Source organism: Saccoglossus kowalevskii (assembly GCF_978046115.1).
Source record: "Saccoglossus kowalevskii chromosome 4 unlocalized genomic scaffold, keSacKowa6.1 SUPER_4_unloc_1, whole genome shotgun sequence".
In the NCBI taxonomy this organism is placed as follows: Eukaryota; Metazoa; Hemichordata; class Enteropneusta; family Harrimaniidae; genus Saccoglossus; species Saccoglossus kowalevskii.
The window spans coordinates 167111-455468 of NW_028188616.1; the positions used below are offsets into that span (position 1 = coordinate 167111).

The 288358-nt window shown below is 36.5% G+C and overlaps 6 protein-coding genes and 1 long non-coding RNA gene across 9 annotated transcripts; 2 read left to right on the forward strand and 5 right to left on the reverse strand.

Annotated features, from left to right (window-relative positions):
• Positions 1-36874: 36874 nt before the first annotated feature.
• LOC144345461 (uncharacterized) lies at positions 36875-94959 on the reverse strand. 3 transcript variants are annotated; one of them, XM_085496224.1, is made up of 11 exons: positions 94814-94959; positions 77797-78236; positions 70317-70480; positions 69669-69812; positions 66331-66399; positions 51934-52002; positions 51688-51739; positions 47417-47561; positions 46791-46928; positions 39505-39666; positions 36875-38958 (listed from the first exon to the last, which is right to left on the reverse strand). In XM_085496224.1, the coding sequence occupies exons 1-11, from the start codon at positions 94881-94883 to the stop codon at positions 38828-38830; spliced, it is 1584 nt and encodes a 527-aa protein (XP_085352350.1). In that variant the 5' UTR covers positions 94884-94959; the 3' UTR covers positions 36875-38827. The 3 variants fall into 3 exon arrangements, with proteins under 3 accessions (XP_085352350.1, XP_085352352.1, XP_085352351.1); XM_085496226.1 differs by lacking the exon at positions 94814-94959 and adding an exon at positions 93512-93574; XM_085496225.1 differs by lacking the exon at positions 94814-94959 and adding an exon at positions 82497-82575.
• A 188-nt stretch (positions 94960-95147) lies between these two features.
• LOC100367864 (uncharacterized) lies at positions 95148-139703 on the reverse strand. Its single transcript, XM_085496227.1, has 18 exons — positions 139302-139703; positions 132743-132909; positions 123468-123555; positions 120288-120569; positions 119847-119996; positions 118457-118739; positions 117602-117859; positions 116613-116796; positions 116196-116298; positions 114728-114855; positions 113602-113709; positions 107162-107323; positions 102060-102168; positions 99716-99840; positions 99311-99353; positions 98953-99016; positions 96700-96721; positions 95148-96224 (listed from the first exon to the last, which is right to left on the reverse strand). The coding sequence occupies exons 1-18, from the start codon at positions 139365-139367 to the stop codon at positions 95393-95395; spliced, it is 3174 nt and encodes a 1057-aa protein (XP_085352353.1). The 5' UTR covers positions 139368-139703; the 3' UTR covers positions 95148-95392.
• A 3443-nt stretch (positions 139704-143146) lies between these two features.
• On the forward strand, positions 143147-175029 carry LOC144352209 (fructose-2,6-bisphosphatase TIGAR B-like). The gene is made up of 2 exons (XM_078009366.2): positions 143147-143226; positions 172870-175029. The coding sequence occupies exon 2, from the start codon at positions 172878-172880 to the stop codon at positions 173649-173651; it is 774 nt and encodes a 257-aa protein (XP_077865492.1). The 5' UTR covers positions 143147-143226; positions 172870-172877; the 3' UTR covers positions 173652-175029.
• LOC144352208 (uncharacterized) lies at positions 145436-146367 on the reverse strand. The gene is made up of 3 exons (XM_085496228.1): positions 146058-146367; positions 145779-145924; positions 145436-145606 (listed from the first exon to the last, which is right to left on the reverse strand). Exons 1-3 carry the CDS (start codon positions 146365-146367, stop codon positions 145436-145438), a joined length of 627 nt encoding a protein of 208 aa, XP_085352354.1.
• LOC146728181 (zinc finger protein 862-like) lies at positions 153771-155607 on the reverse strand. The gene is made up of 3 exons (XM_085496229.1): positions 155250-155607; positions 154115-155225; positions 153771-153990 (listed from the first exon to the last, which is right to left on the reverse strand). Exons 1-3 carry the CDS (start codon positions 155605-155607, stop codon positions 153771-153773), a joined length of 1689 nt encoding a protein of 562 aa, XP_085352355.1.
• Positions 175030-178686: 3657 nt separating the features above from the next.
• Positions 178687-226914, reverse strand: LOC102809639 (phosphatidylinositol 3,4,5-trisphosphate 3-phosphatase TPTE2-like). The gene is made up of 15 exons (XM_085496230.1): positions 226727-226914; positions 194578-194625; positions 194195-194356; positions 193854-193970; positions 183442-183532; positions 183234-183300; positions 182701-182805; positions 182268-182349; positions 181716-181804; positions 181050-181111; positions 180530-180592; positions 180228-180333; positions 179878-179975; positions 179575-179670; positions 178687-178985 (listed from the first exon to the last, which is right to left on the reverse strand). Exons 1-15 carry the CDS (start codon positions 226912-226914, stop codon positions 178794-178796), a joined length of 1566 nt encoding a protein of 521 aa, XP_085352356.1. The 3' UTR covers positions 178687-178793.
• A 13183-nt stretch (positions 226915-240097) lies between these two features.
• Positions 240098-241853, forward strand: LOC146728182 (uncharacterized). Its single transcript, XR_014928619.1, has 2 exons — positions 240098-240192; positions 240711-241853. It is a non-coding gene; the product is annotated as an uncharacterized LOC146728182 (long non-coding RNA).
• The last annotated feature ends 46505 nt before the right edge of the window (positions 241854-288358 follow it).

The following is a 288358-nucleotide window of genomic DNA, read 5'->3' on the forward strand; positions in this document are numbered from 1 at the left end:
TTACAATGCAACGTGACTAGTATGTGTTACAATGCAACACGACTAGAATGTGATACAATGTAAAACGACTGGTCTGTGTTACAACGCAATGCGACTAGTGTTGCAATGCAACGTGACTAGTATGTGTTACAATGCAACTTGACTAGAATGTGTTACAATGCAACGAGACTAGTATATGTTACAATGCAACACGACTAGAATGTGATACAATGTAAAACGACTAGTATGTGTTACAATGCAATGCGACTAGTGTTACAATGCAACATGGCTAGTATGAGTTACAGTGCAACATGACTAGTATGTGTTACAATGCAATGCGACTAGTGTTAAAATGCAACATGGCTAGAATGGGTTACAATGCAACATGACTAGTATGTGTTACAATGCAATGCGACTAGTGTTAAAATACAATGGGAATAATATGTTACAATGCAACGTGACTAGTATGTGTTACAATACAACGTGACTAGTATATGTTACAATGCAACGTGACTAGTATTTGTTACAATGCAACACGACTAGAATGTGATACAATGTAACACGACTAGTATGTGTTACAATGCAATGCGACTAGTGTTATAATGCAACATGGCTAGTATGGGTTACAATGCAATGTGACTAGTATGTGTTAGAATGCAATGTGACTAGAATGTGTTACAATGCAACGTGACTAGTATGTGTTACAATGCAACACGACTAGAATATAATACAAAGTAACACGACTAGTATGTGTTACAATGCAATGCGACTAGTGTTACAATGCAACATGACTAGTATGTCTTACAATACAATGGGACTGATATGTTACAATGCAACATGACTAGTATGTGTTACAATGTAACACGACTAGTATGTGTAACAATGCAATGCGACTAGTGTTATAATGCACCATGACTAGTATGTCTTACAATACAATGGGACTGATATGTTACAATGCAACATGAATAGTATGTGTTACAATGAAACACGACTGGTATGTGTAACAATGCAATGCGACTAGTGTTATAATGCAACATGACTAGTATGTCTTACAATACAATGGGACTAGTATGTTACAATTCAACGCGACTAGTTTGTGTTACAATGTAACACGACTAGTATGTGTTACAATGCAACGCGACTAGTATGTGTTACAATGCAACACGACTAGAATGTGATACAATACAACATGGCTAGAATGTCTTACAATGCAGTGTGACTAGTATGTGTTACAATGCAACATGACTAGTGTGTGTTACAATGAACATGACTAGTATGTGTTACAATGCAATGCGACTAGAATGTGATACAATGCAACATGGCTAGAATGTCTTACAATGCAGTGTGACTAGTATGTGTTACAATGCAATGCGACTAGTATGTGTTATAATGCAACATGACTAGTATGTGTTACAATGCAATGCGACTAGTATGTGTTACAATACAACACGACTAGAATGTGATACAATGCAATGCGACTAGTATGTGTTACAATGCAACATGACTAGTATGTGTTACAATGCAATGCGACTAGTATGTGTTACAATGCAACACGATTAGAATGTGATACAATGCAACATGACTAGAATGTGATACAAGGCAACACGACTAGAATGTGATACAATGCAACATGACTAGAATGTGATACAATGCAACATGACTACAATGTGATACAATGCAACATGACTAGAATGTTATACAATGCAACACGACTAGAATGTGATACAATGCAACATGACTAGTATATGTTACAATGCAATGCGACTAGAGTGTGATACAATACAACATAACTAGTATGTGTTACAATGCAATGCGACTAGAATGTGACACAATGCAACATGACTAGTAAGTGTTACAATGCAACATGACTAGTATGTGTTACAATGCAATGCGACTAGAGTGTGATACAATGCAACATGACTAGTATGTGTTACAATGCAATGCGACTAGAATGTGATACAATGCAATATGACTAGTATGTGTTACAATGCAATGCGACGAGAGTGTGATACATTGCAACATGACTAGTATGTGTTACAATGCAATGCGACTAGAATGTGTTTACAATGCAACATGACTAGTATGTGTTACAATGCAACATGACTAGTATGTGTTACAATGCAATGCGACTAGTATGTGTTACAATGCAACATGACTAGTATGTGTTACAATGCAATGCGACTAGAATGTGATACAATGCCACATGACTAGTATGTGTTACAATGCAACACAACTAGAATGTGATAAAATGCAACATGACTAGTATGTGTTACAATGCAATGTGACTAGTGTGTGTTACAAAACAACAAGACTAGTGTTACAATGCAATGTGACTAGTATGTGTTACAATGCAATGCGACTAGTATGTGTTACAATGCAATGCGACTAGTATGTGTTACAATGCAACATGACTAGTATGTGTTACAATGCAATGCGACTAGAATGTGATACAATGCAACATGACTAGTATGTGTTACAATGCAACACTACTAGAATGTGATACAATGCAACATGACTAGTATGTGTTACAATGCAATGTGACTAGTGTGTGTTACAAAACAACAAGACTAGTGTTACAATGCAATGTGACTAGTATGTGTTACATTGAAATACGACTAGAATGTGATACAATGTAACACGACTAGTATGTGTTACAATGCAATGCGACTAGTGTTATAATGCATCATGGCTAGTATGTCTTACAATGCAATGCGACTTGTGTTACAATGCAACATGACTAGTATGTCTTACAATACAATGCGTCTGATATGTTACAATGCAACATGACTAGTATGTGTAACAATGCAATGCCACTAGTGTTATAATGCAACATGACTAGTATGTCTTACAATACAATGGGACTAGTATGTTACAATGAAACGCGACTAGTTTGTGTTACAATGCAATGCGACTAGTTTGTGTTACAATGTAACACGACTAGTATGTGTTACAATGCAATGTGACTAGTATGTCTTACAATACAATTTGACTGATATGTTACAAGGCATCACGACTAGAATGTGATACAATGCAACATGACTAGAATGTGATACAATGCAACATGACTACAATGTGATACAATGCAACATGACTAGAATGTGATACAATGCAACACGACTAGAATGTGATACAATGCAACATGACTAGTATATGTTACAATGCAACTAGTGTTATAATGCAACATGTCTAGTATGTGTTACAATGCAACGTGACTACTATGTGTTACAATGTAACATGACTATATGTGTTACAATGCAACATGACCAGACTAGTATGTGTTACAATGCAATGCGACTAGTGTTGCAATGCAACATGACCAGTATGTGTTACGATTCAACGTGACTAGTATGTGTTACAATGCAACGCGACTAGTGTCACAATGCAACATGGCTAGCATGTGTTACAATGCAATGCGACTTGTAATACAATGTAACACGACTATTATGTGTTTCAAAACAATGGGAATAGTATGTTACAATGCAATGCGACTACTATGTTCTACAATGTAACGTGACTATATGTATAACATTGCAACATGACTAGTAAGTGTTACAATACAATGCGACTAGAATGTGGTACAATGTAAAACGACTAGTATGTGTTACAATGCAATGCGACTAGTGTTACAATGCAACATGACTAGTATGTGTTACAATGCAACGTGACTACTATGTTCTACAATGTAACATGACTATATGTGTTGCAATAAAATGGGAATAATATGTTACAATGCAATGCGACTTGTAAAACAATGTAACACGACTATTATGCGTTTCAATACAATGGGAATAGTATGTTACAATGCAATGCGACTACTATGTTCTACAATGTAACATGACTATATGTGTTACATTGCAACATGTCTAGTAAGTGTTACAATGCAATGCGACTAGTGTTGTAATGCAACGTGACTAGTATGCGTTACAATACAACGTGACTAGTATGTGTTACAATGCAACATGACTAGTACGTGTTACAATGTAACACGACTAGTATGTGTAACAATGCAACGTGACTACTATGTTCTACAATGTAACATGACTATATGTGTTACAATGCAACTTGACCAGACTAGTATGTGTTACAATGCAATGCGACTAGTGTTGCGATGCAACATGACCAGTATGTGTTACGATGCAACGTGATTAGTATGTGTTACAATGCAACGCGACTAGTGTCACAATGCAACATGGCTAATATGTGTTACAATGCAATGCGACTTGTAATACAATGTAACACGACTATTATGTGTTTCAAAACAATGGGAATAGTATGTTACAATGCAATGCGACTACTATGTTCTACAATGTAACATGACTATATGTGTAACATTGCAACATGACTAGTAAGTGTTACAATGCAATGCGACTAGAATGTGGTACAATGTAAAACGACTAGTATGTGTTACAATGCAATGCGACTAGTTTTACAATGCAACATGACTAGTATGTGTTACAATGCAACGTGACTACTATGTTCTACAATGTAACATGACTATATGTGTTGCAATAAAATGGGAATAATATGTTACAATGCAATGCGACTTGTAATACAATGTAACACGACTATTATGCGTTTCAATACAATGGGAATAGTATGTTACAATGCAATGTGACTACTATGTTCTACAATGTAACATGACTATATGTGTTACATTGCAACATGACTAGTAAGTGTTACAATGCAATGCGACTAGTGTTGTAATGCAACGTGACTAGTATGCGTTACAATACAACGTGACTAGTATGTGTTACAATGCAACATGACTAGTACGTGTTACAATGTAACACGACTAGTATGTGTAACAATGCAACGTGACTACTATGTTCTACAATGTAACATGACTATATGTGTTACAATGCAACATGACCAGACTAGTATGTGTTACAATGCAATGCGACTAGTGTTGCGATGCAACATGACCAGTATGTGTTACGATGCAACGTGATTAGTATGTGTTACAATGTAACGCGACTAGTGTCACAATGCAACATGGCTAATATGTGTTACAATGCAATGCGACTTGTAATACAATGTAACACGACTATTATGTGTTTCAAAACAATGGGAATAGTATGTTACAATGCAATGCGACTACTATGTTCTACAATGTAACATGACTATAAGTGTAACATTGCAACATGACTAGTAAGTGTTACAATGCAATGCGACTAGAATGTGGTACAATGTAAAACGACTAGTATGTGTTACAATGCAATGCGACTAGTGTTACAATGCAACATGACTAGTATGTGTTACAATGCAACCTGACTACTATGTTCTACAATGTAACATGACTATATGTGTTGCAATAAAATGGGAATAATATGTTACAATGCAATGTAACGACTATGTTCTACAATGTAACATGACTATATGTGTTACAATGCAACATGACTAGTATGTGTTACAATACAATGGGACTAGTATGTTACAATGCAACGCGACTAGTATGTGTTACAATGTAACACGACTAGTATGTAACAATGCAATGCGACTAGTGTTGCAATGCAACATGACTAGTTTGTGTTACAATGCAAGGCGACTAGTGTCACAATGCAACATGGCTAGTATGTGTTGCAATGCAATGCGACTAGTAATACAATGTAACACGACTATTATGTGTTTCAATACAATGGGAATAGTATGTTACAATGCAATGCGACTACTATGTTCTACAATGTAACATGACTATATGTGTAACATTGCAACATGACTAGTAAGTGTTACAATGCAATGCGACTAGAATGTGGTACAATGTAAAACGACTAGTATGTGTTACAATGCAATGCGACTAGTTTTACAATGCAACATGACTAGTATGTGTTACAATGCAACGTGACTACTATGTTCTAAAATGTAACATGACTATATGTGTTGCAATAAAATGGGAATAATATGTTACAATGCAATGCGACTTGTAATACAATGTAACACGACTATTATGCGTTTCAATACAATGGGAATAGTATGTTACAATGCAATGTGACTACTATGTTCTACAATGTAACATGACTATATGTGTTACATTGCAACATGACTAGTAAGTGTTACAATGCAATGCGACTAGTGTTGTAATGCAACGTGACTAGTATGCGTTACAATACAACGTGACTAGTATGTGTTACAATGCAACATGACTAGTACGTGTTACAATGTAACACGACTAGTATGTGTAACAATGCAACGTGACTACTATGTTCTACAATGTAACATGACTATATGTGTTACAATGCAACATGACCAGACTAGTATGTGTTACAATGCAATGCGACTAGTGTTGCGATGCAACATGACCAGTATGTGTTACGATGCAACGTGATTAGTATGTGTTACAATGTAACGCGACTAGTGTCACAATGCAACATGGCTAATATGTGTTACAATGCAATGCGACTTGTAATACAATGTAACACGACTATTATGTGTTTCAAAACAATGGGAATAGTATGTTACAATGCAATGCGACTACTATGTTCTACAATGTAACATGACTATAAGTGTAACATTGCAACATGACTAGTAAGTGTTACAATGCAATGCGACTAGAATGTGGTACAATGTAAAACGACTAGTATGTGTTACAATGCAATGCGACTAGTGTTACAATGCAACATGACTAGTATGTGTTACAATGCATCCTGACTACTATGTTCTACAATGTAACATGACTATATGTGTTGCAATAAAATGGGAATAATATGTTACAATGCAATGTAACGACTATGTTCTACAATGTAACATGACTATATGTGTTACAATGCAACATGACTAGTATGTGTTACAATACAATGGGACTAGTATGTTACAATGCAACGCGACTAGTATGTGTTACAATGTAACACGACTAGTATGTAACAATGCAATGCGACTAGTGTTGCAATGCAACATGACTAGTTTGTGTTACAATGCAAGGCGACTAGTGTCACAATGCAACATGGCTAGTATGTGTTGCAATGCAATGCGACTAGTAATACAATGTAACATGACTAGTATATGTTACAATGCAATGCGACTAGAGTGTGATACAATGCAACATAACTAGTATGTGTTACAATGCAATGCGACTAGAATGTGACACAATGCAACATGACTAGTGTTACAATGCAACATGACTAGTATGTGTTACAATGCAATGCGACTAGAGTGTGATACAATGCAACATGACTAGTATGTGTTACAATGCAATGCGACTAGAATGTGATACATTGCAACATGACTAGTATGTGTTACAATGCAATGCGACTAGTGATACAATGTAACACGACTATTATGTGTTTCAATAAAATGGGAATAGTATGTTACAATGCAATGCGACTAGCATGTTCTACAATGTAACATGACTATATGTGTTGCAATGCAACATGACTAGTAAGTGTTACAATGCAACATGACTAGTATTTGTTACAATACAATGGGACTAGTATGTTACAATGCAACGCGACTAGTATGTGTTACAATGTAACACGACTAGTATGTGTTACAATACAACGTCACTACTATGTTCTACAATGTAACATGACTATATGTGTTACAATGCAACATGACCAGACTACTATGTGTTACAATGCAACACGATTAGTATGTGTTACAATGTAACACGACTAGTATGTGTAACAATGCAATGCGACTAGTGTTATAATGCAACATGACTAATATGTGTTACAATGCAACGTGACTACTATGTTCTACAAAGTAACATGACTATATGTGTTACAATGCAACATGACTAGTATGTGTTACAATGCAACGTGACTAGTATGTGTTACAATGTAACGAGACTAGTATGTGTTACAGTGCAACGTGACTAGTATGTGTTACAATGCAACACGACTAGAATGTGATACAATGTAACACGACTGGTCTGTGTTACAATGCAATGCGACTAGTGTTGCAAAGCAACATGACTAGTATGTGTTACAATGCAACGTGACTAGTATGTGTTACAATGCAACGTGACTAGTATGTGTTACAATGCAACACGACTAGAATGTGATACAATGTAACACGACTGGTCTGTGTTACAACGCAATGCGACTAGTGTTGCAATGCAACGTGACTAGTATGTGTTACAATGCAACTTCACTAGAATGTGTTACAATGCAACGAGACTAGTATATGTTACAATGCAACACGACTAGAATGTGATACAATGTAAAACGACTAGTATGTGTTACAATGCAATGCGACTAGTGTTACAATGCAACATGGCTAGTATGGCTTACAGTGCAACATGACTAGTATGTGTTACAATGCAATGCGACTAGTGTTAAAATGCAACATGGCTAGAATGGGTTACAATGCAACATGACTAGTATGTGTTACAATGCAATGCGACTAGTGTTACAATACAATGGGAATAATATGTTACAATGCAACGTGACTAGTATGTGTTACAATACAACGTGACTAGTATATGTTACAATGCAACGTGACTAGTATTTGTTACAATGCAACACGACTAGAATGTGATACAATGTAACACGACTAGTATGTGTTACAATGCAATGCGACTAGTGTTATAATGCAACATGGCTAGTATGGGTTACAATGCAATGTGACTAGTATGTGTTAGAATGCAATGTGACTAGTATGTGTTACAATGCAACGTGACTAGTATGTGTTACAATGCAACACGACTAGAATATAATACAATGTAACACGACTAGTATGTGTTACAATGCAATGCGACTAGTGTTACAATGCAACATGACTAGTATGTCTTACAAAACAATGGGACTGATATGTTACAATGCAACGCGACTAGTTTGTGTTACAATGTAACACGACTAGTATGTGTTACAATGCAACGCGACTAGTATGCGTTACAATGCAACACGACTAGAATGTGATACAATGCAACATGGCTAGAATGTCTTACAATGCAGTGTGACTAGTATGTGTTACAATGCAACATGACTAGTGTGTGTTACAATGAACATGACTAGTATGTGTTACAATGCAATGCGACTAGAATGTGATACAATGCAACATGGCTAGAATGTCTTACAATGCAGTGTGACTAGTATGTGTTACAATGCAATGCGACTAGTATGTGTTATAATGCAACATGACTAGTATGTGTTACAATGCAATGCGACTAGTATGTGTTACAATACAACACGACTAGAATGTGAAACAATGCAATGCGACTAGTATGTGTTACAATGCAACATGACTAGTATGTGTTACAATGCAATGCGACTAGTATGTGTTACAATGCAACACGATTAGAATGTGATACAATGCAACATGACTAGAATGTGATACAAGGCAACACGACTAGAATGTGATACAATGCAACATGACTAAAATGTGATACAATGCAACATGACTACAATGTGATACAATGCAACATGACTAGAATGTTATACAATGCAACACGACTAGAATGTGATACAATGCAACATGACTAGTATATGTTACAATGCAATGCGACTAGAGTGTGATACAATGCAACATAACTAGTATGTGTTACAATGCAATGCGACTAGAATGTGACACAATGCAACATGACTAGTAAGTGTTACAATGCAACATGACTAGTATGTGTTACAATGCAATGCGACTAGAGTGTGATACAATGCAACATGACTAGTATGTGTTACAATGCAATGCGACTAGAATGTGATACAATGCAACACGACTAGAATGTGATACAATGTAACACGACTGGTCTGTGTTACAATGCAATGCGACTAGTGTTGCAAAGCAACATGACTAGTATGTGTTACAATGCAACGTGACTAGTATGTGTTACAATGCAACGTGACTAGTATGTGTTACAATGCAACACGACTAGAATGTGATACAATGTAACACGACTGGTCTGTGTTACAACGCAATGCGACTAGTGTTGCAATGCAACGTGACTAGTATGTGTTACAATGCAACTTCACTAGAATGTGTTACAATGCAACGAGACTAGTATATGTTACAATGCAACACGACTAGAATGTGATACAATGTAAAACGACTAGTATGTGTTACAATGCAATGCGACTAGTGTTACAATGCAACATGGCTAGTATGGCTTACAGTGCAACATGACTAGTATGTGTTACAATGCAATGCGACTAGTGTTAAAATGCAACATGGCTAGAATGGGTTACAATGCAACATGACTAGTATGTGTTACAATGCAATGCGACTAGTGTTACAATACAATGGGAATAATATGTTACAATGCAACGTGACTAGTATGTGTTACAATACAACGTGACTAGTATATGTTACAATGCAACGTGACTAGTATTTGTTACAATGCAACACGACTAGAATGTGATACAATGTAACACGACTAGTATGTGTTACAATTCAATGCGACTAGTGTTATAATGCAACATGGCTAGTATGGGTTACAATGCAATGTGACTAGTATGTGTTAGAATGCAATGTGACTAGTATGTGTTACAATGCAACGTGACTAGTATGTGTTACAATGCAACACGACTAGAATATAATACAATGTAACACGACTAGTATGTGTTACAATGCAATGCGACTAGTGTTACAATGCAACATGACTAGTATGTCTTACAAAACAATGGGACTGATATGTTACAATGCAACGCGACTAGTTTGTGTTACAATGTAACACGACTAGTATGTGTTACAATGCAACGGGACTAGTATGCGTTACAATGCAACACGACTAGAATGTGATACAATGCAACATGGCTAGAATGTCTTACAATGCAGTGTGACTAGTATGTGTTACAATGCAACATGACTAGTGTGTGTTACAATGAACATGACTAGTATGTGTTACAATGCAATGCGACTAGAATGTGATACAATGCAACATGGCTAGAATGTCTTACAATGCAGTGTGACTAGTATGTGTTACAATGCAATGCGACTAGTATGTGTTATAATGCAACATGACTAGTATGTGTTACAATGCAATGCGACTAGTATGTGTTACAATACAACACGACTAGAATGTGAAACAATGCAATGCGACTAGTATGTGTTACAATGCAACATGACTAGTATGTGTTACAATGCAATGCGACTAGTATGTGTTACAATGCAACACGATTAGAATGTGATACAATGCAACATGACTAGAATGTGATACAAGGCAACACGACTAGAATGTGATACAATGCAACATGACTAAAATGTGATACAATGCAACATGATTACAATGTGATACAATGCAACATGACTAGAATGTTATACAATGCAACACGACTAGAATGTGATACAATGCAACATGACTAGTATATGTTACAATGCAATGCGACTAGAGTGTGATACAATGCAACATAACTAGTATGTGTTACAATGCAATGCGACTAGAATGTGACACAATGCAACATGACTAGAGTGTGATACAATGCAACATGACTAGTATGTGTTACAATGCAATGCGACTAGAATGTGATACAATGCAATATGACTAGTATGTGTTACAATGCAATGCGACGAGAGTGTGATACATTGCAACATGACTAGTATGTGTTACAATGCAATGCGACTAGAATGTGTATACAATGCAACATGACTAGTATGTGTTACAATGCAACATGACTAGTATGTGTTACAATGCAATTCGACTAGTATGTGTTACAATGCAACATGACTAGTATGTGTTACAATGCAACATGACTAGTATGTGTTACAATGCAATGCGACTAGTATGTGTTACAATGCAATGCGACTAGAGTGTGATACATTGCAACATGACTAGTATGTGTTACAATGCAATGCGACTAGAATGTGTTTATAATGCAACATGACTAGTATGTGTTACAATGCAACATGACTAGTATGTGTTACAATGCAATGCGACTAGTATGTGTTACAATGCAACATGACTAGTATGTGTTACAATGCAATGCGACTAGAATGTGATACAATGCAACATGACTAGTATGTGTTACAATGCAACACTACTAGAATGTGATACAATGCAACATGACTAGTATGTGTTACAATGCAATGTGACTAGTGTGTGTTACAAAACAACAAGACTAGTGTTACAATGCAATGCGACTAGTATGTGTTACAATGCAACATGACTAGTATGTGTTACAATGCAATGCGACTAGAATGTGATACAATGCAACATGACTAGTATGTGTTACAATGCAACACTACTAGAATGTGATACAATGCAACATGACTAGTATGTGTTACAATGCAATGTGACTAGTGTGTGTTACAAAACAACAAGACTAGTGTTACAATGCAATGTGACTAGTATGTGTTACATTGAAATACGACTAGAATGTGATACAATGTAGCACGACTAGTATGTGTTACAATGCAATGCGACTAGTGTTATAATGCAACATGGCTAGTATGTCTTACAATGCAATGCCACTAGTGTTATAATGCAATATGACTAGTATGTCTTACAATACAATAGGACTAGTATGTTACAATGAAACGCGACTAGTTTGTGTTACAATGCAATGCGACTAGTTTGTGTTACAATGTAACACGACTAGTATGTGTTACAATGCAATGTGACTAGTATGTCTTACAATACAATTTGACTGATATGTTACAAGGCATCACGACTAGAATGTGATACAATGCAACATGACTAGAATGTGATACAATGCAACATGACTAGAATGTGATACAATGCAACATGACTAGAATGTGATACAATGCAACACGACTAGAATGTGATACAATGCAACATGACTAGTATATGTTACAATGCAACTAGTGTTATAATGCAACATGTCTAGTATGTGTTACAATGCAACGTGACTACTATGTGTTACAATGTAACATGACTATATGTGTTACAATGCAACATGACCAGACTAGTATGTGTTACAATGCAATGCGACTAGTGTTGCAATGCAACATGACCAGTATGTGTTACGATTCAACGTAACTAGTATGTGTTACAATGCAACGCGACTAGTGTCACAATGCAACATGGCTAGCATGTGTTACAATGCAATGCGACTTGTAATACAATGTAACACGACTATTATGCGTTTCAATACAATGGGAATAGTATGTTACAATGCAATGCGACTGCAATGTTCTACAATGTAACATGACTAGTATGCGTTACAATACAACGTGACTAGTATGTGTTACAATGCAACATGACTAGTATGTGTTACAATGCAACACGACTAGTGTCACAATGCAACATGGCTAGCATGTGTTACAATGCAATGCGACTTGTAATACAATGTAACACGACTATTATGTGTTTCAAAACAATGGGAATAGTATGTTACAATGCAATGCGACTACTATGTTCTACAATGTAACATGACTATATGTGTAACATTGCAACATGACTAGTAAGTGTTACAATGCAATGCGACTAGAATGTGGTACAATGTAAAACGACTAGTATGTGTTACAATGCAATGCGACTAGTTTTACAATGCAACATGACTAGTATGTGTTACAATGCAACGTGACTACTATGTTCTACAATGTAACATGACTATATGTGTTGCAATAAAATGGGAATAATATGTTACAATGCAATGCGACTTGTAATACAATGTAACACGACTATCATGCGTTTCAATACAATGGGAATAGTATGTTACAATGCAATGTAACTACTATGTTCTACAATGTAACATGACTATATGTGTTACATTGCAACATGACTAGTAAGTGTTACAATGCAATGCGACTAGTGTTGTAATGCAACGTGACTAGTATGCGTTACAATACAACGTGACTAGTATGTGTTGCAATGCAACATGACTAGTACGTGTTACAATGTAACACGACTAGTATGTGTAACAATGCAACGTGACTACTATGTTCTACAATGTAACATGACTATATGTGTTACAATGCAACATGACCAGACTAGTATGTGTTACAATGCAATGCGACTAGTGTTGCGATGCAACATGACCAGTATGTGTTACGATGCAACGTGATTAGTATGTGTTACAATGTAACGCGACTAGTGTCACAATGCAACATGGCTAATATGTGTTACAATGCAATGCGACTTGTAATACAATGTAACACGACTATTATGTGTTTTAAAACAATGGGAATAGTATGTTACAATGCAATGCGACTACTATGTTCTACAATGTAACATGACTATAAGTGTAACATTGCAACATGACTAGTAAGTGTTACAATGCAATGCGACTAGAATGTGGTACAATGTAAAACGACTAGTATGTGTTACAATGCAATGCGACTAGTGTTACAATGCAACATGACTAGTATGTGTTACAATGCAACCTGACTACTATGTTCTACAATGTAACATGACTATATGTGTTGCAATAAAATGGGAATAATATGTTACAATGCAATGTAACGACTATGTTCTACAATGTAACATGACTATATGTGTTACAATGCAACATGACTAGTATGTGTTACAATACAATGGGACTAGTATGTTACAATGCAACGCAACTAGTATGTGTTACAATGTAACACGACTAGTGTGTAACAATGCAATGCGACTAGTAATACAATGTAACACGACTATTATGTGTTTCAATACAATGGGAATAGTATGTTACAATGCAATGCGACTACTATGTTCTACAATGTAACATGACTATATGTGTAACATTGCAACATGACTAGTAAGTGTTACAATGCAATGCGACTAGTGATACAATGTAACACGACTATTATGTGTTTCAATAAAATGGGAATAGTATGTTACAATGCAATGTGACTACTATGTTCTACAATGTAACATGACTATATGTGTTACAATGCAAAATGACTAGTATGTGTTACAATACAATGGGACTAGTATGTTACAATGCAACGCGACTAGTATGTGTTACAATGTAACACGACTAGTATGTGTAACAATGCAATGTGACTAGTGTGTGTTACAAAACAACAAGACTAGTGTTACAATGCAATGCGACTAGTATGTGTTACAATGCAACATGACTAGTATGTGTTACAATGCAATGCGACTAGAATGTGATACAATGCAACATGACTAGTATGTGTTACAATGCAACACTACTAGAATGTGATACAATGCAACATGACTAGTATGTGTTACAATGCAATGTGACTAGTGTGTGTTACAAAACAACAAGACTAGTGTTACAATGCAATGTGACTAGTATGTGTTACATTGAAATACGACTAGAATGTGATACAATGTAGCACGACTAGTATGTGTTACAATGCAATGCGACTAGTGTTATAATGCAACATGGCTAGTATGTCTTACAATGCAATGCGACTAGTGTTACAATGCAACATGACTAGTATGTCTTACAATACAATGCGTCTGATATGTTACAATGCAACATGACTAGTATGTGTAACAATGCAATGCCACTAGTGTTATAATGCAATATGACTAGTATGTCTTACAATACAATAGGACTAGTATGTTACAATGAAACGCGACTAGTTTGTGTTACAATGCAATGCGACTAGTTTGTGTTACAATGTAACACGACTAGTATGTGTTACAATGCAATGTGACTAGTATGTCTTACAATACAATTTGACTGATATGTTACAAGGCATCACGACTAGAATGTGATACAATGCAACATGACTAGAATGTGATACAATGCAACATGACTACAATGTGATACAATGCAACATGACTAGAATGTGATACAATGCAACACAACTAGAATGTGATACAATGCAACATGACTAGTATATGTTACAATGCAACTAGTGTTATAATGCAACATGTCTAGTATGTGTTACAATGCAACGTGACTACTATGTGTTACAATGTAACATGACTATATGTGTTACAATGCAACATGACCAGACTAGTATGTGTTACAATGCAATGCGACTAGTGTTGCAATGCAACATGACCAGTATGTGTTACGATTCAACGTAACTAGTATGTGTTACAATGCAACGCGACTAGTGTCACAATGCAACATGGCTAGCATGTGTTACAATGCAATGCGACTTGTAATACAATGTAACACGACTATTATGCGTTTCAATACAATGGGAATAGTATGTTACAATGCAATGCGACTGCAATGTTCTACAATGTAACATGACTAGTATGCGTTACAATACAACGTGACTAGTATGTGTTACAATGCAACATGACTAGTATGTGTTACAATGCAACACGACTAGTGTCACAATGCAACATGGCTAGCATGTGTTACAATGCAATGCGACTTGTAATACAATGTAACACGACTATCATGCGTTTCAATACAATGGGAATAGTATGTTACAATGCAATGCAACTACTATGTTCTACAATGTAACATGACTATATGTGTAACATTGCAACATGACTAGTAAGTGTTACAATGCAATGCGACTAGAATGTGGTACAATGTAAAACGACTAGTATGTGTTACAATGCAATGCGACTAGTTTTACAATGCAACATGACTAGTATGTGTTACAATGCAACGTGACTACTATGTTCTACAATGTAACATGACTATATGTGTTGCAATAAAATGGGAATAATATGTTACAATGCAATGCGACTTGTAATACAATGTAACACGACTATCATGCGTTTCAATACAATGGGAATAGTATGTTACAATGCAATGCAACTACTATGTTCTACAATGTAACATGACTATATGTGTTACATTGCAACATGACTAGTAAGTGTTACAATGCAATGCGACTAGTGTTGTAATGCAACGTGACTAGTATGCGTTACAATACAACGTGACTAGTATGTGTTGCAATGCAACATGACTAGTACGTGTTACAATGTAACACGACTAGTATGTGTAACAATGCAACGTGACTACTATGTTCTACAATGTAACATGACTATATGTGTTACAATGCAACATGACCAGACTAGTATGTGTTACAATGCAATGCGACTAGTGTTGCGATGCAACATGACCAGTATGTGTTACGATGCAACGTGATTAGTATGTGTTACAATGTAACGCGACTAGTGTCACAATGCAACATGGCTAATATGTGTTACAATGCAATGCGACTTGTAATACAATGTAACACGACTATTATGTGTTTTAAAACAATGGGAATAGTATGTTACAATGCAATGCGACTACTATGTTCTACAATGTAACATGACTATAAGTGTAACATTGCAACATGACTAGTAAGTGTTACAATGCAATGCGACTAGAATGTGGTACAATGTAAAACGACTAGTATGTGTTACAATGCAATGCGACTAGTGTTACAATGCAACATGACTAGTATGTGTTACAATGCAACCTGACTACTATGTTCTACAATGTAACATGACTATATGTGTTGCAATAAAATGGGAATAATATGTTACAATGCAATGTAACGACTATGTTCTACAATGTAACATGACTATATGTGTTACAATGCAACATGACTAGTATGTGTTACAATACAATGGGACTAGTATGTTACAATGCAACGCAACTAGTATGTGTTACAATGTAACACGACTAGTGTGTAACAATGCAATGCGACTAGTGTTGCAATGCAACATGACTAGTTTGTTTTACAATGCAAGGCGACTAGTGTCACAATGCAACATGGCTAGTATGTGTTACAATGCAATGCGACTAGTAATACAATGTAACACGACTATTATGTGTTTCAATACAATGGGAATAGTATGTTACAATGCAATGCGACTACTATGTTCTACAATGTAACATGACTATATGTGTAACATTGCAACATGACTAGTAAGTGTTACAATGCAATGCGACTAGTGATACAATGTAACACGACTATTATGTGTTTCAATAAAATGGGAATAGTATGTTACAATGCAATGTGACTACTATGTTCTACAATGTAACATGACTATATGTGTTACAATGCAACATGACTAGTATGTGTTACAATACAATGGGACTAGTATGTTACAATGCAACGCGACTAGTATGTGTTACAATGTAACACGACTAGTATGTGTAACAATGCAATGCGACTAGTGTTATAATGCAACATGACTAGTATGTGTTATAATGCAACGTGACTACTATGTTCAACAATGTAACATGACTATATGTGTTGCAATGCAACATGACTAGTATGCATTACAATGCAATGCGACTAGTATGTGTTACAATGCAACGCAACTAGTGTCCCAATGCATCATGGCTAGTATGTATTACAATGAAATGCGACTTGTGATACAATGTAACACGACTATTATATGTTTCAATACAACGTGACTAGTATGTGTTACAATGCAACACGACTAGAATGTGATACAATGTAACACGACTAGTATGTTCTACAATGCAACGCGACTAGTAAGTGTTACAATGCAACATAACTAGTATGTATTACAATGCAATGCGACTAGTATGTGTTACAATGCAACGCGACTAGTGTCACAATGTAACATGGCTAGTATGTGTTACAATGCAATGGGACTAGTGATACAAAGTAACACGACTATTATGTGTTTTAATACAATGGGAATAGTATGTTACAATGCAATGCGACTACTATGTTCTACATTGCAACATGACTAGTATGTCTTACAATACAATGGGACTAGTATGTGTTACAATGTAACACGACTAGTATGTAACAATGCAATGCGACTAGTGTTGCAATGCAACATGACTAGTTTGTGTTACAATGCAAGGCGACTAGTGTCACAATGCAACATGGCTAGTATGTGTTACAATGCAATGCGACTAGTAACACAATGTAACACGACTATTATGTGTTTCAATAAAATGGGAATAGTATGTTACAATGCAATGTGACTACTATGTTCTACAATATAACATGACTATATGTGTTACAATGCAACATGACTAGTATGTGTTACAATACAATGGGACTAGTATGGTACAATGCAACGCGACTAGTATGTGTTACAATGTAACACGACTAGTATGTGTAACAATGCAATGCGACTAGTGTTATAATGCAACATGACTAGTATGTCTTACAATACAATGCGTCTGATATGTTACAATGCAACATGACTAGTATGTGTAACAATGCAATGCGACTAGTGTAATAATGCAACATGACTAGTATGTCTTACAATACAATGGGACTAGTATGTTACAATGAAACGCGACTAGTTTGTGTTACAATGCAATGCGACTAGTTTGTGTTACAATGTAACACGACTAGTATGTGTTACTATGCAATGTGACTAGTATGTCTTCCAATACAATTTGACTGATATGTTACAAGGCATCACGACTAGAATGTGATACAATGCAACATGACTAGAATGTGATACAATGCAACATTACTACAATGTGATACAATGCAACATGACTAGAATGTGATACAATGCAACACGACTAGAATGTGATACAATGCAACATGACTAGTATATGTTACAATGCAATGCGACTAGAATGTGACACAATGCAACATGACTAGTGTTACAATGCAACATGACTAGTATGTGTTACAATGCAATGCGACTAGAGTGTGATACAATGCAACATGACTAGTATGTGTTACAATGCAATGCGACTAGAATGTGATACATTGCAACATGACTAGTATGTGTTACAATGCAATGCGACTAGTGATACAATGTAACACGACTATTATGTGTTTCAATAAAATGGGAATAGTATGTTACAATGCAATGCGACTAGCATGTTCTACAATGTAACATGACTATATGTGTTACAATGCAACATGACTAGTAAGTGTTACAATGCAATGCGACTAGAATGTGGTACAATGTAAAACGACTAGTATGTGTTACAATGCAATGCGACTAGTGTTACAATGCAACATGACTAGTATGTGTTACAATGCAACCTGACTACTATGTTCTACAATGTAACATGACTATATGTGTTGCAATAAAATGGGAATAATATGTTACAATGCAATGTAACGACTATGTTCTACAATGTAACATGACTATATGTGTTACAATGCAACATGACTAGTATGTGTTACAATACAATGGGACTAGTATGTTACAATGCAACGCAACTAGTATGTGTTACAATGTAACACGACTAGTGTGTAACAATGCAATGCGACTAGTGTTGCAATGCAACATGACTAGTTTGTTTTACAATGCAAGGCGACTAGTGTCACAATGCAACATGGCTAGTATGTGTTACAATGCAATGCGACTAGTAATACAATGTAACACGACTATTATGTGTTTCAATACAATGGGAATAGTATGTTACAATGCAATGCGACTACTATGTTCTACAATGTAACATGACTATATGTGTAACATTGCAACATGACTAGTAAGTGTTACAATGCAATGCGACTAGTGATACAATGTAACACGACTATTATGTGTTTCAATAAAATGGGAATAGTATGTTACAATGCAATGTGACTACTATGTTCTACAATGTAACATGACTATATGTGTTACAATGCAACATGACTAGTATGTGTTACAATACAATGGGACTAGTATGTTACAATGCAACGCGACTAGTATGTGTTGCATTGTAACACTTACTAGTCGCGTTGCATTGTAGAACATACTAGTCGTGTTACATTGTATCACATTCTAGTCGTGTTGCATTGTAACACATACTAGTCACGTTGTATTGAAACATATAATAGTCGTGTTACATTGTATCACAAGTCGCATTTCATTGTAATACATACTAGCCATGATGCATTGGGACACTAGTTGCGTTGCATTGTAACACATACTAGTCGCATTGCATTGTAACATACTAGTCCCATTGTATTGTAACACATACTATTATTACAATGCAATGCGACTAGTATGTGTTACAATGCAACGCGACTAGTGTCACAATGTAACATGGCTAGTATGTGTTACAATGCAATGGGACTAGTGATACAAAGTAACACGACTATTATGTGTTTTAATACAATGGGAATAGTATGTTACAATGCAATGCGACTACTATGTTCTACATTGCAACATGACTAGTATGTCTTACAATACAATGGGACTAGTATGTGTTACAATGTAACACGACTAGTATGTAACAATGCAATGCGACTAGTGTTGCAATGCAACATGACTAGTTTGTGTTACAATGCAAGGCGACTAGTGTCACAATGCAACATGGCTAGTATGTGTTACAATGCAATGCGACTAGTAACACAATGTAACACGACTATTATGTGTTTCAATAAAATGGGAATAGTATGTTACAATGCAATGTGACTACTATGTTCTACAATATAACATGACTATATGTGTTACAATGCAACATGACTAGTATGTGTTACAATACAATGGGACTAGTATGGTACAATGCAACGCGACTAGTATGTGTTACAATGTAACACGACTAGTATGTGTAACAATGCAATGCGACTAGTGTTATAATGCAACATGACTAGTATGTCTTACAATACAATGCGTCTGATATGTTACAATGCAACATGACTAGTATGTGTAACAATGCAATGCGACTAGTGTAATAATGCAACATGACTAGTATGTCTTACAATACAATGGGACTAGTATGTTACAATGAAACGCGACTAGTTTGTGTTACAATGCAATGCGACTAGTTTGTGTTACAATGTAACACGACTAGTATGTGTTACTATGCAATGTGACTAGTATGTCTTCCAATACAATTTGACTGATATGTTACAAGGCATCACGACTAGAATGTGATACAATGCAACATGACTAGAATGTGATACAATGCAACATTACTACAATGTGATACAATGCAACATGACTAGAATGTGATACAATGCAACACGACTAGAATGTGATACAATGCAACATGACTAGTATATGTTACAATGCAATGCGACTAGAGTGTGATACAATGCAACATGACTAGTATGTGTTACAATGCAATGCGACTAGAATGTGATACATTGCAACATGACTAGTATGTGTTACAATGCAATGCGACTAGTGATACAATGTAACACGACTATTATGTGTTTCAATAAAATGGGAATAGTATGTTACAATGCAATGCGACTAGCATGTTCTACAATGTAACATGACTATATGTGTTACAATGCAACATGACTAGTAAGTGTTACAATGCAACATGACTAGTATTTGTTACAATACAATGGGACTAGTATGTTACAATGCAACGCGACTAGTATGTGTTACAATGTAACACGACTAGTATGTGTTACAATACAACGTCACTACTATGTTCTACAATGTAACATGACTATATGTGTTACAATGCAACATGACCAGACTACTATGTGTTACAATGCAACATGATTAGTATGTGTTACAATGTAACACGACTAGTATGTGTAACAATGCAATGCGACTAGTGTTATAATGCAACATGACTAATATGTGTTACAATGCAACGTGACTACTATGTTCTACAAAGTAACATGACTATATGTGTTACAATGCAACATGACTGGTATGTGTTACAATGCAACGTGACTAGTATGTGTTACAATGTAACGAGACTAGTATGTGTTACAATGCAACGTGACTAGTATGTGTTACAATGCAACACGACTAGAATGTGATACAATGTGACACGACTGGTCTGTGTTACAATGCAATGCGACTAGTGTTGCAAAGCAACATGACTAGTATGTGTTACAATGCAACGTGACTAGTATGTGTTACAATGCAACGTGACTAGTATGTGTTACAATGCAACACGACTAGAATGTGATACAATGTAACACGACTGGTCTGTGTTACAACGCAATGCGACTAGTGTTGCAATGCAACGTGACTAGTATGTGTTACAATGCAACTTCACTAGAATGTGTTACAATGCAACGAGACTAGTATATGTTACAATGCAACACGACTAGAATGTGATACAATGTAAAACGACTAGTATGTGTTACAATGCAATGCGACTAGTGTTACAATGCAACATGGCTAGTATGGCTTACAGTGCAACATGACTAGTATGTGTTACAATGCAATGCGACTAGTGTTAAAATGCAACATGGCTAGAATGGGTTACAATGCAACATGACTAGTATGTGTTACAATGCAATGCGACTAGTGTTACAATACAATGGGAATAATATGTTACAATGCAACGTGACTAGTATGTGTTACAATACAACGTGACTAGTATATGTTACAATGCAACGTGACTAGTATTTGTTACAATGCAACACGACTAGTATGTGATACAATGCAACATGACTAGTATGTGTTACAATGCAATGTGACTAGTGTGTGTTACAAAACAACAAGACTAGTGTTACAATGCAATGTGACTAGTATGTGTTACATTGAAATACGACTAGAATGTGATACAATGTAACACGACTAGTATGTGTTACAATGCAATGCGACTAGTGTTATAATGCAACATGGCTAGTATGTCTTACAATGCAATGCGACTAGTGTTACAATGCAACATGACTAGTATGTCTTACAATACAATGCGTCTGATATGTTACAATGCAACATGACTAGTATGTGTAACAATGCAATGCCACTAGTATTATAATGCAACATGACTAGTATGTCTTACAATACAATGGGACTAGTATGTTACAATGAAACGCGACTAGTTTGTGTTACAATGCAATGCGACTAGTTTGTGTTACAATGTAACACGACTAGTATGTGTTACAATGCAACATGACTAGTATATGTTACAATGCAATGCGACTAGAGTGTGATACAATGCAACATAACTAGTATGTGTTACAATGCAATGCGACTAGAATGTGACACAATGCAACATGACTAGTAAGTGTTACAATGCAACATGACTATTATGTGTTACAATGCAATGCGTCTAGAGTGTGATACAATGCAACATGACTAGTATGTGTTACAATGCAATGCGACTAGAATGTGATACAATGCAATATGACTAGTATGTGTTACAATGCAATGCGACGAGAGTGTGATACATTGCAACATGACTAGTATGTGTTACAATGCAATGCGACTAGAATGTGTTTACAATGCAACATGACTAGTATGTGTTACAATGCAACATGACTAGTATGTGTTACAATGCAATTCGACTAGTATGTGTTACAATGCAACATGACTAGTATGTGTTACAATGCAACATGACTAGTATATGTTACAATGCAATGCGACTAGTATGTGTTACAATGCAATGCGACGAGAGTGTGATATATTGCAACATGACTAGTAAGTGTTACAATGCAACATGACTAGTATGTGTTACAATGCAATGCGACTAGAGTGTGATACAATGCAACATGACTAGTATGTATTACAATGCAATGCGACTAGAATGTGATACAATGCAATATGACGAGTATGTGTTACAATGCAATGCGACGAGAGTGTGATACATTGCAACATGACTAGTATGTGTTACAATGCAACATGACTAGTATGTGTTACAATGCAATTCGACTAGTATGTGTTACAATGCAACATGACTATATGTGTTGCAATGCAACATGACTAGTATGCATTACAATGCAATGCGACTAGTATGTGTTACAATGCAACGCAACTAGTGTCCCAATGCATCATGGCTAGTATGTATTACAATGAAATGCGACTTGTGATACAATGTAACACGACTATTATATGTTTCAATACAACGTGACTAGTATGTGTTACAATGCAACACGACTAGAATGTGATACAATGTAACACGACTAGTATGTTCTACAATGCAACGCGACTAGTAAGTGTTACAATGCAACATAACTAGTATGTATTACAATGCAATGCGACTAGTATGTGTTACAATGCAACGCGACTAGTGTCACAATGTAACATGGCTAGTATGTGTTACAATGCAATGGGACTAGTGATACAAAGTAACACGACTATTATGTGTTTTAATACAATGGGAATAGTATGTTACAATGCAATGCGACTACTATGTTCTACATTGCAACATGACTAGTATGTCTTACAATACAATGGGACTAGTATGTGTTACAATGTAACACGACTAGTATGTAACAATGCAATGCGACTAGTGTTGCAATGCAACATGACTAGTTTGTGTTACAATGCAAGGCGACTAGTGTCACAATGCAACATGGCTAGTATGTGTTACAATGCAATGCGACTAGTAACACAATGTAACACGACTATTATGTGTTTCAATAAAATGGGAATAGTATGTTACAATGCAATGTGACTACTATGTTCTACAATATAACATGACTATATGTGTTACAATGCAACATGACTAGTATGTGTTACAATACAATGGGACTAGTATGGTACAATGCAACGCGACTAGTATGTGTTACAATGTAACACGACTAGTATGTGTAACAATGCAATGCGACTAGTGTTATAATGCAACATGACTAGTATGTCTTACAATACAATGCGTCTGATATGTTACAATGCAACATGACTAGTATGTGTAACAATGCAATGCGACTAGTGTAATAATGCAACATGACTAGTATGTCTTACAATACAATGGGACTAGTATGTTACAATGAAACGCGACTAGTTTGTGTTACAATGCAATGCGACTAGTTTGTGTTACAATGTAACACGACTAGTATGTGTTACTATGCAATGTGACTAGTATGTCTTCCAATACAATTTGACTGATATGTTACAAGGCATCACGACTAGAATGTGATACAATGCAACATGACTAGAATGTGATACAATGCAACATTACTACAATGTGATACAATGCAACATGACTAGAATGTGATACAATGCAACACGACTAGAATGTGATACAATGCAACATGACTAGTATATGTTACAATGCAATGCGACTAGAGTGTGATACAATGCAACATAACTAGTATGTGTTACAATGCAATGCGACTAGAATGTGACACAATGCAACATGACTAGTGTTACAATGCAACATGACTAGTATGTGTTACAATGCAATGCGACTAGAGTGTGATACAATGCAACATGACTAGTATGTGTTACAATGCAATGCGACTAGAATGTGATACATTGCAACATGACTAGTATGTGTTACAATGCAATGCGACTAGTGATACAATGTAACACGACTATTATGTGTTTCAATAAAATGGGAATAGTATGTTACAATGCAATGCGACTAGCATGTTCTACAATGTAACATGACTATATGTGTTACAATGCAACATGACTAGTAAGTGTTACAATGCAACATGACTAGTATTTGTTACAATACAATGGGACTAGTATGTTACAATGCAACGCGACTAGTATGTGTTACAATGTAACACGACTAGTATGTGTTACAATACAACGTCACTACTATGTTCTACAATGTAACATGACTATATGTGTTACAATGCAACATGACCAGACTACTATGTGTTACAATGCAACACGATTAGTATGTGTTACAATGTAACACGACTAGTATGTGTAACAATGCAATGCGACTAGTGTTATAATGCAACATGACTAATATGTGTTACAATGCAACGTGACTACTATGTTCTACAAAGTAACATGACTATATGTGTTACAATGCAACATGACTGGTATGTGTTACAATGCAACGTGACTAGTATGTGTTACAATGTAACGAGACTAGTATGTGTTACAATGCAACGTGACTAGTATGTGTTACAATGCAACACGACTAGAATGTGATACAATGTGACACGACTGGTCTGTGTTACAATGCAATGCGACTAGTGTTGCAAAGCAACATGACTAGTATGTGTTACAATGCAACGTGACTAGTATGTGTTACAATGCAACGTGACTAGTATGTGTTACAATGCAACACGACTAGAATGTGATACAATGTAACACGACTGGTCTGTGTTACAACGCAATGCGACTAGTGTTGCAATGCAACGTGACTAGTATGTGTTACAATGCAACTTCACTAGAATGTGTTACAATGCAACGAGACTAGTATATGTTACAATGCAACACGACTAGAATGTGATACAATGTAAAACGACTAGTATGTGTTACAATGCAATGCGACTAGTGTTACAATGCAACATGGCTAGTATGGCTTACAGTGCAACATGACTAGTATGTGTTACAATGCAATGCGACTAGTGTTAAAATGCAACATGGCTAGAATGGGTTACAATGCAACATGACTAGTATGTGTTACAATGCAATGCGACTAGTGTTACAATACAATGGGAATAATATGTTACAATGCAACGTGACTAGTATGTGTTACAATACAACGTGACTAGTATATGTTACAATGCAACGTGACTAGTATTTGTTACAATGCAACACGACTAGTATGTGATACAATGCAACATGACTAGTATGTGTTACAATGCAATGTGACTAGTGTGTGTTACAAAACAACAAGACTAGTGTTACAATGCAATGTGACTAGTATGTGTTACATTGAAATACGACTAGAATGTGATACAATGTAACACGACTAGTATGTGTTACAATGCAATGCGACTAGTGTTATAATGCAACATGGCTAGTATGTCTTACAATGCAATGCGACTAGTGTTACAATGCAACATGACTAGTATGTCTTACAATACAATGCGTCTGATATGTTACAATGCAACATGACTAGTATGTGTAACAATGCAATGCCACTAGTATTATAATGCAACATGACTAGTATGTCTTACAATACAATGGGACTAGTATGTTACAATGAAACGCGACTAGTTTGTGTTACAATGCAATGCGACTAGTTTGTGTTACAATGTAACACGACTAGTATGTGTTACAATGCAACATGACTAGTATATGTTACAATGCAATGCGACTAGAGTGTGATACAATGCAACATAACTAGTATGTGTTACAATGCAATGCGACTAGAATGTGACACAATGCAACATGACTAGTAAGTGTTACAATGCAACATGACTATTATGTGTTACAATGCAATGCGTCTAGAGTGTGATACAATGCAACATGACTAGTATGTGTTACAATGCAATGCGACTAGAATGTGATACAATGCAATATGACTAGTATGTGTTACAATGCAATGCGACGAGAGTGTGATACATTGCAACATGACTAGTATGTGTTACAATGCAATGCGACTAGAATGTGTTTACAATGCAACATGACTAGTATGTGTTACAATGCAACATGACTAGTATGTGTTACAATGCAATTCGACTAGTATGTGTTACAATGCAACATGACTAGTATGTGTTACAATGCAACATGACTAGTATATGTTACAATGCAATGCGACTAGTATGTGTTACAATGCAATGCGACGAGAGTGTGATATATTGCAACATGACTAGTAAGTGTTACAATGCAACATGACTAGTATGTGTTACAATGCAATGCGACTAGAGTGTGATACAATGCAACATGACTAGTATGTATTACAATGCAATGCGACTAGAATGTGATACAATGCAATATGACGAGTATGTGTTACAATGCAATGCGACGAGAGTGTGATACATTGCAACATGACTAGTATGTGTTACAATGCAACATGACTAGTATGTGTTACAATGCAATTCGACTAGTATGTGTTACAATGCAACATGACTAGTATGTGTTACAATGCAACATGACTAGTATGTGTTACAATGCAATGCGACTAGTATGTGTTACAATGCAATGCGACGAGAGTGTGATACATTGCAACATGACTAGTATGTGTTACAATGCAATGCGACTAGAATGTGTTTACAAGGCAACATGACTAGTATGTGTTACAATGCAACATGACTAGTATGTGTTACAATGCAATGCGACTAGTATGTGTTACAATGCAACATGAGTAGTATGTGTTACAATGCAATGCGACTAGAATGTGATACAATGCACCATGACTAGTATGTGTTACAATGCAACATGACTAGTATGTGTTACAATGTAACACTAGTATGTGTTACAATGCAACACTACTAGAATGTGATACAATGCAACATGACTAGTATGTGTTACAATGCAATGTGACTAGTATGTGTTACAAAACAACAAGACTAGTGTTACAATGCAACATGACTAGTATGTGTTACAATACAATGCGACTAGAATGTGATACAATGCAATATGACTAGTATGTGTTACAATGCAATGCGACGAGAGTGTGATACATTGCAACATGACTAGTATGTGTTACAATGCAATGCGACTAGAATGTGTTTACAATGCAACATGACTAGTATGTGTAACAATGCAACATGACTAGTATGTGTTACAATGCAATTCGACTAGTATGTGTTACAATGCAACATGACTAGTATGTGTTACAATGCAACATGACTAGTATGTGTTACAATGCAATGCGACTAGTATGTGTTACAATGCAATGCGACGAGAGTGTGATACATTGCAACATGACTAGTATGTGTTACAATGCAATGCGACTAGAATGTGTTTACAATGCAACATGACTAGTATGTGTTACAATGCAACATGACTAGAATGTGATACAATGCAACATGACTAGTATTTGTTACAATGCAATGTGACTAGTATGTGTTACAAAACAACAAGACTAGTGTTACAATGCAATGTGACTAGTATGTGTTACAATGCAACACGACTAGAATGTGATACAATGTAACACGACTAGTATGTGTTACAATGCAATGCGACTAGTGTTATAATGCAACATGGCTAGTATGTCTTACAATGCAATGCGACTAGTGTTACAATGCAACATGACTAGTATATCTTACAATACAATGGGACTGATATGTTACAATTCAACATGACTAGTATGTGTAACAATGCAATGCGACTAGTGTTATAATGCAACATGACTAGTATGTCTTACAATACAATGGGACTAGTATGTTACAATGCAATGCGACTAGTTTGTGTTACAATGTAACACGACTAGTATGTGTTACAATGCAATGTGACTAGTATGTCTTACAATACAATGCGTCTGATATGTTACAATGCAACATGACTAGTATGTGTAACAATGCAATGCGACTAGTGTAATAATGCAACATGACTAGTATGTCTTACAATACAATGGGACTAGTATGTTACAATGAAACGCGACTAGTTTGTGTTACAATGCAATGCGACTAGTTTGTGTTACAATGTAACACGACTAGTATGTGTTACTATGCAATGTGACTAGTATGTCTTCCAATACAATTTGACTGATATGTTACAAGGCATCACGACTAGAATGTGATACAATGCAACATGACTAGAATGTGATACAATGCAACATTACTACAATGTGATACAATGCAACATGACTAGAATGTGATACAATGCAACACGACTAGAATGTGATACAATGCAACATGACTAGTATATGTTACAATGCAATGCGACTAGAGTGTGATACAATGCAACATAACTAGTATGTGTTACAATGCAATGCGACTAGAATGTGACACAATGCAACATGACTAGTGTTACAATGCAACATGACTAGTATGTGTTACAATGCAATGCGACTAGAGTGTGATACAATGCAACATGACTAGTATGTGTTACAATGCAATGCGACTAGAATGTGATACATTGCAACATGACTAGTATGTGTTACAATGCAATGCGACTAGTGATACAATGTAACACGACTATTATGTGTTTCAATAAAATGGGAATAGTATGTTACAATGCAATGCGACTAGCATGTTCTACAATGTAACATGACTATATGTGTTACAATGCAACATGACTAGTAAGTGTTACAATGCAACATGACTAGTATTTGTTACAATACAATGGGACTAGTATGTTACAATGCAACGCGACTAGTATGTGTTACAATGTAACACGACTAGTATGTGTTACAATACAACGTCACTACTATGTTCTACAATGTAACATGACTATATGTGTTACAATGCAACATGACCAGACTACTATGTGTTACAATGCAACACGATTAGTATGTGTTACAATGTAACACGACTAGTATGTGTAACAATGCAATGCGACTAGTGTTATAATGCAACATGACTAATATGTGTTACAATGCAACGTGACTACTATGTTCTACAAAGTAACATGACTATATGTGTTACAATGCAACATGACTGGTATGTGTTACAATGCAACGTGACTAGTATGTGTTACAATGTAACGAGACTAGTATGTGTTACAATGCAACGTGACTAGTATGTGTTACAATGCAACACGACTAGAATGTGATACAATGTGACACGACTGGTCTGTGTTACAATGCAATGCGACTAGTGTTGCAAAGCAACATGACTAGTATGTGTTACAATGCAACGTGACTAGTATGTGTTACAATGCAACGTGACTAGTATGTGTTACAATGCAACACGACTAGAATGTGATACAATGTAACACGACTGGTCTGTGTTACAACGCAATGCGACTAGTGTTGCAATGCAACGTGACTAGTATGTGTTACAATGCAACTTCACTAGAATGTGTTACAATGCAACGAGACTAGTATATGTTACAATGCAACACGACTAGAATGTGATACAATGTAAAACGACTAGTATGTGTTACAATGCAATGCGACTAGTGTTACAATGCAACATGGCTAGTATGGCTTACAGTGCAACATGACTAGTATGTGTTACAATGCAATGCGACTAGTGTTAAAATGCAACATGGCTAGAATGGGTTACAATGCAACATGACTAGTATGTGTTACAATGCAATGCGACTAGTGTTACAATACAATGGGAATAATATGTTACAATGCAACGTGACTAGTATGTGTTACAATACAACGTGACTAGTATATGTTACAATGCAACGTGACTAGTATTTGTTACAATGCAACACGACTAGTATGTGATACAATGCAACATGACTAGTATGTGTTACAATGCAATGTGACTAGTGTGTGTTACAAAACAACAAGACTAGTGTTACAATGCAATGTGACTAGTATGTGTTACATTGAAATACGACTAGAATGTGATACAATGTAACACGACTAGTATGTGTTACAATGCAATGCGACTAGTGTTATAATGCAACATGGCTAGTATGTCTTACAATGCAATGCGACTAGTGTTACAATGCAACATGACTAGTATGTCTTACAATACAATGCGTCTGATATGTTACAATGCAACATGACTAGTATGTGTAACAATGCAATGCCACTAGTATTATAATGCAACATGACTAGTATGTCTTACAATACAATGGGACTAGTATGTTACAATGAAACGCGACTAGTTTGTGTTACAATGCAATGCGACTAGTTTGTGTTACAATGTAACACGACTAGTATGTGTTACAATGCAACATGACTAGTATATGTTACAATGCAATGCGACTAGAGTGTGATACAATGCAACATAACTAGTATGTGTTACAATGCAATGCGACTAGAATGTGACACAATGCAACATGACTAGTAAGTGTTACAATGCAACATGACTATTATGTGTTACAATGCAATGCGTCTAGAGTGTGATACAATGCAACATGACTAGTATGTGTTACAATGCAATGCGACTAGAATGTGATACAATGCAATATGACTAGTATGTGTTACAATGCAATGCGACGAGAGTGTGATACATTGCAACATGACTAGTATGTGTTACAATGCAATGCGACTAGAATGTGTTTACAATGCAACATGACTAGTATGTGTTACAATGCAACATGACTAGTATGTGTTACAATGCAATTCGACTAGTATGTGTTACAATGCAACATGACTAGTATGTGTTACAATGCAACATGACTAGTATATGTTACAATGCAATGCGACTAGTATGTGTTACAATGCAATGCGACGAGAGTGTGATATATTGCAACATGACTAGTAAGTGTTACAATGCAACATGACTAGTATGTGTTACAATGCAATGCGACTAGAGTGTGATACAATGCAACATGACTAGTATGTATTACAATGCAATGCGACTAGAATGTGATACAATGCAATATGACGAGTATGTGTTACAATGCAATGCGACGAGAGTGTGATACATTGCAACATGACTAGTATGTGTTACAATGCAACATGACTAGTATGTGTTACAATGCAATTCGACTAGTATGTGTTACAATGCAACATGACTAGTATGTGTTACAATGCAACATGACTAGTATGTGTTACAATGCAATGCGACTAGTATGTGTTACAATGCAATGCGACGAGAGTGTGATACATTGCAACATGACTAGTATGTGTTACAATGCAATGCGACTAGAATGTGTTTACAAGGCAACATGACTAGTATGTGTTACAATGCAACATGACTAGTATGTGTTACAATGCAATGCGACTAGTATGTGTTACAATGCAACATGAGTAGTATGTGTTACAATGCAATGCGACTAGAATGTGATACAATGCACCATGACTAGTATGTGTTACAATGCAACATGACTAGTATGTGTTACAATGTAACACTAGTATGTGTTACAATGCAACACTACTAGAATGTGATACAATGCAACATGACTAGTATGTGTTACAATGCAATGTGACTAGTATGTGTTACAAAACAACAAGACTAGTGTTACAATGCAACATGACTAGTATGTGTTACAATACAATGCGACTAGAATGTGATACAATGCAATATGACTAGTATGTGTTACAATGCAATGCGACGAGAGTGTGATACATTGCAACATGACTAGTATGTGTTACAATGCAATGCGACTAGAATGTGTTTACAATGCAACATGACTAGTATGTGTAACAATGCAACATGACTAGTATGTGTTACAATGCAATTCGACTAGTATGTGTTACAATGCAACATGACTAGTATGTGTTACAATGCAACATGACTAGTATGTGTTACAATGCAATGCGACTAGTATGTGTTACAATGCAATGCGACGAGAGTGTGATACATTGCAACATGACTAGTATGTGTTACAATGCAATGCGACTAGAATGTGTTTACAATGCAACATGACTAGTATGTGTTACAATGCAACATGACTAGAATGTGATACAATGCAACATGACTAGTATTTGTTACAATGCAATGTGACTAGTATGTGTTACAAAACAACAAGACTAGTGTTACAATGCAATGTGACTAGTATGTGTTACAATGCAACACGACTAGAATGTGATACAATGTAACACGACTAGTATGTGTTACAATGCAATGCGACTAGTGTTATAATGCAACATGGCTAGTATGTCTTACAATGCAATGCGACTAGTGTTACAATGCAACATGACTAGTATATCTTACAATACAATGGGACTGATATGTTACAATTCAACATGACTAGTATGTGTAACAATGCAATGCGACTAGTGTTATAATGCAACATGACTAGTATGTCTTACAATACAATGGGACTAGTATGTTACAATGCAATGCGACTAGTTTGTGTTACAATGTAACACGACTAGTATGTGTTACAATGCAATGTGACTAGTATGTCTTACAATACAATTTGACTGATATGTTACAATGAAACGCGACTAATATGTGTTACAATGTAACATGACTAGTATGTGTAACAATGCAACTAGTGTTATAATGCAACATGACTAGTATGTCTTACAATACAATGGGACTAGTATGTGTTAAAATGCAACATGACTAATATGTGTTACAATGCAACACGACTAGTATGTCTTACAATACAATGGGACTAGTATGTTACAATGCAACACGACTAGTATGTCTTACAATGTAACATAACTAGTATGTGTTACAATGCAACGCGACTAGTATGTGTTACAATGTAACATAACTAGTATGTGTTACAATGCAATGTGACTAGTATGTCTTACAATACAATTTGACTGATATGTTACAATGAAACGCGACTAATATGTGTTACAATGTAACATGACTAGTATGTGTAACAATGCAACTAGTGTTATAATGCAAGATGACTAGTATGTCTTACAATACAATGGGACTAGTATGTGTTACAATGCAACATGACTAGTATGTGTTACAATGCAACACGACTAGTATGTATTACAATACAATGTGACTAGTATGTTACAATGCAACATGACTAGTATGTCTTACAATGTAACATAACTAGTATGGTTACAATGCAACGCGACTAGTATGTGTTACAATGTAACATAACTAGTACGTGTTACAATGCAAAGCGACTAGTTTGTGTTACAATGCAATGCGACTAGTTTCTGTTACAATGCAATGTGACTAGTATGTCTTACAATACAATTTGACTGATATGTTACAATGAAACGCGACTAATATGTGTTAGAATGTAACATGACTAGTACGTGTAACAATGCAACTAGTGTTATAATGCAACATGACTAGTATGCCTTACAATACAATGGGACTAGTATGTGTTACAATGCAGCATGACTAGTATGTGTTACAATGCAACACGACTAGTATGTCTTACAATACAATGGGACTAGTATGTGTTACAATGCAACACGACTAGTATGTGTTACAATGCAACACGACTAGTATGTCTTACAATACAATGGGACTAGTATGTTACAATGCAACATGACTAGTATGTCTTACAATGTAACATAACTAGTATGTGTTACAATGCAACGCGACTAGTATGTGTTACAATGTAACATAACTAGTATGTGTTACAATGCAATGTGACTAGTATGTCTTACAATACAATGGGACTAGTATGTTACAATGCAACATGACTAGTATGTCTTACAATGTAACATAACTAGTATGTGTTACAATGCAACGCGACTAGTATGTCTTACAATACAATGGGACTAGTATGTTACAATGCAACATGACTAGTATGTCTTACAATGTAACATAACTAGTATCTGTTACAATGCAACGCGACTAGTATGTGTTACAATGCCTATGTGTATTTCACTCATCCATTAAATGTTAAACAAAACAAAACATTTATGGTGCTTGTAACTGGAAGTTTTGTTAACTTCTAATTGAACATTGTGTTACAACTTGAGCTTGGTTTTGCTTAAGTGGGCGTGGTTTCTAAAATATGGATATGGTTTCTAAAATATGGGCGTGGTCATTTATGTAACTCAATGTTTTTGTAACACAATGTCCTTAACTCAAGCAATTCAGCATCAAAGGAATACTGCAATTACTTTTGAAATTTTTTTAGTAAATTTTTGTAATTTTTCTTAAACATTAACCAGTATGTTAAATTGTTTGTGACAAATGTGACCCGGTGTGTGGCTACTGTTGAATACAAAACAGAACCGTATAGTCCACAACGTTGTCAGAGTGGGTGTTATTTACACTGCCATGGATGAGTTGGATAGGTAAACCATAATACCAAGAATGTGCATTTGTACACCAGCAATAGCCTAACCTTGATTCCTCTTGCATATTTTGATGAAATTGCACATTAACTGCCGTGCATCCACCTGCTGTTTAGCATGCAGAAAAAAGATGATTTTGCACATTGGTGTTTCCCAAGATGCCCAGTGTTGCTAGGTGTCGCATACGACTTGTTTACCACTTCCGTGTGACTGAGAATGTTCTAGAACCGTACTGTGTCTGGGTGGAATTTTTAGAAGTTGGTTGAATAGGTAATAGGACACTGTAGAAGGCAATAGAAGGTAATGGAACATTCTAGAAATTTGTAGTAAGTTCCAGACTCATTATGTATGCTGATGTAATGGTCTATTTATAGACAGTGAGGGTATATATAAGGGAGTTGTTCAGCACTGAGATCAGATCGGAGATCTCGTTGAATTGTGTTGGAGTTTAAGTATCTAGTTATTGGAGGTTTGGAGTTTTACCGAGTTATTGTACTTGATGTTTGGAGAGTAATAATACCAGTACCAGTTGAAACCTCATCTGTTGACTCTGTGTTCGTATGTCATCGCCGCCAGGGAAGTCTTTATGTTACTGTTGCCATTTTGGTATTTGAACCATCACACCTGTACTATACCAATTACGGTAATATTACATTGCGTGTGACACTAGGTAACCAAGACATACCATTAAATGTTCAGTCAAGGCTAGAATTGGAGTGATTATAACCATTTTGGTTAGACAATATCTAGCCAATATAGTTAGACAATACCTAACTACAAGTATATCTAAATTTTAAGTTTTAACAATTGACTAGTGATGACATGACATCACATAAAGCGTAATGGTCATCGTGCAGAGCATGTTCAAATTTCATGTAGACAATGTACTTTCAACTGTCGCTATGAATACCATATCAAGCAGAAATGCGTGGTAGCGACCATCGCACTTTAATGCACTGAAACACAAAGATTGCAAAACCAAGGATCTGCTGAAATACAAACACTAAATAAACTTAGCTTTTCGACTTTTATTCAAAATATTGCACTAACCCAAGAAATTCCAAGGTAGGCATATGATTACAAAATACAGATGATTGTACATGGTTATATATGTTATTAGATGTGTAGTATGGTAACATATATATATACATATTTTATACATGTACATTAAATGGTTTGAAAAAAAATTGTTCAGGAGTTTGGAAGATTCCTTTTCACTTGGGACACAATATACAAGTAACATTTATCATCAAAAGCGGAAGTTAGTGTTTTAAAAATGATTAAAACAGAAATAAACAAGCAATAAGAAATCTGTGATAATAAAGATGTGAAGATATAAGAATGCGGTCTGTAAATATAACAAACAAGTCTAAAAACAGTTTGTGCATGCAAATATATTTAAAAAAGTCATGGACGGAAGCACAGATGAACTTTGAAAGTAAACTTTAAATCCTACCAGATCTATATACACCTTTGTATAAATAAATTGTCTCCATTCAACTCAAGTTCTATTATGATTCCAGGTTTGGATTGGTATCCATAGTTACAAGTTAATGTAAACTAATTAATTATTCACAGGGTTAGGGCTTGAATTTGGATAGTTTTGTTGATAAGTGAAACCTATTAAATTAAATGTGAATGTGTAAAATTCCACTAAAAATCATTGTTCAATGACATAATTAGTGAATGAAATAGAAACAGAAAATATTTTTTAAATTATAAATTCAGATCAGCTTTATAAATAAAAAGCCCATTGGCTAATATATATTTCTGCTCTGACTTACAATGTGAAAGTAACCTAATTCACATTATTAAGGTATATAATAACAGAAAACTTTATAAATATTAAAAATAAAGATTTGATTTGATTGTACATTTCCAGTTTGATTTATCCATTTATGCAAACAAGATGATTACTATGCATAGTTTTTCCTAAAATGATCAAGTCTGTGGATTACCACAAACCAATTTGATTAATACCCGATGTAGGTATAGGCTCAAATTATTTCTAACATTATTTTAATTTTTATATTTTTGATACTGAGTTTATTGGTTTTACTTGCCGTTATTACATTTTTATATATTATAATTTAAGGCGACAGAGATACAATATATACACCAAAAGTAAAACCAAAACATATTCATAAAGAAACAAAAATAACAATAAAAAAAATTGTCACCTATACCTACATCGAATTTTAATCAGATCAACGCCAGATTCCCTACAAACATCTATGTACCAAGTTTTATTGAAATCTGATGAATGGTTGATTTAACAGTGAACAGACATGTAGACAGGAAAACTGCAGATGAATTGTAAAAAAAAAAATGTAGTTCATACATTTCATCAACTACTCTATTATTATTTTACCCTCAATTTGTTTTAACCGTTGACCTGATGTCACTTAATTGGTCACTGACAAATCTAATAGAGCTACTGAATTTGAGGTTTTGTTAACTACTGATCACTACCACAAAACCCAACATGCAAGAGAACAAACAAGAATAATTGTTTTTATTCTTTAGTCGTCACATTTTGATCATCACACATTATTGCCTTAAATGGGCATGAGTTTTTTACCAATGTTTTCATATGTTTTAATTCTAGTAATTCTGAGGTTACATGTGATGCCAGAAGAGTCATGTGATATATGGTATGATTATTTATGACATTAACATAAAATTAATTCCCAGCTGTCTAGGTATGTGCATGGCATGAATATCTTATAACATGTGTAGTTATCACAAAGACCAAAAGTCACACCGTATTACACTCAGTATTACAAGGATTAAAAAAGAAAATATAATACAAAAATATGAAAATATTGACAAAATTCAGCTCATGGTCCTTTAATTAGTCATGGAAGACAAAAATCAAATTTGACATATATACACAAAAAATAAATAAATAAATTTATAGTAGGGTGACAATATAAGCATATATATATTTATTTATTTGAGTGTTTTCAGTGATCTCCTTGTCCTTGTTTTTTTCGTTCAGCCTCTTCGGCAGCAGCTTTTTCTTTTCTGTACTTGATAGATTGGCAGACAACCATGGCAGCTTTATCAAAGGTAGCAGCCTTGACTTCATCACACCCTAAATATAAATAAATAAAATGATCATGTTGAATATATTGACACAGAATGTGATTCAGTAAGGGGACATGTGGAAATATACAACTTTGTCTTTGCCATTTAAGACATAATATACAAATTTATCACCTTCTCATATTTTGAACAAAAACATATCTATATTATAACTCAAAGCAACTATTCATTTTAGAGAGAACTACACTCAATGAATTGCATATCAAACTGATTAATATTATTATAAAAATGTTACATGAAAAATATAGCACCTATAGCATCTATATAATGCACCTATGATGGTAATGATGGTAATAGTGTAAATGTTATTTTCTGTTTCAGAGGATATTTTGTGGATCCAAATCAACTTTTTATGCTCATATTCAAAAGCATTATTCAATAAATATTAAATGTGTAACATACACCTTGTTGTTGTAGAAGTGAATGATCTTAATACAAAAAAAAAATTAAATCATATCACCACATTATTTTTTTATTTTTTCTTGGATGAAAAGCATCATTTTATTTTGGCCTTATATGTTATTTAACCACTTACACATATATTTTTTGGCTTCCATTCCTTCGACTAATGGGCTCATCCATGTTGATTTTCGAAAATCTTCCATTCGTATCTTAGTAGCTTTGGGAACATAGATCTGGAAAGTGGTCTCAATGACTGGCTCCTTTTTAAATCTCATCCCTGTCTTCTCAGGATCTTCTGTTAAAATTTGAAAAATAGTAGAAAAGCCATTTATTTTTATGATAATTTCTGCAGCATTGTCAGTGACAATTCATGAATAGAGTTTTTAAAATACTGCCCTCATCATTTAGCTTCAATGTAAACTTTTGTTTTAGTGTAGTACTTGATACAAACCAATGAATGATGTAAGTTTTTGTTGTTGTTTTTTTTTGTTTTTTTATTTAAATATATTGTTGTGCCAGGCGACAGTTCCTGGATGTGCATGCATATTTGTGACTACAAGACAGGACTGTTTTGCCATTTCTCTATCAAATGGCAATTCAGGCTTAGGGAACTGATCATTACCACCAAGCCGGTTTCCTGTGAGGCTCCTGCGGCATGCGTTTCCTTACCGTACCGGCCGCTGCTTTACCGTACCGGCCGGTTCTTTACCGTTCAGGCCGGTTCTTTACCGTACCAGAAGGTCATTAGCCGTACCGGCAAGGCCGTTACCGTACTTACAGGAGGCAATTCACACTTCTGACAAGTTAATTTATGCATTGATTTTCCGGTTTATCGGTAAAATGCCAACCTGTTTAAATTTCAGTTTTATGCACAGGATCGCCAGAGAAAGCAAAACTTGTAGTTTTGGCATGTAACCTAATGGTTTTGGTTATTGTTACAAATGCACAGTGCAGACGTAATTTTGTTTCCATTTTTTCACTTTATCTGGCGCCAGTGCACGTGTGCTTGGATGTTTGTTTATTCAGTGATTGGGCTAAATATTTGACGACGTTGCCAACGTATTCAACATACGAAAATAGCATGTGTGTGCGTTTGCGTGAATGATAGATGCAGACGAGATTTCTCGTCGCAACGCGTTTTATTAGTTTATTTCCAACGCGCGTGGTCGGCGCCTTTGATTGCGTTTAGTTTGTTCTTTCATTCGCAAAATCTATCGCTGGCACCGTTCATTACTAGTAGATAGAATTTTATTTGGAACGTACCAATGAAAACTTGAGTAAAGTCCAAAAATAACAATAACAAAACAAAACATTCAGAACAACAACAACTTTCAGTATTAAAACATATCAAGAATATAGAAAATAAATTTTGCAAAAATGCTAAGAATGAAAAAATCATTACTTGAAACAATAATAGGAAATAATTCATCCATGCTAAAATCTTCCAGCTTTGGGGCATAGATGTATAAAGCTGCAAGGAATCTAGATCTTTGTTCTTTGATTTGACAATTATTACAATATAAAATGTAATGTTTTTCATCCCCTACTTCATTGCATTCATGGAGATTACATAGCCTGTTTTCCTTCAAAATGCCTTTATGTCTACCGGATTCAATGGGAAGAAAATGTGCAGAAGTTCTAAATTTAGTATAAGCTATTCTATGATTTTTATTTTTAATTTTTTCCAAATAATGTTCAAATTCAAAATTTTCTTTAGCACACCTGTAAAAGTCAAGCTTACAATTGTTCAACAAATTGTTTTTCTACTTCATACGGTACAAACATTTGAGCTTCTCTTTAAAAATATCACAAAAATTGTTCTGATGTGGGTCTGAATTAGTTAGATCTGTTATGACTAGTAATTTTTGTATAAAGTTAAGCCATGGGTCATGCACAAGAGTTTTGGATTCTTCATAGGCTGCATCAATGATAGAATTGTTTTTTTTTTTACATACTAGTCTTTGATAATATTTCATAACTGAAACACAGATATCCAATATAAGTGGATATTGACCTAATTCACCTCTACATGGGTCATTAGATGCCTTCCTGTGCACACCCAGAACTCTTTTACAGAATTTAATATGAAGTTTTTCTGGAATTAATTTATCTGAGAAAAGTTTTGTTTCAAAATTGCAATTGTCAACTGTACATTTATTTTTACCAGACCCCTTGTAGATGTTCAGCATAACCCCTCCCCACACATCAGCCCCATATAAAGCTGTGGGTTTGATGATAGAGTTAAATAGTTTTTTAGCCAGACTAACAGAATAACATTCCTCACTGATCCAAAGCATTTTGTACATCTTTGAACAGTGCTTTCTGTGCTTTGTCTTGTAGCCTAGACATAGCATTATGAAACTTACCATTTGTTTGAAAAACAATGCCAAGGTAATTATAATAATTAACACACTGTAATTTAGTGGCGTCCAAATAAAACTGAAATTTGTTTTTTAAGTTTTTACCTAGTCTATTAAAAATAATGATTTTGCTTTTGTTAATATTTACTTTTAAATGCCAACTGTCACAGTAATTTTGGACTGCATCAATGCACTTTTGTAACCCCTCTTGGGTTGTAGAAAACATTCCATTAACAAAAATATTAAATAGTTGAGGACTAAGGTTACACCCTTGTTTTACCCCTCGGCATGAATTGAAATATGGAGTAATCCCTGCACTCAATTTAATGCTATATTTAGTGTTTTTATAGATAGCTTTAATAGCCTTATAAAAATTTCCTCCCACACCTAACCAAAGAAGTTTATATAACAGCCCTTCTCGCCAGACTGAATCAAATGCTTTGGAGAAATCAATAAAACATGAAAACAAATAATTCCCTGATTTTTTCAGTTTGCAATTGACATATTTATTAATTAAGGATTCAAGAATATAAATATTATCTGTTGTACGATGGTTTTTCTTGAAGCCAAACTGATTATCCACTATTTGATTAGTTTCTTGTAAGTACTTAGTTAATCTAGTATTTAGCATCATAGTATATAATTTAAATACACAACTAGAAATGGCAATGCCTCTATAGTTATTAGCGTCCTTTGGGTTACCTGACTTAAAAATAGGAATAATGAGACTACTGTTCCAATGTAATGGCATAATGCCTGAATTTAAAACTTGTGTGAACATTTTAGTAAGAGAATTAATAATAAAAGGAGCCCCATGCTTCAACATTTCATTTGAAATCATATCAGTGCCTGAAGCTTTGCCTGACTTTAAAAGTTTAATATGCTGCAATACTTCCTTATTAGTGAAATCTTGATTAATAATGTGTTTGTAATCATCTAAACTTTCCATACTACTAATATCATTTACAATAGTCTGTGAGAAGCTTTTATCTTCCACGTTAACTTTATTATTTAAACATTTAAAGTGATTTAACCATGACTCTACACTGATGTTGTCATGCTTTTGTGGGTTTTTATCTAAATCACCAAGTTCCTCAAGTAACTTAGGATTAGACTCCTTAAGCATAATGATTCTATTACATAAATTAGCTTTATATTCCTTTTTTTTTATTCTTAATTAGATGCTTGTATTTTTTATTAATTTTATATCGTTCTTGTCTAATACTATTGTCCTTAGGAAACTTGTCTAATAAATGTGAATATTTAATTAAGTTTCTTCTCACCTCACTGACATCATTGTCAAACCACTTTTTATGTTTTGGTTAATTAGACTTTTTTTTAATTTTGGGATTGATAACTTTAAGAGAACTCTTTGCTGTTTTAATAATAATTGAATTGAAGTTAGCCACTGCTTCATCAACATCTACAAAATTAGAACTCTGATAATGTTGAAGTTTTTCCCCTATAGTCTTACTAGAAATTGCTTTAATATAATTTTCCCGGCTGTCGCCATCCCAGATAAATTTGCCGGGTAAAGGGGAAAGCAGGCTATGATCATCTACCATATTATGTTTAACACATGCAGACAGAGACACAGATATAGGACAATGATCAGATAAGTGATTCAAAGGCCAAACTTTGAAATATTGAACAGTACAAAAAAGTTCTGAACTAACAATACCATAATCTACCAAACTGCTACCCCCATATTGGTGACTCGTAAATTTTCCCAAGGAGTCACCTGGAACTCTACCATTCAAAATCCTACAGTTACTAGCACAACAAAGTTTAACCAAAGCTTTACCATATTTGACAAATGAATCCATATTGTTTCTGTAATAATGTTCATCAATATTAAAATAATCTGGTAATGGTAAGTGGTCATTGTCATCATTAATAATGAAGTCTGACAGTTGAGCACTTCTAGCATTCATGTCACCCATGATTAAGACATCTCCCAATTCATTAAATTTGGCAATATCATTTTCTAAATGATCAAAAGTGTCTAAACCTGAGTTCAATGATGAATTATAAAAGCTTGACCCCTCTGGAGACAAGTAGCAAAAACATGTGTATAAATCTTTTTTAAAACCAAAAAATTCCTTGCTCATTTTAATCCACAAAAGATCTTTATGATTGCTATTGATTTTACTGAGACCCTTTTGGATTGCAGTTTTAAAAATAACCATAATCCCCTCTGAATTTCTACCTCTAATTCTACGTCTAACTCTATCACTACGAAAAAAATTAAAACCAGGAAAATCTAATCTACACTCACTATCTAACCAAGATTCTACAAATCCTACACAATAATGGTTTTTGATAAAATTTAAAAGTAAACTATCTTGTTGTTTACCCCAATACCATGAATGTTCCAGGATGCGACTTTCAGTCTTCTCTGCATTTAAAGTGTCAAAATTGTCGCCATGTGTTCTTGTAACGGTGATTTCCTTGCCAAGGTGGTGACTGGTCATTATAATAGTATGTTATGTCTCACAACTGAATGTCCAAGCTGACTTTGTATTGACTGTAATTATATTTTTTTTGTAAAACAAAAAAAAAGTCCCGACCTTTCCAGTCTAAATCGTATTCTGCCCCAAAACAAACAGCCCTTTTCAGAGATATACCGGCACACTTGCACACTCTGTTTTGTTATAATAAAGTTACATTGGGGATTGTTGGAGGGGGTGTGTAAATATGTTTGGTCAATTCCATAAACAAAATCACAAAATGAGGTCGAAAAGCAATGGAAAAATGTTGACCTAGAGCAAGGTCAAATTGCGTTTTACGCACTTGAATTTTATCTGGACTACGTGCACGCGTTGCGCGTGTTATTGTCAACAAAGTATCAAAACAGATTTTCGAACGCCCAAGCCCGAATTTAAATACATGTGAGCTCGGCCAAGCGAGTCACGCTGACACATTATGCAAGTATCATCGAATTCATGCGACAGGTTGAGACGTTTTATTCAACGTCGTGGGTAAGCTACGATGTAGGACTGTCGTTTTATAGCGTTACAGGCGATCATGAATATGTGAATAACACACATATATTGAAAAAAACACATGCGAAGAATTTCAGAAAGACTTTTTTATTTAATTTATTTATTTGTATTTCGACGGTTGTCCGACTTTCTTTCCACTGTGTGAGCTACTGACAAATATAAACAAATAATTAACCCATCGAGTCCTCTAGTCGACTGGGACGTAACACTCTGTTGTACAAGTCATGTCCTTTTCAAATTATTCACTTTCAATGGGTAAAAAAAAATTCTTATTGTTTGCAAAATGCCCAATTAATTTATGCATGACTCACGGTTACCGGCAGGGCGCCGATCAGTAACCGAGGCTTTGTTTACCATGCATTCATTAATCGAAGGTGATAAATAGTCGGTATTGGTCCTATCAGTACGGTAATTGTCCAGCCGGTACAGTGAAGCACCGGCCGGTACGGTAAACCGAGTCAAACTCACAGGAAACCGGCTGGGTGGTAATGATCAGTTCCCTTAGTCACATACCTGCAAACTTTAACCAAGATTCTCTCAAAGTGGAATTTGTTAGTGAATGAATCTTGACTAGTGGAATTGACCTTCCCGTTGTGTCTGTGGCACATACACTCACCCAGGGTAGGGGGTCAACCCTTTTTGGTGTTCAGCCTAAGGTACAACTTGAACTTGGGTCTACCAATCACAAGTCTGATGCAACAACCACTACTCTACCAGAAATCAATGTAAGTTGGTTGATGGAAGGTTATTCACAGCATCCATATTTTTATTAATTTACAGTTGTTCATCAAAAAACTGATTTGGGAGATTTCCATTTATATTTTCAATAGTATGAATTTATGCCATCACAATAATGAAAAGGGCAAAAATAGGGTAACCACTAACATTTTTCAGGAAACAATTATGAAATGTCATGGATTCTCTGGTCTCAAAGTTAAACCTGGAAACATGGGAATAAAAAAAAGGCATAATATCATTAATGTAGTTACCAGACACTTTGTGATGGGTATCTTTGATTAGTGTTGCTTGTGAAAATATTTTATTACAATGTTATAAACCTTATATATCTGACTTTACCAATTTAGATATAGTGTCATATCATTTAAAAATTGAGGCCCATTTTTAACAAATCCAAAATCACTTGAGATAAGTTTTTTTTGTTTACTTTGCATGTATACTATGTTTTCCTTTGAAGTTTAATTTTAATGGTGTATTTTATGACAATATACACTTACAAAGTGACTAAGATAATTTAATGTATAACCTGGAAAAAAGAAAGCATTATTTGTTCTTTATCCATTTTCCTTAAGGAAATTCTAATAAATGAGATTTAAAGTTCACAACTGGCTATTTTTCAATAGCCACAGTAGTTAAATTTTTAATTGCTATTTTGTTCATTATGGAGTAATAAGGGATCAATATATGCCTAAGCAAACTAAAATTGGCATTGCCCCAATAACTATTACTCTTTCCACAGTCAGGGGGTCTAAAACATAATAGTTAAATTTTGAGATTGACAAATAAAGATGCTTTAATTGAATAGAACATTTTCTATGTTTACCAATAAGCAATAGTTCTATGTTCCTACACAATCAACAAAATAAAATAAAAAAACCTTGTGTTCTTGAAAGTCAATTAAATCTAAACGCTAGGTTTAGATCGATCAATTTTTGTCCAAACTTATATGAATTTTTGATAACAATTGGATAGATTAATTATCAGAGATGTCCAGGGAAATGAAATTCAAGATGTAAATCACTCCCGTGATAGCCATTTCAAAAATATATTTTACATATGGAGTACAAAATGATTCCTAATATTTTCAAAACTTTTAATTAAGTGAGCTCTGGTGTGACAACATTTTTTTATTATCTCCCATAATTTATTGCATATATGAACAAACTTTGCATTTAGTTTGAACCTCCACCTACCATATGTCACTTTTCTTTATCACAACAATCTTCACCTAAAGTAGTTTAAAGGGTAAGCCAATAAAACGAATAAATAAGTTTAGCAATCCTCTATTGCAAACAGTTGTCATGGCAATTACTTACTTTTAATGACCAATCTCAAGAAATCTAAATATTCTCTCTCACCAGGGTACAAACCACATTCTCTAAAGTACGTTGATAATTCATGGATTTCCAACTCGTCTCCGGGATAAGCTAACTGGTCAAATTTGCTTTCATACACTGGAATATAAATTAGATTATCAAAAATAGTCAGTATTAGGTCCACATGTAACAATCATGTTTCTGGTCCTCACATGTAACATTCATGTTTCCTCGTAGGTTATACATTATTTAATTTTCTTTTTTTTATTTCCATATTTTATTTATATTCATATTTTTGTTTATGCCTATTCTGGGGTATTCCTTGTTGTTTGTCAGATTTATATATATATAATGACCGGAAAAATTAAAATGAATTTTAATCAGATTTTTAAGAAAAAAATGAAAACAAAATGTAATCAAAATGACTTCAGCAGCTATTATTAGACATAGGCATAATAACTGGCCACCTGTGCTGTCATTATACTCTGCAATTACTGAAATTTGGATCAGTATTACATGAATATTGAATAAAAGAATAGAAACAAATTTGCAATAATCTCAGCTCAAGGCAGTAGTATATACATTGTATTTACAGATTTCTTAGATTGAACAGTTTAGACACTTACTTCTCTTCCTGTCCATAAATTCTTCCATCTCATACATATTTAACCTTATCTTAGGTTTTTTAACTCGATGTCTTTTCATTATTCTCTTTAGCATGCTGTTATATAGGTCAATGAACTCTTTTAAGGTGGAGCAATGCTGTAAAGCCTGCAAACAAACAAATTATACATAGCATAAATAGATGGCAATAATACAACAAATGAGCAGTTACTATGGAAACAAAGATGTGGATACTATGATAAGGGAAGGAAGAAAATCTTGGTAACAAAGGTGAAAGTGAAGAAACATAGATAGATGGCAACATTACATCAAATGACCAGTTACTATAGAAACAAAAATGTGGATACTATGATAAGGGAAGGAAGAAAATCTTGGTAACAAAGGTGAAAGTGAAGAAACATAGATAGATGGCAACATTACAACAAATGACCAGTTACTATAGAAACAAAGATGTGGATACTATGATAAGGGAAGGAAGAAAATCTTGGTAACAAAGGTGAAAGTGAAGAAACATAGATAGATGGCAATATTACAACAAATGAGCAGTTACTATGGAAACAAAGATGTGGATACTATGATAAGGGAAGGAAGAAAATCTTGGTAACAAAGGTGAAAGTGAAGAAACATAGATAGATGGCAACATTACAACAAATGACCAGTTACTATAGGAACAAAGATGTGGATACTATGATGAGAAGGAAGGAAACCATGGTTACAAAGGTGAAGAAATTATGACTACAAGATGAAGAAACCCAAGAAACAAACATATACTATTAATAAGTGAAAATCACTGTATTCCAATGATGATAGATATAGTGGGAGTACTCCTCAACTAATCATAAATAGAATAAAAAAAGGCCAAGTCATACAGTACTCATTCCGCCCAACCTCCCGCTTTTATCGCTTTTTTCCGACCGCTTATCGCTTAATTTCCGACCGCTCGCTGCTTTCCGACCGGAAACCGACCGCTTTTTTTCCGCTCGCTCGCGTTCGTTTTTGTTCGCTCGCTCCTGCTATGACTGGCTTCAGAAACACCGTCCGCTTGCCAACCGACCGCTGGAGTAACAATGATCGTACATTGTATGTATAAACTTAAGTTTTTATTCGTAATAAATTTAGGTTTTAATGACGATTCAAAATACAACGCCTATTGCTTCTCTGTTTTGGAAAAAAGACGCCTTCAAATCACTTGACACATTGTAACGTTTGCTACGCAAGTCGAACTGTGACCTGTATTTACATATTTACGTCCTTGTGTGTGTAGTTCAAGCAGCTATATGACTGGTCAATCGCGATATTATTGAGTACTAGTATTTGTGTGTGTGTGTTTCTGTGTGATTTTGACTAAATTTATTCCGAACGGCGCTCAAAATAATTTGACACTTTGTTATTTGCGAACGCAACTCACACTATGACTCTTACTCAATTTGCACAAGTAATACGAATGCTGTAGTTCAGAAAATCTATTGGTTAACTTTTGATCGTGTCTGGGTGCGCAAAACAAAACTGCACATATAATTATCGCATAGCTGAATTTCTACAAATCAATTGGACTTAAACTACTAGTATAATGACTGTGACGATTAATCGCTTGTCTGATTACATGCGACGACGAATTATTGGATTGGCAGCAGCCGGACGAAAAATGAAAGAGATCTCGGAACAGTTAATTTGTTGAGGAAAACAAAACAAACGCAGCTAGTGATACATTTTGAAAACAAAAATACAAAATAAACGCAATCAGAGGCGCCGACCACGCGCGTTGGAAATAAATAAAACATCTGTTTTAGTATGTTGTGACAGTCTCACCAAACTCTTTTACTCGCGCAATATAATTATGTTATTTCCCAAAGCACTTATATTTAATACATTGACGAAAAACACCGCAAGAAAATGTAAATCAGGCTTATAATTACTAGTAACTCTACTCGAACGCAATGTTGATCACTGTAAAAGTGGATAAATTCGAACCGTCATCAAATTCAAAATTCAAGCGATCTCGTTGAATGTCAAAAATAAACTCGATGTTTAGAAAGACAAAAACAACAACATATTAGAGTGCAAAAAAGCTAGCAGCAAAGAACGAGAAGTGCATGTGGGAAAGCGGTGAGTGAATTCGAGAAAAATTATGCTGATGTGAGAACAAGCCATATACCCGTGGAGTACTCGCTAAAACATCGAGAAAATGTGCCATTTCAAAGAGCACCCTTACAAATAATGTCTGCGATTGTGTGAACATGATAACGTGCAAACAAGGAACAGAGCTCGTGGTCCACCAAGGAAACTTAGCGATGACGCAGTTTTAGATGTATACGGCTGTTGAAAACAGAGACTCCTTCGATCTCATATAAGCAGGTTCACGTGGATGTATCATTTTCAACTTTTACCAACAACGCTATGATAATAAAGACATTGTGAAATTATTTTGTTTTTATGTAGAAAAATACAGTAATTTTACCAAGTAAAATCATGTTTATTAAAATTATTGTTCATACATGAGTTGTCGAACACACTACATAGTTTGTAATTTCATCCAGCTCCTTTCAGTCACGATTCAAGACAAATAAAAGGCACAAATATAGATAATATAGCAAATTATTTTTTTCTGTAATATTCGTGTGTAATCAGTAATTATGAAAAAAAATTATGGGTACATATGGAATACATTTCGTTATGAATTATTCTTAATATCAATTTCTAAATTATCTTGTCAAAATCAGTTTTTTTTCAGGGTTTTTCCCCCAAAACGAAAGAATTTCATAATGTCGGGAACGAGAAGTTTTTTTTTTGTTATTATTATTATTTATTGGGAACGGAAAGTCTTTATCGTAGTGTTTCGCCTCGGTTGTTTATGAGCTCTTCGGGTCGCTAAAACTGTATGTGCACCTCTGTTGGGGTGAACATTTGTATTATTATACTGAATAAATCTTAGAACAGAAATGGTGGCACTCAATCATGGCAATCTTCCAGGTCATCGTTAGAAAGATTTTCGGAGGCAAATTTAATCTTGAAGGATTGCAGGAAATTGACCCTTAACGATTCATATTTATGAATTAATCGGGATTCAGGTACCATAGTGTTTGTAACAGAAAAAAAAAGGTTTTCGCGGGGGATTTTTCATGCAAACATTGTGAATGGTTCCCCGACACTGATTCCTTTTTAACTTTCAATTTGTCTAAGACGCGGCAAACCCTGCTCATGACCGGAGACGTCGTCGAGATGCAGGTGCGATTCCTCTTAGCAACGCGTTCTATTTATTTCCAAAGCGTGTGGTCGGCGCCTTTGATTGCGTTTATTTTGTTTTGTTTTTTATTCACGTAATCTATCACTGGCAGCGTTTGTTTTGTCGCGTCTCACAACTTAATGTCCAAGCTGACTTTGTTTTGGTTGTAAGTGAACCACGTACAGCTCATGAAAGTATTTCGCCCAGAGTTCGCAAAAAACGGAATACCCTGCAAACTTTGAATCCTTTATTTTATAACGAGACATTGGGCGCAAAAATAAAAACCATAATTGTAATTCAACAAGTTTATGTAACGTGTTAGTCCGCTTGCCAGCCGCCTAGTTAAAAAACGCGATCTCCATTGATGTCGGCTTCGACAACTTCGGACAAGTAAGATGGGCGCTGGCCGACATTACATTTGCAAGTATTGTATTTGTTTGACAAATTTTACACTGCTGTCATTCTATAACAATCGATTGGTCGTTTTTTTTCACAGTCTTACTATTCCTGCAGATATTCTTCAATTGTTATAGGTGCCATAGATTTACATATCTACAACTTGACCCGTGTTAAACCCAAACCATGCGTGCATGACAACCGTCACCCTACACACGCGTATGTATTATTACCAATTTTATATGGCCGTGTGATCCACCGTATTTTTTCAACGGTCGTTCTATAAATTTTTGATTGTATTTATTCTTATTTTAACATCATAAAAACAAAAATGACACACTTGTACATGAAACAGTAGGTAATGAACTGTAAATGCGGGCGGTTGCTCTGTCAGGCGAGCGAGCGAGCGAGCGAACGATTGCGCGAGCGGATACTTCCGGATTTGCGCGGTCGAAAAAAAAAGCGGTAATTGCGCGGTCGAATTGAACAAAGCGAGCGAAAAAAAAGCGATCGAAATCCGGAAGCGGGCGGGAGGCTGGGCGAAATGAGTACTGTAGCTCTTCGTAAACAATGAAGAAATGCTAGCAAGTATGTTTGGACTGAACTATGATTCCACATTCTTTAACAAAATATTGCTGTTATGCCACAATTTACCTTCTCTTTAACCTTTTCAAATATTTTTCTTGCTCTCCAGCCTCGGCAGTATCTGAAAAAAATAACATAAAAAGAGTAATATTTACTGGTATATGGATGCCCTTGTACTTATATTACTTATGATGTACTTGTGACATACTTGTGGTTACTTATGATATATTTGTAATATACATGTAATGTACGGTAGTTACAATGTACTTAAAAAAATGTGCATAATGCACTGTACATGATTAGAAAAATAATTACTTCTGAATTATTATGGCTGCTTTTGTCATCATACTTTTCGTAATTTTCCTTTCTTTGCAATGGAATAATCTGAAATGAGAAAACTACAGTTAATTTATTTGTTATTTAAAAGCAGCACATGTACTAACTTAAATGACAGCAGTGTGACAATGGTCAAAATAATGAGTGCTCATAATGTTATTATTAGTTTATGTGTGCCCCACTCAAAAAGCAGATCAGCACATGTCAGATAATTCAACAAACTTTTTAACAGATCTGTAAATTTTAACAAATTTAGCAAAACAAGCAGCCAGTCGGCTGAGATAACTCCGCTGTTAGCAATGTACATTTCAATTAAATAACAGAAGATATCATTAGAACATGAACAATATGTATAGTATCAAAGCAATGGGACTTGTTGTTTTCAACAAGAATTCAAAAATATCACTTTTCACCAAAAATAAAAAAAAAATCATCAAAATTAGATAATTGAAGATATCAACACGAAATTAACAAATCTGAAAGAGGTCCACATATAGTACATATAGTACATATATATGTAATATAAAAACAATCGGACTTGCGGTTTTCAACAAGAAGTCGAAAATATCACTTTTTACCCAAAATGACAAAAATATTAAGCAAAATTAGAGAATTGAAGATATCATCATGAAATGAACAAATCTGTAAGTGGTCCACATGTAGCACCTATATATGTAATATCAAAGCAATTGGACTCACGGTTTTCAACAAGAAGTCGAAAATATCACTGTTTACCAAAAATTACAGAAATATTCACCAAAATTAGAGAGTTAAAGATATCATTACAAAATGAACAAATTTGAGAGAGGTCCACATGTAGTACCTATATATGTAATATCAAAGCAATGGGACTTGCTGTTTCCAACAAGAATTCAAAAATATCACTTTTCACCAAAAATGACAAAAATAATCATCAAAATTAGATAATTGAAGATATCACCACAAAATGAACAAATCTGAAAGAGGTCCACATGTAGTAAATATATATGTAATATAAAAACAATCGGACTTGCGGTTTTCAACAAGAAGTCGAAAATATCACTTTTTACCAAAAATGACAACAATATTAAGCAAAATTAGAGAATTGAAGATATCATCATGAAATGAACAAATCTGTAAGTGGTCCACATGTAGTACCTACATATGTAATATCAAAGCAATCGGACTTGCGTTTTTAACGAGAAGTCGAAAATATCACTTTTTACAAAAAATGACAAACATATTAAGCAAAATTAGAGAATTGAAGATATCATCATGAAATGACCAAATCTGTAAGTGGTCCACATGTATTATCTATATATGTAATATCAAAGCAATTGGACTTGTGGTTTTTAACAATTAGTCGAAAATATCACTTTTTCACCCAAAATGACAGAAATTTTCACCAAAATTAGAGAATTAAAGATATCATTACAAAATGAACAAATCTGAGAGAGGTCCACATGTAGTACCTATATATGTAATATCAAAGCAATGGGACTTGCTGTTTCCAACAAGAATTCAAAAATATCACTTTTCACCAAAAATTACAAAAATAATCATCAAAATTAGATAATTGAAGATATCACCACAAAATGAACAAATCTGAAAGAGGTCCACATGTAGTAAATATATATGTAATATAAAAACAATCGCACTTGCGGTTTTCAACAAGAAGTCGAAAATATCACTTTTTACCAAAAATTACAACAATATTAAGCAAAATTAGAGAATTGAAGATATCATCATGAAATGAACAAATCTGTAAGTGGTCCACATGTAGTACCTATATATGTAATATCAAAGCAATTGGACTCAAGGTTTTCAACAAGAAGTCGAAAATATAACTTTTTACCAAAAATGACAAAAATATTCACCAAAATTAAAGAATTAAAGATATCATTACAAAATGAATAAATCTGAGAGAGGTTCACATGTAGTACCTATATATGTAGTATCAAAGCAATCGGACTTGCGGTTTTTTAACAAGAAGTCGAAAATATTGTCAGGGCACAGGTCAACATGTGTTCGTATAGTTACCCCTTATGAGCAATGGAATCGACCTCAAACATGCTAATTATGCAAGAGTTACCCATGATTCTTTCTGTTGATCACTTGAGTCTGTTGTATGTTTTGTGGAGATTTAATAAACGTGGCGATTTATTCGAATCAAATTCCCACAGCCACAAACTGGTGCCGAGACCAGGATATATTTCTGCAGGACATCAAGATTCACTCAATATTTCGCTATTTCATGACCAAGAATCACCACTCAACATTGCAAAAGACCACTCCGGAAAGACCGCGAAATTGAATCAACACGTGTTCTTCAATCAGGACAACGAACTTTCAACCTGTACAACTCAAGAGATCTTCAACTATTGTGAGCAACACTTTCAGTTTTCAACATGCCACCCAAATTATAAGCATTAATCAAGACAAGAGACAGGGCAAGGGCCAAATTAGAAGCAGTTTTACAACCCCTCGAAGAGTCGTTAACTAATTACGATGCAGCGCCAGGAAAATGGCCATTGATACACGACTGGAAGCACTAGTCACCGCTGATGCCAATATCACGGACACTGTCGATGTAACAGACCAGGAATTTTCCGAAACGGACCAGTACAAGATAAACGCTCTTAATCGTGTTGTTCGAATCACATTATTTCTCTCAAAGAACGACCCAGCGATGCCTCAAGTTCAAACTCCAAATCTGCCATCCCGGACAACTCAACGGGGCCCATCTCAACACAATGTTCAACTACCGCGCCTAAAAATAACACCGTTTCATGGCGACCCGCTTACTTGGAGCGAGTTCAATGACAGTTTCAAGAATACTGTCGCATACAACTTGTTTACCACTTCCGTGTGACTGGGAATGTTCTAGAACCGTACTGTGTCTGGGTGGAATTTTTAGATGTTGATTGAATAGGTAATAGGACACTGTAGAAGGCAATAGAAGGTAATGGAACATTCTAGAAATTTGTAGTTAGTTCCAGACTCATTATGTATGCTGATGTAATGGTCTATTTATAGACAGTGTGGGTAAATATAGGTGAGTTGTTCAGCACTGAGATCAGATCGGAGATCTCGTTGAATTGTATTGGAGTATCTAGTTATTGGAGTAATGGAGTTTTACCGCGTTATTGTACTTGATGTTTGCAGAGTATAATAATACCAGTACCAGTTGAAACCTCATCTGTTGGCTCCGTGTTCGCATGTTATCATCGCCGCCAGGGAAGTCTTTCTGTTACTGTTGCCATTTTGGTATTTGAACCATCACACCTGTACTATACCAATTACGGTAATATTACGTTGCGTGTGACATCTGGGGGCTCGTTCGGGAGCAGTGAAGATATAGAAGACAGCATGGCCAGCGAGATAAAAGATATGTCGAAACAAGAGTTGATGGAGTGGGCGGATGAACTGGGAATGACTGGAGAAGACAAAAGAAAATTTATTTTGGAGCAACTGAGTTCTCAGCGAGCTTAGAGACAAGCGGCGAGGGAAGAGAGAAAGGCAAAAATGGAAATAGAAGCAGAGGTGAGGAAAATGGAGATAAAGGAAAAGTTTCGGCTGGAAGCGGAAGCAGGTGAAAGAGAGAAATTGCGAATGGAAGCACAACAGCGGGAAAAAGAAAGGGAAGCAGAGGTAAAGAAAATGGAGATTGAGGAAAGAAAGGAAAAGTTACGGCTGGAAGCAGAAGCAGGCGAAAGAGAGAAATTGCGAATGGAAGCAGAACAGCGAGAAAAGGAAAGAGAATTTGAGTTAAGGAAATTAAAGCTGCAAGCAGCAATGCCGGGGCTCCAACAGGCTGATTTTGGCGGTCAACGAAATGTGGTCAGTGATGCACAGTCACCAAAGTTGCCTGCATTTGTTGATGGTAAGGACGAACTTGATAGTTATTTATTGCGGTTTGAGAGGTTTGCAACGAATGCGAGTTGGCATAGAAATGGATGGGCCACAAAATTGAGTGCGCTGTTGACTGGTAGAGCACTGGAAGTATATTCCAGGATGTCCGACACTGATGCAGTTGACTATGATCGTGTGAAGGTGGCGCTGTTGACAAGATACGATTTCACAGAGGATGGGTACAGGAAGCGATTTCGTGAAATTAAACCTGAAAGTACCGAGAGTCCTGACCAGTTAATTGTGCGGCTTAAGAATTATTTTGCTAAATGGGTTGAGTTGTCAGGCACTGCAGCAACATATGATGGTGTTACCGACTTGATGGTGAAGGAGCAGTTTATTGGTGCCTGTACAAAAGATCTTGCAGTTTATCTTAAAGAAAGAGCACCCAAAGATTTAGATGAGTTGGCAGTAATAGCAAAGCAGTACCTAGTGGCACATGGTCGACAGTTATCCACAAAGGACCAGGTGAAGTGTAACGATAATAAGAATGCCATTAGAAATACTGAGGTGGGACAGGGTAGTAGTATCTGGTGTTATGTATGTCAGGGTGTTGGTTATCGAGCAGTACAATGTCCATCCCGCGTTACTGATGTCAACCATGACAAAGGTGGACAGTGCCTTCAGTGTGGTGCTATAGGACATGTGGCTAAGTTCTGCCGTAGTGGACAACACAGGGGTCAAGAAAGAGTGTCAAACCCAGCACTACTACTGGTGCAGCTGCAGTGGTTAAAGAGGAGTCTAATATCAGTGCTAGCTGTGCTGTTCAAATTAACAGTGACATGCCTAAAATGGTTGAGAAGGACCATTTGTTGTTAGCATCGGGGGAGCAGTTAAAGGTTGTGAATGGTGCATGTATGGAACGAAGTGGCGTTGTGGAGGACAGGACTTTGCCTGTGGGTTAAGGGAAGGTTGGTGACACAGTTGTGACCATGTTGAGAGACACTGGGTGTAATGGCATTATAGTCAAGAAGAGCTTGGTACCAGATGACCAGTATATAAAAAAGATGGGTCATATGTTGATGGTTGATCGTACTGTAAGAAGGGTTCCAGTCGCCATGGTGGAAATTGAGACTCCATATTTGAGAGGCACGGTTGAAGCATTATGTGTGCAGGACCCAATCTATGAGTTAATTGTTGGGAATGTGCCCGGAGCAAGACCACCAGATGACCCGGATCCAGTATGGAATGTGAGTGGAGCAGTAACAACCAGAGCGCAAGCAAAGAAATCTGGTAAGGTGAAGCCACTCAAAGTGTGTGATGTAAAGACTGGAGCACATGTAACAAAAGACAATTTAATCGAGATGCAGCAAGCAGACACATCGTTGAAGAAATATTATAATAAGAGAGAACCAGAGGTGAGAGGGCACCATACAACCGAGTTCCAGGTATATTAATTGATATGCCATTCAAGCGTGTGGCTATAGATTTGGTTGGACCAATTACACCAGCCAGTGACGGGGGTCATCGATACATCTTAACTATGGTGGACTATGCTACACGGTATCCAGAGGCCGTTCCACTTAAAAATATAGATACAGAGACTGTAGCCGAGGCGTTGATTGACTTTTATAGCCGATTGGGGATTCCAGAGGAAGTACTAAGTGACATGGGGACTCAGTTTGTGTCAGAATGCATGCAAGAAGTATCAAGATTGCTCAGCATTAAGAGACTGACGTCTACGCCCTATCACCCCATCTGTAATGGACTGGTGGAAAAGTTTAATGGTACTTTGAAGAAGATGTTAAAGCGGTTGTGCCATGAACAACCAAGGCAATGGCATTGGTATATTAGTGCTTTACTCTTTGTGTATAGAGAAGTACCACAGGAGTCAACTGGTTTTTCCCCATTTGAACTGTTATATGGTCGAACGGTTAGAGGCCCAATGAAGATCCTTAAAGAGTTATGGACCGAAGAAAGCGATACTCCTGAGATAGTTAATAGTTACCAGTATGTGTTTGAGTTGAGAGATCGGTTAGAACAGACTTTAGAGATTGCTCGAGAGGAATTACAAAAGGCACAGAACCGATACAAGTGTTACTATGATCGTAAAACGAAGAAACGAGTGCTTAAGGAAGGAGATAAGGTGTTAATTTTGCGGCCAACTGACAACAACAAGCTATTGATGCAGTGGAAGGGTCCTTATGTGGTGGAGCAGGTAATAGGCGAAAACGATTATCGAGTGAGGGTAGGTGACAAAGTGAAGACGTATCATGTAAATATGTTAAAGTTGTATGTTGAGCGGGAGATGTCACCTCAACCAGATGGAAGTGAGACAAGTTACTCACCAAATATGGCCATAGACTTGATGAATGCTGTGCGCGCAGCTACAGCGGGGTGCAACGAGTCAGATGAAGAGAATGCTGTAGACGAAGATGATCTTCTAGAGTTAGGTACTTGTAAACCCAAGGAGTCAGGTAAAGATGTTCAAATTGGTACAGACCTGACAGAACACCAGAGAAAAGAACTGGTGGGTTTAGTCAATACTTGTGATAAGGTGTTTACTGACTTGCAAGGAAAGACCAAGATAATCAGTCATAAGATTGACCTGACAAATGATACACCAATACGATCTAAGCCATACTCACTACCATATGCAATAAGGGAGAACCTTAGGCAAGATATTGAAGATATGTTAAAAATGGGAGTAATCAGGAAGTCCACATCACCCTATGCGTTATCGGTGGTGATTGTAAAGAAGAAGGATGGATCGAATCGCATATGTGTAGATTATAGGAAATTAAATAAGGTCACTGTAACCGACCCTGAGCCAATGGTAACAACAGGGGACATATTTCAGAGGCTACATAATAGTAAGTTCCTGTCAAAAATTGATTTATGTAAGGGTTATTGGCAGATACCAGTAGCTAAAGAAGATATACCAAAGACAGCATTTGTTACTCCTGATGGAACTTATGAATTTTTAAGGATGCCATTTGGAATGAAGAATTCAGGAGCTACTCTGGTGCGGGGAATCAGGAAATTATTGTCAGGTATGGAGGGGGTTGGAAGCTATATAGATGACCTGATAGTTTATTCAAGCTGCTGGGATGAGCATGTTCAAGTATTATCTGAGTTGTTACGAAGACTGAGGGCAGCGGACATAACAGCTAGACCATCCAAGTGTGTTCTGGGTGCAACATCAGTAGAATTCCTGGGTCATGAAATTGGACACAATTGGGTGAGTCCAAGTCATGACAACATGGAGAAAATTCAAGAAGCGCAAAGACCAGCGACCAAGAAAGGTGTCCGATCATTCTTTGGGCTGGTCAATTACAACAGAGACCACATTCCCTTATTCACAACTATTGCAGCACCCCTGAGTGATCTACTAAGGAAAGGACAACCTAACAAAGTTATATGGGGAGAGGCCCAGGAGAAAGCATATAACACTTTGCGGGAATACTTATTGGGCAAACCAATTTTGAAGTTGCCAGACCCACAGAAACCATTTGTGTTGCGGACGGACGCGTCTCAGGTAGGAAATGGAGCAGTACTTATGCAGAATCATCCGATGCAGAAAAGAAATATTCAACTGTAAAAAGGGAATGTTTAGCCATTGTATGGGGCGTGAATAAATTTCGCTTATATTTAGCCGATGTGGAGTTCATTTTGCAGACGGATCATAAACCATTGTCTTACCTGGATAAAGCCAAGTTTGCAAATGACCGAGTGATGAGATGGGCGATGACTCTGCAAGGATATAATTATCGTGTTGAGGATATTCCTGGACGGAACAATGTGGTAGCGGACTACCTGAGTAGATTGATGGACTGAGGAACTTGAACAGTATAGTAGAATGTTATTCGTTTATGACTGTATTTATATTTTATTATATTCTACTTTATGTGATTTTCGAATTTTTGTACTCAGAGCTTTATTCAGTTCGATTTGATATATTGTATTGTTGTTTTATTTGAAATTGTTATCGTATTCGTATCATTGACGTTGTTGCTAGTCATGTAATATTATATGTTATAATATTTTTGAGAGGGGAGGCATGTCGCATACGACTTGTTTACCACTTCCGTGTGACTGGGAATGTTCTAGAACCGTACTGTGTCTGGGTGGAATTTTTAGATGTTGATTGAATAGGTAATAGGACACTGTAGAAGGCAATAGAAGGTAATGGAACATTCTAGAAATTTGTAGTATGTTCCAGACTCATTATGTATGCTAATGTAATGGTCTATTTATAGACAGTGTTAGTATATATAGGGGAGTTGTTCAGCACTGAGATCAGATCGGAGATCTCGTTGAATTGTATTGGAGTTTACGTATCTAGTTATTGGAGTAATGGAGTTTTACCGCGTTATTGTACTTGATGTTTGCAGAGTATAATAATACCAGTCCCAGTTGAAACCTCATCTGTTGGCTCCGTGTTCGCATGTTATCATCGCCGCCAGGGAAGTCTTTCTGTTACTGTTGCCATTTTGGTAATTGAACCATCACACCTGTACTATACCAATTGATAGTATTTGTCACACGCAACGTAATATTACGTTGCGTGTGACAAATACTATCAATTCAAACACCACAATTACTGAGACTCAGAAGTTCACATATCTTCGATCGCTAGTCAGAGATGGTGCGAGAAAACTGATCGAAGGATTTCAAATGTCGGACGCCAATTACAAAAAGGCGTACGAACTGTTGGAGAAGCGGCATGGTCGTACTCAGTCAGTTATAAGCGCGCACATGAAAGCGTTATATACTCAACCGCTACCTGAATACAATGCTATAGCTCTACGAGAGTTCCACGACAACATAGACGTCTCAGTTCGAGCACTCGCCGCCGAATATAAGGGATTGTTGATTCCTATGTTGCTGTCCAGATTACCTGTTGCATTTCAACAACAACTAGCGAAATCCAATTCTACCGATGAAGACTGGACATTATCATCACTCAGTAAACATATGCTCCAAAAAATCAAAGTCATGGAAATCGCAGACAGAATTGACAGTGAACCATACCCATCTACTATTTCTGCGTTCAACACTAACAGCCAGTATTCACAACCAAATCAAGGAGCTGGAACACACGTCAACTATCAAAACCAAACGCACACTTCAAACAAAACTATACGGAAACCACAACGCAAGCAACCTCACTGTTCATATTGTAAGGGCAGACATTATACTACTGACTGTCGCACTATTGCAACTCGTGCAGACAGAGTGAAATTTATTCAAGACAACAAACTTTGTTTCAACTGTCTAGGACACCCCTTATCACGCGATTGTCGATCGAATTTCTCGTGTCACTTATGCAAAGCCAAGCACCACACATAGATTCATTCGACTACTTGAACGGATGCACCTCAAACCAAACCCAACGCGCCGCGTGTTCATTTCGCTCATGCTTCGAACTTCAATCAACGCTGACCATCTTCCGGAGAACGATCAAACGTCGACCCGGCGCCACCACCACGCGTTCTACTTAAAACGGCAAGAGTCACCGTATTTGGCGATGGTGGATCCAAGATCGCTACTGTTCTATTCGACAACGGAGCATATCGAAGTTTTATAACCAGCAAGTTCGCCACTTCGATACAGGCAAACCCCAAGTTTTGGGAAACACTCAATTTGAAATGCTTCGCCAATCCTCGAACCGGTTACAAAACAGTACCTCGAACAGTCGGTATCCTGCAAAGAGATGGTTTCAAAAGCGCAATAAACCTGTTGGTAGTCGACGAGATCTCTGGACAATTTGGATAACTACCTCACGCACGACTTGCGTAACATCAAACATTTACGCAATCTTGACCTGGCGCACCCCCTCTCCAGCGGTACACACATGGACATCGACGTTCTGATTGGTGCAGACCACTATTGGGATTATGTCGGCTCGCATATAATCCGTGAATCAAATCCCATAGTAATCTCTTCAGCCTTTGGATATTTGCTTTCAGGGCCTATCCCATCAACTAGGAGGAGAGCCCACAATGTCCAAACATTTCATATATCAACCGTCCGTGAAAGCACCCGATACGGAACTTGACAAACTCGTCACAACATTTTGGGATTTTGAGTCAGTAATAATAATAATATAATATAATAATGAATTTATTGCATCCTTAGAAATAATTGTCATTGGTTGAACAGCAATAAAATGTTAGTAATAAAGTACAATACATATAAAATTAAAGTAAAAGTAAAATGTCAGTTATTGATATTTCTGATTTCAAATATTTTGTATAAGTATTCACCAACTTGTCTTCTTAGTACGTCTTCTCTTGAACTCATAATATATTTAAATATCTGGTTATCACTTTCCAATTCTTCTGGAATGCTGATATTAATAAATAGCTTTTGTCTTTCTGTTTGGTACCTAAGACATTCCATGAAGAAATGTTCTTCATTTTCAATTTTGATCTGGGAACATTGCTTACAGATTCTGTCTTCTAAAGGTATTTTGGGTTGGGTATGTCTACCCTTCTCAATTTCTAATACATGACTGCTTATTCTGAAACGAGTCAATAAGATTTTATGTTTCAGATTTATGTTTCAGATTACATAAAAGCAAATAAGGTTCAAAAGTGTATGAGTCTTTAAACTTTAAACATAGTTGAAGTTCGCGACAAAATACAGGCAAATGAGCTGAAAATTGCTCAAAGTGAACAATATAATCAATACATTGATCACAATCTCAGCACAGAAGACGACAGATACATCGCAAAATGGCCATAGAAACGAGAACACCCAACGCTGCCAACCAATTTTCAAGCGGCAAACGTACGCACCAGGAATATGATAGCGAAACTACCCAAGGAAATTATCCCGGTTTACAATTCAATAATCGCGGATCAACTACAACATGGATATATCGAAAAGGTCGACGATGACGACTCAAATACTGGGCATTACCTGCCACATCGATCAGTCAAAAAGGACAGCGTGTCGACACCCATTCGAATAGTATATGACTGTTCCGCGGCAAGTAAAAACAAACCAAGCCTCAACCAATGTTTGGACACTGGACCGCCGCTACTCAATTCATTGACATCGATTTTACTTAGATTTTGGTCAAATCCCATTGCAGTAACGGCTTATATTGAGAAGGCGTTTTTGCAAATCAAGCTACACGAATCTGACCGCTGTTATACCAAATTTCTGTGGTTAACAGACCCAGCCGATATCAACAGTTTATTCGCAACTTATCAATTTAGATCTGTTTTATTCGGTGCTACATGCTCGCCTTTTATTTTGAACGCCACACTTAGACATCTAACTACAGAACACATTTCGAAAACTGCCGCTCAAGTTTTACAACGGGATATTTATGTAGATGATGTCGTCACGGGCAGTGCAACCATGCAAGAGGCGATGCAATTCAACGATGAATCTCAACGTATTCTCTCTACCAAGAATGAGATGATAACAGCCGAACAACTGTGGATTAAATCCATTCAACGTCAATATTACGTCAATAGAACTCATTGACAGTCTTGTCAAAAATAACTCGCATCTCGGCGCTCTCCGTAAACAACTCAAGTTATTTGTGGATGACAATCAACTGATCAGAGCCGGTGGTCGCATACAAAACGCGAATTTACCAATAAACACGATACATCCACTACTCCTACCCGGTAAACATCAATATACACGTTCGACTTCAGCATGCCGGAACCAACGCTACAACTACGCGAAAACTACTGGATTACATCAATGCGACGCTTCGTGAAAGCTGTCATTCATCGCTGCGTGGTTTGTAAACGTGTGGACGGGTCAGCATACTCAAAACCAATACCGGCGCCTTTACCCAAATTTAGAGTACAACAAACCGTGCCATTCTCTACGATTGGGATTGACTACACCGGACATTTGCTTGTCAAAGACACCATTACACAGTCAATAGTAAAGGTGTACATTTGTTTGTTTACCTGCAGGGTGTCACGGGCTGTCCATTTAGAACTGGTCAGAGATCTTTCTACAGAGTCATTTCTTCAAGCCTTGCGTCGATTCGCGGCACGTAGATCAACGCCCACTCTCATCGTGTCAGACAATGCATCGACATTTGTCTCCACTGCGAACGAACTTCAGAAAATCAGCACTGATACCATGGTATTACAGTACCTTTCCGAGAATCGTATCACTTGGCGCTTCACACCGAAACGCAGTCCGTGGTGTGGAGGGCTATTCAAACGCATGATATCGATCACAAAAACTTCCCTCAAGAAAATACTGGGCAGAGCTTGTGTGTCATATACTGAATTAGCGACAATTATCACAGAAATCGAGTGCGCAATTAATGCACGTCCTCTGACTCATGTTGCGTCAGATATTTCGGATTTGAACCCACTGACTCCTTCGCAATTGATAAATGGACGTGAAATACGTGTGTTTTGGAGCTTAGCACGCATCACCAAGTTACTTCCGGGTTCTGATGGAATAGTGCGAGTGGTGGAAATCAGAACCAAACACGGTAAAACTAACCGCGACATCTCTCGTTTGTATCCACTTGAACTTTCATCCGAAACTGAGTTGGTTTCACGCCCCAATTCAGAATCACCGTCAATGGAAGATTCTACGCCGATCGACGTTGATTCACAACCAACTGCGAGCGACATGGATGAAACTCAATACACAACGCAAACTGATTATTCAACGCAAAGAAGACGATCCAAGAGATGATCTGCGGAAATTGCTGAATAAAGGATTTACCGGCAGTATGAATCAAATCTTGTGTAAGCAAACAAACTCAATATGTTTCAGAACTGTTAGAATATTACCCAAACTTTTGATACAAAGTAATCTTTCATAACAATTATTAACTCTTACAATGTTGTTTCAAATTTGTTCTATGAAGAAATCCTAGAGTTGACACGTGTTCTAACAATAACATTCGTGACCTTTAGGTCAAGCAGTGTCAATCACATCCGGTATCCATGGATACCCTGATAAGACTTCACCATTGAAATAAACTTGTTCAGGCAAGCAATCAGCTGGTCTACTGCACATTATTGTTCCATTTCAGAACTTTGCTGATGAACTATAGAAACCATAAGTACTCTAGTAGTATTTACACTCAAATGTAAATTTTTCAGGGCAATCTTTAGCTTAGTGTATGATTACTGTGTTAGTCAGTTGAATGTAGTATTGTGCCTCGAACATCTGTCTTCATTCTATGATATAATAACAAACCCAATGTTTCATGTCTGCTTCGCATTTTTTGCCGGGCAGTATGTCGGGCACAGGTCAACATGTATCCGTTTATTAAGAGTTACCCCTATGAGCAATGGAATCGACCTCAAACATGCTAATTATGCAAGTGTTACCCATGATTCCTTCTGTCGATCACTTGAGTCTGTTGTATGTTTTGTGGAGATTTAATAAACGTGGTGATTTATTCAAACCGAATTCCCACAGCCACAAATATCACTTTTTACCAAAAATGACAAACATACATTGTATTAAGCAAAATTAGAGAATTGAAGATATCATCATGAAATGACCAAATCTGGAAGAGGTCCACATGTTGTACTTACATATGTAATATATCAAAGCAATCGAACTTGCATTTTTTAACGAGAAGTCGAAAATATCACTTTTTATCAAGAATTACAAAAATATTAAGCAAAATTAGAGAATTGAAGATATCATCATGAAATGAACACATCTGTAAGTGGTCCACATGTAGTACCTATATAGGTAATATCAAAGCAATCAGACTTGCGGTTTTTAACGAGAAGTCGAAAATATCACTTTTTACAAAAAATGACAAAAATATTCACCAAAACTAAAGAATTTAAGATATCATTAGAAAATGAACAAATCTGAGAGAGGTTTACATGTAGTACCTATATATGTAATATCAAAGCAATTGGACTTGCGATTTTCAACAAAAAGTCGAAAATATCACTTTTTACCAAAAACAACAAAAATATTCATCAAAATTAGAAAATTGAAGATATCATCATGAAATGAACAAATCTTAGAGTGGTCCACATGTAGTACCTATATATGTAATATCAAAGCAATTGGACTCAAGGTTTTCAACAAGAAGTCGAAAATATCAGTTTTTACAAAAAATGACAAAAATATTCACCAAAATTAAAGAATTAAAGATATCATTAGAAAATGAACAAATCTGAGAGAGGTTTACATGTAGTACCTATATATGTAATATCAAAGCAATTGGACTTGTGGTTTTTAACAAGAAGTCGAAAATATCACTTTTTACCAAAAATGACAGAAATATTCACCAAAATTAGAGGATTAAAGATTTTGACATGAAATGAACGAATCTGAGAAAAAACCATTCAAGGTACTTGCATATCTAATTGAAAAAATTCTGACTTGCGGTTTTGAAGAAGAAGTTGAAATTGTAAAGTTGACGACGACAGACGACGGCGACGAACAATCAGTAATATGAACAGCTCCACTGAGTTGACTTTGTCTACAGCGGAGCTAAAAAGATTAGCCCCAACAAGGAAGAGCCACTACCTTATATTTAAATAGAATGCATTAAAATAGTATACTACTTACTCCCATATATCAACATGGGGTCCTATCCTATTCAGTCTCATAACTGCCAATTTATTTTGCATTGCTTGTCTGCAGAGATAACCAGACATTACATTTCAACTTACATTACATCGCATAATAACTATCACATCACATCACATCACATCAATTACATCACAGTACATCACAGCAATTACATTAGGGATGACGTAAAAGATCAATGTCAGATAAAAAACTTATTTCCTTTAGTTTGGGGGTGGGGGGTTTTGATCTAAAAATGTTTCCATCCTACAAAAACGATTTTATTTTTTAATGAAGTCAAAAAATCTTGGAGTATTTGTAGTTCTATCCAATCATGGGCAGAAATAACCGAAAAGGGAAAAAACCCAGAAAAATGGTTTGGTTCGAGTGTTAATCTGTGCGTCAAATGAGGTGCATTTGTAAACTCTTTTACACCCACGTGACAACCAACTGCTATGCAATACTACTGTCCGACTATCAATTTGTATTTAATGATGAATGTAGTCTGACGCCATGACCAATATTTATCAATTAAGTTTCAGTGGGGGGTAGGGGGGTTTTGGAAAAAAACTAAAGGAATTAAGTTTTTTATCCGACATCGATCTTTTGACGTCATCCCTTACATTACATCACATCAATTACATCACATCACATCAATTACATTACATCACAGTACATCACATCAATTATATTACATCACATCACATCAATTACATTGCATCGCATCACATCAATAACATTACATCACATCACAGTACATCATATCAATTACATTACATCACATCACATCAATCACATCACAGTACATCACATCAATTACATTACATTACATCACATCAATTACATCACATCAATTACATTACATCACATCACATCACATCAATTACATTACATCACATCACATCAATTATATCACAGTACATCACATCAATTACATTACATTACATCACATCAATTACATTACATCACATCACATCACATCACATCAATTACATTACAGTACATCACATCAATTACACCACATCAATTACATTACATCACATCAAATACCTTATATCAGATACATCACATCACATCAATTACATTACATTACATCACATCAATTACATTACATCACATCACATCAATTACATTACAGTACATCACATCAATTACACCACATCAATTACATTACATCACATCACATCAAATACCTTACATCAAATACCTTACATCAGATACATCACATCACATCACATCACATCAATTACATTACATTACATCACATCAATTACATTACATCACATCACATTAATCACATCAATTACATCACAGTACATCACATCAATTATATAACTACATCAGATTATTTACATTACATTACATCACATCAATTACATTACATCACATCAATTACATCACATTGCATCAATTACATCACATTACATCAATGACATCACATCACATCAATTACATTACATCACAGTACACCACATCAATAACATTACATCACATCATATCAATTACATCACAGTACATCACATCACTTACATAACTACATCAGATCATTTACCTTACATCACATCACATCAATTACATCACATTACATCAATTACATCACATCACATCAATTACATTACATCACATCAATAACATGACATCACATCACATCAATTACATCACATCACATCAATTACATCGCATCACATCAATAACATTACATCACATCATATCAATTACATCACAGTACATCACATCAATTACATAACTACATCAGATCATTTACATTACATTACATCACATCAATTACATTACATCACATTACATCAATTACATCACATCACATCAATTACATTACATCACAGTACATCACATCAATAACATGACATGACATGACATCACATCAATTACATCACATCACATCAATTACATCGCATAACATCAATAACATTACATCACATCATATCAATTACATCACAGTACATCACATCACTTACATAACTACATCAGATCATTTACCTTACATCACATCACATCACATCAATTACATCACATCACATCACATCAATTACATTACATCACAGTACATCACATCAATAACATGACATCACATCACATCAATAACATTACATCACATCACATCAATTACACCACAGTACATCACATCAATTACATTACATTACATCACATCAAATACATTACATCACATCACATCATATACATTACATCAGATACATTACATTACAGCACTTCAGATCAATTACATCACAGTACATCACATCACTTACATAACTACATCAGATCATTTACATTACATTACATTACATCACATCAATAACCAATATGCGATTTATTTGAACCCGCTAAACAGAAATATAATCGCCATGTGAAACATAATACTACATCAGAAATCACTTCGTCTGAATCAAATGTACTACACACGGCTACGACTTCACCCAATTTTGATCAAGATGAAATCACCACTCACTTTGAGTCGCCCACAATGAGCGAACATTTCAAAGTTAACTCTGCCGAACCCAAAGTGATACCCGAAGTAGCAAGTTTCAACGCCGACGCAGTATTTCATATTGACTCTTACCGCAATTTGTCACATTTATTGCGTGTTTTGAGATTTATCAAAGGTTTTAAAACTTGTCTCAACTTGAACACGCCAATCGTCTCTGATACAGAGAACAGCACCCAAAAATCAACGCCTGACGCCAACGAGATTATAACAGCCGAACAACTGTGGATTAAATCCATTCAACGTCAATAATACGTCAATAGAACTCATTGACAGTCTTGTCAAAAATAACTCGCATCTCGGCGCTCTCCGTAAACAACTTAAGTTATTTGTGGATGACAATCAACTGATCAGAGCCGGTGGTCGCATACAAAACGCGAATTTACCAATAAACACGATACATCCACTACTCCTACCCGGTAAACATCAATATACTACTTTAGTTATTCGCGACGCACACGTCCGACTTCAGCAATGCTACAACTTCAAGACTACGTGAAAACTACTGGATTACATCATACCATCATACATCACATCAATTACATCACATCACATCACATCACATCATATACATTACATCAGATACATTACATTACATCACTTCAGATCAATTACATCACAGTACATCACATCACTTACATAACTACATCAGATCATTTACATTACATTACATCACATCACATTACATCAATAACATTACATCACAATATATTACATTAAAATACATTACATTACATCACATCAATAACATTACATCACAATACATTACATTTCCCAACTTCTGTTGATGTACACAAAAATATTTATTTTGATTGACACTTATATACACACTTACTGTTTCATAGCTTCTGCAATCTTTTCATATCTTTCTCGTTCTCTCTGTGCTTTACTTGCAATATATTCTCTCTCCCACAGTTTGGTGTTAAAATCTTGTCGTAGTTTTATTGCTTCCTTTCTAGCAAGCTGTCGACGAGACGACCTGCAGGAAAATGTTCTAATACTATTATCCTATTTAAACATAGACTTGGGGAAATAATATTAGTGCTAAATTGTCCATAGTAAATCTGATTTAGTGATGATTATAAATCAGCTATTTTACACAGTTCTGAAACTGTTTCATTTACACGATTACACTAAAAAATACTTACACTGCAAAGAAAAACATACATAAGGACACTGTTAAGTTTTGAGTGGAATTAATGTTGTATCGATAGATAAATAATAATATATCTCATATTAAACAACGTTGAAATCTTTAGAAGTAACAGATAAAATGAACAATATATAACACTAATTTTCTGCACACAACTAATTTGAATTTTTTCAACTTTTGTACTGCAAACAACAGCCAATCCCCCCCCCCCCCCCAGCAGGCTTGAATATTAAAGTGCATGCTTGAAATATATCAACATCATGCAAGATATTCATTCATGAATATTTAATCTCCCACACTTGTTTGAGATACAACTGGATCTATATTCACCTCTGCATAACTACTGCTGCATGTTTCAGTTCGTCTTTTCTATCCCGTTCAGCTCTTTCAAGTTCTTCAATATACACAACTGAGGATTGTTGTTTGAATATTTCCTTTATATTCACTGCTGCCTTCACCTCCTTCTGCCTTTGTGATAATTCCAATTCTATGTACTGAACAAACAGCAATTTGTCTAATTTTTTTCAGTTTCTTGAAACACCGGTAGTTGGCACATCAACATGGGTGTTTCTGATTACATGACCTTACCTCAAAGCAAATACTATATTTACTATATTAGTAGTATATGTGCTCATATATATGTGTGTCTATGGTCAAAATACTGTACAATACTTTATTTTAGATTTTCACTGGAATACAATTTTGGCTGTTTTATATGGAGTTTATTTTCACTGATTTTTAATGAGTTGCATGTGAAATATATATAGGGAAAAAAGTATGTTCCCTGAATTTTGTTTTCACTGAATAACGGAAATAAATTCTGAGCAAAAAATAATGTATTTTACAGTATGTCATATTTTAATAATCCCACATACAAAAAATGCAAACAAATACAGAAATCATAAAGCATCCATATGCAAATGTCTACTCAATATTTATTCTATTAACCTATATATGTTGTATGCATGAGGCTAAAGGTCACACATCCTGGTAATATTGGGGTATTTGTTGTATAAAATCACATTAGAACAATTTTAAAATTTATAACCCTTACACTATACCATTGTCAACTTTTCTCAACTTATATTGGAATAGACCCCATTAAAAAATCAGTTTGATTCAAAATTAATATTGAATTTAGAAAAATTACAGTAAAACATGTGCATGAATAATTTGATAAGAAAAAAAATGTTATTGTCATTTGAAGTGTGCCCTCTAAAGTTAAGAAAAAACAGTTGGCAGACACATGCAGGTGTCTCTAGTGTTTCATGTGGGTGTGAATGTACACTAAAGGAAAGTGTGAGAGATCTACACCTTACAAAAGATTCTTCAATCTCATCATTCTAAGGTCATGATCTCAAGTCTCACAATCACACAATAGAAGATTACACAATGAATCCATCTCAAATTACCGAAATCCACAATAACCTCAAACAGACTTTTATATCACATCGGAAAAAGTTTTCAATGACAATGAAGCCTCAACTAATGGAAAAAACAAACTATATATAGAACCTTTAAACAAAATTTCCTCTTGGAAGCCTACATGTATCTTACAAAACTAGAAACACAGATCTGAGTCTGCCTCTCCAAATTTTGACTGATTGACCACACCCTTAATATTGAAGTTTGTCGCCACAAAAGGATCCTTTTGAATGACAGAATCTGTGACATGTGTAATCAAAATGAAGATGAAACATATTTTCTTATCAAATGCAAAGAATCTCAAAAAAGATAAATTCACACATCCACAATTTCAATAGTAAATCACCAGAAACACAAGTTGTGTTCACGTTACACGAAGTACGGGCTAAGATTTAAGCTGATTTAGGCTTATCTAGCATATTTGCACTTTGGCTAGACCCAATTGCGTCCACGCACAGGGAGGGCCAGTCGTTAGCACGGGCTAAGGGGTGCCATTAGTCGGTGACCTTTGGTAAGCCGCTATTTACGAACGAAAAATGGATGACACGCGCGAGGTTCTATTTCTGCTGCTGGCATGTTTCGTTCTAATTTTGAAGCGACGTGCACAGGAACGCGAGAGAAGACGAACCCAACTTATTTGGATGCACAGAAACAGTATACAACGGGCGTAACAGAATACAGCGTTTTATTAATGCATGTCGTAGACAGCAAACCAAATTTAGTTTGTCTACGATTGGAGCTGCTGTACGCTCTACTACAGTGACCGGATTAGTGTGGAAGTGAGCGCGGAGTAATGACTGGTGGAATAGTGTCGTTATACGAACATGGGACAATTTTCACACCCAAAGTTCGCCGCAGAGGGCACTTAGCCCTGGGCTAAGCGTTCGCGCATACTTCGTCTTAAATTCGGATCAGATTTAACCCGTACTTAGCATTCCTTAGCCCGTGCTAAGCGTTCACGCACGTTTTCTTAGCACGGGCTAAGGAATTTGACCTCTTAGCCCGTGCTAAGGAGCTGTGCGTGAACGCAACTACAGTTTACTGAATTAATTTGCAGTATAAACCTACTTGTTTGCATCTATGAAGCAAAATTTATTAAAACTGGATTAGAAATCAAGCAACGTCAATCCTAGGTGGCTTTTTTTATCATTTGGGTTTGTTTGTTTGTGTGTGTATGTATGTATGTGTGCGTGTGTGGTAACAACGTTGTGACAATTAACTAATTTAACTTTACACCGACTTGTGACGACAGGACCTACATTGTGATGACCCTCACTATTTTCATAATTTATATTAATATTTAATCGAATTTAACTCAAGTTTACGAAGCTTAGGTTTAGTAAAGGAGAAGGGTTTGGTTCAATTTATATTAAATATATACCATACCTTCCCCCTTTACTAAACCTAAGCTTTGCAAACATTTCTATGTTATGTCACCGGATATTCAAATTTATTTATTTAAACATAATTAAATTGATTTTAATTAAACTTCAATTAAATGAAACCCTATATAGGAACGCGTTTTAGTCGAGTTCATATCGCAACTATAATAAAAGTTCATTCAATTATATTAAAAGTTAACACAATGTGTGTTGTTACAATGACGGTAAGACGTGTATGTGTGCGTGTATGTATTTGCACATGTATTTGTCTTGATCTGTATTGTGGATTTAATTATTTATTATGCAATTTGCACTCAACTATTGCTACATTTACACAGCAACATTTTATCAGAGCCGAACTACCGCTTCTCTCATCGTTCAAGAGAAGATTTATCTCAAACGCGTTTACACGGTCAGGAGCCGAACAAGAGCAGAGCTCAATTCAGTTCAATCAGAGCCGAACAGTACATGGCCCTCAAATACTTAGAATGAAAACAACATGGCTGCCTCCACCATAATTGAAATAAGATGTTACTTGAAGAAGTCAATTGAGAGCTTGATTTCAGATAGTTGAGCCCAGATGTGTATACACGGTATTTGAGCCAAACTTGGCTCTAGCTGGCTAGGGTCGAACACATATACATGACCATTTTTGCTGGCTTGAGTCGTAGGGCTCTGATTAAATGCTGTTGTGTAAATGTAGCTTGTAGTTGTAACCTAACTTCCTTCCCCTCAGGGGATGTGTGAGTGTTATTAAATAAATAAATATCTGCCTACATGATAAAAACAAAATAACACAATGAAAACATTGCAAAAAAAGAACAATTTAATAGAATTTTTTAAGCAAGTATGTCATTTTTTTCAGTGAGCATAAACAGTTATGTATACGTACATAGTAGAGAGAATGTTTTGCAGAGCTGGTTTTGCATATTTTTCACTAAAAATCTATAATATTAGCTCATACAAAAAAAACTAAAAAAAAACATAAATAAATAAACGCTGCTCGGACTGATAAGTATGATATATTGAAGATAATATTTGGTAATCGTAGTCCTAAATAACTATTAAAAATAGCTAGACGTTTCGAGCAATGGCTCTTTATCGATAGCATAGAAGCAAGTGTGATAACGTACAGGTAGAACATAGGAACGTAAGAACGCGCATGAACTATAAGTTAGAATCACAAAAAATTCCACAATAGAACAAATAACGCGCCTTAGGTAGTGAGCTCAACAAATGAGTTGAACTGTTTGTTAATACCATGGGGTTCTTTAGTTCCAAGGCGGAATATAGTTTCCTCCTCGACACGCCTGAGCTGATTTTCGTTGCCATTGACAACACATACACCAGAAATAGACATATCTGTAATATTATGTCCACTAGAATTAAAATGAAGTGAAACCGGATAATAACGATTTTTCTGTCTAGTTTGCCGTAGATGCTCAGCAAACCGATCACCCAGTCGACGAACTGTAGAACCAATATAAAGTTTCCCGCATCTAATACATGAAATGCAATATACAACATTCATAGTGATACAACTGAACGGATATTTGACCTCAACATCTCCCTTGGGACCAAATATACGATTAGTGTCTGTAATAAAAGGACAAGTATTACACCTAGGACGATTACACGGGACAGAACCATATTTCTCAGGGTCTCCCCTTTCACCCGTATGCACCAATAACCTCCTTAAATTAGTGTCACGGCGCCAGGCAGTAGTAGGCATTAGTGGAAACGTAGAACTTGTCTCCTCACTGGTCTGTAAAATGTGAAAATGTTTGTACATGATGTTTTTAATCCTGACATTTAAAGGATGGTACGTAAGTGCCAAAATTACACGATCCTGATTGTCACAGGAAACCGTAGAACCAATACAATCAGTTCTTGACATTGACACAACCTTGGCCAATGCTTTCCCAGTGACATTACGAGGATAACCCCGTTTTCTGAAATAATCACATAAAATCCTCGCCTGGTTACGGAAATCAGTATCATCGCTGCAAATACGACGTACCCGGAGTAACTGCGAGTAAGGTATGGAGTCCTTCATTCTAGTAGGATGTGATGATTCATACTGTAAATAACAATGTGAATCAGTAGGTTTTGTGTAGATAGATGTAGAAATGCGATCACCATCTACCTTAGTAGAAATATCGAGAAATGGTAGTGTTATTTCTGATATCTTATGTGTGTATTGTATGGCGGGATTAAAGTTCTTCACAAAGTCAATGAACTGTAATAACTCATCCCGACTGCCAGACATGGCACCAAATCCATCATCAATGTACCTGACATAAAATTCAGGTTTAGTGCCTTGAAAGGACGAAAAAATTAACTCCTCTTGATATGACATGAATAAACATGCATAGCTCGGACCAAAACAACTGCCCATAGCCACACCTCGTTTCTGTATATAATGTTTACCATTAAAAGAAAAGCAATTCCTGTTCAAAACTAATTCCGCTAAGCGCACCAACACAAACGTAGGAGGATCCTTAACTGTCCTTTTATTCAGAAAATGCTGTAAAGCCAACAGTCCATCAGTGTGCGGGATAGATGTATAAAGGGATTTTACATCCATAGAAAACAAAAATCTGGGTATATCCGGTGTGAAACGAAATAACTCTAGTTTCCTAAGTGCATCATTTGTATCCTGAACATACGTAGGCTGTGACGCAACAATAGGTCTCAACATTGAATCCAAGTATCGAGCTATGTGCTCAGTCGGACAATTACATGCTGAGACAATGGGTCTACCAGGGTTGTTTACCTTGTGAATCTTAGGTAATAGATAAAAGACTGATGTCCGTGGTCTGCGCACTATAAGATTTTTGGCCTCTATCGGCAAATCACCTTTAGCAATATAGCCATTAACCACATCACCTATTTCCCGTTGTATTAAAAGGACGAAAAAATTAACTCCTCTTAATTCTCTTAAGTCACGACGTGATGAGATTGTTATTAAGCCAGCTGACAAGGGTGGAGCAGTGGTGGTTTGGCGTAGAGATTTGTATCTGGTTGAGGCAGAGAGGCAGTTATCGGATACAGACTCCTACCGGGCACTTGATGTGGATCTCACGAATGAAATACAACGGGAAATAGGTGATGTGGTTAATGGCTATATTGCTAAAGGTGATTTGCCGATAGAGGCCAAAAATCTTATAGTGCGCAGACCACGGACATCAGTCTTTTATCTATTACCTAAGATTCACAAGGTAAACAACCCTGGTAGACCCATTGTCTCAGCATGTAATTGTCCGACTGAGCACATAGCTCGATACTTGGATTCAATGTTGAGACCTATTGTTGCGTCACAGCCTACGTATGTTCAGGATACAAATGATGCACTTAGGAAACTAGAGTTATTTCGTTTCACACCGGATATACCCAGATTTTTGTTTTCTATGGATGTAAAATCCCTTTATACATCTATCCCGCACACTGATGGACTGTTGGCTTTACAGCATTTTCTGAATAAAAGGACAGTTAAGGATCCTCCTACGTTTGTGTTGGTGCGCTTAGCGGAATTAGTTTTGAACGGGAATTGCTTTTCTTTTAATGGTAAACATTATATACAGAAACGAGGTGTGGCTATGGGCAGTTGTTTTGGTCCGAGCTATGCATGTTTATTCATGTCATATCAAGAGGAGTTAATTTTTTCGTCCTTTCAAGGCACTAAACCTGAATTTTATGTCAGGTACATTGATGATGGATTTGGTGCCATGTCTGGCAGTCGGGATGAGTTATTACAGTTCATTGACTTTGTGAAGAACTTTAATCCCGCCATACAATACACACATAAGATATCAGAAATAACACTACCATTTCTCGATATTTCTACTAAGGTAGATGGTGATCGCATTTCTACATCTATCTACACAAAACCTACTGATTCACATTGTTATTTACAGTATGAATCATCACATCCTACTAGAATGAAGGACTCCATACCTTACTCGCAGTTACTCCGGGTACGTCGTATTTGCAGCGATGATACTGATTTCCGTAACCAGGCGAGGATTTTATGTGATTATTTCAGAAAACGGGGTTATCCTCGTAATGTCACTGGGAAAGCATTGGCCAAGGTTGTGTCAATGTCAAGAACTGATTGTATTGGTTCTACGGTTTCCCGTGACAATCAGGATCGTGTAATTTTGGCACTTACGTACCATCCTTTAAATGTCAGGATTAAAAACATCATGTACAAACATTTTCACATTTTACAGACCAGTGAGGAGACAAGTTCTACGTTTCCACTAATGCCTACTACTGCCTGGCGCCGTGACACTAATTTAAGGAGGTTATTGGTGCATACGGGTGAAAGGGGAGACCCTGAGAAATATGGTTCTGTCCCGTGTAATCGTCCTAGGTGTAATACTTGTCCTTTTATTACAGACACTAATCGTATATTTGGTCCCAAGGGAGATGTTGAGGTCAAATATCCGTTCAGTTGTATCACTATGAATGTTGTATATTGCATTTCATGTATTAGATGCGGGAAACTTTATATTGGTTCTACAGTTCGTCGACTGGGTGATCGGTTTGCTGAGCATCTCACGGCAAACTAGACAGAAAAATCGTTATTATCCGGTTTCACTTCATTTTAATTCTAGTGGACATAATATTACAGATATGTCTATTTCTGGTGTATGTGTTGTCAATGGCAACGAAAATCAGCTCAGGCGTGTCGAGGAGGAAACTATATTCCGCCTTGGAACTAAAGAACCCCATGGTATTAACAAACAGTTCAACTCATTTGTTGAGCTCACTACCTAAGGCGCGTTATTTGTTCTATTGTGGAATTTTTTGTGATTCTAACTTATAGTTCATGCGCGTTCTTACGTTCCTATGTTCTACCTGTACGTTATCACACTTGCTTCTATGCTATCGATAAAGAGCCATTGCTCGAAACGTCTAGCTATTTTTAATAGTTATTTAGGACTACGATTACCAAATATTATCTTCAATATATCATAAAAAAAAACATGTTGCTATACCTTATCTTGAGGGGCTCCATACATTGGTAATGGTCTTCCTTTCCATTCTGGACCTTTGGTTCTAGATGTAACAGATGATGATGCTCGGTTATTGAGTTTGGATTTTCTACCCTCCAATGTTTGTCCATTAAACTTTGCATATGCTGATACTGGACGGACTGGTCTATGCCTTTCAATGGTTCTCTGTACTTGGGCTGAGCTTGGACGGAGTGATTGTTGCGCTATGTATTTTTGGCTTGCAGCACTGTTGGGCCGGGAGGAGGATGACGATCTTGGTGCCGGGGTTATGGGTATGTGAATTGACGAGTATTGTAACTGTAAAGTTGATGCAGGGGTGTTACCATGGTAACCAGATTGTCTCCCATGATAACCAGTTGTTGTTGTGTTTTTTTCACTATATACACTTCTAGGAGAATTACACCTGCTGAAACCACTGGAACCTGGTTGATAAAAAAGAGTGATAAATTTGATAAATTATTAATTAAATTTATTTTTGAAAAAAGAGTATATCAGTACATAGTATATCACAATATGGCAAAAACTTGGGTTATTCAGACATCTCTAATAAATAGCCTGTTGGACTGAATTAATGATATCACCAAAGAATCATAGATGATTGGGCGAAAAATGCATAATTATGGCAAGGGAAATCAATGCTTTCTTCTTTCCAGATTATATACTATGAGGTTATTATGAGGATACTGTGTATGCACGAAGACAGTACAACAAGAATTTTGACCGATACACAGTGCAGGTCGATGCGACCATGTACTGTCTAAGTGCATACTTTGCAGTATCCTCATAATAACCTTATTATTATTTTTACTTCCTAGGAATACATCATGGGAATGGCGAAATCCAAAACGTTTAGAACAGATTTAATGAAATCCTTTGTGTGGGGTTCAGTCAAACTTTGGTGGCAGCCATGTTTGTTTTTTCATTATCTGGGAACGCTTAATTGTTCCATATTTGGAATTCACGTTTCCTAATAGTAGGTTAAAAATACCCAGTGCAATACCGCAAAATTATTGCATGCTGTAACATATGGCATTACAATGATAGATGTACAATATTTGATGGGTAATCAGTATGTATATACTAAAATATATAAACCCATTAAAGTGCCTGTGCAATGCCCACCCTCACGTTTCCCATTTTAGATCTGTGTCCCACTGAAATGGGCAGTTATTGATTTTTTTGCTGAAAATGATTACTCGTATCCAAGTAAATTTGAGATATTTCTCGTGTTGTAGCCACGCCCACCTATCCTGAAACGGTCGACTGTTTACGGATTTCCGACTCTCGCCGAAAGTGCGCCACCAAATGCCAAAATGTGAGAGGAAGTCATACCCCTGAGCTGTAATAACACTGGTCATTCAGTATACTTTTAAACGATATACATTTTTCGGTCGGCGTTTTTTTTTCTTTTTTTTTTTGTCTATTGTTTTTTTTGTTTGTTTTTTTTTTTGAGAGAGAGAAAGTTTTTAGATGTTGTATTATGGGCAGTTGCAGTGAAACGTATAGTCATAGTGTATGTATTCACACGTTTCTATTCGATCCGAAAGTGCAACATCAGTCATGGACCTTCCATGCATCAGTGAACGAAAGCCACTTAACCTCAACTTCTTCTTTTTTTGGAAAAACTGTCCTCGTCCATGAAAAAAAAAAATTGTTTAAGTTTAAAGAGAAACGCCGACAACATAAACCTGGCGCAACGCTTTTGAAAGAAATAGATTCCGGGCCATAATCACCAAGGCGAATTTCAGAAGAGAGAGAGAGACGACAAGTGTTTCAAATGAGTTGACTTTTATTGCGATCTTGATTATCGTTTTATAGAGACCATTTAGTCCCTGTTAAGTAAAGAGTAGTAATAACTTTGACAGTGACACGAAAACAAAGCGTCGGACAAACAGGAAATTTCACAGCCCTTACACACTGCTAATTGTTTTCATTTTCGAAGGCTAAAAGTTTCTGAATCGTTTGGTGATTGGTGTTGAATTTCGAATTCACACCTCTGTTCTTTTTTTACCTCCATGCTTGCAGCTTGATCTGCGTAATAATTTATGAAATAAGAATCCGGGCTTGGTCAATGTGTTTCCACTAAATAAAGTTTTAATATGATGTTATAATTATGACAATTATGCCATGGATCACGCTAACTCGAATCCACTCTGAATTTATCTGTATGTGTGTCGATCTCGATTATTTTTGTTATTAAACGCTGCTTTTAACGCACTTGCCCTCGTTGTGACCCGACGCGTTCACCTATTTCAACAAAATTTCAATTTATTTCCACGCGGCTGTCATTTATTTAGTAACTGTGATTTGTCATTTTTTTTTTTATTATTTTATAGTGGCCACTATAGTCTAATGTTTAGAATGTCAAAATATGTTCTCTTTTATTTTAATTTTGAAAGTTTTACTCAGACGATCGATGAAATAAAACAGTGTAGTGACGTGCCTAGTAACCTATTTTGTCCAGCGACAGTGTACAAACGTGCGCCGGTGACGATCACGGTGATCAGCTACACCAGAACGAACAAATTTCGCATCTAACTCGACCCCATGCAACAAAAATTGATACTATGTGTTCATTATGGTCCATTCCTCCTCGACGAACAAGTACATAAGTGATAATTTAGTCAAAGACGAGAAAACTGCACAAGAAATTTGCCTTATTTACACGTATCGGCAATGCAAGCTGCCATGCGACTTCCCCTTCTGACGTCACAAGGGGAATTTCTGTATGCAAATAAGAAGCTAATGAGGAGCCTCGTTTTAAAATACACAAAAATAAAGTTGCTGTAGATTGAGTTTAAAACACATTTTTTTCACTTAAAAAAATACTTCATGCTTAGAAACATAAAAATTAATAATATTTATGTATCAATGGATAATTTTATGCGTGAAAATAGCAGCCATTTCACAGGCACTTTAAAATTACCTAAACTTCAAAAGTAAGCAAAATTACCCAGTGAGATTTTGGATTTGTTAAAAATTAGGCAAAATACTGTGACACTATATCTAATTAGTGATAGGAATTGTGAAGCCAGTTATAAAAGGTCTGTTGAATTTTGAACAAATATATTCGGAACATCACTGACTGTGAAAGACGCCCATCCAAGTGTCTTGTTGTTAGCCTGGTGAGAAGCACCTCCATAGAATGCAATTAGTTCACTTGTGGTGCCCAGTAAATTAAAAGAATGACAGTATTTGTGATATGTGATATTGATCACTGAATTTCATGGTTTATTATAAGTACATGTATGTATTGATTCAATGGGAGATCTAGATAATAAGACTGCATAGGACATCAATAAAAATCCAAACAGGTGGAATTTGATATTTAAGAAAATATTCTCATGTACAAAAGTATTCAGATTTCAAAAGATAAATTGCAAATTATATATAATATGATAAAACCTGATAGATAAGTTTTTAATTTTAAAGATATTTTTTTAATTTAGAATAGACCTCAGATATAAGAACCTAAGATCCCGAACACAGAATTTTTATTTGAAGATAAGGTTTTCATATTAAGATTTCTGGTAAGGATTGAGTGCGCATGCCAGTCTGAATCAACATGTAATGCATATATTAACAAAGTGAACAGCAGCAGCAGGCAATCTGCAAATGGAAACCCACAACTCAAGACTGAAGAATTATGTTGATAACAGGAAAAAACCCCACATCTGATGAATTAAAGAAAACAGGTTGTTGCTACTAACTGAAGGCAGTTAATACAGTGGAATAAAGCCACAGGGGATGTTCACAAACCTTTTATGAAAACTGGGAGACTCAACTGTTATAATAGGGTATGTGAAATTACAATTAAAGAATGTGTATCCTTATTTCTAGGGGCCTTTTCTGACACTGTAATCAAATCTCTTCAAATATTATTCTAGAGGTATTCACAAAAATACTGTATATGATAACTGGGTTAAAACATGTTTTTAAAAAGATTTGACGCTTCATAGATTATGGAATAGCTGCTTTAGATGATTCACTGGTTCATGATGGAAACAATTACATCATGAGGATAATTTGTCAAAGTCACTGCATTTTAAGCAATATTTTAGTTCATTTATCCATCAGAAATATAAGAAAAAATAAAGCCAAGCAATAACAATCTAATTTTATCGCTAGGAATTTATAACTCTATTGAATTGAATTACATTCTATAGCATCCAGGAATGAAAGTTAATCTGGCGTAGATGAAATAATCTACCATGGCTACCGGGAAAAAAAAAACATTTTTTAAAAATCTATCTGTATTCTAAATTAAATTTTAAGAGGTCAATACAGCTTTGCTAAGAACATACAACTTTTCACTTTACTTGTGAAAATACTTCTAGGTGTTAAATTTTAAAAACAATTTCCATAATTTAGATAATAATATGAAGGTGTTTGTATATGACAAATTCTCACTGGGTATGTGTTCTTTATCTAATGAACCTCAGTGAAATTTTCACTGTAATCTCAAATGAGCAGTTTTAGAGCAGTTTGTGCTCGATATAAATCCAAACTCAACCTATTTTGAGTTGGTGATATGTTATATGGATGACTCCTCAATACATACATTAGTTGAGGTCTTAATCTAACCAGCTTTCAATAGCAATAGTAAGGGTAATATTGACTATAGTCTTATTTCAAAAACTGACAAACATTTTTTAACATGAAAAAGAAAGAAGGAAACCTACATGGCATACTTTGGCTGCGTATTGTCCCCCGATATCCATTAGGTCTCTGTAAGTTGACCGTCATAGTTGAAAACAGTTGTTGTTTTTAAAATCCTATGTGCATTTGACAGTGCTTTGCTATAATGGCTTGGCAGACTTGTTGCTTCATTCATCTCATTAGACTAAACCATTATCAATGTAGGGAGATAGCTAATCCAATTTAAAGAGACATTATAAATCGTGGCAGTTTTTAACAGCCCTTCTTAATACATAGATGACAAGTCACAAACAATGTGGCTACACATTAGCAACGTCTCAATGCTGATGAGATTATTTGCTTATGAATACAGCAGTTTTCAAAACTATTCCAGCATAAAATGGACCCTTCATGGCAAGTCATCTGTGAGCTTCTGATTCAATGAATTCAACACAACGATTTGAACTTGACTTTTTTCATTTGAGTGATGGAACTTAATAATGTTAACGTCTAACAACTAAATGAAGAAAAGTTTTCTTTTGTGTTTCTGTGTAAAGTGATTTCAATAGACATGAGTAGTTTAAAAGGCAGTGACTATAAATCTGATGATGAAGAGAGACATGTCCACACCTATTATTGTCAACACAATATATAACACAACATGCAATGATTGAAATCTTACAAACACCACCAAAAATTACCTTAAGGTAGAAAACTATTGCAAAGTATAATTTGTAAAAAGTTAAATATTTTCTATAATTGAAAAGTCAAGTTATCACATTGATGTGATTCAGGAAACAGATTATGCAGTTTTCTCATGAATGTGCCAGCTATGGAGGGCAGCCATTTTGTTTAAAAGTTGTATTTCTGCTTGATAAACCTGCCTACTAGGGGTCAAACAACTTTTGTTAATATCTAGATGAAGTTTATTAAAGTCTCAATTCATATTTACAATGTTTTGTATATTTTTTATTTTAACATTTGACAATTTAAATATTTTACACTAAGCTACACTATTGTCAAAACTGCAAATGTGCATAGGTAGGACTCACAACAAATGTTTTACACATTAATAGTGACCAGTTGTAGAGACCTGCTGAAAACCATGCAGTTTATAGACAAAGCTTAGACAAAGTTGAGAAAATGTCAAAATCCCTCTATCTGATAGACGAACTGTGATAGAATGTAGTAGAAAGTGCATGACAGTGCTGATTTATAGTTATCATTGACTATTACCATAGTAACTGATGACATAATTATTATTTTTTAAATTCCCTTGAATATATGATTATAATTTTTCATGGTTTTTTGGCTTATATTTGATATGTCTATATTTTCAGAGATCTGCATGAAACTTTCCCAAGCTGCACACAAAAAGAGTTTAAAAAAATTATTTGGTTTACAGGGATTGAAAAATGGTGTTCAATTTAGTGATTGTATATTAGAGTTCATGGAAATTATTTTTGTCCTTCACTCAGTTTTGAGCTACATGCTTTTTTCAGGATACTGCTTTTTTGCTGTCCTCAAGCAAATACAGGCAGATTATTTTTAGTCCCCATTTGGACGAAGTCCGAAAACAGGAACTTATAATTCGGTCTCCGTCCGTCTGTGTGTCTGTGCGTCCGTGCGTCAGTCCAGAGTCATATCTCAGAATCCCTTGGACCGATTCTGTTCATTCTTTGCATGTGCCTAGTACTTTATGTGGGACATATGCACATGCAGTGGTTTAGCGATTCGATTCAAAATGGCCGACAGGCAGCCATCTTGTTTTTTGAAAATGTTGTATTTTGGACATGCTTTGTCAGTTTTCATTCAAACTTGGTACATAGATTATACATGTTAGGATACATGTCCATGATGATTTATTTCACAATTGGATCAAAGATGGCAGACTGGCAGCCATCTTATTTTTTGAAAATGTCGTATTTTGGACATGCTTTGTTAGTTTTCATTCAAATTTAGTACATAGATCATACATGTTAGGATACATGTCCCTGACCGTCCGTGAGTTCCTGAGTTTGTCTGTCCGACCGTCTGTCCGTGTGTCAGTCTATCCAACGTCATATTTCAGAATCCTGTGGACCGATTCCATTCATTCTTTGCATGTGCCTAGTACCTTATGTGGGACATATGCACATGCAGTGGTTTAGCGATTCAATTCAAAATGGCCGACTGGCAGCCATCTTGTTTTTTGAAAATGTTGTATTTTGGATATGCTTTGTCAGTTGTCATTCAAACTTGGTACATAGATTATACATGTTAGGATACATGTCCATGACGATTTATTTTGCAATTGGATCAAAGATGGTCGACTGGCAGGCATCATATTTCAGAATCCTGTGGACCGATTCCATTCATTCTTTGCATGTGCCTAGTACCTTATGTGGGACATATGCACATGCAGTGGTTTAGCGATTCAATTCAAAATGGCCGACTGGCAGCCATCTTGTTTTTTGAAAATGTTGTATTTTGGATATGCTTTGTCAGTTGTCATTCAAACTTGGTACATAGATTATACATGTTAGGATACATGTCCATGACGATTTATTTTGCAATTGGATCAAAGATGGTCGACTGGCAGGCATCTTGTTTTTGTTTTTTTATGCAGTATCTTGGACGTGCTCTGTCAGTTTTCATTCAAATTTGGCACATACATGTACTTTATACATGTTAGGATGCATGTCCATGACAATTCGTTTCAAAATCTGGTCAAGGATGGCCGATTGACAGCCATCTGACTTTTTGGCCTTACTACTATATTTCCACAATTTATGTACTATTTTCATTTGTATTTGGCACACACATCATACATATCAGTGTGTTTCATAATCAGATCAAAGATAGCTGAATAAAGACTGTTTTTATTTTGGCCATATTACTATGACACGAAACACGTGTTTTGATGTAAATAAACAATCTGTTGTATACGCCACTTGGAACTCAAGTTTCAAGGACATGCTCGCGACAACCCCTCCGCTTTAATATGACGAGCACAAAGAGAACTTAACGGGGACAGTGTCATTTTCAATGACATGTTTTCTTAAAAATCTACGATTTCTACTTCTCCCCTGAATTTCTAATACAGTAAAATAATTTATCTGAACTGGAATTAATATTTGCTGAAAAAGGCTTTTTGGGTATAGAATTTATTTTCACTGATTTTTGACAAGTTGAATGTAAACAAGCCATGGCACAGTCCCAGTTAGTTATTGAATTTAAGATATATAGTTTTGTTTATAGTAATATAGCTGAAATATAACCATGTCAGAAATATGATTATGATGATTGTATCTGATCGTCAAACAAGTACTTGTCCTTATTGAGAGATATTGCTCTGGAACAGCATTCAAAATCAGCCATTTTGATGTGTAACGAATATATAAAATTTGAACATAATCAGTCAAAGCATGTCAGAGATATGGCTCTAGAAGCCCAATCATTAAAACAAAATGGCCGCCAGTCAGCCATTTTGAATCTGATCTGAAAAATAAAATGATGTGCATCAGGAATTCGTAATGTCTAATGTATGTTATAAGTTTAAACAAAATGCATCACAAATGCAAGAAATGCTTGAGATGATTTTTTTAGCACAAAAATGGCCACCATTCGACCACTTTGAATAGGATCGTCAAACCAATATATCGGTATATCTATGACATGATGTATAGTGAGTATTAAAAATTTGAACATAATCAGTCAAAGCAAGTCAGAGATATGGGTCTAGAAGCCCATTCATTAAAACAAAATGGCCACCAGTCAGCCATGTTGAATCCGATCTGAAAAACAAAATTATTTGCATCAAGGTCCCATAATGTCTAATATATATACCAAGTTTGAACAAAATCCATCTGTAAACAGCTGAGAAATGCTTGATTTTGATGATTTTTTAGCACAAAAATGGCCGCCATTCGACCATCTTGTATCAGATCGTGGAACAAATTGATGTGCATATGTATAATATCATGTATGATGTATGTGTGAAGTTTGATTATGATTGGTCCAGGCATTTTTTAAGATACATGGCCGGACACACGCACGCACGCACGCACGCACACACGCACGGACGGACGGACGGAAGCATGGAGGCACAAGGGTCAAAACACAACTAATTTTAGGAAATACAGTTATATTAGCTAGATTTTATTTTCACTGAATCATACGTGAAAATAGCAAAAATAAATTCCAAGTGAAAATAATTTAAAAGTGTTTTACAGCAGTCAACCTCTTAAACAGCTAATTTGTTTACATAAGGTTGAGATTAGACAAATTATACCTGTACATACAGAATAAAATATAGAAGAGAATATTTGCTTTATTGACATACTAAATTTTTTTCACATGAAGATTTGAATGTACTACGGTGGTCCTTAATTTCTTAATTCTGTAAACAATTACATGTAATGTTAAGTTATGGCTTCATTAACTAAGTTCATTGAAGGGGAACCGCTCAATCCCATGGATTGCACCAAAGAATCATGGGACACTATTGTTTATGTTCTTTACAATGTTAATCTATCTTTTGTTATCCATTGTTATTTTAATCCAGAAAGTAAATTTGTTGTGAGATTAGGCTTAACTGGAAGGTGGGGCACCAAACAAATTAAGTTATGGCTTAAGGTAGCGAGACTATTATTTGTGTTGAAAATTATGATTTTCACATTTATTTATTAATTGATGAAATGCACTATAAACTTTCATGTGATAAAGTCAACATAACATAGAATGCCATGTAAGTTGGTTAAAATGTAGATTTTCTGAAGGGAAGCAAGGCAGCCTCAGTAGTGTTTTCCAAAATCAACAACACAGGTTTAATCTGTGTGCCTATAAGTTTCAAAGATAAACTCAAGACAAAGCAATGTTAGGATGTGTTATCAGTAGCTATCTGACACACAATGAGTGTTTCCAAACATTTGAGTGGTTTTTCTCCACCCCTGTTTGTTTCACAGATTAGTCATTTGCATATGAATGTGTCAGACACAAGGTCACACAAACACTAAAAAAAATTAATGATTTTGGTGTTTTCATATGCCGAATTTACCCAATTATAGCTATCCCATTCCTTTATTTTTTTGGTTTCCAATAGCCTTACACATTTGGATGTCCTTACACATGTTAAAACAGACCTTGATGGGAAAACAAATTGATTGTGCTGATAAACAAGCATGAAAATCTTTGCTGTTACTTCATGGACGTTTTCTAGGAGTTTATGTTTTTCAAAATACAAGGTCTTTAACAAAAAATAACGTATACTTATACTTAAGGTGACAGTGAGAGGAACTTGAATGTGCCCAGACAAACTATTTCATCAATTATTTACCAAGGAGTTTTTGTGGTTTGAGTTGGGGGCAGTGCGACTAAAAACAGTAATTGAAATTCAGCACACTATTTTTTAAAACGTGTTGCTTGAATAAAACTGACCAGACACATTCAATTTACCAGACTATTGAACAACTAGGAAAAGTGAAAAAAATACTTCTTATCGCCAGCATAAATGCGTAATTATTTTTTTTACAGAAAAAGTAATTTTTCACCTTCGATTGAGTAACGCGTCGTAGAATGCAGATACAGGCATGCAAAATACACTTGTGAATAGCTTGAAGTCTGGCGATTCTAAAAATATATACTTTCCTGGGTCTATTTGTAGTCATTTAGTCACAATTAGAAGATGAAAACAAGTATGCAAATAATAGTCCCGCTACCTTAACTACTGAATTTATTGACTAAATGTTATTTTTATCTCAAAAAAACTTACATGAACAATTCCATTATCAGGATTGAAATGTTGTTTTTGATTTATATTTCCATGGCAACTAAGAAAAATTCTACTATTACTTGTTGCCTGTCATTATATTAACATTAATCACTTATTTTCATACCACTAAATGTCAGCTTGTTGCCCAGAGTTCATGCAAGGTTATTTCACAAAGAGAACTCTCAATTCAACTTAATTGGAATTTGAAAAAGTAATCATGTCATCCAAAACTAACTTGATGACGTTCAATTTTTAATAGAACAAATCTAGATTAAGCTTTTATAGCCTTTGTGTATATTTTGTGTACAGCAATGATGACAAGGGTCCAAGGGAAGCCATCACAGGACGACACCCCTAGAAATAGGTCCAGGGGAATTAAGCAATCACATAAATGGGCCTGAAGTTTTGATATTCTGAAAAAAAAAATGTCACCTAATTGTGTGTATTTACCTGATTCAAGCTTAATTTTGAGCTGAAATCAAAATGTTTATTAGTGCTAAAATTGCCCAAGGGAACACAGTTACGGTGACCTTAATTCAAGGCAAACACTGATTATAAACAATGACACAAATTGGTGTGAAAATTATGATGTTATAAAAATTAATGATACCACTGCTGTATATCAACATTGAAATTGATAAAAGCCTTATCAATATATCATGATATTTTTTTAAATATTTTAGTTACTATATAACTATTAAGACTGAATCTAGGCTGTAGTGTCTCAGGCACTTGTTAAGTCATCTGACAAGACTTTAATCATGGTCAGAGTTCCATTATTATCGTATAATATCACCCTCCTGTCAGCAGAAAGTCTCATGACCAATATTACTTATCAAGTTCTTTGTCTGCTTGTATCAAAGTCTATCACTTTACAATTATAGTGTTTAGCACACAAAACTAGAAACCAGAGCCCTGAAAATCTATTATTATTCAAATCACAGCTATTAAATAGAGACTAAATCCAGTAATTCAATGTTGGTAGAACTCGCAATGCCTGCCACTGTAAGGCCAAAACCACCGTGATTTGTACATGCAATGCCTGTCACTGTGAAGCCAAAAGCACTGTGATTTGTACATGCAATGTACCTGTATTTATAAATATTTTATTAAAATATATGGAAACATGTCTATATAGTGCAGGACATTAAAATTTACAGTTGCTATGTATTGTAATAAAACATAATGTCAGAACTGCATTTCAGTTCTGGAATGGCAGACATGCTTGATTTTGATGAACTTTTAGCACAAAAATGGACGCCGTTTAGCTATCTTGAATCAAATAATGAAAGAAATGGATATACAGGTATGTATGTCGCCTAAGAAGTTTGAATGTGATTGCAGAGCCAAGCATGTCAGAGATAAAGGGGGAAATGCTTGGATGCACAGAGGTCAAAACATAAGTCCCCATTTTCGGACTGTATCTGAATGAAGACTAAAAAAAACACAATTATGAATAAACATACAGATAAGAATGAGCTTTAATGAATTAACAGATATACCGGTATGTATATATATATATTCTGATATACCATTTTGGTTTCCTCTCACAGATTTTTATAGTGAGTTGAATGTAAAATATAAGAAACAAAATTTTCACTGGATTTTATTTTCACTGATTTAGATAAAATAAATTTGAATACATGCACAAGTATATATTAAACCTGCAATGTGTTTTTTTTTTTGTGGCCATCAAGAAAAAAAGGTTATATGGTTTGAGGATTATTTTTTCTTTTGTTATTGTATGGCAATTATTTGTGTAAACATAGCATAGAAATTTATTTGTATAATGTTTTTAATTAATGTTATTTATCAATATGATGTAAGTTCCTAACATAGACTGTTAAAAATTTGTTGTTTCACAATCTAAGTTTTCATTTTTACCAGCTCAACTGGAAAATTATACCCATCTCAGGAGTAATAGATTGAAACAGCATCAGTAACTCAATGAATCAAACATGGGTATTTAGAGACAAATAGAATAATGATTCAAAAAATATGTGCATAACGTTTACAACCTAAATTTAATACCTCTTAACACATTTCAACATCACTACCAAAATTATTTTATTTCCTGTTTACCTGAAAGGTTCAAAAAGAATGATGTACATTGTTATGTAATTTTTCATAATCACTGTGCACAGTATTACTGTAGTTTGTTACATACATGTACCAGGAGAATATAGATTATATTGACATCAGTGCTAAATTTAATACATAGAGCATAAAGCATGTAGTCCGTCATCAGACCTAATGGAGGTATTGCTGTTTATACAGGCTACCTATGCTGTATAAACACTACTAAATAGTTTCCCAGTGTGAACAAAACCACACAATGCATACAGAGACCAGAATAGCTTTTTTAAATTGCACTGTCTATTTTATTTTCTGCATAGTATGTGTTCATACAATTGTTCAATTTTATCTACATGTTTTTTTTTTCTTACTAGGGGCCCAAGCCATTTTTTTTTCTTCTTTCTTGCTTCCATAATTTTTTTCGTCAAGCCGTTAGAGAAAAACCGCTGAACAGAATAGTCTGAAAATTCTCTATAATGATAGCCCCTTATGTGAACTGGTGCAACATGCTTTCAGAATTTTGATTGGTCAATTAGTTTGGCAGCCATATTGGATTGAAATAAAACCGGGAAGTGGCTGTTTGACCACTTTCTGAGAGGCGTATAGATTTTTTTATGGTATATAGTACAACTCATATGTAATAGACATCAGCAATAAAAACTTTAGCGGTCATGTGACTTTTTGTTTTTCCTAAAAAACGACAAAAAACACAATGTTCTCATATTTAGTACTTAGCTTCTATTTATGAAACCCATTTATGTTTGAAAATTTATTATGATTGGTCACATGGTTTGGCCACCATTTTGGAATATCTTCTAAACAGGAAGTAGTTTTTTACTCATGCCACACTTGAGGGATTATCTTTAATATTGCTGCATGGCATCTCTATATAAAACCCTTTCAGAAAGCTAAAAAAGATTTCAGATCAGTCACATGGTTTGGCCGCCATCTTGGATTTTAGGCAAAATTGACCAAAAGTTTGGGCATTTGTTTCTTAGTGGTGCTTCAACTGATCAACTAGATACGTTGTATATATCATGTTTGACCATTGTTCCATTTGAAACAAATAATATATAGTTTTGATCAGTCACGTGGTTTGGCCGCCATCTTTGATAAAAAATAGGTAAAAATAACCAAATGTTTGGGCATTTGTTTCTTAAAGATGCTTCAACCAATCTACTAGATGTTTTTATAAATAATTAGAAAAATAATATAATTTGATCAGTCACATGATTTGGCCGCCATCTTGGATATTGTGCAAACAGAAATTGTTCAATTACATGTGTTGTATTGGTCCGATTGGAATAAAATTGTGTACATGTATTCTACTCTTTAGATACATTATTTCATCTGAATGGCATATAGCTAGGTCATGTGGCTTCGCGCCTATGGGGTGGGACTTCTAACTTAATTAATACATGTATGCATAACTGCTATATCTTAAGCACTGTTGCATCTTGGAAGATAAAACCTTCTGAATTATGATTAAAAAATAACAGATGACCATATATGGTCATGTGAACTCATTAATATGCATAACTGTCATATCTGTAACACTATTGCAGAACGAGACATGCAACCAGTGATATAATGAATGCATCAAACAAAAGATGTAACTGACATAAGAGAATACCATATATGATTATGTAACCTCATTAATAGACATTAATTACCACATGGCTCATTCTTATTCTCAAAAGCATATTTTGATAACCAAAACAGGTAAATACATACACCAACTGCATGTTATTTTGACCTCATCATACAGATCATTAAAACCACCCTAATAGGAATTTAGTGACCTCATTATTTATGGAATATACATGCTTGAAAGCTTGGGCCACGGTGACGCCGATTGCAGCTTTAATTTGTTATTGTTTTCATATCAACTTTCAAATATTTTTATACTGTATATTCTATTTAAGTTATTAATTAGCAGCAAATGAAGTTTACAAACTTTGTTTGCTTTTATATTAATTCATCTACAAAAAACCTTGCATGTGAAACTTTTTTTTTAGTGATTACCGGTATATTATTTTGATTGATATGCACTTCTATACTTGGAATTAATTTTTTGCTATTTTCACTGAAGGAATGATTCAGTGAAAATAAAATCCAGTGAATATACCTTTGTTCCTATATTTTACATTCTACTTGTCAAAAATCAGTGAAAATAAATTCCATACAAAACACCTAAAAAGTCTTTTCAGTGAAAATTAATTCTAGCTTAAAATATATTTTACAGTAATTGAAGTAGAAAGGAAATTGGGTAAGACAAAAAAACAACAATTGTTCATTTCAGCTTGAGTTTAAGATGTAATATAATGTTCAATACTGGAATAAAAGGTCTAGAACAATATATTCATATTTTGGATATGGTGAATTTTCAAATTTATTTTTATAGAATTTAATTTTATCACTCATATTTTGAACAGTTTGCAAATAAAGTAAAACCAGAAAGATTTTAAACACTGGTAACACAGGGGTTATGAAAAGCTAAATTCTTGGCAGTTTTCCATTCAGTCAGGATATTAGGAAGAAACATGCACATGTATTATTACAGACCAGTAGCTTACTTTATAGAATTACATTGAAATATTTAAAAATTACATTTCATGTAAACTGATCAAAGAGCAGGAAATTATAATGTTATAACTTAGTCATAGAATAAAAAATTCAGTAATCATGCAAACAAAGTAAGGCATCGATTTTACTGAAATATATCTGAATACTGTTTTATAAATATATAGGGTTACAGAACTAAATCAAAGAAGTGGGTTATAAAAGAATTCACCCAATACACAGACAATAGCAATCGATGTGAATAACACCTGAATCATGAATAGCATTAAAAGTATGTATTGCTGTAGTATCTTTACTTCACTGCACATCTAGGTTGGAATGATCAAAATAAGTTGTATCAAGTTTCTGAAGTTATTGTATTTGTTTAGACATATACACATCATGATATGAACACATGGTATGGTTGTTATTTTATTAACAAATGTTTTTCTGAAGTACTATAGAAACCATATATGAAATGTAACTACTATCCCAGTAATTATCATATTGACAGCATAACAGTGAATCAAACACAGTATGTGCTAACCAAAGTACTTTGTACTGCATGGTATACAGTAGAAATCTAAAACACATACCTCCAAATTACTACAACACTAGGCTGTTATTATTGACTCAAAGTAGAAACTACTCAAATTAAAAGTAACTTACCAAGAAACCCCCAGTTGAATTCCTCAGTAAAAGACAATACAGACATGCCAGACATTGTATCAATGTACAATTATACTGCGAAGTCCCCTTGGATCAACTGGCAGATTTTTGTTTGTACAACTACTGGAAGGTTGCTTAACAACAATTAGGGCCAAGCCAATTATATTTATGGGGCTGTCATTAAACCATGATTCATTCATATAACAGAGTAATTCACAATTAGACAATGAACCATAACAAAAACAGAAAATTGTTGACTGTTGTTTGAGCACCAAAATTAACTTTTGTCGCCTTACTAAAAAATAAACCTGAATTTTTTCCCCATATTTTTCACAGTCTAATTGTGTCTAAATTATGTCTAGTTGGTTCAAAATTAAACAAAAAAATTATAAAAAAATGCACAACTTGGTGCACCAAAATTCATGATGAGAGAACAGTGTTTAATAATAAAGATTTAGGAATGTTCTAGGTATGGGTTATTATCTGCTTGCATGACCAAGAATAATGCACTGCATGTAACCCTTGCATAAGCAACACTACATGTAAATCTTGGGTGTAGGATTGCATAACAATGATAAAAGTTTACAACTTTAATCAAGGCTAATTATATTGACATCAAGGAGTGTCATCAAAATAATCCATGTCATATAACTGATCATATAGACAGTAATTATGTAACTTAAACATATACTGGAGCATTAAACTGGGATGAGACTTAGATAATTTGGGAGTTCAATGTGATATCAGTTAATGAAAATGAATTGCTTTTGCTGTTCAAAACTACACATATTAGTTGTGCATGTATTATCCCTGATATTGCTATAGTTACAGAACTATTTTAAGAGCATAGGATTTATTAGCCATTATTGTATTTGGTGATGCATTGCTTCTTCTATAGATATCAATGTTTTATTACTTGACCTCAGAATTAACAAATGGCCATTGTTGATAACATTAACAGAAATTCACCACAGGAGGGCTCACTAACATCAATCATGTACTTACCCCATGTAAGAGGTGAAAAGGGGACCACCATCAATATTATTTTATAAAAAACTGTCACCTAAGACCCCACTACCATCAATCGTACACTTTGCTGATCTGTGGAAACTTATTTATAAGCATGCATATTGATCAAGCAAACAGGAATGGGATTTTTGAGATCAAATATGGTTGTTAAAAACAGATAAACAGACAAACAACAGACAGGCATTAACAACTCTAATCTAAAATACCACAAACACAAAATTAGATTAAAATCATGGTAAGCATGGAAACTATTTAAACAATAAGAATCTTTACCTGAATGATGATTGAATGACACTGGATGACCACTCAAATGCATAGGTCCATCTTCATCATATATCACCATGGTAACATCATTGTCATCACTACAGTACCCTATGACAACCAGAGCATCTTTTATATAAGGTCCTCACTTTTACCATCAGCATCCTCTTGAAATTTTTTTTTTTTTGGGGGGGGGGGGTCTCAAACTAGTTTTGGAAGGTAGTGCTTTGAATTGTGAGGATGGTTGCAGTTAATGGTGAGGGGAATGGCGAAGTGAAATAGTGCACATGCAAAAATTATAAACACAAACACAAATGAACAAATAATAGTGCCATGGAAACAATGCAACGATGGATAAAACAAAATGAGATTTATCAAAATTATTAGTCAAACATGAATAAAAAAAAGTTGAAGTGAGTGTTATTTTCTTTTATAGAAATTATATAAATGATCATTAAAAAAAAAAAATTGATTTGGAGTTTGAAGATTGGTATGATACGATTACCGGTAGTAGGATTATGAAAAAACATGTAAATTTATGTTAATTGGAATGATTATCAGTGAAATGGCATGCACAAAAAAAACATAACCCTATCTGCAAGGGGGCTGCTGGGTACCTTCAAATGTTTGATTGTTACGTCTTTCCTCATTGTTATCAATATTCCTTTTGTTTTCATCAGTTTCAAAGTTTTCTGTCAATGATTTGTTTGTTTGTTGATCATCATTTTCTTTCCTCCCCCTATCATCTGCTTTCAATCTGTCAGTTGCTTGCATAATTTTGATTTTTGCGGTTTCTCCCTCATCTTGCTCACTCTGTTTTGTTACATCATCATTGGAAGTACTCAGAGGTAAACCTCCAGACATAAGTTTGATATTTTCTGATTCTTGTTTATCTGGTTCAGTCATCATAGTTATATCATCCGCTATTGTAATCTGAGGTGACTTTTCAGTGGTCTTATTTTCATCCAAATTTGTTATGATTTCATTGTCACTCTTTTCCTCAGGTCTTTTCTCTTCACTGCTTGTTACGTTGTCACTCATTCCCTCTGGTCTTTTCTCTTCACTGCTTGTTACGTTGTCACTCATTCCCTCTGGTCCTTTCTCTTCACTGCTTGTTACGTTGTCACTCATTCCCTCTGGTCCTTTCTCTTCACTGCTTGTTACGTTGTCACTCATTCCCTCTGGTCCTTTCTCTTCACTGCTTGTTGTCTCAGTGACATTTTCCATTCTACTACTCTCACATCTGGGTGTTGTAGCGAGACTAGACAATATCTCATCAAATCTTGGTGTATCATCAAAGAATGGAGTCCCAGAGCTTTGACCTGAAAAACTGTTGAATGACAGGTTGTCTCTGCTGGACGTCACACTGGGTGCAACAGAGTTGTTTTCCTTTGGTGATTGTGGTGGACCTGCTGGCATAGATCTGAATTAAGACAATATATAACAATGTCAATCAAGTAAATCTAGTAAATTCCAACAAACACAAAACAATATTTATGAAGTAACGATGGATGGCAGGAATACGCATCTCAGACAATGTATAAACCTATGAGTGAACATGTATAATTTATTCCCAAGTTATATATTTCTATAATTCTTAAAATCAAAATCTTCCATGTGAACCTGATTAGTCACCAGAGAGGTGGATTAATTAACACTTCACAAGGTCCATGTAACACCCCCTCCCCATAATTGTGCAAGTTACCCCTTAACTCACACCAACACTCAAACACAAACAAAATACAACATATTAAAAGTTACCCATTTAACTCACACCAAACATATTCTACTCAATGATTTATAAGTACATTATTGTCTCATCATAGTTTCCAAATTTGAAGCATGCACATTAACTAAAATTGCTACTAAGTCTATATCACTAGTAATATAATACTTACTCATTGTCTTCTTGTCCTTTGACTATAAGAAATGACAGTAGAAACAAGAGTTACAGATTTGGACTTAATGTTTATTCTCTACAATTTCGACCACTTTTAATTAATTTTTTTTGAAAAACAGTCAGGTTTTTAGAATACAAGATAACAATAAATTTTCGACCAGTCGATTTTTTAGATCAAAAAATTTTACAAATATAAAAGTTGGGTTATATACAGTTGCAGAAATAGAATAGTCATAGAAAGTCATGTCTCTAAACAGATTTTTTGAGTAAAAATAAGTGAGCAATTTCCGGTGAGGTCTAAATTTAGAAGGTCAATAAATTACAAAAATTCGCCCAATAATAACAAGGCGAGCAAATTTTTAGAGTAGGTGAAATTTTAGAGTTTTTACGCTGTTTTGTTTTTATGTGATGTAAACTATAGAAGGGTGACATTTTAATCTAACAACAACTTCCCTCCAACTACACTTAACAAACATAATTTGCAAATTTGTTCAGTGTAGAAAATGGGAGAGCAAGGACTATTACGTAAGGTTATATGGTTACAACTATAGATGAAGTGTTCAAACTAATTCAACCTCATAGCAGTATAGGTGCTCTTTAAATGTATAGGCTGTAGTCATAACATTATTGTTATAACTTGATTCTGTATTGCATAGATTAAAAATTAATCAAAGAAAGCTTAGAAAGAACTCCCGTGTGCTGAGAGTATTGGAGACACATTAAAAATTAATTAAAAATTACTTGAACTTGAGATATTGATGGAAATGCAGAAAACTAATTATGCAAATAAGGTAACTAATATGAACACATTTAAGTGTAAAACTAATAAGGTCTGCGCAATGTAAAAGTAATAAGATCTGCGTAATGTAATATCTATGTACCAAGTTTCATTGAAATGTGATTAGAACCAAAAAATTATTGTGCTAATTAAGAGAATTAATATGAACAGATTTTAACCCAAAATTAATCAGGCTGTCTATTGTCCTAGAGCATTTATGTACCAAGTTTTATTCAAATGTGATGATCAATACTTGAGATATCAGTATTAATTAATTAATTATGTTAATTATGTTAATTAGGTGATTAAGAAGCATAAATATTTACCAAAACTAATATGGTGTATAGTCCTACACATGTAGGTTCATTGAAATGTGATGAGCACTCTTTAAAAGTTTCATTAAAATTCAATGAGTGGTTCTTAGGACAAATTAACTAATTAAGCAAATTAGTAGTTAATATGCACAATAATTTATCCTAAAATTAATCAAGTCTCTGCATAGTCCTAGAAGATCTATGTCGCAAGTCTCATTGAAATGTGATGATTAGTACTTGAGATATCAGGTGACGGGCTGAAAATTAACTAATTATGCTAATAAGGTGATTAATATGCACAAATATTTCTCCAAAAACTAATTAGGTCTCTGCACAGTTCTCAAGTAACTATGTACCATGTTTCATTGAAATGTGTTCATTACTACTTGAAATATCAATAGCTAAAAATTAATTAATTATGCAAATTAGGTAATTAATATGTACTGATATTACCCTAAAAACTATCTGTGCAGTCTCATATGACATCTATGTACCAAGTTTTATTGAAATGTTATGATTAGTACTTGAGATATCAGTGGAAAAGCCGAAAATTGATTAATCATTATGCAAATTAGGTAATTAATATAAACAGATTTTTACCCAAAACTAATGAAATCTGCGCATTAGATCAGAGCATCCATGTGCCAAGTTTCATCAAAATCCAATGAGTGATTCTTCAAATATCAGTGGAACAGTCATGGAACAGCTTAAAATCAGTTAATTATCATGCAAATTAGGTATTTAATATTCATAGATTTTTACCAAAAACAAATCAAATCTGCGCATTAGTTCAGAGCATCCATGTGCCAAGTTTCATCAAAATCCAATGAGTGGTTCTTCATATATCAGTGGAACAGTCATGGAACAGCTAAAAATCAGCTAATTATCATGCAAATTAGGTAATTAATATTCATAGATTTTTACCAAAACCTAATCAACTCTGCGCATTATCCCAGAGCATCTATGTACCAAGTTTCACCAAAATCTGATTAGTGGTTCTTGAGATAACGGTGGAACAAAAAAAGTGACATACATACATACATACATACATACAGACATACGGACATACAGACATACAGACAGGGTAACTGCAAAGACTCCCTTTTGTGCTTCGCACACGGGAGTCAAAAATTGCCTCTTTTATAAAAGTTTTACTAACCTTTAATATGAACTGGTCCAGAGATAGACAGGAACTGTAATGTTGGTGGTAATCTCGGAAGTTCCTGAAAAGTGCCAGTAATGTTTTAAAATTAATATTTAAAATAAAATCTGTCAAAGCTACCATCTCTATAACCCACAGTCATCCCATAATGTTGTGTTTGATATGGTACCATAAAACAAATACTAAGGAAAAGCAAATACATTTCAGTTCTCATGAAAATCAAGTTCAATGCAATGTTGCATTCTAATGTAAAATTTGTATAAAATTTTTAATAAGCTGTTAAATGACAAACATTGAAATGAAAACACTGTGATTTTAAAAACAGTAAAATAAATACATAATAGTTGTTACTTACTGCTTCAAACCCACTCACACCTGGCATTCTTCCCATTCTACTTCTGAAATATGATTCAAAATATTAATTATAATTTATTAATTTACTTACCCCCCCCCCCCCGGTATACATCGCTTTTTACTGTTGAAAGCTGATCAAGGCAATTGTTACATAACAATAAGCAGAAATACTAATAATAAAATATATATATATATCTGGATAATAGCAAAGTGGGGTTAAATTAACAAATATGTACAAACAAATTAACTATATGCTTTCTTCAAGAAATATGTTTCTTAAATTAGTCCTAAATATTATAAAAGAAAAGTTAATTAACAATCAATCATTCAATAATACCTTTTCCAAAAACATGTCACTTCTAAACACACCATAGAAACATGAATGTGTATGAACTGAAGGTCTTACCGGGGTCTTCTATTCTGTTCACCTCCGAGGTGGTTTACCATCACCATCTTAGCCACAAGTTCACTATCAACAGATGTAGTCATGTGACTAGCAGCTTGATTCACCCTTTGGTTGCTAGTACTCTCCTGCAGCAAAAAATGTTAAAATGTTTTTTCAGTCATCAGAAATGACGAATCCATACGCAACAAAAGCCACAGGGAGGGTGTGGGGTTCTGTTATTATTACACATGTTCCATATTTGATTATTTTAGAAAGAACGTGAAATAAACCGGCGTGGGAAACCCCATTGCCCTGTTCCAAGATAGCCCTAGCAACGCGTACCAGTGTAGAACGCGTTACACTGTCTGTATGAATGAATGAACTTTATTGTTCCCGTGTAAAAAAGAGTACATAGGGTGTTTGCAACAATAAAGAATTTTTGTTAACAAGATAATATTTTGAAAATAACTAGAATGAATGTACTTAAAATGTATGAAAATAAAATAATCAGATGACTAATCTGAGTCACTGTCCGAATAAATAACTCATGGACGCTTAATTGGGGCCACAACAGAACCATAACTTGAACTGGACAACTATGATACACATTTTATGGTGAAGTTAAAAGTTCCCCCACAGATCTGTGCATTGGCAAACATGCCATGCAACCGCGGTACTTCACTGACGGGAATGACTTTCGTCGCTGCATGCTATTGGTAATCTTTATTTGGAACTGAGTAACGCCGCAATGTCGCCAGCAGAAACCTGTTACCTCGATGTCGATGGTTGCGGCTCCATTGCAATTGCTGATTTCGCGAGGAGTAGATCTTCCGAGAGCCTTTCAGGGTTTATAAAACTCAGTTTCCAGGTGGTCAACATACATTAAGTTCTCCCAATTGTAGTATTCCATGTGATGTACACCTAATATGCCAAAAATGTTGCTGAACGATTTAAACCGGATAAAAATAGTAGACGACAATTTGTTTACAAAATAAAAATAGTTTGGTTGCCAATGGAATACCATGTTCATTCGCATATCGACCGTGAAAATACTAAAAACATTATTGCATGGGTGATATTAGTTTTAGTCAAAATAAGTGACTCTCTAAATGTACCATTACTGTTGTTCAAATTTCATTTTACTCGGCAACTATATATTCATGTACCCCAAGAGAAAAATATCGTACTTCTAAATGTTGCTTATTTCTGAAATGTTTCGAAAAACTGTGCTTCTGAAGAGACTACTTGGTCCTTTGACTACTCAGTCCTCATTTGCATATGGGGTGTGGAAATACCGATTTTGATTTCAGGGATGAATCAAAATAAACTGCAGTACATATGTAATAAAAACAAGTATTGCATGCTTATAATAATACTACAATAATGTAGAAATTATAATGGAAAAAATGCATTTAATGCTACTTCACACTTTTCTAATCGATCATACATATATTCTGCCTTTAAAAATGCAGAAAAATGACTTAATTTAGCACCAATGCTGTTTTCAAGGTTATGTTTAACTTAATATCCCAGCCCCTTCCAAAAGGCTCCAAATTGAACTGACAAGTCATGAACATCTTTTTCCATTGTGACTATCATGAGTTGGAGGTGAACAAGTGTATCAAAGCTACAATTCGACATGATCGTTTGACAGCCATCACAGGTGGTACTTCTACCACATTCAGTCTGAAAAATCAGTATCAAAAGATCATATTTAAACATTGCTAATTCAGTTCTACATTGCATTGTAAACAATACCATCATCAACAATAGCAATCCTCAATAATCCTCAGAAAGTTGGATCAGTACAACACAGCATTATGGTTGGGTAATAACAGACTTGACCTCTCAGGTAAGAATGTTGTTGCAGGTCAAATACTGTAAAATACTTTATTTTTGCTTGGAATTAATTTTTGCTGAAGAAAAGATTCAGTGAAAATAAAATCCGGCAAATATACCTTTTTTGTATGCTTTAAATTCATCTCTCCAAAAATCAGGGAAAATAAATTAAAAACAAAACACCCAAAATGTCTTTTCAGCAAAAATTAATTCTAGCTAAAATAAAACATTTTACATTATTGCAGAAACCATCATGGCAGGAGTTACCTTAATAATAATAAATTCTGATGGTATATAAATTATATTGTAATAAAATGTGTGCATAGTTTTGATCAATTCTCTTTCTTCATTATAAAAGTGTTGTGGAAATCAATAACAATGAAACACATTTTACAATTTTATTTCCCCCCAAAAATGTAATATTCTCCCTATATATAATAATTTTTGAGGCTTGATCAACTAAGTGCCTGCTCCTTAAAATCATGATTTTTGAAGTACCCTGGGTGACAAGTAAGGTATTACATACCCTTGGAGTGGTCCATCTTTCTCTGGGTGTAGCAGTGCATGTAGTTGGTCTACTAGGCATTGGTACAGATCCTGCAGTTCTCAAATTCTTCCTTGCAGAATCTGGCTTCCTATCAAATGAAACATAATGTCAACATAGAAATATAGGAGCCCAATCAAAACTGTGCATTTTTAACATTGTGCAGTTTCAATTGCAAAGTAACTTAAGGATGAATGAAATGAAATGTAATGCAAATCCACCATGCCGTAGCTGCCAGCCTGCACCTGTTTACCATCACCATTCTGCAGAACTGAAAGTACTTATACATTATTTACTGTGACAAGGCAAAGCAAAATAATGAAATGAATGATTTGTGATGTGATTTTTGCATAATAAAAAACCAAATTACATTACATAAAAACATTAACTTAAGGATGAATGACATGGAATGTAATGCTGATCCGCTTTAGCTGCCAATCAGGCCTGCACCGGTTTTACCGTCATCATTCGCAGTACTCAAAGCACAATACATTGTTTATTGTGACACAGAAAAGCAAAATAATGAAATGAATGACTTGTGATGTGATTTTTGCATAATAAAAAGCAAATTACATTACAAAAAAAAAATAAAAAACATAGTAAAATCAAGTTCATATGGTGAAGGCATATTATACCATGGTATAAACTTTTATGAAACCAAAAATAGTGACACATTCATTATATAAATGCTGTTTAATGAGCAATCCTATATAGGATAAGATAAGAGTTGCAATCAGTGTGATATGCACTGAAGATCCCATTTGAAATAACATAAATTGAGTAATTTCACTTTTCTTGCATATTTGCAGGTAATTCTGATTCCTTAATCAAATTAATATGGCATGTGTCAATCACATTCTGTAATGTCATTAACACAGAAATATGTTGGAATAGAATCTTCATCAAGTATACATGCAATCATTGTTGCATACCCTTATCGTATAAATCACAATAAAATATTTACATGTATAATACATATATTAGAATTACATGTCAATGATATCATTGAAATGATTCTACATAGAATATAGAGCTGCTGCTATCAAGTAAAATTGCCTTCAGAATTGATTACAGTTTTTGAAAATATATAATTTCTGGAATATTATTGAACTGGTCACAATAAACATGGCTGAAACTATACAGAAAATAAAGTCAATGTTTTTTTTAATTGCCAACTGACACTTTCATTCTTGAAGTTTTCAGGATTTTTTGAGGGGATTGTTTTTCTTTTTATATGATTTGTAGCAACTATTTGTAGGCAATGGTATACAGTGCAGCAGAGTGAAAAGTGAGTTACCAATCAGAAATTTGGAAAGGCATATGTTTTACTTTTTTTTTAAATTTGGGTTGGTTTGCTATACACAAGAAACATTGACAGACAAGTGTGGATGTTAGTAATAATATAGATAAACACAGTCACTTGTAACAAAAAAAAATTAGAACATTATTTATCCAGTCCTACACATAGGAGAAATACATTGATACCAAAAATGAAATTCTGAAATGCCTCAGGTTTGAAGAAACTTTTTGAAATATTAGCCAATTCCTGACAAACTCATGTTAAGCCAAGAGTGTTCAGGTGATTGGTTGAGGAATCTAGTGGTAATATACTTTTGTCATATAGTCATGGTTTGCACAAAACATTGGGGTGTTGAGAAATTTGAGTGATGTTTTACAAGTGACTGTGTTTTATTCGTTGACTGTTACTATAGATTACATGGAATGAACAACACAATTGATTTTCTCACACATTTCAGTCAGCATTTTCTCCAAAGTATATTTGACAATTATTATGGCTGCATTTTATATTTAATTTTTAAATTAATGTTTTCCTGTTCTCTCCAATAATGCATTGCATATATGCTCTGTAGTGCAAAATTTGATTCAAGTGAACAATTTAAATGTCATTTACCTTACTAATCAAGTGAATGTACTGAGCACAATTACCAGTCCTGATCAATATCGTTAGTTACCTAGCAATGTATTTGTATAGGCAACACTAAATTCACTAAGCTTTCTGGGCTCATGGGTTAAACATTAGTTGGTTCATAGATTGTGCAGTGTAAAATTAGTTGTTGTTATGGCAACAAAAAACATAGTTGAACTCTGGTGACCTTGCCCTTTGTTATATAATATAATTCCCTTTAACATAGTTTGTTTCAATATAAATATACATTGTCATAATTAATTTTGAATACAAAAAAGTTTTGGGGTTGAACTAACAGTGGGGAATCAGTCTACCGAATGTCCTTTAAAGATGTAAATATCTTATTTGTTTAATTATTTTAAGGGACATAATTTTTGAGCTTTATTCAAAGTAATTCAGATATTTTAGTATAAAAACAAATGCCTCATTGCAAAAAAAAAGTGCTGCATTTAGACGTGAATAGATTCATAAAACATGCAAGATAACAGAAAATCTTAGCTGGCTTTTGTCCAAGTATTTTGTACAGGTGTCTGTCAAAAATTAATGATTCACTGAGACAAATATGAACTGCCTCATTGTGTGACTACTGTATTATATGAAAAGTAAAAAAAAAACACCCTTTATGAATAGCTATCATGTTGCAAGCTCTGCTTTAAATAGTTAGTTGGTGTCCAGTGGCGGGAGAAGTCAACAGTACTGTTGCCTCCTGAGAACCTACATCTTCAAACACTGCAATCTTTGTTTGAAGTGAGTTTTTAAACTAGTATTATAAAAACTCTATCATTCTGTTCTAATAGCTGAAACATATTCCTGTGAGTTTTCATATGTCGAATGAACTGTCAAATACAGAATACATATATTTTAGAACAATTTTCTTTTCAAAATGTGGATGAAATGTTTTGCTTTTTATGTATTTTTTATGTATTGTTTTTGATTTGATAACTTTGAACTAAACATATTTTCTATTAGCTTCAGATCTTGATCAAAGTTTGGTACCCAGTTCATAGGAGTGCTTATATTGATTTTCTGACATCTTGTTTTCTGTAAAGATTTATTGGTAGGTTTGCAAATGTGTATCAGACTGTGCAATCTCTCCATGAGTTGGTTTTGAAACCCAGTAAGGGATTCTGTGATACATTACCAAGGATATTATTACAAGATAAATCATTTGCTTCATTGAACACATACAACAATGCATATTTCCACTGAGATCAGTGACCTTTGATGTGTATCACCAGTGATCAGTCAAGTAGAAACAGTCGAAATATTTTATCAGTTTTTCTCAATTTTTGCATGATATTTTCATACAGGACATCTGTTGTTCAAACTCAGGGAAGACTTTACACTGATGAACAAGGTGACCAAGTTTGATGAAGTTTGGAATAGAATTAGTAAAGTTATCATGCACACAATAACAATTATTAACGACGACGACAACGACGACGACGACGACAACGCCGGACAAAATTTTTCCCTTAATATACCTTTCCCTTCCATCTTTGATGGTACGGGCAAGGTAAAATTATCTTGAATATGAATTTAGTGATGCATTAAAGAATAATTATGTAAATATATGATATTTAGAACCTCTATACCAAATAGATTCAGCGCCTTAAAAGGTATAAAAAATATGTGATTTTGTGTGAGTGAGATAAAGGAGTGATTTATGGACACGAGCAGTGTTACCTGAGAACTTTGAAATAAGTGTAATTGCCAAATCCATCATTGGACCACCTAAAATAGATAGTTACAGCAAAAAAAACACAACAAGAGAACATTTCTTTTAGATATGTTACCAATAAATCACAAAACAATAATATAACCACTCATAGCAAGCTGGTGAATTAAAAAAGATGACATGCATGGGAAAATGATGAAATGACCAGATATAATATGATCAAATAAACCAGGACAGTCACTTCAAATCAATAAACTTGTGTTCAGATTCATATCAAGCAGGTATCGGTTTGTAAGTTAATAGCAGGTATCGGTTTGTAGGAGAGTGGTGCACGTTATTCATTGAAACAAGCAGAACAAGCTGAATAAACAATTTATCTGTTAACTCTAAATGTATCTAATGTATTCAGTGTCTATAGTACTCTTGGTACCATATTTCTGGTGTGTTAAGTGTGGTAAGTTTTATATGTGTATTGTGTCTGGTACCCTTCATATGTGTATGATACCAGATATCATACCTTTAATAATGTGTCTGGTACCCGTTATCAAATGTGCCAAGTGGTACCCTCTCTATGTGTATGGTGTTGGGTACCCATCATATAATGTGTCTGGTACGTATTCTCTAAATAGTGTGCCTGGAGTCTGGTACTCTATAAAATGTGCTGGGTATCTTGTATTTCATGTGTCTGGATTCTGAAACCCTGTAATCATGTATGGAGTCTGATACTTCTACAATGTGTTGGTACTCTATGTGACTGACATCTGGCACCCTCTACATGTGTGTAGATGTGTCTGGTACCACTATATAATGTATCTCTAGGTGTATAGGACCCTCAATGTAACCTATAGTCAAGTATGGAGCGTATTCTCTACATGAACCATCTGGTACTCTCTATATGATATGTCTAGTGTGTCGTAGTATCTATACATCATGCTTGGTATCTGGAACCAATAAAGTTTTTCTGATACCCTATTAATATGTCTGAGATCAAGTTCTTTTTGGCACGTGCCGACTCGGTCCCGACTGTTCACACACAAGTTTTGGTATGTGCCGACTCGGTCCCGAGTCTCGGCACGTGCAGAGATCTCTAACGTGAATGCCACTATACTATATTATACTACCGGTATACATGTACTATGTCTGGTACCCTGTACTTAATGTCTGGTATGTACCCTAAATAAAGTATTGCCTGCAGGCATTATATAATGTGTATATATTATATACCTGGTATATGATACTCTTTACAAAATGTATCTAGTATTCTTAATGTAATCTATATGTAGTATGCTCGCTCTACCTAATGTGTATAGTACCCTGTATTTAATGTGTATATGATTTGTTTGGTAACCTATATGTGATATGTATATCTTTGTATCTGTAGTCTAGAACCTCCATACATGTACACAATAGTGCACACTTTTCTTAACTTGAGTCATCACTGTGTGTCTACTAATATGTCTACAACCCGGCTATACTTACTTGTATCTCGTAGTATCTGGCTGTGTTTTACCACTAGTCTTGATGTGATTCAAGTTTGTTTCCCTTGCACTTCTGGCATGCATGCTGTATTCAGATCTATCAGGTAGCAATACAACAGGTTCACCTTTCTGGTTTCTTGAACTACTCTCAGAACTGATAGAGCTATGAAATGGAAAAGTACAAAATATTAGAGACAAATTTCTTGTTTCTTAGTTGCTAGACTTCCACAGTTGCACAGTGCTGATTTTGTTTACCAATCATGAGGAAAAACCTACAAAATGGTTGACTTTGTTATGTTTGGTCCATTTTGTAATGTCTTGTCCATTTTGTCATGTCCAGTCCATTTTGTAATGTCTAGTCTATTTTGTTAAGTCTAGTTCATTTTGTCGTCTATTTTGTCAAGTCTAGTCCATTTTGTTGTCTATTTTGTAATGTCTGGTCCATTTTTTAATGTCTGGTTCATTTTTTTGTCTATTTTGTCATGTCTGGTACATTTTGCAATGTCTGGTCCATTTTGTAATGTCTGGTCCATTTTGTTGTCTATTTTGTCAGGTCTGGTCCATTTTGTAATGTCTGGTCCATTTTGTAATTTCTGGTCCATTTTGTAATGTCTAGTCTATTTTGTTAAGTCTAGTTCATTTTGTCGTCTATTTTGTCAAGTCTAGTCTATTTTGTTGTCTATTTTGTAATGTCTGGTCCATTTTGTAATGTCTGGTCCATTTTGTTGTCTATTTTGTCATGTCTGGTCCATTTTGTAATGTCTGGTCCATTTTGTTGTCTATTTTGTCATGTCTGGTCCATTTTGTAATGTCTAGTGTATTTTGTTAAGTCTAGTCCATTTTGTTGTCTATTTTGTCAAGTCTAGTCCATTTTGTTGTCCATTTTGTAATGTCTGGTACATTTTGTTGTCTATTTTGTAATGTCTGGTTCATTTTGTAATGTCTGGTCCATTTTGTTGTCTATTTTGTCATGTCTGGTCAATTTTGTAATGTCTGGTCCATTTTGTAATGTCTGATCCATTTTGTAATGTCTAGTCTATTTTATTAAGTCTAGTTCATTTTGTCGTCTATTTTGTCAAGTCTAGTCCATTTTGTTGTCTATTTTGTAATGTCTGGTCCATTTTTTAATGTCTGGTTCATTTTTTTGTCTATTTTGTCATGTCTGGTACATTTTGCAATGTCTGGTCCATTTTGTAATGTCTGGTCCATTTTGTAATGTCTAGTCTATTTTGTTAAGTCTAGTTCATTTTGTCGTCTATTTTGTCAAGTCTAGTCCATTTTGTTGTCTATTTTGTAATGTCTGGTCCATTTTTTAATGTCTGGTTCATTTTTTTGTCTATTTTGTCATGTCTGGTACATTTTGCAATGTCTGGTCCATTTTGTAATGTCTGGTCCATTTTGTAATGTCTAGTCTATTTTGTTAAGTCTAGTTCATTTTGTCGTCTATTTTGTCAAGTCTAGTCCATTTTGTTGTCTATTTTGTAATGTCTGGTCCATTTTTTAATGTCTGGTTCATTTTTTTGTCTATTTTGTCAGGTCTGGTCCATTTTGTAATGTCTGGTCCATTTTGTAATTTCTGGTCCATTTTGTAATGTCTAGTCTATTTTGTTAAGTCTAGTTCATTTTGTCGTCTATTTTGTCAAGTCTAGTCCATTTTGTTGTCCATTTTTTAATGTCTGGTCCATTTTGTTATGTCTGGTCCATTTTGTTGTCTATTTTGTCAAGTCTAGTCTATTTTGTTGTCTATTTTGTAATGTCTGGTCCATTTTGTAATGTCTGGTCCATTTTGTAATGTCTTGTTCATTTTGTCATGTCTAGTCCATTTTGTAATGTCTAGTCTATTTTGTTAAGTCTAGTTCATTTTGTCGTCTATTTTGTCAAGTCTAGTCTATTTTGTTGTCTATTTTGTAATGTCTGGTCCATTTTGTAATGTCTGGTCCATTTTGTTGTATATTTTGTCATGTCTGGTCCATTTTGTAATGTCTAGTGTATTTTGTTAAGTCTAGTCCATTTTGTTGTCTATTTTGTCAAGTCTAGTCCATTTTGTTGTCCATTTTGTAATGTCTGGTACATTTTGTTGTCTATTTTGTAATGTCTGGTTCATTTTGTAATGTCTGGTCCATTTTGTTGTCTATTTTGTCATGTCTGGTCAATTTTGTAATGTCTGGTCCATTTTGTAATGTCTGATCCATTTTGTAATGTCTAGTCTATTTTGTTAAGTCTAGTTCATTTTGTCGTCTATTTTGTCAAGTCTAGTCCATTTTGTTGTCTATTTTGTAATGTCTGGTCCATTTTTTAATGTCTGGTTCATTTTTTTGTCTATTTTGTCATGTCTGGTACATTTTGCAATGTCTGGTCCATTTTGTAATGTCTGGTCCATTTTGTTGTCTATTTTGTCAGGTCTGGTCCATTTTGTAATGTCTGGTCCATTTTGTAATTTCTGGTCCATTTTGTAATGTCTAATCTATTTTGTTAAGTCTAGTTCATTTTGTCGTCTATTTTGTCAAGTCTAGTCCATTTTGTTGTCCATTTTTTAATGTCTGGTCCATTTTGTTGTCTATTTTGTCATGTCTGGTCCATTTTGTAATGTCTGGTCCATTTTGTAATTTCTGGTCCATTTTGTAATGTCTAGTCTATTTTGTTGTCCATTTTGTAATGTCTGGTCCATTTTGTTGTCTATTTTGTCATGTCTGGTCCATTTTGTTGTCTATTTTGTAATGTCTGGTCCATTTTGTTGTCTATTTTGTAATGTCTGGTCCATTTTGTAATGTCTGGTCCATTTTGTCTATTTTGTCATGTCTGGTCCATTTTGTAATGTCTGGTCCATTTTGTTGTCTATTTTGTCATGTCTAATCTACATTGTATTTTGTCAAGTCTTGTCTATTTTAATATGTCTGGTCTATTTTGTTGTGTCAGGTCATTTTCCTAGTCTATTTTGTCATGTCTGGTCATTTTCCTGGTCTATTTTGAATTTTTTAGTCTATTCTCTATTCTATTTATTATGTCTAGTCTATTTTGTTTTCTATTTGTCATGTTTAGTATATTTTCTGGTCTATTCTGTTATGTCAGGTCTATTTTGTGCTCAATTTTTCATATCTGGTCTATTTTGGCATGTCTATTTTCTGAACTATTTTGTCATGTCTGGTCTATTTTGGCATGTTTGCAGGTCTATATTCTGGTCTATTTTGTCATGTCTTGTCTATTTTCTGGTCTATTTTGTTATATCTGGTCTATTTTGTCATGTCTGATCTATTTTCTGGTATATTTTGTCTAGTAGAAAAAGAAATCTATTAGGTAGAAATGAGCAGTTTTACTAATAACGGGTAACAAATTATTTCTGAATCACTTCTTCTTTATTTATAATCAACACTGATGGACATGCAGTCACCTAGCAACTACAGAACTTGTATTTTTTTCACTCAGAGTAGCACAGTCTGTATCTGGTGATGCTTGATTATTAACAATCAACATTTTTGTTCGCTTCTACTAAACTTTTATGCTCAAGTTTAACTTGTACAAGAATTAACTCTTAGGTAAAAGGAACATTCAACATTTTGAAACTGTGCTAATATATACATGTATAACATGCAACAGTGAGAATTTTCCTCACATTAAATCAAACACACTGTTATAGTTATATTTAAAACATTCATGATATCAAGAAACCAATTAATTAATACTGTAAAATCTGTATTAGAAACCGCGGCTTCTATTAAAATGGTACAATGCAACAGGGGGGATGCGGCTTCTAATAGAGCATCTACACATATGAGAAATGATGAATTTTTGGTTCTCAATTATTCAAAAAAAATAGGTGCGACTTCTATTAGGAATGCGGCTTCTAATACAGATTTTACGGTAGGTATATTCTTACATTAAATTTACAACAAAACTTTAAAACATTTTATACTAAATAGTACCCAATATTGCCATAAAACATGATTACTGTAACATACTGTATTTAGTGGAACTGTGAAACCAGTATAAACTAGTTTAAATCAGTACAAACCAGAGCATAACAAATATTTTCACTGGTTTGCAAAGGTACATTGTAATTCTAATCATATAAAACAGAAATTAAAATTCTGTCCTTGGCTGCTAAGAAATATTCAAATTTAAACTCTATTTGTTACATATTTCCTTATATGGTAATATTGAGGACTAGTAAATAATTTAAATCCCCCTTAGTACATTAAAGTCTATTTTTTATACCATCATACACTTGGTATATATATCACATCTAGCAATGGTAAATGACAGTCACATCTCTATGTTTTGCCAGTGGCTGTTTACAGTAAATGTAGGAATTAACATTTGCACACACTTAAGACATCCAAAAATGAACTCCATGCTAGATGTGATACTCCACATTACAGCCTTTTATCTGTGTATCCCAAAAAGAATATGTGCATATCATGCATTATAGCAAATATATATATTAGAATTATTGACAATCACTGAAAGCCTAAAGACAAAGATGTGATGCCTCCTGTTATTGTTACAATTAATGTTCCAAATATAACAGACTCAACAATGAATCAATCATGGCCCACTACAGAGGACAAGCAACTTTCAAAGATTGTCAAACAATATGACCTTATAAGAAATAATAATAATAAATTAGTTATCAAAAATCTTGAAATTGAGATCAATAACTTAGTATAATACAGCTACTTTCAACTTACTATGTAGCACTATGTGTTCTCCTGTGAAACAATTGTCTTGTGGTAACGCATGCAAAATATTAAATGTTAGAATGATACATGATATTAATAATTACCATGTAAGCCGGGTGATAACCCAATGAGACACTGCAAACACACACACATTTTAGGCCATATTATAAAAAAGTCTGATATATTCATAATATCTGTATTACAACTGTAATCACTCATTCACTTGTCCAGGTAATATTTACATATTATATCAAAATTTATCTTGCAATCTAATTGAAATCTATTTAAATCTCAGGTTCTTTACAGCGTGTATTTTTTTTTATCAAATTTCACATACCGATATTTTATTTTATTGGTACTATATTTATTACCATTTTTTAATTTTTTATATAATCTTTATTTTATATAAATTTGATTACCGAAGCTAAAAAACTACCAACAAATATATAATAAATCAAAATTAAATTAAAATTGAAATATATGAAAAATAATAATAATTATATATCAAATTGGGATAGTATCAAATGACAACAACCATGTCAAATTACATCACTATTTGAGTAATTGAGTGGGCATGGCTCATGAAAGGGCACACAGTTTAAATGTGAGGTGCTTTTAAAGGGAAAGTCAAGGCTAACAACATAATACTCCTCGATGAAAGAGCTCGGCAAATGTAAGAACATGCAATTTACAGTTTTTTTTATATCACTTCTCATTCTCTAGATATTTAATTTTTCATCAATTTATGTAGTCCACCATCTTGATTCTTCAGCAAAAGACTATGGGTAAAGTACAGTATGACATCATAGAGTCTGTTGTCAGAAATTGAGAAAATGATTTCATCTATAACTTCAAAAGTTGAACTTCAAATTGGCTGAAAGTTTTTGAACATGGTAGCATACATGTACTGGTGCCAAACATGCTTATAAAATAGTTGTCATGGAAACAGAACTGAAAATATTTATTTTTATGTTTTTCTTACAAATGCTCAAATTTCCTTATATTGTATACAAATTTATGTTTATTTGTAACATTCTAATTTACATTACTATAATTATATACAAAAGTAATATGCTAAATTAATTCGCATCAGTATTTCCCATGTTATAGATGAAATCATTTTCTCAATTTCTGAAAACAGACTATGATGTCATACTTTACCCATAATCCTTTGCTTGAGAATCAAGATGGCTGACTACATAGTACTGATGAAATGTTGAATATCTAGAGAATCAAATGTGATATAAAAAAAACTTTAAATTGCATTCTCCTACATTTGTGGAGCTTTTTCTAGGGGGGGGGGTCATTGTGTTGTTTGGCTTGACTTCCCTTTTAAGTGCATGCACTAATCTATTATTATCAACATGTCACACACCACAAAGACTTAAACATTCTCAAGTGCTTTGCAGCATTGGGTTGAAAATATTCAGACACTTTTGTGATGTCAATTCTAGTGTCTAAAAAAATTACATGGACTTTTGATATTACCAAGTAAATCAAGTCTAATGGATTCTTGAGAGATAATGACATCACCAGTTTCAATGTACTGGATTATAGGATATGCAATAAATCTTATTAACAAAGCAATGTGAACTTTAGATCTGGTTAGTTCAACACCACTGATTCGGCAGAGAATTACTTCCAGATATTTTTATTCAAAAAAAACAGGAAATTAAAAAAACATTTGATAATGTGGACAAGTGATGAAAAGTCTAATAATTGTAATACAGTTATTGTGACTACAGGAGACATTTGTTGTACATACACATGTGTATATTTTGTCAGAGGATGACATCCACGCATCGGACCACAGTGAAGGGTAGAAAAATGGATGTTAGAAAGACCCAGTGATGAGTGACACTGGTAAAGATTTCTGTGAAGTGAGAATATAGTTTACTAGAGAATCTAAACTGAAACAAGTAGGGCATATTACATGGTGGGTGGTGCTGCATTTGAAGATACTTAATTTATCTATTTTTTATCTATTGTAATTTTTTGGGGAAAAGTCATGAGAAAAAAGTGATTTGATAATGATAGAATATTGCAAATTGCTTAATTTTTGCCACTTTCAATTTTTACAATTCCATAATTTGAAAGCTTTTGTGTGAACAAAATTAGGGGAAGTTTTTTTGTTTTTACTGACATTTTAGAATAAATATTATCTGAATACTGTTTTTGCTGCTAGGAAATTAAAGGATTTCATGGCTCTTGGGAGGACATTTGCAGGACTTCCACTGGGAAATAATTTTCACTGACTCACGAAATTCCTGAAAAAATGTATGCTTGCAAAATTCAAGTGGTGTATGCATGGTTGTGAAAATATATTTGAAACTTTGGACTATTAAAATGTCTGATCTTTCTATGTTGCTCTAATTGTCCAAACAAATTGAACATAGGAGGTTGGATAATTGAGAACATGACACTGTGAGAACATGTCTGTTTTTGGCCAGGTGTGGCACACGTCATACACGCCTCAAATAAGTCACACATAGCAAGATACAAGGCAAAGTTCTAATAGTACATATTGTATTTTTATAATGTTCCACATACTTATATCGTGCATGTGATTTAATTAAAGTAATATTGGTTCAAATTATTGTGCCTCATTCATGCACTCATATTGACATAAAAACACAGACTTACTTTTTGATAACTGATTGGAGAAGACTAAAATGTTTAGCACAGAAAGAAAAACAAATTGAACAATAGAAGTGAGGTATATCTTCAGTTGTGTAGAAGTATGTGAAATGTTACAATGATGACTTAAATCATGATATATCTTCAATTTGAAATAAATTCTATTTCCATAGAAACAATTTTGCATACAAAATAACTATCATCCCACTATTATTCATCCTAACCCCAATATCCCATAATATTACCCATACTACCTTGCTGATGATGGTCTGTCACTATTGGGTGGTACCGGAGTACTCATTATCCTATCCGGTGCCGTGCTTGGTCTTTTATGTAGTGCCATGGCTGGCTGATGGTAACCATACTTAGCATCTGGTGCAATCTGGAAAATCAGTAAATGTTACGTGAACACAATAAATTCACAAATTTAGCACTAAAAGGACTCTTATAAAAATGGCTAAATAATTCTATGGTGTTTCTATATAATTTAAGACATTTGGTACTTTTTCTATACAAATTCTATAAACTTCAATAGAATTTCTGTGGAATTCTATAAAAATGGAAGACAAATGTGTGTAATTTTGTCAGCATCATTTATTTTATGTTTTTGTCAAACCCTGCAAATGGGAGTGTGCATGGAATCATGGGAAGAAACGGTGTGCATTGTGATAACTGTCATAAAGGTGATACTTGTTTTCAACTCTGGAAGGACAGTAGAATCTGCCAGGTGTGCTTGTAATTTACATACAACGGTGTTTACAACTTTGGAGGGAGAATTGGAATCTACCAGGTGCAGTTATTTGAATAACAAAGGATGTTTATGATCTACTGAGTTGCCTATGTGACACAGCTGCTAGCAAGATCACATTCTGATTGGCTCATGTGGAAACCCAGGTGGTGATAGACTCAGGACATCATTTCAACTTGGTTTCCGGTGTGTCCTACTACGATATTGTGTGACAAGTGATACAGGCTACAACCATCATTCTGTGAGACTTGTATGAACTGCTCTGTGATCTCCTGCTTCCAGCGGTGCCCTCCAGAATACCAGCATTCCTCTGCAAGCAAGACTCCTGTATTTCTTCGTTGTTGTGTTGCAGAAGCCATTGACTGTCGTCCATTAATACATCTTGGAACTGTGAGTTATCATCAATGCACACTTCCCTAAGCAATACCCTATTTTAGTGACTTTATTCATTGTATTTTTCTATGCTTAGTTTCTTGTAATTATTTTGAGAGGTATTAAAGCCAGGAGCTTTAACTCGATATTTTGGTGTATGTTTATTTCATTTCCGGTACTATTGTCTTGTCTACCCCATACTAGCAGTGAAAGATCCCCCTGTCCAGTGTGAATTTTGTGGGTGGCCCTCTCAATTGTGATAAGCAGGCCTTGCACTGTCACTAATTTCTTTAGACTTTTACAGAAATTCTATAATTTTCTATAAATAACATACAAGGCAACATTCAAGTCTAATCAAATAAACAACATAGCCAAATACGCATTTGGTCAATCTGGCAATTGAGTTAATATTACTCAAATTCAGTGAGACCATGGTGGCTGTGAACAAGTTCTAACAGGTTTTTTTGGTTTGTTTTTTCTACTGTACTAATCAATTGTAATTTTAATGATGTAATATTAAATAAAACACAATCATGACAGTGATTTATTATATGTACATTGTATAAAATTATTGATGTCTTATGTAATCTGAGGTAGAATACCTTTTCTCTGGACTCTTCCATATGTTCTCGGACAGTCTCTGTTAAGTCAACAATAGTGTCAAACTTAACACTAGGATGTCTTTTGTATTGTTCAATTGCACTCCTGTGAGACAAAAACATGCATCACTTACAATCATTTATAATGTAAAACATTCAATTGTGGTCAAAACAAAATACTAATTGAAAGACATTTGTGAAGACGAGTCACCAGTCAAAATGTGTCTACCATGAAACTAAAAAAGTTTACAATATAGATCTGAAATTGTAACTAATGCACAATTCTGTATAATAGTAATGAATAAAGTGGCCCCAAGACCTATAGGTATATTATGAAAAATTATTAACAAAGCCACAACAAAATCAAAATACTCAACCTATTCTGCCACAAGGGGGCAGTATAACAATAATTGGGCTTACTTTATTCTAGCATCTTGAGTCAGTTCGCTTGGCACATGCACAGATACAGGGTCTGTCGGTACATTATGACGTAGTTTAACCGGTGGTGTTTGTCCTCTCTGTTTTGGATCCATACAATATGTTTCTGTTTCTTTGTAGAAATTCTCCAAAGATTGGTATGTAATTCTATCATGGTCATCACTATCTGTGAATACATTAGTCTTTTATAATTTATACAGATTATAAAGATAATTAAATTATTATTATACACAACACATAATTTATCATACAATAAGTTTATGGGAGCATCTTTCTTTCTTCATATTATGGCAATTAAATGCAGTATTTTTAGGCATCAACCACACAAACACAATAACAATGTGATTTACCCTTAGCATTAAGCTTTTGTTCATAATTCAAAAACTAGTTCCCCAAGTTGTTTCTTTAGAGTCTCAAATAGTGAGAATACTTCTCTTTGCCAAAATTTAGTGAAAACCTGTCCAAAGTGTTGCATTCCCCAATATGAGTCATCTTGGATCTTATCAAGTTCCTCACACTAGCCTCCATACTGGTCTGTAGAATGCACCCACCCACCCACCCACCCAGAGTATTTTGGTACTCTAACTAGTAATTGTTTTCCTCATAATAAGACTACAAAAACTGAAATGTCAATGTTCAAAAGATCAATACACTGTAGTTCATTTTGACAATTCCCTAGAATATATTAACCAGATAACCTGTTTGTGTTGGGGGGAATCAGCATTAATTTTTTTTTTATTACTTTGGGATTTGACTTATTAAAAATTAGGGGGTGTAGGTTTTAAAAAATAATTCTACAAGAAAAACTACCAGAACAAATTTTTCTATGACCAGAAAAATGCAAAAAAGATGTACAGCAACATTATTCTGAAAACAAATCTAGCTTAAAAGTGAATGAAAACAATAATTATCAGTTTTTTTCTACCATTTCTTCTCCAGGGTTTGCAATGCTATACAACTTTCCAATTCACCTTTAGATACAGTGTCTTCACTTTGTACGGCATAGCTTGCAATAACTTCATCCGTGTAGTATTCAGGTTTTTCACACGCTTCATGTGAGCTATATCGTATACCGTGAGGAGTTCCACTACGGCCGTAAAATTGTAACCGACCAATGAAATCCTGTCCATAACTTTGTTTTTGTTTGAATTCTTCCCAGGCCTTCAAATTCGCTGCCTTTTTTTCTTCCGGTGTTGGAGACGCATGTTTGGGGGTCATTGTAGCTTCATCTACAAAGTACAAACATAATAATAAAAATGTGATTATGTGGATCATTTGAGTGCAGATCTACTTTTCTTGACAATAGTGTTTTTCTTCTCACCTCATTATTTTTCATGATTATTGTGTTCATGTTTTTGAGTTGCATCTTGCATCATATTGAGTAACTATATGGTTGAAAATGCTGAACAATAGTGAAATTACACGTTTTCTGGTTACTTAGCTGTCATACAACATTCATTCAATTTCAGTCAGCAGAAGTATGTAGTATTAGGCTGATATATTTCAAAATATTATTTGTTTTGTACCAAACATGTTGGTTCAAAATTCCAGGTATCCATATTATCATCAAAACTGTTTGTAAAACATAGAAAAGTTTTTTCATTGATTTACCCACAATAAAGGTGAATAAATCAGTATTTATAACATTTTGGTATTCATACGTTCTTTCTTTTATTGAACTGAGGTAAACAGTTTTGTGAACGACTGGTTATACATTTGACTGCCTAACCCTTTGTCATATGTGTATGCTCATTAACACATCAACCAGGGAACTCAAAACTATTATTATCATTTTATAAATAAATTACAAATGATATCAACTCTACCTGTTGGTACACTGACTTGTAACCGTCTGACTGCAGAAGAAGATCTAGAATCAGGTGAATATCCATCAGTGTCATAATTTTCTTCTTCTAATAAAAGTTGTGCTGTTGGGTTAATGACTTCAGCAACTGTCATTCCTTTGGGTATAAGTTTTGGTACTTTTGAAATGTGAGGTGAGTGGTCATTGGAAGACGGTAGATTTATTGATATGGATGAACCAATTGAACTTGCAGTCTCAGGACGAGTAGGTTTCTCATCTTTCGATATCTCTTTCATAAATGGCATCTTTAATTAAAAATTAGCAAAACATCATTATCATGTACAAAAATGAACAAACCACAAGAACATTTTTGGAAAATATTTTACTCTGTATACATTTAGATGAAATAAGCCAAGTTTTATTGTGTTACATAAACAGTTGTAGAAAATAAATAAAGCAAAGTTATTTCATTTTGGTCATGTGACATTCAAACTCTCCGTGTCAACACATTTGAAGTCCTGAATGGTCAATAATAGTTTTATTCATTTATCCAAATTAATAAGGTGGTTATTGTTATATGATTTCTAAAATAATATCGATTAAATGTGATATATTGAAAATATGTCATTCAGCATCTATCTGCTCTAAAACCAACATTGTAAAGGGTACTGACATCTAACCAGGAAGTAGCATGAATTCTGGGTAAATGCAAGTGACTACCTCACCTATTGTATAAAACATGTACAACATATTGTCTGCACAGACACACCTGTTTTAAGTGACATGACAATATTTGCAGTAGACAACATAAAACCTTTAAATACAATAATGAACTGTTGTCATATCCCACAAAATAACGCTATACCCCTAATTTGTAGCTTGGGCAGAAACTTACAAAAATTTATAGAAAAATACATAAAAATGTGCAAAGTGTTAGAGCAAAATGTTGGCTGGACAAGGTTAAGTCATTAAAAGGTCAATTGATCAATAATACTTGATGTCATTCTATCTATCACTTGGTTGGTTCTACTTCACAGGTGTGTTCTATACCTATGAGGTAAAAACCCTAAAGTCACACATTCACGTCCTTCACTCTATATATTAAGGGTGTTCCTGCTATTGTATAATAAATATATTTCTAAACACAGGTGTGTCCAAACTACAGGATGTACTAAAAACAACTTGCATAAACAATGCACACAAAATGGATGAATTTATTGAGAGCTTAGATACCCAAAGGTTGAACAGTTATTTAAAAAAAAGTATATTTTAAGTAGATCAACTGGACTGTGACAATCAAAACTACCAGTATAGTTATTATTGAATAATTATTTTTTTTATTACATTATACATTCTTTTGTACTCCGTGTGACATTTGTATGTATTGCATTGTGGGATACCTCCTAACTTACCTTGTCCCCATAGGGTGATTTACTTGACATTCTCATAATACTAACAGCACTAGCTGGTCTGGGTGGTTTGGGTACAAGGTTGTGAGCCACATACTGCCCAGTAAAACTGGCTCCTTGAAATTCTGAACTTTTCATCTCACCAAATGCAGGCTGAAAACAAATTTGTATAACACAATTAGTATGCATAAATTTGAAATGATTGGGAACTGACTATTTTCAAGAAGCTTATGACACAATCTTTAAGGCAAACAATCACACGAATACAGAGATTATAGTAACGTCAAAATCTCCCTTGTGCAGATTTTCTTGATATTTAGTGAAATAAATATACCACATACAATTCTTAATAAACGTAAAGTACTTTTCCTCTATGCCATTTATTTATTGATTTTCACTAATATTAATTAGAAATTCAGCTCTTTAAAAGTATGTATATCTAACCTTTGACCTTTCCAATACAGGCGGTGCAGTCGTTGGTCTTTTCAGACCAGTTTGACGGTTTTCACCGATTTTGATCTTATCATTCGCATAACTTGTGGTGCTCTTCGTTTCTTTATCTTTATTTGCAAGTGAGACTTTCTGAACAGCTATATCAAGCTCATCCTCTCGTTTTGGCTTATTAATGCTAGACGGGGTCCTTGGCGATGTATAATGAGCAATGACATCTGGCGCAAATCTCAAAACAGTCTTATTTGTCTTGCTTCGCCTATCACTACCAAAATGCTGTAATAGTAAGATAATAAATAAATAAATAATAAAGATTCAATTCAATCACTCAAGTTATGAAGCTAAAATAAAACATGGCAATCACTTGCAATGCATTATGGGACCCTGATACAAAATGGCAGACTGGCAGCGCTTTTGTTTTAACGAATGTGGTTCTGTAATGTCCATTTTTTTCAATATAATTGTGACAAAGAAAAACAACTTTTTCACTGCCATTTAAGGTAGAGATGCAGTTTACCTGACAGGTATTTTAATTAGTTAATTAGGAAACCAAGATGACCTCCCTTGTCCACAAAACTATATATTTTCGGAAAGCTTATTGTATGAATTTTTTTTTATGGACACTGTAGTTTGAAATAGTTTTTTGGTCAAAAGTGATTTAAAAAAAATTAGCTCCTAAACCATGCTTCTGTTTCCTGTCAAAATTGGTTTGTGGGTACCGATACATCTGTTTACTATGAAGAAAGCACCGTCTTGAAAACTGTCTACCAATTGTCAATTTTGCAGGGCAGCAGCCCAAATTTTTGTTTTGTTAAAAGTTAAATATAGTGCATAATATGGAGATCCCATCATTTCTTTTTTTCAACATGTTTCTTTTTTATTATTTATGTACAGCCTTGCTAAATCTTGCTAGCATTCAAAAGAGAGAATGTTTGCACCTGTTATCTATATTTTAAAATCGTTTTTTTTTTAGTATGTTCACAATTCTACAAAATGTTAACAGTCTATAGCTAAGACTGTTTGGATAATAAAAAGCAAAAAAAAAAATTCACTCCCAAGTGCCCACAAACATGCATCTCTACCTTAAGAAAAAAAAAATCAAGAAATTCATGTTATCGCAACATCAAATGACAATGAACATTTGTTTTGTTTAAAAACTTAGTCAATAGCTTTCATATTAAGTAACTATGTAATTAATACTGCGATATAGTGCGTTTGCCTAGCCCCATTATAAACTATATAAATCTATGTAGACATGCACTTTAGATTCTCAAGTTTGTTTAAAACCATTAAGTATAAAGTATTTATAATGCTACAAAGTATTCACAATATAGCAAAGAAACCAACAATGTATACATCCTGAACAATCAGCAGCACAGTTTAAATGTACACAGGCTGTTCTTTCTTCAAAAGTCAGGATTATGGTTGTCCATCTCACTGGAATGGTTACCCAGGGTTATGGTACCTATTTTAGAACTATGTTGTATTGGTATGGTCACTATGTACTAGTTAGGCCAGACATTTATTATCCCTTGTTTCGCAAACCTGCCGAATGAACAGAAGCCAAAAATGAAATAAAAATAAAATTTTATTTCAACATAATTTCTCGTGTCCGCCAACTTGTAAGCGCAAAAAATTGCTAAAAAATATTATTTTTATATTCATTTTTCTACCGCCCGCCGCATACCAAATCCAAGTTGCATTTTCGTGGGAGTATCATGATCAAAGTACCGATGAGAAACAAGGTTATACATGGAATAAAATTTTATTTCATTTCTTCTCTCTGATCAATGATCTCACTTACAATTTTTTGATAATCACACAAATCTAATGGCAAAAAAGAATTAATTTTATTTTTTTTCCGCCCTCCTCAAAAAAATTGCCTTATAAAAACTCGAGAAACAAGGAATAAAAGTCTGGCCTTATAGTTCAATGTGACTGGTCTTCATTATTGAGTGAATAAATTTTTCCAGTCCAATTGAATGCAATTAATAATCTATAGACCTAATTCTATTTATATTCTTGCATAAAAAGAAAGTTTTGTATTTCATTTTTACTAATTTATGATGTGTAAATGTACACACAAAAAGAATACATTCCCATTGAATTTGATTTTTAATATTCTCAAATGGAATATGACAAATAATTTTTTAAATAACAGCATATTATACTAATTTTATTTTCGGAAATATAATTATATTTAGTCAATCTTAAAGATTAACATTTTAATTACCACTTATAAAAAAACACACTTTTGAGTTGGTTTTTTAATACAATATGTATTCATAAATTATTAAAATTACATTTCTCCATATCTATGATTACATATTAAATGCAATAAATCTTATACATTAGTTAAATTCAACAATGTAGCAAAACTGAAGTCACATGTCAAGTACATCACCCCGAAACATGACTGACACCTAACAACTATCTTTTGTTTCTCCAAATGCCACAATATCTCATGAAATTCATGAAAAATAAGAAATAAGGATTGTATTCTAATTCGAGAAGAGAAACTTGAACAAATTTTGTTAGGGAAGACGATTTGAAACTTAACATGCAGGTAAGATAGAAGTAGTTGGTAAGTAAACTGTTTAGAGAGAAAAAAATAGCACTTTCATATAGAAAATGAAATCTAACTCAAACCTTATAAAATATTTTTGCACCTCAACCCACCTCACCCAGTATTTATTTGTTAATTAACTATAGAATGATAATAATTTCAACTTAAAATATTGATATAATTATTTTTTTGTTAAAACATTATTTATTCTATTATTCTATTCATTATTTAAATACAGAGCAGTCACTAACTCATGGCTTTACAATGAGCAATAGATTGTTAATACAAAATGACAGATGCAAAGAATTCCAGCTTTGACAGCTAATAATACAAACTGGTCTAAGTACTTACATAAATTTGGAATTAAGAGACTTAGTAATAAATGCTTAATATTTTGAATGCAACGCTGAACGTTTGGCACCATTCACAAAATTAACATTTTTTTCTGAATTTGATCAAAACATTTCATTAAAACCTGCAAGCAATGAGATTTGGTACAAAATTAAAGAAAAGATGTGTAAAATGTTGCAGTGTAATTTTAGCAGGAAAGATTTGGGTGCTCAAATGGTTAATACTAAAATCGGATAACAGAGGGTAAATGGACTTACCGGTAAACAATTCAACACACTGCGATTTGCCATATACCATTTGTGAACCTTTTTCAAGACTTCTTTTTGTTGTGATAATCCTCTTGTCCTGAATGCAAAAAAGATGTTCGGTGAACATTATTAGCATTCCAGCCTTTAAATTCATTAAAATTTGCACAAACTTTATAGCTGGTCAAACATAAAATTTTGCATTGTTTGCTATTTTTCCTTTAATTTTAAACCAAGTGGACATAATTTTACATACACAGGATTAGCAGTGGAGCGAAAATTTTGAACAACACAGGAATTTTGTTTGCAAGCATAATTTGTAAAAGAAGACAATGGGGACAATGAATAATAGGTTCACAGGTAGTATGGATAAAAGTTGAACTCAATGACACCAATGTAATTCATTATTTCCACAACAATTATACACATGTCAATCAAATTCCTCAACCCTGACTCCAACAAGTGCCAGTATACTGGAAAATATATTGACTGTCTGCAATTTAGTTAAACCCTCTGAATGGGGCTCACCAAATTGTTATTTTGCTCATTTTAAGTAGTTTAATGATTTTCTTCTTAATTTATTGAACCAAATACCAAAAAACTGTAAAAAAAAAATACAGAAAAGATTACATTGTTTTGTTTTTTTTGTGAAAGGAAACAAAAGTTGTTAATACGTTTATAACAAATGTGAGTTGTATCTGACAAATAATTCTGAAAAAAAGATATTACAGCTTTATGTCATATTAAGCCAAATATTCTGCACAATTATTTGTTTAGAAGAGGTAAGAATTAAAAAAAAATGTTGTTGCCTAGCAACAGTAACTAAACATTAAACTGTACAACTATCCTGAGAGACAATGTAAGGGAATTCTGAATTCGTAATATCGTAACTATGGGTTATTTATCAATTCATGCAGCTGCTCACATATTGTAAATCAATACTTCATATTCCATTCAGTAGTACTATATATTTAGTGTGTAGCATGCAATCCATTTACAGTTAAATTCCTGAAGAAGCAGTACAAACTATGGAAGGGGGAGTTGTAGAAAACTGAAATAACAAAACACCAAAATCACATATTTTTTTTAGTAATAATAATGTTTATTGTCTTTTAGGCCACAGGCCCATATGACTATACATAACAGAAAAACAAAAGAATACACAAGCACTGGAGAATGTACAGAAATTGTAAAATACATATATATAACAAAATTCTTATACCAAAAGTAACGAAAACTCCCTTCTAAAGTTGAATGCTTTATGTAGAAATTTACCAAGATTACGTAGTACCTTTGCGGATTTTGAGTGCATTAGACTATAATATTTTTCTGAAATGGGAAGATGCCAAAAATACTCAGAAATTAATTGTTTCCTCATAGAGTAAAATAATGGGCAAACAAGAACAAAATGGTACTCGTCCTCTACATTAGATAAACAAAACTTGCATATTCTTTCATCAATTTCCAACCCTGTATAGCACCCCGCTTCAATGCGCAATCTATGACTAGAACAGCGAATACGTGCTAGAGCATGTCTGTGTTTAGCCTCTATGACTACAAAAGGATATCTTTCTGGTTCAAGCATGGTTTTAAAACTACAATATGACCTTAGTTTAGCAGTGCAACATATTTCACTGTACCAATCCTGCCATGAATATCAATTACCCGCTGCTTGAACTGTACCAAAAACAGGTTTACATCCCCCACGCCCTGGGATATCCAAACCATACCAAAGCCGTACATATGAAGTATATTTTATACATCATCTATTTTATACATAAGTCTGTAAGCATGCTTTACAACTCTCCCTTCAGGAAGTTCTGTGACTAGTAACCAGTATTTTATACATTTTAACAAAGAGTTTACAAAAATGGGTAACCGCCCACATTCCCCAGGTACAGCTTCAGTACATGTTTTATCACAAACCCCAAGAAAATGTTTACAAAATTTCAACTGCACTCTTTCAGCCTGAATATATTGCTTAAACTCCCAAATTTCTGCCCCGTACAAAAGAATTGGTAAAATTAAAGCATCGAATAGTCTGAAATAAACATCATAATTAAGTATACCAACTTTATACTCAAAACTAAATAAAGAAAACATTGTTTTGCGTGCTTGTGTGGCCAAATTTGCAACAGCTTTAGACCAGCTGTTTACATGACAGCAATAACCCAAGATATTTGTAGGAATTTACAGTTTTAATTGGTTCATCATTCATAAACCATCTTTCTTTAGTTGAGTTATGACCACCTTTCTGAAACATTACAATTTTAGTTTTCTTTTTATTTACAGTTATTTTCCATTTAATACAAAAGCGTTCTAAAATATTAATCAGCCGCTGCAATCCCACAATTGAATCAGCAAATATAACTACATCATCGGCATATAATAAAGCAAATAAATCAAACATTTCTTGCGTTAGCTGAACCCCCCTGTATCCCACATTCCCAATCATATTGAGGTATGTATTAAAATGTGTCGAAATGGACATAGTGCTAAAACGGCACTAGATCTAGTGCTAAAACGGCACTAGATCTAGTGCTAAAATGTACATAGTGCGAGTGGCATTGATATCGCGTTGTCAACAACGTCAAGACATCCCGTAATTCTCTGAAAATAAATTAATATTTACGTAAAATTGTTGTATCTTTCATTCATTGGAAATGTGCTACAGTGGGAAAATTAAGAATGTCATTGTCCACGTTTGTCGTAATGGACCTTTGAAACAACACGATCGACCGGGAAACTAGCAGAAACAGTGAAACTGCAGGTCGAACTTCGCAATTTTTACAAATTGTGAATAAATATACTGTATGAAATGGTATTGTGGGGAAGTTTGTGTTTTCAACTTTGGCGAATGGAAATGATGGAATTCAGTGTTGATTTTTTTTTTAAATCGCTGATGTGCTGTTTTATTTCTGGTCGGCGCCACACTTAATGAAAATAGATCTTCGAAAATGAAATTATGATGCCATATGTGAACTAAATAAAAAATTGGTATACTCCTAGTCTAAGTTCCGGGTCCCTGTAAAGCTCGGTGGATTTTGTGTGTACTGCGACCTGTGAATGGGCATATACATATTCACGCAATCCTGTTGTTACATTGTATCATGGAGGTACTAGGAATATGATGTAACCTTGCCGATTTTTTTGATTTTTTAACGTGACCATATTATATATGTCTAGACACTTTCTCTGCAATAATATTTGTTAGGAGTCCTTAGGATTTTTTGTTGTAGACTCTCAAAATCTTGTTCTTGTTACAGTTGCTAATAATTAAAACATGTGAAATCTGTGAAGTAACAAGTTTGTCTGTTGAATTTTTGGTTGTGGAATACGTATTTCAACCCTTCACATCTAAACAAACCCAGTGTATGGTCGCGTTAAACAAAATGAGACCAAGAAATCGTCCAGGGCGATTTTTCGGCAGTTTTCAATTTTTTTTTTTTAATATATTGTCGTAATTTATCGGACATTTCAATCGTTCCTGACGCCTAAATCAGTCTATTTAAGTTTTTATTTAAGGTAGCGAGAAGGGAAACACAAGTTATAGTTCGATTGAGATTAGGACTTTCCTTGCCAGTTACTAAGCATGCAGTTATGGCAATGTATATGTTTTCAGAAAGCTGAGATATAGCAGAATATGATCATATATGTTTCGTCTTTATATTTGCTCAGGGGATTAAGTTACGATCGTTCCCGTGAACCTCCTAAACACAGAGTTTTTTTGCGGGATTGGCCGTTCCTCTGTGTTCCTTTTTTCTGTGTTTCTGATCTTTTCACTGTTGCTTTATAAGATAATAATCTTTGAAATTGCGTCCATTGAACTTTATGGACTACATTTTATGATCGTCTCCATGTTCTCAAGGCCGTAACTCAACGTCAACGGCTCACATAAACGTCCATGAGACATCATATTTTAGCCCATTTTGTGGCAAATAGATTGTGTAATTTGTACATCGTTAACGCAGAAAAAAGTGGTAAAAAATGACATCTTCAATAGTTATGATAGTCAAAAAATAGTTTCCATAAAAACTCAATAAATTGTTTCTTCGAATTTGGCCACAGATAAACAGCTAAGTTAATAACCAAATGTCTACCAATTCGATCATACTTTGTAAATATACAAGTATCTGAGCTGCGTGGACAGTTACATCGTGAAAAATTGGTTGGTTGTTCCTTAAAAAGCGACAAAACTTAGCAGTTTCATCGAACGTGGGTGCTAAATTGAACAAGATGGCGTACCGCGCAGTTAATTTATTCAAGTCCCTTTGTTATGTTGAACAGCGTCAACATTACAATCGGTTCTCTAAACATGGGCGGCCCATCGTGGCAGCATATATTTACTAACGGGATATACATGCCTTCAAGTACAGATATGTTTACTTTATGCCTATGAAGAGTGTATCATTATCAGATCAATTAGCTCCAAGTCAGCACTAGATAGTTGTTTTTCCTACCGATGAAAAAGGAAATGTTGGCCATAGTCACAGAGACCACGAGCGGGATGGTGTTGAAGAGTCTACTAGAGCGACCGCTTGTTGAACTCGACCGAACAATTTCCGCTTTATTTTCGACCGCGCAAACCCGCTAGCCCTTATTTAAAATTCGGACTAACAAACAATTTTCGAGGTTCGCATTTTCTAATAATTGTCTTTCTGGTTTTCATACATGTAGATGTTGAACAACCGTCAAAAGTTCAAATATTTTTGGTTTTAACTATCTATAATTATAATTATATGAACGCAATCTGACCCTTTGACCTCGATTTGGCTGGGATTGAATATTTTATTTTAAACAATATTCTGACGTGAAATACAAAATGTATGGTAAATGTAAACACAAGTACGGCATCGTTGTCTGCGTTTTCTTTCCTGTTTGTTGAGTCTTCGCAATGTGTTTGTATATCGAAAGAATGTCCACTCTTTTTTGACGCCGGAAAAATATCAGTCGCAGAGTTGCATTTTTGATTTTTGCACTTATAGTAAAAATGGCTCCCCCAGCCATGTCGGATGTTCGTGTTTTCTGCCAAAACGACATCAATATATCACTGCCAATTTTGTTTACAGACTGTAACTCTACCATGATGAGTGAAATAGCGTCTGTATCTTGGATTTCCATCTCGTTGCCATCGCCGACAATTTTTGCGCAGAACTTTTGTTGCTACTGTCGACTGGCTCGTCTTTAAACCACTCTGTGGGTTGACTGTAATATGAGCCCAGGTCACTTTCATTTAGATATCTTTTAACGGCGTCAGACATTTTTCGTCATCTTGGAACTCCTTCCCATGATATATTAGTTTATTAAAACACTGAGAAAAGCTTGAATACGATAGCATAATGTACAGATATAAACTGGAATGGCCCAATAAAGCTGGATGGTCAACAAATCAGTATGCAAATTAAATCCTTTGTCTTCAGTCTGTCACTCAACATGATGTGTAAACGCATGGAGGACGTGTTCACCCACAACTAGATTTCCGGGAATAAACTAAAATTGCGCAACAAAAACACCGCGCACTGTAAATCTGGATGAAAGATAAAGAAAGTACACAACATAATGTTTCATAATCTGATTTTTTTTCAAATGTTTTTCTTCTTCCAGTTTTCCCCTCTCGCTACCTTAAAAGGTGTTTATTGTGACTAGCGTAAGCTTCGTTTGGACAACGAGCTGTTATCATTGTAAACAATGTTAAATTATCCTATTTATACTAAGTTTATCTTTGAAAACAACTATTTTTTTATTTAAAAAAAATCATGCCATTTTCCCATCAACATCCAAGCCAAAAAAGTGTACGTACTACAAAATCGGCAAATCTCTTCCGCGTTGCGTTCAATAACATTAACATATTTAAATGAGCTACTAGTATGGTGATTTGAACGCGTTGGCATCATCCAGCATTTTGATTTGGTTAATTAGCGATTTGACCCATTAGCTCAACTCGTGCACGAGAAACATGCCGGATACCCTACCACATCAAGCGTTTATATGCGATCGGAATCATTTGCTTACGATGAAACTAAGTTGGATTTTATTTGAATTTCATAACAATCAACGAATTTATTTTTTGTGTGTTATCATAATCACTACTGAATAATAATCAACAATTGTGAAACGCAGCATGTCCGGATTGAGCATCTGTGTTCGCTTGCCGGGATCGCTTGCTGCTAGGCAATCCAGTTGTGTTCATTTATATTAGAAACGTTGTTTAAAATATACTTTTGTTACCAATAAAATAAAAATGACACTGGGCGCCACTGTAATGAAATTTCAGGCAGTCTACTTTTTAATTCAGCAAGAATTATTAATTATTGTTAATTCTGCAATAGTTTCTTTCGTCTTTGGTGGCCCAACTGACGGCGTAGAAAGTCTGTGTAGTTGGATCATGGACGTACTAGAGACTCTAGTACATCCATGGTTGGATACAATGAAAATGGAAGTCCCCCTAAAATATTTTATGATTATTTTTTGAAATTTTGAACCCCAAATAAGCGCCCACCAGCCGTGAAATCCCAAGGGCGATTTTTTGGATGGGCGAATTTACGGTATTATATATAAAGAAAGTATTAATTATTATGGACATCTCGCGCATATTGCCGATGTTTTATACTGTTTGTAGTTTGCATATGAAAGTGGTTGTTGATGCTCCTCCTATTATTCGACGTCGTTGACAATGCCACTCGCACTGTGCACATCTTAGCACTAGATCTAGTGCAATTTTAGCGCTAGATCTAGTGCCATTTTAGCACTAGACCTAGTAGTTTTTCGGATTAGTGCTACTAGCACTAACCACTCGTACTACGCCCATTTCGATACATTTACATACATGTCACATTATATAATTCATCTATAAACAAAGAAAAAAGAACAGGACTCAATACACTGCCCTGTCTAACACCAATAGTACAAGGAAAGTAATCAAAAATCCCACCATCAAATCTGATGCACGATTTGACATCACTGTACATTGACTTGACAATGGTTAACATTTTACCTGATATACCAATATTGTGTAATTTGATAAAAAGTCGGCTATGGTCAACAGAGTCAAAAGCTCTGGCAAAATCAACGAATATACAGTAAAATTTTCCTTATTTTTTTCTAACATAATTTTGAACGATTGCATACAAGACCAATATGTTGTCAACAGTACAAAAGCCTTTATGAAATCCTGCCTGCACTCCAGAGATGGTCCCAGTATCCTCTGCCCATCATTCATAAAGTCTGTTGTTTAGTATGCTACAGAATATTTTCCCGAAGACATCCAATAATGTGATTCCCCTGTAGTTATTGGGATCAGATTTTGAACCTTTTTGCAGGAAATTTCTCGTTTCAAAAACATCGTTAAATAATTCACTCATGAGTGGTAATAAATGATTTACAGAGGATTTATTGAACCATGGTGGTTGGTTGTTCATATTTTTAGAGGTACCGCGACATTCCATCTCGTCCCCAGCTAGTTGTAATGCACCCTTAATACAATCAATTACCCTGTCGTTATTTTCGCCTACATAATCATGTGCTTTATCTAGTAGCCCAACCACTTCGTCTGAATTCAACTCATCTACAAAATTCTGTTTTATATCCTCCTTCCAACGATACTTTTTCCATTCATTAGCTTGGGGAGTATGTATTACCTGACCACTATCATTACAATTACATTGCAAAGTACAATCAAGGGGAAAATGGTCTGACTCGGTTCTATTTTACACCACAATATTAGAAACTACATCAAATAACCCAGACAAAGCAATTACATAATCCACAGTACTTTTGCCACAGTTTGCTATACATGTAATATTACCTAGTATGTCTTCACCCACTCTACTATTAAGAACATGTAAGCCAAATGTACAATACAAAGAAACTAAACTCTTTCCAAAGTTATTTGTTAATTTATCCCTAGCTTTACGTGGCATACTATCCTCGCATTAAAATCACCCACGAGCAAAATATCTGTACAATTATAAATGGTTTTCAACCTTGTTAACTCTTGTTCAAGGATACTGATTCCATTAGTCTCATTTTCGTACACCCTAGAACCTTCTGGTGGTATATATACAGCCCCAAACAATATATCATTGCCCCATCCGAAATAGTGTGACTTTAATAATAGAAATATAGCATCTTTCATCCCTGTATCTAACACCTTGATACCAGTGATCATATCTTTAGAAATACCAACAGTAACACCCCCACTAGGCCTGCCCCTTGAGAGCCGATTTTTCTCCCTGATGCATGAGATTAATTTAAAATCAGGGAAATACTCGTGAACATCAACATTCCCATGTGTAAGCCAAGTTTCAACCAAACAAAATATATTGAATTACATACAATACTGGATAAAACTTGCATCATGTAAAAGGCTCAATAATCCATGTACATTCCAAGACATGTAACTAATTACTTTACCCATACCTTCATTAATTTTGCCCGTGCCAGACCCCTATCTTGAAATACTAGTACCCTGTTTAACAACACTGAGTCACTGGCATTGCTATAAGTATATACACACCTTTTCCCACCTTCATAGCTGACAAGCTTTTTGTAGTTAACAAAGGCACGTACATAATGTATATTGTTTGCAATTAGTTCTTTTCTCTTTGCAAATAGTTTATTTCTGATATACCTGGTTTCTTGTGAGAAATGCTCATCAATAAAAATGTTGGTACCATTGCAGTTCTTTTTTCTTTGATAGAATGTTCTTCTCATCTTTGAATCGAGCACACATTGCAATAAGTGGTCTCCTACCCCGGACTCCGGTTTCAACCCTTTGAACTCTTTCAAAATCAACACCTGTGATATTCAATTTTTCTGCTAACAATTTCTTCACTTTATCCTCTGATTGATCCCACGATTCGTTTTGATCTTCATCTATGCCGTGAATTACGATTTTTTTTATTTCGTTTTTGACAGTCTTCCAAAATCACATATTTTTCAGGACAATGTTACTGTAATTTTGTTGCTTTCCTTTATAAAATGTGTGCATTTTTTTAATAACAATTTATTTTTACTGATTTCTTTGTTGGATTTTTTCAAAATTATTTTTGTGTTGATTTTTGTTTCCAAATCTACCAATTAAATATATATGAGAGAAGGCATGTGAGAACTGATGTTCTATTGAATAGCAATGATTACAACAGTCGTGTGCACTTCTTGTCATCAGTGGACATAAGAAGAATTGTAGATTGTTTAATGATAATGAATCTTTTCTCCTGAGAGCTAAGGCTTAGCTTACAGATCAGTTATTTGTTATTGAGTAATGAATAAATAAAATGCAGACTTACATGCAGACTTCAGTCATCATTCTAGCAAGTATTCTAAAGAAATGACCATCCTGGGCTTGTTGATCCATTTGTCTGCCGTCTTTTCCAACCAATGCTGCCAATGCAGCATCTCTGCTGTATTTATCTATCATCTCATACATGTGCTTAAAATCTGGTTGTCTCATCAACTGAAATAAAACATTGTTGCTTTGTTAATTCCAATGTCAGTAAAAGCATCTTAAAGTCTGAGTGTGTTGTCATGGTGATAATGTTTAATCCACATTATTTATGTTGTGCACTTGGAACTAGTTATACAGATTTATGTTGTGAAAGGTGATCAGTTGACATTGTTGTAACAAAAGTTTAAATATGAAAAAAAATTCAAAAGTATAATATAAGGATAGTTAAAAGTTCTGTAACTAGAGTTACCAATAAAGAAATCTCTATATTTATTGTTACTATATTCTTCCAGATATTAATAGTTAAAATAATTTGCAGTATATCAACAATAGACTTATTTATAATGTAATCTCAGAAAAAACATCAAGTGTTGTATATGGATGTTTTATTGACTCACAGTACACGTCAATAAATAAATAAATAAATAAATAAATAAATAAAGTTACTAACATAAAAAAAGATAACCTATAACGGGCAGATGACCTTTGACCTTATGTTGTTGCAATGAGTCTAGGTTACAGTACATCAGCATTGTATACAAATTACATCATGCAAATATGAAGTAAACATTACATGCATACCAGAGTTGATAGTAGCCAATGTTGCCTGTGACATATTGCTGTACACTCAACCATAATTGACAATAGGGTATTGCAAAATTTCAGTGTCAGGGAAGTTTTACTTCAGTAATATTTTTGTTGGGGGATCATTGTAGTCAACACTGATTTGTGAGATCATATATCACAACCATGAAGTAATAAGGAACTGAATACAAATTAACCATTTGAGATACTCACAGCAGGATATCTTTATTTACTGGAACAGTACTACACAGAGTTTACAACTAGCTAAGAACAAAGTTACAGGAACAGCAATATAAGCATAGTATACTGACACTTGCTTGGGTCCAGTCTAACACAAGGTGCTAAAAGGGGCTTATTTAAGGCATAGTCAGTAATCCAAAAGATATACTTTTCTAATCCTGTACTAAGACAATGATTGGCTGAAAGATAATCCCCTTAACTGACCAATAACATAATCATCAATTAGAAATGGCATTCATTAACAGGAAGTGTGTTTCTTTGCCATAGAGTTCAATGTTAAGGTAGCAGGACTATTATTTGCATACTTGTGTTTATCTTCTAATTGTGACCAAATGACTACAAATAGACCCAGGAAAGTATATATTTTTAGAATCGCCAGACTTCAAGCTTTACAAAGGTGTGTTTGCCATGCCCATATCTGCATTCTATGACCCGTTACTTAATCAAAGGTGAAAAATTACTTTTTCTGTAAAAAAAAAATTACGCATTTATGCTGGCGATAAGAAGTATTTTTTTTCACTTTTCCTAGTTGTTCAATAGTCTGGTAAATTGAATGTGTCTGGTCAGTTTTATGCAAGCAACGCGTTTTAAAAAATAGTGTGCTGAATTTTAATTACTGTTTTAGTCGCATTGCCCCCAACTCAAACCACAACTCGTTGGTAAATAATCGATGAAATAGTTTGTCTGGACACATTTAAGTTCCTCTCACTGTCACCATAAAGCTGTGAAAATTTGTCGTTAATCCGACGACAATAAGTATACGTTATTTTTTGTTAAAGACCTTGTATTTTGAAAAACATAAACTCCTAGAAAACGTCCATGAAGTAACAGCAAAGATTTTCAAGCTTGTTTATCGGCACAATCAATTTGTTTTCCCATCAAGGTCTGCTTTAACATGTGTAAGGACATCCAAATGTGTAAGGCTATTGGAAACCAAAAAAATAAAGGAATGGGATAGCTATAATTGGATAAATTCGGCATATGAAAACACCAAAATCAATGATTTTTTTTTAGTGGCTGTGTGACCTTGTGTCTGACACATTCATATGCAAATGACTAATCTGTGAAACAAACAGGGGCAGAGACAAACCACTCAAATGTTTGGAAACACTCATTGTGTGTCAGATAGCTAGTGATAACACATCCTAACATTGCTTTGTCTTGAGTTTATCTTTGAAACTTATAGGCACACAGATTAAACCTGTGTTGTTGATTTTGGAAAACACTACTGAGGCTGCCTTGCTTCCCTTCAGAACATCTACATTTTAACCAACTTACATGGCATTCTATGTTATGTTGACTTTATCACATGAAAGTTTATAGTGCATTTCATCAATTTATAAATAAATGTGAAAATCAAAATTTTCAACACAAATAATAGTCTCGCTACCTTAAGTTGAGGTAAACACACTAGTAAACATGTTGAAATGCACACAACTTCTAACTAACATTACAATGCTAAATCAATTAAGAAAGACAGTAATTCAAGAATGAATAAAATCAAGCAAGAATAATTATAAGGACCATTTTTAAACATTTAAATGCTACAAACTAACACAAACCTAAAACATGTCAGAGTAAGCCAGCGATAATTTTTAGGCTAGATGAATATGGCAATCCATAGGGAATGAAAGTGACTTCATATACCAATATTAAGAACATCAGTGAAAAGTTTACTGCTACACAATTTAACCACGTATTCTAAAGGACAGTAAAGAGCAATGTACAATGTATGCACAAGATATGTGTTCCAGTAACAATCACAATAGTGATAACATTTAACAACGCAATGCGCATAAATACACAATGGTATATTCTTCTATAGACAGCAGATTGATGAGATAATAGAAAAACAAATTAGTAGCAATTCTTTGGCGAGGGTGACATAAATTTTAATTTGGCTTAGCCAAACATATACATATACCCAGTAGTTGCATAAAGTATGGATATGGATATTTGCTGTTTTTTTCTCTTGTTTCTGTTTGTTGTTGAGTCTGTATCATTTTTTGTCAGAGACAGAGTGAGACACATGTGTAATTAGTTTACTAGTAGTTTAAATGATTGGCAAATGCTATGTCATGTGATATATGAATGCTCAGTGATTGGCAGATGCTGTCTCACATGATGTCTGTCTGTTTGATTCAGACATCACTCTGGTAATGTCTGATACTAGTATGATATGGATCAGATATGAATATAGATCCCTAGTATATATAATCTGTTAAGAGTTCAAATCTTATCTGCCAAAGGAAACAATTTACGCATTATAACCCTGGAAATGATGCAATTACGTTGTCATAGCAAGATTAATATGGATGATGTAGCTGAATGCATTGTAATATTAGCTAAAAAAAAAAAAGCAGAATCGATAGACTACAGTAATTTTTGTTCGATGTTGTCTCTTTTGCCAGTCAACATGAAATTTTCTTTTTAAATCTATGAAGAGGAAATTTTGTGAATAAAGCACAGCAGATTTAGATCAACACACAACTGATACAACAGTTTCCTATCACTTGATGACCCTACTAAAAAGTTATTGAAACTGTTCTCTAAAAAATCATACAAGCGTAAAGGGGCCTGTGTGATTCAATGACTTTCTTGGGGTTATTTTCAAGGAGAATCATTAAGGAATTTTCACCTGGAAATTAAGTCCAGCATGAAACCCATTCAAAGGTAGTTTACAGCAGCTGCTTGGCAACAAGTGAATTGTTTTCACCTGGCGTAAGCTATCTGGGCATGGGATACTAAGTAGATATGCAGTGAGAAAGATAATTATATTTATAGGTTATCTGTCCTGAAAATCTATATCTGGTATAGATAAAACTTGTAATGATGACACATAGCCAGTATTTATGTAAGCATTAGGAGTTAACCAATAGATTATTTTCACTGATTTTTGATGTATGATATAAAAAAAATGTAATTTTTGCTGGATTTTATTTTCACTGATTCATCCCTTCAGCGAAAACAAATGCCAAGTGAAAATAAAATCATTTGCAGTATACATAAAAGAAATTACGTCTTCCTGAATCTGATAAAATCAGATTAATTGTACAGCAGGAATTTTTTATTTCATGTTAACTGTAATTTTTGTTATAATTTTATTTTATTACATACATGCTTTTACGATTACCAAAACTTAAAAAAACTAAGTGCAAACAAGTCATTGAAAATGACACAGTCCCCGTTAAATGTTTGAAAGTTCTCTTTGTGCTCATCATATCAAAGCGGAGGGGTTGTCGCGAGCGTGTCCTTGAAACTTGAGTTCCAACTGGCGTATACAACAGATTGTTTATTTACATCAAAACACGTGTTCCGTGTAGTAGTAATATGGCCAAAAATAAAAACAGCCATTATTCGGCCATCTTTGATCTGATTATGAAACACACTGATATGTATATGATGTATGTGCCAAATTCGAATGAAAATGGTACATAAATTGTGGAAATATAGTAATAAGGCCAAAAAGTCAGATGGCTGTCAATCGACCATCCTTGACTAGATTTTGAAACAAATTGTCATGGACATGCATCCTAACATGTATAAAGTACATGTATGTGCCAAATTTGAATGAAAACTGACAAGATACCGCATAAAATCTTTGATCCAATTGCGAAATAAATTGCCATGGACATGTATCATAACATGAATAATCTATGTACCAAGTTTGAATGACAACTGACAAAGCATGTCCAAAATACAACATTTTACAAAAAACAAGATTGCTACCAGTCAGCCATTTTGAATCGAATCTCTAAACCACTGCATGTGCATATGTTCCACATAAGGTACTAGGTACATGCAAAGAATGAACGAAATCGGTCCACAGGATTCTGAAATATGACTCTGAACAGACTGACGCACGGAGGGATGGACGGACAGACTCAGGAACTCACGAACGGTCAGGGACTTGTATCCTAACATGTATGATCTATGTACTAAATTTGAATAAAAACTGACAAAGCATGACCAAAATACAACATTTTCAAAAAACAAGATGTCTGCCAGTCGGCCATCTTTGATCCAATTGTGAAACAAGTCATCATGGACATGTATCCTAACATGTATAATCTATGTACCAAGTTTGAATGAAAACTGACAAAGCATGTCCAAAATACAACATTTTCAAAAAACAAGATGGCTGCCAGTCGGCCATTTTGAATCGAATCGCTAAACCACTGCATGTGCATATGTCCCACATAAAGTACTAGGCACATGCAAAGAATGAACAGAATCGGCCCAAAGGATTCTCAGATATGACTCCGGACGGACGCACGGACACACAGACCGGATGGACGGAGACCGAATTATAAGTCCCCGTTTTCAGACTTCTTCCGAACGGGGACTAATAATAGTCATCAAATTATGGAATTTTTAACAAATTATTAAATATTCTTTTGGAGAGAAAAAAATTCTATTCTATTCTATTCTATTCTTTTCTTTTCTTTTCTTTTCTTTTCTTTTCTTTTCTTTTCTTTTCTTTTCTTTTCTTTTCTTTTCTTTTCTATTCTATTCTATTCTATTCTATTCTATTCTATTCTATTCTATTCTATTCTATTCTATTCTATTCTATTCTATTCTATTCTTTTCTTTTCTTTTCTTTTCTTTTCTTTTCTTTTCTTTTCTTTTCTTTTCTTTTCTTTTCTTTTCTTTTCTTTTCTTTTCTTTTCTTTTCTTTTCTTTTCTTTTCTTTTCTATTCTATTCTATTCTATTCTATTCTATTCTATTCTATTCTATTCTATTCTATTCTATTCTATTCTATTCTATTCTATTCTATTCTATTCTATTCTATTCTATTCTATTCTATTCTATTCTATTCTATTCTATTGATAATCAATAAAGTTCACAGGCAATCATACTGCATGGAAATCTCATTGACATTTCAAAACGACAGAATGGTGCACAGCAGGAGGGGTTGCAAAGTATCATGATCATACATCAAATGAGACAGTGTCTCCTCAAAATAAATAATCAAATAAACACAATTTGAAATCCCTTCTTCATCCTGACATGAATATAATATCTGATTATTGAAATGATGTATTGTCTTTGTGATTTGCTATGAATACATGACATTCATATCTTGAAAGTTATCATTGAGTTTTTCGGCCCCTGCACAAACACCTTATTGATATAATGCCGTGTAAATTAACCCTCTCCATGACATTTTGAAAGCTGTAGCTTTTTGTATTGGCTAGATATCACTTTACGTTGTTTTCATAGTATTTGAAGCATGGGATAGCCAAGTGTTGAATTGCACTCTGCTAAATGCATCATAATTGTTGACAGAACTGGAGTAGAACCATTATTATAAGTACAAAATATCTCAACAGAATTTAGTATATACAGTAATTAAATTTAATTTAGCATATTGATTTAAAACAAAATTTACATAAATTATTTATTAATTTATAGAACTGTTCTTATATTTAAAACATTTCATGTTTTATTTTCATAGATTTGTTTTTATATCACGTTACGAGATAATAATAAATAAAAATAAAAAAATATACATCGCACATGATTAGAACTTCTAATCAACAACATTTATTTTACATAACTAAGGTAAATTTACCTTTGCTCTTCTTAGTGACTTCAGGGACCGGTCAAGTTCGTTACGTGTAGCAGTCATTCCCAGCATATTTATAGATCTGTCTTATTTACCGCGTAATTTCCAATAAGTTGACAGTTCCAAAATTAACAGGTCCGACACTCGTCTTAAAATTCCCGGTGCGTGCTAGTAATAGCCAACTCTCATATAGCACAGTGTTAGGCAAAGTGTCGTCTGGTGACAAGCCGGTTGCGCGCTTGTTTCGGCAGGATAGATTCAAAACGTACACACTATGAAGTAATGTTGTTATCTGGAAGCAATGTACTGCAGCAGCATATCAGGAGACATTACTAAATCCATGGAAAACTTGACAATAGTGGCATATGTATAATGGACACAACTAAACACGCAGGGGCTGAAATTATATGGCCTTGTAAACGAATTGCTCAAAGGGAAGCAAAATACAGACGCGACTATTTCAATAAAGGGGTGTGCACGCTGGGTGTTGTATATGATGACATTGTGTAATCAGATAAACTTACGCTAATGTGTATCAACTTTATTTAAAAGATCTTGCATGTATTGTCAATACAAATTTTAAAAAACAAAAGACGATCTTTGGTACATTATGACGTCAGAGTTTTAATGTGATTCCTTATAATAAACTTTGAATGGTCTAGTCCATGCAGATGAGGGTTTCCAACGACAACCATAACTACCCAACTTCATAACGCATTGGTTGACTTACCTGCCGGGGTCAATGCGCGATCACTATTTGTTGACTGCAGAGGGCTCCCCTCTGAGCAATCATGATTTTAAAATCACATTTATGATTGCAAATTACCATACCGAAAAAGAAAGTAAGCTTGCATATTAATTACCAGGAATATCACTGATAGGGGAAATGTTAGAAATCTAGATTATCAGGGTCTTGAAGAAATAAATAGTTCTTTGAAAATAGATAACGCATAATTACCAAACGCTTCAGCGTGGTATTAAGAGTTTGATTTCAGGGGTGGGTGATACCAACGTGGAAAATGGATGAACATGGATGGGGTAATTCCTGGAATTGCAATAGAGAGGGTTCAGGCCGAAATACAATATATAGTGTTTCTATGTTTCGTCTGACATTTCTGTGATATTCTGCTGCTGTAAATAATGCAATATTTGTTTATATATATGCAATTGCAATATATGCAATTCAGTGTGTTGTGTGCACTCCAGGGTTATTCGTTTTTTGCTCAAAACACCCCTATTTTTCAATGGCTGAGTCGAAAGTTTCACTCCCACTGGAAAATCTGCATTGTTGCTTGAATGAGATCTATAGAAAAAACAAAAGCCATAACAAAGGGTACCTGGGGGTGGCGCCAAAACACCCCTCGTTTAACGGGTCATGCGTACATAAAACATGCGTACGTGCTTGCATTATCCCAAAAGATAACAAGAGAACTGGTGATGGTTGTAGAACCATAACTGCCTCAGCTCAAAGACTTATGTAATACAAGGGAATGTAATGGGAAATGTATTGTAGTGTTACCTCTGTGTAATTTACAATATATCTGCATTAACCTTCACTATTAAGGACAATATGGGAGTAGAAGCAAGGCTACGCAAATTCGCGAAATAGTTAGTTAGAATTACCAGACATTGTGGGATATAAAGAAGTGGCATATTAGCCCAACAAACATACTCGCAAATATCCATACATGTCTTATTGTGTGGGGAAAAGCTGTCATGTACACATTCATAATAACTGGAAATGCTTTCACAACAGAAAACAAATGTTATTGCTGTAAATAATTATGAACAATAACAACTGAAATTTAGAAAAACTATGAACAAAAAATAATGAAAGTCTGTGATTTTCTGCACAGTTTCCAGGAAATTATTAACCGAACCATAACATTTATAAAAAGCACAGTGCTGAGATTCACTTCGAGTATATCAGAAATATAATCTTACAATTGCATACAAGTCGTCAAAACGTACAGTTTGGTGAAATAATTCAAATTTTGTATAGTTCAATATGCATACAACCACCCATGTACTAGTACATTTTGACAATACACCCCTCTTTCACATTGTGCAAATACAAACAAGACATTAAACCTTCCTGACAGTAACATGTAAGCGTTGTATTAACCCGAATGAAAAATCTTGAGTCACGGCGAATACTTCTATCGAGTCGCCCATTTAAAAACCGCTTCAACTAGCCAAGGCCAATCAATAATGTGCGGGGCCATTAATTAAATAATATTAATTTTATTAACACCTACACATTCCCCGGAGAGATTGGCAATGGCTATAAATGTTTAAGAAAGAATAAAAGGTTAAACAAATTAAATAAATAATATAAAAGAAAAACATACATAAAACTAAGCTAATACATTACTGTAACAGAGAAAGAAAATATTAAGACTAAATTATTATACATTGTACAATAAAAAGATAGAAAAAATGCAAAACTTAACTGTGAACGAAAATTGTCACTGGGGTTGCTGTCTTATTTCAAAACACTTCTTTAGGCACCTTGCTACAGGGAGTGTTAGACCACTGTTGTTTAGCAAGGCTATGAATTGTGTCTTTGGTGACAAATTTTGGTTTTTGCCATTTCGAATAAGACATTTCTATCGGGGGTACAACTTTTGCATGACATCATTAGGTGATATTCATCTTCTACTTGATTCTGATCACAAAGATTACATAATCTATTAGCAAGGGGTATTCCGTTGTATCTGTCAGTCACAATATTTTGCAGGGTAACAAGGTAGGTTTCAAAAGCAAAATTGTTTTTTAATTCTCTGTATGTTCTTAATTTATTTATATTTCATTTTGGTTTGATTAATTGTCGTTTTGTAATTCACTTTTCCAAGTTGATATAAATGATGTTTGTATATTTTTATTAATTTGTCCTATTTGCCTTGTTGTTAGAATTTCATTGTTGTCAACCAGGTTATACTGGTTGATGTTAATCAAAAGGGAGTCTACCATTTACTAGTAATTTCTTAATATTAATAATTTACTATTAAACTCAAAAACAACGTAATGTTATTACTTCTACACCAGGCAACACCAATTAAAACCAACATCGATTTAGAATTACTGTGGTCAATGACATTGACATTTTTTTGCTTTTCCATAAAGCAGCAGTTTCCCGTTTTTAATAATCAAAACTACCCTTGACACCCTGGAGAAGTATGTCCATTGTTTCACAACAACGACTGTCCCAAGAGATTTTCGTATTCTCAATTTCTCAAGATGAACGTCCCAGGGTTGTTCTGTTTACTAGAAGGAAATGTCCTTTGACAGCATTACTTGAATTAATTTCCATTGCACAAAAAAGCAGCAAATACTCTGACTGAAGCACAGAATTGGCATGATTTGTCCCGGCCATTCACGCAAACTGCAAATCAAGACTTTTATCGCATCCATAGTTGTTGACAGCCGATGGATGATGATGGATGTATTGTGACGTATTTTGACCCCCGGATTCTGACCTTGCATTCTTACCACATTTACTGCCCATTTCATATCCGTCCAATTTCCTTTCATTATTTCATCCAGATTCCATGACATTTAACACTTAAAACCAACCTTTATTTCACAGTCACTCTAGTTTTCACTTTTCTAAAATTATCTTACTGATCAAAAGACTTTTCACTCCCATCATGCAGTCTCCCATAGTACTTCCGCAGACACAGCGGCGATCGCCAACATATCTACAAATAACCTCGCTCTCAGGAGCTGAGGAATAAATACTTGTAAATTATGAAACGAATATAAACATAGCCCTTTCACTAAACCCGTAAATTCGCCAATCTGTTTATATCCCATAATGCTTCACTCCTGAAAGCTCGATCGATCGAAATACTTCCGTTCTGTATTTGGGTCTCAGTGTATGGTGTTGGAGTTTGAGTTTTTGGTCTGTAATACTGGCATTTCAATCAAGGTTAGTGTAAAATAACGATAGACCTTTAAATTACATATAATTTGATATCAATGTATTCTATGCCAACATTGCGTCGTAGATGTGCTGTTATGATATTGGAATGTATTGATCACCCCGGCAACGTGAAATGTTCGCAAGGTGATTACGTGACGGGGATACAGTCACTTCGCCCGAACTCCTTCGCCTGATTACCAGTTCGCCCGTTTTCCTTTTCGCCCGATTTACCGATGTAATAACGGTAGGCCTACTGGGGGTTTCGATTCGAAATGTACATCTGGTAAAATGCATAAAATCGACCATATGATCGCATTTTAGTCAGGGTTTTCTTGCCGATGCAAACACTGCAACTGATGTCCGCCAATGCGGGTAATCATCCCCATTCACAATGGAGGGGTGGCCGACAGGCAATGGGACAGGTATGCATCGGCCGTCATACACAGATTTTTCACTTGTTTCACCATCGGTGTTTGAATAAAATACTTTCACAGTGGTGTCGTTGGCAGAATAATTTTAATCCGCGCATTTTATGCAAAGATTGACCATTGACGGAACCTTTGTACGCCCTCCGGTGTTGGGAACTTGGAACACTAAGTACCAGTAGTACCTAAAGCCAACCTCAGCGTTTATCAATCTAATAAAACTCGCAAATCACGACGTCGTTACCGTATTTTTAAAGTTTTAAATACAATTTATATAGTACCAATAATATATTATTTCCTCTTTTTTTACTGTCAGATTTTACAGTCGATTCACGCTAATTTATTTTAAATTTCGACCATACTTTTAAATTGAAATAGAAACACAACATTGTATATAATTAATATAGTATTAGGGCCCGATTTACGCTAATTTATTTTAAATTTCGACCATACTTTGAAATTTCGACTTCTACGTTATCTTGTTTTGACTACACGTAAATACCAAACATACAAGGAATCAGGAGAAACTGGTAATCGGGCGAAATGGTAATCGGGCGAAATGGCAATCGGTCGATTGTCCGCCCCAATAGTATATTAATTGTATACATATTCTGTACAAAAAGTATACTTTTTTGAAATTGTGTACATTATTTGTATACAAAATTCGTACATACAAGAAAACAGCAGTACATTATTTGTATGCACACTTTATACAAATTCATTAATGTATATTTGTTGTATACTAGAAATGTACAGATTTTTTGCATAGGATTCAATGCCTAAATATTGTATAATTTACATATACATAAAATGTACAATATCATGACTAAGAAATAAAGAGTAACCAAAAAAATTTATGTTAGAATCATGTCAGAATGAAGTATAATTTATGTATACATTAATTGTACAAATTATTGACTTGGCATCTTGACAAATATTAGTATTATTTATGTATACATAAACTGTACACAAATAGGGAATTTAATATTCAATTAAATTCATAAGAGAGAATGAAAATATTTTTATTTGATTAATTACAGGAATACTAAACTATATTTTTGGATATCAGTAAAATTATATTTTTACTACAGTTTACTGAAAGAATTCAGTCATTATAAGAAGAGTGTATAACACATTCCCACGAGAGTTGTTTAGAGTTTGCCTAATTTGCATATATTAAAAATTAACCTGTTTTGGATCCTAACATGACTTATTGCCAATTTTTATGAACTTTTTTTTGATCAATTTAACTAAATTAAAATTTAATTTTCCATTATATATCTAGTTTTGGCATTTTTAGTTGAGGAAAATACAATGAAATAAATCAGTATTACTCTCACCACAATCAGTTTGTTGTACATCCTTGGCTGACATGTATGTCAAACAGATACAATATAGGATGTTATACCACTTTTGGTCACATGCATCATTGTTCTCGCCAACGATTTATTATTGCAAAAAGGGTGAATTTATATGCAAATTGTAAAAAGCGTTACCGTTTACAATTTGCATTACAAATTAAACAAAGTATATGCATTTAATCACACAAATCACAAGGAGGGTGCAAATCGCACTAATTTAATTATACTTTCTATGGAAAAAAAGTACTACACTACAATTCAATATTGACACATTTGTTTTCGTCCTGGATCTTAATTTTAATTTTTTTAGAACAACAATCATTTGAACGACACATTTCTCTGAATTCTGCATATGATGTTGCAGTCACTGGTTCAGGCGGTGGCTGTTCATATCTTTCAACCTTAGGCTTGTGTACGGAATTGGAATCGTCAATTACTTGCTTTCGGTAGTGGAGGTTGGAGAGCATCAGATACGATTTTCTGAAGAGAGTTACTTGTTCGTTTATATGTTCTCAACCCATCATCCGATCTGTGATCAGTGTGTTCTTTGATTAGTTGCTCATCAAAGCCTTTTTCATACAACGAAGTCGCCGCAGTAACCTAAAAGTATGAAAAGAATGATTTGAGAAGTAAATATATCGACATTTATTTGCATCGCGTTTGAAATACGTTTTCACAATGTACAATATTTGTTTTCAATCGGCGAAATTCAAACACATTTGAACCCATCCCAAGATCCCACCCACTCCAGAATCACTTGAGACAAACTTACCTTACCCGAGTGTCCAGTATGATACCCATCTATTCCAGCCAGATCACACATTCTTTTTGGATATTGTCGTAAAGTATTTACTCCAATCTTCTGTTTAGAAAATTTTAGCCCTCCGCTGGACGTCAGTGGATGTCGGTAGAAGAGACCTTTCGGTGGAATACATTGCAAATAACGTTTCAATAACTGAACAACACAACGCGTGTTGGAAGGATCGCTGTATTGGCGCACATTTTTTATCCGGGATTCCCCGCGAGTAATACAGTCCTTGATTATTTTTACACGGTCTACCATTAAATTCAATATAGTCAGCTTGATTTTCTGATCCTTGTACGAACTGTTCGGCTGTAAGGTTACTATGTTCGTCCACTGCTCGGGGAGCGAACACTTTACACACATAAAAGTAGACCGCATAACTCAAATTTGTAGCAGACTCTATGGAAAAAACCTTATCCCACAATTTGTTTTCATCATCATCTGCGTATGGTTCAGCTTGACATTTAATAACACCTATTCCCTGCCTGTCTATACTCTTCATAACACCGTCCACGGTGTGATGGAATTCCATAAATTCCCGAGCATGTGTATCCATAAAGCACAAGTCAACTCTTTTGCATTCGTCACGTAAATATCTCTGAATTGAAGCGACACAACCAAAATGAAAGTTCACGTACACCAAGTTCGCTGCATAATCTGGGAACAAATGTGAACACGTCACTACTGCTTACCCCGTGCTTCTCGACTCATTCATTTCTGGCTCGGACCCATTCATCCCACACAGACACTCCCCAGTTAGTACATCTACGCATGTTTTTTGGCACTCACGAATTCTGACTGGCAGCTATCTGTTCATTGTCTACAGGTAAACCGAAACATTGACGTTCTTGTTGTTTTGTTAACTTAAAATCTTCTTTTTCGTCGTATTGAGAGCAAAATCTCTCAATGTCATCGTTGTACTCCGAATCGGAGATGTCACTGTATTCGAGCGCTGAGCGCTGCCTGCATTCGAAATAACAAGACCATGCTTTGTCACGTGGAAAGTTCAAATGTATTGAAAATATTGACCAATGAGTGGAGTTTATTTGAAAAGACCATTCAGCAAATAAGGCTTATTGGTCATATCACTTCACATCCAATCGTATTCGATGAACGCAGATGAGCTTTACTAATTTGAATCTCAAAGAGCATTCTCATGCAAATTTGAAGTGGCACAATCTCACGCACAACCGAAACAGTCACTAAAAATCTCTTGCAATTTAATCGTTTTATGCATGGGGATGCGTGGTATAAGTCGTTAATCGCAACTCGTTGTCGTGCGTTTACAACTATAAAGGCCAAAGTTTCGGCCTCGTGGGTTTACAAGATGCTGACAAAAACTGTGGCCTTTACAGTTATAAACGCACTCCAACTCGTGCGATTAACTATACTAAATGAATGTACTATATAGTCAGTCAGGTAAGCATAAACAATTGATAAATTGAATTCTAAATGTAAGTATGGGTAAATACAAATACATGCTGTTGTGAAATAAGACCATACACTTGCGCAAATGAAACGCACAATGAAGTTGAATTTCATTTTGCGAAGGATAGTATCAACAGAGATGTGTATACTGAAAAGTAATATCTATCCTTTTTTTGCATCGCTGAGCATTTCTGTTTTAGTATATTGGTTTGAAAATGTTGAATTTGCATGATTTGCAATGGTTTTTTTTTAACTGAAACTCCCCTATTGATTGAATCCCGGGTTTGAAGGAGAACGCCACGCCACGTGATTTGTTTGAATACAATGGTGAAGGGTGCAGTTAGACCGTCCGATCTCGATGGAACTTTGAATCAGTCATACGTAGTTTAAATTTATGTTGAAGTTAAAAGTTCCTCTACAAAATTGTACATTGGCAATGGTACTCCACTGATGGGATGACTTTCGTCGACAGCGGTCGTCGCTGATCTGTACGCTACAACTTTGCTTGTGATGTTGCTTATTAGCCGTGGATTGAAAAAATCTTGATTAATACCGGTTTAAATGTTGCTCATTTGGCGTTGGTAATCTTTATTCGGAACTGGGTAACGCCGCAACGTCGCCAGCAGAAACCTCCTGGTACTTCGATGTTGATAGTTGCTCTTCCTGGCAATCGATAATTTTACTGCGTGTGAATCTTCCAAGAGCCCTTCAGGGTTTATAAAGTTCTCTCAATCGTAGTATTCCATGTGATGTACACCTAATATGCCAAAAATGTTGCTGAACGATTTGAACTGGATAACAATAGCAGACGAACATTTGTTTACAAAATAAAAATAGTTCTAAAAACAAGCAATATGTTTTCGGCTGTTGCCATGGTAGGACATGAACGTGAAGCTAACGTCGATTTATAACTAAAACCGGGCACCGTATTATACGAAGTTGGCAAAAAAATATTCAGTCTTTAGAAGTCACTTTATTTTATTGCAAGAATGTATTCTGCCGTTAAATGTATTATTTCTGTTTTGCGATAGTATTTTCTAGTTGGAGGCAGCGTTTACATTTCATTACGTTGATACAGTGTAACAATATCGGCGCCGGTGTGCAACGTAGCCAAAATAAAAGACATGATCATTTGAACACTGCTATTACAAGACTGGTAGGAGGTAATAAATTTGAGGCGAAGGTATTCAAAAAACAGTTTTTGGTTGTTGCCATGGTAGCGGTGGGCCAGGGTTGTTTTCCAATTAGTGATGGTACGACCTGCCTGTCAAGTACCGGTATGAACAAAATTAGACAAGCCAAACAAATTTAAAACCTGTTGCTGGTGAAAAGTTACCCCAACTTTGGGGTAATTTTTCTCCGTAATGAAAATAGACATAAGAAAGAGTAGAATGTCGTCCGTGCTTTTTAATCGAAGAAATGTAGGGTGTGGTACATTTGCGTGAAGGTGTTCAAAAAAATCAGTTTTTGGCTTTTGCCATGGAAACGGTGGCCAGAATTTGTTTTAAGATTTTATAACCTAACTAGAGTGAAGGTGTGACATGCCTGCCAAGTTTGAACCAAATCAGCCCAGCCAAAAAAATCACAGAAGAGTTAAAAAGCCATTCCCGGTGAACAGTTAGCCTAACTTTGGGGTCAGATTTCTCATTAATGAAAAAAGATATCAAAAATTCAAATAGCAAATTTGTACCCACACTCAAGCTGAGTAAAATGAGCTATGTCTGAGGTGTTGTATCCTAAATTTGAGGAGGAGATATATTTAGCGCGAAGCTATCCAAAAATCAGTTTTTTGGCTGTTGCTATGGCAACTTTTTTTCAGATTGTTCCTAATAACTAGGGTGAAGGTGTGACCTACCTGCTAAGTTTGAGCAAAATCGGCCAAGCCAAAAAAAATCACAAAAGAATTAATACGTGAAAACACTGGAAATCACACACAGACACACTAAAGTGATTTTAAGGGCGATCCTAGTGGAGCGGATCGCCAATACCATGTTCATTTGCATATTAACTGTGATACCGAAAACATTATTGCATGGGTGATATGCAAATTAGTTTTAGTCCAAATAAGTGACTGCCTAGAAGTATCATTACTGTTGTTCAAATTTCATTTCACTCAGCAAGTATATTCATGTACCCCAAGGGTAAAATATCGTACTTCTAAATATTGTTTATTTCTGCTATGTTTCAAAAAACGCTACTCTTGAAAGGACTACATACTTTGTTTTCTCTCATACCTCATTTGCATATGGGATGTGGAAATACCGATTTTGATTTCAGGGACGAATTAAAATAAACTGCAGTACATATGCAATAATGTGAAATACTTCATTTTCACTGTAAACATTTTCCCGCTAAAATAATTTCCAGTGAACATGCCATTTCCCTCATATTGAGACTTGACACAACACAGTGAAAATTGGATTCACACGTTAATGCTTGAAAACGAAAATAAATTAAGTGAAATTCTATGTGACTTCATGAGAGTTGGAAATGAATAAATTATATGACACCCGATCCTACCACTCCATATACAATGTAAACTACACCCCCAAAACATCCTTTCACCAGTTTATTCTATTTGACTTCAGGAGAAATTGAAATAAACAAATTATATGACAACGAACTTAATTTTAATTTCAGCCTCTAGTTCAGCACTAATTAAATAAACTACCTCGTCTTCATGCCAACTTGAAGTTATTCATTGCCTACATCAGTTACTTCAAAATCTTTGTTTCAATCCCAGGAATTTCACTTGCTATTAATTGCATGGGAGTGCCAGTCTTTTATTGACTCCCGTGTGCGAAGCACAAAAGGGAGTCTTTGCAGTTACCCTGTCTGTATGTCTGTATGTATGTATGTATGTATGTGTGTATGTATGTCACTTTTTTTGTTCCACCGTTATCTCAAGAACCACTAATCAAATTTTGATGAAACTTGGTACATAGATGCTCTGGGATAATGCGCAGAGTTGATTAGGTTTTGGTAAAAATCTATGAATATTAATTACCTAATTTGCATGATAATTAGCTGATTTTTAGCTGTCCCGAGACTGTTCCACTGATATCTGAAGAACCACTCATTGGATTTTGATGAAATTTGGCACATGGATACTCTGAACTAGTGCGCAGATTTGATTAGTTTTGGGTAAAAATCTATGAATATTAATTACCTAATTTGCATGATAATTAGCTGATTTTAAGCTGTTCTATGACTTTTCCACTGATTTTTGAAGAACCACTCATTGGATTTCAATGAAACTTGGCACATGGATGCTCTGAACTAATGCACAGATTTGATTAGTTTTGGGTAAAAATCTGTTAATATTATTAATTACCTAATTTACATAATGATTAATCAATTTTCAGCTTTTCCACTGATATCTCAAGTACTAATCATAACATTTCAATAAAACTTGGTACATAGATGTCCTATGACACTGCACAGACCTGATGGTTTTTAGGGTAATATCAGTACATATTAATTACCTAATTTGCATAATTAATTAACTTTCTGCTTTTGATATTTCGAGTAGTAATGAGGACTGTTACTTGAGGACTGTGCAGAGACCTAATTAGTTTTTTGGTAAATATTTGTGCATATTAATCACCTTATTAGCATAATTAGTTAATTTTCAGCTTTTCACCTGATATCTCAAGTACTAATCATCACATTTCAATGAGACTTGCGACATAGATATTTTAGGACTATGCAGAGACCTGATTAATTTTGAGATAAAAAATTGTGCCTATTAATTACCTAATTTGCATAATTAGTTAATTTTTTGCTGTTCTATGGCTGTTGCACTGATGTCTAAAAACCACTCATTGGATTTCAATGAAACTTTTAAAGAGTACCCATCACATTTCAATGAACCTAAGACTATGCACCATATTAGTTTTTGGTAAATATTTATGCTTCTTAATCACCTAATTAACATAATTAATTAATACTAATATCTCAAGTATTGATCATCACATTTGAATAAAACTTGGTACATAAATGCTCTAGGACAATAGACAGCCTGATTAATTTTGGGTTAAAATCTGTTCATATTAATTCTCTAATTAGCATAATAATTAATATTTTTTTGATTCTAATCACATTCCAATGAAACTTGGTACATTGTGCAGACCTTATTAGTTTTACACCTAAATCTGTTCATATTAGTTACCTTATTTGCATAATTAGTTTTCAGCTATTCCATCAATATCTCAAGTATAAGTAATTTTGAATTAATTTTTAATGTGTCTCCAAAACTCTCAGCACACAGGAGTTCTTTCTAAGCTTTCTTTGATTTTCTATTGTAATGTCAATTTCTTGCGATTACTCGGAACATGAAGCTGTAACCACAGGGGCTGTAACAAAATCCTGGTATAAGCACCAGTTATATAGGCAGGCTTCAACTATGCATGTGAAGCTGAGAGGTATATCCAATCCGATAGATTTCTCATTGTTTGGTAACTATTTGCTGCAAATGTAACAAACATCAATATAAAGATGTTACCCACACAGCATTCTACAGGTTACTTGTTGTATATATATTTTAACAACACACTAGTAGCTTCACGGTGAGTGGCTTTCGCGATAAAGGGTTTCGTATCTGGCGGGTTTTGCATGGAGTAGAGCTTTGTCTCAGTAACTGGTGCTTTCATCCTTGTTGAGAATTAACATTTGATGTTTCCTTAACCCCTGGTGCTATTCTGGGAATACCTTCCTGGCAAGAGTTCCAAAATAAGACCCATGCTCTGATAATGCCTCTAGTTTCAAAGACCAATAAACCGTACCATTATGATCTTATTGGTGCTGCAAAGGATAGTTGAATGTTGTTTATTGAAATTAATAATTCCCATAACCGGTCTCCAATATAGATAAATTGTAGTATGCAACAAACTGTATAACTCAGTCTCAACAATGAAATAAAGGAATGTATATATATACATGTATATATATATATATATATATTTACATTATTACTAATGCATTGCAATACAACTAATTCAAATTGAAAGAAATTGCAATATAAAATATTCCATCAGTCATTTTTATATGCATATATATTTGTCGTTTCGCATATTTTATTCTATTTAAATCAAAATCCTGATAATACATTTTCAATAAACTTTTGAAGGTACCTGGAGCTTTTCTGGCTTTCGCTTGCACGATCTATAGAAAAAACAAAAGCCATAACAAAGGGTACCTGGAGGTGGCACACAGACACCCCTAGTTTAACGGGTCATGTGTACATAAAACATGCGTACGTGTTTGCATTATCTCAAAAGATAGTAAATACTTGTAAATTATAGGATAGGATAGGATATTTTATTTGGAACGTACACAAAAACAATGCTTGAGTAAAGTCCAACGTAAGAAACATACAGTATCACAACTAATCTAAAATAATTTTAAAATCTGAAAAACAAAATTAGCTAAAATACTACAAATATATTTGTCTACACTAGAGAAAACATTAATAAACAATTCTCCATTTGGTAATGTTTGATAGTCAGGTGAGTATTTGAACAATGTATAGAGGAATTTTTTTCTGTGTTCAGAAAAACTGTCACAATGAAAAAGGTAATGTTTTTCATCACCCACATCCTTAAGAGTCACATTTGTTACATACCCTGTCAATTTTATTTATTCCCCTGTGACGACCTACATTTTGTATTTCAATTGGCAAGAAGTGGGCTGAAATGCGAAATTTGGTTAATGCTACTCTGTGTTTTTTTTTTATATCATCCAAGTATTTTTCAAATTTATAATTATTTTTGAATGTTTTATAAGTACTTAGTTTATTATGACCAGTTTTGTTCAACTGACTTTCCACATTTGTTGAGTAAATTTGGTTTAACTTTTCTTTAAACAGATTGCAAAAATTTGCCTGATTAGTATCCGTGTTTGTCATATTTGTAATTTGTAGAAGTTTTTGGACAAATTTATACCAGGGATCGTATTTAAACCCACTACTTTCTTTAAAAGCAGCTTTGATAATTATGTTGTTTGTTTTCTTACATGACAACCTTTGATAACATTTTATGACAGTAGTACAAACATCAATCACAAGTGGGAAACGACCTAGTTCACCTCTACAAGCAATATTCGATGCCTTCCTATGTACCGGGTACTCCCAAAACTCTCTTACAAAACTTTATATGAAGTTTTTCTGGTAATATTTTGTCAGAGAATAGCTTTGATACAAAAACAGTATTATCAATCTCTGATTTGCTATTGCCAGTTCCACTAAATAGATTAGTCAGAAAACTATCCCAGACTTCTGACCCATAAAGCAGTGTTTCAGCCAGGATTTCGAAACGTGGGACACAGTGACCCATGTCAGCCAAAAAGTGGGGACACACAATTTTTTTTAGGGACACCCATTGTTAAATTTTCATAATTTATTGCATTTCACTCAAAAAAGTATGTTTACCTTTAATTTTTATTTCCATGATTGACAATGTACATAATACACATCAGCAAAGCCAATCAATATCAATACTCATTAATGAGATATACGGGTATAGATAATAACATTCATTTCGTATGAAATGCTCTCCTTGGTTTACTTGATTTCCATAAAGCAAGGGCTTCATTCAATTGAAAATCTTCAATACTGGGTCCCTCGCCAGAGATCAGAGACAGCGTGTCCACTCTATGAGGTTGCAGTCTATTACGCGTTTTGGTTTTTATACGATTCTGAATCGAGAACCCACGTTCGCAATCTGCTGTTTGAACTGGAAGTATAAGTGCTAAACTCGCCAATTTAAGTAGATTTGTAAATTGTTCTTTATGATATTCGTATATTATCTTCCATAAGGTTGACATCTTATCACGTGGATATTTCTGTTGCACTACTAATTAATGGCTTTACAACTGACCATTCATGCTTGGTCTCATCGCCGTCAATTATAGCCGTAAACACCGTACCATCATATGACTCGCGATCTGTACCAAAGTGATTAATTAACGTGTCCATTTCATTGTTTCCGTATTCACCGAGGTCGTCACTTGATAAGTAACTTAGCGGTCGCATAGCTAGAATAGTGAATGGGGTTATAACATCACTAGTCTCCGTCGGAAATCTTTCATTTAAATTCTCCAAAATATTATCGGTAAAGCTCTTTGTCGTGTTTTCGAATTGCTTCACAGCTTGGGGTGATGCGTTGATCGAATGGTCGAAATACTTGAACTTCGATCGTTTGTCACGTAGTGCATTCAACTGGTTTACAAATTGTCCACCTTCCGATGCGATCGATTTAATTTTCGCAATGGCACTGCTAACGGACACTTGAACCATTGCGATGTCGATGTCAGCCTTTTGAAAAACCAAACTCAATTGTGTCATAACGGGCATCACATCAATCAACAAGTGCATTGTTGCAACGAACTGAAAGTCGGTCATTTTGTTCATTATTCCCTTTGCTATCGGGTTTTGTCGTGATACTGATTCGAAGTAAGTAACGAGAGAGCCATACGTTCTATAAATTGTTTCTAATGCACTATAGAACGAAAACCACCTCACTTCGTGGACTTCTTTATATTTCAATTGTGGGTCATCTAACACCTTTTGTATATCCTTCACAGCTTCGACACGTACGGATGAACGTTTAAAATAATAGTAAATGTTCGTCAACACTTGTTGGTATTTCTTCATATAGTTTACTGAGTTTGCTGCCTGACTTGTACAGAGAGCGAGGCGGTGCGCCACACAATGGACACTCATATAGTTTACTGAGTTGGCTGCCTGACTTGTACAGAGAGCAAGGCGGTGCGCCACACAATGGACACTCATATAGTTTACTGAGTTGGCTGCCTGACTTGTACAGAGAGCGAGTCGGTGCGCCACACAATGAACGCTCAACAAAAAAGGATTTACTTCACGTCGCAATCTCGCTGCAACTCCGTTAAGCCGTCCACGCATGACACTCGCCCCATCACTGCCGAAACCAAGTAGTTGTCTTGCTTCTATTTTTTCTGATCTAGTAACATCTGTTTCAGCGTTTCAGTGATTACCAATGCAGTTCCATCCTTTACTGAAACATTTCCCAAATAACGAGTTCTTGGCAGAAAGTCCGAATCCATAAGTCCTCACGTATACAACCAGTTTTTTGGTTACTGATATGTCTGTACTTTCGTCCGCCAACACGCTGACAAACTCACTACCATGCAACTGATCTTCAATATTTTTACGAATTACAGTGGCCATGGCATCCTGCATTTCGTCTGCAGTTTGTTGGGTAGTGTATGTCGCATATTCACCAGATTTCAATTTTCCCAGCGTGTTTATTCCTTGAAGTTGTAATAATTGTAATAATGATGAATATTTCCGAGTGGATATGTCTTCCTTTGCAAACCAATATACACTACGCATTGCCGATATAATTGATTCTTCTTTGTCGCTCAGAACACGTGACGTGGCTTTTTGAAAATTACGGCGTAAAACAATTTCTTGAATGGCTTTTTTGTGATCAGAGCACTGCAAAGTGCAGAGTGGACGTCCGAAAATTGAAGCATCCTCCGCTACGCGTGTCTGTAAACGGATTTGATTTCCCGGTGTCTTGACACCATTTACAAATCATTCCTTTCTCATTGTGACGGATCAACCACTGTGAATATTGTGGTTTGTGTAGCCACCCATTACTGAAGTTTCGGACTTTCTGTTTCTTGTGGACCGGTTCGTTCGTATCATCGTGTTGTATGCTCTGGTTTGATTCAGCTTGTGTTTCGGTGATGTTGACATTTTCATCAGTGTCTGTCGTACTCGTAGTAGCTGCCGTACCATGTCCTCCAAAAAAACTTGTGATTCGTTTTTGGCTTGACATTCTTATGACGATTGACACGATGGACGTAGTGACGGTTAATGTAAATTCCCCTGTGTTCACGTGTTTCGACTTCCAACTATGTTGAACTGCCACAGAGCGGCAGCACAATCCGGTCATGCTGCGTTCACGATTGTTGATTATTACCTAGTGATGATTAAAATAATGATAAAGTAAATTTTTTGAATTGTTATGAAATGCAAATAAATTTCAACTTATTTCATCGTAAGCGAATGATTCTGATCGCATTTTCAACACTTGATGCTGTAGAAATGAATATGCACCATGTTTTGACCTGACAGGTCAGGTTGATAATTAACCAATGAAAACGATGGATGATGCCAACGTGTTCAAATTACCAAAGCTCATTATAAAATTAAAATTATTTTGTTTCATTTTATAACGAAAGTATATTCTAAAAGAAGTTTCAAATAAAAACAAACCCAACTACATTTAATACTTAGTAGCAAATGATCGCGGCAGCACAATCCGGTCATGCTGCGTTCACGATTGTTGATTATTACTTAGTGATGATTAAAATAATGATAACATAATTTTTTTGAATTGTTATGAAATGCAAATAAATTTCAACTTATTTCATCGTAAGCGAATGATTCTGATCGCATTTTCAACACTTGATGCTGTAGAAATGAATATGCACCATGTTTTGACCTGACAGGTCAGGTTGATAATTAACCAATGAAAACGATGGATGATGCCAACGTGTTCAAATTACCATAGCTCATTTAAATATGTTAATGTTATTGAACGCAGCACGGAAGAGATTTGCTGATGTTGTTGTACGATCTTTTTGCTTGGGTTGAGTTGAGGACTTTGGTCGAAGGACTGTCTGGGCAATTTCGTCCCTGGCAGGCCGGGTAGATCAGACTCAGTCTCCACTGCGAACTCTCGGTGGACAAGCAGGAAGAAACACGAAAGCATGTTTGTATTCAAACACGTTTTTTTAAGGGAACCCCCGTTCCTAGCCACGGCTCTCCCACTAATTTTGGGTGAGGCCGAGGCTCAGGCTAATTGCACCTCGGGCACTGAATGCCAACAGGGTGCTGGCACCCAAGCCTCCGATCTCGGGGCAGGGCTTTCAGGGCAGGGCACACGTTGACCCCTCTCCTGCCAGCTAGGGTTTGTCACGCGGTAACGGTACAACGGTAACGAATTTATCCTTGTGTCCGGTCTCCCCTGTGGGTTTTGACTCCCTTCTTACCGACCCACGGGCATCCCCAGCGGGAACCGACCCTGTCATGAGACGCACAGTCGAATACGCTCCCTCTCACATATTTAAAGTGAAAGGAGACGCAGTTCGCTCGTGTAGGATATAGCCGGTACTCTGGGCGGTCCCTCACTCTTCCATCCGTAATGACTCGGTGAGCTACGCTTTTGGGGTGATGTGAAGTATCATCGATCCCAGTGATACGATGTAAATACCCCCACCCTTGATCCTAAAGTGACCACTTAAGGTTGCTTCAACGCTTATGGGATCATGGGCATCGGGATCCAAAGCAACCCCGTCAGCACGTCTCTCCCTGTCCGTCCGAGTGCGAAGTGGGGTGCAGGGCACGCAAACGGTGTTGATGGGCTGACATTGGTCAGCTGCGGAGGGTGTAACGCTTAAGGCCCCGGTGGGGAAAACATTAGGCAACACTTCCCGCTGGACCAAACGCTACCCATGGTCGTTCTTGCCAACTCAATCAAAGACGACCCATCCATCCCTGAGGGCAGAGTTGCTTGAGTGCATTATTGTGCGCGCCCAGGACTCTGGAGACCTCGCAGGCAGAACTCACCAGCCTCCTAGACCAGGTGACACTTTTACTGGTGGGCCACCGCACATCAACGTGCGACACCCCCTAGTGTCACCTGGCTTTCTTGGCCGGGGCCACTACTGTGCTATGAGACGCGGCCTTAGACACATGTGTTTTCGCCAACAAGCTGAGTCGGGGGTACGTCCCCACCTCAGTCACACAGACTGGACATCTTCCACCCTCTTTGTTCAGGGAATGGTGGGTACAGTCTCGGAGCTTCGGAGTGCAATGAACCAGAGGGTTCAGATCGAATTTGCTAGCCAGTTGGCCCTGCCAAGGGCAAGCTGAGGGCACTCCAAGCACAGAAAACACAACGCCCTAGGGCGTCGTCCGCTAGCCAGAGTCAGCCAGGAGTCAAGCTCTCATACCCTTCCATGGGAGGGAAGAGTAGTGGCGCACCCCCAGGGAGGAAAGAGCCAATTGGTGGCTCCTCACCCTCACTGGGCGGACGTCTACCCCGGCAGTGGGGGAAGCGTGTTTGACACTCACCTCTGCAGCCTGGGGGACTGGCATGTGTTCGACGAGTTGCCAGTGACTACTTCAGGCCTTGCATAACTCACCTCATAGGAGAAGAGAGCACCCCCCTCGCAACTGCCGAACCCATGGCCTCATATCCCTGTCGTACCCATATTGCGCCAGTGTAGTCCGGTTTGGAGACAGCGGGTGACCGATCCCTGGACCTTTCCAGGTGGTGACATCCTGTTACAGGATACTGCTGAAATCTCCATTTCCCCCATCAGTGTCTCCCCTCTTGGGCATTGCCAGGGGACTACCGCAAGGCGGAAGCAATCAGACAGGAAGTAGCAATTTGCTGGGAAAAGGCACCATACACAGGATACATCAGCCGGAACTAAGTCCAGACTTCTACCCAAATGTTTTCGTAGTACCGAATCTACAAGTGGCGGGCGTCCAGTTCTGGACCTAGGCAGACTGAATCAGTACATGCTCCTCGATCGGTTCCACATGGAGACACCATTCAGAGTTCTTTTCTCCATCCACCGTTTCGACTGGCTAGCCCCACTAGACTTAAGCGGGGCTTACCTGCACATACCGATGCACCCAGCGAGTTGCCATCTCCTTTGAATCGCCCAGCTGGGCCAGGTATTTGAATTTCGAGTGCCTTCCCCTTGTTCGGGTTAGGCACAGCACCCTGCATGTTCACCAGAGTGATGAAACAAGTAGTGCTGCTGCTTCACCAGATGTTGGTACACGTCAATCCATACCAAGACAACTGATTACTACACAACCCGGGCAAGGGGTTAATAGCCAAATACGTCAGGCTAACACAGGATTTACTTTGCCAGTTGGGCTCGTTAGTAAATCGACAAGTCCCACTTTGACCCAACACGCAGTAGGTACCCTGGGCATGGAGTTTTGACACAGAGGTATGCTTGGCTATTTCAAGCGTGTTGCTTAGCGCTAAGCAGCCTAGCCGAATGCCTAGTCAGCGTTCCGTCAGTGTCCCTCCGAGAACTAATGCGGATCATCGGAATGATGACCTCGGTTCGAAGGGTCGTTCCCAAGGCCGCACTACGCAGCCAATCCCAAGGATATGGCTCCTGCATTAGACTACCATATCAACCAGCTCGAACTAAGAGCAGTGCTTATAGCACTACCAAGCTTTCTACTCGTAGTTCGAGACCACAGAGTCCTGCTCCACACAGGCAATGCAGCGGTGGTCTCCTTCAAGAAGGAGGGGGGACGCATTCCCCATCATTGTCGTTCCTAGCGGAGCAAATCCTCCTTTGGTGCTTGGAATACAATGTGGAGCTAATCGCACACCACCTTCCAGGGGTGAGGAACAGTCTGGCGACGCCCTTTCAGGGCGGCTCCGTCTCAAGAACACAGAGTGGCTGATACCCCAGTGGGTAGCCTTCAGGCTGTTTTGGCTGTGGGACGGTCCAAGGTTAGACCAGTTTGCCGTACCCCGGAACACCAAGCTCTCGAGGTCTGTAACTTTAGTACTACGTCATTATTGTTTGATTACCAAAGGTTTTTAGATTCATGTGCTGCAAGTTACAGAGCACATACCAAAGCGGCCGTCCCTCAGCAAATAATGAAACAAAAGGAATTTTCAATGTCGAAATCACGAAACTCGACCTTTTTATGCAAACTGAGAAATTCAAATTACTAAACGAAGTACAGGACAATGAAGATAAAAAGTGAATATTCGTGGTGTATATTTTAGGTCTAACCGGACTGGAAGACTTGAAACAGTATTCAATTTTACTACTTTTTATTATTATTATTGTTTATAGATTGAAATGTATTTTGATCGATTTAGTAGATTTTGCATTAGTGCAATTGCGTGACAAAACAACTGGATGTTAAAATGCATGATGGGACCATGAGGTTGGGGAGAGCGCCTTTTTCAAGATGTCAGACTGACAGCAACTAGTTTCCGAAGTCTACGTGACGTTTGGTCAGTGAACACTGATTACTTTGTGGCTGGTTCATGACGTGAAATTATCACGAACTCGTACGATTCTGCGGACTATTGTTTTAACGGCGAATCGTCCACGTCGATCTATGCTCAACGACGTGAAATCTGTAGCGACCTGACAGGGATTCCTTCACAGTCTGTGAGATTGATTGCCATCCTGAATTTGTGCAGATCCAGACACTATCCCGTCGAACTCAACCTGCGCAACGCATCAGATGTTTAACAGCGATTGAGCCCAGCGTCTACTGTGTGGAGTTTGACCAAACACGAGTCTATAACGTCGTTCGAAGCCTGGCGACAAAATCTGCAGTATATTTTGTCATTGGATCCAAATTTTGCTATATTTCTTGCCAATGATTATACATGGAATAAGAAGTCTAATGCCACGCCACTGCGTAGTTTTACCAACGATGATGAAAGTGTCAGAGAACCAAAACGTTGAACCGCTCAACAAAAGGTCATGCATCTCAAACTAATGCTGGGTCAAATTTGCCAATTATTGTCCCGTAATTTCACGCAACACCATCATAAAGTCGTCCACATCCATGTCATCAATTTAGCAAGCAATTCGTTTACACTATGGCTTCCAGACCTCAGGTTCACATTTCCTGGATTTTAATAATATTAAATTAGAAGCTGACGAACGCCCAGAAGATCTATACCAACGCCTGGTTTCATTTATTGAGGACAGCTTGTTACATCGTGACAGTGTTATAAAACATCATTGGGAAACCACCACCATTGATGAAGAACTCGCACCTTCCTAAGAAAACATCATTGTGCTCACATGGTTACGCCTATTACACCCACAGCTACCAAGCTTAGTGAAACCATAGACGTCATGTAGACTTAGGTCTATGGTGAAACAACGGTATGGCACTGAGTTACGCTCGAAGACGCTTGCTATTCTAAAACCAGAAATTTCTCAGGCATTAGATTCTCTTCTGGAGACGGTTCACGCTTCAGTCGACACCAAGGTTTTGCGCTCTGTTGCCAAGCAGTATATACACACCAAGGACCGACTACAACATTAACCAAGTGCCAGAACACTAAATCATGCCCATTGTGTAAACAAGCTAAATACCAACATTTCCTAATCAATTGTAAATATTTACCAACAGGAGATCGCTTAAACATTAGCAAATCTCGGCAAAAAGTTGCCAGGATGATGAGTCTGACTGTGATGGTGAAGATATCACCACTGATAACTACAGTGACTAACCGTCAATAGTGTTTGCACTTGCAGAGTTAACACAAAGCAGTCACCATTCTTTAGGCTTTCTACCACCATCACCCTCTGCAATTAACACTAGACACTGGGGCTGAAACCAACATAATTAGGTCTTCACTTGCTAAGTATATAGAAGCTACTATTCAAAATAGCTTGCAAAAAGCACTCCAGGCTTATGGGTTGACACCACCTTGAGTTTTTAGTGAGACTCATATCACACTTAGTAGAAACGGTATTGATCTTACACTCAACACACTTGTCATCGAAGAATTGGATGTTGACATTTTAGCTGGCACACCATTCATGACAGTCAATGACATTTCTGTATGCCCAGCTATGCAGCAAATAACTATCAAAGGCACACATGTGGTTAGGTATGGAATCGAAGACGGCACACTCAATTCACATAAAGTACATGTACATCTAACAAAGGCATTTGTATTGCATTCCCCCCAGCCTCATCTGTTATTTGGCCTGATGAATTTCTAGAAATTAAACTACCACCTAATATTGAAGAAGATGGAACTTTCGCTATTGAGTTGCGTCACGATTCACCCAGCATGCGTAACCTCAAACTGTCACATAGATGGCCTCAGCCAGATATCATCGAATCAGTCGCAGGCAAAATTCACATTTGTAATGAGTCAATGTCACCAAAGGTGATACGGCGCAATGAACACTTTTGCCAAATTCGTCATACCACATCACCACCATCAGCAACGTCTAGTACACCAGTCAAGGATACGCCTGACAAATCTCGTCCACACTCACCAACAATGCACTCGGATAATGTCAACCTTGACCCTGACGCAATTTTGAAGAACGATGAGTGCTCCCAATTTCGCAGTCTACTTCGTACGATGTCTTCGATCCATCAATTTCTGGTTACAACGGTGCATGTAGAAATTTGAAGCATCTGTCAACATGGGCCCTGTTGAGCCTTCTCAAAGAAAGGGGCGCATCCCTCAATATGCTCAGGATAAGCTTGTAGAGTTACAAAAAAAGGTTGACGATCTTGAAAAATTGGGGGTACATGTATTTCGTCGACCTGAAGACGTTGGAATTACCGTAGAGTACCTAAATCCGTCATTTCTTGTCAAAAAACCAACGGCGGTTATAGACTTGTTACTGCATTCACCAATGCCGGTCGTTACAGCAAACCACAACCTTCGCTAATGCCCGATGTCGATTCAACACTACGAACCATCGCCTGCTGGAAATACATGCTCAAGACAGATCTAACCAGTGCTTTCTACCAATTCTCGTTAGCAAAGGCCTTGATGAAATACTGTGGTGTCAAAACACCTTTTCGTTATGTGAGAGTATATACACGTTCAGCCATGGGCATGCCCGGGTCGGAAACTGCTCTTGAGGTGCTAATGTGTCGCATATTGGGTGACTATATACAAGAAGGGTGTGTCACAAAACTCGCTGATGACATCCCACTTGAACTACTCCAAAACTGGGCAAACGTTCTACAAGCATTAAGTACGTGTAACATTCACTTGTCAGCTAGCAAAACAACAATTTGCCCAAAGTCCACAATCTTTTTGGGTTGGATTTGGCGAGAGGGTCAACTTTCAGCGAGTCCTCATCGCATTGCAACTCTTTCATCATGTCCACCTCCTGACACTGTCCGTGGACTACGCTCATTCATCGGCGCCTATAAAGTATTAAGCAGTGACATCAAGGGTTGTGCACCTATAATCAATCCATTTGAGTCAGCAATTGCAGGCCTGTCATCACCAGACAAAATTCAGTGGTCAGACGGTTTACTGCATAGCTTTAAAACAGAACAATCTTCACTCATACAGAAGTCTATTGTTCTTCCTCGTCCCTCTGATCACCTATGGATCGTAACTGATGGTTCCGTCACCAAGCATGGCATCGGCGCAACTTTCTATATTAAATATGTCAAACTGAAAAAATCAGGGAATTATTTGTTTTCATGTTTTATTGATTTCTCCAAAGCATTTGATTCAGTCTGGCGAGAAGGGCTGTTATATAAACTTTTTCGGTTAGATGTGGGAGGAAATTTTTATAAGGCTATTAAAGCTATCTATAAAAACACTAAATATAGCATTAAATTGAGTGCAGGGATTACTCCATATTTCAATTCATGCAGAGGGGTAAAACAAGGGTGTAACCTTAGTCATCAACTATTTAATATTTTTGTTAATGGAATCTGTGATGATGTTAAAAATTTTGACCCTGCAGATTTAAATGGCTTGAAGCTCAATTGTTTGTTATATGCTGATGACTTGCTATTGTTTTCTACAACCCAAGAGGGGTTACAAAAGTGCATTGATGCAGTCCAAAATTACTCTAGCTATTGGCATTTAAAAGTAAATATTAACAAAAGCAAAATCATTAATTTTAATAGACTAGGTAAAAACTTAGAAAACAAATTTCAGTTTTATTTGGACGCCACTAACTTACAGTGTGTTAATTATTATAATTACCTTGGCATTGTTTTTCAAACAAATGGTAAGTTTCATAATGCTATGTCTAGGCGACAAGACAAAGCACAGAAAGCGCTGTTCAAGATGTACAAAATGCTTTGGATCAGTGAAGAATGTTATTCTGTTGTTATGTCTGGCTAAAAAACTATTTAACTCTTATCAAACCCACAGCTTTATATGGGGCTGATGTGTGGGGAGGGGTTATTCTGAACATCTATAAGGGGTCTGGTAAAAATAAATGTACAGTTGACAATTGCAATTTTGATACAAAACTTTTCTCAGATAAATTAATTCCAGAAAAACTTCATATTAAATTCTGTAAAAGGGTTCTGGGTGTGCACAGGAAGGCATCTAATGACCCATGTAGAAGTGAAGTAGGTCAATATCCACTTACATTGGATATCTGTGTTTCAGTTATGAAATATTATCAAAGATCAGTATGTAAAAAAAAAACAATTCTATCATTGATGCAGCCTATGAAGAATCCAAAACTTTTGTGCATGACCCATGGCTTAACTTTATACAAAAATTACTAGTCATAACAGATCTAATTCAGACCCACATCAGAATAATTTTTGTGATATTTTTAAAGAGAAGCTCAAATGTTTGTACCGTATGAAGTGGAAAAACAATTTGTTGAACAATTGTAAGCTTGACTTTTACAGGTGTACTAAAGAAAATTTTGAATTTGAACATTTTTTAGAAAAAATTAAAAATAAAAATCATAGAATAGCTTATACTAAATTTAGAACTTCTGCACATTTTCTTCCCATTGAATCCGGTAGACATAAAGGCATTTTGAAGGAAAACAGGCTATATGATCTCCATGAATGCAATGAAGTAGGGGATGAGAAACATTACATTTTATATTGTAATAATTGTCAAATCAAAGAACAAAGATCTAGATTCCTTGCAGCTTTATACATCTATGCCCCAAAGCTGGAAGATTTTAGCATGGATGAATTATTTGCTATTATTGTTTCAAGTAATGATTTTTTCATTCTTAGCATTTTTGCAAAATTTATTTTCTATATTCTTGATATGTTTTAGTACTGTAAGTTTTTGTTGTTCTGAATGTTTTGTTTTGTTTTGTTATTATTATTGGACTTTACTCAAGATTTCATTGGTAGTTCCAAATAAAAAATTCTATCTATCTGCGCATGTCTGCCACGCGTTGCTAGTGCTCCTCAAAAAACACGGTTTTTCATTTGCCTCAAATAGTTAGTAAGTTACTACTATTTTTGTACTATCTTTTTTGTTAATACTTACTACATACGTACGCTTATTTATTTTGATTTTACGGTATAAGTCTACCGTGTTTTAGTTTTAGTTTGATTTTGTTTTTCACTTTCAGTTTGCTCGTCGTGGGGCCTTTCGAAGATGGTGGCCTCCACGGCGGGTACACGTGTCAACCATTTTGCAGCGTTGACATGTAAACACGGTCTCAAATGTGAGTCGATTGATGGGATTTCAATTGAAACCTATGTTAAAAGTGTTTCTTCTATACTCAAACCTACTTGTATTATTGCTGTCTCTCGTGCAAACGGAAGTGTCATATTTTTTCTGGATTTGATCAACGCTGTTGAAACTGTTTGCACTACTGGTCTCTCAGTGGGAGACTGCTTCATTCATGTACAACCACTCGTAAAACCCGCCACTAAAGTGATTCTTTCAGGTGTACCACCCTTCATACCCATTCATGTTCTCAAAACTAAATTGTCACGGTATGCGTTTAATTCCACTCGGGTGTAAACAACCAGAGTTGAAACATGTTAAATCTTTTCGTCGCCAAGTTTATATGCTATGTGATGGTAATAAACTTGACGGTGTTATTAATGTAACATTTGAGGAGAGACAATATAGAATTTACTTGTCTACTGATGAGATCGTGTGCCACAAGTGCTTTAAAAAGGGGCATATTATGCGAAACTGTACAACAACCCAACAGTCAATTTCGGGTGACCCTGTTCGTGGGCATTCCGTGCAAAATACTGATACACACCCCGACCCCAAACCTCTACCTACTGATCACACTGTTGTTGATGAAAATAGCCCCTCCCTTGATAAAACTGTTGACAATAATGAAACTATGGAAACTGAAAATCTACCCGAAAATGTGGATCAGGATTATGGTGACACATTAAATGATAATGGTGACAATAACGACAAATACAAACGAAGAAAATGAAATGAGTGACAAGGTTATAAACGATAATGACATTAATGAAAATGAAAACTTGATAACACACGCTCCTGGTACGAGCAAAACCGATACAAATAATACAATGTCAACTGATATCAAAACAACAAATGTTAATGTAAATGATGAAGAGGTGGTACTAACCCACCCCTTTACTCCCCCTATTTTACCAGGAGAGTCATGTGACCCATTTGACACGACAAAGCATACTATCCCTGTAGGTCTGTCTGAGGAGAGGTATGATGCGGAGTCTGATGTGTCTGACTGTTCTGAAATATCGACCTTATCTTCAGAAGCCATGGAGCTTTCCGTCTCGAGCGAGAAAGTAAAACTGCTTTCCTGCGAAGCTTTAAACATTTTCTTGGTTGAATCTTTCAATTCAAGAAAAACCATTGATGTGGCTACTCGTTTATGTCCCGATCTCAGGTTGCTAGCACGCTCGCTCAATGAGGTGCGTAAAACCCCGGACCTACCAAGCAACGAAAAAGTGCGCATTCAACGGGTTGCTACTAAAATAATAAAACATATCAGAAAAATGAAAGATCCTACCCTCGTGGTTGAAAACCGCGACACCTTAAAAGAAGGAATTTTAAAGAAAAAACGTGGTATTCAACCATCACCAGCTACCGACGTAGCAAATATAAAATAGTTATATGTTATTGCAATACAGTTTAATTTAGTTGCTCATCATGTATAATACAATTTATATTCCATATATTACTGTTTTAACTTTTTATATTATGCTAATCATGAGCTTCTCTGCTGTTACATGGAATGTGCGCGGGTGTGCGCGATACCAGCTCTTTGAATTCCTTAAATTAAATCATTCCAGCGACTTCTATTTTCTTCAGGAAACTCACACTGTCCAAGCTGATGAAGCCCAATGGCAAATTGTATGGCGTTTTTCCATTTTATTCTCGCATGTAACTCACAGTCTGCTGGTGTGGCTATTTTAGTCAATAAAAATACAAATAAAAACATCAAGGTGTTGAATGTTGCTAGTGTTTTCCCGGGGCGTTTGCTTCACGTACATCTGGAGATACACGGGTCGCCAGTTCACCTGCTAAATGTCTATGCGCCTACCGTTGGGGTGGATCGGCTTGAATTTTTTAAAATACTTCAGAAAATGCTCAATGTCTTTAATCAAGACCCAATCATAATTGGCGGTGATTTTAACTGCACTCAGCACCCTGACTTAGACAGAGCTGGCAGCCCGGAACCACATGCTCAATCAGCTATGTCGTTATCTAACATAGCCACGCGCTTTAAACTTGTTGATACATGGCGATATTTTAACTCAAACATGCAAGACTATACATGGGTCAGAAATGACAGCAAGTCCTGCATTGACACGTTTTACATATCCAAAGCTTTCTCACCAAAAATCAAACGTAGCACAATCGAAACTCGCTGTAACCTTTCTGATCACGCACCTGTTACGATATGCATACTAATCAAAGACGTCACAAACAGAAACCCAATATGGCACTTCAATACTAGTCTTCTGCATCACGAAGAGTACTGCCATATCCTCAATGCCTTCTGGTTGCTATGGCGTTATGAAAAAGTTCGCTTTGACTCCGTTCAAATGTGGTGGGATATGGGTAAACTTATAATAAAGGAACTAACAAAACAATATAGCACGAAACTCAGCAATAACTATAAATGCATAAAACAAAATATTTGTGATGACATACACACCCTTGAACAAGTTGATCGACCCACTGATGCACTCACAACACAATTAAATGAAAAAAAGGCATTACTTCAAACTTTAATGCACAATATGAATCAAAAGGGAACAGTATCGTATCAATGTTGAGATTGGTCGCATTAAAAACGTCAATAAGAATCCCGTAGCTCAAAAAGCCATCCGTGAACTGGAAGAAGAGCTTCTCCAGCAAGATCCAAGTGGTGACCCAGTTACTGCTGTAAAACTTGCTATAGCAACCGCACGATTGAACTCTTGCATTCACAGTCGTGGACTATCAGCTCGCAAAATGTGGATACTATGTGACCAATTCACTAATGAGCAAATACCACTCGTCGACCGTGAGCTCATTACACAACAACACAAGTCACGCACTATTAATCATCCATACAGTCAAAAGTCTAAGACCAAAAATCGCAACAGTACAGTCAGCAACATCAAGGTAGTCTACTTACGGTCTGATCGCAACAAGTCCCATGCTCGCAGTAGATTCCTCGTTGTCAGTATCAATAGGGAGTGGTGCTTCATTAGAAAGTTCACTGGTTCACAGCTACACGCTACTTCATACAAAGTCAAATGCAACAAGTGTTATAAAGTACCTGACCAGTACTTTGAAACCACTACTTACAACGAAACACCTGTTCAAGACAACAGTGATACAGAAGCCAATGATCACCAGGTATCCAGCTTTCCTTCCAGTCCGATTACACCTGAAACACCAATCGAAATATGTCTCCCCACAATTGATGACAATTGTTATCTTGTAGACAATGTAGTCAGTAATGAGACAAAGAAAAACACTGAGAATATTGAGTCTTTGCCTAGTCCCCCTCCAATATCTAGACCCAACGACATCTTAACCTTCAAAGTATCTAGAAGATTATGTAACATAATCTATGTACTCTTTGTGACATTTATTGGATCATTTTGCTTGTTGTGCCATTGCCACTTGAGCAATGATTTTTTGAGTTTTTTCGTGTTTTCGTTATCGTTGATTTTTTTCGAAAAAGAAAGAAAGAGTGCAAGCCAGTAACTAGTAAATTATTGAGCACCAGCGGCTCGTATTTATAGTTGTGTGCGCTCTTTTAGTAGCGCTGTGCATGACGGGTTTGTCCGCCATTGTTGTTGCTTTTCATTAAAGCTGTTTCTTATCGTTCACCGGTGTTTGTATCATTACTGGCGTTGGGTGAACAGTTAGTAGAATGTCATTCAAGCCACACCGCTAATATTACAGTGTTTTCTATTGGCTGGAAGTTGAAATATGTCGACATGACTCGCACTGACACAAGGCGAAACAGCGCATGGAACAGTACGAAGCTCGCCCGCAATAGTCAGTGGTTGGGGGATAATCGGGATGTGAACGTTTCAAACTATCTCAAGACGAACACATCCGACCACCAATCCCTTTGAATTTAGATATCCTATCATAGTTTTAACTCCATACGATGGATCGACTTCCGTGATCGCTTGAGTGACTGACATGTCTAATTCCTGGTCACTCATTCGCCCGATATTATGTCGTTTACAGTATCTCCTTACACTACGCTGGAAATGCCACGAACACTAGGATGCATACTTTATATATGACAGCTTATGAATTTGTAATTTCTCCCTGTACTAACCATTGATTATATATACCGTAGTTGCTATCCAACTTCAGGGTGGAATCTAACGCCATGATTAGGAAATGCCGCGGCAAGTTAGCACGGAATACAGTGATACGCGCTGTACTCGTTACACTGGTTTTATATATTGTCTTTTGTTGCTAATAAAAAGAATACAATGTCACAATATTACAAATAAAACAGTTTTCAAATTTAGTCAGCATAGGGATTGAACAATCTATTGAAAAATTATGTAAACATTGTACTGCTGTATTCAGGAGAATTATTCCGCAATACGTCCAAGAATTAAATTAGCAATAAACTAACAAGGTGACATGTCCTCTACCCGAATACCCATTTTGAAATGTTGTTGGTTGATCCCTAGTCCCACAATGTTTTGCCTGCGACCGGACATGTCGGTCCCTTTGCGTATACGTTGAGACATGAGTGGTCAAAACTAGGTCAGGTCCTTACCAATACACATTGAATATTGAAATTTTGGTTTCAATATATCAATTTTCAAATTAGATTTTTGCGCTGTACACTCGACAATGCTGAATTCAACAAAAATATTGTGATTATGTTCATGGGGATGTTCGTAAATAAATAATAAATGGCCGTATTATGTACCACAGCTAATGTAATTTTCTATAGCGAATTTTGTATTTCAATTCGACAAATGCGCATTTGAAAATATGGGTAAAATTCAATTTCCAATGTCGTTTTCAATACTGAGAAATGATTTTTTTGGATAATTATATTTACTTTATGTGCCATATATTTTGTATAATGAATGGCCGCAAGGTGTCATGGATTATTATTGTGAACTAACTTATTTATTTCAAACTCAACACCATCTCCTGAGAGATCACCAGTAAGGTTAAATCTTTAGTGGTCTGAGGTTAAGCAATAAACAAAAAACGACTTACAATACAAACAAATAAAATAGTTAAAATCTCTATTTACTGGTTAAATGTTGCTGGCCTGTAGATAAATTGTATTTATTAGTCCCCGTTCAGACGAAGTCCGAAAACGGGGACTTATAATTCGGTCTCCGTCCGTGCGTCTGTGCGTCTGTGTGTCCGTCCGGAGTCGTATCTCAGAATCCCTTGGACCGATTCCGTTCACTTTTGCATGTGCCTAGTACTTTATATGGGACATATGCACATGTATTTTGGACATGCTTTGTCAGTTGTCATTCAAACTTGGTACATAGATTATACATGTTAGGATACATGTCCATGACGATTTATTTCACAATTGGATCAAAGATGGCCGACTGGCAGCTATCTTGTTTTTTGAAAATGTCGTATTTTGGACATGCTTTGTCAGTTTTCATTCAAATTTAGTACATAGATCATACATGTTAGGATACATGTCCCCAACCGTCCGTGAGTTCCTGAGTCTGTCCGTCCGTTCGTGAGCAGTCTGTCCAGAGTCATATTTCAGAAGCCTGTGAATCGATTCTGTTCATTCTTTGCATGTGCCTAGTACCTTATGTGAAACATAAAATGGCCGACTGGCAGCCATCTTGTTTTTTGAAAATGTTGTATTTTGGACATGCTTTGTCAGTTGTCATTCAAACTTGGTACATAGATTATACATGTTAGAATACACGTCCATGATGATTTATTTCGCAATTGGATCGAAGATGGTCTACTGGCAGGCGTCTTGTTTTTGTTTTTTTATGCGGTATCTTGGACGTGCTCTGTCAGTTTTCATTCGAATTTGACACATACATGTACTTTATACATGTTAGGATGCATGTCCATGACAATTTGTTTCAAAATCTAGTCAAGGATGGCCGATTGACTGCCATCTGACTTTTCGGCCTTACTACTTTATCGTATTTGACACATACATCATACATATCAGTGTGTTTCATAATCAGATCAAAGATGGCCGAATAACGGCTGTTTTTATTTTTGGCCATATTACTACTACACTGAACACGTGTTTTGATGTAAATAAACAATCTGTTGTATACGCCACTTGGAACTCAAGTTTCAAGGACATGCTCGCAACAACCCCTCCGCTTTGATATGACGAGCACAAAGAGAACTTTCAAAAATTTAACGGGGACTGTGTCATTTTCAATGACTTGTTGAATTTGACTTTCTCACTAATTATATTGTTTTTGTTTATATTCAAAATTGATTTACAATGTACTTTGTTAGGGTGTATTTTACTCAGTGAACTGTAAAATACTTTGCTTGGAATTAATATTCGCTATTTTTGCTGAAGGAATGATTCAGTGAAAATAAAATTTAGCTAATATACATTTTGTCCTATATTTTACATAGTCTTATTTTCTGTAGGCATAAAGTGTGTGTTGTCTCTTCTGATAAATGGCATAGGATATATAATGAAGCAGAATCTTATATTGGTTTGATTTCAAATCCATTTTTGATAAATTTTGCTACATTGATGCGAACAGGCAGGTTCTTACTGGAAATTAATTCAGTGAACTGTGTCTCTGGTGAAATAAACTTACTTATAAATAATGAAATCATTTATTAATCTTCCTGTGGTTGTCATTCTCTGGAAAACAGATGCAAATTTGAGCTGTAGCTATTATAATCAGTGTTTTCTTGAGAAAATCTAACGATACTCTTATTTTACGATAAATATGTACTGTAAATTACTTTATTTTCACTTAGTATTTATTTTGACTATTTTTGCTGAAAAGATGAAAATACATCTTTGTCGAGTGGAGCTTATCATATGAGTGATTGTCCGTCGTCGTCCGTGTCAATGTTTTATTTTTCCGACTTCTTCTTGAAAACTATAAGCCTGAATGCTTTGATACTTGGTGTATATGTACCTTGAGTAGACCTCTCTCAGATTTGTTCATTTCATGATCACATCTTCAATTCTCTAATTTTGGTGAATATTTTTGTCATTTTTGGTAAAAAGTGATATTTTCGACTTCTTGTTAAAAACCATAAGTCCAATTGCTTTGATATTACATATATAGGTACTACATGTGGACCACTCCCAAATTTGTTCATTTCATGATGATATCTTTAATTCTCTAATTTTGATGAATATTTTGATCATTTTTGGTAAAAAGTGATATTTTCGATTTCTTGTTAAAAACCACAGTCATTTATGGTGAAAAATGATATTTTTGAATTCTTGTTGAAAACAGCAAGTCCCATTGCTTTGATACTATACATATTGTTCATTGTCTAATAAATATCTTTTGTTCTTTAACTGAAATGTGCATTGCTAACTGCGGAGCTACATGTATCTCAGCCGAGAGGCTGCTTGTTTCCTATACATTGTACTTATTGCCCTTTTAATTGGTTTGTTGAAGTATTTTTTCTCGGTTAATCTGTTGCAGGCTCTTTGATGCTTGTTGTTACACTCGTTAGGCATGGGGAGACGATCGCCAATAAAAGTCGTATAATACAAGGTCAAGGTGATGGCTGTCTTACCAAACTTGGATCGCTACAAGCTGAACATCTTGGTGATGCTCTAGCAAAGGAGTATTTCGACATTATCTTATGTAGTGACTTAATACGAACGCAACAGACAGCGGCATGCATCATGAAATCACGGTCTTCACAACATGTGTATCTGGAACCCATTGTAAGAGAAAGATCGGCTGGGGTCATTGAAGGTCAATGTCAAGGAACGCAGGAAAAGTTAGCAAAGGCTGCCAGAATACCACTTAGAAAGTATAGACCAGATGGCGGGGAAAGTTGGGATGATGTGAAAATTAGAGCACAAATGTTTGGCCAGAAATTGATAGACACCTTGCTACCTTCTGTCCCATTGAGAAGTACATATAGATGCCAGGCCACTGCAAGAAAGAAGACAAGGGTCCTTGTTGTTACACATGGTGGATTCATAAAAGAGTTTATAAACCAATGGTGTCTGAAATCCTCCATGGGTCAAGTGTATCCAAATAAAGCAAGAAATGCTGCAATTTATACATTTAACATGCATGTCCCAGCCGGAAAGTCTCAACAACCTGTGGTGCACATGCTACGAGAGAATGATGTTGACCATTTGAGAGGATGGACTCATGAAACCGAGGACCTGGGAGAACCATGTGACATTTCACTTAAAGTGTTAAATATACAGAAAGTGTCTTGGACTGAAGTATTTGGAAAACCTTAGTAAGTTGTCTGGAAATAAGCGATCTACAATTTCAGCATTCATTAGTGCTGTATAATGCTCAAACATAACTTAATTCTTATCAGAAGGGATCATATCTAACATAACCTATGCATCAAAAATGATAGTTTGAAAAGAAGTAAAAATTTGTCTATATGGAACTTGCATTTTCACATTTTGCTTGTGTTAAAAGGGATAGGGATCAGGAGTTACTGGCACCACATCCCGTTTGTATTATCAACTTGTATTATATCATAATAAATTTTTTGTTTCTAGGTATCTACGTTTTCCCATGATGCAATAGTAAACAAGTAAAAATCTCATACATGTTTGTAGTTGACATACTGAGATTTAAATTTATGCTGTAAGACCACTAATTAGGGTGAAGATAATTTGAATGTTAAGAAAACAAACAGAACTGTTATATTCAGCTGATGTATAATGTCTGTGAATAATATCCATCTCCCTAATCTGAGGAGAAATATAGCTTTAATTCAATCATATAAATGATTTTGTACCCTGTTAATTCACGCTGTATTCTAATGTGATTGTGATGCAGATAAATACCATGTGACTCCTAATCTTAGGTCGTGTAGAAGCTCTATAGTTTTTTTTATTTTTAGAAATTGGAACTATATGCATAAATTTGAAGTGTTCAATTTATATTCTTAAAATGCTCATTATTTACACCAATTTATTGTCCAATTAATATACTTTATAGTTTTTCAGCCCACAACTAGAACCAAAATGCTGTAATAGATGATTTACCATTCAACTGCAAGGTGTTGCATGAAAGGTGCAAAACAAACATTACAGTGCAAAATCAAATATTTTGGGCATTGAGATATCCTTACTTCATCAAATGTATTTAGCCCAAGAAGTGGAGATACTCCCAAAATATTTTTGTGTTTGACACTACTATGACACTATGACTAATGTTTGTTCTATTTTTGCATTTAAGTTCATGCATAACACAGGATCTTGACTGGTTTAAATAGGTGCAGTCAGTATACATTACATTATACATTTTGCAGGAGACAATATCAAATTAATATTAATGAGGGGTTGACCATTAGAAACTCTTACAGAAAACTACTTTTGTAACATTTGCAAGAATTAACCTGAATTAACAAGTCAAATGTGTCTACCATCTCTTCTTCCAGAGTTTCAAATGGCCATCTCCCATCAGTCAAAACTAATTATAAGTTATATCAAATATTTAACTGCCAATCAAGTTTGTTGAATATTCTTGGATTGGAATATTTTTTTTAACATCTATGTGTGAACAAGATTTCATTGTGACTGTTGGAGTGTGCTAATGTTTTATTTTAAACAAACAATTACAGACATATCTTATGAAATATATTGTTTGTTTTTATTATATTGTTTGTTTTTGATTCTTCATGCTTCGATATTGTGTGTTGCATCGTACGTTAATTTACAAATATTACAGGAACCTTTAGTTTTTGAAAGAAAGTCTGGATGACATGAAAACACAGCATACAAGTGAAGATTTGAGCAGAAGTGTAAACAACATTCTCTGGTAACTACAAAATTTGTCACTAGCTTTGGTTTGATAAGTAATGAGCAAAGTTTTGAAAGTCAGCAAAACTGTGCACATCATTGTGTAAACGGTGAGCAAAACTTTTTCTTGAAACAGATAAGGGGTTGACTATATGAAATTGGGTGGAGTTCACCGTCATGTGTAATCAGAATGTTTTGTTTACCCTTTCTTTTTTTGATATAGCAATATATGTTGTTACATTCACTACAGTTACTACTCTCTACTTTCAACAGATCTGGCAGAGGAATATTTTGTCTATATTGCATGCATTCCCTTTTCCCATTGAAATCCCTAAATTATATTTGTTGATTGGAGTTTCAGAATGGACCAAGTGAATTCCTTTTGGTATATGTGTGAGTTCAGGTTCATGCCAAAATTTAGATAGTTATTGAAAGTTGTTAGCTTTTCTACTGGGACTTGTAATTTGAATAATAATTAGCTAATTTTTAGCTGTTCCATGCCTGTTCCACTGATATCTAAAGAACCAGTCACATAGATGCTCTAATGCACAGATTTGATTAGTTTTGGGTAAAAATCTTTGCATATTAATTAGCTAATTTGCATAATGATTAGTAAATTTTTTTACTTTTCCACTAATATCTCAAGTACTAATCATATTTTCGGGGGGTAATATCAGTACATATTAATTACCTAATTTACATAATTAATACATTTTCAAGTTTTGATATCGTCGTAATCATCACATTCCAATTAAACTTGTACATAGACACTAGGACTATGCAGAGATTGATTGTTGTGGAGTAAATATTTGTGCATATTATCTCAACTACTAATAATCATATTTTGATGAAACTTGGTACATAGATCCTCTAGCATATGCAGGGACGATAGTTTTTTATTGGATTGCTCAGTTGAAATACATTTTACATGCATTACTCCAATAAAGTGAAGTTTTAATTAGTTTTAGAACTTGTACATTACGGTATGTAAGTCGCAAATGTGAGGATTAGTAATCTACTCTAGAGAAGTTATACAATAATTTGAGGATCTGTACCTCACTGTAGAGAAGCTATTCATGACTGAGATTTTATACATTACTGTTAAGCGATAAATTTAATACATTATTGTAAGATCTCGCACAATGTACCCCATTGTAAAGAAGTTATACATTACCTAGAGGATTTACACCATACCACAAATTTTATGTTACAATTTAAAGGAAATTTCCCCATTTTTTGATATGGAAATTGAGCTTATTTTTATGGCAATATGGAGTTCAATATTATGGATATTTTGTACATGCCATCCCAGAACTCCATAACAAATTCACAATTATAAAATAAGTGTATTAAAATTTATTTTTCTTTGCCACACCAATTCACTACGTTCAATTACCCACCATAGACTCTATCAAAATGACTATTTTGAACTGTAGGCATTAATCAGCGATTCTGCCAATGACGGAGAGATAGGGGAAGCCCCATTGTAGCTGGTGAGATTAAGTTTTCCTTGTCATTTTTACCCTTGTGTCATTTTCTCCTTTGTGTGTAGCATTTTTCACAACAAGAATAAATAAAACCCGGGCGTCGTGGCTTAATCACTTGTTGATTTCGTTACGTCACCTTTTCCTACTGTAATTCGCTTCCCTCATGCATGTCGTCTTCATTTCGAATTGGGGGCATTTCGTCCAATTACCACTTCGCCCGAACGGTTTCGCCCGATTACCTGTTCGCCCGATTGTCATTTCGCCCGATTAACAGTTCGCCTGGTTCCCCGTATGTTTGGTATTTACGTGTAGTCAAAACAAGATAACGTAGAAGTCGAAATTTGTTTTTATAAGGTGACGAACGTGAAGTTTACAACGGGGTTGTAACGTAATTTTATGCCGTTGCGTTGCGTTTTATGCCATTTGTGTATCGGGAGGAAACAATGAGTTGAGGGACAGTCACATCAGTTGCAGTGTTTGCATCGGCAAGAAAACCCTGACTAAAATGCGATCATATGGTAGATTTTATGCATTTTACCAGATGTACATTTCGAATCGAAACCCCCAGTAGGCCTACTGTGTAACATCGGTAAATCGGGCGAAAAGGAAAACGGGCGAACCGGTAATTGGGCGAACTGGTAATCAGGCGAAGGAGTTCGGGCGAAGTGGATTTCGGGCGAAGTGATTGTACCCGCTTCATTTCATGCTTGATCTACGTATTTAGAAATGAATAGATGTAATGACAGCCTTATGACTCGCTGCCGATTTTTGGTCTCCTCGTTTTCGAGTCGACTGTGCAGTGGTTATATTCAGAATTTACCAGCATAGAACCCGCATCCAAAATGCTTTTTGCGTAACTGCGTGCGGGGTTCGGGGGTTTTGCCTCGAAGGCTTGTGTTTTTTCACTGGAGTTCTGATGCCTGAGATATTTTTTTAGAGCCATCAAAATCGCTGAGACTGACCACGTCGCTCGTATTTTTCACAGCAGTGAATTGAAGTGAGTTGCGTGTTTGGCATGAGTGGAAAGTCCTCTCGCTCGGCTACCGGTACTTCGTACTGAGACGTCAAGTAGGAGGCCCAATGGTGGAGGTACCGATATTATTTCTCGGTCTCCCGTGCTGATCGGAGGGCATCCTCACAGTCTGTGTTTTCAGGTGGTGGTTTACCCGATTTTACCGGCTATAGCGAGGCTGTGCCCCTGGAGGTCTTTCCTTCTATGGGGCCTGTTGCGGGTCCCTTTGTGGACTCTTCCTCGCACGGCGCCGGGTTTGCCTCCGAGATGAGGACTTTGGTTGAAGGACTGTCGGGGCAAGTTGCGTCCCTGGCTGGTGGAAGTGGAAGCGCCTCCTCGTATAATCTTTTTTGTCTGTAAGCAGGGACCATATTAGTTTTGGGGTGAATATTTGTGTATACAATGTATTAATCACCTAATTTGCATAATTAGTTAATTTTCAGCTTTCACACTGATATCATCACATTTCAATAACATTTGGTACATAAATGTTCTAAGACAATAGACAGACCTGATTAATTTTGGGTTAAAATCTCAACATATTAATTACCTAATTTGCATAATTAAATCAATTTTATTCTTTTACACTGATGTCTATAGTACTAATTATTCCATTTCAATGAAACTTGGTATGTAGATGCTCTAGGACAATGTGCAAACCTGATTAGTTTTGGGTTAAAATCTGTTCATATTATTTCCCTAGTTAGCATAATAATTGTTCACATTTCATTGGTACATAGATGGTCTGTTACATTGCGCAGACCTTAGTTTTACACTCAAATCTGTTCATATTAATTACCTGATTTGCACAATTAATTTTTCAATCAATATCTCAAATACAAGTAATTTTTAATTAATTTCTAATGTGTCTCCAATACTCTCAGCACACGGGAGTTCTTTCTAAGCTTTCTTTGATTCTTGGAATTGGAAATAAAGTTGTGTAATTATTTGTGTATGAGCCATTAGCTAAACAAGGTAGTAATATAATGGACTCAAAAGACATGATATCACTAAATGAATATTCACAACTTTGTATTTATATTTAGATGCAACATGTAAACATTTTTTCACAAAAGTCTATTTCTTTAAAAAGTGTTTAAACTTTAGGTGTAAGGTAAAATGTCAAACATTACTCTCGGCAACATTACAAAATTTAAGTGTCATCCCAAAATTCTCTTTATACACACGGGATATCTCGGGTTTATGTAGATTATCCAACTGACTACGATGTAAATGAATGGAACTGTCTTCAATGAGCGATGTATTTAACCAGATATAGAAGGAACAATTTCCATATCCTTTTGGTACAGTGTCCTGAAAATTAACAAAAAAAAAATCATTGAAAAAAGTTTGTGAACTTTGACCTCAAAAAGAATAGATAACACTTCAAAATTCAATTCAAATGAAGATTTTGATGTAAACAATTTTACTGTCAATTGTTGAGCTCAATATCAGCCCTGTATTCATGGTGTAAATGGTTTGATTGTCATGATTACAATTACATCATATGCAAATGAGATTGCATTCTTGGAAACAAAAAAAAACAATATACACTATATATAATACCCTGGTACTACAAATTAATAAGCAAAATAAATTATGGGACAAACAGAATCACAAATTTGTGATGCGTTAATACTCAATATATAAAAAAAGTCTGTAGTAAGTTTTTCAAATTTGCTAAATGAATGAAAAAAAGATTATATAATCCAGAGCACAGGCACTTTAAAGAGTAGTATGGTGGGGTTAGGGTGTTGCTAAACGTTGTTGACCATGCACTCTCATGATGGCTATATGAATCCTCAAACTAGTAGCCACTATGTTAGCAAGTATGCTTGTGGACCTGAATGTGGCATGATAACAATTATTATTCTACATCTCTAAATAAATCTGAATAACTTACCATGGTTGAATGGCATATAACTTTAATGTCTCCCGATAGAACAGGTGAATTTGTCACATGTATAATGACGCTGTCAGACTCGTTATCATATGCACTCTGTATACTCAAAATAAAATATTGTTATAAATATATATAAACATTATTTCGAGTGTACAATGTTATAACAAATATATAACACAACATCACACAACTTATGTAAAATGATTCTAATTTCAAGTCTAAATGTGTAAACACTTCATTGAACCTTAAACATGATTGAATATTTTCTTTAATCATGTAATGAATAAATTATTGCAATCTTACCTGACAGTTGCAGTTTGAGTCGAGTCGCAATTCAAATATTTCAAACTCGTTGTAAATAATTTCAAAGTATAAATCTCTTCCGTCACCTTTACCAATACCTAGTAGTAAATGCAAAGACATAAACAACACGCACCCCTGGTTAAAAGTAGATCCATAATCAAGCTTTCATAATTGATCCTTGGCATCAATACACATTCCAAACCACCTAATTGCTAAATGTCACAATCAAGACACGTTATAGTGTTAACAATGAAATTGTCAATTAGAAACATTATCATGTGACACACTATGTGCCAAATACTGATTATTTCAAAAACTGTACTTAAGAAGGTCAATGTATTTTTTTTTACCTGATATTGCTTCTAAATGAATTGCTTTAAGTTTAGTTTCTCTTTGCGTTGGCAATATACCATTGTGTATTTCCTTGACCTGTTTATAATACTCCACATATTGGCACTGTAACAGGATAAAAAAATCGTTTCAAGTCAAGTAGAATATCATTTTTCCTTTATTATAAACACAAGAAATACCACCAGATACAGAATCATGTTCACTAATTAGATTCAGTAGATTGACTAATATGTGTTGTTTTCTTGATAGCTTCTGGACAGGATGATCTGACACACAATATGTTATATGTACAAGTTCATACTTGACTCGGTGTTTCTACTGGATAATTGAAATCGCATCTTCCACAAAAATCATACAGTGATTCCTGTTCAATAAAAAAAATGACAAACAGTTTTTAGTAATGATTCAATTACAAATGATATTTCATTTACATGTACTATGAAAAGTGCAAAACTGATTTTATTTTTGAATACAGCACATAATTTGCATATTTGTAAGCAAATAGTAAGAAATAGAAATTGAATGTTGTCGTCAGATTCTCAGTTAAATTTACTATTAATAACAATTCACAAAACTGATTTGATCTCTTTATTATAAGAATCTGTAGAATTTGCACAAACAAACAAGTTTGATCCTATGCACACCAATAGATTATTATGTTCTGTCCCAAAATAGCAACAGTGTTAGGCCAATAAAGCAGTAATAAGCAAAAGCATAGTTACAGAGCTTTCAGTATTTACATCATTTAATCACTGAGTAGAATATTTACTTTACCCAGTCACATGATTAATATGATACTAAATATTTGTTTCGTTAATTACCTTAGTTTGTTCATAAAGTCCATAATTTAACAATAAAACACTCATCATTAGACCAATTGCACCTACAAAATATATATATATATATACATGTTATTATAATTGCGGGTACATTCTGTAACTGCAACACATATAGGTGATTTGGTTTAACAGTTATCATTTCTTTTAGTTTTTTTTTCAATGCGCGAATTACAAACCAATACGTGATACATATTTTCTTTCTACCAGAAAGTTTGCAACCAACAATTACAATGGATAAAATATATCTGTTTTTAAACATTTTGGCATATTTGATTGCTTAGAAATACAATGCATTGGTGATACAATATAACACGCAAGGATGAATTGGACCCATGTATCATCTCGCGCAAGACTTGTTTGAATGTACAAGGCCAGCACAGCATTGATCTGAACAACACGTATCATACGATGTGCATATACACAAATTTAAGATTTAACTCCCAAGTAACCATGCTTAATAACATAATAGGAGATTAAGATTCATTTAAAAGTCAATCTGGTCATATTTGGTAGAGAATCAATATTGAAAGATGATTTGCGTCCACTATTAGTCAGTAGGTTTTATCAAATATTTGTTCAAAATAAAGTTCTGTTTATTTATTTTTTGTAAATGCAGTTAGATTATCAACACTAGGTGGCGCTATTTACCTTTCCCGCCATCACCGTGTAGTATGGCAACGTTATGTTCATCAGATTGCAACCATTCCTTTACATTCTCACAGAATAAGATAATATCTCTATGAATAGACATCATTTGTTATGTTTATATGTTATTCATTGATTCTTTACATAGCAAATAATTAGAAGTGCATTGTGGGCAAATGAAAATGAAGAAATACTACAACAATATCTAACAAATGGGTGGGTAACACATTATTTTTTAAGGGGTGGAAGGAATGAACCTCACACACACAACATGCATTACTCTATGTATCAAGCTTGAAAAAAGTGGTTGTGACTTGTCACCTCCCCTTCTTTCGTTCATGCTTGACATCTCATTCCTCTTAGACTGTTACAATTGTCCTTAGAACAAACCTTTGAGAGATAACATATCAAGCCTAAAAATAACGTTTTGTAGATGAGTGGTTTCAATACATATACTGAATTGAATTGACTCGTGTATACATTTACAGAACCAACTGTACATATGTCATCATAACAATGCACTGACATATATAAGAGAAATAATCAAATAATTACCTTAAAGATGGTACATGCTGATCATCTATTGGAAGATTGTAAACACTGTAATTAAAATAACCTTCATCATACTCAATATCATCTAAAATGAAAGATTTTAATACAAGATTAGCAATAACAGTAAAAAATAAATGTTGTGTCTACAACTTGAGAAAGTATTACGTTCTTTACATGACCTCTTTTTTATATTGTGTTTAAATGTTAATTTATTCATTAGTAAATTTAATTTAAATCTGAAATTAGATGTGACTATGTTTATAGCATTCCCTTATATCAAATTATCTCCCAAGGAAGAATTAATCACTTTAAGATGATGAAATACAATTAGCTACTGTATCAATAATACATTTACTTGTATGTGATGCGTTTCTAAGTATAGGCATAGCCTGGGTCATTATAATCAACTATCCACCAATGAAGTTTCATGGCTCACCTGATAAGTTATAAATTCTATACTGCCCCGGATATATTGTGTTGAGGACATTTGATACATCTGATATTGTCCGATTACATGGTGATTGCATGATTATTAAGTGTTCTGAAACAAAACAATCTGTAACTGAATAACATTTGACCACATGTAGGGGGGGGGGGGGTGCCTTACATCACTTCCTACATCATATATATATATATATATCAACCTCACATATTTCACCATGTGTTGTATTCGTCCACTGGTTGTCAGTTGTCTATTGTGTTTTTGTTCTTTGACTTGTCATTTTACCAAACGCACATTACATGTATCTATCTACTATATTAACCTAGCTTACATATTTATGCAATCCATAATAAAATACCGTCCTGCACCTGACTTTCATGTGTCAAACACAACAATACCAGTGTTGCATAGTTTGGGGAAAGATGTTATCCAATATCATTATCAATGTTCAACACATGGAGTTATCTGTACAATTAAACAACGTTAAATATTCACAAAGAATAAGAACTGCAATAGATTATATTTACCTGTTATGTGCACTAGATCTGATTGTGAAAATACTGGTACTGGATATCTTGGATGGTTGTCTGATATCTGTAGGATATATAACATACAATATATATCTCAACACTTCTTCCTGCTTGGGTTGTACAAACTTAGAGAATTATATCACACATCATGGTGGCCATTAACGCAAGGTCAAAATGGTAAAATCAATGATAAAAAATAACTTACTTGATTTTTTAGTTCACTCTTTTTCTTATATTGTTCAACCATAAGACGCACAAAAAATAAAACTCGTATTGTACGTAAACAGGCAATCATTCTGTAAAAAAATACAACTCATTACAAGTATAGCCTACAGATGTACAATCAGATGTCATAATGTCAAGATTCAAATCTGTGAAAGCCTCCTGTGCCATGTCATGGTTAATTTTGATGACCACACAGACATTATCTATGACAGCGCGAGTACCATTTTGATATCTACGCTTACGTCTTGAAAATATATTTCAACCAAAGGATGAACTTCTTATAACTAGAAGCCTAATACCAGCCAGTTTTAATTTTAGTTAAATATTTGTTGATTCATATAAATGTGGCAACATGCATTAAGGCGATTAATTCATATGAATGTGGCAACATGCATTAAAGCGATTAATTCATATGAATGTGGCAACATGCATTAAAGTGGTTGATTCATTAGAATGTGGCAACATGCATTAAGGCGATTAATTCATATGCATGTGGCAACGTGCATTAAAGAAATTTATTCATATGAATGTGGCAACATGCATTAAAGTGGTTGATTCATTAGAATGTGGCAACATGCATTAAGGCGATTAATTCATATGAATGTGGCAACATGCATTAAAGTGGTTAATTCCTATGAATATATCAATATATATTAAGGCGATTAATTCATATGAATGTGGCACCATGCATAAAAGTGATTTATTCATATGAATGTGGCAACATACATTAAAGTGGTTGATTCATATGAATGTGGCAACATGCATTAAAGAAATTTATTCATATGAATGTGGCAACATGCATTAAAGTGGTTGATTCATATGAATGTGGCAACATGCATTGAAGTAGTCGATTCATAGGAATGTGGCAACATGCACTAATGTGATTAATTCATATGAATGTGGCAACATGCATTAAAGCGATTAATTCATATGAATGTGGCAACATACATTAAAGTGGTTGATTCATTAGAATGTGGCAACATGCATTCAAGTGGTTGATTCATACGAATGTGGCAACATGCATTAAAGCGATTAATTCATATGAATGTGGCAACATGCATTAAAGAAATTTATTCATATGAATGTGGCAACATGCATTAAAATGGTTGATTCATATGAATGTGGCAACATGCATTAACGCGATTAATTCATATAAATGTGGCAACATGCATTAAAGTGGTTGATTCATATAATGTGGCAACATGCATTAAAGAGGTTAATTCATATGAATATAGCAATATACATTAAGGCAATTAATTCCTATGAATGTGGCAACATACATTAAAGTGATTATTCATATGAATGTGGCAACATGCATTAAAGTGGTTAATTCATATGCATGTGGCAACATGCATTAAAAAAAAAATTCATATGAATGTTGCAATATGCATTAAAGTGGTTGATTCATATGAATGTGGCAACAAACATTAAAGTGATTAATTCATATGAATGTGGCAACATGCATTAAAGTGGTTGATTCATATAGTGTGGCAACATGCATTAAAGTGGTTAATTCCTATGAATATAGCAATATACATTAAAGTGATTAATTCATATGAATGTGGCAACATTAAAGTAGTTGATTCATTTGAATGTGGCAACATGCACTAAAGTGATTTATTCATATGCATGTGGCAACATGCATTAAAGAAATTTATTCATATGAATGTGGCAACATGCATTAAAGTGGTTGATTCATTAGAATGTGGCAACATGCATTAAGGCGATTAATTCATATGAATGTGGCAACATGCATTAAAGTGGTTAATTCCTATGAATATATCAATATACATTAAGGCGATTAATTCATATGAATGTGGCACCATGCATAAAAGTGATTTATTCATATGAATGTGGCAACATACATTAAAGTGGTTGATTCATATGAATGTGGCAACATGCATTAAAGAAATTTATTCATATGAATGTGGCAACATGCATTAAAGTGGTTGATTCATATGAATGTGGCAACATGCATTGAAGTAGTCGATTCATAGGAATGTGGCAACATGCATTAATGTGATTAATTCATATGAATGTGGCAACATGCATTAAAGCGATTAATTCATATGAATGTGGAAACATACATTAAAGTGGTTGATTCATTAGTATGTGGCAACATGCATTCAAGTGGTTGATTCATACGAATGTGGCAACATGCATTAAAGCGATTAATTCATATGAATGTGGCAACATGCATTAAAGAAATTTATTCATATGAATGTGGCAACATGCATTAAAATGGTTGATTCATATGAATGTGGCAACATGCATTAACGCGATTAATTCATATAAATGTGGCAACATGCATTAAAGTGGTTGATTCATATAATGTGGCAACATGCATTAAAGAGGTTAATTCATATGAATATAGCAATATACATTAAGGCAATTAATTCCTATGAATGTGGCAACATACATTAAAGTGATTATTCATATGAATGTGGCAACATGCATTAAAGTGGTTAATTCATATGCATGTGGCAACATGCATTAAAGAAATATATTCATATGAATGTTGCAATATGCATTAAAGTGGTTGATTCATATGAATGTGGCAACAAACATTAAAGTGATTAATTCATATGAATGTGGCAACATGCATTAAAGTGGTTGATTCATATAGTGTGGCAACATGCATTAAAGTGGTTAATTCCTATGAATATAGCAATATACATTAAAGTGATTAATTCATATGAATGTGGCAACATTAAAGTAGTTGATTCATTTGAATGTGGCAACATGCACTAAAGTGATTTATTCATATGAATGTGGCAACATACATTCAAGTGGTTGATTCATATGAATGTGGCAACATAATTAAAGTGATTTATTCATATGAATGTGGCAACATGCATTAAAGAAATATATTTATATGAATGTGGCAACATGCATTAAAGTGGTTGATTCATATGAATGTGGCAACATGCATTAAAGTAGTTGATTCATATGAATGTGGCAACATGCATTAAGGCGATTAATTCATATGAATGTGGCAACATGCATTAAAGCGATTAATTCATATGAATGTGGCAACATGCATTAAAGAAATTTATTCATATGAATGTGGCAACATGCATTAAAGTGGTTGATTCATATGAATGTGGCAACATGCATTCAAGTGGTTGATTCATATGAATCTGGCAACATGTATTAAAGCGATTAATTCATATGCATGTGGCAACATGCATTAAAGTGGTTAATTCCTATGAATATAGCAATATACATTAAGGTGATTAATTCATATGAATGTGGCAACATACATTAAAGTAGTTGATTCATTTGAATGTGGCAACATGCACTAAAGTGATTTATTCATATGAATGTGGCAACATACATTAAAGTGGTTGATTCATATGAATGTGGCAACATAATTAAAGTGATTTATTCATATGAATGTGGCAACATACATTAAAGTAGTTGATTCATTTGAATGTGGCAACATGCACTAAAGTGATTTATTCATATGAATGTGGCAACATACATTAAAGTGGTTGATTCATATGAATGTGGCAATATACATTAAAGCGATTAATTCATATGAATGTGGCAACATGCATTAAAGAGATTAATTCATAGGAATGTGGCAACATGCATTAAAGCGATTAATTCATATGAATGTGGCAACATACATTAAAATGGTTGATTCATATGAATGTGGCAACATACATTAAAGCGATTGATACATATGAATGTGGCAACATACATTAAAGCAATTAATATGAATGTGGTAACATACATTAAAGCGATTTATTCATATGAATGTGGCAACATGCATTAAAGTGGTTGATTCATATGAATGTGGCAACATACATTAAAGCGATTAATTCATATGAATGTGGCAACATACATTAAAGCGATTAATTAATATGAATGTGGTAACATACATTAAATTTATTGATACAGATGAATGTGGCAACATGCATTAAAGTGGTTAATTCATATGAATGTGACAACACATTAAAGGGGTTGATTCATATGAATGTGGCAACATACATTAAAGAAATTTATTCATATGAATGTGGCAACATGCATTAAAGTGGTTGATTCATATGAATATGGCAAAATGCATTGAAGTAGTCGATTCATAGGAATGTGGCAACATGCATTAATGTGATTAATTCATATGAATGTGGCAACATGCATTAAAGCGATTAATTCATATGAATGTGGCAACATACATTAAAGTGGTTGATTCATTAGAATGTGGCAACATGCATTCAAGTGGTTGATTCATACGAATGTGGCAACATGCATTAAAGCGATTAATTCATATGAATGTGGCAACATGCATTAAAGAAATTTATTCATATGAATGTGGCAACATGCATTAAAATGGTTGATTCATATGAATGTGGCAACATGCATTAACGCGATTAATTCATATAAATGTGGCAACATGCATTAAAGTGGTTGATTCATATAATGTGGCAACATGCATTAAAGAGGTTAATTCATATGAATATAGCAATATACATTAAGGCAATTAATTCCTATGAATGTGGCAACATACATTAAAGTGATTATTCATATGAATGTGGCAACATGCATTAAAGTGGTTAATTCATATGCATGTGGCAACATGCATTAAAGAAATATATTCATATGAATGTTGCAATATGCATTAAAGTGGTTGATTCATATGAATGTGGCAACAAACATTAAAGTGATTAATTCATATGAATGTGGCAACATGCATTAAAGTGGTTGATTCATATAGTGTGGCAACATGCATTAAAGTGGTTAATTCCTATGAATATAGCAATATACATTAAAGTGATTAATTCATATGAATGTGGCAACATTAAAGTAGTTGATTCATTTGAATGTGGCAACATGCACTAAAGTGATTTATTCATATGAATGTGGCAACATACATTCAAGTGGTTGATTCATATGAATGTGGCAACATAATTAAAGTGATTTATTCATATGAATGTGGCAATATGCATTAAAGAAATATATTTATATGAATGTGGCAACATGCATTAAAGTGGTTGATTCATATGAATGAGGCAACATGCATTAAAGTAGTTGATTCATATGAATGTGGCAACATGCATTAAGGCGATTAATTCATATGAATGTGGCAACATGCATTAAAGCGATTAATTCATATGAATGTGGCAACATGCATTAAAGAAATTTATTCATATGAATGTGGCAACATGCATTAAAGTGGTTGATTCATATGAATGTGGCAACATGCATTCAAGTGGTTGATTCATATGAATCTGGCAACATGTATTAAAGCGATTAATTCATATGCATGTGGCAACATGCATTAAAGTGGTTAATTCCTATGAATATAGCAATATACATTAAGGTGATTAATTCATATGAATGTGGCAACATACAATAAAGTAGTTGATTCATTTGAATGTGGCAACATGCACTAAAGTGATTTATTCATATGAATGTGGCAACATACATTAAAGTGGTTGATTCATATGAATGTGGCAACATAATTAAAGTGATTTATTCATATGAATGTGGCAACATACATTAAAGTAGTTGATTCATTTGAATGTGGCAACATGCACTAAAGTGATTTATTCATATGAATGTGGCAACATACATTAAAGTGGTTGATTCATATGAATGTGGCAATATACATTAAAGCGATTAATTCATATGAATGTGGCAACATGCATTAAAGAGATTAATTCATAGGAATGTGGCAACATGCATTAAAGCGATTAATTCATATGAATGTGGCAACATACATTAAAGTGGTTGATTCATATGAATGTGGCAACATACATTAAAGCGATTGATACATATGAATGTGGCAACATACATTAAAGCAATTAATATGAATGTGGTAACATACATTAAAGCGATTTATTCATATGAATGTGGCAACATGCATTAAAGTGGTTGATTCATATGAATGTGGCAACATACATTAAAGCGATTAATTCATATGAATGTGGCAACATACATTAAAGCGATTAATTAATATGAATGTGGTAACATACATTAAATTTATTGATACAGATGAATGTGGCAACATGCATTAAAGTGGTTAATTCATATGAATGTGGCAACACATTAAAGGGGTTGATTCATATGAATGTGGCAACATACATTAAAGAAATTTATTCATATGAATGTGGCAACATGCATTAAAGTGGTTGATTCATATGAATATGGCAAAATGCATTAAAGTAGTTGGTTCATATGAATGTGTCAACATGCATTAAGGCGATTAATTCACATGAATGTTGCAACATGCATTAAAGTGGTTGATTCATATGAATGTGGCAACATGCATTAAAGCGATTAATTCATATGAATGTGGCAACATGCATTAAAGCGATTAATTCATATGAATGTGGCAACATGCATTAAAGCGATAAATTCATATGAATGTGGCAACATGCATTAAAGAAATGTATTCATATGAATGTTGCAACATGCATTAAAGTGGTTGATTCATATGACTGGCAACATGCATTAAAGCAATTAATTCATATGAATGTGGCAATATACATTAAAGCGATTAATTCATATGAATGTGGCAACATACATTAAAGCGATTAATTCATATGAATGAGGCAACATACACTAAAGTAGTTGATTCATATGAATGTGGCAACATGCATTAAAGTGATTTATTCATATGAATGTGGCAACATACATTAAAGTGGTTGATTCATATGAATGTGGCAACATGCATTAAAGTGGTTGATTCATCAGAATGTGGCAACATGCATTAAAGTGGTTAATTCATATGAATGTGGCAACACATTAAAGGGGTTGATTCATATAAATGTGACAACATACATTAAAGTGGTTGATTCAGTAGAATGTGGCAACATGCATTAAAGAAATTTATTCATATGAATGTGGCAACATGCATTAAAGTGGTTGATTCATATGAATGTGGCAAAATGCATTAAAGCAATTAATTCATATGAATGTGGCAACATACATTAAAGCGATTAATTCATATGAATGAGGCAACATACACTAAAGTAGTTGATTCATTAGAATGTGGCAACATGCATTAAAGTGGTTGATTCATTAGAATGTGACAACATGCATTAAAGTGGTTGATTCCTATGAATGTGGCAACATAAAGCGATTAATTCATATGAATGTGGCAACATACATTAAAGCGATTAATTCCTATGAATGTGGTAACATACATTACAGTGGTCGACTCATAGGAATCTGGCAACATACATTAAAGCGATTGATACATTTGAATGTGGCAACATACATTAAGCGATTAATTAATATGAATGTGGTAACATACATTAAATTGATTGATACAGATGAATGTGGCAACATACATTAAAGCGATTAATTCATATGAATGTGGCAATATGCATTCAAGTGATTTATTCATATGAATGTGGCAACATGCATTAAAGCGATTAATTCATATGAATGTGGCAACATGCATTACAGAAATTTATTCATATGAATGTTGCAACATGCATTAAAGTAGTTGGTTCATATGAATGTGGCAATATACATTAAAGCGATTAATTCATATGAATGTGGCAACACGCATTAAAGCGATTAAGTCATATGAATGTGGCATCATAATTAAAGTTATTTATTCATATGAATGTGGCAACATGCATTAAAGAAATTTATTCATATGAATGTTGCAACATGCATTAAAGTGGTTGATTCATATGAATGTGGCATTCATATGAGTAGTTGATACATTGAATCGATTAATTCATATGAATGTGGCAACATGCATTAAAGTGGTTAATTCATATGAATGTGGCAACATGCATCAAAGCGATTAATTCATATGAATGTGGCAACATACATTACTGCGATTAATTCATATAAATGTGGCAACATACATTAAAGCGGTTAATTCATATGAATGTGGCAACATACATAAAAGTAGTTGATTCATTTGCATGTGGCAACATGCATTAAAATGATTTATTCATATGAATGTGGCAACTTGCATCAAAGTAGTTAATTCATATGAATGCGGCAACATACATTAAAGTGGTTGATTCATGTGAATTCATATGAATATAGAAACACACACTGATGCAGTTGATTCGTATGATTGTGGCAACATACATTGATGTTGTTCATAAAAATGTGGCAACACATATTGATATTGGTTCATATTAGTATGGAATCACACTCATGTGGTAGATTCATACGAATACAGACAACACACTCTGATGTGACTGATTCATTTGAATATGGCAGCACACACAGATGTGGTTGATTCATATGAATGTGGCACACACATTGATGTTTGTTCCTATGAATGTAGAAACACATTGATGTGGTAGATTCATATGAATACAGACAATACACTGATGTGGTAGATTCATATGAATGTGGCAACATGCATTAAAGCGATTAATTCATATGAATGTGGCAACATGCATTACATAAATTTATTCATATGAATGTTGCAACATGCATTAAAGTAGTTGATTCATATGAATGTGGCAATATACATTAAAGCGATTAATTCATATGAATGTGGCAACATGCATTAATGCGATTAATTCATATGAATGTGGCAACATGAATTAAAGAAATTTATTCATATGAATGTGGCAACATGCATTAAAGTGGTTGATTCATATGAATGTGGCAACATGCATTAAAGTGGTTGATTCATCAGAATGTGGCAACATGCATTAATATGGTTGATTCATATGAATGTGGCAATATACATTAAAGTGATTAATTAATATGAATGTGGTAACATACATTAAATTGATACAGATGAATGTGCAACATACATTATAGCGATTAATTCATATGAATGTGGCAACATGCATTGAAGTGATTTATTCATATGAATGTGGCAACATGCATTAAAGCGATTAATTCATTAGAATGTGGCAACATGCATTAAAGTGGTTGATTCATTAGAATGTGACAACATGCATTAAAGTGGTTGATTCCTATGAATGTGGCAACATAAAGCGATTAATTCATATGAATATGGCAACATACATTAAAGCGATTAATTCCTATGAATGTGGTAACATACATTACAGTGGTCGATTCATAGGAATCTGGCAACATACATTAAAGCGATTGATACATTTGAATGTGGCAACATACATTAAGCGATTAATTAATATGAATGTGGTAACATACATTAAATTGATTGATACAGATGAATGTGGCAACATACATTAAAGCGATTAATTCATATGAATGTGGCAACATGCATTCAAGAGATTTATTCATATGAATGTGGCAACATGCATTACAGAAATTTATTCATATGAATGTTGCAACATGCATTAAAGTAGTTGATTCATATGAATGTGGCAATATACATTAAAGCGATTAATTCATATGAATGTGGCAACATGCATTAAGGCGATTTATTCATATGAATGTGGCAACATGCATTAAAGAAATTTATTCATATGAATGTTGCAACATGCATTAAAGTGGTTGATTCATATGAATTTGGCATTCATATTAGTAGTTGATACATTGAATCGATTAATTCATATGAATGTGGCAACTTGCATCAAAGTAGTTAATTCATATGAATGCGGCAACATACATTAAAGTGGTTGATTGATGTGAATTCATATGAATATAGAAACACACACTGATGCAGTTGATTCGTATGATTGTGGTAACATACATTGATGTTGTTCATAAAAATGTGGCAACACATATTGATATTGGTTCATATTAGTATGGAATCACACTCATGTGGTAGATTCATACGAATACAGACAACACACTCTGATGTGACTGATTCATTTGAATATTGGAGCACACGGATGTGGTTGATTCATATGAATGTGGCACACACATTGATGTTGGTTCCTATGAATGTAGAAACACATCGATGTGGCTGATTCATATGAATATGGCAACGCGCATTGATGTGGACTCATATAAATATGGAAACATGCATTGTTGTGGTAGATTCATATGAATGTAGCAACACACTGATGTGGTAGATTCATTTCAATATGGCAACACGCATTGGTGTGGATTCATATAAATATAGAAACATGCATTGATGTGGTAGATTCATATGAATGTAGCAACATACTGTTGTGGTAGATTCATATGAATATGGCAACACGCATTGGTGTAGATTCATATAAATATAGAAACATGCATTGATGTGGTAGATTCATATGAATGTAGCAACACACTGTTGTGGTAGATTCATATGAATACAGGCAACATACTGATGTGGTAGATACATTTGAATATGGCATCACGCATTGATGTGGATTTATATAAATATGGAAACATGTATTGATGTGGTAGATTCATATGAATACAGGAAACACACACTGACGTGGTAGATTCATATGAATACACTGGTAAATGAAATGGTGGTGCTGATTGATGGGAAAGGGCAATGGCGAACAGATTTTTGAAAGCTGGTATTATACATACTTTCCATATTGATGGTTTTGTAGTTCCTCCACAACTACGTAGGCTATAGTAAAGAAGGCGGTGATGGTTGTCACACAAAGATCTAGTAACATGTACCACGTCACCAAAAATGTCTTGCTGCAAACATTATAGTGTCATTAAAATAAGAAAAAACTGTCTTGAGATTCATTTCACAGTTATTGAGACCTTTCAAAAATGGTTGTATTAATATTAGTAGTGTGTCTTTAATAACAATAGTTGAAAAGACGTTGCATTTGTAAAACAAACATATCCAGTCATTTAGTTACAGTTACGTGCCGTTAATATATTGTAATGATGACATGGCTTTAATAGTAACTTACCCATAAGCAAATATTCGTAATGATACTTCAGTAATAAAATATGTCATAATGAGGAGAGACATTGTCTCGAAAAACTCTTGTGCATCGTCTGGTTTGGAGCTCCAAGTTATGTCCCAGATAACAAGCACAATATCTACAAATACCAGTATTACACCACACACACTATAAAGCAACACAATTAGTAATCTAAGTGTTTTCAAATTGAATCAAGTAAATTGGTTATTGTTTTTCAATATATGGTATACTTCTACTTCCTAATAATGTTTTATTGTGCTTGTCTGCCGTTTATCATTTTCAACTAATTTGCATTCAATGACTATGGAATTTCGATTTTCGTATTCAACAAATAACAATTAATATGTTTCAATATATTTTATACTCACCGTAAATAGAATGATTCTGTCAACACCTTGGCATACCATCGTGCTTTCCTGGATGAAACGAGGAAAATAATATAATGTTGGGCAGAATATTGAAAACAAAATCCTCAAAAAATTACACACTTTAAAGTAGACTTATCTGTAAATGGCCGCGAGAAATAACTGAAAGCATGAGTCACGTGACATATTGAAGACATAGAAATGATGGAATCAGGTGCACACATATACATAAACCGAGACACATAAAATGATGGAATCGGGTGCACACATACACATAAACCGAGACGCATAAAATGATGGAATCGGGTGCACACATACACATACACCGAGACACATAGAAATGATGGAATCGGGTGCACACATATACATACACCGAGACACAAAAAATGATGTAATTGGGTGCACACATACACATACACGAGACACATAAAATGATGGAATCGGGTGCACACATACACATACACCAAGACACGTAAAATGATGGGATCGGGTGTACACATACACAAGACACTTAAAATGATGGAATCGGGTGCACACATACACATACACATACACTAAGACACATAGAAATGATGGAATCGGGTGCACACATATACATACACCGAGACACAAAAAATGATGGAATTGGTGCACACATACACATACACGAGACACATAAAATGATGGAATCGGGTGCACACATACACATACACGAGACACATAGAAATGATGGAATCGGGTGCACACATACACATACACCAAGACACATAGAAATGATGGAATCGGGTGCACACATACACCGAGACACATAAAATGATGGGATCGGGTGTACACATACACAAGACACATAAAATTTTGGAATTGGGTGCACATATACACATACACTAAGACACATAGAAATGATGAAATCGGGTGCACACATATACATACACCGAGACACAAAAAATGATGTAATTGGGTGCACACATACACATACACGAGACACATAAAATGATGGAATCGGGTGCACACATACACATACACCAAGACACGTAAAATGATGGGATCGACAGTACACATACACAAGACACATAAAATGATGGAATCGGGTGCACACATACACATACACTAAGACACATAGAAATGATGGAATCGGGTGCACACATATACATACACCGAGACACAAACAATGATGGAATTGGGTGCACGCATACACATACATGAGACACATAAAATGATGGAATCGGGTGCACACATACACATACACCAAGACACATAGAAATGATGGAATCGGGTGCACACATACACCGAGACACATAAAATGATGGAATCGGGTGCACACATACACATACACCGAGACACATAGAAATGATGGAATCGGGTGCACACATACACCGAGACACATAAAATGATGGAATCGGGTGCACACATACACATACACCGAGACACATAGGAATGATGGAATCGGTGCACACATACACCGAGACACATAAAATGATGGAATCGGCTGCACGCATACACATACACGAGCCACATAGAAATGATGGAATCGGGTGCACACATACACATACACCGAGACACATAAAATGGTGGAATTGGGTGCACACATACACATACACCGACCCACATAGAAATGATGGAATCGGGTGCACACATTCACATACACGAGACACATAAAATGATGGAATTGGGTGCACACATACACATACACGAGACACATAAAATGATGGAATCGGGTGCACACATACACATACACCAAGACACGTAAAATGATGGGATCGGGTGTACACATACACAAGACACTTAAAATGATGGAATCGGGTGCACACATACACATACACATACACATACACTAAGACACATAGAAATGATGGAATCGGGTGCACACATATACATACACCGAGACACAAAAAATGATGGAATTGGTGCACACATACACATACACGAGACACATAAAATGATGGAATCGGGTGCACACATACACATACACGAGACACATAGAAATGATGGAATCGGGTGCACACATACACATACACCAAGACACATAGAAATGATGGAATCGGGTGCACACATACACCGAGACACATAAAATGATGGGATCGGGTGTACACATACACAAGACACATAAAATTTTGGAATTGGGTGCACATATACACATACACTAAGACACATAGAAATGATGAAATCGGGTGCACACATATACATACACCGAGACACAAAAAATGATGTAATTGGGTGCACACATACACATACACGAGACACATAAAATGATGGAATCGGGTGCACACATACACATACACCAAGACACGTAAAATGATGGGATCGACAGTACACATACACAAGACACATAAAATGATGGAATCGGGTGCACACATACACATACACTAAGACACATAGAAATGATGGAATCGGGTGCACACATATACATACACCGAGACACAAACAATGATGGAATTGGGTGCACGCATACACATACATGAGACACATAAAATGATGGAATCGGGTGCACACATACACATACACCAAGACACATAGAAATGATGGAATCGGGTGCACACATACACCGAGACACATAAAATGATGGAATCGGGTGCACACATACACATACACCGAGACACATAGAAATGATGGAATCGGGTGCACACATACACCGAGACACATAAAATGATGGAATCGGGTGCACACATACACATACACCGAGACACATAGGAATGATGGAATCGGTGCACACATACACCGAGACACATAAAATGATGGAATCGGCTGCACGCATACACATACACGAGCCACATAGAAATGATGGAATCGGGTGCACACATACACATACACCGAGACACATAAAATGGTGGAATTGGGTGCACACATACACATACACCGACCCACATAGAAATGATGGAATCGGGTGCACACATTCACATACACGAGACACATAAAATGATGGAATTGGGTGCACACATACACATACACGAGACACATAGAAATGATGGAATCGGGTGCACACATACACATACACCAAACCACATACAATGATGGAATCGGGTGCACACATATACATACACCGAGACACAAAAAATGATGGAATTGGGTGCACACATACACATACACGAGACACATAAAATGATGGAATCGGGTGCACACATACACATACACATACACCGAGATACAAAAAATGATGGCATTGGGTGCACACATACACATACACGAGACACATAGAAATGATGGAATCGGATGCACACATACACATACACCAAACCACATACAATGATGGAATCGGGTGCACACATATACATACACCGAGACACAAAAAATGATGGAATTGGGTGCACACATACACATACACGAGACACATAAAATGATGGAATCGGGTGGACACATACACATACACGAGACACATATAAATGATGGAATCAGGTGCACACATACACATACACTAAGACACATAGAAATGATGGAATCGGGTGCACACATATACATACACCGAGACACAAAAAATGATGGAATTGGGTGCACACATACACATACACCAAGACACATAGAAATGATGGAATCGGGTGCACAAATACACATACACCGAGACACAAAAAATGAGGGAATTGGGTGCACACATACACATACACGAGACACATAAAATGATGGAATCGGGTGCACAAATACACATACACCGAGACACAAAAAATGATGGAATTGGGTGCACACATACACATACACGAGACACATAAAATGATGGAATCGGGTGCACACATACACAAACACGAGACACATAGAAATGATGGAATCGGGTGCACACATACACATACACCAAGACACAGAAATGATGGAATCGGGTGCACACATACACCGAGACACATAAAATGATGGGATTGGGTGTACACATACACAAGACACATAAAATGTTGGAATTGGGTGCACATATACACATACACCAAGACACATAGAAATGATGGAATCGGGTGCACACATATACATACACCGAGACACAAAAAATGATGTAATTGGGTGCACACATACACATACACCAAGACACGTAAAATGATGGGATCGACAGTACACATACACGAGACACATAAAATGATGGAATCGGGTGCACACATACACATACACCAAACCACATACAATGATGGAATCGGGTGCACACATATACATACACCGAGACACAAATAATGATGGAATTGGGTGCACACATACACATACACGAGACACATAAAATGATGGAATCGGGTGCACACATACACATACACCGAGACACAAAAAATGATGGCATTGGGTGCACACATACACATACACGAGACACATAAAATGATGGAATCGGGTGCACACATACACCGAGACACATAAAATGATGGAATCGGGTGCACACATACACATACACCGAGACACTTAGAAATGATGGAATCGGGTGCACACATACACCGAGACACATAAAATGATGGAATCGGGTGCACACATACACATACACCGAGACACATAGGAATGATGGAATCGGTGCACACATACACCGAGACACATAAAATGATGGAATCGGCTGCACGCATAAACATACACGAGCCACATAGAAATGATGGAATCGGGTGCACACATACACATACATCGAGACACATAAAATGGTGGAATTGGGTGCACACATACACATACACCGACCCACATAGAAATGATGGAATCGGGTGCACACATTCACATACACGAGACACATAAAATGATGGAATTGGGTGCACACATACACATACACGAGACACATAGAAATGATGGAATCGGGTGCACACATACACATACACCAAACCACATACAATGATGGAATCGGGTGCACACATATACATACACTGAGACACAAAAAATGATGGAATTGGGTGCACACATACACATACACGAGACACATAAAATGATGGAATCGGGTGCACACATACACATACACATACACCGAGACACAAAAAATGATGGCATTGGGTGCACACATACACATACACGAGACACATAGAAATGATGGAATCGGGTGCACAAATACACATACACCGAGACACAAAAAATGATGGAATTGGGTGCACACATACACATACACGAGACACATAAAATGATGGAATCGGGTGCACAAATACACATACACCGAGACACAAAAAATGATGGAATTGGGTGCACACATACACATACACGAGACACATAAAATGATGGAATCGGGTGCACACATACACAAACACGAGACACATAGAAATGATGGAATCGGGTGCACACATACACATACACCAAGACACAGAAATGATGGAATCGGGTGCACACATACACCGAGACACATAAAATGATGGGATTGGGTGTACACATACACAAGACACATAAAATGTTGGAATTGGGTGCACATATACACATACACCAAGACACATAGAAATGATGGAATCGGGTGCACACATATACATACACCGAGACACAAAAAATGATGTAATTGGGTGCACACATACACATACACCAAGACACGTAAAATGATGGGATCGACAGTACACATACACGAGACACATAAAATGATGGAATCGGGTGCACACATACACATACACCAAACCACATACAATGATGTAATCGGGTGCACACATATACATACACCGAGACACAAATAATGATGGAATTGGGTGCACACATACACATACACGAGACACATAAAATGATGGAATCGGGTGCACACATACACATACACCGAGACACAAAAAATGATGGCATTGGGTGCACACATACACATACACGAGACACATAAAATGATGGAATCGGGTGCACACATACACCGAGACACATAAAATGATGGAATCGGGTGCACACATACACATACACCGAGACACATAGAAATGATGGAATCGGGTGCACACATACACCTAGACACATAAAATGATGGAATCGGGTGCACACATACACATACACCGAGACACATAGGAATGATGGAATCAGTGCACACATACACCGAGACACATAAAATGATGGAATCGGCTGCACGCATACACATACACGAGCCACATAGAAATGATGGAATCGGGTGCACACATACACATACACCGAGACACATAAAATGGTGGAATTGGGTGCACACATACACATACACCGACCCACATAGAAATGATGGAATCGGGTGCACACATTCACATACACGAGACACATAAAATGATGGAATTGGGTGCACACATACACATACACGAGACACATAGAAATGATGGAATCGGGTGCACACATACACATACACCAAACCACATACAATGATGGAATCGGGTGCACACATATACATACACTGAGACACAAAAAATGATGGAATTGGGTGCACACATACACATACACGAGACACATAAAATGATGGAATCGGGTGCACACATACACATACACATACACCGAGACACAAAAAATGATGGCATTGGGTGCACACATACACATACACGAGACACATAGAAATGATGGAATCGGGTGCACACATACACATACACCAAACCACATACAATGATGGAATCGGGTGCACACATATACATACACCGAGACACAAAAAATGATGGAATCGGGTGCACACATATACATACACCGAGACACAAAAAATGATGGAATTGGGTGCACACATACACATACACCAAGACACATAGAAATGATGGAATCGGGTGCACAAATACACATACACCGAGACACAAAAAATGATGGAATTGGGTGCACACATACACATACACGAGACACATAAAATGATGGAATCGGGTGCACAAATACACATACACCGAGACACAAAAAATGATGGAATTGGGTGCACACATACACATACACGAGACACATAAAATGATGGAATCGGGTGCACACATACACAAACACGAGACACATAGAAATGATGGAATCGGGTGCACACATACACATACACCAAGACACAGAAATGATGGAATCGGGTGCACACATACACCGAGACACATAAAATGATGGGATTGGGTGTACACATACACAAGACACATAAAATGTTGGAATTGGGTGCACATATACACATACACCAAGACACATAGAAATGATGGAATCGGGTGCACACATATACATACACCGAGACACAAAAAATGATGTAATTGGGTGCACACATACACATACACGAGACACATAAAATGATGGAATCGGGTGCACACATACACATACACCAAGACACGTAAAATGATGGGATCGACAGTACACATACACGAGACACATAAAATGATGGAATCGGGTGCACACATACACATACACCAAACCACATACAATGATGGAATCGGGTGCACACATACACATATACATACACCGAGACACAAATAATGATGGAATTGGGTGCACACATACACATACACGAGACACATAAAATGATGGAATCGGGTGCACACATACACATACACCGAGACACAAAAAATGATGGCATTGGCTGCACACATACACATACACGAGACAATAAAATGATGGAATCGGGTGCACACATACACCGAGACACATAAAATGATGGAATCGGGTGCACACATACACATACACCGAGACACATAGAAATGATGGAATCGGGTGCACACATACACCGAGACACATAAAATGATGGAATTGGGTGCACACATACACATACACGAGACACATAAAATGATGGAATCGGGTGCACAAATACACATACACCGAGACACAAAAAATGATGGAATTGGGTGCACACATACACATACACGAGACACATAAAATGATGGAATTGGGTGCACACATACACAAACACGAGACACATAGAAATGATGGAATCGGGTGCATACATACACATACACCAAGACACATAGAAATGATGGAAACGGGTGCACACATACACCGAGACACATAGAATGATGGGATCGGGTGTACACATACACAAGACACATAAAATGTTGGAATTGGGTGCACACATACACATACACCAAGACACATAGAAATGATGGAATCGGGTGCACACATATACATACACCGAGACACAAAAAATGATGTAATTGGGTGCACACATACACATACACGAGACACATAAAATGATGGAATCGGGTGCACACATACACATACACCAAGACACGTAAAATGATGGGATCGACAGTACACATACACGAGACACATAAAATGATGGAATCGGGTGCACACATACACATACACCAAACCACATACAATGATGGAATCGGGTGCACACATATACATACACCGAGACACAAAAAATGATGGAATTGGGTGCACACATACACATACACGAGACACATAAAATGATGGAATCGGGTGCACACATACCCATACACCGAGACACAAAAAATGATGGCATTGGGTGCACACATACACATACACGAGACACATAAAATGATGGAATCGGGTGCACACATACACCGAGACACATAAAATGATGGAATCGGGTGCACACATACACATACACCGAGACACATAGAAATGATGGAATCGGGTGCACACATACACTGAGACACATAAAATGATGGAATCAGGTGCACACATACACATACACCGAGACACATAGGAATGATGGAATCGGTGCACACATACACCGAGACACATAAAATGATGGAATCGGCTGCACGCATACACATACACGAGCCACATAGAAATGATGGAATCGGGTGCACACATACACATACACCGAGACACATAAAATGGTGGAATTGGGTGCACACATACACATACACCGACCCACATAGAAATGATGGAATCGGGTGCACACATTCACATACACGAGACACATAAAATGATGGAATTGGGTGCACACATACACATACACGAGACACATAGAAATGATGGAATCGGGTGCACACATACACATACACCAAACCACATACAATGATGGAATCGGGTGCACACATATACATACACCGAGACACAAAAAATGATGGAATTGGGTGCACACATACACATACACGAGACACATAAAATGATGGAATCGGGTGGACACATACACATACACGAGACACATATAAATGATGGAATCGGGTGCACACATACACATACACCAAGACACGTAAAATGATGGGATCGACAGTACACATACACGAGACACATAAAATGATGGAATCGGGTGCACACATACACATACACCAAACCACATACAATGATGGAATCGGGTGCACACATACACATATACATACACCGAGACACAAATAATGATGGAATTGGGTGCACACATACACATACACGAGACACATAAAATGATGGAATCGGGTGCACACATACACATACACCGAGACACAAAAAATGATGGCATTGGCTGCACACATACACATACACGAGACAATAAAATGATGGAATCGGGTGCACACATACACCGAGACACATAAAATGATGGAATCGGGTGCACACATACACATACACCGAGACACATAGAAATGATGGAATCGGGTGCACACATACACCGAGACACATAAAATGATGGAATTGGGTGCACACATACACATACACGAGACACATAAAATGATGGAATCGGGTGCACAAATACACATACACCGAGACACAAAAAATGATGGAATTGGGTGCACACATACACATACACGAGACACATAAAATGATGGAATTGGGTGCACACATACACAAACACGAGACACATAGAAATGATGGAATCGGGTGCATACATACACATACACCAAGACACATAGAAATGATGGAATCGGGTGCACACATACACCGAGACACATAGAATGATGGGATCGGGTGTACACATACACAAGACACATAAAATGTTGGAATTGGGTGCACACATACACATACACCAAGACACATAGAAATGATGGAATCGGGTGCACACATATACATACACCGAGACACAAAAAATGATGTAATTGGGTGCACACATACACATACACGAGACACATAAAATGATGGAATCGGGTGCACACATACACATACACCAAGACACGTAAAATGATGGGATCGACAGTACACATACACGAGACACATAAAATGATGGAATCGGGTGCACACATACACATACACCAAACCACATACAATGATGGAATCGGGTGCACACATATACATACACCGAGACACAAAAAATGATGGAATTGGGTGCACACATACACATACACGAGACACATAAAATGATGGAATCGGGTGCACACATACCCATACACCGAGACACAAAAAATGATGGCATTGGGTGCACACATACACATACACGAGACACATAAAATGATGGAATCGGGTGCACACATACACCGAGACACATAAAATGATGGAATCGGGTGCACACATACACATACACCGAGACACATAAAATGATGGAATCGGGTGCACACATACACTGAGACACATAAAATGATGGAATCAGGTGCACACATACACATACACCGAGACACATAGGAATGATGGAATCGGTGCACACATACACCGAGACACATAAAATGATGGAATCGGCTGCACGCATACACATACACGAGCCACATAGAAATGATGGAATCGGGTGCACACATACACTGAGACACATAAAATGATGGAATCAGGTGCACACATACACATACACCGAGACACATAGAAATGATGGAATCGGGTGCACACATACACTGAGACACATAAAATGATGGAATCAGGTGCACACATACACATACACCGAGACACATAGGAATGATGGAATCGGTGCACACATACACCGAGACACATAAAATGATGGAATCGGCTGCACGCATACACATACACGAGCCACATAGAAATGATGGAATCGGGTGCACACATACACATACACCGAGACACATAAAATGGTGGAATTGGGTGCACACATACACATACACCGACCCACATAGAAATGATGGAATCGGGTGCACACATTCACATACACGAGACACATAAAATGATGGAATTGGGTGCACACATACACATACACGAGACACATAGAAATGATGGAATCGGGTGCACACATACACATACACCAAACCACATACAATGATGGAATCGGGTGCACACATATACATACACCGAGACACAAAAAATGATGGAATTGGGTGCACACATACACATACACCAAGACACAGAGAAATGATGGAATCGGGTGCACAAATACACATACACCGAGACACAAAAAATGATGGAATAGGGTGCACACATACACATACACGAGACACATAAAATGATGGAATTGGGTGCACAAATACACATACACCGAGACACAAAAAATGATGGAATTGGGTGCACACATACACATACACGAGACACATAAAATGATGGAATCGGGTGCACACATACACAAACACGTGACACATAGAAATGATGGAATCGGGTGCACACATACACATACACCAAGACACATAGAAATGATGGAATCGGGTGCACACATACACCGAGACACATAAAATGATGGGATCGGGTGTACACATACACAAGACACATAAAATGTTGGAATTGGGTGCACATATACACATACACCAAGACACATAGAAATGATGGAATCGGGTGCACACATATACATACACCGAGACACAAAAAATGATGTAATTGGGTGCACACATACACATACACGAGACACATAAAATGATGGAATCGGGTGCACACATACACATACACCAAGACACAGAAATGATGGAATCGGGTGCACACATACACCGAGACACATAAAATGATGGGATTGGGTGTACACATACACAAGACACATAAAATGTTGGAATTGGGTGCACATATACACATACACCAAGACACATAGAAATGATGGAATCGGGTGCACACATATACATACACCGAGACACAAAAAATGATGTAATTGGGTGCACACATACACATACACCAAGACACATAAAATGATGGGATCGACAGTACACATACACGAGACACATAAAATGATGGAATCGGGTGCACACATACACATACACCAAACCACATACAATGATGGAATCGGGTGCACACATATACATACACCGAGACACAAATAATGATGGAATTGGGTGCACACATACACATACACGAGACACATAAAATGATGGAATCGGGTGCACACATACACATACACCGAGACACAAAAAATGATGGCATTGGGTGCACACATACACATACACGAGACACATAAAATGATGGAATCGGGTGCACACATACACCGAGACACATAAAATGATGGAATCGGGTGCACACATACACATACACCGAGACACATAGAAATGATGGAATCGGGTGCACACATACACCTAGACACATAAAATGATGGAATCGGGTGCACACATACACATACACCGAGACACATAGGAATGATGGAATCAGTGCACACATACACCGAGACACATAAAATGATGGAATCGGCTGCACGCATACACATACACGAGCCACATAGAAATGATGGAATCGGGTGCACACATACACATACACCGAGACACATAAAATGGTGGAATTGGGTGCACACATACACATACACCGACCCACATAGAAATGATGGAATCGGGTGCACACATTCACATACACGAGACACATAAAATGATGGAATTGGGTGCACACATACACATACACGAGACACATAGAAATGATGGAATCGGGTGCACACATACACATACACCAAACCACATACAATGATGGAATCGGGTGCACACATATACATACTCTGAGACACAAAAAATGATGGAATTGGGTGCACACATACACATACACGAGACACATAAAATGATGGAATCGGGTGCACACATACACATACACATACACCGAGACAAAAAATGATGGCATTGGGTGCACACATACACATACACGAGACACATAGAAATGATGGAATCGGGTGCACACATACACATACACCAAACCACATACAATGATGGAATCGGGTGCACACATATACATACACCGAGACACAAAAAATGATGGAATTGGGTGCACACATACACATACACGAGACACATAAAATGATGGAATCGGGTGGACACATACACATACACGAGACACATATAAATGATGGAATCGGGTGCACACATACACATACACTAAGACACATAGAAATGATGGAATCGGGTGCACACATATACATACACCGAGACACAAAAAATGATGGAATTGGGTGCACACATACACATACACCAAGACACATAGAAATGATGGAATCGGGTGCACAAATACACATACACCGAGACACAAAAAATGATGGAATTGGGTGCACACATACACATACACGAGACACATAAAATGATGGAATCGGGTGCACAAATACACATACACCGAGACACAAAAAATGATGGAATTGGGTGCACACATACACATACACGAGACACATAAAATGATGGAATCGGGTGCACACATACACAAACACGAGACACATAGAAATGATGGAATCGGGTGCACACATACACATACACCAAGACACAGAAATGATGGAATCGGGTGCACACATACACCGAGACACATAAAATGATGGGATTGGGTGTACACATACACAAGACACATAAAATGTTGGAATTGGGTGCACATATACACATACACCAAGACACATAGAAATGATGGAATCGGGTGCACACATATACATACACCGAGACACAAAAAATGATGTAATTGGGTGCACACATACACATACACGAGACACATAAAATGATGGAATCGGGTGCACACATACACATACACCAAGACACGTAAAATGATGGGATCGACAGTACACATACACGAGACACATAAAATGATGGAATCGGGTGCACACATACACATACACCAAACCACATACAATGATGGAATCGGGTGCACACATACACATATACATACACCGAGACACAAATAATGATGGAATTGGGTGCACACATACACATACACGAGACACATAAAATGATGGAATCGGGTGCACACATACACATACACCGAGACACAAAAAATGATGGCATTGGCTGCACACATACACATACACGAGACAATAAAATGATGGAATCGGGTGCACACATACACCGAGACACATAAAATGATGGAATCGGGTGCACACATACACATACACCGAGACACATAGAAATGATGGAATTGGGTGCACACATACACATACACGAGACACATAAAATGATGGAATCGGGTGCACAAATACACATACACCGAGACACAAAAAATGATGGAATTGGGTGCACACATACACATACACGAGACACATAAAATGATGGAATCGGGTGCACACATACACAAACACGAGACACATAGAAATGATGGAATCGGGTGCATACATACACATACACCAAGACACATAGAAATGATGGAATCGGGTGCACACATACACCGAGACACATAAAATGATGGGATCGGGTGTACACATACACAAGACACATAAAATGTTGGAATTGGGTGCACACATACACATACACCAAGACACATAGAAATGATGGAATCGGGTGCACACATATACATACACCGAGACACAAAAAATGATGTAATTGGGTGCACACATACACATACACGAGACACATAAAATGATGGAATCGGGTGCACGCATACACATACACCAAGACACGTAAAATGATGGGATCGACAGTACACATACACGAGACACATAAAATGATGGAATCGGGTGCACACATACACATACACCAAACCACATACAATGATGGAATCGGGTGCACACATATACATACACCGAGACACAAAAAATGATGGAATTGGGTGCACACATACACATACACGAGACACATAAAATGATGGAATCGGGTGCACACATACCCATACACCGAGACACAAAAAATGATGGCATTGGGTGCACACATACACATACACGAGACACATAAAATGATGGAATCGGGTGCACACATACACCGAGACACATAAAATGATGGAATCGGGTGCACACATACACATACACCGAGACACATAGAAATGATGGAATCGGGTGCACACATACACTGAGACACATAAAATGATGGAATCAGGTGCACACATACACATACACCGAGACACATAGGAATGATGGAATCGGTGCACACATACACCGAGACACATAAAATGATGGAATCGGCTGCACGCATACACATACACGAGCCACATAGAAATGATGGAATCGGGTGCACACATACACATACACCGAGACACATAAAATGGTGGAATTGGGTGCACACATACACATACACCGACCCACATAGAAATGATGGAATCGGGTGCACACATTCACATACACGAGACACATAAAATGATGGAATTGGGTGCACACACACACATACACGAGACACATAGAAATGATGGAATCGGGTGCACACATACACATACACCGAGACACAAAAAATGATGGCATTGGGTGCACACATACACATACACGAGACACATAGAAATGATGGAATCGGGTGCACACATACACATACACCAAACCACATACAATGATGGAATCGGGTGCACACATATACATACACCGAGACACAAAAAATGATGGAATTGGGTGCACACATACACATACACGAGACACATAAAATGATGGAATCGGGTGGACACATACACATACACGAGACACATATAAATGATGGAATCGGGTGCACACATACACATACACTAAGACACATAGAAATGATGGAATCGGGTGCACACATATACATACACCGAGACACAAAAAATGATGGAATTGGGTGCACACATACACATACACCAAGACACATAGAAATGATGGAATCGGGTGCACAAATACACATACACCGAGACACAAAAAATGATGGAATAGGGTGCACACATACACATACACGAGACACATAAAATGATGGAATCGGGTGCACAAATACACATACACCGAGACACAAAAAATGATGGAATTGGGTGCACACATACACATACACGAGACACATAAAATGATGGAATCGGGTGCACACATACACAAACACGTGACACATAGAAATGATGGAATCGGGTGCACACATACACATACACCAAGACACATAGAAATGATGGAATCGGGTGCACACATACACCGAGACACATAAAATGATGGGATCGGGTGTACACATACACAAGACACATAAAATGTTGGAATTGGGTGCACATATACACATACACCAAGACACATAGAAATGATGGAATCGGGTGCACACATATACATACACCGAGACACAAAAAATGATGTAATTGGGTGCACACATACACATACACGAGACACATAAAATGATGGAATCGGGTGCACACATACACGTACACCAAGACACTTAAAATGATGGGATCGACAGTACACATACACGAGACGCATAAAATGATGGAATCGGGTGCACACATACACATACACCAAACCACATACAATGATGGAATCGGGTGCACACATATACATACACCGAGACACAAAAAATGATGGAATTGGGTGCACACATACACATACACGAGACACATAAAATGATGGAATCGGGTGCACACATACACATACACGAGACACATAGAAATGATGGAATCGGGTGCACACATACACATACACTAAGACACATAGAAATGATGGAATCGGGTGCACACATATACATACACCGAGACACAAAAAATGATGGAATCGGGTGCACACATACACATACACCAAGAAACATAGAAATGATGGAATCGGGTGCACAAATACACATACACCGAGACACAAAAAATGATGGAATTGGATGCACACATACACATACACGAGACACATAGGAATGATGGAATCAGTGCACACATACACCGAGACACATAAAATGATGGAATCGGCTGCACGCATACACATACACGAGCCACATAGAAATGATGGAATCGGGTGCACACATACACATACACCGAGACACATAAAATGGTGGAATTGGGTGCACACATACACATACACCGACCCACATAGAAATGATGGAATCGGGTGCACACATTCACATACACGAGACACATAAAATGATGGAATCGGGTGCACACATACACATACACCGAGACACATAGAAATGATGGAATCGGGTGCACACATACACCTAGACACATAAAATGATGGAATCGGGTGCACACATACACATACACCGAGACACATAGGAATGATGGAATCAGTGCACACATACACCGAGACACATAAAATGATGGAATCGGCTGCACGCATACACATACACGAGCCACATAGAAATGATGGAATCGGGTGCACACATACACATACACCGAGACACATAAAATGGTGGAATTGGGTGCACACATACACATACACCGACCCACATAGAAATGATGGAATCGGGTGCACACATTCACATACACGAGACACATAAAATGATGGAATTGGGTGCACACATACACATACACGAGACACATAGAAATGATGGAATCGGGTGCACACATACACATACACCAAACCACATACAATGATGGAATCGGGTGCACACATATACATACTCTGAGACACAAAAAATGATGGAATTGGGTGCACACATACACATACACGAGACACATAAAATGATGGAATCGGGTGCACACATACACATACACATACACCGAGACAAAAAATGATGGCATTGGGTGCACACATACACATACACGAGACACATAGAAATGATGGAATCGGGTGCACACATACACATACACCAAACCACATACAATGATGGAATCGGGTGCACACATATACATACACCGAGACACAAAAAATGATGGAATTGGGTGCACACATACACATACACGAGACACATAAAATGATGGAATCGGGTGGACACATACACATACACGAGACACATATAAATGATGGAATCGGGTGCACACATACACATACACTAAGACACATAGAAATGATGGAATCGGGTGCACACATATACATACACCGAGACACAAAAAATGATGGAATTGGGTGCACACATACACATACACCAAGACACATAGAAATGATGGAATCGGGTGCACAAATACACATACACCGAGACACAAAAAATGATGGAATTGGGTGCACACATACACATACACGAGACACATAAAATGATGGAATCGGGTGCACAAATACACATACACCGAGACACAAAAAATGATGGAATTGGGTGCACACATACACATACACGAGACACATAAAATGATGGAATCGGGTGCACACATACACAAACACGAGACACATAGAAATGATGGAATCGGGTGCACACATACACATACACCAAGACACAGAAATGATGGAATCGGGTGCACACATACACCGAGACACATAAAATGATGGGATTGGGTGTACACATACACAAGACACATAAAATGTTGGAATTGGGTGCACATATACACATACACCAAGACACATAGAAATGATGGAATCGGGTGCACACATATACATACACCGAGACACAAAAAATGATGTAATTGGGTGCACACATACACATACACGAGACACATAAAATGATGGAATCGGGTGCACACATACACATACACCAAACCACATACAATGATGGAATCGGGTGCACACATACACATATACATACACCGAGACACAAATAATGATGGAATTGGGTGCACACATACACATACACGAGACACATAAAATGATGGAATCGGGTGCACACATACACATACACCGAGACACAAAAAATGATGGCATTGGCTGCACACATACACATACACGAGACAATAAAATGATGGAATCGGGTGCACACATACACCGAGACACATAAAATGATGGAATCGGGTGCACACATACACATACACCGAGACACATAGAAATGATGGAATTGGGTGCACACATACACATACACGAGACACATAAAATGATGGAATCGGGTGCACAAATACACATACACCGAGACACAAAAAATGATGGAATTGGGTGCACACATACACATACACGAGACACATAAAATGATGGAATCGGGTGCACACATACACAAACACGAGACACATAGAAATGATGGAATCGGGTGCATACATACACATACACCAAGACACATAGAAATGATGGAATCGGGTGCACACATACACCGAGACACATAAAATGATGGGATCGGGTGTACACATACACAAGACACATAAAATGTTGGAATTGGGTGCACACATACACATACACCAAGACACATAGAAATGATGGAATCGGGTGCACACATATACATACACCGAGACACAAAAAATGATGTAATTGGGTGCACACATACACATACACGAGACACATAAAATGATGGAATCGGGTGCACGCATACACATACACCAAGACACGTAAAATGATGGGATCGACAGTACACATACACGAGACACATAAAATGATGGAATCGGGTGCACACATACACATACACCAAACCACATACAATGATGGAATCGGGTGCACACATATACATACACCGAGACACAAAAAATGATGGAATTGGGTGCACACATACACATACACGAGACACATAAAATGATGGAATCGGGTGCACACATACCCATACACCGAGACACAAAAAATGATGGCATTGGGTGCACACATACACATACACGAGACACATAAAATGATGGAATCGGGTGCACACATACACCGAGACACATAAAATGATGGAATCGGGTGCACACATACACATACACCGAGACACATAGAAATGATGGAATCGGGTGCACACATACACTGAGACACATAAAATGATGGAATCAGGTGCACACATACACATACACCGAGACACATAGGAATGATGGAATCGGTGCACACATACACCGAGACACATAAAATGATGGAATCGGCTGCACGCATACACATACACGAGCCACATAGAAATGATGGAATCGGGTGCACACATACACATACACCGAGACACATAAAATGGTGGAATTGGGTGCACACATACACATACACCGACCCACATAGAAATGATGGAATCGGGTGCACACATTCACATACACGAGACACATAAAATGATGGAATTGGGTGCACACACACACATACACGAGACACATAGAAATGATGGAATCGGGTGCACACATACACATACACCGAGACACAAAAAATGATGGCATTGGGTGCACACATACACATACACGAGACACATAGAAATGATGGAATCGGGTGCACACATACACATACACCAAACCACATACAATGATGGAATCGGGTGCACACATATACATACACCGAGACACAAAAAATGATGGAATTGGGTGCACACATACACATACACGAGACACATAAAATGATGGAATCGGGTGGACACATACACATACACGAGACACATATAAATGATGGAATCGGGTGCACACATACACATACACTAAGACACATAGAAATGATGGAATCGGGTGCACACATATACATACACCGAGACACAAAAAATGATGGAATTGGGTGCACACATACACATACACCAAGACACATAGAAATGATGGAATCGGGTGCACAAATACACATACACCGAGACACAAAAAATGATGGAATAGGGTGCACACATACACATACACGAGACACATAAAATGATGGAATTGGGTGCACAAATACACATACACCGAGACACAAAAAATGATGGAATTGGGTGCACACATACACATACACGAGACACATAAAATGATGGAATCGGGTGCACACATACACAAACACGTGACACATAGAAATGATGGAATCGGGTGCACACATACACATACACCAAGACACATAGAAATGATGGAATCGGGTGCACACATACACCGAGACACATAAAATGATGGGATCGGGTGTACACATACACAAGACACATAAAATGTTGGAATTGGGTGCACATATACACATACACCAAGACACATAGAAATGATGGAATCGGGTGCACACATATACATACACCGAGACACAAAAAATGATGTAATTGGGTGCACACATACACATACACGAGACACATAAAATGATGGAATCGGGTGCACACATACACATACACCAAGACACTTAAAATGATGGGATCGACAGTACACATACACGAGACGCATAAAATGATGGAATCGGGTGCACACATACACATACACCAAACCACATACAATGATGGAATCGGGTGCACACATATACATACACCGAGACACAAAAAATGATGGAATTGGGTGCACACATACACATACACGAGACACATAAAATGATGGAATCGGGTGCACACATACACATACACGAGACACATAGAAATGATGGAATCGGGTGCACACATACACATACACTAAGACACATAGAAATGATGGAATCGGGTGCACACATATACATACACCGAGACACAAAAAATGATGGAATCGGGTGCACACATACACATACACCAAGAAACATAGAAATGATGGAATCGGGTGCACAAATACACATACACCGAGACACAAAAAATGATGGAATTGGATGCACACATACACATACACGAGACACATAAAATGATGGAATCGGGTGCACACATACACATACACGAGACACATAGAAATGATGGAATCGGGTGCACACATACACATACACCAAGACACATAGAAATGATGGAATCGGGTGCACACATACACAGAGACACATAAAATGATGGGATCGGGTGTACACATACACAAGACACATGAAATGTTGGATTTGGGTGCACATATACACATACACCAAGACACATAGAAATGATGGAATCGGGTGCACACATACACATACACCAAGACACGTAAAAAGATGGGATCGACAGTACACATACACAAGACACATAAAATGATGGAATCGAGTGCACACATACACATACACCAAGACACATAGAAATGATGGAATCGGGTGCACACATATACATACACTGAGACACAAAAAATGATGGAATTGGGTGCACACATACACATACACGAGACACTAAAAATGATGGAATCGGGTGCACACATACACATACACCAAGACACATAGAAATGATGGAATCGGGTGCACACATATACATACACTGAGACACAAAAAATGATGGAATTGGGTGCACACATACACATACCCGAGACACGTAAAATGATGGAATCGGGTGCACACATACACATACACCAAGACACGTAAAATGATGGGATCGGGTGTACACATACACAAGACACTTAAAATGATGGAATCGGGTGCACACATACAAATACACTAAGACACATAGAAATGATGGAATCGGGTGCACACATATACATACACCGAGACACAAAAAATGATGGAATTGGGTGCCCACATACACATACACGAGACACATAAAATGATGGAATCGGGTGCACACATACACATACACGAGACACATAGAAATGATGGAATCGGGTGCACACATACACCGAGACACATAAAATAATGGAATCGGGTGCACACATACACATACACCAAGACACGTAAAATGATGGGATCGACAGTACACATACACAATACACATAAAATGATGGAATCGGGTGCACACATACACATACACCAAGACGCATAGAAATGATGCAATCGGGTGCACACATATACATACACTGAGACACAAAAAATGATGGAATTGGGTGCACACATACACATACACGAGACACATAAAATGATGGAATTGGGTGCACACATACACGAGACACATAGAAATGATGGAATCGGGTGCACACATACACATACACCAAACCACATACAATGATGGAATCGGGTGCACAAATACACATACACCGAGACACAAAAAATGATGGAATTGGGTGCACACATACACATACACGAGACACATAAAATGATGGAATCGGGTGCACAAATACACATACACCGAGACACAAAAAATGATGGAATTGGGTGCACACATACACATACACGAGACACATAAAATGATGGAATCGGGTGCACACATACACAAACACGAGACACATAGAAATGATGGAATCGGGTGCACACATACACATACACCAAGACACAGAAATGATGGAATCGGGTGCACACATACACCGAGACACATAAAATGATGGGATTGGGTGTACACATACACATAAACCGAGACGCATAAAATGATGGAATCGGGTGCACACATACACATAAACCGAGATGCATAAAATGATGGAATCGGGTGCACACATACACATACACCGAGACACATAGAAATGATGGAATCGGGTGCACACATATACATACACCGAGACACAAAAAATGATGGAATTGGGTGCACACATACACATACACGAGACACATAAAATGATGGAATCGGGTGGACACATACACATACACGAGACACATATAAATGATGGAATCGGGTGCACACATACACATACACTAAGACACATAGAAATGATGGAATCGGGTGCACACATATACATACACCGAGACACAAAAAATGATGGAATTGGGTGCACACATACACATACACCAAGACACATAGAAATGATGGAATCGGGAGCACAAATACACATACACCGAGACACAAAAAATGATGGAATTGGGTGCACACATACACATACACGAGACACATAAAATGATGGAATTGGGTGCACAAATACACATACACCGAGACAAAAAAAATGATGGAATTGGGTGCACACATACACATACACGAGACACATAAAATGATGGAATCGGGTGCACACATACACCGAGACACATAAAATGATGGAATCGGGTGCACACATACACATACACGAGACACATAGAAATGATGGAATCGGGTGCACACATACACATACACCAAGACACATAGAAATGATGGAATCGGGTGCACACATACACAGAGACACATAAAATGATGGGATCGGGTGTACACATACACAAGACACATGCAATGTTGGATTTGGGTGCACATATACACATACACCAAGACACATAGAAATGATGGAATCGGGTGCACACATACACATACACCAAGACACGTAAAAAGATGGGATCGACAGTACACATACACAAGACACATAAAATGATGGAATCGAGTGCACACATACACATACACCAAGACACATAGAAATGATGGAATCGGGTGCACACATATACATACACTGAGACACAAAAAATGATGGAATTGGGTGCACACATACACATACACGAGACACTAAAAATGATGGAATCGGGTGCACACATACACATACACCAAGACACATAGAAATGATGGAATCGGGTGCACACATATACATACACTGAGACACAAAAAATGATGGAATTGGGTGCACACATACACATACCCGAGACACGTAAAATGATGGAATCGGGTGCACACATACACATACACCAAGACACGTAAAATGATGGGATCGGGTGTACACATACACAAGACACTTAAAATGATGGAATCGGGTGCACACATACAAATACACTAAGACACATAGAAATGATGGAATCGGGTGCACACATATACATACACCGAGACACAAAAAATGATGGAATTGGGTGCCCACATACACATACACGAGACACATAAAATGATGGAATCGGGTGCACACATACACATACACGAGACACATAGAAATGATGGAATCGGGTGCACACATACACCGAGACACATAAAATAATGGAATCGGGTGCACACATACACATACACCAAGACACGTAAAATGATGGGATCGACAGTACACATACACAATACACATAAAATGATGGAATCGGGTGCACACATACACATACACCAAGACGCATAGAAATGATGCAATCGGGTGCACACATATACATACACTGAGACACAAAAAATGATGGAATTGGGTGCACACATACACATACACGAGACACATAAAATGATGGAATTGGGTGCACACATACACGAGACACATAGAAATGATGGAATCGGGTGCACACATACACATACACCAAACCACATACAATGATGGAATCGGGTGCACAAATACACATACACCGAGACACAAAAAATGATGGAATTGGGTGCACACATACACATACACGAGACACATAAAATGATGGAATCGGGTGCACAAATACACATACACCGAGACACAAAAAATGATGGAATTGGGTGCACACATACACATACACGAGACACATAAAATGATGGAATCGGGTGCACACATACACAAACACGAGACACATAGAAATGATGGAATCGGGTGCACACATACACATACACCAAGACACAGAAATGATGGAATCGGGTGCACACATACACCGAGACACATAAAATGATGGGATTGGGTGTACACATACACATAAACCGAGACGCATAAAATGATGGAATCGGGTGCACACATACACATAAACCGAGATGCATAAAATGATGGAATCGGGTGCACACATACACATACACCGAGACACATAGAAATGATGGAATCGGGTGCACACATATACATACACCGAGACACAAAAAATGATGGAATTGGGTGCACACATACACATACACGAGACACATAAAATGATGGAATCGGGTGGACACATACACATACACGAGACACATATAAATGATGGAATCGGGTGCACACATACACATACACTAAGACACATAGAAATGATGGAATCGGGTGCACACATATACATACACCGAGACACAAAAAATGATGGAATTGGGTGCACACATACACATACACCAAGACACATAGAAATGATGGAATCGGGAGCACAAATACACATACACCGAGACACAAAAAATGATGGAATTGGGTGCACACATACACATACACGAGACACATAAAATGATGGAATTGGGTGCACAAATACACATACACCGAGACAAAAAAAATGATGGAATTGGGTGCACACATACACATACACGAGACACATAAAATGATGGAATCGGGTGCACACATACACCGAGACACATAAAATGATGGAATCGGGTGCACACATACACATACACGAGACACATAGAAATGATGGAATCGGGTGCACACATACACATACACCAAGACACATAGAAATGATGGAATCGGGTGCACACATACACAGAGACACATAAAATGATGGGATCGGGTGTACACATACACAAGACACATGAAATGTTGGATTTGGGTGCACATATACACATACACCAAGACACATAGAAATGATGGAATCGGGTGCACACATACACATACACCAAGACACGTAAAAAGATGGGATCGACAGTACACATACACAAGACACATAAAATGATGGAATCGAGTGCACACATACACATACACCAAGACACATAGAAATGATGGAATCGGGTGCACACATATACATACACTGAGACACAAAAAATGATGGAATTGGGTGCACACATACACATACACGAGACAATAAAAATGATGGAATCGGGTGCACACATACACATACACCAAGACACATAGAAATGATGGAATCGGGTGCACACATATACATACACTGAGACACAAAAATGATGGAATTGGGTGCACACATACACATACCCGAGACACGTAAAATGATGGAATCGGGTGCACACATACACATACACCAAGACACGTAAAATGATGGGATCGGGTGTACACATACACAAGACACTTAAAATGATGGAATCGGGTGCACACATACAAATACACTAAGACACATAGAAATGATGGAATCGGGTGCACACATATACATACACCGAGACACAAAAAATGATGGAATTGGGTGCCCACATACACATACACGAGACACATAAAATGATGGAATCGGGTGCACACATACACATACACGAGACACATAGAAATGATGGAATCGGGTGCACACATACACCGAGACACATAAAATAATGGAATCGGGTGCACACATACACATACACCAAGACACGTAAAATGATGGGATCGACAGTACACATACACAATACACATAAAATGATGGAATCGGGTGCACACATACACATACACCAAGACGCATAGAAATGATGCAATCGGGTGCACACATATACATACACTGAGACACAAAAAATGATGGAATTGGGTGCACACATACACATACACGAGACACATAAAATGATGGAATTGGGTGCACACATACACGAGACACATAGAAATGATGGAATCGGGTGCACACATACACATACACCAAACCACATACAATGATGGAATCGGGTGCACAAATACACATACACCGAGACACAAAAAATGATGGAATTGGGTGCACACATACACATACACGAGACACATAAAATGATGGAATCGGGTGCACAAATACACATACACCGAGACACAAAAAATGATGGAATTGGGTGCACACATACACATACACGAGACACATAAAATGATGGAATCGGGTGCACACATACACAAACACGAGACACATAGAAATGATGGAATCGGGTGCACACATACACATACACCAAGACACAGAAATGATGGAATCGGGTGCACACATACACCGAGACACATAAAATGATGGGATTGGGTGTACACATACACATAAACCGAGACGCATAAAATGATGGAATCGGGTGCACACATACACATAAACCGAGATGCATAAAATGATGGAATCGGGTGCACACATACACATACACCGAGACACATAGAAATGATGGAATCGGGTGCACACATATACATACACCGAGACACAAAAAATGATGGAATTGGGTGCACACATACACATACACGAGACACATAAAATGATGGAATCGGGTGGACACATACACATACACGAGACACATATAAATGATGGAATCGGGTGCACACATACACATACACTAAGACACATAGAAATGATGGAATCGGGTGCACACATATACATACACCGAGACACAAAAAATGATGGAATTGGGTGCACACATACACATACACCAAGACACATAGAAATGATGGAATCGGGAGCACAAATACACATACACCGAGACACAAAAAATGATGGAATTGGGTGCACACATACACATACACGAGACACATAAAATGATGGAATTGGGTGCACAAATACACATACACCGAGACAAAAAAAATGATGGAATTGGGTGCACACATACACATACACGAGACACATAAAATGATGGAATCGGGTGCACAAATACACATACACCGAGACAAAAAAAATGATGGAATTGGGTGCACACATACACATACACGAGACACATAAAATGATGGAATCGGGTGCACACATACACCGAGACACATAAAATGATGGGATCGGGTGTACACATACACAAGACACATAAAATGTTGGACTTGGGTGCACATATACACATACACCAAGACACATAGAAATGATGGAATCGGGTGCACACATATACATACACCGAGACACAAAAAATGATGTAATTGGGTGCACACATACACATACACAAGACACATAAAATGATGGAATCGGGTGCACACATACACATACACCAAGACACGTAAAATGATGGAATTGGGTGCACACATACACATACACCAAACCACATACAATGATGGAATCGGGTGCACACATATACATACACCGAGACACAAAAAATGATGGAATTGGGTGCACACATACACATACACGAGACACATAAAATGATGGAATCGGGTGCACACATACACATACACCAAACCACATACAATGATGGAATCGGGTGCACACATATACATACACCGAGACACAAAAAATGATGGAATTGGGTGCACACATACACATACACGAGACACATAAAATGATGGAATCGGGTGCACACATACACATACACCGAGACACAAAAAATGATGGCATTGGGTGCACACATACACATACACGAGACACATAAAATGATGGAATCGGGTGGACACATACACATACACGAGACACATATAAATGATGGAATCGGGTGCACACATACACATACACTAAGACACATAGAAATGATGGAATCGGGTGCACACATATACATACACCGAGACACAAAAAATGATGGAATTGGGTGCACACATACACATACACGAGACACATGAAATGATGGAATCGGGTGCACACATACACATACACCAAGAAACATAGAAATGATGGAATCGGGTGCACAAATACACATACACCGAGACACAAAAAATGATGGAATTGGGTGCACACATACACATACACGAGACACATAAAATGATAGAATCGGCTGCACACATACACATACACGAGACACATAGAAATGATGGAATCGGGTGCACACATACACATACACCAAGACACATAGAAATGATGGAATCGGGTGCACACATACACAGAGACACATAAAATGATGGGATCGGGTGTACACATACACAAGACACATGAAATGTTGGATTTGTGTGCACATATACACATACACCAAGACACATAGAAATGATGGAATCGGGTGCACACATATACATACACCGAGACACAAAAAATGATGTAATTGGGTGCACACATACACATACACGAGACACATACAATCATGGAATCGGGTGCACACATACACATACACCAAGACACGTAAAAAGATGGGATCGACAGTACACTTACACAAGACACATAAAATAATGGAATCGAGTGCACACATACACATACACCAAGACACATAGAAATGATGGAATCGGGTGCACACATATACATACACTGAGACACAAAAAATGATGGAATTGGGTGCACACATACACATACACGAGACACAAAAAATGATGGAATCGGGTGCACACATACACATACACCAAGACACATAGAAATGATGGAATCGGGTGCACACATATACATACACTCAGACACAAAAAATGATGGAATTGGGTGCACACATACACATACACGAGACACATAGAAATGATGGAATCGGGTGCACACATACACATACACCAAGACACGTAAAATGATGGGATCGGGTGTACACATACACAAGACACTTAAAATGATGGAATCGGGTGCACACATACAAATACACTAAGACACATAGAAATGATGGAATCGGGTTCACACATATACATACACCGAGACACAAAAAATGATGGAATTGGGTGCACACATACACATACACGAGACACATAAAATGATGGAATCGGGTGCACACATACACATACACGAGACACATAGAAATGATGGAATCGGGTGCACACATACACATACACCGCGACACAAAAAATGATGTAATTGGGTGCACACATACACATACACAGGACACATAAAATCATGGAATCGGGTGCACACATACACATACACCAAGACACGTAAAAAGATGGGATCGACAGTACACTTACACAAGACACATAAAATAATGGAATCGAGTGCACACATACACATACACCAAGACACATAGAAATGATGGAATCGGGTGCACACATATACATACACTGAGACACAAAAAATGATGGAATTGGGTGCACACATACACATACACGAGACACAAAAAATGATGGAATCGGGTGCACACATACACATACACCAAGACACATAGAAATCTTGGAATTGGGTGCACACATATACATACACTGAGACACAAAAAATGATGGAATTGGGTGCACACATACACATACACGAGACACATAGAAATGATGGAATCGGGTGCACACATACACATACACCAAGACACGTAAAATGATGGGATCGGGTGTACACATACACAAGACACTTAAAATGATGGAATCGGGTGCACACATACAAATACACTAAGACACATAGAAATGATGGAATCGGGTGCACACATATACATACACCGAGACACAAAAAATGATGGAATCGGGTGCACACATACACATACACGAGACACATAGAAATGATGGAATCGGGTGCACACATACACATACACCAAGAAACATAGAAATGATGGAATCGGGTGCACACATACACATACACGAGACACAAAAAATGATGTAATTGGGTGCACACATACACATACACGAGACACATAAAATGATGGAATCGGGTGCACACATACACATACACCAAGACACGTAAAATGATGGGATCGACAGTACACATACACGAGACACATAAAATGATGGAATCGGGTGCACACATACACATACACGAGACACATAAAATGATGGAAGGGTGAACACATACACATACACGAGACACATATAAATGATGGAATCGGGTGCACACATACACATACACTAAGACACATAGAAATGATGGAATCGGGTGCACACATATACATACACCGTGCCACAAAAAATGATGGAATTGGGTGCACACATACACATACACGAGACACATAAAATGATGGAATCGGGTGCACACATACACATACACCAAGACACATAGAAATGATGGAATCGGGTGCACAAATACACATACACCGAGACACAAAAAATTATGGAATTGGGTGCACACATACACATACACGAGACACATAAAATGATGGAATCGGGTGCACACATACACATACACGAGACACATAGAAATGATGGAATCGGGTGCACACATACACATACACCAAGACACATAGAAATGATGGAATCGGGTGCACACATACACCGAGACACATAAAATGATGGGATCGGGTGTACACATACACAAGACACATAAAATGTTGTAATTGGGTGCACATATACACATACACCAAACCACATACAATGATGGAATCGGGTGCACACATATACATACACCGAGACACAAAAAAATGATGGAATTGGGTGCACAAATACACATACACCGAGACACAAAAAATGATGGAATTGGGTGCACACATACACATACACGAGACACATAAAATGATGGAATCGGGTGCACACATACACAAACACGAGACACATAGAAATGATGGAATCGGGTGCACACATACACCGAGACACATAAAATGTTGGAATTGGGTGCACATATACACATACACCAAGACACATAGAAATGATGGAATCGGGTGCACACATATACATACACCGAGACACAAAAAATTATGTAATTGGGTGCACACATACACATACACGAGACACATAAAATGATGGAATCGGGTGCACACATACACATACACCAAGACACGTAAAATGATGGGATCGACAGTACACATACACGAGACACATAAAATGATGGAATCGGGTGGACACATACACATACACGAGACACATATAAATGATGGAATCGGGTGCACACATACACATACACTAAGACACATAGAAATGATGGAATCGGGTGCACACATATACATACACCGAGACACAAAAAATGATGGAATTGGGTGCACACATACACATACACGAGACACATAAAATGATGGAATCGGGTGCACACATACACATACACCAAGACACATAGAAATGATGGAATCGGGTGCACAAATACACATACACCGAGACACAAAAAATGATGGAATTGGGTGCACACATACACATACACGAGACACATAAAATGATGGAATCGGGTGCACACATACACATACACGAGACACATAGAAATGATGGAATCGGGTGCACACATACACATACACCAAGACACATAGAAATGATGGAATCGGGTGCACACATACACCGAGACACATAAAATGATGGGATCGGGTGTACACATACACGAGACACATAAAATGATGGAATTGGGTGCACACATACACATTCACCGAGACACATAAAATGATGAAATCGGGTGCACACATACACATACACCAAGACACATAAATGATGACATTATATATTGTAGTACGTTACCAGTCTTTCTAAGAATGATTCTTGCCATTTTTTAATTCCTAAACCGGAAGCTGATTCCACTATTGTTCACATATTAATTGCAATTGTTTGATACTATATTTTTCAACTTGTTTACGATTTTAGTTTCAGGATTCAAACAACTAAATCAATTACAACTTATGTTTCTGCTCATACTTACTCTATTTGCGTTGTTGGTGTGTACTGGTATTTCGTTGACACATCCCTGATATACGGTGAGTCATAAAATGAGTCTTCTAGATGCCCATTAACCACGCCATCAACGACAGACGACATCTGATTCTCCATCCCAAATTCTCCATCTCCCAAGTCAAATCCAAAGTCGTCAGTTTCGTCATTCTGAGTCATATTTGTACTGTATATGATATTATTTTCTTGGGCACTTATTGTTTTCATTATCCCATATATAATTAATAATTATATTAAAAGAAGTTATTCAATTTTGTTGAATATTTTGCTTTGTTATATTCGCGTACTCGCAATAGTCTATCTGATGGCCTATGTACTTTGAATACTAGTAGCTTTTTATCAGCCAATCACCGACCGGTAACCATACCACTTTCACTGTCCTTACCATTTCACGTAGTATATATATGAAATATTATTTCAATGTTAATTGAATCATAGTCCTTATATTATTTCAATGTTAATTGAATCATAGTCCTTATATTATTTCAATGTTAATTGAATCATAGTCCTTATATTATTTCAATGTTAATTGAATCATAGTCCTTATATTATTCCAATGTTAATTGAATCATAGTCCTTATATTATTTCAATGTTAATTGAATCATAGTCCTTATATTATTTCAATATTAATTGAATCATAGTCCTTATATTATTTCAATGTTAATTGAATCATGGTCCTTATATTATTTCAATGTTAATTGAATCATAGTCCTTATATTATTTCAATGTCAATTGAATCATAGCCATTATATTATTTCAATGTCAATTGAATCATAGTCCTTATATTATTTCAATGTCAGTTGAATCATAGTCCTTATATTATTTCAATGTTAATTGAATCATAGTCCTTATATTCAATTTATATTGCGGTCATGTACAGAAATACATGTAAAGTGCCTTCAATATATTTAATAAAGTAATTTAGCAATTTATTTTCTGAAATTAATTTACTTACACAATTAAATGTATGAAATTAATTTAGTACGTTTGTTAAAATTAATTGAAGTTTGTTAAAATTAATTGAAGAAATAAATTTCAAACTGAACTTGAAACTATTCATGACAGAGCTCGCGATGACGACAAATCACTTCCGGGTTGACTATGTCGACCGCAGGAATGGGTGGACTTGTATGTCTTAAAGGGTTAATGTTTTCAAACACTTACAATTTAGAAAATCATAACGCTATATTTGACTAGCATAATATTAATGAATTACGACAACAAATGAGTATATATTACTATGGAGTGTAGTAAGACTAGCTACCCGTTGGATTCGAAGGAACCGCCTCCTTTTGTCTAACACCGACTAGTGTACCATACACTATAACATAATGGTGTTTATCCATGTCATGTTGACAAAAAGCAAAAATGAGTTCCGAAAAAAGTATCAGTCGAATATTACAAGAAAAACAACTGCACTCAATCTAACAGGCAATTACCTCCCGGATAAGGCATATACCTGAACACAAATACAATATATGCAATTTATATACCAACAGGAACAATCCTCAATGTGACCCCAACGATAAATCACAAAGCACCTGTCATTCCTTCTAAACTCTGTACGTAGTTAGAGAACAATGTATAACTATTTATACTTACATATACTAGTAGTAACCAAATTCTATGGCTTCAAAATAGCCATGGCGGAAATGACCTTTGAGTTGAGAGCGCCAGTGCTAGTGTACGATATAATAACTTATTTAGTGATATCTCTGAGTCATATCGCTACGCAATCATTAAACCAATTTGATCAAACAGTTGATCAAACAAACGAAAAAGATGCTCTCCATGTCTTTATGTTACACTCTTCACTACAGGTACACGGAGATGGTTTTGAGTACAAGTGTATAATAGTTGTGTTCATTCAATGAGGTACATAGAGATCACACAGTGGAGTATGAGAGAGCTGCTATAACAGATGCTAATCCCTTGCTGGTCTGTCTAGGGTGTGACTGACTTAACTGCCTCCTATCTACTAATTACCTCCACATCCTGTTTAGATAATACACTTAAGGTAGCGAGACTATTATTTGTATTGAAAATTACGATTTTCACATTTATTTATTAATTGATGAAATGCACTATAAACTTTTATGTGATAAAGTCAACATAACATAGAATGTAAGTTGGTTAAAATGTAGATTTTCTGAAGGGAAGCAAGGCAGCCTCAGTAGTGTTTTCAAAAATCAACAACACAGGTTTAATCTGTGTGCCTATAAGTTTCAAAGATAAACTCAAGACAAAGCAATGTTAGGATGTGTTATCAGTAGCTATCTGACACACAATGAATGTTTCCAAACATTTGAGTGGTTTGTCTCCGCCCCTGTTTGTTTCACAGATTAGTCATTTGCATATGAATGTGTCAGACACAAGGTCACACAGCCACTGAAAAAAAATCATTGATTTTGGTGTTTTCATATGCCGAATTTATCCAATTATAGCTATCCCATTCCTTTATTTTTTGGGTTTCCAATAGCCTTACACATTTGGATGTCCTTACACATGTTAAAACAGACCTTGATGGTAAAACAAATTGATTGTGCCGATAAACAAGCTTGAAAATCTTTGCTGTTACTTCATGGACGTTTTCTAGGAGTTTATGTTTTTCAAAATACAAGGTCTTTAACAAAAAATAACGTATACTTATTTTCGTCGGATTAACACCAAATTTTCACAGCTTTAAGGTGACAGTGAGAGGAACTTGAATGTGTCCAGACAAACTATTTCATCGATTATTTACCAACGAGTTGTGGTTTGAGTTGGGGGCAATGCGACTAAAACAGTAATTGAAATTCAGCACACTATTTTTTAAAACGCGTTGCTTAAATAGAACTGACCAGACACATTCAATTTACCAGACTATTGAACAACTAGGAAAAGTGAAGAAAATACTTCTTATCGCCAGCAGAATTGCGTAATTATTTTTTTTACAGAAAAAGTAATTTTTCACCTCTGATTGAGTAACGCGTCGTAGAATGCAGATACAAGCATGCAAAATACACTTGTGAATAGCTTGAAGTCAGGCGATTCTAAAAATATATACTTTCCTGGGTCTATTTGTAGCCATTTAGTCACAATTAGAAGATGAAAACAAGTATGCAAATAATAGTCCCGCTACCTTAATTCCATACATGGTAATGACCCTGAAATTTGAACATGTGCTCCTGTTTACATAAAGTACCAGTGTGCATATGTATTTTAGCCTTGAATGTATAAATATATATAACTATAAATACTGATATATAATAATAGTTACAGTGCACTAGTGACCTTACTAAATAATTAATAAGTAAATAATAATGACTGCCTATATAACACAAAACTACAATATGTTAACTTGATAGTCAACTTATTTCTACCAGGGCTCCACACTCTCCCCTCTCTAAAAGAAATACCTTCGCGCATTTGATAAAATATGGCAACATTAATACCAATAACCTGAAGCATGAACATGGTTCTTGTTTCATATCTCTTATCAATCAAGTTCATTACTTAAAAGTTCCATTGTGCATAGTAAACATGTTAATAACTGTCTTTGCTGGAATAGTCCATTTTCAACAGTCCATTTCCAAGGTAATCTCATCCTTACTACACAGATATACATGTAGATTTCCTATGATATCTGTAATGTGTGACAATGAGTTCTGTGGCCATCAGAAACACATGTTCAAAAGATTATATAATTCCCCCTTCTTTTTAACTAATAATGGCTGTTTTCTGTGCTTTGTAAAAACACTACAACACACCAGATTAAAAGTAAGACAATTTATTAAAACTAGTCAGATATAAAGAAATAAAAAACATACGTTAGCATAACTACTAATGGAAAGATTACACAATAAAAATACACACTAAAAAATTGGACAAGGGGTCACCCTTCAAAACTCCCACTGGTGAGCATTGGGCAAAGGTGTTCATAAATTGCCATTCCATACAAAGGAAAAGCCAGAAAGTGGGCGTTCGTCCTTGTAATGGGGACAGGATGAAGTCCTTTGCCCAATAGTGGGGTGAAAAATGACCAGAAGAGGAAGTAGGAAGAGGAGGTAAGATTTTAGCCGACAAGAACATTCACGCAAACGAGTTGCATCAAAGAATGAATGACACGATTATGAATGGGTTAAAACAAAGGAGAGACGCTATGCAAGATAGCACTGATTGGCTAATAAAATTACATTGATTGGCTAAAAAAGGAGCCCTGTGAGTGGTCAAAATTAATGCAAACTGATTGGTTAACTCAAAAAGGTGTGAATCCTTGAATTGCATCAAGCTCAGGGGCCGAGTCTTTACAAACTAGGTCTGTGCCAACACAAACCAAAAATTTGTAAAAACACTACAACACACCAGATTAAAAGTAAGACAATTTATTAAAACTAGTCAGCTATAAAGAAATAAAAAACATGCGTTAACATAAATACTAATGGAAAGATTACACAATAAAAATACACACTAAAAAATTGGGCAAGGGGTCACCCTTCAAAACTCCCACTGGTGAGCATTGGGCAAAGGTGTTCATAAATTGCCATGCCATACAAAGGAAAAGCCAGAAAGTGGGCGTTCGTCCTTGTAATGGGGGACAGGATGAAGTCCTTTGCCCAGCGAGGGAGCACAAAGAAAATGGAGTGGGACTGAGTGACCCCCAATGAAAAGGTGGGAAGTGATGTTTAAAAAGATTATGTGTGGGTGACAACAAGTCACGGGGAGGTGGAACCTCACGGCCTGAGAATGTTGGAAAGCATGAAAACATCCCAGGGGACATGGGAGATAAAATCTCGCTGCATGAGGGCGTAATGTAACGACCTGGGAGTGCAGTGAAAATATCAGGGGGCAGGAATGGCCTGCACGGCCTGACGTGGTGTCCAGGGGACATAACGCATGCCTATAGAGAGAGGTTGATCTCTGATCTGGGGGATACTTCATGTGTGACCTGGTGGGATAGGCAGGGGACATACAGCATACTTAGAGGGAGAGGCAAGTCTCGGGTCTCTGGCATGCTCTATGTGCGACCTGTGGTGAAGTGATGAGATGAAAAGAACTTACACATTAGCCATTGACATGAAGGCTTCACGCAGAAGCTGTTCTGGAGTGCGGATATACAATTTATAACAATCGCTTGATCACCTGCCAAGAGTCTGGCTTAAGTGGTCAGATAAATGAGATGAAGCAGCTGAAGTTGCTGCCCCAATGCGAAACGAATGACCTGCATAAAGATCAGAGTTCAAACCAAGTTTAGAAATAAGAGTACGTAAGGAGTCTGTGAAGAATTGTCTATGCATTGGAACTCTTTCAGGTAGTAGAAACAGTGGTTCATCATGAATTGCATCAAGCTTAGGGGCCGTGTCTTTACAAACCAGGTCTGTGCCAACACAAACCAAAAAATAAAAGCCACATTGCAAAGTAACAGTTTAACTATTAGAGATACACACTCAGTAAGCAATTATAATGTCCACAATAAAGTCCGACTACTAATATACGTAGCAGTATCTAAGTTAATCCAATGACATTATCACAGTGAATAATTGTTGAATAATGATTGTTTCCAGTGACCTGCATATTCTTGTCACCAACTGCGGTTAAATTCCTATTGTTCTTCAACTCTGCTGGAAGGTTTTCATTACCTCCAGTAAATAAATTGATCCCATGATATTGTCCCATATTTTGTTGAGGAACATGCATCTTGCTGGGGTGATGTATATGTGTTGTTGGGCCACATCCATGGCACCATTGGTGGATAACCCAGTTGATATGGAATGTAATGTGTATTCCATACCGCTGCTGGGTGCACTGGCGTGGATACATTGTTCACCATTGCACTGTTGACTATTGGATTGATATGCTGGTATATTGGTTGACCAAGTGATGTATAGGTCAATGTAGATGGTAGTCTTCTCTCTCTTGTTGAGCATCTTCTTGCTGGGTCTACTTCTGGATGTGCTGGTTCATGAACAGGGTTAGCTAGAATACCCGAATTAAGCATCTGAGGCTGAGGTTCAGACATGAGTACAGTCTGTTCAGTGGTACCCAACACCGAGTCCGGTTCAATACCTGAATTAAGCATCTGAGGTTGAGGTTCGGACATGAGTACGGGTACAGGTACAGTCTGTTCAGTAGTACCCAACGCCAAGTCCGGTTCAATACCTGAATTAAGCATCTGAGGTTGAGGTTCAGACAAGGGTTCAGGTTTTGGCACAGGTACAGTCTGTTCAATTGTACCCAATAATGAGTTTGGTTCAACTTCAGGAAAGGTTGATTGTTGAGGTACAGAATTACTACAAGTTGGTTCAGAAGTTTCTAAATTGCTTGGTGATTTTCTGGTGTCTGATTCTCTACTCGACTTAGGAACTAAATAATAGTTATCCTCTTCATCACTGGATGTATCAGTGGAATGCTGGGAGTTACTATTTTGTCCCGTTACTTGTCTTCTCCTGGTGCCCACCTGATGTGATGTTTGGACTGGTGGTATTGCAGGAATCTCTAATGGTAACCCATCACAAGGTAACAGTAGGTTACGATGTACTACTCTGGGTCTTCCATCACCATTTTCAGGTTTCAGTTTGTCATCTTCCTTTCTATCTGTTACAATATGGATCTTGTCTTCCCAGTATGACCGTAGTTTACCCGGTCCTCCACGTTGGCTAAGATTTCGTATCAAGACTCTGTCATCTGGTTGAAAAATAGTACTATGTATTTTATGGTCATAGTACCTCTTCCCTCTCTCTGCTTGTTTGTTTGCACTTTCAGCTGCCAGCTTATATGCCTGGTTCATACTAGTCTGCCACCTGGAAACATAATTTTGGTGACTACCAGACTGTTCCTTTTCCTCTAGTTGAAACAGAACATCCACAGGTAATCTTGGAGATCGTCCAAACAATAGATAGTGTGGTGAAAATCCAGCTGCGTCATTTCTAGTGCAATTATAGGCATGCACCATTTTGTTTACTGATTCCTTCCATCTAGACTTCTGTTTTTCTGGCAGTGTCCTTAACATAGACAGCAGTGTTCTGTTCATCCTCTCTACCTGTCCATTCCCCATAGGGTGATATGGTGTAGTCCTTGAAGCTTTCATTCCAGCCACCTGCTGTAATCTTCTAAAAAACTGATTTTCGAATTCACCCCCTTGATCGTGATGAATTTTTGCAGGGTATCCAAAGCGTGGAATGAAATCATTGAATATATATCTGCTACTGTTTTCCCCACCTTGTTTGTTGTTGGGTAGGCTTGTGCAAACCGAGTAAAGTGGTCTACAAGTAACAGAATATATTCATAACCACCTGTGCTCTTTTCCAAGTGCAGGAAATCAATAGATACCATTTCAAAGGGTACAGTTGTTGATATTTACTAATGGTGCTTTTACGTGGACATTTGGTGGTTTCTGTTTGATGCATTTACATTGCTTGGTTATGTATTTCTCAATGTCTCTCTGCATGTGTGGCCAATAGAATCGTTGTCTGGCCAGATTTACAACACGCTCTACTCCCAGATGTCCCATTTCTTCATGGAGTTTTTTATAAACCAGTCCCCTGTACTTGTGTGGTAGAATGAGTTGAACAGCTGATGACGTACACCGACGTAGGATGCCATTTTTATCTAGAAATAACTTGTTCCACTCACGCATAAGAGCTTTACACTCATGTGACTCTCCTCTGCGCTCTTCCTGTGTTGGGTGACACTTCTTTTGTTTGTATTGACTTATTTTGTTAATTGCCTGATCTTCTTGTTGAGCAGCCTTTATTTGAGGTATCGTCATTGGTGTTATTGTTGATGTTGCACTTCCCAGACTGTCTTCTTGAACATTATGAGGCAAAGCAATTGCATGAGCCCAGTCAGTTGTTCCGTTCTGGATAGCATTGGCTGATTGGACTGTAGCACTAATTATATCTTGGGAGACTTGCTCTGTGCATTTTGCCGCATATTGATAGTACATCGGCATCAGTGTTAGATCGGCCTGGGTTGTATGTTATCGTAAAATTAAAGTCTGCCAACTCTGCTACCCATCTGTGTCCTGTTGCATTCAGCTTGGCAGTCGTTAAGACGTATGTTAAAGGATTGTTGTCTGTATAAACAATAAATGATGGTGCATAGTACAAATAGTCTCTGAATTTCTCTGTGACAGCCCATTTCAGTGCGAGAAATTCTAGTTTTCCAGAATGCATGTGATAATTCTGTTCAGCAGGTGTTAGAGTTCTTGAACCGTATCCTATGACAACTAATTTTCCATTCTGTCTTTGATGTAACATAGCTCCTAAACCATCTTTTGAAGCATCAGTAACTAAGGTGTAAGGCATACAAAGGTTTAGCTATTCTAGAATATTGACGGAAGTAACCCAGTAGTCCTAATAATTTCCTGAGTTCCCCTACTGTAGCTGGTTTCTTATCTTTCAAAGCTCGAACAGCTATAGTATCTTCTGAGTCTGGTTTATACCTTTTTTCTGAGATTATCCTACCTAAATACCGTACTTTACATTTAAACAGGGTGCACTTTTTGGGCTTCAGTTTGATACCATGCTGGTTTAGCCTGCGTAGAACTTTTCTGATGTCTTCTACATGTTCTTCAAATGTTTTAAAGTGAACTAACACGTCATCTAAATATGGCTCACATACATCATGACTCAACCCATCAAGGCATTCCTTCATATAGTGTTGATATCTATTTGGTGCATTACGTAAGCCAAATAGGATTCGGGCCCATTCATACTGTGGATATCATACATGGGATAATGAAAGCGGTCAATGGCTGACTCTCCTCATCCATGAAGCCCTGTTGATAAGCCTTGCCTTGATCTACTACTGAGAACCATGAACTTCCTCCCAACCTATCTAAAATATCCTGAATACGCGGAATCGGTTGTCTGTCTGGTAGTGTTTTCTGATTAAGCTCACGATAATCAATACAGAGCCTCAATGTTCCATCCCGTTTCCTCATACAAACAACAGGTGATGAATAAACAGATCTTGACTTCTTGGTTAATGAGATCTTCCAGGTATTGTTTTACCTCTGCATACAAAGGTCTAGGTAGAGATCTGTATTTATGTTGCACAGGGGTACTGTCATTTAACTGAATATGGAGTTTCAGATCTTCAATGCAGCCAATGTCTGTGTCACTTTTTGCAAATACAGCTGATTCTCCTTGTAGCATTTTTTTGTACTATATCCTGTTGTTCAGTAGACAAATGACTCAAATCAATAGGTGGTTTCCATGAACCTGGTAAAGTCTCACTTGATGATTTGTGGTTGATTTCAGGTGTGGTTGTGGTGGAATTCACCTTGACCTCAGACTTTGTTTCAGCTTTAAGTTTAACTTCAAGTGGGGTAAGTGACTTAACCCACTGTAGTTGTCCAAGTATTGTCCGGTTTGCAAGAATGATGTCATGTTTAGTCTGACTATGCCCACATAACCACAATCCATATAATTCTGCTGAATTAAATTAACCACTGCTTGAGCATTTTGTGTTTTCCTCAATTTCAATGAGTGCATTCATCATGTTGTGTAGTCCATTTACCATACTTGGTAGTGCGTTCATCACGTTGTGTAGTGCATTTACTATACTTGGTAGTGCGTTCATCACGTTGTGTAGTGCATTTACAATATTATGTAGTGCATTCATCACGTTGTGTAGTGAATTTACCATGTTATGTAGTGCATTTACTATGTTATGTAGTGCATTTACCATGTTATGTAGTGCATTCACCATGTTGTGTAGTGCATTTACCATGTTGTGTAGTGCATTTATCATGTTATGTAGTGCAGTTACCATGTTATGTAGTGCACTTACCATGTTATATTGTGAATTTTTATCATTTTACGTAGTCTATTCAACACGTTGTATAGTGCATTTACAATGTTATGTAGTGCATTCATCACGTTGTGTAGTGCATTTATCATATGACGTAGTGCATTCATAACGTTGTGTAGTGCATTTACTATGTGATGCAGTGCATTTATCATATTACGTAGTGCATTCATCACGTTGTGTAGTGCATGTACTATGTTATGTAGTACATTTACCATGTTGTGTAGTACATTTACCATGTTATGTAGTTCATTTATCATGTTATGTAATGCATTTGCCATATTGTGTTGTGCATTTACTATGTTATGTAGTGCATTTACCATGTAATGTAGTACATTCATCATTATGTGCAGTGCATTTACCATGATATGTAGTCCAGTTACCATGTTATGTAGTGCATTTATCATATGACGTAGTGCATTTATAACGTTGTGTAGTGCATTTACTATGTGATGCAGTGCATTTATCATATTACGTAGTGCATTCATCGCGTTGTGTAGTGCATGTGCCATGTTATGTAGTGCATTTACCATCTTGTGTAGTTCATTTATCATGTTATGTAGTGCATTCACTATATTAGATAGTGCATTTATCATGTTATGTAGTGCATTCATCACGATGTGTAGTGCATTATCATGTTATGTAGTGCATTTATCATAATACGTAGTGAATTCATCACGATGTGTAGTGCATTTACCATGCTATATAGCTCATTCATCATTATGTGTAGTGCATTTATCATGTTGTTTAGTGCATTTACCATTCTATCTAGTGCATTCATCATGTTATTTAGTGCATTTATCATGTTATGTAGTGCATTTACCTTGTTATGTAGTGGATTTATCATGTTATGTAGTGCATTTACCATGTTGCGTAATGCGTTTACCATGTTACGTAGTACATTTACCTTGTTATGTAGTGCATTTATCATGTTATGTGGTGCAGTCATCACATTATGTAGTGCATTCACCATGTTACGTAGTGCATTTACCATATTACATAATGCATTTATCACGTTGTGTAGTGAATTTACCATGTTATGTAGTGCATTTACCATGCTATGTAGTGCATTGATCATACAATGTAGTGCATCTATCATGTTATGTAGTGCATTTACCATGTTATGTAGTGCATTTATCATGCTATGTAGTGCATTCATCACGATGTGTTGTGCATTTATCATGTTATGTAGTGCATTTACCATGCTATGTAGTGCATTGATCATACTATGTAGTGCATTCATCATGTTGAGTAGTGCATTTATCTTGTTATGTAGTGTATTTATCATGTTATGTAGTGCATTTACCATGTTATGTAGTGCATTTACTATATTAGGTTGTGCATTTATCATGTCATGTAGTGCATTCATGACGATGTGCAGTACATTTATCATGTTATGTAGTACATTTACCATGTTATGTAGTGCAATTATCATGTTATGTAGTGCATTTACCATGTTGTGTAGTGCATTTACTATATTACCGGGTATGTAGTGCATTTATCATGTTATGTAGTGCATTCATCACGCCGCGAAGTGCATTTACCATGTTATGTAGCGCATTTACCATGTTATGTAGTGCATTTAACATATTGCGTAGTGCATTCGTCACATAGTGTAGTGCATTTACCATGCTATGTAGGTTATTTAGTGCATTTATCATATTAAATAGTGCATTCATCACGATGTGTAGTGCATTTATCATGTTATGTAGTGCATTTAACATGCTATGTAGTGCATTGATCATACTGTGTAGTGCAGCCATCATGTTGAGTAGTGCATTTATCATGTTACGTAGTGAAATCATCGCGATGTGTAGTGCATTTACCATGTTATGTTACGCATTTATCATATTACGTAGTGTGTTGATCACGTTGTGTAGTGCATTCATCACGTTGTGTAGTGCATTTCCATGTTATGTAGTGCATTTACTATATTAGGTAGTGCATTTATCATGTTATGTAGTGCATTCATCACGATGCGTAGTGCATTATCGTTTTATGTAGTACATTTACCATGTTATGTAGTCCATTTAACATATTATGTATATTATGTAGTGCATTTATCATAATACGTAATGAATTCATCACGATATATAGTGCATTTACCATGCTATGTAGTGCATTTATTATGTTGAGTAGTGCATTTACCATGTTATGTATATCATGTAGTGCATTCATCACGTTCTGTAGTGCAGCTACCATGTTATGTAGTGCGTTCATCCTGTTGTGTATTTCATTTACCATGTTATGTAGCTCATTCATCATTATGTGTAGTGCATTCACCTTGTTGTGTAGTGCATTTACCATGTTATGTAGTCCATTGACCATATTATGTATATTATGTAGTGCATTTATCATATTACGTAGTGCATTCATCACGCTGTGAAGTGCATTTACCATGTTATGTAGCACATTTACCATGTTATGTAGTGCATTTAACATATTGCGTAGTGCATCTATCATGTTGTTTAGTGCATTTATCATGTTTTGTAGTGCATTTACCATGTTATGTAGGTTATGTAGTGCATTTATCATATTAAGTAGTGCATCCATCATGTTATTTAGTGCATTTATCATGTTTTGTAGTGCATTTACCTTGTTATGTAGTGGATTTATAATGGTATGTAGTGCATTTACAATGTTGCGTAATGCGTTTACCATGTTACGTAGTACATTTACCTTGTTATGTAGTGCATTTATCATGTTATGTGGTGCATTCATCACATTATGTAGTGCATTCACCATGTTACGTAGTGCATTTACCATATTACGTAGTGCATTTATCACGTTGTGTAGTGAATTTACCATGATATGTAGTGCATTTACTATGTTATGTAGTGCATTTACCATGTTATGTAGTGCATTTACTATGTTATGTAGTGCATTTACCATATTATGTTGTGCATTTACTATGTTATGTAATTCATTTACCCTGTAATGTAGTACATTCATCATTATGTGTAGTGCATGTACCATGATATGTAGTCCAGTTACCATGTTATGTAGTGCATTTATCATATTACGTAGTGCATTCATCACGTTGTGTAGTGCATTTACCATGTTATGAAGTGCATTCATCACGTTGTCTAGTGCAGTGACTATGTAATGTTGAGCATTTACCATGTTATGTAGTGCATTTACCATGTTATGTAGTGCACTTATCATATTACGTAGTGCATTCATCATGTTGTGTAGTACATTTACCATGTTATACAGTTCATTCATCATGTTGTGTAATGTATTTACCATGTTGTGTAGTGCATTTACCATGTTATGTAGTCCATTTACCATATTATGTATATTATATAGTGCATTTATCGTATCAATCTGATTTTTTTTTTTTTTTTTTAAATAATATCATTCATATTTTTTTCATATATACTATTATTTTTTCTTTTCAAAATTTATTTGCTGGTATTTTTTTTAAGTTTTGGTAATCGCGAAAGCCCACAAGGATCTGACCAACTACCTATACAAATCGCGTTCAAGTCTCGTAGAATCAGCAACCAGTCAGAACTCGTGTTACAAATCACTTTCTAGAGCAGGAGAAGCGACACAACAAACACATGAACAATGGTGGACTTGTTTTTCTGCTGTATTTTTTCAGAAGACGTATACTAAGCTACATTGAACAGTGCAAATACGTAAGTTATCGCTATCGATTTCAGTAACCATTCACGTGCCTTGTTTTTTGAGCTGCCATTCACTAATTAGTTTAGCTTAGAAAATGATTAACGTTATGCATTATTGATTTGATTGTAAGATTTCCGTGCCGTAACAAAACAATCATAGGTGATTTTAGTATGTGGTTGGTTGCACAGGCGCTCGGAACGTTTCCTGGATAATAAAAAAAATAACCTAAAGTGGGATCGGCATAGTTAGTCAGTCGCCGGTTGGTTGCCGAAATCATTAGAACTTAAAAGACAAAAGGTCTCTGCCGAAATCTAGCAGGAAATAATGCTTATAAATGACACTAGTTATACAGGGTCGGCTTAAAACGTAGTAGCGGCAATTTTGGGCGTCTTTTATCATTTATAAACAATATTTTCTTCTAGACTTCGGCAACCAACCGCATACGTTAGATCGTCAACTTCACGTCCCAGTAACACGTTATACTACTAGTAATTGTGGAGATAATTGGTTTTGTATTTTTTCCACACAGATTAATCATGGTAACCCAAACAAACCTGTGTGCAGTTTGTGATTTAAAGTTCCACGATAATCCAGATATCTAATGTGATGTGTTACAAGATATACAATTACCATCATGGTCTCTATGTATACAGTTGGTGTTTTCATCGACCTAAAAAAGGCATTTGACACTATAGATCACAAAATCCTAGTCCAAAAATTATGTAATTATGGCATTCGAGGTGTTTGGATAACAGGTTACAGCAGGTCTGTATTGATGGTATTAACTCAGATCTAATGAGTATAATTCATGGTGCTCCGCAAGGTTCAACTTTATTTATACTATATGTAAATGATATCTGTAATGTATCATAATTGTTAAAGGTTATTCTATATGCAGATGATACTAACATATTTGTATCTAGAAAATATGAAGAATTTACACTTACGGTTTATGGCTAACAAATTATCTTTAAATATTACTAAAACTAACTACATGATTTTCTATTGTAAAAATGTAAACAGTGTCCATCCAATCAATGATGTTTATATTGAAAGAGTGTATCATACTAAATTCTTATGTGTAGAACTGGACTGTAAATTCCAGTGGAAAGAACATGTGAAAAATATTTAGTTAAAGCTGCTAAAAACTTAGGTATTCTTTAAAAATTAAAATACCTGTTAGACTCGTCTGTATTTAACCCTTATACATGTATTGCCATATCTTGTGTATTGTTGTGAAATCTGAGGACATATAAAACTACTCTAATTTGTTTATTTTTACTCCAAAAAAAGCTATAAGGATTGTTACAAAAGAGGGATACTTTAGCCATACAAAACCATTATTTTATAAACTAAATGTATTAAATATAATTGAATTAAGAACCGTGCTTGTAATGTATAATGTTTATCATAAAAAAGTCCCAGAAAACAACTTGAAGTACTTTACAAATACCCATGAAGTACACAGCCATAGTACAAACATTTAGATTTCTGTATAAAATATAGAAGAACTACTCAAGTCAATGTGCATGTCATGTTATGGAATCAAACTTTGGAATACTACTGGTAGTAATATCAAAAATTATATTAAATATTGCAATAGTCAAACAAAATTTAAACACCTCTATGTAAAGAGTCTGTTAGATAAATACAATATCTATTTAATGTTTAACTTATTTTGTCAATTATTTTCCCCTTATATTTATTATTTACCAGAACCTTGCCATGCATTTACCATGTTATGTAGCGCATTTACCATGTTATGTAGTGCATTTATCATGTTATGTTGTGCATTTACCATGCTATGTAGTGCATTTATTATGTTGAGTAGTGCATTTACCATGTTATGTATATCATGTAGTGCATTCATCACGTTCTGTAGTGCAGCTACCATGTTATGTAGTGCGTTCATCCTGTTGTGTATTTCATTTACCATGTTATGTAGCTCATTCATCATTATGTGTAGTGCATTCACCTTGTTGTGTAGTGCATTTACCATGTTATGTAGTCCATTGACCATATTATGTATATTATGTAGTGCATTTATCATATTACGTAGTGCATTCATCACGCTGTGAAGTGCATTTACCATGTTATGTAGCACATTTACCATGTTATGTAGTGCATTTAACATATTGCGTAGTGCATCTATCATGTTGTTTAGTGCATTTATCATGTTTTGTAGTGCATTTACCATGTTATGTAGGTTATGTAGTGCATTTATCATATTAAGTAGTGCATCCATCATGTTATTTAGTGCATTTATCATGTTTTGTAGTGCATTTACCTTGTTATGTAGTGGATTTATAATGGTATGTAGTGCATTTACAATGTTGCGTAATGTGTTTACCATGTTACGTAGTACATTTACCTTGTTATGTAGTGCATTTATCATGTTATGTGGTGCATTCATCACATTATGTAGTGCATTCACCATGTTACATAGTGCATTTACCATATTACGTAGTGCATTTATCACGTTGTGTAGTGAATTTACCATGATATGTAGTGCATTTACTATGTTATGTAGTGCACTTACCATGTTATGTAGTGCATTTACTATGTTATGTAGTGCATTTACCATATTATGTTGTGCATTTACTATGTTATGTAATTCATTTACCCTGTAATGTAGTACATTCATCATTATGTGTAGTGCATTTACCATGATATGTAGTCCAGTTACCATGTTATGTAGTGCATTTATCATATTACGTAGTGCATTCATCGCGTTGTGTAGTGCATTTACCATGTTATGAAGTGCATTCATCACGTTGTCTAGTGCAGTGACTATGTAATGTTGAGCATTTACCATGTTATGTAGTGCATTTACCATGTTATGTAGTGCACTTATCATGTTATGTAGTGCACTTATCATATTACGTAGTGCATTCATCGCGTTGTGTAGTACATGTACCATGTTATGTAGTGCATTCATCACGTGTCGTGCATTTCCATGTTATGTAGTGCATTCACTATATTAGGTAGTGCATTTATCATGTTATATAGTGCATTCATCACGATGCGTAGTGCATTATCATGTTATGTAGTACATTTACCATGTTATGTAGTCCATTTTACATATTATGTATATTATGTAGTGCATTTATCATGTTGAGTAGTGCATTTACCATGTTATGTATATTATGTAGTGCATTCATCACGTTCTGTAGTGCAGTTACCATGCTATGTAGTGCGTTCATCCTGTTGTGTATTTCATTTACTATGTTATGTAGCTCATTCATCATTATGTGTTGTGCATTCACCTTGTTGTGTAGTGCATTTACCATGTTATGTAGTGCATTCATCACATTGAGTAGTGCATTTATCATGTAGTTTAGTGCATTTACCATTCTATGTAGTGCATTCATCATGTTATTTAGTGCATTTATCATGTTTTGTAGTGCATTTACCTTGTTATGTAGTGGATTTATCATGGTATGTAGTGCATTTACCATGTTGAGTAATGCGTTTACCATATTATGTAGTGCATTTACCATATTACGTAGTTCATTTATCACGTTGTGTAGTGAATTTACCATGTTATGTAGTGCATTTACTATGTTATGTAGTGCATTTACCATGTTATGTAGTGCATTTACCATGTTATGTAGTGCATTTGCCATATTATGTAGTGCATTTACTATATTATGTAGTGCATTTACCCTGTAATGTAGTACATTCATCATTATTTGTAGTGCATTTACCATGATATGTAGCCCAGTTACCATGTTATGTAGTGCATTTATCATATTACGCAGTGCATTCATCACGTTGTGTAGTGCAGTGACTATGTAATGTTGAGCATTTACCATGTTATGTAGCGCATTTACCATGTTATGTAGTGCATTTACCATGTTTTGTTGTGCATTTATCATGTTATGTAGTGCATTTACCGCATTATGTATAGCATTTACCATGTTATGTAGCACACTTACCATGTTATGTAGTGTATTTATCATGTTATGTTGTGCATTTATCATGTTATGTAGTGCATTTACCATGTTATGTAGAGCATTTACCATGTTATGTAGTGCATTTATCATCTTAAGTAGTGCATTCATCAAGTTGTGTAGTGCATTTACCATGTTATGTAGTGCATTCATCACATTGTGTAGTGCATTCATCACGTTGTGTAGTGCATTTATCATCTTAAGTAGTGCATTCATCAAGTTGTGTAGTGCATTTACCATGATATGTAGTCCACTCACCATATTATGTAGTCCAGTTACCATGTTATGTAGCGCATTTACCATGTTATGTAGTGCATTTACCATGTTATGTTGTGCATTTATCATGTTATGTAGTGCATTTACCGTATTATGTATAGCATTTACCATGTTATGTAGCGCATTTACCATGTTATGTAGTGCATTTATCATGTTATGTTGTGCATTTATCATGTTATGTAGTGCATTTACCATGTTATGTAGTGAATTTACCATTCGATGAAGTGCATTCATGATGTTGTTTAATGCATTTATCATGTTATGTAGTTAACATGTTAACATGGTAATGCACTACATAACATGGTAAATGCACTACATAACATGGTAAATGCTCCACATTACATAGTCACTGCACTTTGCACTTTTCAGTACTTCGCCACACATTTCTGTACTTTGCCACTACTTTTCATCACTTTGCCACTACTTTTCAGCACTTTGCCACAACTTTTCAGTACTTTGCCACAATTTTCAGCACTTTGCCACAACTTTTCAGTACTTTGCCACACTTGTCAGTACTTTCCCACTACTTTTCAGTACTTTGCCACAGTTTTCAGCACTTTGCCACTATTTTTCAACACTTTGCCAATACTTTTCAGCACTTTGCCACAACTTTTCAGTACTTTGCCACAACTTTTCAGTACTTTGCCACACTTTTCAGTACTTTGGCACTACTTTTCAGCACTTTGTCACAACTTTTCATTACTTTGCAACACTTTCCAGTACTTTGCCACTACTTTTCAGCACTTTGCCACTACTTTTCAGCAATTTGCCACAACATTTCAGTACTTTGCCACAACTATTCAGTACTTTTCCACACTTTTCAGAACTTTGCCACTACTTTTCAGCAATTTGCCACAACTTTTCAGTACTTTGCCACACTTTTCAGCATTTTGCCACTACTTTTCAGCATTTGCCACAACTTTTCAGCACTTTGCCACAACTTTTCACTACTTTGCCACACTTTTCACAACTTTGCCACACATTTCTGTACTTTGCCACTACTTTTCATCACTTTGCCACTACTTTTCAGCACTTTGCCACAACTTTTCAGTACTTTGCCACAATTTTCAGCACTTTGCCACAACTTTTCAGTACTTTGCCACACTTTTCAGTACTTTCCCACTACTTTTCAGTACTTTGCCACAGTTTTCAGCACTTTGCCACTATTTTTCAACACTTTGCCAATACTTTTCAGCACTTTGCCACAACTTTTCAGTACTTTGCCACACTTTTCAGTACTTTGGCACTACTTTTCAGCACTTTGTCACAACTTTTCATTACTTTGCAACACTTTCCAGTACTTTGCCACTACTTTTCAGCACTTTGCCACTACTTTTCAGCAATTTGCCATAACATTTCAGTACTTTGCCACAACTATTCAGTACTTTTCCACACTTTTCAGAACTTTGCCACTACTTTTCAGCAATTTGCCACAACTTTTCAGTACTTTGCCACACTTTTCAGCACTTTGCCACTACTTTTCAGCATTTGCCACAACTTTTCAGCACTTTGCCACAACTTTTCACTACTTTGCCACACTTTTCACAACTTTGCCACACATTTCTGTACTTTGCCACTACTTTTCATCACTTTGCCACTACTTTTCAGCACTTTGCCACAACTTTTCAGTACTTTGCCACAATTTTCAGCACTTTGCCACTACTTTTCAGTGCTTTGCTACTACTTTTCAGTACTTTGCCACACTTTTCAGCACTTTGCCACTACTTTTCAGCATTTGCCACAACTTTTCAGCACTTTGCCACAACTTTTCACTACTTTGCCACACTTTTCAGCACTTTGCCACTTCTTTTCAGCTCTTTGCCTCTACTTTTCAGCACTTTGCCACCCTTTTCAGCACTTTGCCACTTTTTTCAGCACTTTGCCACTACTTTTCAGAACTTTGCCACAACATTTCAGTACTATGCCACACTTTTCAGCACATTGCCACGACTTTTCGGCACTTTGCCATTGCTTTTCAGCACTTTGCCACTACTTTTCAATACTGTGCCACTACTTTCCCACTACTTTTCAGCATTGGCCACAACTTTTCAGCACTTTGCCACTACTTTTCAGTGCTTTGCTACTACTTTTCAGTACTTTGCCACACTTTTCAGCACTTTGCCACTACTTTTCAGCATTTGCCACAACTTTTCTGCACTTTGCAACTACTTTTCAGTACTTTGCCACACTTATCAACACTTTGCCACGACATTTCCTCACTTTGCCACTGCTTTTCAGCACTTTGCCACTAATTTTCAGCTCTTTGCCACTACTTGTCAGCACTTTGCCATAACTTTTCAGTACTTTGCCACTACTTTTCAGCACTTTGCACTTTTCAGTATTTCGCCACACTTTTCTGTACTTCGCCACTACTTTGCCACAACTTTTCAGTACTTTGCTACACTTTTCAGTTCTTTGCCACTACTCTGCACCAACTTTTCAGTACTTTGCCACACTTTTCAGCACTTTGCCACTACTTTTCAGTGCTTTGCTACTACTTTTCAGTACTTTGCCACACTTATCAGCACTTTGCCACACTTTTCAGCACTTTGCCACTACTTTTCAGCACTTTGCCACAACTTTTCAGTACTTTGCCACAATTTTCAGCACTTTGCCACAACTTTTCAGTACTTTGCCACACTTTTCAGTACTTTCCCACTACTTTTCAGTACTTTGCCACAGTTTTCAGCACTTTGCCACTATTTTTCAACACTTTGCCAATACGTTTCAGCACTGTGCCACAACTTTTCAGTACTTTGCCACACTTTTCAGTACTTTGCCACACTTATCAGCACTTTGCCACACTTTTCAGCACTTTGCACTTTTCAGTACTTCGCCACACATTTCTGTACTTTGCCACTACTTTTCATCACTTTGCCACTACTTTTCAGCACTTTGCCACAACTTTTCAGTACTTTGCACACTTATCAGCACTTTGCCACACTTTTCAGCACTTTGCCACTACTTTTCAGCACTTTGCCACAACTTTTCAGTACTTTGCCACAATTTTCAGCACTTTGCCACAACTTTTCAGTACTTTGCCACACTTTTCAGTACTTTCCCACTACTTTTCAGCACTTTGCCACTATTTTTCAACACTTTGCCAATACTTTTCAGCACTTTGCCACAACTTTTCAGTACTTTGCCACACTTTTCAGTACTTTGCCACACTTATCAGCACTTTGCCACACTTTTCAGCACTTTGCACTTTTCAGTACTTCGCCACACATTTCTGTACTTTGCCACTACTTTTCATCACTTTGCCACTACTTTTCAGCACTTTGCCACAACTTTTCAGTACTTTGCCACAATTTTCAGCACTTTGCCACTACTTTTCAGCATTTTGCCACTACTTTTCAGCACTTTGCCACAACATTTCAGTACTTTGCCACAACTATTCAGTACTTTTCCACACTTTTCAGAACTTTGCCACTACTTTCCAGCAATTTGCCACAACTTTTCAGTACTTTGCCACACTTTTCAGCACTTTGCCACTACTTTTCAGCATTTGCCACAACTTTTCAGCACTTTGCCACACTTTTCAGCACTTTGCCACTACTTTTCAGCATTTGCCACAACTTTTCAGCACTTTGCCACAACTTTTCACTACTTTGCCACACTTTTCACAACTTTGCCACACATTTCACAACTTTGCCACTACTTTTCATCACTTTGCCACTACTTTTCAGCACTTTGCCACAACTTTTCAGTACTTTGCCACAATTTTCAGCACTTTGCCACTACTTTTCAGTGCTTTGCTACTACTTTTCAGTACTTTGCCACACTTTTCAGCAGTTTGCCACTACTTTTCAGCATTTGCCACAACTTTTCTGCACTTTGCAACTACTTTTCAGTACTTTGCCACACTTATCAACACTTTGTCACGACATTTCCTCACTTTGCCACTGCTTTTCAGCACTTTGCCACAACTTTTCAGTACTTTGCCACACTTTTCAGTACTTTGCCACTACTTTGCCCCTACTTTTCAGCACTCTGTCACAACTTTTCAACACTTTCCAGTACTTTGCCACTACTTTTCAGCATTTTGCCACTACTTTTCAGCACTTTGCCACAACATTTCAGTACTTTGCCACAACTATTCAGTACTTTTCCACACTTTTCAGAACTTTGCCACTACTTTCCAGCAATTTGCCACAACTTTTCAGTACTTTGCCACACTTTTCAGCACTTTGCCACTACTTTTCAGCTCTTTGACACTACTTGTCAGCACTTTGCCATAACTTTTCAGTACTTTGCGACACTTTTCATCACTTTGCCACTACTTTTGGGCACTTTGCCACTACTTTCCAGCACTTTGCACTTTTCAGTACTTCGCCACACATTTCTGTACTTTGCCACTACTTTTCATCACTTTGCCACTACTTTTCAGCACTTTGCCACAACTTTTCAGTATTTTGCCACTACTTTTCAGTGCTTTGCTACTACTTTTCAGTACTTTGCCACACTTTTCAGCACTTTGCCACTACTTTTCAGCATTTGCCACAACTTTTCAGCACTTTGCGACTACTTTTCAGCTCTTTGCCACAACTTTTCAGTACATTGCCACAATTTTCAGCATTTTGCCACTACTTTTCAGTGCTTTGCTACTACTTTTCAGTACTTTGCCACACTTATCAGCACTTTGCCACACTTTTCAGCACTTTGACACTACTTTTCAGCATTTGCCACAACTTTTCATTACTTTGCCACACTTTTCTGTACTTTGCCACACTTTTCTGTACTTCGCCACTACTTTGCCACAACTTTTCAGTACTTTGCTACACTTTTCAGTTCTTTGCCACTACTCTGCACCAACTTTTCAGTACTTTGCCACACTTTTCAGTACTTTGCCACTACTTTGCCTCTACTTTTCAGTACTTTGCCACACTTTTCAGCACTTTGCCACTACTTTTTAGCATTTGCCACAACTTTTCAGTACTTTGCCACACTTTTCTGTACTTTGCCACACTTTTCAGCACTTTGCCACAACTTTTCAGTACTTTGCCACAATTTTCAGCATTTGCCACAACTTTTCTGCACTTTGCAACTACTTTTCAGTACTTTGCCACACTTATCAACACTTTGCCACGACATTTCCTCACTTTGCCACTGCTTTTCAGCACTTTGCCACAACTTTTCAGTACTTTGCCACACTTTTCTGTACTTTGCCACTACTTTGCCCCTACTTTTCAGCACTTTGTCACAACTTTTCATTACTTTGCAACACTTTCCAGTACTTTGCCACTACTTTTCAGCATTTTGCCACTACTTTTCAGCACTTTGCCACAACATTTCAGTACTTTGCCACAACTATTCAGTACTTTTCCACACTTTTCAGAACTTTGCCACTACTTTCCAGCAATTTGCCACAACTTTTCAGTACTTTGCCACACTTTTCAGCACTTTGCCACTACTTTTCAGCATTTGCCACAACTTTTCAGCACTTTGCCACAACTTTTCACTACTTTGCCACACTTTTCACAACTTTGCCACACATTTCTGTACCTTGCCACACTTTTCAGCACTTTGCCACTACTTTTCAGCTCTTTGACACTACTTGTCAGCACTTTGCCATAACTTTTCAGTACTTTGCGACACTTTTCATCACTTTGCCACTACTTTTGGACACTTTGCCACTACTTTCCAGCACTTTGCACTTTTCAGTACTTCGCCACACATTTCTGTACTTTGCCACTACTTTTCATCACTTTGCCACTACTTTTCAGCACTTTGCCACAACTTTTCAGTATTTTGCCACTACTTTTCAGTGCTTTGCTACTACTTTTCAGTACTTTGCCACACTTTTCAGCACTTTGCCACTACTTTTCAGCATTTGCCACAACTTTTCAGCACTTTGCAACTACTTTTCAGCTCTTTGCCAGAACTTTTCAGTACATTGCCACAGTTTTCAGCACTTTGCCACTATTTTTCAACACTTTGCCAATACTTTTCAGCACTTTGCCACAACTTTTCAGTACTTTGCCACACTTTTCAGTACTTTGGCACTACTTTTCAGCACTTTGTCACAACTTTTCATTACTTTGCAACACTTTCCAGTACTTTGCCACTACTTTTCAGCACTTTGCCACTACTTTTCAGCAATTTGCCATAACATTTCAGTACTTTGCCACAACTATTCAGTACTTTTCCACACTTTTCAGAACTTTGCCACTACTTTTCAGCAATTTGCCACAACTTTTCAGTACTTTGCCACACTTTTCAGCACTTTGCCACTACTTTTCAGCATTTGCCACAACTTTTCAGCACTTTGCCACAACTTTTCACTACTTTGCCACACTTTTCACAACTTTGCCACACATTTCTGTACTTTGCCACTACTTTTCATCACTTTGCCACTACTTTTCAGCACTTTGCCACAACTTTTCAGTACTTTGCCACAATTTTCAGCACTTTGCCACTACTTTTCAGTGCTTTGCTACTACTTTTCAGTACTTTGCCACACTTTTCAGCACTTTGCCACTACTTTTCAGCATTTGCCACAACTTTTCAGCACTTTGCCACAACTTTTCACTACTTTGCCACACTTTTCAGCACTTTGCCACTTCTTTTCAGCTCTTTGCCTCTACTTTTCAGCACTTTGCCACCCTTTTCAGCACTTTGCCACTTTTTTCAGCACTTTGCCACTACTTTTCAGAACTTTGCCACAACATTTCAGTACTATGCCACACTTTTCAGCACATTGCCACGACTTTTCGGCACTTTGCCATTGCTTTTCAGCACTTTGCCACTACTTTTCAATACTGTGCCACTACTTTCCCACTACTTTTCAGCATTGGCCACAACTTTTCAGCACTTTGCCACTACTTTTCAGTGCTTTGCTACTACTTTTCAGTACTTTGCCACACTTTTCAGCACTTTGCCACTACTTTTCAGCATTTGCCACAACTTTTCTGCACTTTGCAACTACTTTTCAGTACTTTGCCACACTTATCAACACTTTGCCACGACATTTCCTCACTTTGCCACTGCTTTTCAGCACTTTGCCACTAATTTTCAGCTCTTTGCCACTACTTGTCAGCACTTTGCCATAACTTTTCAGTACTTTGCCACTACTTTTCAGCACTTTGCACTTTTCAGTATTTCGCCACACTTTTCTGTACTTCGCCACTACTTTGCCACAACTTTTCAGTACTTTGCTACACTTTTCAGTTCTTTGCCACTACTCTGCACCAACTTTTCAGTACTTTGCCACACTTTTCAGCACTTTGCCACTACTTTTCAGTGCTTTGCTACTACTTTTCAGTACTTTGCCACACTTATCAGCACTTTGCCACACTTTTCAGCACTTTGCCACTACTTTTCAGCACTTTGCCACAACTTTTCAGTACTTTGCCACAATTTTCAGCACTTTGCCACAACTTTTCAGTACTTTGCCACACTTTTCAGTACTTTCCCACTACTTTTCAGTACTTTGCCACAGTTTTCAGCACTTTGCCACTATTTTTCAACACTTTGCCAATACGTTTCAGCACTGTGCCACAACTTTTCAGTACTTTGCCACACTTTTCAGTACTTTGCCACACTTATCAGCACTTTGCCACACTTTTCAGCACTTTGCACTTTTCAGTACTTCGCCACACATTTCTGTACTTTGCCACTACTTTTCATCACTTTGCCACTACTTTTCAGCACTTTGCCACAACTTTTCAGTACTTTGCACACTTATCAGCACTTTGCCACACTTTTCAGCACTTTGCCACTACTTTTCAGCACTTTGCCACAACTTTTCAGTACTTTGCCACAATTTTCAGCACTTTGCCACAACTTTTCAGTACTTTGCCACACTTTTCAGTACTTTCCCACTACTTTTCAGCACTTTGCCACTATTTTTCAACACTTTGCCAATACTTTTCAGCACTTTGCCACAACTTTTCAGTACTTTGCCACACTTTTCAGTACTTTGCCACACTTATCAGCACTTTGCCACACTTTTCAGCACTTTGCACTTTTCAGTACTTCGCCACACATTTCTGTACTTTGCCACTACTTTTCATCACTTTGCCACTACTTTTCAGCACTTTGCCACAACTTTTCAGTACTTTGCCACAATTTTCAGCACTTTGCCACTACTTTTCAGCATTTTGCCACTACTTTTCAGCACTTTGCCACAACATTTCAGTACTTTGCCACAACTATTCAGTACTTTTCCACACTTTTCAGAACTTTGCCACTACTTTCCAGCAATTTGCCACAACTTTTCAGTACTTTGCCACACTTTTCAGCACTTTGCCACTACTTTTCAGCATTTGCCACAACTTTTCAGCACTTTGCCACACTTTTCAGCACTTTGCCACTACTTTTCAGCATTTGCCACAACTTTTCAGCACTTTGCCACAACTTTTCACTACTTTGCCACACTTTTCACAACTTTGCCACACATTTCACAACTTTGCCACTACTTTTCATCACTTTGCCACTACTTTTCAGCACTTTGCCACAACTTTTCAGTACTTTGCCACAATTTTCAGCACTTTGCCACTACTTTTCAGTGCTTTGCTACTACTTTTCAGTACTTTGCCACACTTTTCAGCAGTTTGCCACTACTTTTCAGCATTTGCCACAACTTTTCTGCACTTTGCAACTACTTTTCAGTACTTTGCCACACTTATCAACACTTTGTCACGACATTTCCTCACTTTGCCACTGCTTTTCAGCACTTTGCCACAACTTTTCAGTACTTTGCCACACTTTTCAGTACTTTGCCACTACTTTGCCCCTACTTTTCAGCACTCTGTCACAACTTTTCAACACTTTCCAGTACTTTGCCACTACTTTTCAGCATTTTGCCACTACTTTTCAGCACTTTGCCACAACATTTCAGTACTTTGCCACAACTATTCAGTACTTTTCCACACTTTTCAGAACTTTGCCACTACTTTCCAGCAATTTGCCACAACTTTTCAGTACTTTGCCACACTTTTCAGCACTTTGCCACTACTTTTCAGCTCTTTGACACTACTTGTCAGCACTTTGCCATAACTTTTCAGTACTTTGCGACACTTTTCATCACTTTGCCACTACTTTTGGGCACTTTGCCACTACTTTCCAGCACTTTGCACTTTTCAGTACTTCGCCACACATTTCTGTACTTTGCCACTACTTTTCATCACTTTGCCACTACTTTTCAGCACTTTGCCACAACTTTTCAGTATTTTGCCACTACTTTTCAGTGCTTTGCTACTACTTTTCAGTACTTTGCCACACTTTTCAGCACTTTGCCACTACTTTTCAGCATTTGCCACAACTTTTCAGCACTTTGCGACTACTTTTCAGCTCTTTGCCACAACTTTTCAGTACATTGCCACAATTTTCAGCATTTTGCCACTACTTTTCAGTGCTTTGCTACTACTTTTCAGTACTTTGCCACACTTATCAGCACTTTGCCACACTTTTCAGCACTTTGACACTACTTTTCAGCATTTGCCACAACTTTTCATTACTTTGCCACACTTTTCTGTACTTTGCCACACTTTTCTGTACTTCGCCACTACTTTGCCACAACTTTTCAGTACTTTGCTACACTTTTCAGTTCTTTGCCACTACTCTGCACCAACTTTTCAGTACTTTGCCACACTTTTCAGTACTTTGCCACTACTTTGCCTCTACTTTTCAGTACTTTGCCACACTTTTCAGCACTTTGCCACTACTTTTTAGCATTTGCCACAACTTTTCAGTACTTTGCCACACTTTTCTGTACTTTGCCACACTTTTCAGCACTTTGCCACAACTTTTCAGTACTTTGCCACAATTTTCAGCATTTGCCACAACTTTTCTGCACTTTGCAACTACTTTTCAGTACTTTGCCACACTTATCAACACTTTGCCACGACATTTCCTCACTTTGCCACTGCTTTTCAGCACTTTGCCACAACTTTTCAGTACTTTGCCACACTTTTCTGTACTTTGCCACTACTTTGCCCCTACTTTTCAGCACTTTGTCACAACTTTTCATTACTTTGCAACACTTTCCAGTACTTTGCCACTACTTTTCAGCATTTTGCCACTACTTTTCAGCACTTTGCCACAACATTTCAGTACTTTGCCACAACTATTCAGTACTTTTCCACACTTTTCAGAACTTTGCCACTACTTTCCAGCAATTTGCCACAACTTTTCAGTACTTTGCCACACTTTTCAGCACTTTGCCACTACTTTTCAGCATTTGCCACAACTTTTCAGCACTTTGCCACAACTTTTCACTACTTTGCCACACTTTTCACAACTTTGCCACACATTTCTGTACCTTGCCACACTTTTCAGCACTTTGCCACTACTTTTCAGCTCTTTGACACTACTTGTCAGCACTTTGCCATAACTTTTCAGTACTTTGCGACACTTTTCATCACTTTGCCACTACTTTTGGACACTTTGCCACTACTTTCCAGCACTTTGCACTTTTCAGTACTTCGCCACACATTTCTGTACTTTGCCACTACTTTTCATCACTTTGCCACTACTTTTCAGCACTTTGCCACAACTTTTCAGTATTTTGCCACTACTTTTCAGTGCTTTGCTACTACTTTTCAGTACTTTGCCACACTTTTCAGCACTTTGCCACTACTTTTCAGCATTTGCCACAACTTTTCAGCACTTTGCAACTACTTTTCAGCTCTTTGCCAGAACTTTTCAGTACATTGCCACAATTTTCAGCATTTTGCCACTACTTTTCAGTGCTTTGCTACTACTTTTCAGTACTTTGCCACACTTATTAGCACTTTGCCACACTTTTCAGCACTTTGCCACTACTTTTCAGCATTTGCCACAACTTTTCATTACTTTGCCACACTTTTCTGTACTTTGCCACACTTTTCAGCACTTTGCCACTAATTTTCAGCTCTTTGCCACTACTTGTCAGCACTTTGCCATAACTTTTCAGTACTTTGCCACTACTTTTGGGCACTTTGCCACTGCTTTTCAGCACTTTGCACTTTTCAGTACTTCGCCACACATTTCTGTACTTTGCCACTACTTTTCATCATTTTGCCACTACTTTTCAGCACTTTGCCACAACTTTTCAGTACTTTGCCACAATTTTCAGCACTTTGCCACAACTTTTCAGTACTTTGCCACACTTTTCAGTACTTTCCCACTACTTTTCAGTACTTTGCCACAGTTTTCAGCACTTTGCCACTATTTTTCAACACTTTGCCAATACTTTTCAGCACTTTGCCACAACGTTTCAGTACTTTGCCACACTTTTCAGTACTTTGGCACTACTTTTCAGCACTTTGTCACAACTTTTCATTACTTTGCAACACTTTCCAGTACTTTGCCACTACTTTTCAGCACTTTGCCACTACTTTTCAGCACTTTGCCACAACATTTCAGTACTTTGCCACAACTATTCAGTACTTTTCCACACTTTTCAGAACTTGGCCAGTACTTTTCAGCAATTTGCCACAACTTTTCAGTACTTTGCCACACTTTTCAGCACTTTGCCACTACTTTTCAGCATTTGCCACAACTTTTCAGCTATTTGCCACAACTTTTCACTACTTTGCCACACTTTTCACAACTTTGCCACACATTTCTGTACTTTGCCACTACTTTTCATCACTTTGCCACTACTTTTCAGCACTTTGCCACAACTTTTCAGTACTTTGCCACAATTTTCAGCACTTTGCCACTACTTTTCAGTGCTTTGCTACTACTTTTCAGTACTTTGCCACACTTTTCAGCACTTTGCCACTACTTTTCAGCATTTGCGACAACTTTTCTGCACTTTGCAACTACTTTTCAGCTCTTTGCCACAACTTTTCAGTACTTTGCCACAATTTTCAGCATTTGCCACAACTTTTCTGCACTTTGCAACTACTTTTCAGTGCTTTGCTACTACTTTTCAGTACTTTGCCACACTTTTCAGCACTTTGCCACTACTTTTCAGCATTTGCCACAACTTTTCAGCACTTTGAAACTACTTTTCAGCTCTTTGCCACAACTTTTCAGTACATTGCCACAACTTTTCAGCACTTTGCAACTACTTTTCAGCTCTTTGCCACAACTTTTCAGTACATTGCCACAATTTTCAGCACTTTGCCACTACTTTTCAGTGCTTTGCTACTACTTTTCAGTACTTTGCCACACTTATCAGCACTTTGCCACAACTTTTCAGCATTTGCCACAACTTTTCAGCACTTTGCAACTACTTTTCAGCACTTTGCCACACTTTTCAGCGCTTTGCCACTAACTTTCAGCACTTTGCCACTAATTTTCAGCACTCTGCCACAACTTTTCAGTACTTTGCCACACTTTTCATCACTTTGCCACTACTTTTCAGCACTTTGCCACAAGTTGTCTGTACTTTGCCACAATTTTCAGCACTTTGCCCCTACTTTTCAGTGCTTTGCCACTACTTTTTAGCACTTTGCCACACTTTTCAGCACTTCGCCACTCTTTTCACCACTTTGCCACTACTTTTCAGTGCTTTGCCACTACATTTCATCACTTTGGCACACTTTTCAGCACTTTGCCACTTTTTTTGCAGCACTTTGCCACTACTTTTCAGCACTTTGCCGCAACTTTTTAGTGCTTTGCCACACTTTTCAGCACTTTGCCACGACTTTTCGGCACTTTGCCACTGCTTTTCAGCATTTTGCGACTACTTTTAAGTACTTTGCCACACTTTTCAGTACATTGCCACCACTTTGCCCCTACTTTTCAGTACTTTGCCACACTTTTCAGCACTTTGCCACTACTTTTCAGCATTTGCCACAACTTTTCAGCACTTTGCCTCAACTTTTCACTACTTTGCCACACTTTTCAGCACTTTGCCACTACTTTTCAGCACTTTGCCACAACTTTTCAGTACTTTGCCACAATTTTCAGCACTTTGCCACTACTTTTCAGTGCTTTGCTACTACTTTTCAGTACTTTGCCACACTTTTCAGCAGTTTGCCACTACTTTTCAGCATTTGCCACAACTTTTCTGCACTTCGCAACTACTTTTCAGCTCTTTGCCACAACTTTTCAGTACTTTGCCACAATTTTCAGCATTTGCCACAACTTTTCTGCACTTTGCAACTACTTTTCAGTACTTTGCCACACTTATCAACACTTTGCCACGACATTTCCTCACTTTGCCACTGGTTTTCAGCACTTTGCCACAACTTTTCAGTACTTTGCCACACTTTTCAGTACTTTGCCACTACTTTGCCCCTACTTTTCAGCACTTTGTCACAACCTTTCATTACTTTGCAACACTTTCCAGTACTTTGCCACTACTTTTCAGCATTTTGCCACTACTTTTCAGCACTTTGCCACAACTATTCAGTACTTTTCCACACTTTTCAGAACTTTGCCACTACTTTCCAGCAATTTGCCACAACTTTTCAGTACTTTGCCACACTTTTCAGCACTTTGCCACTACTTTTCAGCATTTGCCACAACTTTTCAGCACTTTGCCACAACTTTTCACTACTTTGCCACACTTTTCACAACTTTGCCACACATTTCTGTATCTTGCCACACTTTTCAGCACTTTGCCACTACTTTTCAGCTCTTTGACACTACTTGTCAGCACTTTGCCATAACTTTTCAGTACTTTGCGACACTTTTCATCACTTTGCCACTACTTTTGGGCACTTTGCCACTACTTTCCAGCACTTTGCACTTTTCAGTACTTCGCCACACATTTCTGTACTTTGCCACTACTTTTCATCACTTTGCCACTACTTTTCAGCACTTTGCCACAACTTTTCAGTACTTTGCCACTACTTTTCAGTGCTTTGCTACTACTTTTCAGTACTTTGCCACACTTTTCAGCACTTTGCCACTACTTTTCAGCATTTGCAACAACTTTTCAGCACTTTGCAACTACTTTTCAGCTTTGCCACAACTTTTCAGTACATTGCCACAATTTTCAGCATTTTGCCACTACTTTTCAGTGCTTTGCTACTACTTGTCAGCACTTTGCCATAACTTTTCAGTACTTTGCCACTACTTTTCAGCACTTTGCACTTTTCAGTACTTCGCCACACTTTTCTGTACTTCGCCACTACTTTGCCACAACTTTTCAGTACTTTGCTACACTTTTCAGTTCTTTGCCACTACTCTGCACCAACTTTTCAGTACTTTGCCACACTTTTCATCACTTTGCCACTACTTTTGGGCACTTTGCCACTGCTCTTCAGCACTTTGCACTTTTCAGTACTTCGCCACACATTTCTGTACTTTGCCACTACTTTTCATCACTTTGCCACTACTTTTCAGCACTTTGCCACAACTTTTCAGTACTTTGCCACAATTTTCAGCACTTTGCCACAACTTTTCAGTACTTTGCCACACTTTTCAGTACTTTCCCACTACTTTTCAGTACTTTGGCACTACTTTTCAGCACTTTGTCACAACTTTTCATTACTTTGCAACACTTTCCAGTACTTTGCCACTACTTTTCAGCACTTTGCCACTACTTTTCAGCACTTTGCCACAACATTTCAGTACTTTGCCACAACTATTCAGTACTTTTCCACACTTTTCAGAACTTGGCCAGTACTTTTCAGCAATTTGCCACAACTTTTCAGTACTTTGCCACACTTTTCAGCACTTTGCCACTACTTTTCAGCATTTGCCACAACTTTTCAGCTATTTGCCACAACTTTTCACTACTTTGCCACACTTTTCACAACTTTGCCACACATTTCTGTACTTTGCCACTACTTTTCATCACTTTGCCACTACTTTTCAGCACTTTGCCACAACTTTTCAGTACTTTGCCACAATTTTCAGCACTTTGCCACTACTTTTCAGTGCTTTGCTACTACTTTTCAGTACTTTGCCACACTTTTCAGCACTTTGCCACTACTTTTCAGCATTTGCCACAACTTTTCTGCACTTTGCAACTACTTTTCAGCTCTTTGCCACAACTTTTCAGTACTTTGCCACAATTTTCAGCATTTGCCACAACTTTTCTGCACTTTGCAACTACTTTTCAGTGCTTTGCTACTACTTTTCAGTACTTTGCCACACTTATCAGCACTTTGCCACAACTTTTCAGCATTTGCCACAACTTTTCAGCACTTTGCAACTACTTTTCAGCACTTTGCCACACTTTTCAGCGCTTTGCCACTAAATTTCAGCACTTTGCCACTAATTTTCAGCACTCTGCCACAACTTTTCAGTACTTTGCCACACTTTTCATCACTTTGCCACTACTTTTCAGCACTTTGCCACAAGTTGTCTGTACTTTGCCACAATTTTCAGCACTTTGCCCCTACTTTTCAGTGCTTTGTCACTACTTTATAGCACTTTGCCACACTTTTCAGCACTTCGCCACTCTTTTCACCACTTTGCCACTACTTTTCAGTGCTTTGCCACTACATTTCATCACTTTGGCACACTTTTCAGCACTTTGCCACTTTTTTTGCAGCACTTTGCCACTACTTTTCAGCACTTTGCCGCAACTTTTTAGTGCTTTGCCACACTTTTCAGCACTTTGCCACGACTTTTCGGCACTTTGCCACTGCTTTTCAGCATTTTGCGACTACTTTTAAGTACTTTGCCACACTTTTCAGTACATTGCCACCACTTTGCCCCTACTTTTCAGTACTTTGCCACACTTTTCAGCACTTTGCCACTACTTTTCAGCATTTGCCACAACTTTTCAGCACTTTGCCACAACTTTTCACTACTTTGCCACACTTTTCAGCACTTTGCCACTACTTTTCAGCATTTGCCACAACTTTTCAGCACTTTGCCACAACTTTTCACTACTTTGCCACACTTTTCAGCACTTTGCCACTACTTTTCAGCTCTTTGCCACTACTTTTCAGCACTTTGCCACCCTTTTCAGCACTTTGCCACTTTTTTCAGCACTTTGCCACTACTTTTCAGCACTTTGCCACAACATTTCAGTACTATGCCACACTTTTCAGCACATTGCCACGACTTTTCGGCACTTAGCCACTGCTTTTCAGCACTTTGCCACTACTTTTCAGTACTGTGCCACTACTTTGCCACTACTTTTGGACACTTTGCCACTACTTTCCAGCACTTTGCACTTTTCAGTACTTCGCCACACATTTCTGTACTTTGCCACTACTTTTCATCACTTTTCCACTACTTTTCAGCACTTTGCCACAACTTTTCAGTATTTTGCCACTACTTTTCAGTGCTTTGCTACTACTTTTCAGTACTTTGCCACACTTTTCAGCACTTTGCCACTACTTTTCAGCATTTGCCACAACTTTTCAGCACTTTGCAACTACTTTTCAGCTCTTTGCCACAACTTTTCAGTACATTGCCACAATTTTCAGCATTTTGCCACTACTTTTCAGTGCTTTGCTACTACTTTTCAGTACTTTGCCACACTTATTAGCACTTTGCCACACTTTTCAGCACTTTGCCACTACTTTTCAGCATTTGCCACAACTTTTCATTACTTTGCCACACTTTTCAGCACTTTGCCACTAATTTTCAGCTCTTTGCCACTACTTGTCAACACTTTGCCATAACTTTTCAGTACTTTGCCACTACTTTTGGGCACTTTGCCACTGCTTTTCAGCACTTTGCACTTTTCAGTACTTCACCACACATTTCTGTACTTTGCCACTACTTTTCATCACTTTGCCACTACTTTTCAGCACTTTGCCACAACTTTTCAGTACTTTGCCACAATTTTCAGCACTTTGCCACAACTTTTCAGTACTTTGCCACACTTTTCAGTACTTTCCCCCTACTTTTCAGTACTTTGCCACAGTTTTCAGCATTTTGCCACTATTTTTCAACACTTTGCCAATACTTTTCAGCACTTTGCCACAACTTTTCAGTACTTTGCCACACTTTTCAGTACTTTGGCACTACTTTTCAGCACTTTGTCACAACCTTTCATTACTTTGCAACACTTTCCAGTACTTTGCCACTACTTTTCAGCACTTTGCCACAACTTTTCAGTACTTTGCCACAATTTTCAGCACTTTGCCACTACTTTTCAGTGCTTTGCTACTACTTTTCAGTACTTTGCCACACTTTTCAGCACTTTGCCACTACTTTTCAGCATTTGCCACAACTTTTCTGCACTTTGCAACTACTTTTCAGCTCTTTGCCACAACTTTTCAGTACTTTGCCACAATTTTCAGCATTTGCCACAACTTTTCTGCACTTTGCAACTACTTTTCAGTGCTTTGCTACTACTTTTCAGTACTTTGCCACACTTTTCAGCACTTTGCCACTACTTTTCAGCATTTGCCACAACTTTTCAGCACTTTGCAACTACTTTTCAGTGCTTTGCTACTACTTTTCAGTACTTTGCCACACTTTTCAGCACTTTGCCACTACTTTTCAGCATTTGCCACAACTTTTCAGCACTTTGCAACTACTTTTCAGCACTTTGCCACACTTTTCAGCGCTTTGCCACTAACTTTCAGCACTTTGCCACTAATTTTCAGCACTCTGCCACAACTTTTCAGTACTTTGCCACACTTTTCATCACTTTGCCACTACTTTTCAGCACTTTACCACAAGTTGTCTGTACTTTGCCACAATTTTCAGCACTTTGCCCCTACTTTTCAGTGCTTTGCCACTACTTTTTAGCACTTTGCCACACTTTTCAGCACTTCACCACTCTTTTCACCACTTTGCCACTACTTTTCAGTGCTTTGCCACTACATTTCATCACTTTGGCACACTTTTCAGCACTTTGCCACTTTTTTTTCAGCACTTTGCCACTACTTTTCAGCACTTTGCCGCAACTTTTTAGTGCTTTGCCACACTTTTCAGCACTTTGCCACGACTTTTCGGCACTTTGCCACTGCTTTTCAGCATTTTGCGACTACATTTAAGTACTTTGCCACACTTTTCAGTACTTTGCCACCACTTTGCCCCTACTTTTCAGTACTTTGCCACACTTTTCAGCACTTTGCCACTACTTTTCAGCATTTGCCACAACTTTTCAGCACTTTGCCACAACTTTTCACTACTTTGCCACACTGTTCAGCACTTTGCCACTACTTTTCAGCACTTTGCCACAACTTTTCAGTACTTTGCCACAATTTTCAGCACTTTGCCACTACTTTTCAGTGCTTTGCTACTACTTTTCAGTACTTTGCCACACTTTTCAGCAGTTTGCCACTACTTTTCAGCATTTGCCACAACTTTTCTGCACTTCGCAACTACTTTTCAGCTCTTTGCCACAACTTTTCAGTACTTTGCCACAATTTTCAGCATTTGCCACAACTTTTCTGCACTTTGCAACTACTTTTCAGTACTTTGCCACACTTATCAACACTTTGCCACGACATTTCCTCACTTTGCCACTGCTTTTCAGCACTTTGCCACAACTTTTCAGTACTTTGCCACACTTTTCAGTACTTTGCCACTACTTTGCCCCTACTTTTCAGCACTTTGTCACAACCTTTCATTACTTTGCAACACTTTCCAGTACTTTGCCACTACTTTTCAGCATTTTGCCACTACTTTTCAGCACTTTGCCACAACATTTCAGTACTTTGCCACAACTATTCAGTACTTTTCCACACTTTTCAGAACTTTGCCACTACTTTTCAGCAATTTGCCACAACTTTTCAGTACTTTGCCACACTTTTCAGCACTTGTCACAACCTTTCATTACTTTGCAACACTTTCCAGTACTTTGCCACTACTTTTCAGCATTTTGCCACTACTTTTCAGCACTTTGCCACAACATTTCAGTACTTTGCCACAACTATTCAGTACTTTTCCACACTTTTCAGAACTTTGCCACTACTTTTCAGCAATTTGCCACAACTTTTCAGTACTTTGCCACACTTTTCAGCACTTTGCCACTACTTTTCAGCATTTGCCACAACTTTTCAGCACTTTGCCACAACTTTTCACTACTTTGCCACACTTTTCACTACTTTGCCACACTTTTCACAACTTTGCCACACATTTCTGTACCTTGCCACACTTTTCAGCACTTTGCCACTACTTTTCAGCTCTTTGACACTACTTGTCAGCACTTTGCCATAACTTTTCAGTACTTTGCCACACTTTTCAGCACTTTGCCACTACTTTTCAGCACTTTGCAACTACTTTTCAGCTTTGCCACAACTTTTCAGTACATTGCCACAATTTTCAGCATTTTGCCACTACTTTTCAGTGCTTTGCTACTACTTTTCAGTACTTTGCCACACTTATCAGCACTTTGCCACACTTTTCAGCACTTTGCCACTACTTTTCAGCTCTTTGCCACTACTTGTCAGCACTTTGCCATAACTTTTCAGTACTTTGCCACACTTTTCAGCACTTTGCCACTACTTTTCAGCATTTGCCACAACTTTTCAGCACTTTGCAACTACTTTTCAGCTTTGCCACAACTTTTCAGTACATTGCCACAATTTTCAGCATTTTGCCACTACTTTTCAGTGCTTTGCTACTACTTTTTAGTACTTTGCCACACTTATCAGCACTTTGCCACACTTTTCAGCACTTTGCCACTACTTTTCAGCTCTTTGCCACTACTTGTCAGCACTTTGCCATAACTTTTCTGTACTTCGCCACTACTTTGCCACAACTTTTCAGTACTTTGCTACACTTTTCAGTTCTTTGCCACTACTCTGCACCAACTTTTCAGTACTTTGCCACACTTTTCAGCACTTTGCCACTACTTTTTAGCATTTGCCACAACTTTTCAGTACTTTACCACACTTTTCTGTACTTTGCCACACTTTTCAGCACTTTGCCACTACTTTTCAGCTCTTTGCCACTACTTGTCAGCACTTTGCCATAACCTTTCAGTACTTTGCGACACTTTTCATCACTTTGCCACTACTTTTGGGCACTTTGCCACTGCTTTTCAGCACTTTGCACTTTTCAGTACTTCGCCACACATTTCTGTACTTTGCCACTACTTTTCATCACTTTGCCACTACTTTTCAGCACTTTGCCACAACTTTTCAGTACTTTGCCACAATTTTCAGCACTTTGCCACAACTTTTCAGTACTTTACCACACTTTTCAGTACTTTCCCACTACTTTTCAGTACTTTGCCACAGTTTTCAGCACTTTGCCACTATTTTTCAACACTTTGCCAATACTTTTCAGCACTTTGCCACAACTTTTCAGTACTTTGCCACACTTTTCAGTACTTTGGCACTACTTTTCAGCACTTTGTCACAACTTTTCATTACTTTGCAACACTTTCCAGTACTTTGCCACTACTTTTCAGCACTTTGCCACTACTTTTAAGCACTTTGCCACAACATTTCAGTACTTTGCCACAACTATTCAGTACTTTTCCACACTTTTCAGAACTTGGCCAGTACTTTTCAGCAATTTGCCACAACTTTTCAGTACTTTGCCACACTTTTCAGCACTTTGTCACTACTTTTCAGCATTTGCCACAACTTTTCAGCTGTTTGCCACAACTTTTCACTACTTTGCCACACTTTTCACAACTTTGCCACACATTTCTGTACTTTGCCACTACTTTTCAACACTTTGCCACTACTTTTCAGCACTTTGCCACAACTTTTCAGTACTTTGCCACAATTTTCAGCACTTTGCCACTACTTTTCAGCACTTTGCCACTACTTTTCAGCATTTGCCACAACTTTTCTGCACTTTGCAACTACTTTTCAGCTCTATGCCACAACTTTTCAGTACTTTGCCACAATTTTCAGCATTTGCCACAACTTTTCTGCACTTTGCAACTACTTTTCAGTGCTTTGCTACTACTTTTCAGTACTTTGCCACACTTTTCAGCACTTTGCCACTACTTTTCAGCATTTGCCACAACTTTTCAGCACTTTGCAACTACTTTTCAGCTCTTTGCCACAACTTTTCAGTACATTGCCACAACTTTTCAGCACTTTGCAACTACTTTTCAGCTCTTTGCCACAACTTTTCAGTACATTGCCACAATTTTCAGCACTTTGCCACAACTTTTCAGCATTTGCCACAAATTTTCAGCACTTTGCAACTACTTTTCAGCACTTTGCCACACTTTTCAGCGCTTTGCCACTAACTTTCAGCACTTTGCCACTAATTTTCAGCACTCTGCCACAACTTTTCAGTACTTTGCCACACTTTTCATCACTTTGCCACTACTTTTCAGCACTTTGCCACAAGTTGTCTGTACTTTGCCACAATTTTCAGCACTTTGCCCCTACTTTTCAGTGCTTTGCCACTACTTTTTAGCAATTTGCCACACTTTTCAGCACTTTGCCACTCTTTTCACCACTTTGCCACTACTTTTCAATGCTTTGCCACTGCATTTCATCACTTTGGCACACTTTTCAGCACTTTGCCTCTTTTTTTTCAGCACTTTGCCACTACTTTTCAGCACTTTGCCGCAACTTTTTAGTGCTTTGCCACACTTTTCAGCACTTTGCCACGACTTTTCGGCACTTTGCCACTGCTTTTCAGCATTTTGCGACTACTTTTAAGTACTTTGCCACACTTTTCAGTACTTTGCCACCACTTTGCCCCTACTTTTCAGTACTTTGCCACACTTTTCAGCACTTTGCCACTACTTTTCAGCATTTGCCACAACTTTTCAGCACTTTGCCACAACTTTTCACTACTTTGCCACACTTTTCAGCACTTTGCCACTACTTTTCAGCTCTTTGCCACTACTTTTCAGCACTTTGCCACCCTTTTCAGCACTTTGCCACTTTTTTCAGCACTTTGACACTACTTTTCAGCACTTTGCCACAACATTTCAGTACTATGCCACACTTTTCAGCACATTGCCACGACTTTTCGGCACTTTGCCACTGCTTTTCAGCACTTTGCCACTACTTTTCAGTACTGTGCCACTACTTTGCCACTACTTTTGGACACTTTGCCACTACTTTCCAGCACTTTGCACTTTTCAGTACTTCGCCACACATTTCTGTACTTTGCCACTACTTTTCATCACTTTGCCACTACTTTTCAGCACTTTGCCACAACTTTTCAGTATTTTGCCACTACTTTTCAGTGCTTTGCTACTACTTTTCAGTACTTTGCCACACTTTTCAGCACTTTACCGCTACTTTTCAGCATTTGCCACAACTTTTCAGCACTTTGTAACTACTTTTCAGTACTAACTTTTCAGTAGTAACTTTTCAGTACTTTGCCACACTTATCAGCACTTTGCCACACTTTTCAGCACTTTGCCACTACTTTTCAGCACTTTGCCACAACTTTTCAGTACTTTGCCACAATTTTCAGCACTTTGCCACAACTTTTCAGTACTTTGCCACACTTTTCAGTACTTTCCCACTACTTTTCAGTACTTTGCCACAGTTTTCAGCACTTTGCCACTATTTTTCAACACTTTGCCAATACTTTTCAGCACTTTGCCACAACTTTTCAGTACTTTGCCACACTTTTCAGTACTTTGCCACACTTATCAGCACTTTGCCACACTTTTCAGCACTTTGCACTTTTCAGTACTTCGCCACACTTTTCAGTACTTCGCCACTACTTTTCAGTACTTTGCCACAGTTTTCAGCACTTTGCCACTATTTTTCAACACTTTGCCAATACTTTTCAGCACTTTGCCACAACTTTTCAGTACTTTGCCACACTTTTCAGTACTTTGGCACTACTTTTCAGCACTTTGTCACAACTTTTCATTACTTTGCAACACTTTCCAGTACTTTGCCACTACCTTTCAGCACTTTGCCACTACTTTTCAGCACTTTGCCACAACATTTCAGTACTTTGCCACAACTATTCAGTACTTTTCCACACTTTTCAGAACTTGGCCAGTACTTTTCAGCAATTTGCCACAACTTTTCAGTACTTTGCCACACTTTTCAGCACTTTGCCACTACTTTTCAGCATTTGCCACAACTTTTCAGCTATTTGCCACAACTTTTCACTACTTTGCCACACTTTTCACAACTTTGCCACACATTTCTGTACTTTGCCACTACTTTTCATCACTTTGCCACTACTTTTCAGCACTTTGCCACAACTTTTCAGTACTTTGCCACAATTTTCAGCACTTTGCCACTACTTTTCAGTGCTTTGCTACTACTTTTCAGTACTTTGCCACACTTTTCAGCACTTTGCCACTACTTTTCAGCATTTGCCACAACTTTTCTGCACTTTGCAACTACTTTTCAGCTCTTTGCCACAACTTTTCAGTACTTTGCCACAATTTTCAGCATTTGCCACAACTTTTCTGCACTTTGCAACTACTTTTCAGTGCTTTGCTACTACTTTTCAGTACTTTGCCACACTTTTCAGCACTTTGCCACTACTTTTCAGCATTTGCCACAACTTTTCAGCACTTTGCAACTACTTTTCAGCTCTTTGCCACAACTTTTCAGTACATTGCCACAACTTTTCAGCACTTTGCAACTACTTTTCAGCTCTTTGCCACAACTTTTCAGTACATTGCCACAATTTTCAGCACTTTGCCACTACTTTTCAGTGCTTTGCTACTACTTTTCAGTACTTTGCCACACTTATCAGCACTTTGCCACAACTTTTCAGCATTTGCCACACTTTTCAGCATTTTGCAACTACTTTTCAGCACTTTGCCACACTTTTCAGCGCTTTGCCACTAACTTTCAGCGCTTTGCCACTAACTTTCAGCACTTTGCCACTAATTTTCAGCACTCTGCCACAACTTTTCAGTACTTTGCCACACTTTTCATCACTTTGCCACTACTTTTCAGCACTTTGCCACAAGTTGTCTGTACTTTGCCACAATTTTCAGCACTTTGCCCCTACTTTTCAGTGCTTTGCCACTACTTTTTAGCACTTTGCCACACTTTTCAGCACTTCGCCACTCTTTTCACCACTTTGCCACTACTTTTCAGTGCTTTGCCACTACATTTCATCACTTTGGCACACTTTTCAGCACTTTGCCTCTTTTTTTTTCAGCACTTTGCCACTACTTTTCAGCACTTTGCCGCAACTTTTTAGTGCTTTGCCACACTTTTCAGCACTTTGCCACGACTTTTCGGCACTTTGCCACTGCTTTTCAGCATTTTGCGACTACTTTTAAGTACTTTGCCACACTTTTCAGTACTTTGCCACCACTTTGCCCCTACTTTTCAGTACTTTGCCACACTTTTCAGCACTTTGCCACTACTTTTCAGCATTTGCCACAACTTTTCAGCACTTTGCCACAACTTTTCACTACTTTGCCACACTTTTCAGCACTTTGCCACTACTTTTCAGCACTTTGCCACAACTTTTCAGTACTTTGCCACAATTTTCAGCACTTTGCCACTACTTTTCAGCATTTGCCACAACTTTTCTGCACTTTGCAACTACTTTTCAGCTCTTTGCCACAACTTTTCAGTACTTTGCCACAATTTTCAGCATTTGCCACAACTTTTCTGCACTTTGCAACTACTTTTCAGTGCTTTGCTACTACTTTTCAGTACTTTGCCACACTTTTCAGCACTTTGCCACTACTTTTCAGCATTTGCCACAACTTTTCAGCACTTTGCAACTACTTTTCAGCTCTTTGCCACAACTTTTCAGTACATTGCCACAACTTTTCAGCACTTTGCAACTACTTTTCAGCTCTTTGCCACAACTTTTCAGTACATTGCCACAATTTTCAGCACTTTGCCACTACTTTTCAGTGCTTTGCTACTACTTTTCAGTACTTTGCCACACTTATCAGCACTTTGCCACAACTTTTCAGCATTTGCCACACTTTTCAGCATTTTGCAACTACTTTTCAGCACTTTGCCACACTTTTCAGCGCTTTGCCACTAACTTTCAGCGCTTTGCCACTAACTTTCAGCACTTTGCCACTAATTTTCAGCACTCTGCCACAACTTTTCAGTACTTTGCCACACTTTTCATCACTTTGCCACTACTTTTCAGCACTTTGCCACAAGTTGTCTGTACTTTGCCACAATTTTCAGCACTTTGCCCCTACTTTTCAGTGCTTTGCCACTACTTTTTAGCACTTTGCCACACTTTTCAGCACTTCGCCACTCTTTTCACCACTTTGCCACTACTTTTCAGTGCTTTGCCACTACATTTCATCACTTTGGCACACTTTTCAGCACTTTGCCTCTTTTTTTTCAGCACTTTGCCACTACTTTTCAGCACTTTGCCGCAACTTTTTAGTGCTTTGCCACACTTTTCAGCACTTTGCCACGACTTTTCGGCACTTTGCCACTGCTTTTCAGCATTTTGCGACTACTTTTAAGTACTTTGCCACACTTTTCAGTACTTTGCCACCACTTTGCCCCTACTTTTCAGTACTTTGCCACACTTTTCAGCACTTTGCCACTACTTTTCAGCATTTGCCACAACTTTTCAGCACTTTGCCACTACTTTTCAGCACTTTTCCACAACTTTTCAGTACTTTGCCACAATTTTCAGCACTTTGCCACTACTTTTCAGTGCTTTGCTACTACTTTTCAGTACTTTGCCACACTTTTCAGCAGTTTGCCACTACTTTTCAGCATTTGCCACAACTTTTCTGCACTTCGCAACTACTTTTCAGCTCTTTGCCACAACTTTTCAGTACTTTGCCACAATTTTCAGCATTTGCCACAACTTTTCTGCACTTTGCAACTACTTTTCAGTACTTTGCCACACTTATCAACACTTTGCCACGACATTTCCTCACTTTGCCACTGCTTTTCAGCACTTTGCCACAACTTTTCAGTACTTTGCCACACTTTTCAGTACTTTGCCACTACTTTGCCCCTACTTTTCAGCACTTTGTCACAACCTTTCATTACTTTGCAACACTTTCCAGTACATTGCCACTACTTTTCAGCATTTTGCCACTACTTTTCAGCACTTTGCCACAACATTTCAGTACTTTGCCACAACTATTCAGTACTTTTCCACACTTTTCAGAACTTTGCCACTACTTTTCAGCAATTTGCCACAACTTGTCAGTACTTTGCCACACTTTTCAGCACTTTGCCACTACTTTTCAGCATTTGCCACAACTTTTCAGCACTTTGCCACAACTTTTCACTACTTTGCCACACTTTTCACAACTTTGCCACACATTTCTGTACCTTGCCACACTTTTCAGCACTTTGCCACTACTTTTCAGCTCTTTGACACTACTTGTCAGCACTTTGCCATAACTTTTCAGTACTTTGCGACACTTTTCGTCACTTTGCCACTACTTTTGGGCACTTTGCCACTACTTTCCAGCACTTTGCACTTTTCAGTACTTCGCCACACATTTCTGTACTTTGCCACTACTTTTCATCACTTTGCCACTACTTTTCAGCACTTTGCCACAACTTTTCAGTACTTTGCCACTACTTTTCAGTGCTTTGCTACTACTTTTCAGTACTTTGCCACACTTTTCAGCACTTTGCCACTACTTTTCAGCATTTGCCACAACTTTTCAGCACTTTGCAACTACTTTTCAGCTTTGCCACAACTTTTCAGTACATTGCCACAATTTTCAGCATTTTGCCACTACTTTTCAGTGCTTTGCTACTACTTTTCAGTACTTTGCCACACTTATCAGCACTTTGCCACACTTTTCAGCACTTTGCCACTACTTTTCAGCTCTTTGCCACTACTTGTCAGCACTTTGCCATAACTTTTCAGTACTTTGCCACTACTTTTCAGCACTTTGCACTTTTCAGTACTTCGCCCCACTTTTCTGTACTTCGCCACTACTTTGCCACAACTTTTCAGTACTTTGCTACACTTTTCAGTTCTTTGCCACTACTCTGCACCAACTTTTCAGTACATTGCCACAATTTTCAGCATTTTGCCACTACTTTTCAGTGCTTGGCTACTACTTTTCAGTACTTTGCCACACTTATCAGCACTTTGCCACACTTTTCAGCACTTTGCCACTACTTTTCAGCTCTTTGCCACTACTTGTCAGCACTTTGCCATAACTTTTCAGTACTTTGCCACTACTTTTCAGCACTTTGCACTTTTCAGTACTTCGCCACACTTTTCTGTACTTCGCCACTACTTTGCCACAATTTTTCAGTACTTTGCCACACTTTTCAGTACTTTGCCACTACTTTGCCTCTACTTTTCAGTACTTTGCCACACTTTTCAGCACTTTGCCACTACTTTTTAGCATTTGCCACAACTTTTCAGTACTTTACCACACTTTTCTGTACTTTGCCACACTTTTCAGCACTTTGCCACTACTTTTCAGCTCTTTGCCACTACTTGTCAGCACTTTGCCATAACCTTTCAGTACTTTGCGACACTTTTCGTCACTTTGCCACTACTTTTGGGCACTTTGCCACTGCTTTTCAGCACTTTGCACTTTTCAGTACTTCGCCACACATTTCTGTACTTTGCCACTACTTTTCATCACTTTGCCACTACTTTTCAGCACTTTGCCACAACTTTTCAGTACTTTGCCACAATTTTCAGCACTTTGCCACAACTTTTCAGTACTTTGCCACACTTTTCAGTACTTTCCCACTACTTTTCAGTACTTTGCCACAGTTTTCAGCACTTTGCCACTATTTTTCAACACTTTGCCAATACTTTTCAGCACTTTGCCACAACCTTTCAGTACTTTGCCACACTTTTCAGTACTTTGGCACTACTTTTCAGCACTTTGTCACAACTTTTCATTACTTTGCAACACTTTCCAGTACTTTGCCACTACTTTTCAGCACTTTGCCACTACTTTTCAGCACTTTGCCACAACATTTCAGTACTTTGCCACAACTATTCAGTACTTTTCCACACTTTTCAGAACTTGGCCAGTACTTTTCAGCAATTTGCCACAACTTTTCAGTACTTTGCCACACTTTTCAGCACTTTGCCACTACTTTTCAGCATTTGCCACAACTTTTCAGCTATTTGCCACAACTTTTCACTACTTTGCCACACTTTTCACAACTTTGCCACACATTTCTGTATTTTGCCACTACTTTTCATCACTTTGCCACAACTTTTCAGCACTTTGCCACAACTTTTCAGTACTTTGCCACAATTTTCAGCACTTTGCCACTACTTTTTAGTGCTTTGCTACTACTTTTCAGTACTTTGCCACACTTTTCAGCACTTTGCCACTACTTTTCAGCATTTGCCACAACTTTTCTGCACTTTGCAACTACTTTTCAGCTCTTTGCCACAACTTTTCAGTACTTTGCCACAATTTTCAGCATTTGCCACAACTTTTCTGCACTTTGCAACTACTTTTCAGTGCTTTGCTACTACTTTTCATCACTTTGCCACTACTTTTCAGCACTTTGCCACAAGTTGTCTGTACTTTGCCACAATTTTCAGCACTTTGCCCCTACTTTTCAGTGCTTTGCCACTACTTTTTAGCACTTTGCCACACTTTTCAGCACTTCGCCACTCTTTTCACCACTTTGCCACTACTTTTCAGTGCTTTGCCACTACATTTCATCACTTTGGCACACTTTTCAGCACTTTGCCTCTTTTTTTCAGCACTTTGCCACTACTTTTCAGCACTTTGCCGCAACTTTTTAGTGCTTTGCCACACTTTTCAGCACTTTGCCACGACTTTTCGGCACTTTGCCACTGCTTTTCAGCATTTTGCGACTACTTTTAAGTACTTTGCCACACTTTTCAGTACTTTGCCACCACTTTACCCCTACTTTTCAGTACTTTGCCACACCTTTCAGCATTTGCCACTACTTTTCAGCATTTGCCACAACTTTTCAGCACTTTGCCACAACTTTTCACTACTTTGCCACACTTTTCAGCACTTTGCCACTACTTTTCAGCTCTTTGCCACTACTTTTCAGCACTTTGCCACCCTTTTCAGCACTTTGCCACTTTTTTCAGCACTTTGCCACTACTTTTCAGCACTTTGCCACAACATTTCAGTACTATGCCACACTTTTCAGCACATTGCCACGACTTTCCGGCACTTTGCCACTGCTTTTCAGCACTTTGCCACTACTTTTCAGTACTGTGCCACTACTTTGCCCCTACTTTTCAGTTCTTTGCCACACTTTTCAGCACTTTTCCACTACTTTTCAGCATTGGCCACAACTTTTCAGTACTTTGCCACAAATTTTCAGTACTTTGCCACACTTTTCAGTACTTTGCCACACTTTTCAGTACTTTGCCACTACTTTTCAGCTCTTTGCCACTACTTTACAGCACTTTGCCATAACTTTTCAGTACTTTGCCACACTTTTCATCACTTTGCCACTACTTTTCGGCACTTTGCCTCTACTTTTCAGCACTTTGCACTTTTCAGTACTTCGCCACACTTTTCAGTACTTTGCCACTACTTTGCCACTACTTTTCAGTAGATTTCCACACTTTTCAGCACCTTGCAACTACTTTTCAGCACTTTGCCACAACGTTTCAGTACTTTGCCACACTTTTTATCACTTTGCCACTACTTTTCAACACTTCGCCACAACTTTTCAGTACTTTGCCACAATTTTCAGCACTTTGCCACTACTTTTCGACACTTTGCCACTACTTTTCAGCTCTTTGCACTTTTCAGTACTTCGCCACACTTTTCAGTACTTTGCCACTACTTTGCCACTACTTTTCAGTAGATTGCCACACTTTTCAGTGCTTTGCTACTACTTTTCAGTACTTTGCCACACTTATCATTACTTTGCCACTTTTTTTCAGCACTTTGCCACGTCTTTTCGGCACTTTGCCACTGCTTTTCAGCTCTTTGCCACAAATTTTCAGTACTTTGCCATACTTGTCAGTACTTTGCCACTACTTTGCCCCTACTTTTCAGTGCTTTGCCACACTTTTCAGCACTTTGCCACTACTTTTCAGCATTTGCCACAACTTTTCAGCACTTTGCAACTACTTTTCAGCATTTTGCCACAACTTTTCAGTACTTTGCACACTTTTCATCACTTTGCCACTACTTTTCAGTGCTTTGCCACTACTTTTCAGCACATTGCCACACTTTTCAGCACTTCGCCACTTTTTTCAGCACTTTGCCACAACTTTTCAGTACTTTGAGACATTTTTAGTACTTTGCCACTACTTTGCCACTACTTTTCAGCACTTTGCCACAACATTTCACGACTATTCCACACTTTTCAGCACATTGCCACGTCTTTTCGGCACTTTGCCACGGCTTTTCAGCACTTTGCCCCAACATTTCAGTACTATGCCACACTTTTCAGCACATTGCCACGACTTTTCGGCACTTTGCCACTGCTTTTCAGCACTTTGCCACTACTTTTCAGTACTGTGCCACTAATTTGCCCCTACTTTTCAGTTCTTTGCCACACTTTTCAGCACTTTTCCACTACTTTTCAGCATTGGCCACAACTTTTCAGCACTTTGCCACACATTTTCAGTACTTTGCCACACTTTTCAGTGCTTTGCCACACTTTTCAGTACTTTGCCACTACTTTTCAGCTTATTGCCACTACTTTACAGCACTTTGCCATAACTTTTTAGTGCTTTGCCACACTTTTCAGCACTTTGCCACAACTTTTCAGTACTTTGCCACAATTTTCAGCACTTTGCCACTACTTTTCAGTGCTTTGCTACTACTTTTCAGTACTTTGCCACACTTTTCAGCACTTTGCCACTACTTTTCAGCATTTGCCACAACTTTTCTGCACTTTGCAACTACTTTTCAGCTCTTTGCCACAACTTTTCAGTACTTTGCCACAATTTTCAGCATTTGCCACAACTTTTCTGCACTTTGCAACTACTTTTCAGTACTTTGCCACACTTATCAACACTTTGCCACGACATTTCCTCACTTTGCCACTGCTTTTCAGCACTTTGCCACTAATTTTCAGCTCTTTGCCACTACTTGTCAGCACTTTGCCATAACTTTTCAGTACTTTGCCACTACTTTTCAGCACTTTGCACTTTTCAGTACTTCGCCACACTTTTCTGTACTTCGCCACTACTTTGCACCAACTTTTCAGTACTTTGCCACACTTTTCAGTACTTTGCCACTACTTTGCCTCTACTTTTCAGTACTTTGCCACACTTTTCAGCACTTTGCCACTACTTTTTAGCATTTGCCACAACTTTTCAGTACTTTGCCACACTTTTCTGTACTTTGCCACACTTTTCAGCACTTTGCCACTACTTTTCAGCTCTTTGCCACTACTTGTCAGCACTTTGCCATAACCATTCAGTACTTTGCGACACTTTTCATCACTTTGCCACTACTTTTGGGCACTTTGCCACTGCTTTTCAGCACTTTGCACTTTTCAGTACTTCGCCACACATTTCTGTACTTTGCCACTACTTTTCATCACTTTGCCACTACTTTTCAGCACTTTGCCACAACTTTTCAGTACTTTGCCACAGTTTACAGCACTTTGCCACAACTTTTCAGTACTTTGCCACACTTTTCAGTACTTTCCCACTACTTTTCAGTACTTTGCCACAGTTTTCAGCACTTTGCCACTATTTTTCAACACTTTGCCAATACTTTTCAGCACTTTGCCACAACTTTTCAGTACTTTGCCACACTTTTCAGTACTTTGGCACTACTTTTCAGCACTTTGTCACAACTTTTCATTACTTTGCAACACTTTCCAGTACTTTGCCACTACTTTTCAGCACTTTGCCACTACTTTTCAGCACTTTGCTACAACATTTCAGTACTTTGCCACAACTATTCAGTACTTTTCCACACTTTTCAGAACTTTGCCACTACTTTTCAGCAATTTGCCACAACTTTTCATTACTTTGCCACACTTTTCAGCACTTTGCCACTACTTTTCAGCATTTGCCACAACTTTTCAGCACTTTGCCACAACGTTTCACTACTTTGCCACACTTTTCACAACCTTGCCACACATTTCTGTACTTTGCCACTACTTTTCATCACTTTGCCACTACTTTTCAGCACTTTGCCACAACTTTTCAGTACTTTGCCACAATTTTCAGCACTTTGCCACTACTTTTCAGTGCTTTGCTACTACTTTTCAGTACTTTGCCACACTTTTCAGCACTTTGCCACTACTTTTCAGCATTTGCCACAACTTTTCTGCACTTTGCAACTACTTTTCAGCTCTTTGCCACAACTTTTCAGTACTTTGCTACACTTTTCAGTTCTTTGCCACTACTCTGCACCAACTTTTCAGTACTTTGCCACACTTTTCAGTACTTTGCCACTACTTTGCCTCTACTTTTCAGTACTTTGCCACACTTTTCAGCACTTTGCCACTACTTTTTAGCATTTGCCACAACTTTTCAGTACTTTGCCACACTTTTCTGTACTTTGCCACACTTTTCAGCACTTTGCCACTACTTTTCAGCTCTTTGCCACTACTTGTCAGCACTTTGCCATAACCTTTCAGTACTTTGCGACACTTTTCATCACTTTGCCACTACTTTTGGGCACTTTGCCACTGCTTTTCAGCACTTTGCACTTTTCAGTACTTCGCCACACATTTCTGTACTTTGCCACTACTTTTCATCACTTTGCCACTACTTTTCAGCACTTTGCCACAACTTTTCAGTACTTTGCCACAATTTTCAGCACTTTGCCACAACTTTTCAGTACTTTGCCACACTTTTCAGTACTTTCCCACTACTTTTCAGTACTTTGCCACAGTTTTCAGCACTTTGCCACTATTTTTCAACACTTTGCCAATACTTTTCAGCACTTTGCCACAACTTTTCAGTACTTTGCCACACTTTTCAGTACTTTGGCACTACTTTTCAGCACTTTGTCACAACTTTTCATTACTTTGCAACACTTTCCAGTACTTTGCCACTACTTTTCAGCACTTTGCCACTACTTTTCAGCACTTTGCCACAACATTTCAGTACTTTGCCACAACTATCATTGCCGGAAATAGACAATAGAATCTGGTCAAGTACAGATTTCCTGTCTATCCCATTGCAGTGACTATAATTACATGCAAAATTATTCAAGACAACCGATGATGTCATAGACTTTTAAGGTCTATTGTTTAGCCTAATTGAGAGTATATTGTTATGTTAAGTAGTTCACAGCTTGGGGTTGGAAACAATAGTAAGTGAGGTAATCTATTGTTTCCTTTGTTCTGTGTCCACTTGTATTTGTCAGCTGATCATATGAAGCCATGTAATAAATAGTTGTGGTTACCAGAGAACGAGATACCCTTAGGTACACTCTTAAGATGGCATTGAAGACAGCCACCCGTTATATACTTAAGGATGCGGTAGAGTTATTTTCGTGAATTTTGTTTTTTTTGTTATTACTTTTGTAAAGTTATTAGGCTCATAATTTTATGAAAATTAAAACTGAAACACATCTAGAATACCCTTTTTTTTAAAAAAAAAGAAGAAAAACTACTTGTATAACGGGATACTGTACAATTTGTTTTTGAGATAAAAGTCTGGACGCAAACAATAACATTGACTTATTGCGTAATTTGCATAATCCCTTCACGACAGAAACAGTGCACACTGAAGACGACGCGGTCATATTAACTCCGGCTCCTGATTATTGATCAATCACAAAAAAGAGGCCCCAAGGAAAAACTCAAAACGCAGTTCAGAGGAAGCGAAACTTTACCTATAACAGAAATGCATTGCCGACAGTACAATGGGGTTCACACTTTGAGTATTCAAACCAAGAGGGTAAAATTTCGTCAGCAAACATGATCAATTTCCATCTTCCAAAAAGTCGGGCAGACAAGTTATGCAGGGCCGCCGTGTACTGTAACAACTTCGCTTCTTTTTGGAGGACGAATACGGACCCAAAACTTTATAGTTTTGGATTTTATTACTGCAAGGCTACTAAGTGACTCCATGTTATGTGTTTTGTTGTAAAAATCAGTCCATCTGATGCTTTAAATGTCCAAAATTAGCGCAGCGCAACGTGACAAATGTTTTGTTTTTTGGCGTTTCCAGGCAGAAGAAATCTGACGCCATGGAGGTCATTCAAGTGAGTTGTGCGTCGTCAGAAATTGACCTACTTTCATGAAATTCACACACATTGATAACGTATTGGCGCAGAATAAAACCCTTGAAGCATTTTTTGAGAACTTCTCGCAATAAAAAATAAAAGGCTTTTAAATTCTTTGTCTATGGGTGAAATAACAGGAAAAATGTAAATTGGTGTCATTGTAAACAAATATGCAATCTATGTTCTAACACTCTCGAGGCATTGACGGGGCTGATGCTGTCTTGATTTTTCAGCTTTCTTTTTTTACAGAACCCCTACGGTTTTCATACAAAACTAATTTTTATTCAAAATAACACCTCTATGTTTACTTAGTAATCACGTGACTAATTCGTGGTACATGTCACAGATCATTTTTTTCAAAACGCCAGGAACAAGGGCTTCAAGAAAATATATAATTTGCTACGCTTCAAAACACTTTTCCTCATGAAAACAGTTTTTACTTTTTAGAGCATGATAACTCTACCGCATCCTTAATACAAAAATATGTGGACAGACTAATCTTGTAAATATCATTGTGGCAGTCAACGGCGATTGGTATGCAAATTACGTTTGTCTGACGCATTACAAAACAAAAGTCTAGATTGTCGTAGAATAATACACAACTCGCGGACAGACAGTGTGATGAAACCCCTTTTTTACAAAAAGGAAAAACGGCCGATATAATATATTGATCTTGTGGTCTGACCTTCAGCATCAAAAGCAGTATGGCGATAGTGCTTCGCGTTCGAAAAGTGGAATAATTTTTAACATGGAATAACGGACATAAACTAAATCTTGATTCAGGTTACTTCCTGTTGTTAATTGGATTAAAACAGTTATATTTGCTAACAACTGGATCGTACATCTGTGTAAAAAATGCATGAATTTTAGCTCTAATTTGGGCAGCGAATACTGCGTCTACAACTGCGTTGGCTGCGTCGCCGTGTTCATTGAACCAGAGAGTATCCAGAACGAAGCGAACAAACTTGAACAGTCACCTGCGTTACTGCATTTACCTATTTTTAAAAATAGAGTTTGGCACACAATTACATATCGTCCATTGGTAATACACTGGGCCAGTGTAGGATATATCATCAAGTTTTATGGAAAGTTGGGCATTTAATGGTGGAGTTTTGATGGAAACATCTATAACATATCGAAAGCTTGGAACGTCACCTGTCTATTACGAAGCACACAAAAGGGAAAAAATGAAAAATATAAACTCAAAATTAAATTTTGTTTTAATAGATGTTTATGCAATGCATTCTCTATGGCACATCCTGTGATGTTTATTTGACTGGGGAACACTGGCCAGGGCGGAAGTCGGCCATCTTGTCCACTCATTTCTGGCAATGTCAGTACTTTTCCACACTTTTCAGAACTTTGCCACTACTTTTCAGCAATTTGCCACAACTTTTCAGTACTTTGCCACACTTTTCAGCACTTTGCCACTACTTTTCAGCATTTGCCACAACTTTTCAGCACTTTGCCACAACTTTTCACTACTTTGCCACACTTTTCACAACTTTGCCACACATTTCTGTACTTTGCCACTACTTTTCATCACTTTGCCACTACTTTTCAGCACTTTGCCACAACTTTTCAGTACTTTGCCACAATTTTCAGCACTTTGCCACTACTTTTCAGTGCTTTGCTGCTACTTTTCAGTACTTTGCCACACTTTTCAGCACTTTGCCACTACTTTTCAGCATTTGCCACAACTTTTCTGCACTTTGCAACTACTTTTCAGCTCTTTGCCACAACTTTTCAGTACTTTGCCACAATTTTCAGCACTTTGCCACAACTTTTCACTACTTTGCCACACTTTTCACAACTTTGCCACACATTTCTGTACTTTGCCACTACTTTTCATCACTTTGCCACTACTTTTCAGCACTTTGCCACAACTTTTCAGTACTTTGCCACAATTTTCAGCACTTTGCCACTACTTTTCAGTGCTTTGCTGCTACTTTTCAGTACTTTGCCACACTTTTCAGCACTTTGCCACTACTTTTCAGCATTTGCCACAACTTTTCTGCACTTTGCAACTACTTTTCAGCTCTTTGCCACAACTTTTCAGTACTTTGCCACAATTTTCAGCATTTGCCACAACTTTTCTGCACTTTGCAACTACTTTTCAGTGCTTTGCTACTACTTTTCAGTACTTTGCCACACTTTTTCAGCACTTTGCCACTACTTTTCAGCATTTGCCACAACTTTTCAGCACTTTGCAACTACTTTTCAGCTCTTTGCCACAACTTTTCAGTACATTGCCACAACTTTTCAGCACTTTGCAACTACTTTTCAGCTCTTTGCCACAACTTTTCAGTACATTGCCACAATTTTCAGCACTTTGCCACTACTTTTCAGTGCTTTGCTACTACATTTCAGTACTTTGCCACACTTATCAGCACTTTGCCACAACTTTTCAGCATTTTCCACAACTTTTCAGCACTTTGCAACTACTTTACAGCACTTTGCCACACTTTTCAGCGCTTTGCCACTAACTTTCAGCACTTTGCCACTAATTTTCAGCACTCTGCCACAACTTTTCAGTACTTTGCCACACTTTTCATCACTTTGCCACTACTTTTCAGCACTTTGCCACAAGTTGTCTGTACTTTGCCACAATTTTCAGCACTTTGCCCCTACTTTTCAGTGCTTTGCCACTACTTTTTAGCACTTTGCCACACTTTTCAGCACTTCGCCAGTCTTTTCACCACTTTGCCACTACTTTTCAGTGCTTTGCCACTACATTTCATCACTTTGCCTTACTTTTCAGCACTTTGCCACTTTTTTTCAGCACTTTGCCACTACTTTTCAGCACTTTGCCGCAACTTTTTAGTGCTTTGCAACACTTTTCAGCACTTTGCCACGACTTTTCGGCACTTTGCCACTGGTTTTCAGCATTTTGCGACTACTTTTAAGTACTTTGCCACACTTTTCAGTATTTTGCCACCACTTTGCCCCTACTTTTCAGTACTTTGCCACACTTTTCAGCACTTTGCCACTACTTTTCAGCATTTGCCACAACTTTTCAGCACTTTGCCACAACTTTTCACTACTTTGCCACACTTTTCAGCACTTTGCCACTACTTTTCAGCACTTTACCACCCTTTTCAGCACTTTGCCACTTTTTTCAGCACTTTGCCACTACTTTTCAGCACTTTGCCACATTTCAGTACTATGCCACACTTTTCAGCACATTGCCACGACTTTTCGGCACTTTGCCACTACTTTTCAGCTCTTTGCCACTACTTGTCAGCACTTTGCTATAACCTTTCAGTACTTTGCGACACTTTTCATCATTTTGCCACTACTTTTGGGCACTTTGCCACTGCTTTTCAGCACTTTGCACTTTTCAGTACTTCGCCACACATTTCTGTACTTTGCAACTACTTTTTAGCATTTGCCACAACTTTTCAGTACTTTGCCACACTTTTCAGCACTTTGCCACTACTTTTTAGCATTTGCCACAACTTTTCAGTACTTTGCCACACTTTTCTGTACTTTGCCACACTTTTCAGCACTTTGCCACTACTTTTCAGCTCTTTGCCACTACTTGTCAGCACTAATAAGTATTCTAAATATGTATGCAACTAACAAGTATTCTAATTATGTATGCTACTAACAAGTATTCTAATTATGTATGCAACTAACAAGTATTCTAATTATGTATGCAACTAACAAGTATTCTAATTATGTATGCAACTAACAAGTATTCTAATTATGTATGCAACTAACAAGTATTCTAATTATGTATGCAACTAACAAGTATTCTAATTATGTATGCAACTAACAAGTATTCTAATTATGTATGCAACTAACAAGTATTCTAATTATGTATGCAACTAACAAGTATTCTAATTATGTATGCAACTAACAAGTATTCTAATTATGTATGCTACTAACAAGTATTCTAATTATGTATGCAACTAACAAGTATTCTAATTATGTATGCAACTAACAAGTATTCTAATTATGTCTGCAACTAACAAGTATTCTAATTATGTCTGCAACTAACAAGTATTCTAATTATGTCTTCAACTAACAAGTATTCTAATTATGTATGCTACTAACAAGTATTCTAATTATGTATGCAACTAACAAGTATTCTAATTATGTATGCAACTAACAAGTATTCTAATTATGTATGCAACTAACAAGTATTCTAATTATGTATTCAACTAACAAGTATTCTAATTATGTATGCAACTAACAAGTATTCTAATTATGTATGCAACTAACAAGTATTCTAACTGGGTATGCAAGTAACAAGTATTCTAATTATGTATGCAACTAATAAGTATTCTAATTGTGGATGCAACTAATAAGTATTCTAATTATATAACCCACAGCTAACCAGAATTACACTAATTATGTATGCAACTAATAAGTATTCTAATTATGTATGCAACTAACAAGTATTCTAAATATGTATGCTACTAACAAGTATTCTAATTATGTATGCAACTAACAAGTATTCTAATTATGTATGCAACTAACAAGTATTCTAATTATGTATGCAACTAACAAGTATTCTAACTGGGTATGCAAGTAACAAGTATTCTAATTATGTATGCAACTAATAAGTATTCTAATTGTGGATGCAACTAATAAGTATTCTAATTATATAACCCACAGCTAACCAGAATTACACTAATTATGTATGCAACTAATAAGTATTCTAATTATGTATGCAACTAACAAGTATTCTAAATATGTATGCTACTAACAAGTATTCTAATTATGTATGCAACTAACAAGTATTCTAATTATGTATGCAACTAACAAGTATTCTAATTATGTATGCAACTAACAAGTATTCTAATTATGTATGCAACTAACAAGTATTCTAATTATGTATGCAACTAACAAGTATTCTAATTATGTATGCTACTAACAAGTATTCTAATTATGTATGCAACTAACAAGTATTCTAATTATGTATGCAACTAACAAGTATTCTAATTATGTATGCAACTAACAAGTATTCTAATTATGTATGCAACTAACAAGTATTCTAATTATGTATGCAACTAACAAGTATTCTAATTATGTATGCAACTAACAAGTATTCTAATTATGTATGCAACTAACAAGTATTCTAATTATGTATGCAACTAACAAGTATTCTAATTATGTATTCAACTAACAAGTATTCTAATTATGTATGCGACTAACAAGTATTCTAATTATGTATGCTACTAACAAGTATTCTAATTATGTATGCGACTAACAAGTATTCTAATTATGTATGCAACTAACAAGTATTCTAATTATGTATGCAACTAACAAGTATTCTAATTATGTATGCAACTAACAAGTATTCTAATTACCTTCTTCTTCTTTTTCTTCGGTCGTTGATACGGAAAATTTGGGCAGCCGCTCTTCAAATGATGATGTCGATACTTCCCGGTTCGATGTCCTGTCAATAAAAAATGTGGTATGTTTCAAAACTTGCATGGAGGCTTGCACTGCCTTGCCCGAGTATATAGCATAATCCGAATCTTTAAATGATAGTTATAGTTTTATATATAGTTGATTATTATTACAACTGTTTCTAAGCTGTTGTGTTGTATTGTATGTTCCAAATACAACAAAGCATTCAAACTATCATTAATATTTGTATATTGTTTGTATAGGTTTTTTAAAGAGTTTTTGCAAGAGCAACAGAAACCTACTTTATTAGGTGGTACAGATGCCATTCGTGGTTAGCCACTCATTGTGATACTTTTACAGTGTTCATTGTTGTTCATTTTTTCAATCATTCTATGGTCTAATTTATTTTAATTTTTTTGACAATGGATTAACAAAGATTATGTAATCAATTTTAAAATCAGGTAAATGAGTGAGGCTATTTTACATGATAATCATACCAGTTATACATGTACTACTATTATGCAAGTTTTAATTATGTATTATTGAATAGTCATAATATCTTACCTTTGCCGTCACATCCTATGTTCGGGCATGGTCCTGAAATTTAACAAAACAATCAAGAAGAGTTATATGTGCACAGTTTTTATAAATTATTTGGGCCATGCACCAAATTAATTCAGTTCAAGTGTGATTACATCACCCTATCATACGTTTATTTCTTTGCAATTGCTATACAGTTTACAACAGACAAGTGTGATTATATAAAATCGTACCTGGCTGAATGCGCTGGTTCAAAATCGGCAATGGAGAATCCTGCATAATATGAATAGAAAATAACGATTATTTAATGCTTATGTGAATGGATTAACATGGATCATTAAAAATAATTATCTACTATGTTTCATTAGAAAATTTGTTGTTCAACTGTTGAGGTGTCTTTGGATGTCCAGAAACTGTACAGTATGTTACAAATAAAGCATTCAAACTATCATTCAGTGGATAATGGTTGTATAATGTTTGTATAGGTTTTTTAAAAAGTTTTTTGCAAGAGCAAGAAGAACCTACTTTATTATCTGTATTTTTGAACTTATAGTAATAAAACCATTGATCTGCACAAGACTATGACTAACGATAAGTCTGCCACTTATTTAGTTGGGCATACATCATGGTAGGCGTATTATGTGCGCAAAATATTTCATATATAAGGCTATGTGGGACATGCTCAAACTTGGCGAAGAACACAAGTTTTTATTTCTTTTGCAATCACTTCATTTTCATCATTTGGTTTTTTAAGCAAATTGGATTAAACCATGTGAACACACTGAATTTCAAAACATTTCATTAATCACTATTATAGCATTGAGACGTACCTTGACAGGAGCAGGAGGAGACCGAGGACAAGAAGGAGAAGCAAAACACAAAGGAGAAACACGAGAAGAAAAACCACCAAGACGACGACGATGAGGAACAGCAGGAAGAAAAACCAGAGAGACAGCAGGAAAATGGTGGTGATGATGAATGATATGGAAATGATAATGATAATGATGATGATGATGATGATGATAATAATGATGATGATGATGATGATGATGATAATAATGATGATGATGATGATGATGATGATGATCGGCGACATCATCATCAACAACACCATCATCATCAACACCACCAGCCTCATCATGACCATCCTCAACATCAACAGCACGAAGAGGAACAGGAGCAAGAGGGAGTGGAGATGGATGAAATAAAATTTATCACTACGAATTTCACACTACACTATTTTATTCAGATATCAGAGCATGTCAGAGATATACCCCCAGAACAGGGTTCATTCAAATAAAATTGTTCGATGTTTCTACCAAGGTTGAATTAAATTCGTTCACACACATCTGAGATGAAAGCAGAAATGCTTGATTTTGATAAATGTTTACCATTAAAATGGAAGTCATTTGACCATATAGAATAGACTCATTAAATTGATACATACTCAAAGTATGGCAAAGTACTGAAAAGTAGTGGCAAAGTAAGGCAAAGTAGTGGCAAAGTACTGCAAAGTACGGCAAAGTATGGCAAAGTACGGCAAAGTTGTGGCAAAGTAGTGGCAAAGTACGGTAAAGTACTGGCGAAGTACGGCAAAGTACGGCAAAGTAGTGGCAAAGTACGGCAAAATATGGCAAAGTAGTGACAAAGTAGTGGCAAAGTAGTGACAAAGTAGTGGCAAAGTAGTGACAAAGTAGTGGCAAAGTACTGCAAAGTAGTGGCAAAGTATTTCAAAGTAGTGGCAAAGTATGGCAAAGTAGTGGCAAAGTATAACAAAGTAGTGACAAAGTAGTGGCAAAGTAGTGGCAAAGTAGTGGCAATGTAGTGGCAAAGTACTAAAAAGTACTGAAAAGTCAGGCAAAGTAGTGGCAAAGTACTGCGAAGTAGTGGCAAAGTACGGCAAAGTAGTGGCAAAGTACGGCAAAGTAGTGGCAAAGTATGGCAAAGTATGGCAAAGTAGAGGTAAAGTACTGCAAAGTAGTGGCGAAGTACTGAAAAGTACGACAAAATAGTGGCAAAGTAATGAATAGTGTGCAAAGTACTGCAAAGTAGTGGCAAAGTACTGCAAAGTAGTGGCAAAGTACTGAAAAGTAGTGGCAAAGTACTGAAAAGTAGTGGCAAATTACTGAAAACTAGTGGCAAAGTACAGCAAAGTAGTGGCAAAGTACTGCAAAGTACAGCAAAGTACGGCAAAGTACGGCAAAGTACGGCAAAGTACTGCAAAGTACGGCAAAGTAGTGGCACAGTACGGTAAAGTAGTGGCAAAGTATAACAAAGTAGTGACAAAGTAGTGACAAAGTACGGCAAAGTAGTGGCAAAATACTGCAAAGTACGGCAAAATATGGCAAAGTAGTGACAAAGTAGTGGCAAAGTAGTGACAAAGTAGTGGCAAAGTAGTGACAAAGTAGTGGCAAAGTACTGCAAAGTAGTGGCAAAGTATTTCAAAGTAGTGGCAAAGTATGGCAAAGTAGTGGCAAAGTATAACAAAGTAGTGACAAAGTAGTGGCAAAGTAGTGGCAAAGTAGTGGCAATGTAGTGGCAAAGTACTAAAAAGTACTGAAAAGTCAGGCAAAGTAGTGGCAAAGTACTGCGAAGTAGTGACAAAGTACGGCAAAGTAGTGGCAAAGTATGGCAAAGTAGTGGCAAAGTATGGCAAAGTATGGCAAAGTAGTGGCAAAGTATGGCAAAGTAGAGGTAAAGTACTGCAAAGTAGTGGCGAAGTACTGAAAAGTACGACAAAATAGTGGCAAAGTAATGAATAGTGTGCAAAGTACTGCAAAGTAGTGGCAAAGTACGGCAAAGTAGTGGCAAAGTACTGAAAAGTAGTGGCAAAGTACTGAAAAGTAGTGGCAAATTACTGAAAACTAGTGGCAAAGTACAGCAAAGTAGTGGCAAAGTACTGCAAAGTACAGCAAAGTACGGCAAAGTACGGCAAAGTACGGCAAAGTAGTGGCAAAGTAGTGGCACAGTACGGTAAAGTAGTGGCAAAGTATAACAAAGTAGTGACAAAGTAGTGACAAAGTACGGCAAAGTAGTGGCAAAATACTGCAAAGTACGGCAAAGTACGGCAAAGTACTGCAAAGTACGGCAAAGTAGTGGCAAAGTAGTGGCAAAGTAGTGGCAAAGTACTGCGAAGTAGTGGCAAAGTACGGCAAAGTAGTGGCAAAGTATTTCAAAGTAGTGGCAAAGTATGGCAAAGTAGTGGCAAAGTATAACAAAGTAGTGAGAAAGTAGTGGCAAAGTAGTGGCAAAGTACTGAAAAGTACTGAAAAGTATGGCAAAGTAATGAAAAGTGTGGCAAAGTAGTGGCAAAGTACCGCGAAGTAGTGGCAAAGTACGGCAAAGTAGTGGCAAAGTACGGCAAAGTAGTGGCAAAGTATGGCAAAGTATGGCAAGGTAGTGGCAAAGTATGGCAAAGTAATGCAAAGTACGGCAAAGTAGTGGCAAAGTACTGCAAAATAGTGGCAAAGTACGGTAAAGTAATGGCAAAGTACGGCAAAGTAGTGACAAAGTATGGCAAAGTAGTGGCAAAGTACTGCAAAGTAGTGGCAAAGTATTTCAAAGTAGTGGCAAAGTACTGAAAAGTAGTGGCAAAGTACTGAAAACTAGTGGCAAAGTACAGCAAAGTAGTGGCAAAGTACTGCAAAGTACAGCAAAGTACGGCAAAGTACGGCAAAGTACGGCAAAGTACTGCAAAGTACGGCAAAGTAGTGGCAAAGTAGTGGCAAAGTAGTGGCAAAGTACTGCGAAGTAGTGGCAAAGTACGGCAAAGTAGTGGCAAAGTATTTCAAAGTAGTGGCAAAGTATGGCAAAGTAGTGGCAAAGTATAACAAAGTAGTGAGAAAGTAGTGGCAAAGTAGTGGCAAAGTAGTGGCAAAGTACTGACAAGTACTGAAAAGTATGGCAAAGTAATGAAAAGTGTGGCAAAGTAGTGGCAAAGTACCGCGAAGTAGTGGCAAAGTACGGCAAAGTAGTGGCAAAGTACGGCAAAGTAGTGGCAAAGTATGGCAAAGTATGGCAAGGTAGTGGCAAAGTATGGCAAAGTAATGCAAAGTACGGCAAAGTAGTGGCAAAGTACTGCAAAATAGTGGCAAAGTACGGTAAAGTAATGGCAAAGTACGGCAAAGTAGTGACAAAGTATGGCAAAGTAGTGGCAAAGTACTGCAAAGTAGTGGCAAAGTATTTCAAAGTAGTGGCAAAGTACTGAAAAGTAGTGGCAAAGTACTGAAAACTAGTGGCAAAGTACAGCAAAGTAGTGGCAAAGTACTGCAAAGTACAGCAAAGTACGGCAAAGTACGG

Bases quoted from the DNA above. Each gene is read 5' to 3' on its own strand.
- LOC144345461 (XM_085496224.1), bottom strand. From the start codon at position 94,883: ATGGTGATATATGATGAAGATGGACCTATGCATTTGAGTGGTCATCCA. The intron at 52,003-66,330 runs GTAAGTAGTATA...TTCTCATTTCAG, and splicing joins CCCCATGTTGATATATGGGA to ATTATTCCATTGCAAAGAAA. The intron at 51,740-51,933 runs GTAATTATTTTT...TATTTTTTTCAG, and splicing joins GCAGCCATAATAATTCAGAA to ATACTGCCGAGGCTGGAGAG.
- LOC100367864 (XM_085496227.1), bottom strand. From the start codon at position 139,367: ATGCTGGGAATGACTGCTACACGTAACGAACTTGACCGGTCCCTGAAG. The intron at 119,997-120,287 runs GTTAGATATACA...ATTTGTTTTCAG, and splicing joins CTGTATTGGAAAGGTCAAAG to CCTGCATTTGGTGAGATGAA. The intron at 116,797-117,601 runs GTGAATTGGAAA...ATGTATTCACAG, and splicing joins TGAAGACACTGTATCTAAAG to ATAGTGATGACCATGATAGA.
- LOC144352208 (XM_085496228.1), bottom strand. From the start codon at position 146,367: ATGGATACACATGCTCGGGAATTTATGGAATTCCATCACACCGTGGAC. The intron at 145,925-146,057 runs GTAAAAATAATC...TTCCACCGAAAG, and splicing joins TGAATTTAATGGTAGACCGT to GTCTCTTCTACCGACATCCA. The intron at 145,607-145,778 runs GTAAGTTTGTCT...TCATACTTTTAG, and splicing joins ATACTGGACACTCGGGTAAG to GTTACTGCGGCGACTTCGTT.
- LOC146728181 (XM_085496229.1), bottom strand. From the start codon at position 155,607: ATGCGTAGTGTATATTGGTTTGCAAAGGAAGACATATCCACTCGGAAA. The intron at 155,226-155,249 runs GTAATCACTGAA...ACGCTGAAACAG, and splicing joins TAAAGGATGGAACTGCATTG to ATGTTACTAGATCAGAAAAA. The intron at 153,991-154,114 runs GTCAGTTGTAAA...TAAATTGGCGAG, and splicing joins GATGAGACCAAGCATGAATG to TTTAGCACTTATACTTCCAG.
- LOC144352209 (XM_078009366.2), top strand. From the start codon at position 172,878: ATGCTTGTTGTTACACTCGTTAGGCATGGGGAGACGATCGCCAATAAA.
- LOC102809639 (XM_085496230.1), bottom strand. From the start codon at position 226,914: ATGACTCAGAATGACGAAACTGACGACTTTGGATTTGACTTGGGAGAT. The intron at 194,357-194,577 runs GTGAGTATAAAA...GTTGCTTTATAG, and splicing joins ACAGAATCATTCTATTTACG to TGTGTGTGGTGTAATACTGG. The intron at 179,976-180,227 runs GTAAAAAAAAAT...ATTTACTACTAG, and splicing joins TCATTTAGAAGCAATATCAG to GTATTGGTAAAGGTGACGGA.